Source organism: Pelodiscus sinensis, chromosome 2 (assembly GCF_052426305.1).
Source record: "Pelodiscus sinensis isolate ZL-2025 chromosome 2, ASM5242630v1, whole genome shotgun sequence".
In the NCBI taxonomy this organism is placed as follows: domain Eukaryota; kingdom Metazoa; phylum Chordata; order Testudines; family Trionychidae; genus Pelodiscus; species Pelodiscus sinensis.
In genome coordinates this window covers 141,922,087-142,205,593 of record NC_143053.1, presented here as the reverse complement: position 1 = coordinate 142,205,593, position 283,507 = coordinate 141,922,087, and the positions used below count along the sequence as shown (strand labels likewise).

Genomic DNA, 283,507 nt, shown 5'->3' with positions numbered 1-283,507 from the left:
TACATGCTTCACAATTTTATTCTTTACTATTGTTTCGACTAATTTGCCCAGTACTGAAGTTAGACTTACCGGTCTGTAATTGCCAGGATCGCCTCTAGAGTCCTTTTTAAATATTGGTGTCACGTTGGCTACCTTCCAGTCATTAGGTACGGAAGCCGATTTAAAGGATAGGTTACAAACCACAGATAATAGTTCAGCAATTTCCCATTTGAGTTCTTTTAGAACCCTTGGATGAATGCCATCCGGTCCCGGAGATTTGTTAACATTAAGTTTTTCTATTTGTTCCAAAACCTCCTCTAATGACACTTCAATCTGGGACAGTTCCTCAGATTCATCACCCACAAAGGACGGTGCAGATTCGGGAATCTCCCCAACATCCTCAGCCGTGAAGACTGAAGCAAAGAAATCATTTAGTTTCTCCGCAATGGCTTTATCGTCCTTGATTGCTTGATCATCTAGGGGACCCACAGGTTTTTTAGCAGGCTTCCTGCTTCTAATGTACTTAAAAAACATTTTGTTATTTCTTTTTGAGTTTTTGGCTAGCTGTTCCTCAAAATCTTTTTTTGCTTTTCTTATTACATTTTTACACTTGATTTGACAGTGTTTATGTTCCTTTCTATTTATCTCACTAGGATTGGACTTCCAATTCTTAAAAGATACCTTTTTGTCCCTCACTGCTTCTTTTACATGGCGGTTGAGCCACGGTGACACTGTTTTAGGTCTCTTGCTATGTTTTTTAATTTGGGGTATACATTTAAGTTGGGCCTCTATTATGGTGTCTTTAAAAAGTTTCCATGCAGCTTTCAGGGATTTGGCTCTAGTCACTGTGCCTTTTAATTTCTGTTTAACTAACTTCCTAATTTTTGTGTAATTCCCCTTTTTGAAATTAAATGCCAGGGAATTGGATTGCTGAGGTGTTCTTCCCACCACAGGAATGTTGAATGTTATTATATTATGGTCACTATTCCCAAGCGGTCCTGTAATGGTTATTTCCTGGACCTGATCCTGCACTCCACTCAGGACTAAATCGAGAATTGCCTCTCTCCTTGTGGGTTCCTGCACCAGCTGCTCCAGGAAGCAGTCATTTAAGCCATTGAGAAATTTTATCTCCGCTTCTCTTCCTGAGGTGACATGTATCCAGTCAATATGGGGGTAATTAAAATCCCCCATTATTATAGAGTTCTCTATTTTGGTAGCCTCTCTAATCTCCCTCAGCATTTCAATGTCAGTATCGCTGTCCTGGTCAGGTGGTCAGTAATATATCCCTACTGCTAATTTCTTATTATTGGAACATGGAATTACTATCCATAGTGATTCTATGGAACATGTTGATTCACTTAATATTTTTATTTCATTTGATTCTACATTATCTTTCACATACAGTGCCACTCCGCCACCCACCCGGCCTGCTCTATTCTTTCTATATATTTTATATCCAGGTATGATTGTGTCCCACAGATTTTCCTCATTCTACCAGGTTTCAGTGATGCCTATTATGTCAATCTCCTCATTTAATACGAGGTACTCCAGTTCACCCATCTTATTAGTCAGACTCCTAGCATTAGTGTAGAAGCACTTTAAAAATTTGCCACTGCTTATTTGTCTGCCCTTCCCTGATGCATTGGATTCCTTAGAATGCGGTTGTTTGTCTGCTCTGGCCCATGGTTTGTCCTCTCCCCTCCTCTCTTTCTGACTACAGCTTAGAGAATCTCTATCAATGGATTCTCCTCTAAGAGAAGTCTCCCTCCGATTTACGTGCATCTCCGCACCAATCGGCTTTCCCCCATCTCTTAGTTTAAAAACTGCTCTACGGCCTTTTTAATGTTTAGTGCCAGCAGTCTGTTTAGTGCACACATACGCCACCCGCCCACGGGGCAGGTAATCATACATATTACACTCGACGCAATAAACAGGATAGCCCCCACTCTGCTGCTGGGCTTCTGTCTCCATTTTTCTAATGAATAAGTTTAAGTGTAAACTGGGATTCTCTTTAAACCTCTGGAATATAGATTTTAAGAGTTATGTTTTTAAAAAGGTCCGAAGTCAGTAGTGCCCTCTAACCTCCCCCTCTAAACTCCCTCTCCAAACTCTCCTGTTAGCTGTTCCTGTTTGCAAGCTCCCTGGTTGCTGAGTCACCGGCTTATATAGCTCTGGTAGCCCCTCCCCCTAACTGAGGCTCAGCCAATTAACAGAGGCTTCTAGGTTTCAGACCTTTTAGAAGCTCCACAAGGGTCCCGTTTTTACTCCTCTTTTACCTGGAGAACTCCCTCTCCAAACTGTCCTGTTAGCTGTTCCTGGTTGCAAGTTGTATATATGTCTGAAGTTGTATTAATAGGGATGTCCTCACGCAACTGTAACTTACATTTATTATAAAAATACATATAGAAAGTACATTTCAGCTGTCTACAATCATTTGCACAGCCTATACAAAGCAAGGGGTTATACCTATACATTTAATCGCTCCAAGAGCAGTAGGACCTTGAAAAAAGGTGATCTGAATATCTAGTAATGAAAAGTACTATATAGAGCTCTGTATTATCATCTCCCAGAAACTGATATAGATAAATCAAGCAGTGGGTAAAACAAACACACAAACATCTTACTCTGACCCAAAAGGTAGAATTTTTGCAGACCTTTTCAACTCTATTAAAATGGCATGCACAATCCTATTGCTGGGCCACACAAGGGCCAGAGTCAGAGTTAGTGGTGCAAATTTTGGTGGTTTGGTCAAGAAGTTCCTCCAGTACAGCAGTCCCTATCTCTTCCGCCCTGCCCCAAAATTAAGGAACTTAAGATTCCTAGGGATGTCTAGGCAGAATATCTTGAAAACTGGCTATCATCACAGGGGCTGGAGTAGAGTTTGTGGTGAATGTTTGGGGTAATATGATCAAGAGATTCCCCTATATATGCCCCTCACTTACAATATGAGCTTTTAATTTCCACAGTGCTATAAAATCTATATGCATAGGGATGATATATTGAAAACTGATATGGCACAACAGAGACATAGTAGCCTTTTGGAGTTGAGACTTCTCAGAGCTATTATGTCTGGCAGTATTCTAGTCTGTATCTGGTCTAGTGCATATAGCCCTGTGTTCCAGACAGTTTTGCAAAGTCCCTTCTCTAAACACTCCTTCCAAGTGGAGTACTGCATCTGTGGCTCCCTTCCATTCCCCCTTGCTACTTCCAGCTGGTAAATATGCTTGTCACTTATCTTTTTCCTTCATCCCCATAGCCTCATATATAGAAAATGTCTTGAAAACTGGTTTATCACAACAGGTTGAGGACAGTTTTTGCACCCATCCCTTTGCCCTTGATTGTAATGGAGGCCACTGAGAATGCAAAACAGGGCAGAGTGACACTGAAAAGAAGCTGAAGAGACTAGCTTTATATGGCAGGAAAGCCTGTTCCTCACAAGCCTCCACTTTCATCTTGCTAACTATCAAACTGTGTTTTCAAGGTAGGATTTCAATATCCCCAAACTATTCTTAACCTTCTATGACAAATTGCCATCAGATTTCAGGAAGGAATTCCTGTCTTTGGCTGCTGACTGGCTGCAGATAGCTAAAGCTAATCTGCAGACTGCATTGGATGTAGCAGATACTGCCTTTCACACCTCAGAATGGCTGCAAGGTCTGGCTTCCCCAGAGAAGTTCAGGCTCTGGTGGAAAAACTCCTTTTCAATGGAGCAGAAGTGCACAGTATGAAGACAGCTCTCACCATCCTCTTTCCACTAGAGGTCCTCAGCATTACCTGGGAAGAAACAACATTTCCATAGCTTTCCACAGCAACTCAGCCGCTCTTCTTCCCTCCCTCGCCCCTCAGAAGCATTACTTTTTGAGGGGCAGTCAGGAAATGCAAATTATTTTTATGGTTTTCAGAGCTAACTCCCCACTTTGGGAATCACTCTTCCCTTTTTGGGGCAAGTGTGGTCTTGTATCAACTTACTCTCAATGGGTTTTGGATATTCTAGTCTAGGGGTCTACAACTATGGCTTTTGAGCCAAATATGCTCAGAATGGAACCAAATATGGCTCTTTTGTCATTCCCAAAGTGCCTACAACTTTTTGAATTAAAATGAAAAATTAATTCAAAATTTTAAAAACATGTAATTACTCATGTTGCTTTAATGCATGTAGTAAACCTGAACTTGATCAGTTAGATACAAACTTTAAAGAAATGTGTGAAAAGACACAGCAAAAGAAGTCTTGTTAAATAAAGTCCTTGAGTATAACGTTTCATTTATGCTTTTATTAATCATGTCAATTAGCAATAATATTAAGTTGTATATTTGCAGTCATGTAAATGGGCATTCTTATACTAACTCTTTGTTGATCGCTTGTTCTGAATTTTGATGTAGTTTGGCTCTTTGGTTTGAAAAGGTTTCTGACCACTGCTCTAAACATTGGGTTACTCTGTACATCTCCTTTTTGTCTCTGTCTCCAATTCCCCTTTCCTGCTCCTCTTCATGGAGCACTCTCACATGAATATTTTACAAGAGATTCTGTCAGAGCAATAGAGCAGATCCCACTGCAATCTGAAGGAAAGAATTTCTCCAGTCTTCATCATCTCAAAGAAAAAAAAGAAAAGTACAGTAAAACTCCGATGGTCCAGCATCTGACGGTCCGGCACTCCTGATGGCCTTGGCACCATCAGGAACCCAGAAGTGCTCCGGGCAGCCGGACCATTGAAGCTGCTCTGCCCCCAGCTTCCCCGATTCAGCCGCTGCTAAAACTGACCAGCGCTGAATCCGGGAAGCAGGGGTAGAACAGCTGGAGTGCTGCCGGGTAGGTCTAGTAGCGCTGCCCCTCGGGACTGCGGGACCAACCCAGCAGCACCCCAGCTGTCCCGGATTCAGCCGCTGCTGAAATTGACCAGCGGCTGACTCCAGGAAGCCCGAGACAGCTGCTCTGCCCCAGCTTCCTGGAATCAGTCGCTGGTCAGTTTCAGCAGCAGCTGACTTGGGTACACCTGGGACAGAGCAGCTGGGGTGCTGCTGGGTTGGTCCCCGCAGCGCCGAGGTTTGGCGCTACCAGACCAACCCAGCAGCGCCCCAGCTGCTCTGTCCCAGGCGTCCCGATTCAGCCGCTGCTGAAACTGACCAGGGCTGACTCCAGGAAGCTGGGGCAGAGCAGCTCTGTCTCGGGCTTCCTGGAGTCAGCCGCTGGTCAATTTCAGCAGCGGCTGAATCCGGGACAGCTGGGGTGCTGCTGGGTTGGTCCCGCAGTCCCGAGGGGCAGCGCTACTAGACCTACCCGGCAGCACTCCAGCTGTTCTACCAGGAAGCCCGGGGCAGAGCAGCTCTGCCTCTGGCTTTCTGGAGTCAGCTGCTGATCAGTTTCAGCAGCGGCTGACTTGGGGACACCTGGGGCAGAGCAGCTGGGGTGTTGCCGGGTTGGTCCAGTAGCGCCGAGGAGCGGCGCTGCGGGACCAACCCGTCAGCACCCCAGCTGCTCTGCCCCAGGCATCCCCAAGAGCAGCTGGGGTGCTGACGGGTTTGTCTTGCGGCGCCAAGGGTCGGCGCTACCGGACCAACCCGGCAGCATCCCAGCTGCTCTGCTGCAGGCATCCCGATTCAGCTGCTGCTGAACTGACCAGCAGCGGCTGAATCGGGAACTCCTGGGGCAGAGCTAGACTATCAGAAGGGAGGGCTATGAGGGGGTCTGGGGTAGCATCCCCGCACCCCACCCCAGATCCCTCATAGCCTCCCCTTCTGATAGTCCGGCATATCTGATAATCCGGCACCCCCTGAGTCCTAACGGTGCCGGATTATCGGAAGTTTACTGTAGATGGCAACCAGTTTTGGACATGTACTTAAAGTACCTGAGAATGCTAGTATCTGTCAGGGAAGTAACAGAAAGCACGCAAGTTGAAAATAATTCACTTAATAATGCCCGCTATTGACTAAGAGTGAGCAGTCTGTTACAAAAGGATTTGCATAAAAGGGTGGAGGGGGGGCAGCATTTGCAATACAGCAGATCAGGAATACTGCTGAAATCCCTTAACATGTTTTGATCAGTCTCTTAACATTGTGTTAAAGCAGGCATGTCCAAAGTCCGGCCCGCGGGCCAATTGCGGCCCGTGTTCCGATTTAATACGGCCCCCGCTTTCTCCCCCTCTCCTGGCTCCCCGGCGCAATTTTGAACTGGCGCGCCCAGCGCGCCGCTTCCGGCCACGCCGCCACCGCCGCCACCCATGGCCTCCGCGGTCCTAGAGCCTGCCCTGTAGGGCACGTCCGCAGCCCCGCTCCCCCGCTCGGCTGCGGGTTCGCCCTGCGCCCGGGCCGCCGTGAGGCCGGCGTGCCCTGCGCTCTCCGCCCACCTCCGGCCCTGCGGGCCCTCCGCCTTAGGGCTGAGAGTGCGGGGACAGCCCTCACACATGTTCACTTCTTCAGATCTGGCCCTCTTTGAAAAAAGTTTGGACACCCCTGTGTTAAAGCAACATGTAGGCTTGATAAGTTAGTTATCATATTTGTTATTCTTTTAGTTAAATTAAACGGTGTCTTAGTTCAGCCAGACAATTGTAGAAAGGTATCTAACCAAGGGAAAGTATATTTCAATGTAAGCTCTCCAAGATACATCAGGATGCCACATACCGTATATGCTCTTTATCCAACTGGTCTGTTTCTATGAAGTGCTGCATGCTGGGACAGAGAAACAAAGGACCCCAGAACAGGGTAGGCACAGGCTGAAGCTAGAGAATAGTAGACAGTGGTATCTTATTTCTGTACATAATGAATAATCTTAATATAACAGGTTTTGTGATGAAATCGGCTCATCGATAAGATGCTATATTGTGTATAGCCATTGTCATGTGTGCTATCAGACTGCTAAAAATCCCTACAGCAAGAATAGACAAGTGTGTTCCTGTTCTTCACAAGCTCTATATAACTCAGCACAGAAATAATGGGTCAGTTTTTCTGGGCAGATGCGTTTCTCCTCATATCACATGGAGACCTGTGGCAATTTTATAGATGTAATTCATTTACTAGGCAACACAGCTGTCCCTGCCACAATGAAGGGCAGTTGGCGTGCATGAAGATAAATGACAGATTACATTTCCAACTCAACCCCACCTTCAATCACAGAAGAAGGCTTCTGATAAAGAGGGGAAGTGAAAGCAGCCAATAAAAAATAAACAAGTGAAGAATAAAATAGCAATGAGTGCCGATTCAGAGGTAAGAAAATGCAGATGATAGGTAAGGGAAACTAAAGTTATGAATGAAATGTCTGTGCCCAGTAGGACTAAATACAATCAGAAGGAATTCTCAGGTATATATCAGGAACAAATGAAATTCCAGCCAATTAATAGGTATTATACTGGAAAAGGATGGCAAACTTCTCTATGATATAGTAAAACCAGAAGTGTATTCTGTATTTTGAAAGAAGCAGAATGACTATTCACATCTTCCATTGACAACTAAATACTTTCTAGTCTATCAGTAACTAGGAAGGGTGATAAACAGTAACTATTATAGTTAAACATTTGGCAAGATTCAATAACTTGCACCCAGGAATATTAAAAGGTCTCTAAACCATTATAGTTGATTTTTAACAAGTGTTGGAATACAGTACCAGAAAAGTTCTAAGGAACTGAAAAAAGAAGCTAGTATTGGGTCTATATTTCTTGAGAGTAAATGGAATGAAATGAGACACCTAGGCCCATTAGCTTGATGTCAGTCCTGGGGAAAATCAGAGATCGATATGTAACACCATCAGTAAAGAATTAAAGGATGATAACATGATCAATGCTAGTAAACATGATTTTACATAAAATAGGGCATGTCAAACTAACGGCATGAAATGCAACATTTGTGGCTAGATCCTCAGACTCAGCTTTACTACACCGTGGGGCCAGAGAACAAACAAGAGTCGTTTTATAATCTAGTGGTAGGGAACTCATCTTGAATATGGAAGATCCAGGTTCAAATTATTATTCCAATGATCTTTTAATTATTTATACACACAGATTCAACAGGAACAGATTCGATAGGAGTCCTCGTGAGAGCCAGAGCCCAATGCTTAGGTCGCATTCTGGAAAAGTGGGTTCAAATCCCTGCCTCAAGTAGTGCAGAGGAGTCATTTAAACTTGTTTGTCCTCATCCTGGTTCTAACCAGTGGGCTAAAAGCTATCCAGGGGATGTTCTCCAGCAGGGTTTGTGAGTGGCACCCCAGCTTTTAGTCAGCCTTTAAGAATAGCTATTGAATCAGGGCCCACTGGCTAGAATGTCCTGGGAAGACCTAGTCTGTGAATTGTCCTGGAACTTAGGTGTAAGGTAAGTGCTGGGCACCAGGATTTCTCTGGCACATGCACAGTGGTATACTTTTAGGCAACTTTATTGGCAGGAATTTTCATAGATTCCAAGCTCAGAAAGGACCACTGTGATCATCTAGTCTGACTTCCTATATAACACAGGCCATAGAACTTCCCCCCCAAATAATTCCTATTTGAACTAGAACACATGTTTAAAAAAGTCAGTCTTGATTTAAGAATTGTCAGTAATGCAGAATCCACCACAACCCTTGGTAAATTGTTCCAATGGTTAAATACCCTAACAGTCAAAAATTTAGACCTTATTTCCAATTTGAATTTGTCTGTTTCCAATTTGGATCATGTTATATCTTGCCTGATAGACTGTAGAGCCTATTATTTTGTTCCCTGTGTTGGCACTTACAGACTGACAAATCACACTTTACCCCTGTCTTTGGTAATCTAAATAGTTTGAATTCCTTGCTTGCATCTATTACTATAAGGCCTTATCTAATTCTTTAATCTTTTTCTGAACCTCTTCAGTTTCTTGAATCGTGGGCACCAGAACTGGACACAGTATTCCAGCAGTGGTAGCACCAATGCCACATACAGAGGTAAAATAAACTATTTATTCTTACCCAGTATCCCCCTGTTTATGTATCTGAGGCTTGCATTGGCCCTTTTGGCTACAGTGACACACTGGAAACTCATGTTTAAATAATTAATTAGTTTGACACCTCTAAATCTTTTTGATGGTCACTGCCTCCCAATATGTTTATAAACAGACAAGTAAAGGAATATGTAAATGTTTTCCCTGCACAATTGATAATGTTTTCCATAAGTAGTCAGATATTTGGGTTTTTTAGATGCTAAATAGATAACTTATAAAATAATATATTAATGAAACACTGCTGATCGAGATGGTCATTGAAAGAGTTCATGCTGTATTTACTTGTAAACCCTTATAAATTCTACTATTCTGTGTCATAATGTATCTTTACTTGACTATTGTGTGCATAAATGGTTTTCATAGACTATTTTTACATACATAGTACTGTAAGAGCACACGTATCTATGATTATAGAAAAATTGCCCTTTTAAGATTCAAAAGTTTCCAACTTTATATTGTTCACTGTTGGATAAAAATTTTATCTTATGAAATCTTTTTGATGGGTTTTTGTTCTTCATAGTAGCTCATTTGGTTTCCACCTTTGAAAGTGTAATTTAGAGTAGACAATTATGTGCATTACTTCTGATTTTTTTTTTATGTTCACTTGTTTTTGCCCCCAATTTCCACTTAGTGAAATTACAGTTCAAGGCTGCTGAGAGTTTGTAAAAATAATTTAAAAAATTGAATTCTTGTTCATCTCATTTTCATGTTTTGGACATTACTAATATAACAAAAACCATGGCTTTAGTGACTAAGTCAAATAGAAACATTTTTCCATAGTCCCCATATCTTACTGAATGGAACAGCTGTGATACTATTCCATTTGAGAAAACGGTGGATGGAAATACTTCATGCTTCAATTAATTTGGGAAATTATTTTTACAACTGGGAAAAATCATTATATACAGTCACCATCAAAGTGCAATACCTTTCTGTGTCCCTAGGTGAAGTTACCGGATCTTTCTTTCTTGCAGTTTGTCAGTAGGGTCATTTAATGTTTCTTTTATGGGATTTCACTCTGAGGTGGCAAACACTTCTGAATAGAGGCCAGTAGAGTGCTTTTGTAAAGAAATGTGCAGTGTTTGCAAATTGACAGATCTGATTCTAATAATGTCTATTTAACAAAACTTCTTATGATCAGAATAGATTTATACTTGATAAAAGTCCATTTTAGACTCATTGCTATCCTTTTAATTAATATTTTCTAAAATCCCACATTAGCAAGATACTTTAGCACACATGCCTAAATTTATTAAATATGTTGGAGCAGAAGTATCAAAATTCATCATCTCTGTCAGGTTACAAGATCAGAAATTGAGACAAAATGCTATTTTGGATTCATTCTATAAAGCAATAATACAATCCTAAGAACTCCTACAACATTAGTTAAGAAAATGCAGTGTGTCCACACTTCTTCAAGATTGGAGTATGGTACAGGAAATGAATTTAATGATACAATGACTGTAAGTACTATGCCTATGTTTCTGGAGCAAATAAATGGTTTTCATTTGAATCTATAAAACCTGATGGTGTGCCAAGACCACAAGACAATATAAAACTAAATAACCCTTTGATGATCATATCTATATTTAATTTAAGTATAGTTTCATTTTTCATTGGTAATATTTTATTTTGCTTCTTGGAACTCCTACAGATTTAATCTTCTATAGTATAGTTGCATAGAATGCTTTACAAGAATTAGCATATGTTCAACACAGAGAATCTTTAACACAAAAAGTTTACATTTGATGCCTGCAGGTAAGTGCAGTCCCTGGTCTGAGCTGTAGGTGTTTGTTATTGCTGATAGCATTTAGGAACAGATAAGTTTTGATAAGAGAGGAAAAGAAAGAGTTGGAGGGAGCGTGGCATATGATAATTATCAAAGAGCACCAAGTATTAAGGCTGACTGGGAAGAAGAAGATGACAATGGATAAAAGAGGCCAAGGGAACAGCCTCAAACTTGTGTGGTAAGTAAGGAGCAAGAGGAGGTTTGTAGAAGGAAAAAGATTTAACTGGAAACAAAAACTGTGCAGCTGTTTGAAAATGAGAGGAAATACTTGACATGTATACTGTGGAAAACGTGCAGTACTGACCATTTATAGTTCTCTGAAAAAAAATTGTTCAGTTAAAATATAGGGTATTGTACCCAAATCGATTAATATGGGTGCTAATATCTCAATGCTATCTTTTAATTGTCAGTACTGTAATTATGTGTATGGGCAGAAAATGACCTATTAGAAATCGAGACGAGGAGAAATATTAGAGAATAAGGAGATACAGACAGTATTTTGAAGAAAAATACTGATGATGTTAATGTATAACAATAAAAATCACATTTATTTTTGTTGATTTATAGTTAGGGTGAATACATATTCTTGACCATTATAAAAAGCATTATCATTTTCCTGAGGTGCCATTGAAAGTGTGTTCACAGGGTTTAAGTCCTTCCTTTTTCTCCTTCCTAGCACTCTTTTGATTAGATGATAGAATGCTACCGTAGGTATGGATATACAAGGGATGACTACCAACAACACACAGATTGCCAGTATCCAAGCTGGATAGTCTTTCTCCTCCTTCATGGGAAAACCTTCCTATGGAGATAAAAATAAATAAAATCAATAACAAGAAGGTATCATTACTCTCTGCATCAATCTTACTATATGTTTTAGAAATGTGTTTCTGTCAATTTTTCCATCTGTCTGAGAGTCCATTTGGTCAAGAACTCCTCCTAAATGGTAAGAGCTAGGACTACCAAATTTGATATGTAGCTTCCTCTTACCTAACTTAAAGCAAGATCAGAGTTTGGGTGTGCCAGGACAATGGGATCTGCCTGGAATTCAGTTGTTTCTCATAAAATGGAAAGGGAGTGTTCTTGTAGGAGACACAGTTGTACTACAATATGACCACCGGGGGAGAGGAGGGGGAAGACGCACGGGCAGGGCAGCAAGGGGCCAGAGATGGGGACTGGAACAGCTATAATACCATTAAGCCTGAAAGGGACAGGGATGGAGAAAGGGACAGCTACCTACTATGTATTTCAGGGTATGTCTACACTAGCCCGCTAGTTTGAACTAGGAGGGTAATGTAGTCATCCGCAGTTGCAAATGAAGCCCAGGATTTGAATTTCCCGGGCTTCATTTGCATGAAGCCGGCTGGCGCCATTTTTAAATGCCGGCTAGTTCGGACCCCTTGCCGCGCGGCTACACGCAGCACGGACTAGCTAGTTCGGATTAGGCTTCTAATCCGAACTAGCTGTACGCCTTGTGGAACGGGCTTCATTTGCAACTGCGGATGACTACATTACCCCCACTAGTTCGAACTAGCGGGGTAGTGTAGACATACCCTCAGAGAGATTGTCTATTTGTATGTCTGTCTGTCCCCCAGCTGGGGGACATGCACCCTTCCCCCACCTGTGCCCACTATAGCTGCAGTGGCCGTGGACTGCATGCCATGGCACTTTTCACCTACCCCCAAGCTGCTGTGGAGAAAGAGGATTGGGGTTGTCCTCTCTCCCTGGGTCAGCCTGCACACTGAACCCTTTATCCCAGCCCCACTCCAGAACAATGATTTCAAGCAGGGGTGGGGAACCTATGTCTCAGGGGCTAGATCTGGCCCCTGGCTTGCCTGGATCTGGCCCCCAAGACTCGGTGATCCCTCCTCAGCATCAGGGAGCTGATGCTAGCACTCCAGCCCTATGCCACTCCCCCTGCAGGCCCTCTGCTCCTGCACCCTCCTCTTGCCCAGACCCCACCCCGCTCCTGCACTCTACATCCCCACTTCACTCTTGCACCCTCTCCCACTCCTGGGATCAGGCATACCTGGGAGATGGACAAATGCCTTTGATATCGACCGCGGAGCGTCCAGACTACCACGCTGAGCCGACAAGCAGCTGATCGGCTCAGTGCGGCAGCCATGTAAATGTAAATGAAGCGGCAATTATTTAAATCGCCGCTTCATTTTCCTATGCCGGGTAGTCTAATCTATATGCCTCTGTCGCCAGAGGCATGTAGTCTAGACGTACCCCTACATCTATGAAAAAATAAGAATAAAAAAAATGAACAATTATGCTAGTAATAGAAACAGAGTACTAGGTAACAGGTACACTGTTGTAGTACCTGTTCTTCACATGGTTTAGAAAAATGTATGTGAGAATTTCTAAGAACATAGCACTCTTTAGTGCGTCTACACTGCACTCTTAGCGCAAAATAAGATACGCAATTTGTGCTATGCAAATTCTGTATCTTATTTTGACTTTATTTTTAAATATACTATTTTGAAATTTGGCATGTCTACGCAGCACTAAATTTTGAAATAACACACTATTTTGAGACATTCCTTATCCCTCATGGAATGAGGTTTACAGGGATGCCGAAACAGCGGATCCACGTTCAGAAGACATGGGGTAGCTATTTCAGGATACCAGAGTACCCTAAGAGTCAAATAAAACTCTTCATAATAATCTTGGAACCAATTGTGATACTGGGGGCTCTGCATAGCCACTGCTGCCCTGGATTATGGGACCTTATCCTGAAAATGTACAAAAAGCAAGTAAGATGTAACTGCACATTTAACAAATGCAGGCTACTAACTGTGTGTTTTGGGAGGATGGAGATGACTTTTGACTTTCAGTTATTATTTTGCTTTTTTATTTTCTCCCTAATTTCTGCAGTTTGTTTATTGTATGTGGAAAAGGTATTTTAAAAGAATGAAATGTGCAGGTCTCCACTTTTGCACAAATGAGACTTGGGTAGAGCTGGACAAATAATTGATTTTCAGTTCATCAAACAAACTGAAATCTCAGATGAAGTAATTAGTTTGGTTCCAAAAATACTTGGAAATTGTCAGCAAATTTCAGTTAGCTTCCCCTCGTGTGTTTCCCTCATAACCTATGTATCAGTCATTATAGCACTTGCCTTGGGATATGAAAGAGCCAGCATTTGAATATCTATGCTGAAGTAGGAACATGAACTCCTTTCTCACCCATCCAAAGTGAACAACATAACCCCCAGGCTATTGACTCTTTGATGTTGGGTTACTCTCAGTTGCTTCTGTTAAAGCTGTTCCACTTCATATAAATACCCACTGGCCGAAAAGAAAGACAAATTGGCTGTTTTTGACCAGGTGACTAGGAGGAGTAGGAGGTATAGATTCAAATCCTTCCTCTGAGTCAGGCAGAGAGAAGACTGGGAACATATCTCTCCTACCTGCCAGGTGAGTTCTTGAATTTTGAACCATCAGGGGAGAGGAGAAGACTATACCATGTTATAGAAAATAAGTGAATTAAAAATATTGGAGAACATACATATTTAGGGTTCCAGGCTCCATAGCTTGGTTGCTTCTGTGTCTGAAGGGTAACAAAGGCAATAAAAACTATAAGCATAAGCAGAGGGCTAATAATTCTCCATGACACCTGCCAGTAGAAGTTTGGTTGTCGTCCAGTCATCCATTTCACATCATCACTGAACCTATAAGCCAAATAATGTTTACAATTATTTTTAGATTTAAAGAACAGTTTTTTATGTTTTTATTGATTTTTTTTAAAGGTAACTGTAAATTTCCCTAATTCAATGAGACGCATATTAAGACATATAAACTTCCACCAATGTACTACTTATCCTGGATTTTAATTAACAACAAAAACCTTTAAGTTACAGTTAAGAGACCATATGAGGAACAAAGGCTACATCTACACTGTAGCTTTCTTGTGGAAAGGCTTATGCAAATGAAGCTTGGCGTGGAATATTGCCGTGCTTCATTTGCATGATTAATGAGCAGCCATTTTGCGCAAGAGGTTTGAGAAGGAATGGCTCTTGCGCAAGAGGGGATTTTTGAGGAAAAAAGGAGCCATCTACATGGCTCTTTTTTGCGCAAAACCCTCTCGCGCAAAAACGGCTGCTCATTAATTGTGCAAATGAAGTGTGGCGATATAGTCACACCGAGCTTCATTTGTATAAGCTTTTCTGCAAGAAGGATACAGTGTAGACGTAGCCAGAGTGTTATTTACCCTTGATAGCTCTTGCCCAAATAAATCTATTAGGGTATGTCTACACTACAAAGTTAGTTCGAACTAACGGACGTTAGTTCGAACTAACTTTCATAGGCGCTACACTAGCGCTCCGTTAGTTCGAATTTAATTCGAACTAACGGAGCGCTTAGTTCGAACTAGGTGATCCTCATTCCACGAGGATTAAGCCTAGTTCGAACTTACTAATTCGAATTAAGGGGTGTGTAGCCCCTTAATTCGAACTAGTGGGAGGCTAGCCCTCCCCAGCTTTCCCTGGTGGCCACTCTGGCCAACACCAGGGAAACTTTACTGCCCCCCTCCTGGCCCCGGACCCCTTAAAGGGGCATGTGCTGGCTACGGTGCCCGTGCCAGGTGCAAGCCTGCCAGCACCCAGCCAGCAGACCCTGCACCTGGCACGGCTCGAGCCACCCACCCGATGCCCCCCAGCCTTCCCCCTCTTCCCGGGACCAGGCTGGCGGCTCCCAGGAGCTTGCCCGGGACCGCAAGAGGTGGGCACCCGCCTGGGCTAGCGTGGACATCGTGGACCTCGTCCACGACCTCCACACTAGGCACAGGAAAGTGGCCGTCTAGGGCAGGAGAGCTGCCAGCCTGGCCACCCAGGAGCAGGTGTGCATGAAAATCAAGGTGGTCCACTGAGACCCCCGACCCTGAGCTTACAATGGCCGTACTGGGTCAGACCAAAGGTCCATCTAGCCCAGTAGCCTGTCTGCCGACAGCGGCCAACCCTAGGGACCCTGGAGGGGATGGACCAAAGACAGTGACCAAGCCATTTGTCTCGTGCCATCCCTCTCCAGCCTTCCACAAACCTTGGGCAGGGACACCACTCCTACCCCCTGGCTAATAGCACTCCATGGACCCAACCTCCATGACTTGATCTCACGTCCCTTTAAACTCTGTTCTAGTTGTAGCCTTCACAGCCTCCTGCAGCAAGGAGTTCCACAGGTTGACTCTTTGCTTTGTGAAGAACAACTTTCTGTTACTAGTTTGAAGCCTGCTACCCATTCCTTTCCTTTGGTGTCCTCTAGTCCTTCTTTATGGGAACTAATGAAGAACTTTTCTGTATGCACCCTCTCCACCCAACTCCTGCTTTTAGAGAGCTCTATCCTGTCCTCTTTTCTAAACTGAAAAGTCCCAGTCTCTTTAGCCTCTCTTCATATGGGACCTGTTCCCAACCCCTGATCATTTTAGTTGCCCTCCCCTCTCCCAGCCTCTCTTTTCCCCTCTCCCACCTCCTTTTCCCAGTCTCCCTGAGTTTTGTTCAATAAAGACAGATTCAATTTTTGAACACAATTGTCCTTTATTTTGTACAACAAGAAGAGGGGCTAGGCAAGAGTAAGTGGAAGGAGGTGAGGGAGGAATGGGGTACACGCCCCCGAAGGGGAGGACTGGGCTGGCTCTGCGGGCTTCTGGGGGTGGAAGCGCTCCTGCAGCCCCCCAATTGCCCCCTTTCACCAGATGGCAGCCTGCGGCAAGTGCAGCCGGTCTGATGGCCGAGTGCTGTGATGTGCCCAGTGTGGGTACTCCGGGCAATCCAAGCCAGGACTGCTTTGCAAGCGGGGCACCCCTGAGAACTGTCTGTCCAGGGTGGGGGTCGGGACCCTTTAAGCACAGTCCTCGGCTAGCCTGAGACAGCAGCTCCACGCTCTAAGTCCTCCTCTGATGCCCTGCCGGCACTGCTTCCGGCCATCCTTAAGCCTGGTTCAGGGTCCACTTAATGTGGACATGCTAGTTCGAATTAGCAAAACGCTAATTTGAACTAGTTTTTTAGTCTGGATCCGTTAGTTCGAATTAGCTTAGTTCGAATTAACTAATTCGAGCTAAGTTAGTTCGAACTAACGTTGTAGTGTAGACGTACCCCAAGTCTTTAAGGTGCCACAAGACTTCTTGTTTGTTTTGTTTTGTTTTGTTTTTCAAAATATTTAAAAATAAATGTAAATTGGTTATTGTATTGTTTAAAAGTGTGATTAAAACTGCCATGAGTCACAATTCAATTTCTTAATTTATTTTGTGTTAATTGCTTAACTGTGATAATAATTGACAGCTCTAAAAAATCCAACTTGTTCCCAGTTTACCTTTTTATTCCATAAACATAGACAACACCAGTAACTTCAAAGAAAGAGATGATTAGCAAAGGCAAGGAACCTGCATAACTGTCAAAAACTTCAAGCCAGTAGCTACCAGACCTCAGGGTAAAACATAGAGCTGTCACAAAGGAGATCAGGCATATTATACCTAAATAAAAAAGTTAATGTTGTTAGTAAAGAATACATGATGGGTACCCTGTTCAGATATGGTGACTATTTTTGCTCATTTTAATAATTTTGACCAACAAGCTTTGGTATGAAGCTATAATTTACTAGCTTAGCATGAGGAACAATGACATTCAGAGGACTAAGTTGTTTGGGGAATAAAATACAGATCAGATTTTCCCTGGCATTTTGGCTAAAAAATGCTGGCGATGCAATCATGAAGCTAAAGTAACTAGCCACAGGAGAATCAATAAAGTGCAGCAGGATCCTTTGGGGCATAGAGAAGGTGTGGCCAATTCTTTCTCAGAGCCCCCAACTGCTTGTGGCCAACGTGAGAGGGGTGGCTAGGGCTTCCTGCATTCTGGCAATCTTTGATCTAATGAAGACCTTTTGGGGCAAACAGCTGACAGCATAATTTAGAGCAGCCTTCAGCTGCCTCGGTTTCTCCTGTGGAACTGGTCCACAAGCAACTCTAAATACAAAGGAGACTCTGAGTCCCTTGAATCTTGAAGGTGGGCTGTGTGCTCTGAATTGAAGATCTGTATCTGTTTGTCCCTTTAGTTAAGTGTATACATAAGATGACTGTGCATTAACTAGAAGCCAAGGAAGAGTCCTGGGAAAGAAAAGAAAAGGAGCGGTTCCATTTTAATGTTTTTATCTGGAAACATGAAAGAGGTTTTGAAATGTGGGTGTACCAAGACAAGGATGGTCACAAATACACTTTCTAGTGGTGCAAATGCCAAATCATACGCCAATGATCTTCTCACCCACTGTGCAGCACTTATACCTGAAATTTCAGGGCAAGTGCTTGCAAACCTGTAAGTCTACAGTTGTCTAGAGACTTGTCCAGTTCTGTACCGCCTCATTTTTCTTTATCAGTAAAAATGTCCTCCTCACCAACTGTGTGCCCAGAGTAATTTAATAGCACACATTCCTTCAGATTCATTTTCAGATCAGCACCCCTAAGCTTATTGCAGACCATCCATTGATGTATCAGTTCTTGCTCAAAGGTTTTATCTTGACCTAGGATCCAAGTGTAATAGGCTGAGGGAGAGAGCGAGTGACATGGAGTGCAGGATTCTCCCCATAGGCTCTAGGACAATGTTTCTTAAACAGTGTTCTGTGGTACACCGGTGTGCTACAAGGCAGTCAGAGGTGTGCTGCAGAGAACAACAGAGTTCAAAATGGCCGCAACCTTCTCTTTTGCCCCTGACCTTATAAGCCCAAGGAATGCCACACAATTTTTTTTTAAGTTTAAGAAACACTGCTCTAGGAGGTAGGAAGGACATTACACAAACCCAGAGGTATTGTTTTAATTTGCCATGGTCTTGGCTTGCTATGAAAGCAGCCTTCATTCTGTCCTTTCTGTCCATTCGGTCCAGTTGCTGATTAAAATCCCTTTAAAACTCCAGTGAGGAAAGCCAAATTAAACCTGCTACAGAACCTATGCACAGTTCTGGGAGAGCAATTCAGCTTCACTAATTGACTTCAATTAGAGAGGTGAAGGCAGAAAACATGCTTGTTCTACTTGCTTCTACAAAAGGAAACTACATATGAAAACTAACAATAATACAACCATTTTTCTGAAGACTCAAGCTAAGGAAAAATCTGAAGGACTCGGTATTACCATTAGGCAACTCCTGCCTTAATGATACTATCTGATCTGTACACTGTGCCTCGGATAAAGAGACTTGATAAAGTGCTGAACTCACAACTAGTATATTCATTTGTATTCTGAAGTGGCTGCGAGGCAGTTTTGCAAGTTTTTCTAATTCCCCATAAAATGTTTCCTGGAAAAACTTAATAAAGAGCCTAGCATCTAAAAATAAAATGAAGAAAGTCATTATGATCAACCTGCTCACCTGATAGAACTTCCTTGGGTACAGATTTAGATATAATACGAACCTCCGAGAGGGGAGTCAAAATTCCCTCAATGTTTCCAAACATAGATGAAAGACCCAAGCTGAACAACATTATAAAAAAGAGGACCGCCCAACCCTGTGAGCCAGGCATCAGAATAATTGCTTCAGTGAAAACAATAAAAGCCAGGCCAGTTCCAGATGCACTCTGCAGAATTCACAAACAGATAACATCACACATGATAATGAAATACGATTTATTTTTCAAACATATAGCATTATACTGCACATACCGATCTTGTTCATGAGGGGTCTAGATCAGGGGTCTCAAAGTCCCAGACCATAAGCCATCTGTAGGCTGGAGCATATTCACAATCTGGTCCAGGAGACCTGATGGTCCAGGGTGGGGGGCATGCCTGTATCTACCCCCATTCACGCTACTGCCCTGCCCTCTCCCCCCATTTACATCCCATCCCCCCAGGCATGTGACCTTAGGGATTACTTGGAGGGCTTGGTGTGTGGCAGCAGCAGTGATTGGGAAAGAGCAGGGCTTGTTTATCCTACTGTATATACAGGCAGTCCCCGAGTTACGCGGATCCAACTTACGTCGGATCCACACTTATGAACGGGGCCCTCTCCCTGGTTTCCAGCAGACCGGGGAGAGGAAGCAAAGCGGCGGAGCACGCGGGCAGCAGACAGCTTTGCTCTGCTTTGCTCCCCGTCCCCCTGGTCTGTAGACCAGAAGGACGGGGAGCAAAGCGACGGAACATGCGGGCAGCGGACAGCCCAGACGCGCGTCTGGGCTGTCTGCTGCCCGCGTGTTCTGCCGCTTTGCTCCCCGTCCTTCTGGTCTGCAGACGGGGAGCAAAGCAGAGCAAAGCTGTGGAGCCCGAGGGCAGCAGGACAGCCACGGCGCGTCTAGGCTGTCCCGCTGCCCCCGTGCTCCGCGGCTTTGCTCCAGACGCCTGTGGTACAGCACCTGGGGCGTTGCCGGTTGGTCCTGTAGCGCCGCTCTGGGCGCTACTGGACCAACCCGGCAGCACCCCAGCTGCTCTGCCCCAGGCGTCCTGATTCAGCCACTGCTGGTCAGTTTCAGCAGCGGCTGAATCAGAACGCCTGGGGCAGAGCAGCTTGGGTGCTGCTGGGTTGGTCCAGTAGCACCGAGGAGCGGCAGCGCTACTGGACCAACCCAGCAGCACCCCAGCTGCTCCGCCCCAGGCATCCCCAAGTCAGCCGCTGCTGAAACTGACCAGTGGCTGACTACAGGAAGCCCCTGCCCCGGGCTTCCTGGCATCAGCCGCTGATCAGTTTCAGCAGTAGCTGACTTAGGGACGCCTGGGGTTCTTAAGTTGAATCTGTATGTAAGTCAGAACTGGCATCCAGATTCAGCCGCTGTTGAAACTGATCAGTTTCAGCAGCGGCTGAATCTGGACGCCAGTTCCGACTTACATACAGATTCAACTTAAGAACAAACCTACAGTCCCTATCTTGTACGTAACCCGGGGACTGCCTGTACTATACACTGAAATGTAAGTAAAATACTTATATTCCAGATTACTTATGTTATATTTATATGGTTAAAAATTAGAAAGTAAACAATGTTTAAAAAATAGTGTCCTTTGATCCTTTGTATTTTGATATTTGATTTAGGAAGCATTCAGTTTTTAAATGAGGGGAAACTTGGGGAAACTTAAGCAAGACAAGTCAAACTTCGTAAGGGGGTACATTAGTTTGAAAAGGTTGAGAACCTCTGCGTTAGGAAAGCAACAAGTATCACAGTCCATAACATTTTTGGGAAAAGGTTATTTTGTAGCATTCAAATACGATACCTGATCAAGAAATTCTTGAAGATCACAATTTCTCAATTTGAGACCAGCGATTTTTTTGGGATGGGTTGTGTTCAGAAACTCTAACCAGGCTGTATAATTGTCCCGCAGAATGCTTTGGTCCGGAAGATCAAATTCATTGATAATACTGATAATGTTCCTGCCAGAGAAAATACATACTTATGTACTTTACTTTAGTGTACAAGAATTTGATCAGATACCTGTTTAGATGAGAGCTACAGAAGCTTCTTTCAGGGACTCATCGTCTATTTTGCACTCACCTAGCTATCATCAACATTTACAATACAATATACATTTAAAATATTAATAATTCTATTCAGTTTTATACAACATTCATAACAGAACATTAAATGTTATAATTATGGGGAAAATATTTGTAGAAACTTATTATCACAGTATGGCTTATAGTTTCAAATACAAACCCCATCTGCAGACTGTCGATGCAGACACACAGTATACTAGTTTGTGTAAAAACATGCTCATATTACTGCTACTTTGTCCTCTCTCTCTTCCACTTCCACATGTTGTCAGAGCCATTTGATATGTTTGGTCATAGACCTAGCCTAAGAGTTCTTTGGGACAAGAAATATTATTTTACTGTGTAGTTGAATAGCACCCCCAACCAGTCAACCCTGATCCCTGACCGGAGCCTTTGGGCACGACTGTAATACAAATAAGCAAAGAATAATAATGAGTAAGTGTTTTAGTATTTGTTTTGTGTGTTGTTAATACCTCCTCTGATCATTATTGATAATGACCTTTTAATGAGTATATACCATAAACATGTTTGTTAGATTTCCTAGTTATATGTAATTTGTCTCCTTTCAATAAAAATTGTTCTCTGGATCTCCTTCTGCACTAGCATGTTATCTGTTTAGGCTGCACTGAAAAATCCAGCATCTGAAAAATCCAAGTGTCCTACCTGTCCAGGCAGTCCCAATGACCAGTGATTGCCTTAAATCCCAAAACAGAAAAAATTGGGATGGAGGCATAGATTGATGTCATACTGTTTACAACTGCTATTGTCACAGCATCCTTCTCACAGTCATTTCTAGAAAGAGAACACATACAAATTGATTTGCATAACATGATAGGGTTTATTCAACTTATATATTGGCAAAATAATTAGATTTTAGTCACTAGTCTACAATTTAATTCATGAACATAGATAGTGGACTGTCTGCTCCATATGTATTACCCACAGGAAAAATCACAAAAAATGTAAATCCTGAAATGAAATTTATACTCAAGTTTTATGAGAAATAAAATTTACAATATTCTTGCAAATAGGGATAGTTAGGAAAATTTCATCTTTTTTTCCCCTAAGTTTAAAATGAGTATTTTTTCTTTCCATCTTCTAATCTATGTGAAACACACATGTATAGTGTGAACATAGTTGAGCCTTTGGATGATCAAAGTTTGATGAGATACTTTACAAATATCACAAATTAATGCTGCTTTTGACAGTTGGAAGAACATAATGAAATGCAACAAATGGTTAATCTAATCTGTAGAAGTTGTAAACATACTTACTTTTGTGAGTTGTAGCTTGAGAATGCAATGAGTCCTCCAAAAGCCAAAGAGAGAGAGAAAAATATCTGAGTGGCTGCATCAAGCCATACCCGTGGATTTTTAAGAATGTTCAGCTGAAACAATTGCAAGGGATGTGCATATTAGACTTGCTTTCAAACGTTCAGTTGTCTTTTACTTTTGTTCTCATAGTTCATTCCATGGTTCATGAACTGGGGATCCTACTTAAGTGTGCTGAAAAATGGAAGGGAATACCAATATATTTCAGTAAAGCCATATAATTTGAAGGCCCATTATGTAAGGATTTGAAAATGTTAATTTTTAAGATCTCAATTCAAAATGGTATGGCAGTATAGATATTATATTTTATGGCATAACAGTTTTTCTGAGTGACTGTTGTACATGGAGTTAATAAACTTTGATGAATACTTTTTCCTCCCTATTTATGTATATGGTGCTCACCACTGTAGAATCTATGAAATCAAACTTCTTCACTATTGTCTTGCTAGTGCCACTGACTGTGTATATGAAAATTGTATTTAACCTCCGTTGCTTTTTTTGAGAAAAGTGATTTCGTTTTTCCCTGCCTCTTGAATCCATGAATTTAAAACTATTAACAGCATCAAATAGCCACAGCCACATAACAGCGCTTTATCATTTAAGAAAGCACCTTAATTTCAGAGAAAGGAAAGCAGCAATGCAAAGTAAAGAGATAATTAGGAAAAGAGGGAAATTGACAACAATGAAGATGAAGTGGAAGTTAGGAAATGCAAACAATTGATAAAGGAAAGCTAATAGAAGAATGAAATAAAAGAAGTCATGAACAGTCAGGTTAAGAACAATGCCAGTGGGGAGGTAGTGCTCTGACAGGTGCCACAGAGAGGAATGGGGCAGCTCATACTCATCTGGGAATAGTTAACTCACTAAAAAACTGGGAAGTAGTTAATTAGGAAGGGAAGCACTAACCCATTGTGAAAGCACCTCAGTTAGATCCAGAACTCCTAAGAAGAAAAGGAACTGCCAGAGAGGCAGAAGAATTGCAGGTATATGATCTCTCCAGTAGACTGTGGAAAAACTGCTAGAGAAGCCAATTCTCCAAAGGGGGAGAAGCAGGGCAAGAAGATGGAGGAGCCTTTAGGATATGTCTGCACTGCATAGCTATTTCGGGATACCAGAGGTACCCCAAAATAGCTACCCAGTGTCTACACAAGCTGCCTCTTATTTCAAATATTTTTCAAAAAAAGGGAGCACTATTTCTCCATCCCAGTAAACCTCATTGCATGAGGGATAAGGAAAGGCTCAGAATAGTGTGTTTTATTTCAAATTTGGAGCTGTGTAGATGTGCCAAATTTCAAAATAGCCTATTTCGAAATAGATTTGAATTAGGATATGCAATTTGCATAATGCAAATTACATATCTTATTTTGAGTTTAGGGTGCTGTGTACACGCACTCTTAGAAAAGAAGAGGGTAAGAAGTACCTCATGGAGCAGCTAGGGGTAGAGAACGATTGGTTTTGGCTGCCCTAAACAATGGTCCTGAGTTAGAAGCCTGAGTGGAGTGGGGCCTGGGTTCTTCTATCTTCTCCAACCAAGGACTTCAACCAAGGACCAAGGCATACCGGGGGAGGTTGACAAATGCCTTTGATGTCGACCGCAGAGTGTCCAGACTACAGCGCTGTGCCAACAAACAGCTGATTGGCGCAGCACGGCAGCCATTTTAATTTAAATGAAGCAGCGATTATTTAAATTGCCGCTTCATTTGGGTATGTCTAGTAAACTAATCTAAATGGCTCTGACGACAGAGCCATGTAGTATAGACATACCCTTGATGTTGTCTAGTACCACTTAAGCCATGGGGCTTTTGTCTCTTTATTATCAAGAAGGGCAGAGACTATTTATTGAGAACCTGGCCACAGAACTGGGTCATAACAAGGACTCGACAAACACTGAACTGAATGTGGTGGCATATAGGGGATGGAATTGAGATGTTGTAGCTACTCTTCCCACTGCACTGGGATGCTAACAAAGTCCCTGTATTATAAACAGGAATCAATGTATATCGGGAAAGGAATCAGAACACTGATGTAGGGCCACTACAGGATGAAGATATTAAAACTATATATATATATTCTGTATCTGAAAAAGGCTGAAAGATCTAGTTATATCATATGATGATAACATTTTCTATTCCAGCAATAGCTATTGAGGATGTTAAAGAACATCCAGTAAAGTTAAACTTTTTAACATGAGAGAGACCATGTAACTTGCACAATACAGAGCTCCTCCAAGCTGTCTAGAGTAAAAGGTGCTCACGAGAGGAGAGTGAACCCTGTTACGTGCTGTATTTATATATTTTTATATAAATAAAATTTGAAAATGTTAAGAATTAGATGTATCTTGCTGTACAAGCTCTTATAGTCGTTATTTTCACTAATAAGAAAAGGATTAAATAGGTTTTTGTCCTCCAATGCTACTGATCTGAACAGATTGTTAAGTCTAGTTTATCCAGTTCTATAAAGATGAATTCTTATTTCTCTGTGAGAGTGACAGAAGTGTCATAGTTACCATATTCCTCTGCCGATATGAATTTAAAATACTTTGCGTATTAATTAAGGGCCTGATCCAAAGCCCGTTAACGTTTATACTGCTCAGTTCTAAGATGCTGTAACATCCCTGTAATGTAGTTTATATTACATTGCTAAAACATACGCTCAACCTTATCAACATCTGAATAGTATTTGCCTGCATGTGGCCTTTGTTTTTCAAATACAATTCCATACAGAAATACTGAAGAAACTCAGTGCTAGTTTAATGTTTTGAAGCTGTGAAGTATTAACTTTTAACTTTTATGGTCATATGTAGTGGTGCACCCTAGCTGCTTTACGCCTATTATGGAGCAGCTCAAAGCATATGGACCCTTTACACTTGGTTTTCAACTAGCTTCTTAGCCAGAGCAGAAGAAAATAGCCAAAGTGTAATCCAACTTCACCCTCCCTTCTGTCCTCTGAAGTCCCTTTCCTTGTTGCAGCTCCCCACATTACTCTATGTCTACCCCCTCCAAATTCCCCCTGCTTCTTGGACTTCCTTGGACCCTGTATACATGCCTGGATTGACTAGATTGCCTTTCTTGGCCCACGTGTGCAGGAGATTTGATGGCCTGGGTGGATTTTGAAATGAATGCAGGATTAATGGTCACTTTTGCCATTTATTTTCATAAATAATAATTTACTTTTCATAAACTGCTGCCCCCTTTCCATTTCTTCTTAAAGGGACTAAACCCATAACTGCAGATAGGGGAGATGATTGCCCTCTATGTTGTGAGAATCCAGAGACACTCTGGGACATAAAGGGATTTAGGGAACGATGTCTAATGTTCAGGCACCACTGACATTCACAAAACCATTGTTCAGATGCCACCTCACCATTTCAGTACCTAATCCCACGTTTTCCCTCACTGGGAATGCATAAAGTTGTCTAGATCCTAACACTTCCAGCAGCTGGAGGAGCTGCTAGGAAGCGTCACTCTTGTGCAATTCTTAATCTAGGCTTTCTCCTCTCTTGCCTGGGAGGCCTGGTCTAGCAGGCATGCTCTGGGCATCCCTAACCCACACAAAATATAGCCAGCATGAGCTGTCTTTGGGATTTTGGGGCCTGGCTGGTGTGTATGTGGGTTCATGGCTGAGAATCCTGAGCACAGAGAGGCACCACTTTCTGCATCAGTGAATAACCTAAAACACACTTGAGTGGACTTAGGCACCTATCTACCTTTGAGGATCTGGGTCCTAAGATGCACACTGTTCCTCTGCATTATACTTCTAGCTAGCTTAGGTGGCTCTCTATGGGTGCGTCTACACAGCAGTGTTATTTTGGAATAAAGAAATGTGTGTCTACGCTGCAAGCCATTATTCTGAAATAATGTCAAGCTGTAGGACTTCTTACTCCAACACCTCATTTTACAAGGAGTAAGAGAAGTTGAAGGAAGATGTTCTTCCTTCGACCTCCTGCTATGTGGACAGTGCCAAAAACTGAGTTAAGCTATTTTGATGTACGCTACACAATTGACATAGCTGAAGTTGTGTAGCTTAATTCAACCTTATCCCCTAGTGTGGACATACCCTACGTGTATTCCCTCTATGCTGCTTGGGTGTCCACCATTCCATCAAGTGTTGCACATTTCAGGTGCTCCTCCCACTGCTGCTGCACTGCCCTGACTTCTGCCTGGGAGCCCCTGGCCAGCAGCTCCTGGGACCCTCCCTCTCTCTGCGCAGAGTTGGGAGAGTTGCATTGATGCTAGGGTGTCCCCCTCCACCTGACAACATACTCCATCTCCACAGACTGGCGGAGGGAACAGGACTGGGCTCAGGAATGGGATGGAGCTGCTGGCGGCTGCTGCTGTCTCTCAAGTAACCTTCAAAGTGGTGAGTGCCAATTGACTTAAAGGTGTATCTCTTATACCCTTCCCCTTCATTCACTCACTCACACTCACTCTCTCTCTCTCTCTGTCTTTCTCTCTCTCTCTCAACCAACGCATACTTTTGTTGTTGTCATCTCGTGATACTTCCTGCACATATGTTTTCTTTAATTTTATTCTTTCACTGTGCCTTTACTTTAGTTTTTTGACTGGTCTGTGCATCTCAGAATTTGATTTCTCTTATACAGTACTTAAATTTAATCCTTGAGTAGTTAGTTCTAAAATAGTCTGGTATCACTTTAAAGACTAACAAAACATGTAGATGGCATCATGAGCTTTCATGGGCACAGCCCACTTCTTCAGATGATCGGATGGTGCCCAAGAAAGCTCATGATACCATCTACATGTTTTGTTAGTCTTTAAAGTGCTACCAGACTATTTGTTGTTTTTTAAGTTTATCCTGTACAGACTAACTCGGCTACCCCTCTGAAGCTTTAGTTCTAAAACGTTTAACTTGCCCTGGCTGGAGTAATTATTTGTATGGTAATTTGTAATATATATATATATAATTTAAGTGTTTTTGTTTCTACTGGTGGTGTGCACAGCTGTGGACATTCTCTTGATGTTGGTGCACGTAACAAAATTAATTCTATACACGGATGGAAAAATTAGAGGGAACGTTGCTCCCTACACAGTCTGCTAGGTTCAGAATCCCTAAGAATCCCTTGCTTAGGCATCTAACTCCCAATGCATGGAGAACCTGGACTCCTAACTGAGGGCTGTGGATTTACTGGGTGGCAGTTTTTCATAGTAAATCCTGATTCTTTCAGGATCTGCTGAAGAAGCTTTCTATTGTGAGGAATAATGGAGGGGGGTTCCCATTAACCTTTAATTCCTAAATTTATTTATTTTTTATTCCGAATTTTTTTTACTCAGTAAATGCTGTAATCTTCAGAAGAATACACATTATTCATAAGAGAGTGAATCAGTCTTTTAAGTGCAAAACTCAACTTCACCTTAACTATGGTTTCGCTAAAGATGGCTCCATAATATGCTTATACCTAAGAATATACTTTATCGAAGTATAGGAAAATGCTTTGTAACATGATTTAGTTCTTTCACTCTTATCAATGTCTAAGATGTATTCAGATGCTTCAACTGAAAAAGAGCTTAGATGAAGTACTGGATAGGAAGTTGTTGGGAAAAGTGATATTTGAAAATCTGTATAACTAGAAAATATGTTTGAATACTACACACACTGATACTTACATTAGGTGTGAAGAGGTACACTAAGCCTTCAGTGGCTCCTGGTAGAGTGAGCCCACGAATAAGGAATATAGTTAGGACCAGATAAGGAAATGTGGCTGTTACATAAATAGCCTAATATGGAAATAAGAAAAGTGAGATAAACCACAAAGTCTACAGAGGTTATTTTAGTTCCTACAACATCTCATTCTAGCACAATTTATTGAAGCAGCATATTCTAAATATGACATGTGTAAGGAAGCAGTATGACCAATTACAGAATTTGTTTGTCAAAAAAAATTTCCCTAAAGAATATTTGGGGATATTTACTCTATGCTGAGAATTAGGGGTTTGAAAGAACATCCTTGTCTTTGTATTTCCCACGAAGATGAAATCCAGTACTTTAAGGACAAGAGAGAGAAAGCAACAAGTTAACTTGTCTAGGTCATTATCTCTGTATTTACTCACCTTTCCTGTAGATTCAATTCCTCGAATGATACAAATATATACAATTGCCCAAGAACCAGCCAAACACAAAACTAACCACCATTGTAAGTTTCCACTGTCAGTGATATCGGAGCTTATGTTTAAAGCTCTCCTGTACCAGAAATAATTTACTGAAGTACTTTTATGGCATTCTTCGATGTACCCTAAAAAGAAAAGTATGATTATTACTAAACTGGCAAGTGTAAGATCTAAACAATATCTCATTTTCCATTCATGTGGAATCAATAATTATGAAGCAACATTTTATATTTGTGAAGACAGGCAGCTATTCTGGAAATTTGAAATATTAGTCAAGACTAAACGATCAAGGACTGTGATCCTTATCTAGATAGTGTACAGAAGGAGGCTTTATATCACTTTTCAGCCACCTTATACTAATGTCAGTGGGACTAGTTTTAAGCAGCCTTGAGTTATTCTAAATTGCACATGGGAATAATGCAGCAGCTAGGGTTGACAGAGAGCTGAGGAGGATACGCCCATGCCTCCCAGTAAATCTATGCTAAAGGCTGTGAAGCGGGGAGGGAGTGCTGGTCATCCTGCCATTGGTGGATTCCCTGACACTGAGGGACTCCTCAGCTGAAGGCAACATTCAGTTCACTTTGTGAAAGCCATACGAGGAGCCATAGATCTGAAACCAATGTTTAGCAGCACATAAAGTGTGAGATTATATTTGGTTTCCAAGTCTGCAGTCTTCGTTAGGGCAGCAGTATCCAATTGGTGCTCCACTAACTACTGGTATTTCTACACAGTTGTTACCAGTGGTTGGTCCTGTGGAACAAAAGTGGGTTTTTCTGGCAAGTCCAAAAATATGACACACATTGGCTGGGGCAAAACTGAATTATTGTATGTATTTGCATTTGTTCACGCTCCCTTTTTTCCCTTTTAAATGAACCTTTAGATTTAGATACTAAAGAATGGGCAACAATGTGATGGTTGGGTAAGAGCTGAGTTGTATATTGACGTGTGTGTGTGTGTGTGTGTGTGTGTGTGTGTGTGTGTGTGTGTGTGTGTGTGTGTGTGATCCTTTGGGATTAGAAGAACCTTTTTATTTGATGAGATTTCTTGTAAAGACCCACTTGTCTCTGAATGCAGTGTTTCTGATAATGATATGACTGGAATGCCTCGGAAAACTGATTTTTAGGATTCCTTGTTAGCCAGTGTGATGAGAGAGAATTAGGGGTCACAATAGAAAAGCCCTCAATCAGTATTCCCTCTCAGCTGCCCACAGCACAGCTTCACAAGTGATTAATCAGCTCCACCCAGTCAGAAACTCAGGACTCCTTACGTGGAGCTGACTGACTGGGGGAGGCTGACCAGTCCCTGTGAAGCTGTGCTGCCCCATAGCTGAGAGGGAACACTGCCTTCAACATGAGATTTTAGGGTGTTGCTATGCCAAAATGGGTATCTTGGATGTGAGCCTTGGATATATAAGCAGGTAAGTAGTGAATAGCAATAGGAAGGTGGTTTTTCACCTCCTTATACAATATTGAGGAGATGGATACTGAAATATTGTGTTAACATTTTAGTTTTAACTCTTTAAGAAGGATGTTGAAAAACTGAAGAGAGTGCAGGCAAGACTCATGAGTTATTGGAGGACTGGATAAAATGCGTTACAGTGAGACTTCAACTAAATAGCTTGAGTTCTTTATTAAGAGATGAGTTAGTGCACAAGTACCTTCAGGGAAAGCAAATAGGGTGCTAAATGGCTCTCTAATATAGATTCAGAGGTCCTATGCACGTAAGACACTACAGTGATAATCCGCTCATTTGACCCATATAACACAGGCCCTAGAACTTCTTCAGAACAATCCTTGCTTGAATAAGAACACATCTTTTAGGCGGGAAAACCCAACTTTGGGAAATTCCAGCTCAGGTTACGAAGGCTGGTGTATGGCCTCTCTACATTGAGGGAAGGGTGGATTGGGTGATAAATTAACACTGGTCAAGCTTCTGATGAGGGAAAGAAAGATGGAATAGTCTGGGAATGCATGCCTGGGGACTTGGGAGGTTTATGGGAGTCTTTCTCTATGTGATTTGTGAGAGGCTCTGGGAGTTTTCATCCAGTATAGCTGGTTGTGGGGCTCCACATGTTGTGCCAAATGATAACAGCACCTGGAGGGATCTGCTGCTTGTTGCTAATGAAAAAACAGCCCAGTCTGGAGAGCTAAGGGGGCACAGTGGTAATCCAGTTCCGTGTTGTATCCTGATTTGGGGGATTTGTTTAGGATTTCAGTCCTGTGAAAGAGGAAGTGTGTAATTGTACTCACCAGGAAGGAATTTGGTCTCAGATACCAATTCCTTCTCTACTTCCCCCTTAACCTTGAGGGAAAGTAGCTCATAACAAAATCTTACATGGGATAGCTGTAAGATCCCCTGTCAATGCTGGGCACTGCATGGCTCTCCTGTCCATTTGCTCAATAGGAAGCAGAAATAGCCAATGCACAGACTTACTTTTCATCCCTTGCCTTAGCTGTCATGTGGGGGAATGTTATTTGTCTGCAAAGAGATAATGGGAGCAAAGTCTCCATCATTGTGGGACCATATAGGGCTGAGTCACCGTCTCTCAACAAGTAGATTTTAAAATGAGCTATTTTTAAAAAATCGGTACACTCTAAGACTTAATGTCATTTTATAGGAATAAAAAAAGAGATTGTAACACTTATAATCCCCTTAACACCAATAATGACAAAAGACTTGCAATATGAATTACCTGTTCTGTTCCCATTTAATGGGCAAATGCTCCAAGGAAGGGGCTCTTGGAAGGAGTTAACGAAATACCACATCACCCACGCTAAAATGGTGTTATAATACAAGCTCACCAGGAATGACACCATCAGTGAACCAATACCTATTGAATAAACAAAAGCTCAGTTTAAACATATTATTTAAATAAGCTGTTACAACACTCAGTTCCCTTACCCAATAACCTATGCCGCTTCTGCCATCATCTCTTATTTGCGTTCGTGTACATATTTTTGTCTTTTTTCCCCCTTTTGATGGTTTTGAAAAAGAACCTAGGTAGGCTGTGCTGGTGGTCTCCCCTGTATATAATCAAAATTATGATTACTCAACAACCCAGACAGGAAACCTCCCCCAGGGGTGAATATATTAGAATCACGTTTCAAATTCTGGGTGCTATTCTGTAGTAGTGAAGGAAAGAAAGGATTGTGTGAGGAGATGGATTATAACAAATATCTTTAAAAATAAAAAATGAAGAGGTTGGAGGAGAAAAGGGATGGTGTGGAATAAATTAAGGGTCTGGAAAAAATGCAGATGACCAGAAGCAGCCATTCAGAAGCAGGAGCAAGGTGAAAGTCAGAACACAGCTTTTATGCATGACAGCATTTCACATTAGTAGCAGAGAAACCAGGTATGATTTGCTGCTGCCTCTGTGCAGAGGACTGTGAAGTGTTTATGTAGGAGTGCGTGGAAGTGACAGCATAGAAATTCTATTGGTATCACATTAAGTATCCTTCATTCAACTGATACAGAAACTGATTTAAATGAAAAGTTAGATACCACAATGAGTAGTTCTACAATTTCACAATGGAGTTTCTCCAGAATTCTTGGGTGAATGCCATTTGGTTCTGATGAGGTTTTAGAATAAAAGTCCTCTGACATTAAGTCTGGGACAGTTCCTCATATTTGTCACTTAATAAGAATGGCTGAGGTTGGGGAAATCTCCCTCACATCCTCATCCATGAAGACTGATTCAAATAGTTCATTTAGTTTCTCTGCAATGGCCTTATCCCCCTTGAGTGCTCTCCGAAGGCTGGGGAAATATGAGAGCATCTCCTTGGGAAGACCATACAGACTTCTTTCTAAATGGGCCCCAAAACAGTCATCTTCAGAGTTATGTTCTTGCCTGGGCAACTCAGTTGCTCCATCACTTCATACGCTATGGCCTGAAGGGAATACAAGTACCACCATCCCCAATGAGAACCTTTGTCAAATTCTCCACTTCCCCTGGGAAAAGGAGAAAGACAAACAGACTAAGTGGAAATAAGTACAACTTCTTTCCTGCCAGCTGCGTAGGCACTCCCTGCTTCTCCAGAGTCCTCTGCCCTGTGCCTGTACCACTTGCCACCACCTGGTGAGTGGGGGCTGGGCGCAGACCATGGGGGTATGGTGGCCAGGGGATAAGGCTACCAGAGCTGGCGCTGGCATACGCAACACTGGGCACCACCACACTGGTGCCCCAAATTTAGTGGTGCCCTACACAGCTGCATATGCCTAAGGCTTGCTCTGTGGGTGACAAGAAATGTATGCCTAAAGAGTGCGTGTTTAGTGCTGCAGGCAGAGAGGAATCCCTCTGGACCATCCTGCTGCTGTCTGCACATTACAGGTAGTAGCTTAATATGCTCCCATCTGTCATTGTGTGTGGGTGACAGAATAGACTCCTGTGTTCACACTCTCCACATTACTGTACCAATTCTGTACAAGGCATGTCTTGTGAGGTGCCATTTAAAAGTTCATAATTTGCTAGTCAACATAATCCTTGTAAAATGTTTGCGGCAACGTTGTATGTGACGTTAAGATTCCTTTCTATGGTGGTGCTAATACGTGTTCCAAACCCCATAGCCTTGCCTACACGGAAGTTGCCAACAGGTTTGTCCTCAACAAAGGAATGTGTGCTTGCTTAAATGCAAATTAAAGCAGCAAACAGAGTCATCAAGCTGGATGGGAAAACAAAGTTCAAACAGGTGAAAAAAACAGTAGGGAATATCCTTCCTCATTGACTCTTTGCCACAGTACCGGCCTGTTCACAACTGATGTTTAAAGTTGCAACTGGGCCCTAGGGCAGCCACCCATTTGCTTCCCTCTGACAGGTGGGGAGAGAGAGTAAAAGGAGCAGCTGCCCTGGCTCTGAATGATTTTTAAAAAGGCCTGGGGCTCCAGGCCAGCACAGCCACAGTATTAGAGGCCATGAAAGGCTGTCTGTAGGAGTTGGGTCCCAGTCCCTTCAGCTCAAGGCCCCGCCCCTTCCAGAGCTGCCTTCCACCAAGGACTCTCTTTGTAATTAATAAAGTTGTTTTACTGTTTTATCTAATCCAGGTGTTCAAGTTGAAGCACTTGGGTAACTCCACTTAGAGTAACAAATGTTATGCATATTATTTGTACTGTCCAGGAGACAGCTGTGCCATTCAAGGGCTACATTTCAAGGGAAGATTCTGGGCATCAGGGGTATATTGAGGTCCCCCAGCAGCATAACCAAGGCTAGTGAGAGCCATGGTGTGGTTGGCTGGCTGCAGTACACACAGTCATAGCTGGGTGTGACTTACATGTTAGAGGCTCTTTGTGAACAGTCCAGGCTGAAGGCTGTAGCTGCAAGGCATTGTAAAGGGCACTCCAGGTTACAGGGCAGCAGGGGCATAGCTATTAATTACTCTGGCTTGTACCCTGGCATGTTGCAGAGTACAGTTCAGCCTACATAAAGTGGAGGTTTATGTTTTCAGCTAGTAAATCCAGCTGGAGATGGCCTAAATGCAGTCTGAGCAACACAAGGTTAGGAGATCAGCTCAGGGGCCTGGTCACAGCCAGTTTGAAGGAAGAGCCTAGTATGGGTCCAGACCAGCATGGAGATGACCATGATGGATGCCACAGGTGATGCTGCAGTGACCCAAGTTAGTTTGCACCACACCCAAATGCCAGTGGCCTGCAGAAGGTACCCAGTTTGGAGCTAGGCAGTTCAGACTCATAATTGTGTTAGAAATAATTCCTCTATATGCTTAAATGCTGGGGATTTGTACATAGTCCTCTTTTTCTGTTTTTGTGGAGGGATGGAAGAGGTTTGTGTGACTCCTTAAAGGGTCCCCTGTTTTTAATTAAGGGTTTGTCTCTGCATTGATAAAGGGGTGATATTTCTGTGGTTAATTCCTGATTCATTATTTTTTCCCCAGAGTGAAAGGGAACCAAAGTGGAGTTGAGCCCCATGGGAGTCAAGCAGGGTTTTCTTGGGCACATCGGCCTTGAAATATTTTAACACATATTTAAAATATTTACTTTATCCCCACTAGGCTGATTTTATTTTATGTAACTTTGTCCTTTGCGGTTTTGAGGTTCATGTTGGAGAGAAGTCCTGTGTGCTTGTGAATGGGTAAGATGAAGAATGTGATCTAGGAAGATCAAACTTTAGTTTCCTTGACCCAGTATTGTTCTGGGTTGGAGTTTGAAGCAGTTGTTTCAGTTATTTAATCAGTCCCCTAGACAATATTGATTCTGGTTCTTGTTACCTCATTGTAATCACTTGTTGTTATCAACAACTAGTTTTCAAAGAACATGGAGAAACATACCAACTCCTCCAAGATAAGGCGAGATGTTATTCCAGACACCAATGCTGCCTTTTCTCATGCTCTGTCCAATGGCTAGTTCCAGATGAAACAATGGGATTCCTTCAAAGACAAGTGCTATGAAGTATGGGATCAAGAATGCCCCTAGGAACATAAACATAGTTAAGTCATGGAATCTCTGTATCTCACAAACATTATTCTTGGTTGCTGCCTGTTATATTTTATTACAGTAATATTCAAGGCCAAAATCAGATAGTGGCCCAACTGCTATACCCCTTGTACAAGCAGAGGGTCAGATTATTTAGTCAGCAATTTAGTTAAGAGGAAGGACCAAGATTTTTAGTGCCACGCCGCCCCCCCATACACCTATTAGCAACAGAGATTGTTTTTGCTTATCATAAGGCTCTAAATATCCTCAATTGTTCCCTCCATTTCTCCTTTCAACTTTCAATCTCCCTTTCCAGCAAACACTGCTTATTCTTCTTTTCCTCCCTCCCCAGCAAAAACCCTCATCTCACCTCCTAGCCAGTGCCTTTTCTCCCCATGCTCCAATTTCCCTCACATCAAGCCTGACCCTTGTTCAGTTCTTTACCCCACCTGAGTCGCTCCCTCCAGATCACCTTGCATCCCACGTACTTAGATCTTTTTCATAGTAAGGGAAAGAAAGTAAAAGATAAAGGGACATAGGTACCTAAGTCTAGCATTTACATGTCCTTCATATTCACAATACCCTATTCAGCTGCTGCTGAATCCTGTAGGTACCTGAACTTACCTTGTGCCTAAATTTCTGCTAGTAAAGAACCCTGCATGCCTACATTTTTGCTGCTGGCCACATACATTGGTGTCTCTCTCTAGGCACCTGGATATGTAAACCTCAAAGTGGTGTATCTCACCTGCAGGGCCTGAACAAGCATGCATGCTCAGAGCATACCTGCCTGAATCAGATCCATTTAAAATCTATCGGGAAGAAGAGCAGTAACACTGCATCAGGGAGAAAGAAGAAATTGTTGCACTGGAAAACAGGATCAGATTTGGACTCAGTCATTCTCCTTCCTCCCCATCCTTCACTATCTAAGATGTGAAACATGCTTGGCCCTCTGCACTAGTACTACTATGTTGTGAAGCTGGAAACAGTGAGGGGTGAGGAAATGCTGTATGACATTAAAGGCAGGGAGAACAATTTTATAATTCTGCCAACTTCAACCACTTGGTTGGACATTTTCCATGCCGGAAGCCTGCCTCAGAGGCTTTGGAAAGTTTAGAGACAAGCTGTCAGAATGATTAAAAGGTTAGAAAACCTTACAGCAATAGATTTAGTGAGCTTAATCTATTTATTTAGCTTCACAAAGAGAAGGCTAAGGGGTAACTTGAGCACAATCTAAAAATGCCTACACAAGGAACAAATATTTGCTAATGGGCACTTCAATCTAGCAAAGGCATGCCAAAATCCAATGGTTGGAAGTTGAAATTAGATACATTCAGCCTGGAATTTAGGTGCGAGGGAAAATTTATCCAGGATTGTGGTGAATTCTTCATTACTGGTAACTCTGGCATCAAGAGTAGTTTTTTTTTTAGAAATGCTCTGGCTCAAACAGGAATTAGTTCAGGGACACTTGCTGGTCTATGTTCTACAGCAGCCCACACTACAGGACCACAGTGTTCCTATCTAGGCTTGGAATCTATGAATATTTGTGGAAAGCTTCAGCAAAAATGCCTCCCCTGCTTTGGGGAGAAATGTGTCTTGCCGGCATGCTTTGAGGGAGGCTAGCCTGAGCTCTGGCCTTTTGGCCTTAGGCCCTGCCCTTTCTCAGGGTGTGGAGCTGGTTCCCCCCTCCCTCCTTGCTCAAGGGCCCAGAGAGACTGAAGGCTCCCCCTGACTGGGACTTACTACTAGGTGCGGGAACAAGGACTGGTATGAGGATGCCGGGAGGAAGCTGGGGAGCCTCAGATGTGATCTAGGATGGGGTTTGTGTAAAAAAATGGAAGAGCATCAGAGAGAAAAGTGGCAGTGTCCATTCAAATATGCACCTCTCCAGATACTGGAATGGAAACCAAGTCTCAATTCCCTTGCTACCAGCAAACATCTGAGAAGCCCCGCTAGCAGTCGTAGGTTGCTATTTGAACCAATGGAATAATTTGAACATGACACATGTCTGGGCAGTAGATCTAGAAGGTCCAGTCCTACTAGTGACCAAGATTGGTATCAGTGTAAGTCCACATAATAGATATTTCTTTTTTAAAAAAACTGATATATTACAAAAAACTTGCAAAGATGTAAACCAGTGGTCTGAATGAGCACTCCCCTGTGATCTGCTGGTGAGCTGAGGGGAAAACCCTTGGAAGCAGACTCCATTCGCCAAGACACTCGTGCACCTCCAAACCAGGCAAAAGACGACACCTGCATGAGCTTGTGTTTCACACCATCCGCTTTCTCACTCGTATCCCTTGAAGTGGAAGTACCTGTCACCACCTAAGGAGGCTGAGCAGCCCCACTGGGCCAGACTGTGCTCCATTCTGGTCTTATGGCCTGCCTGAGTTATTAGTTGGTGGCTCCTCTATGAACTATGAGCACGAAGTTTGTGTGGTTCACAACAGTCCCAAAATGGGGTCCCCTGGGGCACACCTATGCAGAGTATATCATATTGCAGTCCCTTTCCCAGCTTTCCCAGAACCATTTACTGAGGTTCTGACTGGAATTCTTCCTGCATCTCCTGATCCTGGCACACCCCATCCATGGCCCCACAAAGTGACAGGACCTGTGTCAACCTTTTCCCGGCACTGGCCAAGACAACTATCCATCACACCAGGAGGAGGATGCTGGATGGGGGGTGCTTTGTGATTTTACAGTCTATTTCTGGTACTTTATCCAATTATGTATCTGGGCAGAATTCTTCTGAGTGCTGTTTGCTCCCTCCCAAGCACCTTTGCAGAGCAGTGGGTGCTGTGAAGGAAAGATGTCCTATCTGCTAGGTGCCCTTCTGTATATCTGGTTTTTTTTCACTGTTTATCTCACTCCCATTCTTATTTCATTTTCCCTCAGTATTCAGTGGGGGCTGTGTCTAATGTCTCCTGCCCTGTGGTAGAGGGCTTTGAGCCAGCTTAAACCTGCACATTGCAGTACCTGCAAATAGTATTCCCCTGCTAGCTTCTGTAACAAATAAAACAGGGGTCCTGCACACAACACTCTCCTCTACACAAACCTGACTGATCCTGCAAGCAGGTTTATCACAGGTGCTGGCTATGTTTTTGCCCATGGATTGCTCTGGTACGAAGGATAAAGGAGTTTGAGATGTCAGTCATGTTTTCGTCCATCTTCCCTGTTTCAAGAAAAAAGACCAGGTAGGGACTACTTAATTGTAGAGAAAAATGTTTGATATGCAGGTGCTGTGGGACAGAGGGCTTTGGATTCTTTGCCCACAGGATGTTGTTCTAGGAAGAGATGGAATCCACCTAACAAAGAGGTGGAAGAGCACCTTTGCAGGCAGGCTTGGTGAGCAAGTAAGGAGAGTTTTGATGGTGAGCTAAACCCTGAAGTAAATGCAGAAGTGGGATATCAGTAGGAAGCCCAAGGAGAAGGGTGCAACAAGGAAGGCCTCCTGATTCAGGCTGAGAAACCTGATTGCCCTCTATGATAATTGGCTCTATGGATATGTGGAAAGCAGTGGCTGTGAGAAACCTTGACTTCAGCAAAGCTTTTGATATGGTCTCTCACAATATTCTTGGCAGTAATTTAAAGGAGTGTGGCTTTGACGAATGGACTGTAAGGTGGATAGAAAGCTGGTGAGGTCATCTGGCTCAACAGACACTGATTAATGACTCGATAGCTAGTTAGTAGCTGGCATCAAGCAGAGTGCAGGGTCAGCCCTGTGGTGTGGTTTTTTTTTCAACATCTTCATTAATGATCTGGATGATGGGCTGGTTTGCACTTTCAAGAAGTTAGAGATGATACTAAGCAGAATTAAACTTTCTCTTTACAAGAAAGGCAGCCTGTTTTGTTTCTTATCCATCCAGTAAGGTCAAATGCCTGGGCTTAGGTGCAATAGTAATAGTTAATATGACCTGTAAAATCTCTTATGGAGGATCTTTGCTTGAGGCAAGAATACTCATAGTAGTCCATAATCAGGAATAAAACACTGCACTAAGTTGCTATTCAATGGGCTACTTCTTTTTAAGTCCTATATATTTTCCAAATCACTATATGTATTTGTTGTTTAAAAAAACCTTTTTTGAATGTCAGTTGTAAATGCCAAGTACATAATAGGCTCTTTAAAAATCATTTATTTACAATCCCAGTTGCCTAGGATCCTGTCTTTTCACCTCCTATTAACTCTGGCAAACACCATCCATTTCCATTCCTCCTAGAGAGGTAAATAACTTACTTAACACAGGCAATAAACCCAAATAATCAGTAACGACAGAGGGTGATAAAAGTTTCAGTGCAGATATTATGGTTTTCACTGTGATTGCAAATGTATTAAGCTTGAACGTGTTAAACCCAAGTTACTTAGTAACACAAATTGCCATGAATAAGGTTCAGAGGTCTGATGGGAAGCAATTGACATTAATCGAAAATACATTCTTGCTTTTTATCTCTTGTTTTGTAGCGTGCTTAGAGATAAGGGAAAATATAGCCTCTGATTTCCAAACCTGAAATGATAGTGGGATTGTAGTTTATGCCTTGCAGAGAATTGTATCTTAGGGCCTCTCTATACCAGTTTCAAATTAGAGTATACTGCACAGGTACATTGCAGTTACAATGGGGGCTTGCAGGGGTTAACCTAGATTGGCACAGATATCCCCAGTATAGACTGGCTCTAAGGCACAATGCTTTGGAGTGCTTATCATGGCCTGGTGCATCCTTTGCTCAGGTCTGTATCTGAAGGATGAGATTTTTCCAAAAGTACCTAAGTGGAATTTGTGCTCCTACATCATTGCAAGTCAACAGGACTTGTTTACTAAGTTGTCTGAGTGCTTTGGAAAATCCCACACAAAGTCACTATCTAGCCTGAAATTAACAAGACTTAAATCAATCAAGCCATAGTCTTTATTTGTCTTGATTAACCTTATTGCCATCTTTTTTTCCCACTATGCTCTTCAAAATTTACTCATTTTTTTTTAATTTCTAGAATAAAGCATTTTGGGAGTTTCTGAAGTCACAAGAAATTCATAGTTTGTGTAATCCCTTATCGGGGGTATGAAGGGTTCATAATCTAAAGGGGACGAAGGTCATGGAGAACAGGAAGGAGACACTCACGAGCCACAGTGCCTGTAAAGTCCCCAGATACACCTCAGAAGGAGCAGCAAGGCAAGTCCAGGTGCTGCACAAGGCCACACCATGTCACCTGGTCTCATGACTTTCTCTCTCTTAAGGTAACCAAACTGGGGCTTCACATACAGAGTGCTGATTACTGCTCAGTAAGGTTTAGCTTTTTCACTGCTGCAACTTTGTGTATAACAGTGCAAAGTGGATGTAAATTGCTGTATCATGATATCATTTTATTCCAGCTTTGCACTGGTGTAACTTTGTAAGCACGGAGCAATGCAAGACCTATCATTTCCTTCATAGCATCTCAATCTTTCTAGATTGCTTTTTAAAATATCATTCTCACTCTACCTCTTTATTCTAACTGCTGCTATGTGCAGGGTGGACATAAGCACTTGAGAATTGTCAGTCTTGATCAGACCAATGTTCCATCCAGTTCAATATCTTGCCTCCAACAGTGACCAATCAATACCAAATGCTTCATAGGAAAGTGCTAAAAATCCCACCGTAGGCAGATGTCGGATAATTGCACTCCCAAAGTTTCAGAGGGGTAGCCGAGTTAGTCTGTAACTGGAAAAACTTAAACAACAACAAATAGTCCGGTAGCACCTTAAAGACTAACAAAATATGCACGCCCAAATAAAGTTTAATTGCAATCCCTAATAGTTAGAGATTGATAAACCCTGAAAAATAGGATTTTATAACTCTTTCAAAATTTTGTTAGCATTAACTATTAACTCAGGATATTCTTGTTAACCATATAAAATTTCTAATTCCTTTCTGAATCTTATTAAGTTCTTGCCCTTAATCATACGTGGCAATCAGTCTACTTGCACTTGATATGAAAAAGTAATTCCTTTTGTCATCTTTGGATTTGTCGCCACTTAATTTCATTCATTGTCTGTTCTTGTGTTATTGGACAGCAAACAAATCTTCTGTGCCGTTCACTATTGTATATACTTGTTATGCCCCTTATCCACTCTTTTTCAATCACTCTTTATATGAAAGTTTGTCCACGACCCTAATAATTTTTCTCAACCTTTTCTGATCCCTCTCCAGTTCAACAGGTTTTTTTTTGCAAAGAGTTCTGTAAATAGTATTCAAGATGAGTTTGTACCACTGATTTATGTAATGGCATTATAATATTTTCCATACTGCTCTCCATGCTTATGAACCTTGATATCGTATTTCTTTTTTTGATACAACTGCACATTAAACTGTCTGCAATGGTGCCCTGCTCCCTTTCCAGAGTTGGTACTGTTAATTTTAGAAACTTCTAAGGGGTATATTTTTTTCCTTTCAATGTGCATTATTGTGCATTTTTCACCATTGAATTAATATAGAACAGTTTCAGTGTTAATGAGAGTGAGCATCAGGTGGTTCTACATGGGTCAATTAATGTGCAACACATTGGTGGGCTTTAGAATTCATATACCTCTAGTACATGTTGTCACAGTGTGCAAACAAGCCCTTTGTTTCCTCTCTTAGCCGTATATGTGCACTTCTTAATCATTTATTTCATGATTATTTAATTTATTTGATAGCCTATTTTGAGGGACCTTTGTCAAGTACATTTTAAAGGGTAAATTATTATGTTCACTGATTCGTCTTTATCTACTACTAAATTGATATATTCAGAGAATTTTAACAGTAGTTAAATTCAATGTCTCTTTGCAGAAACATTATATCAATATCATAATCTCTCATTTGTTTTCTATTTTTAAATTTTTGAATCAATTTACCAGATACACCCATAAGGTTTACTGGCCTCTAATCCCCAGATCACTCAAAGGCCTTGAGAAAAAAGCTGAGGTATCTATCTTAATGTGTTTTCCTGAGAAGATCCCATAAGTTTAGGGCCTTTTGTCTTATGACAATTATTTTTGTCAATATGCCTTGTCTGATATTTGTTCAAGTTTATAATTCTTTTGCTAGGGTGCGTCTACACAGCAGAGCTTAACTCAAAATAAGATACAAATATAGCTGCATCAATTGTGTAGCTTATTTTGAAATTGAAATTGGGAGCGTTTACACAGCACTTATTTCAAAATAGAATACTCTTCCTCGGCTTCCCTTACTCCTTGTACAATGAGGATTACAGGAGTCGGAGTAAGAAGTCCTCCACCTTGACAGTATTTCGATATTATTTCAAAATAACTGTCTGCTGTGTAGACGTGGACTAAGTTATTTCAAAATCACGCTAGTGATTTTGAAATAATGTTGCTATGTAGACGTACCCCTATTATTCATGGCTGTCCTAATTACGTTTAAATTAGTGAGGAACAAAATACACAAGGCTTGTGTCGAGGGGTGCTGCCCCTTGCTCGGGACCTCCCTCATCATGGCCTAGTCTGTGAAAGTCCCATTCTCCCTCTTGGGGTAAATACGGCCTTCCAGCACAGTCTTTGAAAGTTCCCCCTCTTGGGGTAAATAGGGCCTCCTGGCTCAGTCTTTGAAAGTCCCCCCTTGTGGGATAAATATGGCCTTCTGGCCTAGTCCTCAGGTCTGCAGGACCTTCTGGCCTCCGGGGCGCAGCAGCGGGGGAGGATGGGGGATCTGGGCTCTCCCACTCCACTGGGTCCCAGCCCAGGGCCCTATTGGCAATGACTTGGTCCACTGCCTGCTCAGCGAGAGGTTCCTCCCCTCAACCTGCTGAGCACTCGGGGCTGTAATACTCTCTGCCCTGTCTGCTTCCTACATCCCCACGCGTGTAGACGCGGTAGTCTGATTTAAAGCCCTTCCCTCGAATTAACTGTTACTCCTCATTGTATGAGGAGTAACAGTTAATTCGAGGGAAGGGTTTCCAATTGAACTACCGTGTCTACACGCAGCAAGTTAAATCGGCGACCGGCATTTTAAAATGGCGACCGGCCACGAATATGCTAATCAAGCATGGGATATTTAAATCCCGCGCTTGATTTGCAACTTCGGTATGCTTCATTTGCCTCCCTAGTTCGCAGTGGGGGCAAGTGTAGACATACCCTAACAGATTTATTGGAGCTTAAGCTTTTGTGGGCAAAGACCTACTTTGTTCCATGAAAGCTTATGCTCCAATAAATCTGTTAGTCTATAAGGTGCCACAGGACTCCTCATCACTTTTGCAGAGCCAGACTAACATGGCTACCCCTCTGATACATGTCAGGAGATGCTTTATTGGAGAAAAAATACTCGATCACTGCCACACTAGTGATTTTTAAATGTTATTGCTAAGTGCTGCTATTGCACATTTGAAAAATAATATTCTGGTTCATTTTTAAATAATAAAATAACCAAGTTCATAAGGCCTTAAGGATGGCTACAATGTATCAAACCAATGGTCCATCTAGCCAGTATCCTGTCTTCCAGCAGTGGGACTTGCCAGATGCATCAGAGGAAATGAACAAGGCAGGGCAGTTATTGAATGGATCCATCCCTTGTTGTCCACCCCCAGCTGCTGGCAATCAGAGGCCAGGGATACCCAGATCGTGGGACTGTGTCCTTGACCATCTTGGCTAATAGCTATTAATGGACCTATTCTGCATCAACTTATCTAATTCTTTTTTGAATCCACTTATACTTTTGACCTTCATAGCAACGCCTGGCAATAAGTTCCACAGATTGACTGTGTGTTGTGTGAAGAAATACTTCCTTATGATAGTTTAAAGTCTACTGCCTGTTAATTTCATTCGAGGTCCTCTGGTTCTTGTGTTTTGTGCAGGGCAAAATAACATTTTTCTATTCACTTTCTTCTCAGAATTAATAATTTTACAGATGTCTGTCATATCCCGCCTTAGTTATCTTTTTTACTAAGACGAACAGTCACACTCATTTAAATCTCTCCTTTCATGTAAGCTGTTATCCCTAATCACTATGGTTGCCCTTCTCTGTACCTTCTCCTGTTCTAAAATAACTTTTTTTATGGCACGACCAGAACTGCACACAGTATTCAGGGTGTAGGCTTACTATGTATTTCTATAGTGGCATTATGGTATTTATCTATTTTATCCCTTTCCTAATGTTTCGAAACATTCTCTTTCCTTTTTTTGACAGCTGCTGTACATGGAGTTGATATTTTCAGAGAACTGTCCACAATGACCCGAAGGGTGCTTCTACACAGCAGCGTTATTTTAAAATAATGGCCATTGTTCTGAAGTAACAATGTGAGCATCTACACGGCAATTCTATGATTTTGAAATAAATTCGAAATAATGGAGAGCTTATTCCAACTTCTGTAAACCTCATTCCATAAAGAATAACGCCTATTCTGAAATAACTATTTTGGAAGTGCTGTAGTGTGGCCACTCCACTGCTGCTATTTTGAAATAGCTCCTCCCCAGGCCATTCAATGTAATTACTCCCCAGTGCCTCTTGGGACTCTAAATCGAGATAGCACGTACACATTAGGGGAGCCTGCCTCAGACTAATTTTGAGGCTTCTCTGTAGTATAGATGTGCTATTTCAAAATAAGCCGTTTTGGAATATTTTTTTCTGGAATAGCCTATTTTGAAATAAGTGTGCAGTGTAGATGTACCCTAAGAGTTCTTCCTTGAGTGATAACAGTTCATTTAGTCCAATACTTTGTATGTATGGTTTGGTTATGTTTTCCAATGTGCTTTACTTTGCACTAATCAATATTGAATTTAATTTGTCATTTTGATGCTCAGCAACCTATTTTTTGTGAGATCCCTTTGTAACTCTTCACAGTCTGCTGTGGACTTAATCATCTTAAGTAATTTTTGCATTGCTAGGCAAATTTTTTGCCACCTCACTGCCAATCCTTTTTTCTGTTCATTTATTATGTTAAACAGCACTGGTTTCAGGACAGATCCTTGGGGGATCCCACTAGTTACCTCTCTTTATTGTGAAAACTGACCATTTATTCCTACCCTTTGTTTTCTACCTGTTAAGCAGTTATTGATCCAGGAGAGGACCTTCCTTCTTTTCCCATGACAGATTACTTTGCCTACAAGCAAAGACTTTCTGAAAGTCCAAGTACAATAGATCCACTGGATCACCCTTGTGCACATGCTTACTAATGCCCTCTAAGTATTCTAATAGATTGATGAGGCAAAATTCCCCTTACAAAACCCGTATTGACTTTTCCCCAATGTATTGTGTTCATCAACTTTTCTGATATCTCTGTTCTTTACCATGGTTTCAACTCCTTTCCCTGGTACTAAACTTAGGCTTATGAGTCTGTAATTGCTGAGATGCCTCTAGGATACATAGTTTGACCTCCTGCATGACACAGGCTGAGGTCAAAGTCCATAACTTTTGGTTGAGCCAGAGCATGTCTTTTTTAGAAAGATATCTGGACTTGATTTACAAATTTAAAATCACAGAGGATCCTCTATGTCCCTGAGGTGTTATTCTAATGGCTAACTATCCTCATTTTTTAAAAAAAATCTAAATTTGTTTAGTTTCAGCTGCTAGCCAATGCAACTAGCATTTCCTTAGAAATCAATGTCACCTCTTAACTTTCTCTTTGAGCTAACTTTAGCTTTTTAAGCCTCTCATTGTAAGATAGGTTAGGTTTCCAGTCTGTGAAACAGTTTTTGTAGCTCATTTTTGAATTTCAAATTTTTCAGCTTACTTCTAAGAAGTTGTCAAAAATGGTCTCACTAGTGCTCAATTTACTTATATTAACACCTCCCTACATCGACTTGATAGTTCTCTGCTTATACTTTCAAGTGTTTATACTTTTAAACACTACTTTGCACTGGGAGCTTGTGTTCACTTGGTTATCCACCATGCCAAGTCACTTGTTTCCAAAATACCCCTATTCTATAAGTGTGACCTACGTTCTTGGTTCTCAGATGTCCGATCTTTTATTTAGCTCTATGAAAAAAGCAGATTATTCATCTAAACTTAGTTACAAAACAATCCTGATTACTCATTTAACACCGTGTTTTGTGTCCTCTGCAAACTGTATTGGCATAGATTTTATACATTTACCAACTGTAAATGATGCCTCTTCACTGTAGCACAGTATTCCCTTCTGGTGGGGCTAAATCACAGGCTTAGCATAGGATAGTTGAGTCTTTTAGCTCAGGCCATAGGGACTCATGTACTAAGTCCCAGGTTTAATTCACGGATGATGATGATGACCAACCCAAAGGAACCAATATTACATAGATTATTGAGAGAGATTCTGAATAACATTGGGCCAAAACTAAATCCCTGTGTGACCCCCACTAAAAAGCACCTCATTTTATGATGATTATGCACATATACTAATTTGTTTTAGATATAACAGGTGTTAATATATTTAATATGGGCTACACTGATGTTTTTGTATAGTGTTAATTGTGCAATACTAAAGTCAAATGCCTCACGGAAAAGTATGTGTATATTATATCAGTACAGTTACCCATGTCAGCTTATATTCAGACATTTGATATCCCATAGTGAACAAACATTTCTTAAAATAATTGCATTTTAAATATAGATCTTAACATTTACTTTTACTTATAATTTAGAATTTTAATTGAGTTGGCTTTTGATGACCTATGCCATAACAGAAAGAGAAAGCAATTGGTTTCATTTTCATTGAGAAAGAAAGATTTCAAAAGTTTCAGAAACTGGCTTATATCAAGGCTTTCCAGACAGTTTTCCAAAATGTCATCTTTTAATTCAGGTCAGCTCATATAATCAAGTTTAAATCTGCTGTTCTGACACCATTCTAATAATGCGAAATTGTTTGCAAGAAGTTTTAACTCTAATTTTTCCTAATTCATGATTACTGTAAAGCATTCCCAGTTTGTGGATAGCCTAAATCAATGTATCTTTTTAAAATATTACTTTCACATACTGAGAATGCTATTCTACTTTTATGGAAAAGGTTAAGGCTATATAAAGGTAAATTAGTATTGTATGTTTCATTTCATGACAAAAATCCCAACTTGCTCTTACCTCCTCCATATATTTGACACAAGTATGGAAATCTCCACACATTTCCCAGACCTACTGCAAATCCAATGCAGCTTAAAATATACTGGAATTTATTGTCCCACTTCGGTCTGTCATCTTCTTGAAGATCTTCAGGAATATCCAATGACTGAGCATTTGACATCTTAACAAAGGGTGGTATTCTTGACACTTTTACCCTGCTATTGAACAAATAGTGGTGGTGGCGGGAAGAAGTATTATATCATTCAGATCCTGCCTCCTATCAGTTTTATACAAGGAAAGTCTGAAGATATTTGGAAAAGAGGTGGAGCTTTCAATACTTTACATCACACAATTTGTGAGTATAAGGATTTGCAATTTAAAACCAAACCTGGGGATGATGAATATATAGGTGGCACAACTTTCCTGGCCCGTTCTTTGTAGAACACAGAGAGATACTGTTAATTGGTAACTCAGGGTTAAATCATTTGTTTTGTATGTAGAGTCCTATTAAAAGTCTGGGTTCTCAGATACTTCACAAAAGTTTTGTCATCTAAAAACCAAAAGTATCTTGCTACATTTAGATCACATTAAAATGTTTTAAAAAGGGTTTTCTAAACCACTATAATCAGAAACTCCTTCCCTCCCCCCCCCCCCCAGCCTCAGTAGGAGGCTTACTTTGTTTCCATCACTCAAAGGGGTTGACTGATGACATTTTTTGGAAGAAAATGAAAATGTAAAATACATTTAAGGAAAAATGAAATTCAGTACTTTTGTCAGTTACTTTTGAAATGTTCGGTGGCTATTTTGTTTTTCTCCCTCTGTACACTATTTGTGAAGATGAATAATAAACATGAGTAACATTACCAAATTGTGCCTCTCCAAAAATTAATGAGGGCATAGCTGTCCCCTTGAGAACCCAACACTCAAGTGAGATATGAGACACCTGGGTTCACGTGCTAGCCCCATGTCTCCTACTTCTCCAGTGAGTGGCCTAATCACTGAGCTGTTGAGTATTCAATCTGACAGAAAGGGGAAAGCTTTCTTGCTGAAGTTGTTGCACTGTATAAATGAACAAAAATTTGTAGGGCCATAGAGGGAGCAATAGACACTATATCCCAGTGATTAGGGCTCTCTCCAGGATGTGGGAGACAAATGGTAGGATTCACAAAGGTACCTAAATTCTTGATTTAGTCACCTAAATCTTGGTTTTAGACACCTAAACCCTAGTTTTAGGCTCCACTACTATTAACATAATTCCCACCAAACCCAGTAGGTGCCTAAACTCACTTGGTACCTTTCAGCTGTAAAAGTTTCCTTAGCATCTAAGTTTCTGCCTCACTCAAGGCACATGGATGCCTTTCTCCCACCTAACACCTGAGGGTATGTCTACACTACCCCGCTAGTTCGAACTAGCGGGGTAATGTATGCATACCGCACTTGCTAATGAAGCCCGGGATTTGAATTTCCCGGGCTTCATTAGCATAAGCGGGGAGCCGCCATTTTTAAATCCCCGCTGCTTCGAACCCCGTGTAGCGCGGCTACACGGGGCTCGAACTAGGTAGTTCGGACTAGGGTGCCTATTCCGAACTACCGGTACACCTCGTTTCACGAGGAGTACCAGTAGTTCGGAATAGGACCCTAGTCCGAACTACCTAGTTCGAGCCCCGTGTAGCCGCGCTACACGGGGTTCGAAGCAGCGGGGATTTAAAAATGGCGGCTCCCCGCTTATGCTAATGAAGCCCGGGAAATTCAAATCCCGGGCTTCATTAGCAAGTGCGGTATGCATACATTACCCCGCTAGTTCGAACTAGCGGGGTAGTGTAGACATACCCTGAGTGATCTAGGGAAGATAGGCATTCACATGCCTATATCACAGGAAGGGTCTCTATCTTGTCCATTCAAAATCTGGTGGGTAGTTAGCCCAGTGGGATATTCTGATGTGTGGTTCCTTCAGTCTTCCAGGTGAAGCTGTTCCATTGTGTATAAATAATTGAAAAGTCATTGCTATGGGGGACTGAACCCTGGGTCTCTAATCCCAGACGGGTCCCCTAACCGCCTTGTGACATGGTCATTCTCTCTTGCTAGCATAGTAACTCTTGAACTATCCCATAGCTCAGTGGTTAGCTCAGTTGCTTGAGGTGTGTTTGAGGACCACTGTTCAAATCCTTGCTCAAGCAGAGAAGGGAGGTCCCACCTCCCAAGTAAGATTACTAGGCTAAAAGCAATAGTGTGGGCAGCACCTTCTCCTCTGAATGTTTTGTGAAGAGTAAGGTGGCGGAAAAATGATATGCCTCAGGCTTCTAATTCAATTCACTGGGTTGGGGGTCCCAAGTGTGAATCCCAAGCAAAGATAGGTGCCTCCATGCAGGCTGGACTTAGCCCCAGCCTTGAAGCTAGGCACCTAAGGACAAAGCCTGTCTTCCGCATCTCCAACTGGCTCCATGGCTGGGTTTTTTAAATTGCATTCAGAGGCACCTAACTCTCCCCATTCATGTTGTAGGGAGCCCTAGGTGCTGAATAGACTTGTGAATCAGTGTTCCTGTGATTTCCTATGCACCTAAAACGTAGGCATTGTGATAATCAGCATCAAAACCCCTATGTCCCTTTGGGAGTCTAGCCACAAGTTCTTAGTCCCTGCTCCAGTGAAAATTGAATTATTTATATAAAGTAGGATAGCGCCAAGAGATGAGAGTCAGCTGTTTAATAGTCTGGTGGTTAGGGCACTGAACCAGGACAGAAAGGATCCAAATTCAACTCCTTGTTCCAAACTAGGCAGAGCAGACTTCAACAATTAGTCTTCCCTTTTTGTGGCGTATGCCCTAATCACTGAATTATGGGACGGATCTTGCTTTGTGATTTTTCATGATAAAAAATGAACCTGGCTTAGGAACCATATTCCAGGAGAGACTTCATGGTTGTGACTCCTGAGAAGAAGGAGATGGCCGACTATCTTTGACAAAGGAGCCTCAAGCCACACCGCTCTCTTTGGCATTTTCTAGCAGCTATCTGAGGTGATTTCCAGTGCTGCTTGTCGGTGTGTACAGATTCTCTTCTTAGATGCTGAGCTTTCTTCGTACATTGGCTGGGGATGCTGGGTGCCTAACTAGGGGATGAGCATTCCATGGGTGCCTAAAAACTAGGGGCTGCAATGCTGAGAAGTGCAGCGCCATCGTCCTGTTGGGAACATAGGCCTTAGTGATCTGTGGGTAATACGGGCATTCTACTACCCATAGTATTATTGGTGCGATGTTTTATTACTCAATGTTGCAGAGTAGTCACCCTGTTCCAGGTGAAATAAGGGTTAGACCCAGCCCTGGAGGAGGATTTGGGGCTATGGAGCCATCAGCTGAGGCAGGTAGCAGCCAATTAGGGCTCTGCTGGGGCTGCTAAGCTCAGATGCGCACTCTTGCTCCAGCTGTAGAGCAGGAGGACCTGGCTGCCTGGTAAGCTAGAGAGAGGCACCTGACACAGAGCAGGGCTGGGGAAGGGAAGAAAGAGCTGGGAAGTTCTGGCTGTACCCAATTCCCAGGCTGCAGGCCTGATACAGAAGCCTGAGAGATACTTGGACTGTAGGGAGGCAACCAGGGTAGGCAAAGGCAGCTGGTCCACACCCTCTTGCCCATGATGAGTGGCCATTTCAGACTGCAGATTGCCCCTGAGGCAGGGGATAGATGACGACTGGCAGTGGGTCACGGAGGCAAAGTGAGTATAGGGGATTGAGGTTCCTTGGGGGGGGAGGGAGACCCCAGAGAGCTGGGACACTGCTATGGGTCACTACTGTGAGGAAAGGCACATCATGGGGACATGGGGCCTGACAAGGGGCAGAAGACGACAGGTAACTAAGGATGAGAGATCCCTCAACAGGGGATATTCCGGGCCTTGAAAAGCTAATTCCCAGACAGACCGGCTGGAGGCACCACACTTGTGAGTCTTGACCCATTATTACACCCAACTGCCCAATGTTAAAACTGGACTTCTAGACCATCAAAAGGAATATGTGCCTTGCTTGATAGAGTTGTTCTTTGAAACAGAAACCCTTGGAAGAAATATTCAAGGGAAGTTTCAACAAAGTGACTCAAAAAGAGGATAATGTTGCATATATAGGTTTTTATAGATGTTAGATACCTGTTGGTACTAGTGAACAATTCCTCTTCTCATCAAACCTTACTCTAGCAAAATTGCCTTAGGTTCTTCAGAGCAACATATAAACAAATTGGAATAACCCAATTAAGCAAACTGATGTGAAGTTAATTATTTTCTAACATCTATTTTTCTTTTGAAAACTCTCCTGGCTCTTTCTTGTACTGTGTAAATACAGGTTCTTTAATGGGTTACATATTAGTACCAACGTGCAGCAAATTAATAATTTTTTTCACACCAGAAAGGATTATTATAACCATAATAATGGTTATAATACATTCCAAAATACTCAGTATTTTTTACATCAAGCACATCTTGTCTTGATTGAAAGCCATTAAGTGATGCAAATCCACCACATCCTTAGATAAGTTGCTTCAACGAACCAGTCACTTGTGACCTAAAACCCCTCAGTGCCAATTGGCAAAATTCATTGTTCTGTAACAACAGCTCCTATCTGGTCTGACAAACTCACTACACTTAAGACACTGCTTTCATAGGGTCCTGTGAGATATCCAGTGGATGCTTATGTCATATTCATTTATAATCATTGTGTGATGTATGTACAGATGATATTTAAGAACTTGTATAGAAAATTTTAGGATCTGTGTCCCAGCCACGGCTGACAAAGAAGCTGTTCCTAGACAAAGGAAGGTTAGGTTCATGTCTATATTAAGTATTACAAGCCAACACAGTAAAAACCCCATTTGTAGAGGAACTCAAAGGGGCCAGAGAAGAGGATGAATGTGCATTCAACAGGGGAAAACACACTGGAGTCTGAACCCAGGGGTGGGTGGGGTATCCATCCTGACTCAGAACAAAAACAACAACCTCTAGGAAATATAAGGAAAAGCAAACAAGTATTTTGTATGCATTTCACTGAGGAATCCCCTTGGCCAAAGGGAGTGATTTGCAAACACTTTGGAACCTTGTTTAATTGAAAACCAGCAAGTGCGCAGAAAAAGCTTAGGTGAGAGACTGCTTGGACAAAGAATTGTAGCTTGCCAAAGTTAAGTTTTAGTCTAGTAAAAACTAACATGTTATGCTCATTTTCTTCATAACCTGTTCTCATTATCCTTGCTCACTTTCTTTTAAAACTGTTATCTTTGCTAATAAGCTTACGTTGGTTTTTGCCATAAAATAGATTACAATGCTGTGTTCCTACTGGAGCGGATACTCAGTTGAATCACACAGGTTGGTGTATTGTTATACTCATAGGGGTAGTGAACCTGGTAACTATTGTGAGGGTCCAGAAAAGGGCTGGACGTTTCTGGCAGAGAAGGGGAACACTCCTGAGGTGTCTGGGACCAGGGTGTATTAAATGTTTAATTGCAAGACAAAGTAAAAACTGGCAGTGCACCAAGGAGAGTGCTTCAGTGGCTGAAGAGCTAGAAGTATTAGGCAGCTGACATCCAGCCACCACAAGAAAAGATTCCCCCAGCCTCTCACTGGAGGCAGAAAGGTTTCATGGTGACTCACAGTGCAGGACATCCTGGGAAAATGTCACAACACTGTCAAAATTTGCACTCGCTCTCTGGTTTGAATTTCTCTAGCTTCAGCTTCCATGCTCTGGATCTCATTATGCCCTTTTCTGTTATATTAAAGAGCTGGGTACTATCAGAAATCACTTCCTCATGTATATGTATGTGATCTAGTCACCTGCTATTCTCCATGCTTATATAATAAGCACCTCGAGTTTTCAAAGATAATGACCAATGGCTCTTCAATCACACCAGTCAACTCCCTCTGCTCCCTCGGATGCATTAGATCCGGTCCCATGGATTTGTGCATGTCCAGCTTTTCTAAATAGTCCTTAACTTATTTTTTTACCACTGAGGGCCTGCTCACCTCCTCCCCGTGCTGTGCTATCTAGTGCAGTAGTCTGGGAGCTGCCTTTATCTGTGAAATCCAAGGCATGAAAAGCATTGAGTAATTCAACTTTTTCCAAATCATCTGTCATTAGGTTGCTTTCTCTGACCACGTTCTTGTTGCTAACATACCTGTAAAAACCTTCTTATTGTTCTTCACTTCCGTTGATATCTGCAACTCCAGTTGTGCTTTGGTCTTCCTAATGACATTAATGTATGCTCAGCAATATTTTTTTACTCCTCCTTAGTGATCTGTCCACTTCTTGTAGACTTCCTTTTTGTTTTTGAGCTCACCATAGATTTCTCTGTTAAGCCAAACTGGTTGACTGCCATATTTGCTACGCTTTCTGCACGTTGGGATTTTTTTTCCTGCTGCCTCAATAAGGCTTCTTTAGAATTCAACCAATTCTTCTGGGGCACTAAGGAATTTTTTCAAAATAAGTTATTTTGAAATAACTCCCAAAATAATAATTTTGAAATAAGCATTATTATTCTTCACAAGCAGGAGTTATTATTTCAAAATAACAAGTCCTTTATTTCAAAATATCAGGCTTGGTAGTGTGGACACTCACCTTGTTATTTTGAAATAAGGGGAGTTATTTCAAAATAACTCCCTAGTGTAGACCAGGGCCTAGACTTTTCCCCCTGATCCTGCCCATCAGTTCCCTGAGGAAGTCAAAGTCTGCTTTTCTGAAATCCAAGGTCCATATTTTTCTGCTCTCCTTTCTTCCTTCTTCCCAGCCTAAGGACAATTAATTTTCACTGAGACTTAGGGTCCTAACTCACTTATGCCTTGTGATGCTGATCTAATTATTTAGAACTCTGGACAGTGGTGCAAGAACTCATCAGGTTTTACCAAATCAAGAATTAATGCCCCCTACTCAGATTTTATTTTAAAAGCATTACGCAAAACATTGCAGCAGCGGCGGCTTAAGATGAGGAATCTTGGTCCCCTACTGTGGAACAGTGTAGTGTTCATTAAACTGCAACAACTATGCATTAATACTTTTATTTCTTTACTGAATATGTAGAATACAATCATGTCGTCCTCTGATGGACCCAAAGAACAGCTGCATTCACAGCCAATCTCATTGCAAATTCTAGGTCAGGAGCTTTCTTTGATGTCATCTATGTCATATTGTAAGCTCTTCCAGTAGAGCGTGGACCAACTCCATCAAGTTAACTGGTTGAGATTCTCTTACCCAACATGTTCACAGTGGTCTCTTCTGGTTGTGAAATCAGTGTAGTCACAGAGGGGGTGATTTCTGGGCAGGAATGTCAACGGAACCAATCTGTTTTCCATTAAATAAGAAAATTAACCCCCTCGTTTTACTAAAAACCTTTGCTGTTTATCATAGAAGTGAGGACTTGTGAGGATTTAGTAATGCAAGGACTTACATTTCTCCACACACTATCTCATTTGAGTGCTTTCAAGCATAGCTATACTTTTTTGCAATGGGCTGTCTTTGTTACGATGAAAAGTCAGGGGATGGATCAGTTCAAATTTGATCTTTTCTTTAAAAATTGTGTAGAGTGACATGTGGAGAAAGGGGACATAGATAAAAGGGGCATACAGTGTGAGCCCTGAGTGTCCTGGTGCTCAATACTTTAATGATTTCTTGTAGTAGGCACCTCCATCGATGAGTGCTACAGTATCTTTATCTTAGCCTTAAGTCTTTGGTTGTTGAATTTACCTGAGGTGGTGACTCCGTGTGCTGAAATTGCTACTTTTTTGTGTCCCAGTAAATCTCTGTGATTCCATAAGTGAGTATTCCTACTAGTGGCAGCAACTTCAAAATGGCAAAAGGACTTTTGCCTAAGCAATAATTTATGGTCACGCAGATGAGACTGGAATCTGTGAACAGCCGACAGACTGAGCTCTGTGGCTCTCTGTGAATGAGTTGATAGAGGAGAAAGCTGCACAACACAGTACCCACTAGTGATTTTGGATGGTGATGCCAAAGTCTTTTACTAGGAGTTTGCCAATGTGGATTGTGATTCCCATAGACCGTTATGCACAGATTTATACAAATGCTATGAAGGGAGAACTAGCCTTTTTAAAATATAAGAAAGAATGGCAAGGATCCTGTCTTTTGACAGTGGCCAATGCAAGGTACTTTAGAGAGAACAAATAAAAGAGATTCACGAGTGATCCATCTCATCACCCAGTCCAAGCAGGACACCTGTGGAAATGGATTCACAAACTGCCTGACTGTACATTCATAATTCACCATAAACTTAGCAAAATTTGATTGTGGATGCTCTCATTTATGTGAGAGCAGCAAGACTAAATTCAGCCTGGTCTTCTGAAGATCTCTGACAAGAACTGTGTAAGGACCCGATGTGTCCTATTTATAGCTTTTGATGTGTAAATGCAAATATCAAAGGCAGGGGAAATTGTCTTTGTTGTGCATTAACCAGTTAATATCTTTATTCAAGCCCAATTGTTAGTTTTGAATTTGTAAATGAATTCCAGTTCAGTAGTCTTCCTCTGTAATTGGATGGTAAAATTCCTTTGTAGAAGAATGGCTACTTTTAAATCCATTATTGAAAGTCCAGGGAGATTAAAATGTTCCCCTACAGGTTTGTGTGTGTTACAATTCCTGATATCAGATTGCAACAAAGGACACAAGAGACTGTCCAATTTGGCAAATATACATGGCAAAGGGGCATTGCTGGCACTTGTTGGCCTATATCACCTTAGAGGACGTGCAGTTGTATAGGCCCCTGAGGTTGTGGTTTATATGGCTAGGTCCTTCATAGTGTCACTTGTATAGATGTGTGGACAGAATTGGCAATGGGGTTTGTTGCAGGGGTAAGTATCCGAGTGAATATATCTGAGGTGTGGTATGTGGCTGCTGGTAAGTAATTGCTTAAAGTTAGGGGCAGCTGTCTATAGGTGAGGCTTGGCCTGTTTCCCAAGGTCTGTGAGTGTGAGGGATCATTCTCCAAGATCAATTGTAGATTGTTAATGATGCACTAGAGGGATTTAAGATGGAGGCTGTAGGTGATGTTCTGTTATTTTCCTTATTGGGCCTGTCTTGAAGAAGTAGACTCCTGGGCACTTATTTGGCTCTGACAATCTGTTTCCTCGCTTCCTCAGGTGAATATATAAGTTTCAAGAACTTGTAGATGTTTGTCTCTGTCTGTGGGAATGGAGAAGATCTGGTTGTATCTTAGGGCTTTGTTGTATATAATGGATGGTGTAATGTGTCCTGGATTAATCTAGAGGCATAGATAAGAAAAGCCGTCTGTAGGGTGGTGTTTGTGACCATCATTTATTTGTACTGTAGTGTCAAGGAAGTGGATTTCTTATGTGGACTGGCCCAGGCTGAGGTTGAAAGTGAGTGACTCAATTAGCATCATTAACATGGGTCCTACAAAAGACAGGCAGTTGCTTTTGCTGTTATATGTACTCTGGATTCTGTAATTTCCACTCCAACTCATCTGATGAAGTGGGTTTTACCCACAAAAGCTCATGATATAATATGTTTGTTAGTCTCTAAATTGCAACAGGACTGCTCATTGCTTTTAAAGTTATAGACTAACACAGCTACTACTCTGAGACCCCAAGTTATGTTCAGTGCTCCAACAGATTTCCCAAAGGAGACCAAGACTGGGGTGGTTCAATACAGTACCAGGATCTGGCTCCCAAATTGCAAGTGCATGAAGGTAAAAGGATTGTCTTGCCAGCCAAGTTGCAGAGAACAGTACAGGGTGCCTTCATTATCATGAAATGGCAGGCCATCTGAGGCATAACTGAGTAAGGATTTTTTTGACTGTGTGACTGCAGATGTTAAGGATTCCCCAGTGATCAGGGGAAGGAATCTGACGACAACATGAGGTTTGCCAATAACTCCAGAGAACCATGTGAGGACCATTGTTGCCCATCTGCAAGTCATGGGAAAGTGGAGAGAGCTGGGGACGTGGGAACCCCTGGACAAGGTGGGGGGAGGGGCATCTCCATCCTCCCAGAAGGGGCAGGACTTTAGGCAGAAGGGGTAGGACAGGAGTAGCCAGCCCTCAGTGCTGCCTGTAGTATGCCATGCTGATACCTCCCTTCCTTCTCCCTCCCCCCCCCCCCCCACCCCAGCCCTAAGCGGTATCCAGAGTGCACTGCCTGGCCCTCCAGTGGCAATTTAAAGGTTCCAGTGGCAATTTAAAGGGCTCTGGGTACTTCTGAATTGCTGGGCCCCAGGACAGTCGCCCCCCTTTTCCCCCTACCCTCTATCAGCAGGCTTGGGAGAAAGTAAACTCCATGCTTTGAGTCTAACAAAATTGGCACAGCTAGCTAGTACTCTCCCTATGAGATTATCGGGACTCTGCAAACCATGCTTCTCTGTGACTTGATGTTCAAGCAACAGGACTTTGCTTGTTCCTGCAACTACACAACGTGTGATGTGGCAGAGTCTTGTATCGGTGATCTGAGGCCAGCATGCCAGATGGTAGGGGAATAAATTAGCTAGAGGTGAGCATGCCACCCATAGGATGCCTGGGAAAAGGGCTATTAAGTTTCCCTCCAGGAAGGAGAGAAGGTGTAGTTATGCTACTGGAAAAGACAGTCTGGGGGGAAAAAATCTCAGACTTGCTCCTTTTTTGGAGCATTTAAGACACTAACCAAAGGAAGAGCCTTTCTGCAAAGGCAGACTAAGGTTTGCTGGGGCCCTGGGCCAGAACAAGTAGGTGAGACCCTCACTACCACTTTTGCCTGTAACCCCGCCCCTGTTCCATCTCTTCCATCTCTGACTCTACCCCTTTATCTCTTCACCATGGCCCTGTCCCTGTTTCACCTCTAGTCCCAACCCATTCCCCCTGCCACTATAGTCCAAGTCTGGAAAAGCTCTACCCCCTTGCCATGGCTCCAGGACCATAGCTGGGATCAAGGTGTTGGGGTTTCCTCTGGTGCTTCTCTCACTCCACCCACCCACCCGGGTGCTTATGCCAGGGACTGGTGTCAGGAGACTGGGGTTTATCTTCCCTTGCCTGCCAGCCTTGGGCTTCTGCCAGGGATTAGGATTGGGGTGCTAGGGCTTCTTCCATCCCACCCAGTGCTTCTGTTGGGGCCTATTGGATAATCTGTCCTTTGTAGTCCATTGAGACCCGGTGAACAGATTTATTGAAAGAAAAGGTCAAGTAAACACTGAGTATGCTCATCAAGTGTCTCAGAGGGATGCAGAACAGGCCTTGGAGGTACCACAGTAGATTTCTGTTCCTCAGGATGGGAGACCAGTTGTGGAGAAAGAATTGCCAGGGTGTTCTCAGGACCTCAGCACACTTCAGTCTTCAATGGAGAGTCTCTTCACAACAGCTGTGCCTAACCTGGAGGACGTATACTTTCCACTTGCTAATTATCTAGATCCAACAATGAGCAATAGCTTCAGGGCTAGCTAGAGGACTTAAGCAGGCTGATTTACACAGAAACTTGTATGGATGGCAGACTACCTGGATTCCTAGGAGTTACTGCTTTAAATCCTTATTTAAGTGGAGGGGGCAAGTTGTAATGATTTGTCTCAACAGCACCTCCATCAATAGATGATATTATGGTCTTGTTTATTGTAGCTGGCCCAGTACGGGCTTAAGAGGAAGTTCAGTGCTGCTTGTGTGTGCTGAATTTAGTACCCGCAGTCCAATACATTCCTGTGACTCTATAAGCAAGGATTACAATATTGTACTAAAGCTATCCACCTGGACAGTGAGACGAGGAGGTAAATGTCTTATCCCAGCTGGTCCCCCTCAGCTTCCCTGCCATCAGGGAAATCGTGGAGAAAGGCTGCATGAGTGACCATTTTTCCTTGCACTGGCTATTAAACAGGAGATAAAGAATGCAGACCGTGCCATTCCCAGAACAGCAACTGCTGCTGCTCCATTAGGAGATTCTCGCTCCTGTGTTGTCAGCAAGGGAAAGAGCTAGCTGCTGACAACTAGAAAGTAAAGGGAAGTGAGGGAAGTATCCAGGTAGCAAAACTAAATCAAGATATAATTTTCATACTTAGAAATATTTTAATAATTAAATATTTAAAACTTTTGCTCGAGGAAAAATATTTGTGACCCTGTGCAACACAGTGGCATGCATGCTTAAAAACAATTGAATGTGCAAGACTCGAGTCAGCTTAAAATTAGTGTTCACATTAGTTCTCCTGCCTGTACAGACAGACACTGAAATCAGTTACTGTAAGGTGCACTTAGTTTCATTGTTTCCTTAGGAACCTCACCTCATTGCCAATTTATGGCAATGGAGCTAACTATGGATTTCATTTTGGTTTTTTCCTTCCTTCACTAAGAGTCTTTTTCCCGTCTTTTTGAAATGTTGTTATGCATAATTCTTCAGGCCTCCATTCATGGAGGGCTCAGAAACAGAGGTGACAAGGCCCTGATGTCCATCTTTCTTTTGACAACAATTTTTGATGGCCTTGTAGATGGCAAAGATAGGGATGACCAAACAAGGCACTCCAGCCAGGATTACAATGATGGCATACACCCAGCTAGGATATCCAATTTTCTCTGATTTGGGGAACTCAGCCTGTGAAAATAAACAAGCAATCAAGATTCAATGATTTGTGGTGGGTAAAATATACAAGAAGATTTAACATAGGAATATAGTCCTGGAAGGGACTCTCCTTGGTTACTCCTTGGTCCAGTCTCCTGATAATTCAAGCAACCCTGGCATATAAACCTGTTCATAAATGTATCAAGATTGAACCTAAAACTAGTACGTTTGTTTGCCCATTATGCCTATATATATTAAATAGTAATACAGAAAAAACCCAGAACCATAGCATTCGTTCCTACATACCAGTATTTTAACTATAAGAGGAAAAGGAAATATTTGTAATTTATGCATTAAAAGATATAAAAAGATTTTTTTAAATAGTTTTTATAGTTTAACTGAGCACCACAAGAATACTATTTAGCATTTACATCTTAAAAGCACTTTACACACCATTTAATAAGTAAGTCTCACAACACCGCTTTAAGGCTATGTCTAGACTGCAGACTTCTTTCGGAAGAAGCTTTCTGGAAGAGATCTTCTGAAAAAACTTCTTCCGAAAGAGAGCGTCTACACAGCAAAAGCTCATTGAAAAAGCAATATGCTCTTTTGAAAGATAGAGTCCATACTGAATGGACACTATCTCGCACGTAAGCTGTGATTGCTATGGACTGAGTGGCCACTCGGGCACCTGTGGTTTTTTTTGTCTTTCCTCTTCTTTCGAAAGAACTCCTTCTTCCCTGTCCACGTACACCTTTTTCTGAAAGAGCTCTTTCAGCAAAAGGCTTCTACCTCATAGATATTTGCAGTTCTTACAAATTTTCCTGGATTATAAATGGGCTCAGAATCTTTTGTTAAGAGTGACTGCTCAAACTCATATGCAATCCCTACCCTATAAAAGACTAATTATCCTGCCTTGATCATGTCTCATAGTAAGACTCATTGTGCTGTCCATGGCTTCTCCTTCTCTTGAGTAAAATTGCTCAGACTTCTCCATCTAGCAATTCTCATTCATTTACAGCTGAATTTAAAATAGCGAGTTCATTTTTCTGAGGTTTAACATTTAATTTTTTTATATTTCATTTAGAGTATTCATGAAAACACTTGAATGAGCATTGTGGAGAAGATGGATGTAATTAATACAGGCACTGAAAGGAGGACGAATACATAATAAATTCAAGATGTGTTTTGACCTTTTGTACTTACGTAATTAGGATCCCAAATACTATAAAGCAGTTTTTGGTTGACTTTCACCACAAAGTAAAAGAAGAAGATAACTAACATAATGAGAGGACTGATAACTCTCCATGTGGCTTGCCAGAAAATGTTAGGTTTGTGTCCAATCATGAACTCGATATCTTCGTTAAACCTAAAAGCAAAAGTAGCAAGTTCAGGAAAATTACTTCACTCCAGTGGTTTGCAAAGCACATTTAAAGACTGTCCAAGCACAAAGTAAAATGCCCTACTTATATTTTTCAGAATTTTCCAATAAAATTTTCCACCATAAAATATAAATTGGTAAAAAGAAAATTTAGAAATATTTTTCCAATTCTGGCAAATATTGGTATAATTATCCATTTTAATCAAATTGGTAAAATTATACATTTTAATCAAATTTCCCAAAAGCAAGTCAGGAAAAATACTCTTAAAAACATGTATTGTTGGTTGACTTGCTTCTGATTTCACACTGCATGTAATTATCAAGAAAAGCAAAAAGATCAAAGATATCAAATTATGGCATTGTGCCTTCAAAAAGTAAGAAAAGGTGTGAATTCATTTAGAAGGTTTAGAATTTTAATATATACTCTTGGTTACTAACTTGCGGAGAGAGAGACCCTATCAGAACTGGGTTCTATTTCAGGTCTGGAAGGGAAGTGGGGTCTAGTTGGTTCCAGCAAGGGCAGATACATCTGAGTTTTACGTAAGAACATCAGAATGGCCATATTGGGTCGGACAAAAGGTTCATCTAGCTCAGAATCCTATCTTCTGACAGCAGCCAATGCCAGTTGCTTCAGAGGGAATGCAAACAGGCAATCATTGATTCATCCTATTTCCCATTCCCAATTTTTGAAAAGCAGAGGCGAGGGACGTGCAAGAACTTGTTGCTGGATCCCTGTTCACCCTTGCTAATTGCCACTGAGGGACCTAGTCAAGGCTCTGAGAATTAAACTGAGATTGCAGGTTGAAGCGGATGGTCTCTAATGCCCTTAAGAATTCTGTTGCTACGACTAGACTGCATCCCTCTGTCGACAGAGGGATGCAAATCAAGCACGTCAAATTGCTAATGAAGCCGGGATTTAAATATCCCATGCCTCGTTAGCATAAACATGGCCGCTGCTTTTTTTCGAAATGGAGGTTTTTCGAAAACAAAAACAAAAACAGCAGTCTAGACACGAATCTGTCAAAAATAAAGCCTTTTTTGACAGACCCTGTATTCCTCAAAAAATGAAGCCTTTTTCGACACATCCGCATCTTGACTGCTTTTTTTTTCCGAAAAAACTCCATTTTGAAAAAAAGCAGTGGCCATATTTATGCTAATGAGGCATGGGATATTTAAATCCCAGCTTCATTAGCAATTTTGATGTGCTTGATTTGCATCCCTCTGTTAGCAGAGGGATGCAGTCTAGATGTAGCCTGTGTGTCAGTGCGTGAATGAACACTGAGTATACAGTACTGGAGAGTGAAAGGCCATTATGATTGATAGATGTATTTTAAAGGAGTTGAGAGAGAGTTTAGATTTTTTCTGAGGTCTAAAATTTGGTCTAAAATCAAGTCTATGTTTTAGAATGCCATCAAATTTGGAGTAATTTCCATTTTTGCTGGTAAGTGCACAAAGTGGTTGATTTTGCCTGTATAGAAACACCTTGTCAGAGCATTCTATCTCTAAGGGTGTCTCTAGGCTACAGGGATTTTTTTGAAAAAAGTGGCCTTTTTTCGAAAAATCTTTACCTGCATCTAGACTGCCGCCGCGTTCTGTTAACAGTAAATTTAAAGAATGTGGCTGTTTTGTCAACCACGGAAAACCTCATTTTACAAGGAATAACGCCTTTTTTTCGAAAGTGCTCTTTCGAAAAAAGGGCACTATGTAATGCAAAATGTGCTTTTTTGAAAGAGAGCATCCAGACTGCCTGGGTGTTCTCTTTCGAAAACATGGCTTGCTTTTTCGAAAGTACTGATTTGTAGTCCAGATGCTCTTTTTTGCAAGTATCTTTCGAAAAAGCCTCTTTCAAAAAAGGCGTGTAGTCTAGATGTAGCCGAAGTCTTGAAACCAAGGAGTCAAGTGTGGAGAGAGAGGATCCACAAGTTGGGATAAAGGATCAGGCTGTAGTTTTGAGAGAGTCATTTTGAGAGTAGACTGATGAGAGACCAGAGGACATATCCATCTGTGCCAGAAAGGGTACCAAAATGAACTTGACCAGGAGGGGGTAATCAGAATAACCCTTGCTTAGTCTTCTATTGTTAACAGGACTTTAGCTAGTAAAAAAATGAGGGAAAGGCATATGAACGGGCCCTGTCCCACGGGAGAATGAGGCACTGTTTCCCCAGGCCTGCCCTGGAGAATAGTGAGGACATTACTTGTTCCAGTAAGTAGTAAATTGCTCTATAATGAGGGTTTCCCAATGGGCAAACATGTTTTAAAGCACCTCTGAGTTCAATTCTGAGACTGTTGTCTGTCATATTCTGTGTGCCTGGCAGATCAACAGCTGAGATGAGCATGTTATGAAGGATACACTAATTCCAAAGTCTGAGTGATTCTGAGCAGAGGGAATGAGAGCTGAAATCTCACTAGCAATTTATGTAAAACATCATATTTTCCATCATGACTTTCACATGAGTGTTCTTGATGAATGTAATAAAGTATGCACAAGAGTTCCTGACTGCCCTTAGTGCCAGAAGATTGACATAGAGGGCCACTTCTCTAGGATGCTATTTGGTCTGAAACATGCAGTTGTTCAGATGGGCTTCCCAGCCTCTTAGGAAGGCATCCATCATCAAAATTGGTGGCCATTATATGAACAGAACACATGCTCTACCTTCATCCATGGCCCATGCCAGCAGCACCATACTTAAGATTCATGTGAACTAATTATTGCATTTTATTACATTTCATGTGCAAAATATTCTGCTCTTGAACATTTGCTAACTACTCAGTTTTTTTCTTCAGATCTTATAAATATTTCTCTTGCATTCCTTCTGAAAATTTTATCTTTTTTGTTTAGAAATGTAGTCAGTTATCCGTTACGGATTATTATTACCTGTTGACAGAAAAGCTGATTTAACCTACAGTATAAATCAAAAACACTAAATCTTAGCAGCTACTTTTCTTTTTTCATTGAGACAGGCTTTAAAAAAATTTATATTATGAAAGCTAAATGATGTTTGTTCAGTTCCCATGAGTTCCCTTAGAGAGCAGACATGGGGTATAGTAAGAGAGCAGCTATGGCCTTCATTCATTCCTGCATTTTTCTACAACAGTAAGCCTATGTTTGTTTCATACCTGTCTATTCCATAAATGTAGACGACTGAAAACATCTCGCAAAAAGCAATTATCAGCAAGGGAATGGATCCAGCAAAACTGTCAAATAGTGCCAGCCAATAGTTTCCAGAATTCAACACAAAAATAAAAGCAAGCAAGTAAGACCCTGCACAAATCAAACCTGTAAATAAGAAGCAAAGACAAATGTTTTAGGCTTGGAGTAAATTATAAAAATTAATAATAAATGTCAGATACTTAACTGTTCACTTCTAACTAATTTTAAGAATGAAGACAATTCCAAATTTCTTTAAAGATGATAGGTATTGTATGGCTCTTCAGTACCTACCTGTGATAAGTTCCTTAGGCCATTTTTTGGGTATGATATTAAGATCTTGCAAAGGTACAAGAACACCTTCCATGTTTCCAAACATAGATGACAAGCCTAAGCAGAACAGCATGATAAAGAAGAGAATGGACCACAAAGGCGAGACAGGCATTTTGGTGATAGCTTCAGTGAAGACTATAAAAGCCAAGCCAGTTCCTTCAACACCCTGCAGAGAAATAACAGCACTGATGAAATTCAGCATTTAAAAATACTTTCATATAGACTGTGGATGGTAATGCATTATACTGTACCATAGTAATATTTTTCTATTTATTTTCATGAATCAATACTAATTCAGCATTATGTTTTCCGTAGCATATATAAAGTAGATTACTGAGATAACTTTATTGGTATGGAAATTGCCATGAAATAAAATCAAACTATATAGCCAATTCCCCTCTGACCCATAGTTTCCTCCTTATCACTGTCCTGCAACTGTGCTATGAACAGAATGCTCACTGAAATCACTGGGTGTTCTGGTGGAAAAGGACTTTGGTAATAAGCCACTGTGCAGATAGAAGCATTGTGTCCGATTGTAACCAGCTCAAGGAGCTCACTTTTATGGATGCAGTCTTTAGTGGTACCCTTTGGGTGAACTCATTTTTTCACGGAGCACCATCAATCCCAAACAGAGCTTCACTATAGCTATAAGTGCAGATTACACATTGCAATTCAATAAGACAGTTTGAGTTATGCTCTGATGCCGCTTCTATTTCATGGGCAATAAACCAAATAAAATGTTTTTAAAATGTGTCCAGATTTTAAATATATGTTAAATATTATTTAGTTTGCAAAGTCAAGCACTGAAAAGCTTGAAAAATATCAGATTTACAAATGCCAAAGCAATCTTGATTTTCCCACTTTGTGCATCTAGCCTGTGTACTGAATAAGGCAAATATAGCATGTGAAAATCCTGTGGAAAATATAGGTTTTGGTTGTGTAATTAAAGGCAGTATTCTTACACAAAGGAAGATGCCCTGAGGACTAAATCTGACAACTAATTTTTGAATACGTGTCTTTTGCAACTTAAACAATTGCCTCAATGTAGATTTTTTTATATGTATTTTCCTAACTTTTCTAAAAGAGAAAGATAAAATAAAATTCTGTTATCTGCAACTACAACAATCCTTTCCCATCACCCAGTCATCAGCAGGGTTTGAAACCTAAAACTTTAGCATAGCAGCACTACTGACTACATGATTAGCAGCTAGGGCAGCTAATTGTAGGATTAACTGTGAACAGGAGACGGTGCTTAACCCAGAGTGGGGCTGGATAGCTGGGGTTGGTTGGAGTGGGGGACTTGGTACAATTCCTTTTCCTCACCCTGGGAAGTGAGGGAACTCCTACCCCATATTGTGCCCCAGAGAGAGACATGTTTTGGATTCAGCCTTTCTTCTTTTCTCACCATAGCTGCTTGGGCAGCTCCTAGGCTTTTCCAATGTAGTGTTGCTGCTACAATTTAAACAATACAGAGAGCCTGGACTTAGAACATTTGTGAGTTACTTATGGTTCTGGATGGCTGCCAAAAATTGCCTAAGGAATTAAAGTGAGAGGAGGGAAATGTTAATGTTTAACAGTTTATATCTCAAAAAAATCTGAATGAATTTTCATAAGCCAAGAAAAAGCACTTCCTCAGTCCAAGGACATTCCTTTTATCAAAAACACACCATAAGTGAAGTAGATGTGAAAGCATCTTCTAGAAAAGGTTGCACAACTCTTTTATAATGAAAATATAAGAGTTGTTACCCGCTCACCCTGAAGTAAATCTACAGATTCCATCCATAGTGTCAACTTACATCACTTAAGAAACTTTCAAGGTTGCAGGTCTCAAACTTAAGGCTTCCAAAAGCCGCTGGATCAGTCATGTTACACCACTTCTGCATCTCTTCAAAGTTATTCTGGGTTACATTACCTTCTGGTAAATCGAAAGCATTGGTCAGGGTAAGAATATTTCTGTAAAAATGAAATATAAACAGTTGGAAATTAATGTTTGCATGTAAGCAACCTAAGATTTCAGATGAATCAACAAATAAATCATCATGATTCTGGGACACATTAACAGGAGTGTTGCGAGCAAGACACAAGGGCTACGTCTAGACTACATCCCTTTTTTGTTTTCAGGTATCCCCTCAGTCTTCTTTTCTTATGCCTAGACATGCTCAGGTTTTTTGGCTACATGGCTGACAATGTGCCTCAAAGTGCACACACAATTGTTTGCCCCTGAAAAGTACTCAAACAGGTATGTGCATATTCAGGTTTGAACACAGACATCAGGCGGTTTGGGACTGAATCGTCATCATGGCTTGGCTTCGCGAACGAAGATCTAGGAAGGAAATCCATGTCTTCTGCAGGCACGCTGGTGGCTGACGAAGCCTATGTGGGACAGGCAGGTCCTGCCACAACGGCTGCAAATATAGGTCTGATCCGGGATAGGTGCTGAGGGGTCACGGTTCTTCTTCCTTCTCCTTTTGTCCTCCATACAGGCCCTGCGGGTATCTTCGAAGAAGGAGGTGGCCTGGTGGACTATGTGCCGCCAGGAGTTGCGATCAGCTGCTTGTGTTGCCCACTGACAGTGATCGATACAGCAAGCAGTGAGGTACTTCTTCAGGGAGTCTTTGTACCGCTTTCGTGGTGCCCCTATGTCACGGTAGCCAGAGGACAGTTCCCCATACAGCATGATCTTGGGTAGGCGGTGGTTCTCCATCCTGGCGATGTGCCCTGCCCAGCGAAGCTGTATCTTGAGGACCATGGCCTCGATGCTGGTGACCTCCGCTAACTCGAGGATTTCAGTGTTGGTGACGAAGTCACTCCAATGAATATTGAGGATTGTGCGGAGGCAGCGCTGATGGAAATGCTCGAGGAGACTCAGGTGACAACGGTACGTGACCCAGGACTCAGTGCCATACAAGAGAGTGGTCAGCACAACAGCTTTGTAGACGCTGACCTTCGTGTCTCTTTTGAGGTTGCTGTTGTTCCAGACACGTTTGTATAGTCTGCCGAATGCACTGTTTGCCTTGGCCAGCCTGTTATCGACTTCTTTATCGATCTTGGCGTCAGACGAGATCACGCACCCCAAGTAGCTGAACTGGTGGACAACTTTCAGTTCTGTTTGTTCAATGAAGATGCTTGGTGGATGGTGCTCCTTGTGGGGTGCGGGCTGATGAAGAACTTCAGTCTTCTTCAGGCTGACTTCAAGACCGAAGAGCTGAGCAGTTTTTGTGAAACAAGACGTAATTCGTTGCATAGCTGCCTCTGTGTGAGCAAGGAGGGCGGCATCGTCAGCAAACAGCAGTTCCCTGATCAGTTTCTCCATGGTCTTTGTGTGGGCCTGCAAACGCCTCAGGTTGAACACGCTCCCGTCGAGACAAAAACGGAAGTATACGCCATCAGTGTCGTCGAGGTCCTCTGTGACCTGCTGGAGCATCATGCTGAACAAAATGGTGAACAGTGTGGGAGCAAGAACACAGCTCTGTTTCACGCCGTTTGCAATAGGGAAAGGCTGCGAGAGGTCGCTGCTATGTCTGACTCGTCGAAGCTGGTCTTCATGAAGCTGGATGATCATGGTGAGGAACTTCGGTGGGCAGCCTAGTTTTTCCAGGATTTTCCAAAGTCCCTGCCTGCTCACGGTGTCAAACACTTTTGTCAGGTCCACAAAGGTGACGTACAATGCTTTGTTTTGCTCCCGGCACTTCTCCTGAATCTGCCTCAGGACAAACACCATGTCTGTGGTTCCCCGGTTGGCTCTGAAGCCACACTGTGTCTCTGGGAGGTGATCTTCTGCTATCGCAGGTACCAGTCTATTCAGCAGTACTCTTGCGAGGATTTTGCCGGCGATGGACAGAAGTGTTATGCCGGGATAATTGGAACAGTCTGACTTCTCCCCTTTGTTCTTGTACAGGGTGATGATGACTGCGTCCTTGAGGTCATGAGGGAGTTTACCCTGCTCCCAGCAGCAGACAAAGAATTCATGGAGTTTGGTGTACAGTGCTGGGCCTCCGTTCTTCCATACCTCAGGAGGGATGCCATCAACTCCTGCAGCTTTACCACTCTTCAGCTGTTCAATGGCTTCCTCAGTCTCTTGTAATGTTGGTGCCACATCCAGTTCAGTTTTTACTGGTTGTTGTGGGATGCGGTCAATCGCTGGTTCTTGGACTGAGCGGCTAGCATTGAAGAGGGTGTAGAAGTGCTCAGACCAGCGGTTCAGGATAGAGTCCTTTTCGGTGAGCAGTTCTTTCCCATCTGCACTCCGCAGGGGGCTCAGGATTTGGTACGAGGGGCCATATACCGCTTTTAGAGCTTCGTAGAGTCCCCTGTAGTCGCCAGTATCAGCGCAAAGCTGAGTTCTTACTGCAAGGTTGGTCCACCACTCTTTCTGAATCTCTCGAAGCTTGCACTGGAAAGTGCTGCATTCCAGGCGGAAGGTTGCTTTTTTGTGCGGGCAGGATGGTTGGGCCAGGTGGGCCTGGTGTGCTGACCTCTTCTTTGACAGCAGCTCTTGGACTTCTAAGTTGTTCTCATCGAACCAATCCCTGTTCTTCTTCGTGGAGAATCCGAGGATATCTTCAGATGTTTGCAGAACAATGGTTTTGATACGATCCCACAGCACTTCTGGAGCCGGAGGCGAGTCTGCTAGGCAGCTCGGTTCCTCTAGCCTAGATCGTAGTCCCATCTAGGCTTGGGACTGAATACCTGCACCTAAATTATGATAAAGAAAAATTATCTAAAAAATTATCTAAATCCTGCTCAAATCAACCAACCAAAACATTACACACCTGTTCTCACTTAGGTTGTGTAGAAGTGTGTAATAGGATATGCCAACTATTCTTGCATTTTATTATGCAGAATTTTGGGGCAAATAAGAATTGTAATTTTTCTTATTACAGTGTTTATTGGGTTAGAAATATAAATATATTCAAAATTATGTTAACTTTTACAATTAAAGAAATTACATTTATAAATAGACATCAGCAGAACTGGTTCAGCAAAATAGCAGGGACATAATTTTTGCTGGTGTGAGATTTAGAGATAGTTGGATGTGAACTTTAAAACAAATATTTTTGTCTAAATCTTCCATGGAAAAATTGAAAATTTATTTCAAAAAAATAAAAAAACTAAGAAAATTCAAAAATTATGCCAGGGCCTCATGAGAGTTGTAATGCTGGTTTCTCATGTTATCATTCACCTCTATAGCCTGATCATATGGATGGATTATATCTCCTTTGATAACACCATAGTCTCACCTCGTAATGAAGGGTAATGGCTGCCACAGTGGAGACCCCAGGTTTGGTACATCATTGGAAGTAAAGTCCAGCTGAGAAGCCCAGTTTATATAGAGGAATGGGGACATGAGGAGACCAAGCTACAGGTATAACTTGCATGGCAAACCATGGGAGGCTATCTGAATCAAAATATCTTGTGTTTTGCCTAATTTATGTTTGCTTTCAAGCATTTTGTTTTTTGACAAAAAAATAGTCAGTGTAAAACAATTCTTTTACACACAAAAATGGTTTGGTGAAAAAACCACTTTCTGCCAAAATACTTTCACTAAAATTTTTAACCAGTCCTAGTAAAGCATACACAGTTCTGCTGAATTCAGTGATTTATGCCTGATTATGCTAGTAGTAAATTGTCCCATTTCATGTAAAAACTATAGTTATTTCAGTATTCATGGCTAGTGGAGGTATTTAGCCAATTTGATCTACTTCTCTCCCAATAGGAATTGCCTCCTTAATAGTTATTTCTGAAAGATCTATATGGAAAAAATACCTCAGAAAATGGAATAGCAATGACTTAATGGTTGCTAACACCCTAAACATCGCTTTTCAGAGCTGTCAAATTCTAGGGTGCCTACAGCTGGAAAAGTAGGACAGATCAAAGAACTGTCACTCATTCTTGTACAATCATTTTGATTTATTTACTCTTCATTTAGAATGAAAAACCCCACATCTTAGAAAGTCAGATGATCAAATGTTATTGATCTTGGGTACAGTCATGGCTTTTTTTGAAGTGATAGTTGACCTGATGTAATCTGGGACCAGACCTTGTCACTGGTCAGTAGGGCTCCTTGTGAGAGTAAGTACTAAATCACATGAACAGAATAATTCTACATGAGCTAATGGTTTGGAAAATAAGGCTGCTTCCACCCAGGCTAAACAAAAGCCTATGTAATTAGATTTTAATACAATTTACCTGCTGAAACAGTCGTCATATCTCTCTGTTGCTCTGAACCCAATGATGGAGTATATGACAGTTGCTGCATAAATGGATGTGAAACCATTGATCACAGAGATAATTAAAGCATCTTTCTCACAGTTGTTGCTGTAAATCAAAAGACAGAAGAAACATCAGCCAATTTCCATGTGTGTGTGATGTGCAATAGCCTCAGTAACTAATTTTTAATATCAGAGGATCAGGACAAGAATTTACATGTATGTACAAAGTTTGGAAATAAATCTGTTTACTAGGATGAATTAAACTTAATTAAAATCTGAATCTTTAAGAACTCAGTAATTTTTGTCTTTAATTAGATTGAAGGAATAACACAACCAGGTCAAACTTTCAACACAGTCAAAATTAATCTTGTGCAAAGTTTATATTTGAAGAACTAAAAAGATGTAATTAAGCTAAATTATTAATGTGTCAGAGGATGAATTAGAATAAGAACATTAGCAGGACCAAGCTGGGTCAGACCAAAGGTCCATCTAGTCCAATATCCTGTCCAAATGCCCCAGAGAGAATGAAAGAACTGATAATCATCAAGTGATCTATTCTGTTGTCTGATCCTAGCTTTTGGCAAGCAGAGGCTAAGGACACCATCCCTACCCATCCTGGTTAATAGCAGTTGATGGTCCTATTATCCGTGGATGTAGTTAGTTCTTTTTTGAACCCTTTTGTAGTCTTAACCTTCTCAACATTCTCTGGCATTTTGATTTAATAAAGTGAAAGAAGAAATGTATTATCGGGGCTCTGAAAAATCAAAGGACTTCATTGTACGCTATGGCTGTGTCTACACTGGGCCACTTATTCCGGAAAAGCAGCCGTTTTTCCGGAATAAGCTACGAGCTGTCTACACTGGCCCCTTGAATTTCTGGAAAAGCACTGACGATCTACTGTAAGAAATCAGCTGCTTTTCTGGAAATACTATGCTGCTCACGCTCGGGCAAAAGTCCTTTTTTCGGAAAACTGTTCCGGAAAAGGGCCAGTGTAGACAGCACAGTAGTCTTTTCTGCAAAAAAGCCCCGATCGCGAAAATGACGATTGGGGCTTTTTTCCGGAAAAGCGCAGCTACATTGGCCACGGACGCTTTTCCGGAAAAAGGGCTTTTCTGGAAAAGCCTCCTTCCAATGTAGACGCTCTTTTTCCGGAAATACTTATAACGGAAAACTGTTCAGTTTTAAGCATTTCCGGAAAAAAGGTGCCAGTGTAGACGTAACGTATGTGTGGCGAAAACTCAGGTACAGCATGTGAAATGCCATGAACAGCCCAAAGATGGAATTTCTTTGGAATTGTCCCATGTAGAGACCAGGGATTACCCAGCTGCAAACCTGACTTGGATTCTGCTCCTTAAATTTACAGAGCTGTCGAGCCCTCTACAGGCTTCGGCTGTCTATGCAGGAGCCTTGTGACTCTGCACTGTTTCTGGATCCCATGGAATGATGAGTTCTGAACACAAATTTCCCACAGACTGGCCTACTTTGCCATATCCGCCCCTGCTTTGCAGTTTTGCTTGTAAGGAGGAAGGGAGGGAAAGGGGGAGGAGATATTCAGCATGTAGGGACTCACATCACGTAGGTTTATGCTGAATTCATTAGCGCTATACTACATTGGTATCAGGGGCACCAACAGCCTTCACGGGCTCCTGGGGAAGGGGTGTGGGGGGGGTGGATCCACGCTCCCAGAAGGGGCAGCACCTTGCACTGAAAGGGCAGAGGCAGGACAGCCATCCCTGAGCGCTGCCTAAAATGTGCCCAGAGGCAGCCCTCAGCACTGCCCATACACAGTGCTGGCCTACCATGGCTACTGCAGCAGCAGTGGTGGCCGGAGCCTTGGACCGTTTAAATCACTGCTGAAGCACGGGGCTCCAGCCCGCACCATTGCTGCAGTAGCACCAGCAGTGGCTGGGAGCCTTGAGCCCCTTGAATCGCTGGGCTCTGGGGCAGCTGCCCTCTCCACTCCCCTGTTGGCGAGCAGAATCGAACTACAACATTTTATCTCAAATAGTGAAACACTGACATGAAATTGTATTTTTTGTGCTTGTTACTTACTGAATGGAATTGTAACTAGAGAAGGAAATGAGGCCTCCGAAGGCGAGGGAGAAAGAATAGAACACCTGGGCTCCAGCATCCAGCCATGTAACTGGGTTAGCCAGTTCAGTAACCTGAGATATGAGGCAAAAGGCTTCATGAATGAATAATATGACATCTTATATTGTATAATATTACAGCTTATGTTGAATATCAGAAAGTCATACTAGCGACTGGCATAAGATCATTGGAAATGATGGAACATAGTTACTTCTTACCCTTAAAACATGAACATCAAACGAAATGAGTGATTTTATAAACTTATTTTCTTTGTGTTTCTAATGTGCTAAAATTAAAAGTGAGTATTTTTTAATATATACAGAATTATGCAAATAACCGTCTCCCTGTAGGTGACAGTAGGTTCCTTTCTGTTTTCCTCCAAAGAGTGTTCAAGTTGTACCGCTTAATATTGGTTGAACAACAGATAAATGATAACCTGGGCTTCCCATGGCAGCTGAACACTTATTTTAGTGAGAAACTGCTCTGAATATACACCATGTTAATACAGGCATCTGGACAAAAAATTCCAAGATTGGACTATAATTCCATCCTAATTCCATTTATGTTTGGAACTCAGGACTAGTCCTTTCAATTGGAAGGCTATGGAAACATTCTAGAAGCAGAATGTAGTAGGAGGTGAGAAAACAGTTCACATTGTTCTGGAATGATCCCTCTGGCCCATTCAAGAGTTCATGAACAAAATCTGAGGGGATCATATGTTCTTTCACGTCCATAAGAATAATTAGCATGATATGATGCATTTAAGGTTTGAGACCATAATTGCCACCACAACAGAAACTAGCATGCAATTATTAACTATTTCCTATTGTATTGCTCTAATGCAAAGAAAGGGTCTGCCATCTAACCCAGGGTATGTCTACACTACAAAGTTAGTTCGAACTAACGGACGTTAGTTCGAACTAACTTTAATAGGCGCTACACTAGCGCTCCGCTAGTTCGAATTTGAATCGAACTAGCGGAGCGCTAGTTCGAACTAGGAAAACCTCATTTTACGAGGACTAACGCCTAGTTCGAACTAGCTAGTTCGAACTAGGGCTGTGTAGCCCTTTAGTTCGAACTAGTGGGAGGCTAGCCCTCCCCAGGTTTCCCTGGTGGCCACTCTGGCCAACACCAGGGAAACTCTATGCCCCCCTCCCGGCCCCGGACCCCTTAAAGGGGCACGGGCTGGCTACGGTGCCCGTGCCAGGTGCAAGCCTGCCAGCACCCAGCTAGCAGACCCTGCACCTGGCACGGCACAGAGCCACCCACCCGATGCCCCCCAGCCCACCCCCTCTTGCCGGGACCAGGCTGGCGGCTCCCGGGAGCTTGCCCTGGACCGCAAGAGGCGGGCACCTTCCTGGGCTAGTGCGGACATCGTGGACCTCGTCCACGATCTCCTCACTAGGCACAGGAAAGTGGCCGTCTAGGGCAGGAGAGCTGCCAGCCTGGCCACCCAGGACCAGGTGTGCATGAAAATCAAGGGGGTCCACTGAGACCCCCGACCCTGAGCCCTGAGCTTACAATGGCCGTACTGGGTCAGACCAAAGGTCCATCTAGCCCAGTAGCCTGTCTGCCAACAGCGGCCAACCCTAGGGACCCTGGAGGGGATGGACCGAAGACAATGACCAAGCCATTTGTCTCGTGCCATCCCTCTCCAGCCTTCCACAAACTTTGGGCAGGGACACCACTCCTACCCTCTGGCTAATAGGACTCCATGGACCCAACCTCCATCACTTTATCTCACTTCCCTTTAAACTCTGTTCTAGTTGTAGCCTTCACAGCCTCCTGCAGCAAGGAGTTCCACAGGTTAACTATTTGCTTTGGGAAGAAGAACAACTTTCTCTTACTAGTTTCAAGCCTGCTACCCATTCCTTTCCTTTGGTGTCCTCTAGTCCTTCTTTATGGGAACTAATGAAGAACTTTTCTGTATGCACCCTCTCCACCCAACTCCTGCTTTTAGAGCCCTCTATCCTGTCCCCCCTCCGTCTCCTCTTTTCTAAGCTGAGAAGTCCCAGTCTCTGTAGCCTCTCTTCATATGGGACCTGTTCCCAACCCCTGATCATGTTAGTTGCCCTCCCCTCTCCCAGCCTTTCTCTTCCCCTCTCCCACCTCCTTTTCCCAGTCTCCCCCAGTTTTTTTTCAATAAAGACAGAGTCAATGTTGGAAGACACGTTATCTTTATTTTGTACATCAATAAGAAGGGGGGCTAGGGAGGGGTAAGTGGAAGGAGGTGAGGGAGGAATGGGGTACGAGCCCCCGATGGGGAGGACTGGGCTGGCTCTGTGGGCTTCTGGGGGTGGAAGCTCTCCTGCAGCCCCCCAATTACTCCCTCTCCCCAGATGGCAGCCTGCGGCAAGTGCAGCCGGGCTGATGGCCGAGTGGTGTGATGTGCCCAGTGTGGGCACTCAGGGCACTCCAAGCCAGAACTTCTTTGCAAGCGGGGCACCCCTTAGAACTGTGTGTCCGGGGTGGGGGTCGGGACCCTTTAAGCGCAGCCCTCGGCTAGCCTGAGACAGCATCTCCATGCTCTAAGTCCTCCTTTTATGCCCTGCCGGCACTGCTTCCGGCCATCCTTAAGCCCTGTACAGAGTCCACTCAATGTGGACTTACTAGTTCGAACTAGCAAAACGCTAGTTCGAACTAGTTTTTAGTTCTAGATGCGTTAGTTCGAACTAGCTTAGTTCGAATTAACTAATTCGAACTAAGTTAGTTCGAACTAGCGCTGTAGTGTAGACGTACCCCCAAGCCTTAAGGCAATTGGGTTTAGGATGCCTGAAAGATGGCCAGAATACACACTGATGGAGGGGGATTATTTCTTACTTCTTATTAATGATACAGATATCTGTGACCTCATTTACAGATGAAAGAATCTAATCACTTACATTGGGAGTGAAGAGAAATACAATTCCATTGACTGACCCTTTCAATGTCAAGCCGCGGATCAGGAAAATGGTAAGCACAACGTAAGGAAGAGTTGAAGTTACATACACTGCCTAGAGAAGGAACAAATAAATATTTAAAAGCATGAGAGAACCACTATTTTATGAAAAATAGCATAGGAAGAAATGAGAGCAGAAAACAACAAAATGTGACACAAAAGGTAAAAAGTAGCCAAAAGTGTCAAATTGGTCATGATTAACATGCTGTTGGAACTCTTATGTTTGAGAAATGCAATACACACCTGTACATTTTGAATAATGATTATATAATATATATTGCATCAGTGCTCAATTTAAGACAAGTTGCAGCCCTTCAGCATTCAAGTCAGGTCATTTCTATCATGACTGCTATGTATGAAAAAAATGTATAACCTGATGTTTGATTATTGCAATTGATCATCAAGAGCTATTACAAAAATTGGGAACTGCTTAATGTTCAACATTAAGAAAAAACAAGGTACATATTTAAGTGCTTAAATATGTACTTAAGACCCTAACTTTAGGTCCTAATTTTTTTAAAACTTTGGATGTGGTATTTAGACAGTAAGTATTGAGGGATGAGCAGAAACCCAAACAAGGACATGATCTGAAAATGCAGGCCTGTACGCAGGAATTTCTGTAGTGGGTGGGGGGGGGAGGGCTGGTGGCTGCTCTCTCCTCCCCCTCCATCCCACCTCCATGGCCCAGCCCCACCCCCAGCCTCCCTCCTCGGGGACGAAGGCAGGACATCAGCCCCAGGCTTCCTCTGGCCAGTCAGAGCATGGGAAAAGGAGGCTGGCAGTGCACCACCTCTGCTTTACCTCAACCATCCAGAGCATGGGGGAAAAAGGCTGGGGCAGCACACCGTCTCTGCCTTTCCCGGACCAGCCAGAATTGGCCCCATGGAGGACCATGAAGGTCCATGTGGGGTGCGTTCACACCCTTTGCAGTCCCCTACATAAGGGCCTGGAATGATCATAACAAAAAAGATCAATCCATTAGATCCTTCCTTAGAGACATCTTACAGGTACTTAAGGTTTGGAATGAGAGAGAGGTCTGTTAAGATCAGGGAGCTAGATCCTACTGGATCCACACATAAACTGAATCAATTGCCATCCTGATTTCCTGTTCAAAAGGATTGCTGAGACGTGACTTTTTTTTTATGACAGTGGCAGTAGGATTACTTTTTCTTATGAAAAATGTAGCTTTTATAATATGACTAGTTTCACATGTCCTCCAATATAAAGAGAAGATGAACATCTCATGCACATATAAAACAAAATGTAGTACCTTTCCTGTTGTTTCAATGCCTCTGATTGTACACACGTACAGTACTCCCCAGGCACACGTTAAACACAGTAAAAGCCACCACTGTATGGTGCCTGAATCATCAATAGTAGTGGAAATATTTAAAGTTTCTCTATACCAGAAATAATCTACAGGAGAACTCTTGGCACACTCTTCTACATAACCTGTGAATGTAAAATAATGGTCATTCAATAAATTTATTATAGACATGTCAAATGTAAAATAATTATACACCAATGATCTAATTCAGGGGTAGGCAATAAAAAAAGTCAGCTTACCAGTGTTAGTCTCCAGTGGGCCACCACTGCTATGTTTTCCTGTACCTCTGCAAGTATCAGATGATCACAGCTCTGGTTGGCCATAGATCACTGTTTGCAGCCAATGTGAGTGGCGGGAAGTGGTGCGGACGGGGACGATGTTTGCCACTGCTTGCATTGGCCACGAACGTGATTTGCAGCCAATGAGAGCTGCGATCGTCCAATACCTGCTGGGGGGTATGGCAGGGGATAAACCTGAAGACTGGATCTAGCCCCCAGGCTAGAATTTGCCCACTATGGTCTAATTATAGCCTAAATTACATGAGTGTAACCCCACTAAAATTTAGTTGGGAAGTCTCAGAATCTCTTAGAACCTGGTTTCATGGGAAACTGATAGATTCTCACAGACGGCTAGTCTAATGGCAATTCTCATGAAGATTTTGTTGTTTTATTAAATGCACCCTAGTTATTAAGTCGGTGAATCTTTTTTTGATTGGCTGTGAGGAGATTTTGGTAGCTTGGGGAAAGGAAAAGGGAGGGAAGTTATTAACACATGTACAGCTTGAACAGTATGTATTTTGGATGTTTTTCAAAGAGAAGAGATGCATGCATGAGTGTTCTTCAGGGAGAGCCTCCTTCTTCAACCTCAATTAAAAAAAAAATCTTTGGGCCTTCCATTGTTTTTATCTTGCAAGAAATCTTATCTGAAAATTCTCTTCTGGAATATCCCTGAAGCAAGAGTCTCTGCTGCTGTTATTTATCCTCTTTCTTATCAATATAAAAGGGCACAATTCTGGAGTTGGAGCAATGTACAGATGGATCTACTGACCATTGATCTCTCTGCATGAACAGGTAAGTTTGGCTAAATGTCAATGTATACGTCTAGGAACAAAGAAAAAAGTGATATAATGCGGAACATAGTGACTCTGATAAAAATTGGAGAGTCATGGTGGATAGTCAGCTGAACATGAGTTCCCAGTGAAACACTGTGGCCAGAAAGATGGATAAAATCCAGGGATGTATAAACAAGGGAATCTTGAGTAGGAGTAGAGAGGTTATTTTATGGTTGTATTTGGCATTGGTGTTTAAGCTGCTGGAATATTGTGTCCAGTTTTGGTGACCACAGTTCAAGAAGGATGCTGAGAAAAGTTCAGAGAAGAGTCATGAGAATGATTAAAGGATTAGAAAACGTGATTTACAGTAATAGACTAAAGACTTAGCTTAATAAAGAGAACAAAGGGTGACTTGATTACAGTATATAAGCATTCGGGGAAAATACTTAATAATGGTCTCTTCTGTCTAGCAGAGAAAGGTATAATATGATCCAGTGGCTGGAAATTGAAGCTAGACAAATTCAAACTGGAACTAACACATACATTTTAATTGGTGAGAGTAATTAATCATTGGAACAGTATAGCAATAGTTGTGGTGGATTTGCCCTTGCTGAATATTTTAAAATCATGATTAATTTTTTTTCTAAACAAGACACGCTAGGAATTATTTTGGGGGAAATTCTGTGGCCTGTGTCAGACTAGCTAATCACAGTGGTTCCTTCTGGCCTTGGAATCTATGAAGTCCACATTTCCTTCTATCTTCACTGTGAAGATGGCTGTGAAAATGCTTCATCTCACAGAGCAGCTGGTGCCAGTACTCAGGGTCAGGTAGACCTGACTCTAAAAGAGAAGCAGTGCATTGGACCCAGAGTCCAAGATATGCCAGGCTGATGGCCACCAGGCTGCAATGGTAGAAAAGGAATTAGTCAATACGAGAAGTGGGAGCTGCATCCTTATTGGAAGCAAACCAAAAAGCTGCAGGAGCAGCAGTTGGAGATTTGGGCCAACAGCAACATCCAGATATGAATACCCACCAGGTTCAGCAACTTCTGTTGGAGGTTGAGCTAAAATGGGAAACGAAGAAAAAAAAGACGAGGCTCCTAAGAAATAACTTGGTAATCTGGAGACAGGGAAGCAACTCAAGACATCACAGCTTCAAGAAGAGCTAAATAAGCTCACTGAAAAACTGAAGCATAAGGGTTTCATGCAGCTATAGTTGGAGAAGGAAGCTCTTGACAATGATCACAGGACAAAAATCAATGAGCTTCAGAAAAAGATGGATGATGAACTGAAACCTTTGTAACTCCACAACCAGAAACTGTAGCAGCTAAGCCAACACTCTTTGGTGTGTGGGACCAGCTGCAAAGCCAGCAGAAGCATAATAAAGTGGCTCTGCAAGCCCTCCAGGAGCAGATCTAGACATTGAAGATCAGGAGATGAATTTGCTAGGTGACCAGAACACAAAGCAAAGCCTAGAACTGTAACAGCAGCAGAATAAGAAGATGATTGTGAGTCAACAAGATGACTTCAACACCCTACTACAGAAGCCTTCCTAAGTCAATGGCCCCCTCCTGTAGCAACTAAACTGAAAGAACTTGACGCGGTGGTCCAGGAGAGGGAAAAGCTGCATGAAGAAGCCATGAACATGGACACTGAAAGGGAAAATATGGTTTACCAAAGGTCTAGCACCCCCATACGGTAGTGGGTAATAATCCATGCATTCTGGAAGATGATGCAGGAAGATGGATTTGCCACCAGTGAAGGACCACTTATCAACACCTGGCAATACAGAACTGACTATAGAAGCTGCAATATTGGTGGTTGCTTCTACAGTTACCTTAGCAAACCCAACTCAAGGACAAGGTTAGAAGACAGCCTGAGAAAACAAGGTTGCTATAGCCCGTAGAGCAAAGTAGAAATCATGGTACGACTCAGTACATGACAGGTCCAAAATGTGGGTAGCCATGAACAAACTAGAAGAAATACACTCCTCAAGAGGGTGAAACCTGGCTCAAGCCATCAAATGAAAGCAAGAGTTAGCCTGCCTGATGATATAAGCAGATGACAAGGAATGATGACAGTATGTGCTGTTATAGAAGGATCTGAGGGAGTGCCATGGAAAAAACCCCAACAGTTCCATGGTAGCAAAGCCCATGGTAAGAGCATTGAACCCCTAGTGGGTGAGAATGCACTGCTGCTATTTCAAAATAGCTCCTCCCCAGGGCCATTCAAGGTAATTACTCCCCAGTACTCCTGGTGCTCTAAGTTGAGGTAGTGCATCCACATTAGGGAAGCCTGCCCCGGACTAATTTTGAGGCTTCCCTGTAGTCTGGACATGCTATTTCAAAATAGTTACATTGGGAGTTATTATTCCAAAATAACTTATTTAGAAATACCCTTGGAAAAGAGTATCAGAGGGGTAACCGTGTTAGTCTGAATCTGCAAAAGCGACGAGGAGTCCTGTGGCACCTTATAGACAAACTGAAGTGTAGGAGCATAAGCTTTCGTGGGCAAAGACCTACTTCGTCAGATACATGCATCTGACGAAGTGGGTCTTTGCCCACGAAAGCTTATGCTCCTACACTTCAGTTAGTCTATAAGGTGCCACAGGACTCCTCGTCACCTTGGAAAAGAGTGTCTAGATTGGCATGGATGCTTTTGCACAAAAGCACTTTTTGTGGAAAAGCATCCGTGCCAATCTAGACGCGGTTTTGTGCAAGAAAGCCCCAATCTCCATTTTCGCCATTGGGGCTTTTTTGCGCAAAACAGTCCTCCCCTATCTACACTGGCCCTCTTGTGCAAATACATTTGTGCAAGAGGGCTTATCCCTGAGCGGGAGCATCACAATATTTGTGCAAGAACACTGACAATCTTACATTAGATCGTCCGTGTTCTTGCGCAAATTCAAGCGGCCAGTCTAGATGCAGCCTTGTAGTGTAGACAGACCCTTGGTGAAAGAGACAATCTTTCAAGCCACACAGCTTATCCCTCTCACCAACTGAAGTTTTCCAATGAAAAATATTACCTCACCCAGCTTGTCTCTAACATCCTGGGACCGACATGGTTGCAACTACACTGCATACAACCATGGTAAAAGTTGTCATGGTACATTGTTTTTATACAGAAAAATTCTCATTGCATTAATTGCTAATGACAAAAGGTATTTTACAAATGAAAATGCTATTTCATAATCTGTACCCGTTTTGTTGATATTGAGAGGGCAGTCACTCCAAGGCAATGGCTCCTGGAAAGAGTTGAAGAAATACCACATCACCCAGGCAATGATAGTATTATAGTATAATCCAACCAGGAAGGATACAAGCATTGCTGCTATACCTGAAGGAAAAAGGAATAAAGATGATACCAGGCAGCTTTTAGTTATTTTTAAAGGCATGTTGAAATATATCAGGAAAAAAAAAAAGTTACAACACTTAGACCCCAGATGGAGCTCAGCTATCTATATGAATGCTGTGGAAATGTGTATCTTGACAATGTAATTTAATAAGGTTTGATGGCTATAGATGAGCACAACAATTCTTGAATTCTAGACACAAAGTAACACATTATACTTAGAACCTCTCTATATAAACAACATTAGGGTTACAAAGGCAACTGTAAGTTTGCCATTCTCTAACTTTGGAATGCTTGACTTTGTAACCTTAACATTCTTTTAACATCCACATAGGGCTTTATTAATGTAATGTTCTAACAAGCAAACAAAAGCCAAATTCCATTCTTTTTAATTATATTGATCCCACTTGTGTAATCAGCCAGTTTAGGACATTTAGATGGATAGCATAGTCTTCTGCCACTCAATCCAGCGGGACCAGGCTGTTATCGTCTATGTGGACCAGCTATTATGAAAGGGTAAGACACTAATTTAGGATTAATTTTGGCTAGACAGCAGAAGAATGTAGAGACTTGGGTAATCTTGGGTTCAATTCCATGTTTTGGAGGAGCATGTGCTCTAATGGTTGTAAAACTTCTGTCTTCAAGAGTCTCTTCCCTCCCCCTTCTATTATACCATTCCCACTCTAGTCTATCTGCTTATGTCCCTATCTTCCCGTCTGCTCCTTGCTCCCTCTCCATTGGAGTCCAAGAGCATATGTCCCCTCCTTCATGCTGTCTGGCATCGGCAGGAACAGTCCTGAGAGCCCAGTCTCCCTGATTTCAGTTCTGGTGGGGAATGCCACATTGGCCCTGGGCAGCTGAGAGGAGCAATTGTAGAGAAAATCATGGGGCAATAGGGCTTCTTAAAAATTGCACTGTGATTTCTGAGATAAAATTACATCTTTTTCTCTACCCTCATTCTGTGATCCTTTGAACTGAAACAAAACAAAACAAAAATCAGTCTGAGGCAGATACCAGGCATGAAATCTCCCAACTCTGCAGGTCACAACAAATACTCGAAAATGACAGCATTCTAAACATTGTATGTGGCATTGTCACCAAATACTTGTTTAATCCTTTTTATCATTATCATCTTTATCATAATTAAGGAGTAGGTTGTGATTCAGACTGTATACCCATTAATAGGAGTAATCTCACACTCACACTTGGGCCATCTCGACCTTGTGCATAGGATGAGCAGCATTTAACAAAGTTATTTCCTTGTTTATTCTCTGCCCTAGAACAGGTGAGCAATGACAGGGAGGAGAATGGGTAGAGAGTGGTTGTTGCCTTGGTTCTGACTCCACCTTGCTGATAAAAGTAGCTGAGTCAATGCAGGGTGGGGGTAGAGATGTAAGGAAGATGTGCAGATCAGCAATAATTTTTATACCCATGGGAGCCAGGAGGAAGCAGGAGAGAGAGAGAGATTCCAAGGTATGGATCTGAGTCTCAGTACTTCCTGAAGCTACTCCGAGAGTAAATCAGTTTCTGCACCACCATTGGCCCAGGCCTAAAGATTTTTCCTTGAAGACAAAAATGTAGCCATACAAGTTGAAAACATATGGTTGGATTCTGATATCATACCCATGTTGGCTAATACCTTACTCCACAGGTGGGCTTGCTGACTTCAAACTGAAGTAAGAGAACCATTTGGCATTACGGAAATTATACATTTTAAAAAAATAAACCCATAACTTTTAATAGTATTTGAATTTAAGGAGCTATAGGGCTCCTCATGGTTTTTTCAGGTACAGGTGAACTTGGCTACCCCTCTGAAACATTTTGGCTGTTTCTAGACTGGCCAGTTTTTCCGGAAAATCAGCCGCTTTTCCGGAAAAACTTGCCAGCTGTCTACACTGGCCGCTTGAATTTGCGCAAAAGCACTGACTTCCTACTGTAAGAAATCAGTGCTTCTTGTGGAAATACTATTCTGCTCCCGTTTAGGTAAAAGTCCCTTTTGTGCGAAGCTTTTGCGCAAAAGGGCCAATGTAGACAGCTCAGATTTGTTTTCTGCAAAAAAGTGCTTTTGCGGAAAAGCGTCCGTGCCAATCTAGATGCTCTGTTCCGAAAATGCTTTTAACGGAAAACTTTTCCGTTAAAAGCCTCTTCCTGGGGAATAGATAAACTTTAAAAAGCCTCTTCCTGGGGAATAGATAAAGCATGGATAACAGCTGTGATACAAGCTTCACCAATGTACCTTACCTTATCAATTTTGTTGGCAGTTTCCAGGCTGAACAAATACATTTAACTCCATGAATTCAATCTTTGGTTACCAGCATGGGTGTACTATCTAGGAAAGTGGTTTTTGGGGGCCCACTAGAAGTCCACATTGACACTGCATAATTACTAAGTCATCAGATAGGTATTAGCGACTCTGGGTCACTAGTGACATGGGCTAGATTCAAACTAGTTACCTACACAATAAAAAGGCGTCTCTGTATTTATTACCCCACCTTGAAGCTAGGAATATCATTTCATTTATTCATTATGTAAAAAGTTGCCATCAATACAGTGTGATGATGGACTTGTGGCTTGTATCTCACTGTAAACACACACTACTACTGAGAAATGAGCATATTGAAATACACTCATAATAAGTAACATATGCCCCTAATATATGCCCAGATTGTTGTAGAAGGTTTGCATTTTTTTGCAGACATTTTGTTTGTGGCAGGTTTTGAGCCAGGCTGTTTAGCCACAGTCCTGAGCAAGGGGTGGTGCATAAGCGGCACCGTCCCAGTAGTCACTTTTCTGGAAAAAAAATTTTTTAAAGTGGTCTTGTAGCACCTTAGAAACTAATTAACTATGTAGTATCATGTGCTTTTGTGGGTACAACCCACTTCTTCAGAAGAGAGCTAGAAATTGCTGCCAATATAAATTAGCTCAAATTATGAGAGCCCTAGAAGGGCTCAGCTGAGAAGCCAGTGTGCAGAACCCTCTTACTCTTGTACGCACAGACCCAAGTGCTGGGTAGCATGCATAGAAATCTTACCATCCCTTGAACTCAGTGCATGGTTCAAGTTACAGTATAACCCTTTGATTTAAAAAAGTCAGAAACTCTCTGAAGACATGCAGAATATTTTTCATTGAGAATTAGGCCCTATATTTTTAATAATCTTTGCACTGTTTAGAAAATGTCCCTCGCAGGAACTTTAACAAGATATATCTGTTGAAAACCGATTACTTTCCTTTTCATTAGTTACAATGAACAACAAAATGTTGAAATTGTAGATCCAGCACCTTTCTAGGTGACTTCTTGTTTTAAACTTATGACCAGCTAGAGTGTTTTCCTGGCTATCATGGAGCCTTGGTTTTCAATTAAAGATTTTTTTCTGGGGGATTAGGGCATGTGAGGACTGGCTATAGGATTGAGAGAAGGGGGATTGATGGTTGTATTGATGTGACTGTTGGATGTTGACATTCTCACAGATTGTGGATTGGGAAATGTAAAGAATAATGAAAGCATGCACTTCTAGCAGGATTTGGAAAAGATTCGCCGTGGCTCTTTACCACCTCTGCAGTTTTGCCTCTTTACCACCAATAGGAACTATTTTGGGGGCTATGACTTTAAACAGGGAGTCTATTCAGCCACGTGACCCCTGCAACTGGACCTCTAGCTGGCACCACTGTTACAATCACACCATGGAAACTCTGCCTTTAACCAGGGCTAGCTGGAACTCAGCATCAGGGCTGAGATCACACCTTTACACTTCTGTGATTGTTTGCTCGATTTTGTCATGTTTGTGTTTTTGAGATGTGTGGACAGTGGATTACTGATAGCGAGAGATTTAGATGGGGAAAAGTAGTGAATTATGCTTAAGGGGGTTTTCCTGTTTGTGTTGAGAGGCCAGCAAAAAAAAAGTTATTTAAAGAATCCCCTAATGAGGATGTGCCTGTGGCCTAGTATCTCTGGCAGGCAGACTGATTACAGGTAATGGTAGGATTAGAAATGTGAACAGTTTGTGGTGTGAGAAACCAGGAGTGAAACAATGAATGTAGCTGCTCCTTTTGAGTGTTGAGTGTCTTACAGTTGGCAGGTGATGGATTGGAAGGATTTATACTATTGTATGACCACCTCTTTAGAGGATAGTCTTGAATTCTCTGCTACTTCCAGGACAGTGGGACTGGTAGGGATGCATAGCTCATGGGAGTTGGTGGACCTTTGATGTCCTTCTCCATCTAGCCACAGTAGAAGGGTGGCTAATGAGAAAAGAACAACATAATTGTACAAAAAAGGAAGGAATCGTATGAGAGAAACAGAACCCTAAAGTGTGGGAGGCCCTGAGGTCTGAGACAACTAGCTGATGTGAATCAGTGGTATGTGGATTACAAGTGGCTTGAATTTGATTATGACTTTGCAGCCAGTCTCAGGGTATGTCTACACTACTGCGCTAATTCGAATTAACTTAGTTCGAAACGTTAATTCGAACTAACTTAGTTAATTCGAACTAAGCTAATTCGAACTAACGCATCTAGAACTAAAAACTAGTTCGAATTAGCGTTTTGCTAATTCGAACTAGCATGTCCACATTAAGTGGACCCTGAACTGGGGTTAAGGATGGCCGGAAGCAGTGCCGGCAGGGCATCAGATGAGGACTTAGAGCATGGAGCTGCTGCCTCAGGCTAGCTGAGGGCTGTGCTTAAAGGGACCCGACCCCCACCCCGGACAGACAGTTCTCAGGAGTGCCCCGCTTGCAAAGCAGTCCTGGCTTGGAATGCCCTGAGTGCCCACACTGGGCACATCACAGCACTCGGCCATCAGACCGGCTGCACTTGCCACAGACTGCCATCTGGGGAGAGGGGGCAATTTGGGGGCTGCAGGAGAGCTTCCACCCCCAGAAGCCCGCAGAGCCAGCCCAGTCCTCTCCATCGGGGGCTCGTAACCCATTCCTCCCTCACCACCTTCCACTTACCCTTCCCTAACCCCCCTTCCTGATATACAAAATAAAGAAAACGTGTGGTCAAAAATAGAATCTCTCTTTATTGAACAAAACTGGGGGAGACTGGGAAAAGGAGGTGGGAGAGGGGAAGAGAGAGGGTGGGAGAGGGGAGGGCAACTACAATGATCAGAGGTTTGGAAGAGGTCCCATATGAAGCTAAAGAGGCTAAAGAGACTGGGACTTTTCAGTTTAGAAAAGAGGAGACTGAGGGGGGATAGGATAGAGGTCTATAAAAGCATGAGTGGGGTGGAGAGAGTGCATCAAGAAAAGTTCTTCATTAGTTCCCATAATAGAAGGACTAGAGGACACCAAAGGAAAGGAATGGGTAGCAGGCTTCAAACTAGTAACAGAAAGTTGTTCTTTACAAAGAAGAGTCAACCTGTGGAACTCCTTGCTGCAGGAGGCTGTGAAGGTTAGAACTAGAACAGAGTTTAAAGAGAAGTGAGATCAAGTCATGGAGGTTGGGTCCATGGAGTGGTATTAGCCAGGGGGTAGGAGTGGTGTCCCTACCCAAAGTTTGTGGAAGGCTAGAGAGGGATGGCACAAGACAAATGGCTTGGTCACTGTCGTCGGTCCATCCCCTCCAGGGTCCCTAGAGTTGGCCGCTGTCGGTAGACAGGCTACTGAGCTAGATGGACCTTTGGTCTGACCCAGGATGGCCATTGTAAGCTCAGGGCTCAGGGTCGGGGGTCTCAGTGGACCACCTTGATTTTCATGCACTCCTGCTCCTGGGTGGCCAAGCTGGCAGCTCTCCTGCCCTAGCCGGCCACTTTCCTGTGCCTAGTGCAGAGGTCGTGGACGAGGTCCACGATGTCCGCACTAGACCAGGCGGGTGCCCGCCTCTTGCGGTCCCGGGCAAGCTCCCGGGAGCCGCCAGCCTGGTCCCGGGAAGAGGGGGAGGGCTGTGGGGCATCGGGTGGCCGGCTCGAGCCGTGCCAGGTGCAGGGTCTGCTGGCTGGGTGCTGGCAGGCTTGCACCTGGCATGGGCATCGTAGCCAGCCCGTGCCCCTTTAAGGGGTCCGGGGCCAGGAGGGGTGGCAGTATTGTTTCCCTGGTGTTGGCCATAGTGGCCACCAGGGAAAGCTGGGGAGGGCTAGCCTCCCACTAGTTCAAATTAAGGGGCTACACACCCCTTAATTCGAACTAGTAAGTTCGAACTAGGCTTAGTCCTCGTGGAATGAGGTTTACCTAGTTCAAACTAAGCGCTTCGCTAGTTCGAATTAAGTTGGAGCTAGCGGAGCGCTAGTGTAGCGCCTGTCAAAGTTAATTCGAACTAACATCTGTTAGTTCGAATTAACTTTGTAGTGTAGACATACCATGTGAGATCATTTTTTGGGAACCCAGTTCCATCTGTTCAGTGGTCACTAGTAAGTTGCCAATGGGGAGGAATAGTGTTGCCATGTGCAGGGAACATGGACTCTCAAAGAAGTGGGCAAGGTGGTAAGACTGAGAGGGCCTGGGTTCTTTGATCCCTGAGGTGACTGACAAGGGACTGATAAGGTGACTAGAAATTTTCAAGAATGTTTAAACCAGGAATCAGTTGTTTTATCTTAGCAGTGGGTGAAGCCAACAGAACTATTCATCAGGAACTTGAGTTGTCAGGATAAGGATCATAATGATTAACAGAGCTTAAGGGAATAAGGGCCTCATCACCTTTAGTAGACTTTTAGCCATTAATATTTATTGAAATATTGGAGGCAGCTGGAGAACTTTGTGTCACAACTTGTGATTTGGACTTGTGCCCTTCTGAGGTACTGAAGGTCAAGGGAAGTACTGGGTCATTTTCTGGTGGAGACTAAAGACAGTAACCAGCCTATTGCTTTGAAGGAGCGTTAGTGCAGCCTCTCTTCAAGAGGTCAGCCCTTGTTGATGACAATCAGTCCAGCTATCATTTCTTCCATTTTTGAGTAAGATTGTGAATAAGGCTAACATCCGATAGCACCTCACAGTATCTCGGCATACCATTGGCTCCTGGCCAGAAGGTTGCCACCTTTCCTTTCAGAAGCAGACTGTGCCACTGTTATCTGTTTGTTGGTCACCTCAGGATTAGACCATTGTAACAAGCTCCACATGAGGCTACACTTTAAAACTGTGTGGAAATGGAAGCTGGTGCAAAATGCTTTAGTTTGCTGAGTAGGACATCTCATTGGGAACACAACAACATAGTGCTCCAAGACCTGCACTGTCTGTCTATTGATTTCTGATAGAGTCTAAGTTGTTGCCATGACCTAAAAAGTCCTCAGTGAGGTGATACATGCCTAACTGAGACCACCCGCCTACCCATGCCACACTGCCACAGCTGAGATCAATAGTGATCTTTTCCCCTTGTGATTAAACAGAAGAGGCTTTCAGCAGGACATTGTTTGTTTGTGAGTGACCCTGGAACACTAAAATTTATCTTTCCTCAGTTCTTCTTGGCCCTATATAATCCAGATTTGGTGATCTCCCCCCCACATTGGGCACATAGCAAAAAACATTTATTTCCTAGGGGTTCTGAAGATGGTTAAGGGTATGTTTCCAGAGAGAATGGAGGGAACTTTATAGCTTATTATGGGCTGGGTAAGCTAAATAAATTTCTTCCTTTTTTAATTGAAAGGGGAGATTGTTGTTTGGTTTTAATGCTCCTGGATGTATTATACTGCTGTGTAAAATGATTGTCAGTGAACCTAGAGCTCTTGTAGAAGTCTGTCTGGCTGTCAATCTGGCACCTTTCACAAGTAGTAAAAGCTAAGAGAAAATGTATACTAATTAACGTATACAATGCTCTATACCATTGACTGCTTAGGATTGACAACAATGGAAACTGAGCTCCTCTATCCTCAAAATAAGTACGGCACAGTTGCTGGCACATTGAAAAAGTAAATTCCAATTCTAGAAATTGTTCTAGCCATAATCCTTGTTACCTCCAATCTCTCTAAAACCTGAATGCAGTTTTTAAGGGTGCCCTCTTTTCCTGAGCACTGGGAATGGGGAATCATAAGAATGGCTATACTGGGTCAGACCAAAGGTCCATATAGCCCGGTATCCTGTTTTCCGACAATGGCCAATACTAGATGCCGCAGAAGGAATGAACAGAAGAGATAATCATCAAGTGATCCCTCTTCTGTTACCCATTTCCAGCCACTGACAAAGGCAAGGGATACTATTCCTACCAATCATGGCTAATAAGTATTGATGGACCTAACCTCCATGAATTTATCTAGTTCTAGCCCAGGAGTTCCACAGGTTGGCTGTGCACTGCATGAAGAAAAACTTCCTTTAGTTTGTTTAAAACCTGCTACCTATTCATTTCATTTAGTGACCCCTAGTTCTTATGTTTTGGGAACAAATAAGTTTTTCTTATTCACTTTCTCAATGCCCATCATGATTTTATAGACTTCTATCATATCCTCTCTTAGTCTTCGCTTTTCTAAAAGTCCCAGTCTTTTAAATCTCTCATCATATGGCATGTGTTCCAAAACCCTAATAATTTTTGTTGCCCTTTTATGAAGCTTTTCCAGTGCCAATACATCTTTTCTGAGATGAGGCGACCACATCTGTACACAGCATCCCAGATGTGGGCGTACCTGTAGCCAGACACAAACCCCATCTTGTTTTTCCACGAACCCCATCTTGTCCCCCTCTCCCCCAGAGAGCAAGAGAAAGGCAGTCAGCCTTTGATGCCCTGGGAACGCAGGTGTGCTGCCTGTCCCTGACTCTACCATAAACAGAAACCAGACAGTAAATGGACTAGCTGACGACCCGGGGCCTCCCGTCGCCCTGATGGCTAGTACCAGTAATTGACACACCTGCACTGTCCCAGGAGAGGAATCTTCGCCCATCACATACCAGAGGTGCCCATTGTCTGCATTTTCCCAGGTGTAAATTATGCTTTGCACCCTTCGTGGGAAACTTGGCGTTCAAAGCCATTTTTCCTAATTGGCCACTTGAGACCAGGAAGAAGCCTACCTGACCCAAGGGGTATAAAAAGAGGTTCAGCAGCCCACCCCATTTGAGCTCCAATCATCTATACCTGCTGGCAGGTATTGATTGTCTCCAGAGGTCTGTGGGACGCCCAACCTCGCCCTACTTCTTCCCGAGGGATTGAGAGAAAGACGCTGGCCACGCCAAGTCTGGAACGCAGGGGTGAGAATATACCTGCTATGTGTCTATTTTGCATGCATTTAATAAGAGCTCAGAGAACCAAAAGGGTTGCATGGTACCTATAAGTGACTTATTAGTGTAATTTCTGTCCTGTCCTTTGTAGTGGCTGTGTTATCTGTAACACAGTAGTAGCATTTAACAACTAAGTTTACCCTGTAACAATAAAATAGTAACTGTTTAAGCTTTAACCTGACTCCTTCAGTTGCTGTAACAGAACCAAGCACAATTTAAAAGAACTTCAGCCGGTCCTAAGGGACTCACTGCCCTGACCGTCGGCTGACAGTACTGTGGATTGATATAGAGGCAGTAAGATATTCTCTGATTTATACTATATCCCCTTTTTAAATGATTCCTAATATTCTGTTTGCTTTTTTGACTGCCACTGTACATTGAGTGGATATTTTCAGAGCACTATCCACAGTGATTCCAAGATCTCTCTCTTGAGTGATAATAGCTAAATTAGACACCATCATTTTGTATGTATAGTTGGGATTATTTTTTCAATGTGCATTACTTTGCATATATCAACATTAAAATTCATTTGCCATTCTGTCATTTTATCAAGTCATTATCAGATGGTAACACTTTTGATCACTATTACCCGGGCTGCATTCAAGTAGGCAATGTAGAAATAAATCTCTAACTCAGATCCATCCTCTGAGATATTCATTCTGTCCCAAAGTAAAGCAATAAACCATCAATGGCAAAATTAATAATGTGGGCTTTGGTGCAGTCTGTTCTGTTTATCTGTAAGCTTCCTGAGACTTACCTACTCCCTTCAGGGTAGGATGGATAGAACTCCAAACGCCCACACTGCCTTTTCTCAGTCTTTGACCAATGGCAAACTCAAGATGAAGTAGTGGGATGCCTTCCAGTACAAGCAAAATGAGAAAAGGGATCATGAAGGCTCCTGAAATAAAAATAAAGAAAATTATTTCATGTGTGAAATATGATAATGAAGCAGGGATTTCAGTTTTACACAGGAATGGCTTTGTGATATGGAAATTACAGCAGATGGAAAATTAGAAATAAAAGTCTTCACAGAGAGCACTTTTCTCTGAACAGTCAAGGGCATCGGTGGAGCAGGGGTTGGAGCAGAGCAAGGGAAGGATCTTAAGGGAAGGAGTGGAGTGGGACAGGGTGGGGGCAAAGCAGGGGCACAAAGAGGTGGTGTAGGGTCGGGGCATGGAATAGAGGCTGGTTTCAAGCCACACAGTGCTCTTCTTCAGTTCTGTGAAAGGACCAGCCAGCATCACAGCAAAATGTACTGAAGAGCCTTCTAGGGCTCCGAAGCTTGTCTCATCCACCAACAGAAGTTGGTCAGATAAAATATATTACCTCACCCAGATTGTCTATCGTGGGACTGAAACATGTACAACTACATGGCATGATTTAAGCATATTCACTATCCTATCTATATTGTATAGATTCGGTATGGAAATAAAAGAGACTCATAGTAGATAAAAATGTGTAAATACAAACTGATATTGGAGCTATGGGGAAACACTGTCCATATTAGCCCAGACATACTGATATGCAAACACCGTTATAAATCCTTGACTATCAAAGGGCAGATTACAATACAGGTTGGACCTCCCTTGTCCGGCACCCTCAGGACCTGACCCGTCCCAAATGAGGGAATGTGCCGGGACAGGAGAGGTCCCCTGTCACTAGCTTCCCAGGACAGTCCAGCTCCACTGCCACTGGGCTCCAGACTGCAGGGCTTGGACTTATGTTCCAGCCCACTGGGGCTTTCTGGGGACAGAGCTCCCCAGGCGCTGTGGCCCCACTTCTCCCCTGCCTGACTGGAAATCCCTGGGGATGGGGTTTGCTGGCTGCCCCACTTTTGCTGCTGACTGTCTCGCTGATGCCCTACCCAGCCAGGGCTCCCTGGGAACGGGGCTCACCAGTCCCAGGGCTCCCAGCTGGTTCGCACTCCTGGGCACCAGGGCTCTCTGATCTAGAGACCTGAATTTTGGAGGTTCCACCTGTATACACTCTTGAGCTCATGTGCCACCCGTATTCTTTCATTTTAGGCAGCTTTTTCTTCAAAAGTGAAGGATTTCTCTTCTCTTTCTGCCAAGAAACATTAGCGAAGACAAGAAGAGGTTCTAGAAATATGTCAGACAAAAAATAAAAATCAGAGATGGTGTGGGTCCACTACTCGGGGTGGAAAGGTGAGCTTCTAATGGAAGATGATGATAATGCAGAGTTATTCAACGTCTACTTTGCTTCAGTCATCTCACAAAACATAACCTGTGACTGGACAACTAGCTAAGTTATCGTAGATAAAAAGGGGAAGGGATGCAGATCACATGGCTCTCAGCTTCCTACTTCAACAAGATACACAACTAAACCTCCACAAAAACACAAGTAAAAATGTTTCTCTGGCCTAGGAGAAATTGCTCTAGAAAGGAAACCAAGCCAGCATTGATTTAAATCTTGCTTGTTCTACCAACTGATAATAGGGATTGTCAAATTGGAAATGATTCAGGAAAAAATGTGCAGGAACGGTTCAAGGTCTGGAAAGCCAATTTTATAATGAGAGACTTAGAATTCAGTCTATTTAGTTTATCCGAGAGAAGATTAAAAGGAGAGTTGATTACAGTGTATCTACATGGAGTAGAGATTTCTAATAGTAGAGGGTTCTTTAGGTAGCTGTTAAAAACATCATAGGATTCAATGGGTGGAAGTTGAAGGTTGGAAATAACGTGGATTCAGGCAAAACACCATTCCTGTTTCACTCCTTCTCTCTCTGCAACCCATCTGGGGAATTTTGTAGCTGGGAGAACAGGGACTATGCTGTGTATAGGTTCCATGTGGGAGGTAAATAAGGGAATAATTTTAACCCTCACCCTTTTATAGATGTGCATAATAACTAAATAACTTGGCTATTTATTTGTATGCATGTGCACAAATGTATCTATGATAAGTAGATTGGCTTTGCACTTTGTAATTTTTACAACATAAAGTCCTTAATGAGGAACTGGACTTTAATCCCCATTTTAGTGTTATAGTACAAAATGATAAAATTGGTTTTGATGACATATGGATAACTATTCCTTTTAATTTAAGTAGATTTAGAAATCATTGTATTGCCTTCACTTAATTTCCAATAAATATCATATGCAAAATTTAGTCTAAAATGCTTTTATACACAATAATTACTTATGGTGTTTGGGTGAACTGTGGTTGAGCTCTACAGCTGAGGTACTGCACTATATTGACTTTTGACATGGCACCATCTCTGGCAAAATGACAGTAAATCTGATAAGAGTGTCACAACAATCAACAAATTCTGTACCACAGAGCAGCAAGGTTTGCTGTAGACTTATGGTAATTGCATACTTAGGACATTTTACTAGGGTTGTCAGCTTAAACATTACATCCTGTTTTTCACAGTGCCCTGTCATGGATAAAACATAAATGTTTAACAGTCAATTAGATGACATTTCCCAATAAAGATTAACTAAACACAATCTAATGTCAGAAATATCTACCAAATGAAAGTGAATTTCATCCCGACTATAACAAGGAATCCTGTGGCACCTTAGAGACTAACAGATGTACTAGGGCATAAGCTTTCATGGCTAAAACCCACTTCATCTGATGAACTGAAGTGGAACTTACAGAGGCAGGAGTATACATAAGGGAGAAGATGCTTGTGTTAATGAAGCTAATCAAGTCAGGGTGGAAGTGGGTAATTCACAGCATTTGATATGGAAATGTGTCAGTCCATCTGTTTGTTCAAGAACTCCTCTTAAACGGTAAGAGCTTGGACCATCATATGCAGTTTCCAATGCTATGAATGACCAACTTGCACCCTGACTTGATTAGCTTCATTAACACAAGCAAGTTCTTCATTATGTATACTCCTGCTTCTGTGACTTCTACTCCCACTTCATCTGATGAATTGGTTTTAGCAACAAAAGCTTATGCCCTAATAAGTCTCTAAGGCTATCTCTAAACTACATTCCTCTTCCGAAAGAGGCATGTAAATGAGCCTGATTGAAAATGCAAATGAAGCACAGATTTACAAATCTTGCACTTCATTTGCTTACTCACATGAGAGTGATTTTTCGAAAAAGGGTTTTTCAAAAAAGAAACCGCAGTCTAGACGGGGTTCTTTTGAGAAAAAAAAAAGTTTTTCGAAAGAACGCGTGCACCTCATTTTTTCAGGATAACTGAGAGCTGAATGGAATATATATAATTTATTAGTAGGATTTTTTTTAAGTGTTCAACATTGGCCTAACTATTCACAGTGAAATCAATGGTAAATCTTAGTTTATGATAATCCCACTTTATAAAAATAATTATATGGAAAAAAAAGTTAAGACATCAAGGGTATGTCTACATTGCAACACTATTTCAGGATACCAGAGTATCCCAAAATAGCTATCCCATGTCTTCACAGCAAGTCCGTTATTTCAGGCTCAATATTCTGATGTCCCTGTAAACGTCATTCTACAAGGAGTAAGAGATGTTTCGGAGTAGTGCTTTATTTCGAAATTTGGAGCTGTGTAGACAGTGCCAAATGACAAAATAAGTTATTTTGAAATAGCATCAAAATAAGATACACAATTTTCATAGCTCAAACTACATATCTTATTTCAAGTTACAGTACAGTGCAGATGCACCTTAATGTTGCAAAGTCAAGCACTCAAAGGTTAGGAAATATTAAGCAACTAATTAACATTACCTATGCAAACTTGATTCTTCTTCTTTGTATGTATGACTTATACCATCTTTAATAACTGGATATTTTTCTTGGGATTTCTGCCTCATTCGGTGCACTAAATGGGCTGCATGATTATCTAATCAGTTTTTTAACATCATTGTTTCATGTGTGGCATATAATAGGCAAGGATCACATACTCTTTCCTCCACCTGGAGAACTGCTTTGCATAACTCCCCTGTTTGCTACTCCTGTTTGCTAGCTCCTCTGGTCACATAGGAACTGGCTTACCCTGAGTTACCCTCTCTCCCTGGTCAAGGGATCCTTAAATAGTTAGGGATCAAAGGAGAGCAGAGCAGAGCCTTAGTATTATGCTTTCACCCTGGCCCAGCAGGACTGCTTGGCTCAACACACATCCCCTAATAGAGAACACACTATAATCTTCATTCAAATAATCACATTTTTTGAGGAATATGGGATCTTTTGAAAAAGGGGTTTTGTTTTTTTTTTCAAAAGAACCACGTCTAGACTGCGGTTTCACTTTTGAAATACCCTTTTTTGAAAGATCGCTGTGACGCAATTATGCAAATGAAGCACGGGATATTTAAATCCCTGTTTCATTTGCACTTTCAATTTGCCTAATTTACATCCCTCTCTCGACAGAAGGATGTAGTTTAGACATACCCATAGTAAGCAAACAGACGGACAAAACACCTCACAGACAAGCTTGGACAAAGATAACAGTCTCTCCTCCTCCATCTGGAGAGCTCCCTCATAAAACTACATTTTGCTGCTCTTATTAATGAAATTTATCTTCACAACATCCCATTGGGGTAGAAAGGGGCTATTAGCTCCATTTTACAGATAAGAAGAGGCACAGGGATTAAGATCAAAATTGCCAAGTGCTTACTAATATTGGATACTTGCACCTCCTCTTGGCTGGAAACAGCAAATCAGAGCCAAAGAGAACCGCGAGGCTCCGTGGCCATGGACTCTTCTGGTAAACAAAGCCGCATTGGCCTGCTAGTGGCTTTCCAAAAGCAGGACTGTTGCCCACTTTGAGAAACACTGTCATAATCAATATGCAACCGGAAGCTGAATTAAGACATCAAAGTATTTCCTAACTCCTTCTTTTAATGTATTTTTTCTTTTAAATTTTCCTACAATTTTGGAAAAGCCTACTGGAAAAAAAAAGAATTCCCCGGGGCAGCCTGCATATTCAACCCCGCAACCACAGCCCTAGCCCAGAGCAATGATTTAAATGAAGAAAAACAAAAATTAGTTGAGTTAAGAGCTCAAGCAATGCTGGGTAAATCTTCTAGTAGGTTATAAACAGGTTTGACATCTTTAGAAATACAGATTTCTATCACTTGAGCTAATGAAGTAACTGGTTGCAGTAATAGGCTATTATCCTTTGTGTGGTCCATCCACTAGAGGGAGTTAAAATACCCATTTTTCACAGCTATTTTCATAGGAATCTTGAAGTTTGGGAATTCTAGGTTATGGAAAGGAGTCTGCTCTAATGGACAGAGATGCTTTTTTCCATATTCTCTAGTTCCCTTCTCTCTCTGCCTCCCAGTATGTACTCAACCCTGCCAATCTGGCTATGTCTAGACTACATCCCTCATTTTTTGATGTTTACAGGAGTTTTCGAAAAAGTGCCCCATTTTCGAAAGAACCGCATCTAGATAGCAGTTTCAATTCTGAAATAATGCTTTTTCAAAAGAGTGCCATTAAGTGATTATGCAAATGAAGCGTTTTCATTTGCACTTTCAAAGTGCTTCATTTACATCCCTCTGCTGACAGAGGGATGTAGTCTAGACATAGCTTCTGTGTCCCTACCTTTCCACCCTCATAGCTCATCTGCCCCATTTCTCCGTTGAAGCCTGTTTCTGTTTCTCTCTTCCCCTCTCCGTCACACCATTAAATTCAAGTCAAAGTTTCCCTCTTTCTGCCTGGACACCAGTGCAGGAAGCATTGAGACCATAATAGAGACTGTCTCTATTCTCTTCATTCTGATGCTAGGAGAAGCAATTGCAGGAAAATTCCTGAACAGCTTCTGCAGTCCTGGCCCGGAATATGCTCAATTGCTTTGTTGGAATGGCTTATGCTTAACCTGATGACAGGTAGGTGCTTGGTAGGGTTGGAGAACGCTCAGTGGAGCTGGAATCTTTGGAGAATAATGTTTCCAGACTCTAACAAACATCTTCTGAGCCTGTCAGCAATGAGATTTTTTTTAAATGCTTATAACCCAGTGAAATTCCAGGGAATTCCTGATGTAAAACATAAAAATGGTTTCAGGGATGTATTAATAGTAACTTTCATAGGTACCACAAGGGAAGTAACTATCACACTCTACTTGACATCGGTGAAGCCTCATCTGGAGAACTGTGTTCAGTTGTGGGCACTACATTTTAAGAAAGATGTGGATAAACTAGAGAGAATCCAGAAGAGAGCAATAAAAATTATAAAACATTTAGAAAACCTCGCTGTGAAGAGAAGTTAAAAAAAATTGGGATGGTTAGTCTAAAGCATTGGTTTTCAAATTGTGGGGCATACCCCCAGGGAGGGGAAATGCAATGACATTCTCAGAGGGTCAGTAAGTAGCGTGGAGTAGAGGAGCTTCTAAGTCAGCTGCTTCCTGCAGGCTGGGTCTGGTGATTCTGCTGCTATCTCCTGACAGGACATTTTGTCCTGGCTTGCTTGGGGCAGAGGGATGGGCCTGGGGAGGAGAGTTGCTCAAATTCAGATTAGGCAAGACAGCATGCACACTGCAGGGGCATCACATTTGGGGGGAGTGGTAGGGGTCCCTGTGGTTGTAGCCTCAGGGTGTTAGAAAAGCAGTAGTGCAGAGGAGGTGTGCCTCCCGTGCAGCTCTAAGTGGTTTTGCTCCACTCAACAGCAGGGCGAGAGGGGGGAGGGGAAGAGGGGCAGCTGGGCACCTGGTACCTGCTTTTGACAGAAGTTTTCAGTGCACAGGAAGGCAATAAGTGAACCAGAGATGCCCCTGTCCACCCACCTCCCACAGGCACCCAGCACCAACTTCCTACCATCCTCAGGCACTCACTACTCTCTGAATCCTCTCAGGCAAACACAAATCCTCACCCCTACCTCCTGCTCTCCTAGGCATCATCACTTTAGCTGGCTGGGTTATGTCTCTTTGTTTTCCCATATTGGTGGGGGCAGGAAGAGTGCACATGGAATTTAAATCTCTGTTGGGGAGAGATACACAGCAAAAGAACATTTGGGAATTTCTGGTTTAAGGAAGAGAAGTCTGAGGGGAGCTAGGATAAATCTTCTAATATGTATGAAGTGATTATAAAGAGGCTGGTTCTCCATGTTCACCAAACAGGTAATTTGCGGCAAAGATTATTTAAATTATATTAGTAAATCTTTTAATCTCTAAGGACACTTAAGCACTAGACTAGGCCACCTGGATCGGTTGTGCAATTCCCATCGCTAGAAGTTTTTATGAACGGATTAGGCAAACTCCTATCAGGAATGGTCTAAGTATTCATAATTCTGCTTTCACAGTCTAGATGACCTCATGAGGGCCATTCCAGTATCATATTCCTATGATTCTAGGCTTTCAGGATAAGTGTAGTAATAAAACAGACTTGTCTTTTTCTGCATGGAAGAGCATTGAAAGTATGAAACTCCTTACAGAAAAAAATCTCAAGACAAAAGCATAAAAGGATCTAATTATTTGAAGTTGAAGGATGACAAATTCTAGTATAATGTAGGGTGTAAATTTTAATAGAAAGGGTAACTTGTTTACCAAAGTATGTGTGGATTCTCGATCACACGGATTCTTTAAAGCAAGAAACCATGTTTTTCTACAAGATATATGCACTAACTCAACCAGAAATTAAGGTGTGTCTATAATACAAGGCTATTTCAGGATACTGGAAATATCCCAAATAGCTACCCTGCATCTAGACAAGCTGACCATTATTTCAAAATATATTTCAAAATAATGGGCACGTATTTCACTATCCCGGTAAACCTCATTGCATGAGGGATAAGAGATGGCTCGAAATTGGGCTTTATTTTGAAATTTGGCACCGTGTAGATGCACCAAATTTCAAAACAGGCTATTTCAAAATAAAATCGAAGTAAGATACGCAATTTGCATATTGCTGATGGCTTATTTCGAGTTTAAGGTGCAGTGTAGATGTCCCCTTATAGGCTCATTGCATGAATTACTGGGTAAAAATTCTGTGGCTTAGTTTTAATTGTGGTTCTTCTTTCAACTTCTTAATTATAAAGTTTTCACCATAGTTTATAGTAACCAGATACATGTAATAAGACAGGCATAAAATATAATAAAAAATGGATTTGCTCTTACTATCCAAGTGTTTGGCTGGTTATGTTTAGATTTTTTTTTAAAAATCTTCTTTTTTGGGTTCTTCAGCTTCTGCTATCATGGGAAGGCTTCTGTGAATCATTAGATTTTTGTGCAACAATATGGAAACAAAAAAGTCAGAAGTCATTCTACTTTCCTCTGGCATGTTGTTCCATGTGTCAGGATCCTGCATCCAACATGCATTGCCTCTGGACACTGAACTTTCCACTGTTGACTCAGATAGTTTCTGGCATGGGCGATAGGTATCAGAGGCACAGAAAGGGAGTTGTCTTCCCAAACTTCCTGAGAAGGCCCTGCACATGAACTACTTATACGGCGCTCCTGCATGCTCCCAGAGGTTGCGACAGGAAGGCTAGGGGGGTCACAGTGTCCCCCTGGGGCTGCTCTGGCTGCCCAGTGCTGGAGCTGATGGCTTAGCTGAAGGGGGGCGCTTCATGGGCAGGAGAGCTGGCCAGGTGGTGTGACCTGAGGAAGCTGGGGCCGTGCTGCCCACTTGACTCTGGCACTCCAGGAGTAGATGGGGCCTTGCTGTCTCCCCAGCTCTCCAATGTTCCTGGATTGGTGATCTGGGGCCACGCCGCCAGGCCTCTCATGCTCCACGGCTGGGGCTAAGTTGCCTGGCAACTCTGGGCTTCAGGTCTGGGAAACAGGGGCCAACATGCACAATGGGAGGGGAGTCCCAGGGGCCAGTGGGTTCAGAAAGGGTGAGGCTTCAGATGGAAGGGGCAAGGCTGGGAGAGCTGCTTTCCCAAGCTAGGAGTTTACCCACCACCCATGGTTTCTGGGTTTAGTTCTTGTCCAGCTGCTTTGTGCAGTTTAGATACCACAAAGCAACCAGAAACCTGTCCCAAAGAGACACAGAGAAAACTGGGTGAGGTAATCTCTTTTACTGACCCAGCTGCATTTGGTGAGAGAGACAGGTTTTCAAGCGACATACAGCTCTCCTTCAGGGGCGTCTCAGGAATTGCCTTGAGCAGAAGGCTCAGCTGGCATAAAACTAGCATAGATTGTTCTATGCCAGGTCCTCTCTCCACCCATACTGGGTGAGGAGGAACCGTACCAAACAGAGGGTGAGGCAGAGCACAATTCTCATCCTGATCCCCAGCAGCACAGGAGTCTTGGAGCAGCTGGTAGGTTGGCCTAAATTATGCTGGGCTCATGCTTTCCTCTCCACATACACTTGGGTCAGTCAAGGATGGAGCATTCCGAGATTCATGAAGGGAGAGACAATCTTTCAGGGATCCTGTTCACAGGCTGCTACACTCCTTAAAGATCAGGGCCAGGAGCTTGAATTAGATCCAGTATTGAATACACTCCTGTCTGAGCACTGTGTGTTTTGCATATGCACTAGGTGTGCCTTGTCTCATCCTGGCATCAGCACCGTGTGCTTAGTACATGGACTAAATATGCCTGTTCTAGGCTCTCTACTCTGGTCTTGGTACTAAGTGCCTATTCCAAGCCCTGTGCATGCCTGATTGAGACCTTTTCTGTGAGGCCTATTGTCTATCCCAGCCAATAAATAATTTGTCCAGACTGGGACTCTTGAGCTTGGCCTTGGCCTCTCTGGTGCCACTTTCAATGTGGCATGAGGTGGGGGGGGGGACTAATACAGTCATACTGAGCCCATCCAAATTGTCATTGATATGTAAATAGAACTGGGGATATACCTGTGGGTCCTGATCTACACTAGGGAGTTATTTCGAAATAACCTTCCTCCCTTATTTCAAAATAATAAGTGGAGTGTCCACATTACCAAACCCGTTATTTCAAAATAACAGGCTGGTTATTTTGAAATCTGTGCTTCTGCTTTCCTTGGGGAATAAGCTTATTTTGAAATAGTTATTTTGGGAATTATTAGTTCAAATTTAGTTATTTTGGAAACATTTCCTAGTGTAGACATGCCCTAGGTTGCTGAATTTCCTTCAGAATTACACACTCACTACTCACACTGTCAAAAGGAGCCCAGATGCCAGGCAAAAGATGGGTTGCAAATACTAATATACACAGGATGGGAAACTCCAGAGAAAAGGATTTGAACTTTTAGCATACAACAAATAAGATTAACACCTCTAATCTACTACATTATTCAGACAGTAGTGCTCACTGAGGAGTTTCTGAGGAAGCAATAGCTCTCAGAGATGTAAACTGCATGTGAGCAAAAGTGCTGAAGCTTTTAGCGTGCAATAATTTTTAAATAGTTCTAGACTGGCTCTTGGTAGCCTTCAATAGCTAATGTCAGGGGGAGTTATAAGGGTCCGACCCTTGGAGTGTCCTTAGTTTTGCATCTAAAATGTTATAAGCAGCTCATTTTAGGGAGGGCTGTGTCTCAGGAATCCCTTAACGAAATGATCCTCCATTTGCACCATACACTGTATTCCCGGCCCTGTTGTGGCATAGTAAATTGTGAGACTATCTCTGTATCAACATGTGTTTTAGAACAATTTGAATATTAAAAATAGCCCTTGATGGGGGGAGGGGTATTACCTGAAGAATTCCTGGATCATATGACACCAGACTTGAACCATAGTTGAGCCTGGCCCACATGAGGCTTAGCAATTTTCAAAACATTTTAGTATGCATAATAATATTAGATTACTTTTGGTATACTGACACTTTTATCGAGAAACTTTGTTTTTGGAGCAAAATTTTTAAAAGGCACCCATTTACACAGCACCGGCCTCTATGGAGCAGAACGCAGGAAGACAATAGTTAGCATACATGCTCGGAAAGCTACTCAGGGTAGGACTTAATTTTTTTAGTAGATGGGTGTGGCTCAAGTTCAATAGCCGCAGTATGTCACCTTGAACCAACCAGTAACTCTGATAGCGTGTTATTTACAAGCAAGCTTGTTTGCTGCAGGGTCTCAGTCCAGCTACACAGATGCTATGGCATACCATCAAAGCATGATTCACACTATAGAGCCAATCTTCTCCTTGAAAAACTTTTTAAACAGTTTCTTTCCCAAAAGAGCTGTGGGTGCCCACTACAAACTGCGATCACAACCAACCAGGTATTATTGTTGTGGGGAATATCAGAATCACAGGTCAACCCCAGATTTGTGCAAAAATGTGATAATTGTAAAAACTTGATGTTAGTGATGGTGATAGCATTCAGGCCTGCAGATTTGCCTGAGATGGAATTTTGGGTTTTGTTTGCCCCTTTGAATTATGATGTTCGTATATCCTTACTAACATTTGTGAACAAGAACAAAGACACTGTATGTTTCTTCTGCTTAGCTAGGTGAGGTTTTTAATATAATGAGAAAATAGAAAGTATTATTGGAGATGGTGGGAGTTTGATATATGATTGTATAACTCCTTTCCTGAGACAATGTCAAGCAACCAGTTGGGAGGAATAAGGGTGATGGGGAAAGGTATAAGAAACCCTAACAAACAAAGAAAAAGGTGGCCTCAGGGAGGACACAACCTCACTCCCTACCCCTTCAGTGGGGTAGAAAAGAAGTGGTACCAGAGCCCCCCGACTCATGACCATCCAAACCAGAACATGATTGTAAGTTGTAAAGGGTGGTGCCAAGGGTGTGCACTGCAGGTATAATTAAGCCTGCAAAGAAAGAGGTGGGGAAAACCTCTGCTATACAGAACTGTTGTTTATGCTTAGTTGATAACCCCAATAAACATGGCATTGCCTGCACTTCGGACTCTGGCCTTCTGTTTTCTGTCTGTGTGACTACAACCAAGGGAGGGCAAAGGGAAGCCCTAACAACTGATATAATATTTTCAAGAGAATGTATATCAGGAACCTCACATTTGGATCATTATCCTGAAACTGAGATAAAGTAAATTACAAGGCAATCTGCAGATTCATGTGGATGTTGGAGAACTTAGAAATTTTGTCTGTTAAACTGTTCCCAACCTTAATTCCAGAGGTGCTGCTACTCTACTGTCATAATTTATATTTTCCCTGAAATCATAGATACATCATATATCAGTCCAAAGCTAGTTACAATCTTTAAGCTGTAAACTCCTGGAGATGTGTTACATACGGTCTTTCCCTCAGCCACTCTCAGAACCATGCCCTTGAAATGCAGTTTGTTTGGATCAATTTCTGTGTTCAAAAATACATACTACATATGAAAATATATTTAACATATTTTAAAATGAATGTGAAATTACAGTAGTTTAGTCTCATCTTACCAGAGAACTATTTATCTTAAGAGGCTTCCTAAAATATCTGAGTACATATTGACACCTCTTTTATTTAAAAATAATCTCCATCAAATAAGTGATTTTTATCAGTCTCTTGAGCTTGTGCTAAAAATAGTTTACTGAGTATATGTTACTGCAATACGTGTTAAGTAAAAAATTGCATTTATATTATTTCTAATATATCTATTTTAATATGAAAAACAGAACATTTATGTACTGTTACCTATAAGCAATATATCTGATCAAGCATGGGTTCCAAAAGACAAAATATTTTTCTTGAATTGCCAATATATCCAAAATAGATTTCCTTACAAAGCTAATGGAAACATTCATTTTATAAGCTATGAACAAGGAAATGAACACAGAATTTGTGGACAATATTACTGCAGTACGGGATGTAACATTCAGTATACACAAACGTCACCAGATGAGAAAAGAAGCTGATATTCTGTTCCCCAAATAAATAATTAAAAACATACCTCCTCCGTGGCTCTGGCAGAGATAAGGAAATCGCCATACATTTCCTAATCCCACACAAAATCCTATACAGGTTAGCATGTACTGAGCCTTGTTATCCCATTTTGGTCTCGAATCGGCCTCTTCTTTCTCAAGATATTCTAGTTGTTCATGGGAAGGTATCCTATTCTCCAGGTCTGGGTTGGGTAGCTGAAGTTTCACCATGATATACCTCTTTGGGAAGAAATTACTACCTTAGAAAAGATTTAAGGGAACAAGTGGCTGGTTATAGATTTGGACAAAATGGGAGTGTTTAATGCTGTCTTCAACTATATATAGTGAACCTTTGGCACTCAACTTGAAAGTGCAGACTTGCGACAAAAAGAAGCGTCAGCAAATCGTTTGATTAACCAAGTCAGCTGTGATACTTATTAATGTCTTATCTGCCAAGGCTCCACTGAATCCTTTGTTCTGTTAGTTCAAAACATCATTACCAGTTACTGCCATTCAAGGGGTAATTTGCCTTAAAAGTCCTACTTACCTAAGAGATTTTAAAATACGGCTTGCCACTCCCCCTATAAAAAACTTGGTTGTAATGCACATTTAGCACTATCTGATATAGAGTAAAATGATTCCAGCAGATTGAGAGCTAATAAGCAGAAGAATAAACTTTATGAAAGTCTGTGTCATGGATAAGTTCCCATACAACATTTATAAAACCTTATTTTTACCTCTAAATCACAGTAAGGAGGATTTTTACTGATATATTTAACTCTTATGTGGCTGGATAATATCACTGAACAATGGGAACAGAAAAGAAAGAGGGGTACGGTGGTCTTAAAACTCATCGCCTTCAGGTTTGTGTTTACATCTAATCATCACAAGATAAAGTTTCAAGAAAGGAGATGCTTTTTTAATAATAGGCAAAGTCATAATGCTTCCTTACTGTTATTTATGATTTTACAGTAGATTGTTTTTTAATATTGAACAAACACTTGTCAAGTATGACAATTGCCACTATTTCTTTTATTCACTTTATGAGTGAAATGGTGATATCCCAGCTACTATGTGGGTAACTATTTTCAAATACTGTGTTTCTAATGACAACACTATTATATGCTAATATAAAGTTTACACACTGTAAATATATGTTAACTAAAATTTGCAGTCCACAGATCCATAATGATAGCCTGAAGAGCTATCAGTCAATTGCAAGAAGGAAGTGATATGGCCCCTAAGAACCCATCTTGTTTTCATTCAGTACCTACTTTCCTGCTGGTCCTTGGAAGGGTGATGCTACATGGTCTGCCTTCACACCAGGGGTTGGGGAGCTGCCAATCTAACACTATTTTTTTCATTGCCTTACCCCCTCTCTCAGTGCCATCCTCTCACATTCTCCTTCTTTACTTCCCCAAAAGTTCTGGTCTACCCCAACGCTCTGCACTCACCTGCACTCCCTACCCTGGCCATTCCCTTACCCCGTAAGCTCCCTTGCTGCACCCATATTCTCTTGCATTCCCCTCTGTTTCCTCCCACACCCAAGTTCCTCAATGCCCCCTTTGTTTATCCACTTTTTGCCACATCCCCCAGTTTTCTCCCTGCTCTGCAGAATCCTTCTGATCCTGCTACGTCTTCATATTCTTCATTCCCCACTCTGATATTCTTCTGATCCTCAATCCCCCTCCCTCCCTTCTTAACACTCCTATGATACCCTGTTTTAGATGTTTGTACTTTGGTTACATAAGGTGATAGCATTATTAAAATGTAAGTGCAATGGGTATACAAAAAAGTGACAATTACAGTATCTTTTTAGAATTGCTGCTCAATTACAGTGATGACACCATCACTACACACATTTTCTGCCAACCTGTTTTACAAAGACAATTCTGGATAGCATGAAAAATGGAGCTGGGTGGTGGACATTTAAGGCTTGTGAGTCAGGCAAAGATGATGGCTCTGAGTAAGCCCACTGGGTCATCTGAACAGCAATCTGTTTTGGTTTGTATTTTTCAATAAAAACTTTTGTTGAATGGAGTAGATATGAAAATTAAACTGATGAGTAGTAAAGATGTCTTCATAATGGGCAATGCAGATGAGGACTTTAAACTTTGCTTTGTATCAGTGTCACTTTTTGTGACAAATGTATGAGTGGCCCCGGGCATCCATCTGAGACACATGAAGCACTTACCAATAGTGCTAAATATCCTGTGGATAGTACCAGAAGGAAAGTGTTTAGTATCCTTGCAGGGTCAACAACCAGGAACACCTGTTCTTGGGACAGTTACTCAAAATCCTTGTCCTGAGAGCAGACATACATTTTAGGAAGGCTTTGATAGTCACCATCAATATGATCATGTATGATTGTGTTTTAGACAATGTCATAGAAATAAATCAGAGGAGAAACTTTCAGTTTGACTATGTGTGAATTTGGATACAGTGAAGCGCTCGCATGTCTTATCAGCAGACCCTTACACAAAAGAGAATTTCTTAGCTGTGTTCCTCCCTGGCAGCAAACTATCTCACAGTCTCTTAGGCCTGATGGTCAACATGCATCCATACAACTACTGTAATTGGGTGAACACTGGCTTGCATTATATCTGGCAGAGTGTAACCATGGAAAATTTTGTGACTCATACAGACATTCCCCAAACAGTGGTACGCATTATAAAATTTTAAAACAAAAATGACACTGGCATTGTGTTTTACAGTAGACAATTACAAGACCTCCACTCTTTTATCTGTGGCTGTCACTGTATGGTTTTTTGCATCACTGTTGAAAGGGTTTTGTCTTTTGACCAGATTTTGAAATTGAATTCTAGAAAACATAGAACTCATGTAAGCATCCAGTGGATTGCATTGTGAAATTAGAAGTATTTGCAATAAGTGCAGTTTCTATAATGAGCTTCGATATAAAAGTGAGACATGCCCCCCATGTTATCAGAAGAAAGGCAACATAGATGGTCAAGAGTGTACATACATAATATTTATTCTCTAGAAGAGGAGGATTACATTTTTATGACTTTGAATGCATGTAAGAAACAGAAGTACATGTGCTAAATTATATTTATACCATACTGAGAATTTAAGGAAAAAAATGTCAGTGAGTTTGTTTGTACTTTGTAGACATATGATTCACTTTTATTGCTCATAACACTAAAGATTATGACAGCACTTTTATCTTTAGAGAGCTGCTTTAAAAATGGTCATCTAGTACTATGACGTAGGGTGGAAAACCAGTGTGTGTGATGGTGGGAAATCAGATGTACAGATTCTTTTAATTTTCTGCTTATGAAACTCAGCAAGTTACCAAAGCCTCTGAGTCAAGGGGTATAGTCTCCATTTTAACACCATTGAAAAACAGAAATATGTGTGCTCTATGCCTGGGTAAAATGCATGTCAGAAACAACAAAGGAATTTCTGAACTCGTACCAATACAATCACAAGAATGATTTTGATTGTTAGAAAAAGCTGTACTATTACTGTACAGAAAAACATTGACATTTTGTGAGAGACTGATGACTGGTTCAGAAAAGATGGAATGAAAATGACGGAGAAGTAGGTTGTTTAAAATCCAGGGTAGGGTTGGGTCAAGGTGGTGACTAAATGTATGGACACCTTTTCCTTCAAAATGCTACATGAATGTCAATATACATGGCTATGTACTAGTTTAATGTTTATAACTATGGACCATAGCCCTTTTGCCATTGGCCAATTACCATGAGCATCAGAAGAGACATTTCTCACCTGCCATTCGATGACTTACGTACATGGCTCACACAGAAAACATTCGCATTGGATGGTGGGGAGTTTAAAGTGGGATCTCATTTTTTGGATGGCTATGGCATCATAGCATGTAAGCCTACAGCCTTTGATTTTAACAATTGCTTTTTCTTTGGCTGTCTCATCTGCTATGGCGAGAATGATCACAACCCATTGCTTAATGCAACATACAGACTGCTGTACAATCAAACCCTGATTAAGGCTACATTTCTTAGAAGTCAGGGATATGAGGTGAGGATGATATGGTAACACAAATGCAAGGCCTCATTAGCAATGATAACTGAGTGCAGGGGGTTAAATGAAAAAAAACTAGCACCACACTCGGTTCCTAGAGATGCCCTTTACAGAAATAGAATGAATGCTATCTGTCTGTATAACAAACTGCAGCCCAGGAGACAAATCCATTCCTTCAATTTTACCAGCCTCTACCCCTTTGTTGAGATGACTAAAAAGTACTCCATGGATAGCTTATTATTTTCTATAAGAATTTGGGGGACACTTAGGGTATGTCTACACTACAAAGTTAATTCGAACAAACGGATGTTAGTTCGAATTAACTTTGATAGGCGCTACACTAGCGCTCCGCTAGTTCGAACTTAATTCGAACTAGCGGAGCGCTTAGTTCGAACTAGGTAAACCTCATTCTACGAGGACTAAGCCTAGTTCGAACTTACTAGTTCGAATTAAGGGGTGTGTAGCCCCTTAATTCGAACTAGTGGGAGGCTAGCCCTCCCCAGCTTTCCCTGGTGTACACTCTGGCCAACACCAGGGAAACTCGTCTGCCCTCCTCCTGGCCCCGGACCTCTTAAAGGGGCACGGGCTGGCTACTGTGCCCGTGCCAGGTGCAAGTCTGCCAGCACCCAGCTAGCAGGCCCTGCACCTGGCACGGCTCAAGCCGGCCACCCGATGCCCCCCAGCCCTCCCCCTCTTCCCGGGACCAGGCTGGCAGCTCCCGGGAGCTTGCCCGGGACCGCAAGAGGCGGGCACCTGCCTGGTCTAGTGCGGACATCGTGGACCTTGTCCACGACCTCCGCACTAGGCACAGGAAAGTGGCCGTCTAGGGCAGGAGAGCTGCCAGCCTGGCCACCCAGGAGCAGGTGTGCATGAAAATCAAGGGGGTCCACTGAGACCCCCGACCCTGACCCTGAGCTTACAATGGCCGTCCTGGGTCAGACCAAAGGTCCATCTAGCCCAGTAGCCTGTCTGCCGACAGCGGACAACCCTAGGGACCCTGGAGGGGATGGACCGAAGACAGTGACCAAGCCATTTGTCTCGTGCCATCCCTCTCCAACCTTCCACAAACCTTGGACAGGGACACCACTCCTACCCCCTGGCTAATACCACTCCATGGACCCAACCTCCATGACTTGATCTCACTTCTCTTTAAACTCTGTTCTAGTTCTAGCCTTCACAGCCTCCTGCAGCAAGGAGTTCCACAGGTTGACTCTTTGCTTTGTGAAGAACAACTTTCTGTTACTAGTTTGAAGCCTGCTACCCATTCCTTTCCTTTGGTGTCCTCTAGTCCTTCTATTATGGGAACTAATGAAGAACTTTTCTTGATGCACTCTCTCCACCCCACTCATGCTTTTATAGACCTCTATCCTATCCCCCCTCAGTCTCCTCTTTTCTAAACTGAAAAGTCCCAGTCTCTTTAGCCTCTCTTCATATGGGACCCGTTCCAAACCCCTAATCATTTTAGTTGCCCTCCCCTCTCCCACCATCTCTCTTCCCCTCTCCCACCTCCTTTTCCCAGTCTCCCCGAGTTTTGTTCAATAAAGAGAGATTCTATTTTTGACCACACGTTTTCTTTATTTTGTACAACAGGAAGGAGGGCTAGGGAAGGGTAAGTGGAAGGAGGTGAGGGAGGAATGGGGTACAAGCCCCTGATGGGGAGGACTGGGCTGGCTCTGCGGGCTTCTGGGGGTGGAAGCTCTCCTGCAGCCCCCCAATTGTCCCCTCTCCCCAGATGGCAGCCTGTGGCAAGTGCAGCCAGTCTGATGGCCGAGTGCTGTGATGTGCCCAGTGTGGGCACCCAGGTCACTCCAAGCCAGGACTGCTTTGCAAGTGGGGCACCCCTGCGAACTGTCTGTCTGGGGTGGGGGTTAGGTCCCTTTAAGCACAGCCCTCGGCTAGCCTGAGACAGCAGCTCCACGCTCTAAGTCCTCATCTGATGCCCTGCTGGCACTGCTTCTGGCCATCCTTAACCCCGGTTCAGGGTCCACTCTATGTGGACATGCTAGTTCGAATTAGCAAAACGCTAATTCGAACTAATTTTTAGTTCTAGATGCGTTAGTTCGAATTAGCTTAGTTCGAATTAAGTAATTAAGTTCTAGATGCGTTAGTTCGAATTAGCGCTGTAGTATAGACATACCCTTAGAGTATGTCTAGACTACATGCCTCGGCTGGCAGAGGCATGTAAATTAGACTACCCGACATGGTCAATGAAGTGGGGATTTAAATATCCCCCCGCTTCATTAAAATAAAAATGGCCGCTGCGTTTTGCCGGCTCAGCTGATCATTGGCACAACACGTCAGTCACAATGCAGATCCATCAGCAAGGAAAGCCTTTGCTGACCAATCCTATAAACCTCGTTGCACGAGGCATAAAGAATCGGTCGACAAAGGCTTTCCTCGTCGACTGATCTGTTTCTTGACTGCCACATTGTGACGACAATCAGCTGAGCCGGCACAGCACGGTGGCCATTTTTATTTTAATGAAGCGGGGGGTATCTAGGCATACCATTAGACAGTGCTTTGGCATTGCCAAAGTACATTCTCTTAAGCCTCAGTTTTCCTCTTCTATCATATAGAGTCAATGGTAAACTAGTGCTCCCTGCATGCGCAGTGAGGAGAAAGTCCTGTAACTGGGCTTTGGCGCATAATACAGAGGTGTAAGCTTTAGACAAAGGGTATAGGATCACTGAGACTTCTGAATGCTGCCATTTTAACCACTCCTCTGACAGTCTGTTTTCAGAATATATTAAAATACACCTTATATTCAAGAGGCCTTTTACTTCTCTCCCCAATGCACAGATGAGTGGAAGAAACCCCAGCATGTAAAAGAGTACAGTACAAGTCTTGTTATCTGGCACTTGTAATCTGGAAAATGGGCATCTACCATATAATTCCCCATTAGGTTAACTGGAAAAATTCCAGTAGCCATCTGGAAGTTACCTTTGCAAACTTGCAGCGCTAAAGGCTGTTCTCGTCCTGCGTCTGAGCACAGTATTGCCTCTTGTCCTGCCTCTTAGTACTCCACAGTACTATGGCTAGCAGTACACTAGCAACAGCCAAAGGACAGAAAAGAAAACATGTTATTCTGACTATAACCCAGAAATTGGACCTAATTAGTGCCTTTAAAGTAGAGATACGAGGAAACAAATGGCGTAAGGTTTTGGTGTTGGCTCATCAATAATCTATGATATTAAGGCAGAGAAGGCAAATTTGGAGCGATTAGACAACGTGTTCTATGAATGGTTTTCGTTGAGTTCTGAGGGAGCTCCAATTTCTGGCCCAATGTTGATAGAAAAGGTCAGTGACTTTTATCAGCAGATGGAAATGACCGAGACTGCATTTTTTCTGATGACTGGTTGGCATGCTTTAAGATGGCTTGATGTCTCTGGAGAGAAACAGTCTGCTGACCCTGAGACCACAGAGAAATACTGTGTGTTTTTTAAGAAGCTGATTTGGGAGTATGGCGTAACCACAGGGAACATGTATAATGATGATGAAAACAGGACTCTTTTGGCATTGCCTGCTGTTTTCAACCCTTGCTGATACAGGTGAAGTCGGTGCATCTGGATCCAAGAGGAACAAGTACCATGTCACTCTGCTTACATGTGCAAATGCTGCTGGCACACACAAAATCAAGTTGCTAGTGGTTTCAAAATTCAAGTGGCCAAGAGCATGCAAGCATCATCCAGTAGAGTACGAGGCCCAGCCTAATGCATGGATGGACAAGGACATATTTTTGTATTGGTTCTGACATATCTTTGTTCCTGCTGTGAAAGACCACCTGAAAACTTGGAATGCCAGAAGACACAAGGTTATTCTGGTTTTAGATAACTGTTTAGCTCATCCTTCTAAAGCAAAGCTATATCTAGCAATATTTTCACACTCTTCCTGCCTTCAAATGTCATCTAACTTATTCAGCCAATGAATCAGAGAATTATTCAAAACCTAAAAGTGATCTACAGAATGAATTTTATGAGGAAGCTGCTCAACTTTGAAAGAACAATCCAAGAGTTTCAGTCATGGTACAGCATCAAGGATGCAGTCTTCAATATGGCATGTGCCCGGTCTGCTGTCAAAACTACATCTTTGAAGAGAGCATGGAGAAAATTGTGGGTAGAAATGATATTTGTGGAGGGGTCCTCTGATGAAGAAGAATTTCAAGGCTTCAACATAAGACCAAAAAGAAGAGTGCTATAGGAGATACTTAATGTCTTTCAGAATGGTGATCCTACAGACTCAATCATTAAACTGAGGATAATGAAGTTGAAGAATGGGGAAATGTCAATCAAGGTCTAGCTATTACAAAAACCCTGACAGACTCTGAAATTATAGGAATGGTTGTTCATCCAGAGAGAAGTACTACGACTGCAGATTAAATAGATTCAGAGGAAGAAAACCTTGCAGAAGAAACCAAAGTCTCTTGGGACAGTGTCTGAAAACTTTGGTGAAGTTTGCTAAGCAGCAGTCTTTATATTCTGCTCAGGAAAGTCATGCAGCTGCACATTATCCAGAACAATTTCCTCCAGAAAAGGCAACTGACTTGCAGGCAGGCAGATATCCATAAGATGCTTCAAAAAGCTTCTGCATTATGTGCCACCGGTCCAGCAACATCAACATCAACAGCAGAAGATGATTATATTGATGACCCTGAGGCAGTAGAGGAGCAATAGATGAGAGTATTGGATACAGTAATACTGTAGTGTTAAAAGTAGCAGTGGAAGTATGGTTATTTCATTTAATTCATTTTTGCATTCAGTTAAAAATGTCATTATTGTTCAGTATACAGTAATAGTGTTAAAATTGTAGTGTGCATACCAATACACTAGTGTTAAACGTTGTAGTGTTAAATATGTTATTTTTATTTCTTAAACATTTTTGCATTTGAAAAAGTTTGATTAACCAGCACTCTCACTTAACCGACAATCCCCATTCCCCATGCATGCTAGATAACAAAGTTTGTACTGTACTATGTAAAGGAAGGCGTGCATTTATGTCTAGGCTCGCATTAAGAAAAAGCCTGCAAAAAGACAAACCTCAAAGCTGTTTTTAAATTCCTTGTGAGAAAAATTTGGTCAGGAAACAAATCTAATACCAATATAGTGATGTACCCCAATGAACTGTTTAAGTACCTCTTTCTTATTAATAAGTATTGGTGTGTGAATTTATTGATGATGATAAGACCATGTTGTGCAGGAAGTATGCAAAAAAGTGGTGAATCCCTTCCAGTCATACCAATATGCCCATAGCATGCTTTACTATTGTTTATGCCAGATTACACTTCTACCAGCTGTTAAATCATTGACAGAAGTGGTGCTTTCAACATGATACTGATCTGTAACCTATGTCAGTAAAGAGGAGTGCACACAATTTGGGGATTATTCAGGGGAATTTGAGAAGGAGCGCCATTTCAGATTTTGGTACAGAGAGGGGGTGGCAACTTTAACAGCGACTTCAGGGGCTATTTAGATATGTGAAAACTGTCATTTTCTGGCATAACACTTAGCTGACAGAAGCACTGTAACTAATTCCTATACAGGCAGTCCCCGACTTACGCGGATCCGACTTACGTCGGATCCGCACTTACGAACGGAGCTTTCTCGCCCCGGAAGTCGGGGCGAGAAAGCCCCGTTCGTAAGCTGCTCCGGTGCCCCTGGTCTGCTGGAGACCGTCTCCAGCAGACCAGGGGCACCGGGCGGGTTCCCGCGCTTCTGAGGCTTTGCCAGAGCAAAGCCTCGGAAGCGCGGGAACCGCTGCTGCTGCCACTTGGGTGCCGGTGCCTGTGGTCTGCTGGGGACCGTCCCCAGCAGACCACAGGCACCGGGACCCAAGCAGCAGCAGCGGGCGGGTTCCTGCGCTTCTGAGGCTTTGCCAGAGCAAAGCCTCAGAAGCGCGGGAACCCCCGCTGCTGCCGCATGAGACCCGGTGCCTGTGGTCTGCTGGGGACGGTCCCCAGCAGACCACAGGCACCCGGACTGAAGCCGCAGCCGCGGGGGGGTCCCGCGCCTCTGAGGCTTTGCCAGCGCAAAGCCTCAGAGGCGCGGGGAACCGCCGCTGCTGCCGCTTCAGTCAAAGCGGCAGCAGCGGCGGTTCCCCGCGCCTCTGAGGCTTTGCGCTGGCAAAGCCTCAGAGGCGCGGGACCCCCCCGTGGCTGCGGCTTCAGTTCGGGTGCCTGTGGTCTGCTGGGGACCGTCCCCAGCAGACCACAGGCACCGGGTCTCATGCGGCAGCAGCGGGGGTTCCCGCGCTTTTGAGGCTTTGCTCTGGCAAAGCCTCAGAAGCGCAGGAACCTGCCCGCTGCTGCCGCTTGGGTCCCGGTGCCTGTGGTCTGCTGGGGACGGTCCCCAGCAGACCACAGGCACCCTGACTGAAGCCGCAGCCGCGGGGGGTCCCGCGCCTCAGAGGCTTTGCCAGAGCAAAGCCTCAGAGGCGCGGCACCCCGCTGCCGCTGCGGCTCTGCTCCCCGTGTCCCTGGTCTGCTGGGGGGAGGGGGCGCAGCTAGTGTGCTCCCCCCCCCAGCAGACCAGGCTTTTGTTTTGGACTCTGGGGCAGAGCAGCTGGGGCGCTGCCGATTGGTCCTGCAGCGCCCGTGGGCACTACTGGACCAACCCGGCAGCACCCCAGCTGCTCTGCCCCAGGTCCTGATTCAGCCGCTGCTGGTCAGTTTCAGCAGCGGCTGAATCAGGACGTCTGGGGCAGAGCAGATGGGGTGCTGCTGGGTTGGTCCAGTAGCACCCCAGCTGCTCTGCCCCAGGCGTCCCCAAGTCAGCTTCTGCTGAAACTGACCTGCGCTGACTACAGGAAGCCCCAGGCAGAGTTGCTCTGCCCCGGGCTTCCTGGAATCAGCTGCTGATCAGTTTCAGCAGCAGCTGACTTGGGGACGCCTGGGGTTCTTAAGTTGATTCTGTATGTAAGTCAGAACTGGCCAGTTCCGACTTACATACAGATTCAACTTAAGAACAAACCTACAATCCCTATCTTGTACGTAACCCGGGGACTGCCTGTATGAAAGGTAGAAAATTAAATAAATATTAGACCCACTGAGCTCTAATACTAATTTGTTCTGACATCTTATGCCAAGTATTTAAGGGACAATTGTTAAAATTTTCATGTAGGATTTTACTTTGTTACTAACTCTGTTGGGCGAGAGAGAGAGAGACTGTCAGCACTCCTGGGTTCTATCCCAGTTCTGAGAGGGAAATGGGGTGGAGGGGCTAGTGGTTACAGTGGGGGAGGGGAGAGGGCAGATGCAGCTGGGTTATTTTTAAGAATATCAGAATTACCATACTGGGTCACACCAATGGTACATCTAGCCCACTATTCTGCCTTCAGACAGTGGCTAATGTCAGGTGCTGGAGGGGGAACAAACAGAACAGGTGATAATTAGGTGATTCATCCCCAGTCACCCACTACCAACTCCTGGCAAACAGTGGCCATCGACCGTATCCCTGCCCATCCTGGCTAATATCCATTGATGGACCTTTGTTCCATGAATGTACTCAGTCCTTTTTTAATCCTATTATTGTTTTGGCCTCACAACATCCCTGGCAAAGAGTTCCACAGACTGACTGAAGAAATACTTCCTTTTGTTATTTTTAAATCTGCTGCCTATTAATTTCATTGAGTGACTCCCAGTTCTTGTTTTATGAGAAGGATTAAATTGCACTTCCTTGTCTACTTTCTCTACACTGGTCATGATTTTATACACCTCTTGCATATCCCTCCAACACACATACATTTAGTCATCTTTAAGCTGAAAAGTCCCCATTGTTTTAATATCTCTTCATATGAAAGACATTCCATATCCCTAATTATTTCTGTTGCCCTTCACTGTAACTTTTCCAAGTCCAATATATCTTTTCTGAGATGATGTGACTCGATCTGCACACAGTATTTGTAGAAGCAATATGTTTTCTGTCTTATCTATTCCTTTCCTAATAATTCCCAACACTGTTACTTTTTTGATTACCACTACACATTCAGCAGATGTTTTAGAGAAGAATCCACAATGACTTCAAGATCTGTTTCTTGCTGCTTAACAGCTAATTTAGACCCATCATTTTGTATGTATATTTGGGATTGTATTTTGCCATGTGTGTTCACGTTTTTCAACACTGCATTTCATTGGATGTTTTGTTGCCCAATCACTCCGTTTTGCAAGATCCCATTGTAACTTTTTGCAGCCAACTTTAGACTTGAATAATTTTAAATTATCCTCAAATTTTGCCACCTTGCCCTTTATCCCCTTTTCCAGATCTTTTATGAAAACTGGGGAGCTGTGCCTGCTGCTCACGATGCTCACCAACCCCTCTCTCTCTGGTGGCTTTCATGGCCAGAGACCTTGATTACCTCATTCTATTTCTCTGCAGGAAAAACCTTTTTTTATATAGAGAGAAAGATGTTGAATGGGATGGATGCAGACCTGTAGGGGACACCACTATTTATCTCTCTCCATTTTGAAAACTGACCATTTTATTCCTGCCCTTTGTTTCAGATCTTTTCACTGAAGCCTTTTGTTATCTTAATCACCTTGGCTCTCTTTATAAACAAACTCCCTGGCCTGGCCTAAGGGAGTTGGCAGCTGCTCAGAACTTAACACATTCCATGCTTAAGCTGTACTGCAGGAAAGAGCTCCACCTGGGGTTAGGTGGGGGCTGTGAGCTGACCTCAGGTCCCTAACACTGCTGGGAGGAGAGGAGCATTCCCTCCCCCTTCTCCCCTCCCCCAAATGGCACCACTGGTTCTGACTAGTGAGATACCACTAGATAAACACATTGTGGAGTTTATATCTGCAGGCCCTAAAACACAAAGTAGATGGTGGTAAGCCCTGTATGAAAGTAAAGGGGAAGAGTGAGAAAATTAATTCTCGGGTTTTAAAAGCTCTCGTCCACAACTATTGTTTAACCCCAAAAAGGGAGGGTCCAAAAAAAATTGTGGTGTAGCAGCCTAGGAGCATGTGGGTAAAAAACTAAGGGCTGATGGAAACAAGACCAGATAACAAACACTGAAATACTGTTAAATACATTTATTTATTTAGTGGTTGATGAATCCTTGCATAGCAGGTTGTGAAGACTATGAGGTCTAACATGCTTGATTGAGTCAGGGGGGTACAATCACCCATTCTCTCTCTAACAAGAGGCAGCCTAAAGGGATGGATATTTTTATGAAAGCCATGGCTCAGCTGAATGGGCCTTCTTCCACTGGCAGCAACAGAGAGAACTTAGAACAGTTAAACAGAAGACTAGAACCTACCAGAGGCAGATAAACACAGCTCATGCCTTTCAGATGTGTATCTTGCAAAAAGCCCCACGATTGTTTAAAAGGTCCAACTGACTCCTTGAACAGAAACCCATGTGTGTTTTATTTGTTTTTAAGGTGGTGCACATACAATACATCTTTACACTCAAAACAAGAAAGACAGTTCTGGATATGTTGAAATGTGTTTGGGTCATGTTTGAGCATGCCTGACTTTTTTCTTTTACAGACAGCACCACCATGTGGTCATTATCTGGTAAGTCATCTGTATACAATTTTAAAATCTTACAAACACTATGTTTCTTTAAAACACAGCATACAATATACAATATCAACAGGCAACCACAAACAGGTCTTGTAATGTCTCTGATGAAACACAATTACGGTGTAAGAAAGTCATGAGAGATTTAGGAAATGGGGTAAATTCATATGACTCAGAAAACTCCTGGACCATGCTGTGGCAAGAAGAAAGCCAGCCAGTATTCCCCAGATGAGGAGTGGGGGTTGTTAACAGTCATTCCCAGTGGTTTTATGAACACAGAACCCTATGAGAGCTAGCTAAAACATCTAAAAATCAAGCATCCTTTGATAAAATGTGTTAAATGCACATACACTATCATATTGATGTAGAGGGCAATGCCATGACAAAATGAATCTGTCTTCTCAGAATTATTCTTCTCAATATTTTCTAATCAGAGAATAATGACTGGCACATTTGTGATCCAAAGTTAAGTTAAAGGCATACAGCATATAAGCCTGGGTGAATTCAACACAATCCATTAAGAGCAGAGAGTCTTGTGTATATTTCCCCGCTACCTCCATGAGCTTCATGTATTCTCTTACACAGTTTCCATTCTCAAATCAGGTTTTAGAGGTTTATTAACATCTGGTTCCGTGCATCTTGGAGACTGTCACAATGGATGTGAGCCCCACCACACTCACCAATGTCCGCCCGTATGTGGGTCTCTACATGGCATGACGAGAGCACCAGGTGGCAATGGATACAGGCAGTCCCAGGGTTACGTACAAGATAGGGACTGTAGGTTTGTTCTTAAGTTGAATTTGTATGTAAGTCAGAACTGGTGCATATTGTAGGGGAAACTCTAGCCAAACATTTCTCCAGAGCTCAGTTTTATTCTCCCACACCTCACTTCCCTCAGTCCTTTATTCTCAAGCTGAGGTGTCTGCTGAGAAAAGCTGCTCTGCGTCTCCCTGGTCTGCTGGGGGGGCACTAGCTTCATGTCTCCCTGGTCTGTTGGGGGGAAGCAGCTAGTGTGGGGTTGCCTCACCCTGTTTGTAAGTAGGGATCCGATGTAAGTCGGATCCATGTAACCCGGGGACTGCCTGTATTGTGCTTTCCGGTCAGGGTGGGAAAGGGGCCTTAGCCACTGTAGATGGAACTGGGGGAAGTGGTGAGGGCAGATGATAGAGCAGTGAAGCTGCAGCCACTTGAGGGGCAAATAAATAAGCATTTCCAGAGCTGGTGGAAGGAATGGCAGAGACCGGGGGTGCTAAAGCTCATAGAGGGGTCACAGCGAGAGGAGCAGTGAGTCCTCCACCAGGGGAGGGTTTGCTTTCCACAGGGAGACTCTTGCCTTCCTTCTTCCCTTGGCCTTCATCCCAGTTGAGGGAGCACACCAAAGGGTAGTGGGGACAGGATTAATGGCTGTAGCAGAGTCCCTGCTCATGTCCACCACCTCCAGTCCCTCAGTGGGGGGAAAGGAGGGAAGGACCTGGCACTGGTGATGGAAATGGTAGTTGTGGAGGTGGAGGTGGGAGCAAGCGGCGGTGGAATCAACCAGGTACCCTCTATATGGTTTCCCCCACCATTCAGGAGAAGGGAATGGGAGCAGGAGGGATTTAAAAATGGCGGCTCCCCGATTATGCAAATGAAGCCCGGGAAATTCAAATCCTCATTTGCAAGTGCGGTATGCCTACATTACCCTCCTAGTTCGAACTAGGAGGGTAGTGTAGACATACCCTTAGTTCGAACTAACTTAGTTCGAATTAGTTATCTCGAACTAAGCTAATTCGAACTAACGGATCCAGACTAAAAAACTAGTTCGAATTAGCGTTTTGCTAATTCGAACTAGCATGTCCAGACAGAGTGGACCCTGAACCGGGGTTAAGGATGGCTGGAAGCAGTGCAGGCAGGGCATCAGAGGAGGACTTAGAGCGTGGAGCTGCTGCCTCAGGCTAGCCGAGGGCTGTGCTTAAAGGGACCCGACCCCCACCCTGGACAGACAGTTCTCAGGGGTGCCCCGCTTGCAAAGCAGTCCTGGCTTGGATTGCCCGGAGTACCCACACTGGGCACATCACAGCACTCGGCCATCAGACCGGCTGCACTTGCTGCAGACTGCCATCTGAGGAGAGGGGGCAATTGGGGGGCTGCAGGAGAGCTTCCACCCCAGAAGCCCGCAGAGCCAGCCCAGTCCTCCCCATCGGGGTCTTGTACCCCATTCCTCCCTCATCTCCTACCACTTACCCTTCCCTAGCCCCTCTTCTTGATGTACAAAATAAAGGACAATTGTGTTCAAAAATGGAATCTGTCTTTATTGAACAAAACTGGGGGAGACTGGGAAAAGGAGGTGGGAGAGGGGAAGAGAGAGGCTGGGAGAGGGGAGGGCAACTAAAATGATCAGGGGTTGGGAACAGGTCCCATATGAAGAGAGGCTAAAGAGACTGGGACTTTTCAGCTTAGAAAAGAGGAGACGGAGGGGGGACAGGATAGAGGTCTCTAAAAGCAGGAGTTGGGTGGAGAGGGTGCATCAAGAAAAGTTCTTCATTAGTTCCCATAATAGAAGGACTAGAGGACACCAAAGGAAAGGAATGGGTAGCAGGCTTCAAACTAGTAACAGAAAGTTGTTCTTCACAAAGCAAAGAGTCAACCTGTGGAACTCCTTGCTGCAGGAGGCTGTGAAGGCTAGAACTAGAATAGAGTTTAAAGAGAAGTGAGATCAAGTCATGGAGGTTGGGTCCATGGAGTGGTATTAGCCAGGGGGTAGGAGTGGTGTCCCTGTCCAAGGTTTGTGGAAGGTTGGAGAGGGATGGCACGAGACAAATGGCTTGGTCACTGTCTTCGGTCCATCCCCTCCAGGGTCCCTAGGGTTGTCCGCTGTCGGCAGACAGGCTACTGGGCTAGATGGACCTTTGGTCTGACCCAGGACGGCCATTGTAAGCTCAGGGCTCAGGGTCGGGGATCTCAGTGGACCCCCTTGATTTTCATGCACACCTGCTCCTGGGTGGCCAGGCTGGCAGCTCTCCTGCCCTAGCCGGCCACTTTCCTGTGCCTAGTGCAGAGGTCGTGGACGAGGTCCACGATGTCCGCACTAGCCCAGGCGGGTGCCCACCTCTTGCGGTCCTGGGCAAGCTCCCGGGAGCCGCCAGCCTGGTCCCGGGAAGAGGGGGAGGGTTGGGGGGCATCGGGTGGGTGGCTCGATCCGTGCCAGGTGCAGGGTCTGCTGGCTGGGTGCTGGCAGGCTTGCACCTGGCATGGGCACCGTAGCCAGCCCGTGCCCCTTTAAGAGGTCCAGGGCCGGGAGGGGGGCAGACGAGTTTCCCTGGTGTTGGCCAGAGTGGACACCAGGGAAAGCTGGGGAGGGCTAGCCTCCCACTAGTTCAAATTAAGGGGCTACACACCCCTTAATTTGAACTAGTATATTCGAACTAGGCTTAATCCTCGTAAAATGCGGTTTTCCTAGTTCGAACTAAGCACTCCGCTAGTTCGAATGAAGTTCGAACTAGCGGAGCGCTAGTGTAGCGCCTATGAAAGTTAGTTCGAACTAACGTCTGTTAGTTCGAACTAACTTTGTAGTGTAGACATACCCTCAGAGGGTAGGGGGCCCACCAGCCTCATGCAGTTGGGAGAAAGGCATGTCGAAGGGGAAAGGGTAGGGCATATGAGCTCACAAGCAAAGTCCTGGCCTGTTGCTGCACAGAGTTGCAGATGGTGGAAGGGTCAAAGCAAGCGGCTGGGCCAAGGAGCGGAAGCTGTCCCAGAAAGTGGTGGTAGGCAGTAGAGGGAGTGGGGGGGGGGGAGGGAGGAATTGATGGACTGGGTGTAGGATTGCCAACTTTGTAATCGCGCAAAACCAAACACCCCTGCCCCTGCCCTAGCCCTTCCAAAGCCCCCACCCCTTCTGTGGCCCTACCCCCACTCGCTCCATTCCCCTTTCTCTCTGTTGCTTGCTCTCCACCATCCGCACTCGCTCTCACTGGGCTGGGGCAGAAGGTTGACATGCAGGAGGAGGCTGAGGGCTCCAGCTGGAGATGTGCATTCTAGGGTGGGGCCAGGGATGAGGGGTTTGGAGTGCAGGAAAGGGCTCAGGGTTAGGACATAAGAGGGGATCCAGGTTGAGGCAGAAGGGTCTGAGGGCCCAGAGCGTGGTTGCCAGGACCCTGCAGTCCTTAGGCACAGGGTGGGCAGCTAGGGATTCTCTGTGTTCTGCCTCCATGCCCGCAGGCACCATGCCTACAGCTCTATTCTATTTGACCATGAATGAATCTCTTTGCTTTGGTGTGCCTCAGTTTCCTCACCTATAAAATAGAACTAAGCAAACTTTGTTCATTATTCCTATTTTACAGAGTGAGAGACAGACACAATTGAGGCTTGCCTAATCTCTAGGTCTGTAGCCCATTTGTAAGCTGCTGACTCCTACATGTTGTTCAGAGCCTGTGGACAGTACAGCTCTGAAGCATGTCTTTATTCTGTACTTAGCCTCTATGGAACAGCAGAGCTGATTGATCTTTTCTCACTGGGTGGTGGGGAGCAGGTACTGGGCACTAGGGCTGTGTCTAGACTACATGCCTCTGTCGTCAGAGGCATGTAGATTAGACACATAGGCAAAGTCAAATGAAGCCGCGATTTAAATGATCGCAGCTTCATTTAAATGTACATGGCTTCCGCGCTGAGCCGACAAATAGCTGATCAACTGTTTGTCCGCTCAGTGCGCTCGTCTGGACGCTCCCCTGCCGACATCAAAGCCCTTTGTCGGCAGCCCCATTATTCCTCGTGGGATGAGTCACCTGCAGAATGAAACCTTATATCCTGGAAAGCAATGATGCTGAATAGGATTTAGAGGCCATAGTGAACAAATCACTCAACATGAGCTGTCAGTGTAAAGCTGTGTTCAGAAAGGTTAAATACATCCTTGGACGGCTAGAGTAGTGAGTATGAAAAGGGAGGTGGATCCAGCATTGATAAGGCTGACAATGAAATTTTGTATCCAGTTATGTCCACATTTTCAAAATTATATTAAAAAACTGGAGAGAATACAGTAAAGATTCATCTTTGAATGATGGAGATAATGTCTTCCAATGAGACACTGAAAAACCTCAATGCATTTATTCAAAAGAAGATTGAGAGGTGAGTTCTTTAACTTTATGGAGGGAAAACACTGAGTAAGAAAGGACTCTTTTATGTAGCAGAGAAAGGCATAACAAGACTCCGAGGCTGGAAACAAAAAGGAAAAATTTTTTCATTAGAATTAGACCCGCATTTGTAAGAGGCTGATTGTTTATTAGCACAAACTACCAAGACAACTGATGGATTCTCCATCTCTTGATGTTTTCTAATGAAGAATAGAGGCCTTTCTGAAAAACGTTTTAGTGAAAAAGCAGCTCCTCGGAAGACAGGAGACCTAAGACCGTGTTTCTCAACCAGTGGTACGAGTATCCTTAGGGGTACTCGAGAAAAGTTTGGGGGGGGGGGAATCAACAAAACTGAAATTTGGAGAAAACTGAATGTTTGTTTTAAGTTTTACAGTGCTTTATTATTTTTGTACTTTTTACACCCAAAAATGTATTGTCTTCCTTGCTACAATTAAATTGTTTAAACAAATGTATGTGTTGCAATAGTAGAAAAAAAATTGGGTGTTTGAAAACTGTAGGTACTGGGGGTACTTATAATTTTTTTAAAGGGGCACTTTATAAAAAAAAAAAAGGTTGAGAAACACTGACCTAAGATATGCAAGGAGTCAGATTGGATACTCAAATGGTCCCTTCTGGCCATCAAGTCTCCTAATTTATGAAACACTGAGGGTGGTATGGAAAGCAGCATCTAATATTTTACTCTGTAGCCTGCTTGATCTCCAGAATGAGTAGCCATGGCATGGGATGATCCAGGGAAAGCAGTTCAAACATCCAGGCTACATCTGCATTGGCACCCTTTTCCGGAAATGCTTAAAAAGGAACAGTTTTCCGTTATAAGTATTTCCGGAAAAAGCGCATCTACATTGGCAGGATGCTTTTCCGGAAAAGCACTTTTTCCGAAAAAGCGTCCGTGCCAATGTAGACGCACTTTTCCGCAAAAAAGCCCCGATCGTCATTTTCGCGATCGTGGCTTTTTTGCGGAAAAGACTACTGGGCTGTCTACACTGGCCCTTTTCCGGAACAGTTTTTCCAGAAAAGGACTTTTGCCCGAACGGGAGCAGCATAGTTTTTCCAGAAAAACAATGACGATTTTACATTAGCTCGTCATTGCTTTTCCGGAATAAGTGGCCAGTGTAGACACAGCCCCAGTGTGACTCGCCAGAGGCAGGATATCAGCACTGCAAGGGAAGGATGGGTGTGGCAGTGACATCACAAGGGCCTTTGAAAGGACCTCGGTCTATTGTTTCAAAAGTGGTGGGATGGAGTTGATTTCACAAAGAGACCCTGACATCAGCCAGGCCTCCCATCTCTCAAAGCTGATTGAGCAAGCAAGCAAGGTGGCATTGAGAGGGAGGATACTCTGGTCTTTTCTTTGTCTTTTCACATGGAGGAAATAAGACAAACAATCTTGTATGTGATTGATTGATCTGGGTGCTTCTCTACATTTATTTTTTTTCTGAGCTGATCCTGATTCTCATTTCAATGGTTTAGAAAGCACTGACTAGTGGGTAGAAAAGGAAATGTTTGACAGGCTTTATGGAGCCATCACCCCATTCCCACCACCAGGGGAGTCAGTCTGAGTCCAGCTCCCAGACTTCTGCTCCCCCCACGGCAAACCTAAAGGGTGTGCCAGTGCAGTGGGAAGGGCGTTTACACGCTGCCTGGCTCTGGTGAAGCGAGCACCGAATACTGCCCTGGGAGTGAGCTTGCTGAGCAACAGGCTGGAGCTGGCAACAAGTGGCTCCGGTGCAGCCGTTGCCAACATGTGCTGGTGAAACATGGTACAAAAAGTCACATGACATCAGCAAAAAGAAAAATGAAATGCATGATCCCAGCCAGGGCTCCAGCCACTGCGAGATGCCGATGGTTTGTAGAGAGCATCTCCTTTGTAAGACTGTGCTACCCGTAGCAGTTTCTGATTCTTAACCCTGATTCTAAGCCTGCAGATGCTTCATCTCCCTGCCCAGTAAATTTCCCATCCCCTTCCTCTGTTTAGCCCCCATTTCAACCTCTTCTAAAACGTAGCCATTACCTTTTACACCTAGTGTGGGCAGAGCAAAGGGCAAAGGCTTCAGCAGAGCTACTGAGCATGCTCAGTGCATAGTTTGAGTTAAAACAAAAAGCAGGCTTGAGCAAATAAAAAAGCCCCTCGCCCACAGCCGCTCCTTGACTGGTGCCTCATGCCCACTGGGGTGACGGTTTTTACCCTCCTGCCCTGTCTGTGCAAGGCACCCAAACAGCAGTGGAGCGCACCAGCTGCTCCTCCCCTCACCGCCCCTCATTTTTGCCCCAGCACGATTCTAACCCTGCCCGCAGCCGCCTCGAGCCCCTGCCCGGTTTCCACCCCCCGCCTGTTTCGCCCCCTTTCAATCCCCCGCGAAGGGTGCTCAGCGAGCACGGGGCAGGGTGTGGGCGGGGCTACTGGGCATGCTCCGCAGCCCTAACGTCTCCCGCAGCAGCCCCGTGTCAGTGGGAGCCGCTCCCCACGCGCCGGCGGGGCTGAGGCGGGAAGCTCACGTGGCGGTGGCGGCGTCCTGCGTTCGGTGCTTCGGGCCCGCGGCCGCAGGCGGGTGTCACCGGCTGGAGGAGGCTCCAGGCTCGGGCGGGGCTGGGGCGAGATTCCCGCCGGCGGGCTCGGGCCGGCCTGAGGGCGCCGCCACTGGGCAGGCAAGTCACGGGCGCCGTAGGCGGCTCCACAACATCCCGGGAAGAGTTAATTCAGCCCTGGCTGACCCTGGGCAGCTGTGGCCAGGCCTCGGCTCTTGCTTAAAAAAGGCAGCCCAAGGACTAGTCCTGTGGCACCTTAGAGACTAGCAAAATCTATAGTTACAGGTAGGACCTCCCTGCCCCGCACCCTTGGCACCTGAGTGATCCCAAAGCATGGCGTTTGCCAGTGCTCCCCTCTGGCCCTGCTCCCTACTGCTGGTCCTGCTGCCCCCTCCCCCGCAACAGGGCCATGTTCCTCCCCACTGGGAGCGCCAGGCCAGCTGCTCTCCTGACCTCCAGTCCTGCTGCCTCTGGCCAGGCTGGGGCTTCACTTCCCACTGTGCTGGCCTGTGGGGCTGCGCTCTGCATGCTGCCCCCACTGCTTTCAACCCGGCTGGGGCTTCGCTTCGCCCTGTGCCTGCCCAGCTGGGGCTGTGTTCCCACCCCCTGCCAGCCAGTGCTCTGCCAGCCCTACTGCCTTTGGCCTGGGCAGAGGTGCCCGGGAAGGCACCTGGACCACGGATGTTGCTGGATGACAGAGTCCTGTATTTTACAGTTTTAACCTAGATCGTATCATGAGCTTTCATGGTCAAAACCCACTTTCTCAGATGAGCAGAGCACTCTCTCTATATTTTTGTTAGTCTTTGTGGTGCTACAGGACTCCTTGTTTTGTGTCAGACTAGCATAACTATCCTTTGAGCCTTAAAAAAAAAAAAAAAAAAACGTAGGCAGGGCAAGCAGTGGGACTTGGGAGGAACTAAGCATGCAGTATAGCCTGTCAAAGTATGTCTTTGCTGCAAGCTAAGCCTAATGTTAGTGGGCCTGTGTTAGAGAGCCAGTGTTAGAAGATCTTGGGCTTGACCGTCTACATTGATTCTTAACCCTACATTAATTTTATAACCTGGGCTTGAGCTTGGGGTTCTGGTATCCACAGAATGCAGTAGACCTGAGCAATTAATGATATTCCAATCTCTGTAGCTCCTGTACTCCTCAAGTTCTTCACACAATATTTTAAAATTCTGCAAATGTCATGTCAATTAATACACCTGGGCTACATCTATATTGGCAAGATTTTGTGCAAATACTTTTAATGCAAGAGTTTTTGTGTTAAAGTATTTGCACAAGAGAGCATCTACACTGGCATGTACCTTTGCGCAAGAGATGTCCTTTTGTGCAAAAGCATCTGTGCCAGTGTAGATGTTCTCTTTCGCAAGAAAGCTCCTTAGCCATCGGGCTTTCTTACGCAAGTAATTAATGCTGCCTGTCTACACTGGCCTCTTGTTCAAGAACAGTTGCTCAAGAGGGCTTATCCCTGAGCAGGAGCGTCAAAGTATTTGCACAAGAAGCACTGATTTTATACATTAGAATGTCAGTGTTCTTGCACAAATACTTGTGGCCAGTGTAGACAGGTGGCAAGATTTTGCGCAAACTCCGTGTTTCAAACTGACGTTACTCCTCATCAGTACTTCTTCAGTATCAGTTGTGTTCCAGCCCAACGTGCTCATGCAGAATAATGATCACTTGTATTCTATGCTCAGCTCCATGTGTCTCAACATGTGGTTGCTTCATGGTTGAATGAAGAAAAACAGCAATGTTTGGTGACTGTTTGACAGGTCCTACTCGGGGAAAAGAAAACTCTACCAGGATAGCTTCTTCAGCCAAGTGTAAGCTTTTTTTCAATGTGGTCATTGCCCTGTGGAGTTCAACTGATTCTGCCTAGTATCTAAGACATCTTCAGTTGGCTCACCTTAAGCTTAGCTCATTGAGAGTATATTCAGTGATGAACTCAACCTTTCATCTATTCATTTCTAAATTCTCCTTTCACCAGCATGTAAACTGGTTCCTTTGTGGGTCCTTAATATGACCTTAGAAACTCTCATGGAATCTCTGATCCTTTATGTTATTGGAAAAAATACCTGAATTCCTGTGGCAATAATATCTACGATGAGAGTGAATGAGTTGCAGGCTTTGATAGTAGAGCCTTGATATATACCATTTTTCAAAGACAAATGATGTTGCAGCTGGACCCAAAAGCTGTGTAGGCTTAAAACTATACATAGTGGCTACGTCTACACTGGCATGATTTTCCGAAAATGCTTTTAACGGAAAAGTTTTCCGTTAAAAGCATTTTCGGAAAAGCGCGTCTAGATTGGCAGGATGCTTTTCCGGAAAAGCACTTTTTGCGGAAAAGCGTCCATGGCCAATCTAGACACGTTTTTCCGCAAAAAAGCCCCGATTGTGATTTTCGCGATCACGGCTTTTTTGCGGAAAACACTACTGTGCTGTCTACACTGGCCCTTTTCCGGAACAGATTTTACATTAGATCGTCAGTGCTTTTCCAGAAATTCAAGCGGCCAGTGTAGACAGCTGGCAAGTTTTTCCGGAAAAGCAGCTGATTTTCCGGAATAACTTGCCAGTGTAGACACATCCAGTGGATCCTAGAGAGTTCCGCCAAGGTCAATGTAGTTAAGTCAGCTGACAATGCATTACATATACCAACTGCTATTGGCTCAGGAGCTGTTCCATAATGCCCCACACTGCCAGTACAATTGATACGAGTGCTCTTGGTGAGGATATGCGTCACTAAGACAAGGAACAAAATGTACATGCGCACACAGTGTCATTTCTGCCATGACTGTGCGCTGATATAGGTTAGGTTGACTTAATTTTATAATGTAGGCATGATCCAAACCACTCAGAAGGGAAACATTTATTAATATGAAATGTTGGCATCCAACAGAACGTGGTAGGCCTTGTCCCACAGGAAGGCCTATCTACATCAGACGAACTCTTGTGAAACATCAAAGAAGACAGAAGACTTTATTGCTCTCTTCTTTTCTCCCCTACTGCTCCCCCATCACTATGAAGAAGAGATGGGCACGTTAATTCTTCCTATCAGCTGAATTTGCAATTGTAATCAGATGTGGGGAAGGGATAAAAACTTCTTACAAGGAGCAACTATATCTTTATACTCCTTGGACTCAGAGGGACAAGAATTAGGAAGCATAAGCAAAAGATCCTTAGTTCTTAGCCTGGGTTAGCCCTAAAAGTCACTGAGAGGTTGCTTATTATGGAATTTGTTTTTGAAACTGAAACGCATTTATGTGTGTATGTATGTTTACTTGTTTTATTCTTGTAAATAATTCCTATTTATTTTTCCTATGTAATACATTTTTAGATTGTTTATTATTGGATTGGCTACAAGTGTTGTCTTTGGGGTAAGATCTAAGGTGCAGTTGACCTGATCTAAATGGCCCTTTGGGATGGGAGTAACTTGAATGTTGCCATATTCTTTGCTAAGGGACCATCTATCACAGTTTGCTGAGTGGCAAGACATATTGGAGTATCTGTGACTTTCTGTTAAGGGTGTTTTAATGCCTGAGGAGTTTACATTGGCAATTGGTTGGTAAAATCTAAGTATAAAATTCTCAGCCAATGTGGGCAGAGAATTTCCTAAGAGTATGCCTTAAGGTTGGTACTCATGCTCTTGAGCTGCTGCAAGACAGACTGACACCTTAGTTTTGTGGGGAGACCTTATCTAGATGGTGCTACCTGGCAGACGCTGCAATATGGGTGAAACGCATATGGAGCACAGCCCATGTGAATGCTCAGAAGCTGACAGTAGGGATGTAAAATGTTTAGCCAGTTAAACAATAGCACTTAACTGGTTAATCGTTTTAACTTAGGGCCTGCTGCCTGGCCCTACTGCAGCCATTGGGGTCCTGCCATGATTGTGAGAGTCTGCTGCCTTCCTTGTTGTCTCCATGAGGTCCTGCCACTGGTTCCACTGCAATTGTCAGATCCTGCCACCTGTCCTGTCACCTGGCCCGTTGTGGCTGGCCACTGGATTTTACTGGCAAGATCTGGTTAACCAATAAGCATACTGGTAAGCCTCCTGCTTGCAGTATACTTAACAGTTTAACATCCCTAAAGTGTTGGTAGGCAAAACAAATTAGAGTTATTCAGTGGGAGGATGGGAGCCCATTGTAGCTACTCGCAGTGGGCTACATAGATAGAAATGTTGAAGAGAGGGAGTGAGTACGTCATTGCAGAATTAGGATCCTAAAGATTAAAAATGATTAGATGTGCAGGCAGATCTTGCAAAATATTTCCATGCAAGAGCCACAGATTCCTATCTATAGGCTTAGTGACTGAAGCTACCATTTGGAATAGGTATATTGCTTAAGGAGCCTATGGTTCCTTTAGAAACTTCTTTTATAGTTTCAAAAATATTCTTTGAAAGTTGGCAATGCTCAAGATGGCATATGAAACTTAATACTTTCAGAAGTGGTCAGTATCTTTAGGTGTCACCTTTTGTGTTTTCCCAACTTCAGATGCATTGGACCTAATATTTCAGAAGTGATGAGCATCTTCTACTCCCATTGAATTAATTTGGATTTGTGGTTGATCAAGGTCTATGATAATGAGATCCAAAAGATTTTAAAGCTGCCTGAGGGGAATTAAAAGCAGCATGTCAGCTCCATTCAATAACTAAGCAGTAGAAATTGGTAAATTAGGGGGGAAAGTTTTGGAATTGCCATGAAAGTATATTAATGTGGCAGTTCATATGTGTGCAGTTAGTAATGATAGAAAACAAGTCTAGATTTTAAGTGGAGGGTGGGTTTTTTCTAGCATTCAGCTGTGGTAGCAATAAATTTTCTGTGCTACACATATAACATATTGTCCCCCTTCACTGCCACAAATGTCCGCCTTTTACTCCTCTCAGCAGTTAAATCCCCAGTTAGTAGTAAAATGTGCAGAATTATGGTTTAGGGTTCAAGGGAGATCCAGGGTACAGTGTAAGCTCTCTAAAATAAAAGTTGTATATATAATACCCTTGTTTTATGCTATGAAAGATGTAGTCATGGATTGGGATGGATTTAATTTTTTTAACATCTGATTTCTCTTACATACTTAGGTTGATATTCTGAAAAAGATGTTTTTAAAACCTTTTACATATCCACTACCTGAAACAAGGTTTCTTCACGCAGGCAAAAGTGTATATAAACTTAAAATCAGATATGGCAACTCTCTCAGGTAAGTAATTTCCTTATTTCTAGATTTGAACCCAAATCCAAACTTTCAGCCCACAGCATCATGAAGGTACAGTAAGAATATATTGTACTGCTATCATAAAATGAGGATTTTGAGAGAGTCTTCAGTTCCCTGCTCCTGCTTTTAAGCACTAGCACCACTTCTAAAGTTTCCAAACTGCATTAGTTCTATTTCTGGCCACATAGGACTAGATATTTTGCCTTCAAAGTTCATTAACGCCAGACTGAGCATTGGCCAGAGGGAGTCATTTGAGACTGAAATGGTCCACATTATTCTTTCTTCCAGAAGAATTGAGCACAATGCCCTTTTATTACTATTGGTGGAGCTTCTACCTGTACGGGTAGTTAAGACTGCGTAACACTTTCCATTATAAAGCCCTAGTTTTCAGTTGCTTATAACTTTGCTAAACTTTAAATAAATGTTTTGTGTGGAGTTTTCCTGTTGAGTATCTGCCTTGTAATTTTTTGAAACTTTCACCTAAAATAATTCAGCTATGTCCAAGGCTGAAATTAATGAAAAATATGTTAAAATATTTTTACAAACATTTAACTGAGAAGCTCTATGGTTTGGGGTTTGGAGCAGGGATTTGATAGGTTGCCCTAGAGTTAAGGATGTGCCTTTTCTTGTCTCTTGATATAAGCCTCTGAAAAATCAGTTGCCACATGCTTAGTAGAGGTTTGCTTGCTATATTGACAGCCTTATTCCAAAGGAGATACCATTTGTACTACACGTGCTTCATCTCCTCACTGAACTAGGTGCTGACTGAACTGAGTTTATACGTGCCATCTCATAGAGCAACAGTGTGCCTCATTCTGCTGTTGAGAAGGACTTTTCCTATAATTGCTTCTTTCAGGTGACAGATGCTGTTGTGGTGCTAGGCACTGGAAGTGAGAGTACTAATACTGGCTCTTACTCTCAGTGCTCCCACTGCTGTCACCTAAGCGTCAAGGTGGAGAAATTCTTATATTTTCTTTTAAGGCCTGATCTAAAGTACACTTATGTTAAATGGAAATATATTGTATCACAAGCCTTTGGATCTGGACCCTTCTGAATTGAGATTTTAAAAAAAAATTATAAAGTTTTTCCTTTCAAGTGATTGTCCGCATGTATTCCATTCTTCATGTGCATACACATGCATGCATGCAAGGTCAAGTTCTTTTGGTCAGCAGTGTCTGTTGCAGTTAGATGGATGCTCTATATGTCCTTGTGATCATCCCGAAGACATAAAGGGCAGAGCAGACCCAACCATTGCTCAATTCCTCCTTAGCACCCTTGACAATGGGATGCCTGCCTTTTCTCTATGCTCAGTACTGGGGTTATTTGGGGTTATTGTTAATTAGTTTTGTTTATTGTATTTAGCCAATTAACTATGTAAATACAGGAATTTGTATATTAGTTAAGTTTCAGTAAGACTAGATGCCTGTTCTCCACCCTGGGGAGTAGCAGCATGGCAGAAGCTAAACCTACAGGAGTCAATTACCAGCCCTTGTGTGATGCTTTGATACCAATTAAGAGGTGGCATTGCCAGGGCCTTTGTCACCTTGGAGAAGGACATGTCCATGAGCTAGGGATGTGAAGGACTAGTTGACTATCCGATAAACATTTGCTAGTCGACTAGTCGCTCCCTCCCCATTGCTGCCTCTATCAGAAAGAGGCAGTAAACGGAGGAGAAGTGAAGGGGGTACTTTAAAGAGTCAGCACCTCTTGGAGCCTAGAGCCAGACCCCAGGCTCCACATGGTGCTGAAGCTTTGAAACGCTGCGTGCAGCCTAGAGCCAGCTGCAGTGACCTCACGCTGCATGCGGCATTTCAGAGGGGAAGCACCATGTGGAGCCCAGGATTAGCTGAAACTCCCTCGCTGATCCCGGGCTCCACGTGGTGCTGTCACTTTGAAAAGCTGTGGAGAGCCTGGCATCAGGCTCCTCATGGCATTTCAAAGTGGCAGCGCCACATGGAGCCCGGGGTTAGTGGGGAGCTGACCCTTGGCTCCATGTGGTGCTTTCACCCTTGAAGTGTAACAGCTGTACGGCTATTGCTGCACTTCAAAGGTGGAGTCACCTTGTCGACTAATTGAATAGTCGATTCAAAATGCATTGGCTATTTGATTAGTCGGTTAGTTGATATTTAAAATCCTTACTATGAGCTGTTTGTTTCTGAGAGCACTGAAAGTTAAAGAAGCCCAATTGAAGATTATCCTTCCTGAGAGATCAGTGCAAGCCTCTTCAGCTACCAAGAGGAAGGGTACAGCCAGACCACAGTCATCTGGTCAGTCTCTTGTCTATTAGTGCCAGATAAGCCAAGACCCCATCTTGAGCTCCTACAGCACATCTACTAAAAGGCCCCATTCTTTTACCATTATTCAAGCATCTGTGTATTCTGACAAGTGCAGAAAGAAGCACCCCTCTAAGGATAAGCGAAGGAACAGGTTATAGATTTTGGCACCTAGAAAGTTGAGACAAGAATCATTAGACTTCTAACTTATCTCAGGTTCAACCTTCAGAGGGCTGGAAGACTGAAAAAGCCTCTTCTGGTGCCCTGGTACAAATCGCTAAAAAACACAAGTGGTGTCACAAAAACTGCAGATAGTATGTCTTTTGATATTGACCTTGCTGCATCAGGTGCCTTCATTCTGCTGGCCATACATTTGTCCGTGTCCCCCTTGGTTTCTCTTATCAGTTTTCTGTAATTCCTGATTCATATTCATTGCTTTCAACTTCCCTGCTTTCCATTTGTTATGTATGTATGTATGTATGTATGTATGTATGTATGTATGTATGTTTTCACTTCCCTTCTAAACCAGATTTTTTTTTTTTTTAGTCAGCGAGGGGATATGGCTTTTGGGACATCTAGTAAAGTATTCTTAAATGATTCACAACTTTCATTCACATTTTTCTGATTAAATTCTTCCTCCCATCTGATTTGGCTCATAATTTTTTCAGCTTTGTGAAATTAGCCCTATTAAAACAGCAAGTATATGTATTACTGGTTTGGACTTTATTCTGCTTGCACATTATAAATGTGAACATGGTTTGAACATTTTAAATGAGCTAATTCGTCAATCTCCAGTTTTCTTTCCACGACTCTCTCAAAAGCAAGTTAAACTAAACTTTATACACTTAATTTAGTAAGGGCCTTATCAGACAACTTTATCAGGACAAACTCATTCAAGAACACACCTATAACATTCATGGCTTTTGTTGATAGACCTATAGAATCATAGAACTGGAAGGAACCTCGAGAGGTCATCGAGTCCAGCCCCCTGCCCTCAAGGCAGGACCAAGCTCTGTCTGCACCATCCCTGACAGATGTCTATCTAACCTGTTCTTAAATATCTCCAGAGAGGGAGATTCCACCACCTCCCTTGGCAATTTATTCCAGTATTTGACCACCCTGACAGTTAGGAATTTTTTCCTAATGTCCAATCTAAACCTCCCTTGTTGCATCAAGCATTATTATCTCAGAGGTTATCTGAGTCTCATTTGTATAAGAACGTGCCACAAGCTAGTCAGAGCTCATTCCACTAGAGCACAGATAGCCTTTCTTGCTAGGTTGAAAAATGCTCATTTCTGAAATCTGCAGGGTAGCTTACATGTATTTCAATCCTCACCTTTACGAGACACTTTCTTGATAGAAGCTTCCAGATTGGAGGTCTGCTTTGGTAGGGCTGTCTTGCAGACTTTGAGTAGAACTCCTAGCACCCATCTCCAAGCAAACAGATAAGCGTTAGTCAACCAGAGTGGAATTCATGTGCACATTCACTTGAAAAATTACTTATTCTTCAGTAATTGTGGATCTTTGACCTAGAGCACATTGGGTGCAATCATGCCAGATTGGAATCTTGGAGTACAATGCATCTTGAAGAACCAGAGTTCTTGTGAGGTGTGACGGGTTGGATCACCGGAGTCCCCTTGGGGTTGTCACCTAATGTTTTAGTAATGTCACTGAGCCCACTTATCTGTCCATTGTGGTGCCCCAGCTATCCTGTCCTGCTGGGCCAGAAGCTTTGGTCTCTCCCAGCCAAGTCACAGGGTTGGGGTAACACCACCCTCCACTTCTCCACAGAGCAACACAGATATTGAACCAGCTCACCCCTGGGAAGGCTTGGCTATAAGGCTGTTGATACCATCCAGGAACACAGCCCCAAAGAGGACCAAAACTCTAAATAAATCCATAAGAACATAACATAAGAACGGCCGTACTGGGTCAGACCAAAGGTCCATCTAGCCCAGTATCCTGTCTACCGACAGTGGCCAGCACCAGGTGCCCCAGAGAGGGTGGACCGAAGACAATGATCAAGCGATTTGTCTCCTGCCATCCCTCTCCAACCTCTGACAAACAGAGGCCAAGGACACCATTTTATCCCCTGGCTAATAGCCTTTTATGGACCTAACCTCCATGAATTTATCCAGCTTCTCTTTAAACTCTATTATAGTCCTAGCCTTCACAGCCTCCTCTGGCAAGGAGTTCCACAGGTTGACTACACGCTGTGTGAAGAAGAACTTTCTTTTATTAGTTTTAAACCTAATTAGTTTTAAACCTACTGACATAGAAATGCTGAGGGAGATTAGAGAGGCTACCAAAATAGAGAACTCTATAATAATGGGGGATTTTAATTACCCCCATATTGACTGGATACATGTCACCTCAGGAAGAGAAGCGGAGATAAAATTTCTCAGTGGCTTAAATGACTGCTTCTTGGAGCAGCTAGTGCAGGAACCCACAAGGGGAGAGGCAATTCTCGATTTAGTCCTGAGCGGAGTGCAGGATCAGGTCCAGGATATAACCGTTACAGGACCGCTTGGGAATAGTGACCATAATATATAATCCAGTCCATCTTACTCTGTATAAAAGTTTTACACAGAGAAAGCTTATAAGTTTGCCCTCTTTATCAATGGAAGAGAGATGCACAGTGGTTGCCCTCCCTTCCCTCCCCCCCTCCCGGAACAGTTATTTATATTGTGCTTGATAATAAACAAAAGTGTATTTATTAAGTAGGAAAAGTAGGATTTAAGTGACTACAAGTGAAAGCAGATCAAAGTATGTTACTAAGCCAAAATAAAAAAAACACGCCAATTAAGCTTCATACCCTAACTGTTTCAAAGTATGTTTTATTGCTTAAAAGAAGCAGACAGGATCTTTTTCAGGGGGATAAGACAACACGCCACATTTATTGACAATATAACAAAGTAGCATATGCGTCTACACACATACACATACACACACACACACCCAGCTGATGGAATAGTTACCAGTCTGTTGCTCGGCCTGACCTATTGGCCAGATAGGTCGGGTGCAAGGAAGGAGCTGGATTTGTGTCAGTCTGGACTGATGCAGGACGAGAACCTGAAGAGCCATACAAGACACCCTATCCTTCATAGGATTTTCCTTCCATGCATGTCTATGCATTTTGCCTTGTCAGGCCTTAATCAGTCATTCAACATCACAATCTGTCTTCCTACAACATATGGTTATCGGGAAGAAGTTGTTCTCACAGTCATTTAATATCCATATGCTGACGACTCCTCGGGGGTGGTGTTCTCTGGTGAAAGTTGCTATTGGTTCCTTGTCAAGGGGTGCTTGCCACTAACTTCAGGGTTTGTCAATCTGCCCCGGTAGTCTGCGTCTTCAGTGTGCTTTCACTTAGTTGATAATTATTTGGTGCTTTTTGAGTCTCCGGCCCCTCCTCTGGCCATTTGAGCATGCAGTGGTCTTCACGCTTCTCCTAAAACATTCTCTCTCTCATTGATACAAACAATACATTTACAGAATTGCAGCATGGAACAAAGGAGTACTTCTAGTCACTTTAACAAAGTTACAAAGTCTTTCGACATTAAACTTCTTTTTATCTATTACAAGACCTTACCTAATATTAACATCAGTATGTATTACAATATTCCATACCTTCACTTTAACATCAGAACATGCTAACATCAAACAGAGTTGGAGCTAAGTTAACAAAGCTGCCTGGCTGGTCTGAGGCCTGCATCTTGTATTTAAATTTAATCCAAACCTTTTGCTATAGCATACATTCATTATAACTAACTGACTTATTAGTTACAAAATTCTAGGGCTACATATGTTCCTCACTGCTTGTCCTTGGTTGAGGTAAAATCTTTCAGAACAGAATTGTTCTTTCTCTCTGGCCTGGATCTATAGCTTTTTAGAGTTATTCTTTTCAGGTTTTTTCGTACGTATCCTCTTAAAGAGGGAGGCAATATCAAAAGCCAGCTGAAGACAAAAACTTGATTGCTTTCCATTCCTTAAATAGACTTTCCCCCAGGGAGGGACCCCTTTGTTTAGTCTTCCTATGCATGGAAAAATACCAGATTCAAGATGGATTCCAGTACTAGGTACCATGGTCACATGTCTTTGTAGGACTAACCAAAGTTTGGGCGTATAGGAAAAGCAAAACCATTTTGCGGCTATTACCTTGTGTTCCAAGCCATTATGTTTCAGAATATTAGTAATGGTTCACCTTAACACATCTAAAATTATAAGCAGGTTTACGCTTCATATTTCTAATATCCTGTACAAGAGTCATAAATGCACAGAAGTAAAATATACACATTCAGCATACATTTTACACATAACTTTAAAAATTATCTTTTACATGATGCATTTTGCCTAAAGCATCTTTGAGTTATGCATATTCATATGTCAGTTATAAAGCATGGAGGGTATGACAGTAAGTAACTGTTCTTTCACCTTTTAAGAATCTATTTGTCTCTGCTTCATATTTTCCATGTGAAATCAGATTCCTCTGAAACACTTTATCGCCATGGAAATAATTGCAATGCTTGAAGCTCCATCTTGTCTTTCATTTTGTATGGCTAAATATATTGTTTGTTTGTTTCACAGTAGTGATAATATAGACAATAATGAAAGTACTGCCAAAGAACTAGAGGTAAGCTATCTAAATTTTACACTGGGTGTCCCGCTCAATAAATATTTTGTTTATTACAGGATAATAGTATTCTGACAAATGACATATTCACAGAGAAAAACACTTTTTTGATCGTGAGATTGAGGTTGACAACAAATGGATCACCAGTTAAAAAACTTAAGATACTATAGTTTTTCATCCAAACCACAAATGTGAGCCTGGAAATGAAGTTTTAATGTTCCATCTTAACTATAAAAATATGCCTAATAAATGCCAAATCTAAAAAAAATGAAACTATGTTCATGGAACTAGCTGCACCTTTCTTCCCTTTCTCGTCTTCCTTGGTGAACCCACCTCAGAGGCTGGCCCACTTTTTGATGTGGAATCTCAGTTGTTTTACTCTTTGATGAGGAACTAGTTGTGCTATTCTGTGTATATCAGCTGCTTATCTTGCAGCACTGATCGGCTTTTATGTATCCTCAGGAACCTGCGACTAATTATATTGACTGGCAGTCTTTTAAATAAAAAAAGATCCCCACACTGGAAACCCTAGTTAAAATTACTTCACCAGTAGGAATTTGCATATTCTGTTAATTTTTAATCTTCCACCTTAATTTTTAATCTTTCAGGAAGCCATTCGAGTAATAATTGGAAATCTTGATAATTTACATCCATTTGCTACAGAACACTTGACTATATTCCCATGTATCCTTTGCTCAGTGTCAAAGTAAATAAATTCGATGAGTGTGGGAAATTTTTTAAATTATCAGTATGTGCAATTTATAGGCCAGAGTGTCAAATGGCATAAATGAATATTGAAGTCAGAGGAGCTATGCAGTTTACATCAGCTGAAGATCTGACTATGTTTTCAGTTGTAGAGTTTTTATTTGGGTGTACTGCAATGTTTTTCAATGTTATTTTTAGGGTGGTTGCCCTTTATTTGAAGGATCGATAATCTACAATTTTCATAACTTCTTACATTTTAAAGTAAAAATATACCACTGTAACAGTAAGCTCATATAACGTAGTCTTTACTAATACATTTGATCTCTCAAACTTTTAAGGTTTTGGCCACCTAAAGCGATCTCTGGAAGATTTATATTCTTTGTTTTTTGAATTATAAAGAAAACCTCCATTCCTTTTATGATCTCACTGGGGGGCAGATCACCACAAAGATTGAAGTCCATGAAAATAAATATTAGCAGCCTCTGAAATTAAAGTGTACTTTGAATGTTTATCCATCTAGATTCTGCTTCTGGTGTGTCTCGGCTCCATGTATGTGAGGTTGGATTTTCTTGGTCAGCAGGTTTGGTTGAACACTTTACTTGTGGTTTGCACTCCATTGGCCTTTCTTTGGAGATCATAAAAGGCAGAGCAGCCCTAGGTTTCTTCTTGCCACCCATGGCAGGAAGATGGAACTTTCCTAGTTTTATAGAGTTTAGAAGCAAAAGGGATCCTCAGAACATCTAATATGACCTGCATTTCAGTCTTCCAGTGCATATGTCAGAGGCTCTGCCTTGGTGTGGGTCGAGGGTTCAAATCTCACTTTTCCTTGCAATCCATCAGTCAATCACATCAAAATGTGTATATAATGTTAATTTTTAATATTCCTCACTTTTTAATAATCTTTAAGAAAGGTATTTGAATAATTATTAAATGAAATCATGATCATTTACATCTCACTGCTACAGAACACTACTATATTTCTGTGTGTCCTTTCCTTGGTGTCAAAATTCAGCAAGCCCAGGTTTGGGAGCTTGTTTAATTTCTATTATTGATATGTGGAATTTGAGGGCTGGATCTTCAGTTAACATAAAGCAGTACTGGAGTCAAGACAGCATGCTTACAGCTTATATCATGTTGAATACGGCTTACATTAGCTGAGAATCTGTCCCTATGTTTGTCTTCAGTTGCAGAATTTTTATTTGAGAATTTACTCTTACAAAGAGACTTTCCTAGGCGTCTCTGAAAATATCTGATGCCTTGCTTCCTAATTCTCTGTAGAAATCAGCTGCCAGATAGTTTGGCCTTTTCTGTCCCAGGGATGTTCTTATGTAGATCTTGATTAATTTTAGCTTACTAAAATTTCCTTCATTAGCAGACATGGTGGTAAGAAGACAGCAAAAAATACTCTGTGTTGTTTCTCTCTTCAGGGAAACTTTTATTTATAACTTCTGTAAATGTAGCTAAGAGCTCAATCTCATCCTCTCCACTTTCAGTATATAAATCCTTAGGGCAGCTGTTTGCTATGTTTTGAGCATCTGTGATGACACGTTGGGGAGCCCCCGACCCTGAACCCCCATCCGCAGCCAGATGTGACTTGCATCCAGCCAGTAGAATAGACATTTTCTTATTGCTTCTCAGAGACACAGTGTAGAGTAGGAGCGATATTAACACAGGAGCCAGGGCGGACAGCCTTATTCTTCTTGGGGGGGGGGGGGGGGGGCTTCACCCCCTTCCTTGGTCGAAAACATCCTCATTCTCCATAGCCCAGCCGAGACCTACTCAGCTCTCTGGCCCTACCCTCCACCCTGGGGACAGTCCCAGCCTATCTTCTTTTGTCTCTCTCTCTCTCTCTGGGAACAGGGTTGTTCTCTGCTCAGGCTGGGACTTAGTTGTCTACGGCCAATACACAAGTGAAGTGAGTCTCACAATACAGCTGGCAGGAACACTGGGTTACAAAGTAGACAGCACCCCCGCTATGTCACAGTGCCCCTCTTTCGATCTTTGCTGCTGGAACTCTTCAGTTTCTTTTCTATTATAGAAACATCTCTTTCACTCACAATATAATACTTACACATCCTATTGTCCAGTTATGATAATATTGTGTTTAAGACAAGGTTGAAAACCTTATGTTCAGAAACTTTTTGAGAATTGGATGACCTTTCATCTTTTGCAAGTTCACCTGACATTACTTCCTTTCTTTGAACTGTGTGGATATTTTTAATGTTTCCATCTTACATGCAATAAACCCAGAACACTGTAATTCTGATAAAGCATGTCCAAAGCCACCAAGTAAACAGTGACTGTTTGACTGAAGAACTGGACTCTACAATTTTTTGTTCACAAAATTATTTTTTATAAGATAGCTACCATATCTCATCAAGAACAAAAAATGAAAACTCAGAAATGTTTGTTTGCAAGATGTCTGCTTTCAGCATAAGTTCTGGCATATGATTGTATGAATCCTTGGTCTTGCCTAGTGTATTCAGCACCCTCAATCTGATTTCTACTCTTGCAGACTATTTTATTATGCTTAGGCATTTTAATGTAAATGCAAATTTGCTTTTTCATCACATCCTAATGACTAGTAGAAGTGGAAAACTGGGTATACAAAGTTTTTCAACAATTTCAAAAAGTAGAACAATTTGGGACAGCCATTGTAGCTGCTCTCCAACAAGATTCAGTGAGTGGGCAGCACTTGAGACAAAAGATGTGTGCTGATTTGGCTGCTGAATTTGATTGTTGAATACCTTTTGTATTGTGCAGGATGTTATCCCAATTATCATAGCTTTGTCCCCTGCAAACCCATCTTTTAAAAATCTTCTCTAAAATAGCCATAATTATATCCTCACTGGCTTTGTTGTAGATATCACAGGAGCTGATTTCCCTTGTGGGTGTTCCACCCCCTTTTTTGAGGCCCCACTCGTGCTCCACCACTTTGTCCCCTACTCTGAGGACCTGTCACTGCTCTGCTTCTTCCCTTGAGACTCCATCTCTGATGCGCACTTCTCTCCTCTCTTTTGCTAGCTGCAAAATAGCTGATAGGCAGTGCCACTGAACAGCTGTGTCTGGTAGTTGCTGAGCACTCCTTATTTTTTCTCCATGGGTGCTTTTCAGATTGTTCTTCAACTTCCTTCCCTCCATGTGTTCCTCTGAATGTTTGTGTTCTGTCGGCAGCCCTGGACAAGAGTAGAACAGCGTATCAGCCAGGATCTCTGGCATAAAACCCCATTAAGAGCTCTGATAAAGTATTACAGTTTTAATACTTGATGCTTAAGTGGTTACTTATGTGCATTCCACAGTTGGTGTACATGCTCACTAGGTGCACTGCTGCCAGAAGTTTTTCCCTTAGCAGTATCTGTAAAGGAGTGCCCATAGCGACCCCTGGGGTGCCACCTCCAGGTATGTCTACACTGCATGCTTATTTCAAAATAAGCTATTCTGGAAGAAATACTCCGAAATAGCTTATTTTGAAATAGTGCGTCTACACTATTGGGAAGCCTCAAAATTAATCTGGAGCAAGCTTCCCTAATGTGGATGTGCTACCTCGATTTAGAGCCCCAGGAAGCACTGGGAAGTAATTAGTGTGAATGGCCCTGGGAAGGAGCTATTTCAAAATGGCAGCAGTGGAGCGATTTTGAAATAGGCGTTACTTTTCGTGGAATGAGGTTTACAGAAATCAGAATAAGCTGTCGGTTATTTCAAATGTATTTTGAAATAACAGAATTGCTGTGTAGATGCTCGCATTGTTATTTGGAATAATGGCCGTTATTCTGAAATAATGCTGCTGTGTAGATGCATCCTCCATGGTGTGCTATAAGGGGCACTGCATACGCTCCCTAATTTCAGTTCCTTCTTGCTTCCTGTGACAGTGCATGGAACTGCTTTTGCTTCAGCTCCTGCTGTAGCCCTTTGTTCTTACAATACTATTTTTTCTTGTTTTCTTGACCTTCTTTTCAATGGAGAAGTTCAGTCTCTTGGTCAGTTACCAGACATGGTGCATCTTCATCCAGGCAGGAAGTTTGACATAAGGGTTTGGGGTGCCCCAGAGCAAGAGGCTCAGGTGGCATGGGGAGCCTCAAATCAGAGGATCAGGTGCCAAAGGGAAATCTGTGGCCATGGCCAAGAGTCCTGCAGCAGGGAGCTAAGGTGGTGTGGGGAACACTGCAGCAAAGAGGGCTGGCAGCACAGCCTGACGCCCCAGGGAGAGGGGTCTGGCCAGGGCCAAAAGCACAGCTGGGGTCAGAAGCAGAGGTAGTCGCGGGCTAGAAGACTGATGGCAGGGAATTTCCCTAGTCTGGCAAATTCCCTTGTTTGGGACTGGTCATGTCCCAAGGGTGCTGGACCAGGGAGGTCCAACCTGTATTTGAATCTGGGGTGTAAAAACCAGCATTTTTTTATCAGTGGCTTATCATATAGAATTTCTCTTATAACTATACAGACAAGTTAATGCATAAGAGTATGGTATATACTATTACATAGTCTTAAAAAGGTATACTTTTAAAGCAGTGAATGGAAATTTAGCCATTTGATTTTTATTCATCTTATATAATTTTAAATTTAAATTGTTAAGCCTTAACTCCACTATCTAGATTTAAGTAAGTGGGAAAGAGTATCAAAACTGAGATTCAAACATGGTGATACTTTTCTTTCCCCATATCCTCATGTTTGCACTATGTATGTTGAACTCAATTCATTTCAGCCAAGTATATTTGTTGGTAAGTTCATAAAATTATGGTTAAAGAAATTATGGAAACAAATGTATAATGTTATACCATGGCACAGTTGCCAATTGTGAAACCAACTGACTTTTCTTATTCTGAGATGGCTTTTCCATAAAATACTAGTTGAGAAATATACTGCTTTTCCCTGACTTGGACTTCCAACTAGCCAATATGTAGAAGTCGGGAATTTAGGTACAACAATGGCCTATTATTCTCACTGTAACTAAGGCTACTGGCTCACTTTAGCAAAGGTTGCCACTTCATCCATTCAGCTGCCTCTCACAGTGCTTCTCCTGGCAACTATCAAGACACTGTCTTCCCTGATATCAGCTTGGTTCACAGCTGTTGGGACCTCTGAAAAATGGTGACCATTTCAAAAGAGTGCAACTGAGAGGGCAGCTTATGGTCTGTTTCAGAATAATAGGCAATGGAAACCATTTTGAAAATGGACATCTCTGTGAATTCTCTTACATTTTTATCTAGCAGTCTTTGATGACAGTGGAATTTTCACTTATAACTGATGGCAAAAGTGGTCATGAATCCTAAATACAGGCAGTCCCCGGGTTACATGGATCCTACTTACATCGGATCCCTACTTACAAACGGGGTGAGGCAACCCCGCACTAGCTGCTTCCCCCCAGCAGACCAAGGAGACGCGAAGCTAGCACCCCCGCCCCAGCAGACCAGGGAGACGCAGAGCGGCTTTTCTCAGCAGACATCTCAGCTTGAGAATAAAGGACTGAGGGAAGTGAGGTGTGAGAATAAAACTGAGCTCTGGAGAAATGTTTGGCTAGAGTTTCCCCTACAATATGTACCAGTTCTGACTTACATACAAATTCAACTTAAGAACAAACCTACAGTTCCTATCTTGTACGTAACCCGGGGACTGCCTGTATTTTATTTTAAAAACCACTGCATGAGATCTACTTATCAGGCAAGGAGAAGAGAGTACTTTAACTGGGCAATATGCTCTGGCTGCTTTGCCCTAGTCTAGGGCAGTGTTAAGTAGCTAGAAAGTATTAGTAAATCTGACTTGAAAAGTTAAATTAAAAAGAAATATATTTAAGACATGTAATTTATAATAAGATATTTGAATGATACCATCTAATAATCATACAACTATAATTACATAATTTGTGGTTAGAAATTATGAGTTAAGGTTGAATATATTTTAAAGGCACATTCTATCTCTTCCCCCTCACCCATATTATTGCTGGCAGATAGCTTTAAGGTTGTTTTAGTGCCCTGACTGTTCATTTCCATACTTCATTTTCAACTCTGAATTCCCTGGATAGATTGTGTGTTGGGGGATACTTAGAATACTAATTGATGACACTGCATCTCCTGTCTGCCAAGTGGTGGTAGATGCATAGGGCCTTGCCGGTTGGTTTCCCAGTGGAGAAATCAGTGGTACACAATCTGGATATACTTGAAGCATAAATTGTTTTATTTACATAGGTACCTGCAAAACAGTTGCAGTTCTCTCCTAGTCTGTCAGGGAGGGAGACTGTGCCCTCTCACTTCAATGCTCCTTGAGCAACTCCATTTGGGGGGGACGGGGTTTGCTGGTGGGTAATGATTAATAGATCCAAACCTGCAGTCCAGGCTAGACAAGGAATGGGATTGTGAGCCCCAGCTCTCAGACAGAGCGAGAAAGCACACAGTGAATGCTTCTGGCCCACAGTCTTATGGGGTAGAAATTAGTTTATAAGCCTTCTGCCCTTAGTCATGGCAGGAGCATAATCCATTATAGCTTTGGCTTGCAGGCAGGCAGGCAGAGCAATAGGCAGTCTATATGTCTTCTCCAGGAGCTCCATCAGGGCAGGGCAGCAATCAGCTCAGGTAATGGCTGTGGCGTACAGTGAAGTAGAGCAATACAGCAGTAAAGTGAGGGGATTAGCTCTCTGGCAAGAGAGTCAGCAAAACTATCTGGTGTCCTAGCTTGGGCAGGCGTCAGATCAGTGCAGGTCTCCTGACTGAAAAGTGGGGAGTCTGCCATTCTCAGGAGTTGGGTGGCAGGGATTGGGGGGCAAAGACTTACCCACTCCCCTGCGGCCCAGTCCAGGGCTCTAATAGTGGCAGTGTGCTCTGTCTCTGGATCACTGGGGAAATCCAGCTGAAACTTGCTGGCTGATTTGCAGTTTGTAACACAGCTAAACCTTATTTGGCTTCTCTGGGCTCCTTTCCACACCCCTAGACAACTCCAGGGTTGTCTTTCACTTCATTAGGGTAGATAGCTAGCAGCAACCCCAACATCTTTTTGGTGTCCTTAGTGTCTACCAGCTTCAGTAGTTCCTGTGGCAATGTAGCAGCCCCGTCAGGCGTGGGCTCCAGCAGCAACGGGGGAGATGTCCTGCTCCTCTGATAGTTCTGCCCCAACTGAGCCAGAGGACCAACCTCTTATACTCCCAGTTCCCATGGGGCAGCCACAGATATCCTGGATCTGCCCACTAGGGGTTGGTTGTGGTTCTCCCTCTCATTAAGGAAGGGAAGGAAATCATATCCCCTCATTACAATACCAGCGCTGGAACAGTTGTTTTCATGTACTTCATGACGAGCAATTCTTTCTTTCCAAAATCCTAGCCAAACTCTAGTGCCCGTTCCCAGAGAGCAGTTCTGCTTCAAAAATTGACTCTAATCAGAGATTAAGACAGAGCCAACTCTCCTACTGCTCACATAGCTCCCTCATCAAGGAGTACTGCGTCTATGCAGACCTTTTGCATAAACTAAAATTAACAACTCTAGCATGTCTTCCTGAGACTGAATATTTATTCGCACACTAAGAAAAAAAATAGAAGAGTGCCATATCTGTGTGTGGAAACAACTGCTGTAATATATGGTCTCCACCTTAGCTGCATCTTAATGTAGTTTGTCTATAAATGGAAATATTATAATTTAAGATAAAGGTAATTTTTATAAAACCTAAAAGTTGTTTATTTTTCATTTACCAATGTCTTAAAGGCCAACTGCCCCTCCTTCATTATGTAGTCTTTCTAGGCTAGAGTTCTAATTCCAAAAGACAGCTTTAACCCAAACAGATGATATGCCAGTTTCTCAGTTTCAGCATATAGTACATAAATCCCACATTGAATATAAATGGCTTGTTTAATTTCATGAAGTTAAGATGTGATGCAGTAAATATATTTAAAAATTAAGTAATGGAGTTCTTTCCTAAACATTTAATGTATTATATATTACAGGGAAAGAAGTAAATATGGATGCTTGTAACGCTGTAAGTAACATTTTCTTTGAGTTCTATGGTACAAGGGCCACAGAAAGGAATGTAGAAAAGCATTGCTTGGAATTATTACATTGCAACCCCCCCACCACAACAATTCCATCTCTCTCCCTTTTTAGGTCCCAGTCCGACAAGACACTTAACCATGGTGTGTACTTTTAAGCAAACAGGGCCTGATCCAAAACCTATTGTCTTCAATGGTCTGATATTCAAGCATGCAGTCCAGACCACTGAGGGGCTATGTCACTCCTGCCCTGCAACCTCGGGTGCCTCATATAATGCTTTGCTCTTGTACCTCCTACTTGAATTGCAGACCACTTGTTTTTTAAGCTTTTTTTTTAAAGTTACAGACTTTAAAGCTACCCCTCAGTCTTTTAATCAGCCTCCCAGAAGGTCACACCTTAAGTGTCTGTGTAGTATCTAACAATTTGCTCCTTTAAATGTACTTACCCATGCACTTCAGTATTGACAATCACTATTTTTTTATTAAATAATAAAACAAATTCATTTATCTACAAAGATATGGGTTTTAAATGAGTACAAGCATAAGCAGAGATGAAAGTTAGCAGGCTGTGCCCCTGTGCGCTGCTTTGGTAAGGAGCCAGCAGGCTGGGATGCTTAGCTGCAAGAGGAGGCTCTCCTGCAGGCTGCTGCTCTAAGTAGCAGGCAGCCAGGCAGTTTAAAGGGGCTGACTGAGGTTGCACTCCCACCCAGTCCAGGACTGCTCCAGCCTCGAGCCCATCCCCAAACCACTGTTTGGGGCGGGGGGCAGAGAAGAATGTAGGGGTGCTGTGCACTGTCCTCCTCTTCCCATCAGAGAGTAAGATCAGCAATCAGTATCTGAGAGGAAAGTGTGTAGTGTCCCTGCATTCCTCTCACTCCTGTCTGGGGGTCAGAGGGCTGGGGAGTGTGAGTGACCCAATCTGTGTGCTTCCCTCTCCCTCCTGGACAGCGAGAAAGGGGAACAACCAACAGCATCCTGGTATGAATCTCGGGGAGGGAGGCTTCAACACGACCCTCCCCCCCCCCCCCCCCGGCCGTCTCTAAATAGCACCCTTGCCCCCCCACTCATCCCTAAGCACACACCTCTGCTCTGAGCCCCTTGTCACACACCCCAACCCTTACTCTTGCACCGCTCCACACACACACACACCCCTGCCCTGAGCCCCCACATCCCCAAGCTCCTGCCCTGACTCCTGCACCCCCCTACATCACCACCCTCTGCCCTGAACCCCCCCAACTCCTTGCCCTAAGCGCCCCACATTCTACCCCATACATTTCTTAGAGGTTCTGCCCTAGCTCAACCACCCCCAGCCAATTCCCTGCTCTGAATCCATGCTGCTGTTTGCTAAAATGCAAATCCTTCTATTCCTGCCGCCCCCCCCCCCCCCTCTTGCTAACGAATGGCCTCTACTCATCAACTTGGAGTCCTGAGTAGAGCTGTTAGCTTGTGTTTACTAAGACTTGTCTGGTAAATGCATCAGAGAGTTTATGTGGATAACTTTACATATAATGTTGTCACATACATTTCATTAATCAGTGAATTATCAATTTTAAATGATACGTCACAAGGCCTCTTTTATACAAAGATTACCATACAACTCTAACATTGATTCTAAATTGATCTGTTAAAATGGTTTCCCCCCATGAATTGAATTTGCCCCACAATAAATATTTTTTTAAATCAAGTAATGAGATTCTTTTCTAAAAGTATGTTTTACATTAGAAAAAAATTAAGCTAATTCTGAAGTGCTTTGTAAGAGTGGGGCCTTAGGGCCAGATTTTTAAAGGTACTTAGCTGCCTAACGATGCAGATAGATGCCTAGTGGGATTTTCAGAAGTATTTAGGTACATAACTTATATTGAAATCGGTGCACATGTGCTTTTGAAAATCCCATCTTGCATCCCAAAATGAATCTAGGCACCTAAAAGCCTTTACAAGTCAGATCCTTACTCTCTGTCTCCACCATCTCGAAAACCCTAAAAGCAACTCTGTGTTAAGCAAGATTTGAACATGGTTGTCTGGGGTGTCCTGTCTTTTGTTGGGCTAGCAAGCCTACTATTTTATATGTTAATGATGTCACGGTTTTCATCATGTTATATTTTGAAGGTTCTGTGAAATATAAGTGTACAGTCTCTTTAAGTTTAAATTAATGTTTCCATTTAAAAATAAAGGGCCAGACATTTATAAAAATACAAAGCTGAATCAGAAAAAGTAAAATGATTAGCTTAAATATTTATCTTTTTTTGAAAATTATTTTTATATTAAAAATAAAAGGAACAGAAATATGTAAAGTTTGATCAATTTTTAAGGTCCAGGATAGAATTGAAATGATAGAAAACGTTGAAACAGAAGTGACAGTGAAGTGGAGAAAAATGGAAGACCCTGCAGAAATTTCATATGCAAAGCCATGTCTGGATAGGTGAGTTCACAAAAAAGCTTGTTAGTATTCCTCAAGTGTTACCATTTACAGTTTTAGTTTATCATTAGATTTCCCATGATTCCATTGTTGTGCAATCTTTTGTCCTGGTTGATTTTTAACCTTCAACCTGCATTTCATTGGTGTTGTCTGTATTTAGGGCAAGATTGTTACTTCCTGTATGTTTCCCTGAAGAAGAGTAAGGAAGCATAAGGCTTCTCTTTTATTCCTATGTACTGTCTACCTGTATGTTTGGTAGCACCACAGAGAAGAGAAAGAGCCACTATAGCTGTCTGTGCTACCTGCATAGAAGGAGTGAATCAGCCAGCACAGCTGAGTCAGTGCAGAAGGAGAAGCTATCTTCACAATTGTCAAGGACAGGAAAAGATTACTTCTCTGCCAGAGCAAGGGAGAAATTAGGGATATGTTGTAGCTCTGAGTTCCAGTCTGCTTCTGCGGTGGCTCATCTAAACACTGTCACTTACTCAAGGATTATGGCAAACCTCCAATTTGAATGTATAGTTTTCAAAGTACTTTGGGATCTTTCAAGGGCGTGTGTAAAATATTATCATAGTTCCATTTTTGTGTGTCAGGGAATTTCAGTTTATTAAGAATATAAAAAATAACCTGTAACTGTTCTTCCTCAAATGATTACACATGTCCATTCCACTTCAGGGATGCATAAAGCCAATGCACTGAATAGGGAGAGGATTTTCTCATAGCAAATATGAGTAGGGTGGCATACATGCCCTCTGCTTTCTCATGTTTCCAGATGCTGGTATAAAGGGGCAGAGCTGCCAGATCCTCTGTCAGTTGGTGCTCCAGATCTCTAGCTCCTTCCCTGTTGTCAGTATAGTAGAGGTGGCTGGTTCCTGACCCTAAGTAGGCAATCTTCAGGGTTCCACCTGCATCTGGGTAACAGCCCTCAAGAAGGGCTGGTGTGGGAACCAGGTCTTCCTTTCTTTCAGAGCCCAAACCATGGTCTTATGGGAAGGAACCTTGTCAGGGTGCTCACTGTAAAGTCTAAGTTAAAGAATATTTGGGCTTTATAAAGGGCTCAGGATGGAGTCCAAAACACAGAGAGGAAGCTCCTGGGCAGAAAGTTCCTCAGAGGAGCTGGCTAAGAATCTACTTCCAGAAGTGTTTTCCGTTAGTGGAAAAAAAATACACACAAAAACCAACCAACCCAGAACACAAAGAAAGAGTGAAAGCTCCAGGCAGGGAGTGCTTGCAAGTTACGCTGAGTTAGCCCAGAAGAGACTGCTCAGCTTTAAGCCAGTGGTTCTCAACCAGGAGACCCATACTCTGGGGATACACAAGTCTTCCTGGGAGTGCATCAGTTCATTTAGATATTCGCATAATTTTACAAGGGTACATAAAAAGTACTAGTGAAGTCAGCACAAACTTAAATTTCATTCAGACTATGACTTGTTTATACTGCTATATATACACTATACACTGAAATGTAAGTACGATTGACTTAAATTCATTATTTTTTCATTTTACCATATTTCAGTAATAGGCTGTGTCTAGACTACATCCCTCTTGACAGAGGGATGTAAATTAGACACGTCAAAATTGCAAATGAAGCAATTTGGCGAATGGTGAAAAAGCACCATTTCGAAAGTAAACCACAATCTAGACATGGTTCTTTCAAAAACGGCAGGCTTTTTTGAAAGATCCAGGTTTACAGGATCTTTCAAAAAAGCCTGCCGTTTTCGAAAGAACTGTGTGTAGACCGCGGTTTTACTTTCAAAATGGCGCTTTTTCGAAAGAGCGCCATTACGCAATTATGCAAATGAAGCACGGGATATTTCAATCCCCGCTTCATTTGCAGTTTCGATGTGTCTAATTTACATCCCTCTATCGAAAGAGGGTTGTAGTCTAGACACAGCTATAATGTCCTGTAATGCTTTTGAAACAGAAGCACAGACATAACTGATTCAGCACCAGGATGACAAGGTTGCTTCAAGGGTGAGTGCCCACCATTATACTATGATATACAGAAGGACCAACTAGATGAAATATAATGATTCCTTCTGACCTTTGATTGTAGAGCTGTTTGAGAAATGATTTTTGTTCCCATGAAGAGTTTCAGTAAAAGCACAAATTTGGTTTTTCTTACTTTTTTTTTTTATAAAGAAAAAATGTTAAGGTTTTTGTAAAAAACAAAAACAAAAAAAACAACAAAAAAAACAACCCTACCCTCCCCAACTGGTTTTCAAGATTTCTGTTTTTTTGATGAAAACCCAAAACTTCAAATCAAAAGCAAACCTAGGGGTTAAACCCTAGCTATGGTATATATTTTGCAAGCCATATGTAATATAAAAATTGAATGAAACTGTGATAAGTCAGATCCTCCTATCTGGGATGCCACCTTTTAGGGTTTCACTGGGCCCCTCTCCTGCTTCATCAACCTGTATTCCCTCTCCTGGCTTTGCTGAATTATACTCTCTGGTCTCTTGCAGCATACACACACAGGCAAACACATACTGAAGTCAGCTCTGTGTGAGAGAACTCACCCAGCACTTACGTACACCCTTCTGGGGAACAAACCCCAAATTATGTTCTCATTTGCTGTATAGAAAGAAATGCACAGCAGAAGCTCATAAAAATTCACCCTCCCTCTCATTGTGGAGAAAGATATGCACAGCTTCTTCCTCAACCTTCCTCCCCTCCAAAGATATGAATTGCACAAACGGAGTTATGTTATAAACAAGAAATAATACTATCAACTATGAAAGTAAATTTGAAGTTGTTAGAAGAGAGAACAAACAGAACAATGCAGATTACCAGGGTAAATAAACTGAGCTTAACATGCTAGATAGGTAAAATACAAATTAGCAGATTCATCCTGAGAGATAAACAGGCTGACAGATTCTTAAGGCACAAATTGTGTTGGCTTTTCCAGGTTTTCTTACACAGACAAAAAATCCTTCTAGACAGGAACCATCACTTCCCATGGTTCAGGCTTTGTTCCTCAAGTGTACTGTTGTAGGGAGAGTGAGGTCCCTCCATGATATCAATGTTCTCCTTTTATACCTACTTCGCTCTTGCTGGAAAGCAATTTTGCTGTTCTCTGGGTCAAACAGTTCCCATTGTGTAGTGCTGTCTCTGAGAAGTTTCTATTCTACATAGTTTCTGGGGTAATCCTTGTGCGTGTGTGTATTTCTTCAATAAGCCATTAACATTGTGTGCTTTGTGCTGTTGTACCAAAAAGGCTTCTTGTGCTTGTTTAGAACCTTGCAGCATATTTCAGTAACACATACATGGCCACATTTCATAATTTCACATGCAACACTAACATATAATCCAATGAGATATTAATGTTTAGCAACTCAAGGCTTTTCGAATTATACCTCACAAGACATACTTTGTACAAAACATGTCCTAATTTCTTGACCATGGTAAATATTGGGGTGTCAGGATGTCACTTGGTTAAAGTAGTTGCTATTTATATAATTGCTTATAGTGACTGTCATAGACTTCACTCACTATATATTTGGCTTGTTTTTAGAACTGAAACTGAAAATATTCACACTGGAAGCAAGTCAAACGATGACTTCAGAACGGTAAGCCACAGAAAATACATGATGCATAAATACCTTTTTTTACAGCCAGATTTTCAGAATTCCATGTATGAAAGCACATATTAGGGCTATCAAGCAATTAAAAAATTGTGTAATCGCACAATTAAAAAAAATAACTGCAGTTTTACTCAAAAGAGGCGAGATCAAAATGCAGTATAGAACTTTTAGGCTATGTCTACACTGGCAGGTTCTTTCGCAAAAATATCTTGCGCAAGAACACGTCCACACTGCCATGTGCTTTTGCGCAAGAGCATCCATGGCCGTGGGGACGCTCTCTTGCTCAAGAAAGCTCTAATGGCCATTTTAGCCATAGGGCTTTCTTGCGCAAGAAGCCCCTGCTGCGCATCCACACTGCCCTATTGCACAAGAGCTCTCGCACAATAGAGCTTACACTTGTTAGAAAAGAGCATAGCTCTTGTGCAACAAGCCCTCTCTTCCGACGCCGTACTGTAAATCTTCTTGCGCATGAGCAGGCAGGCAGTGTGGACGCTCTGCGGGTTCTTGCACAAGAATCCTGCCAGTGTAGACATAGCCTGCCACAAACAAGGTCTCTGTGTGGATACTTCTGCTATCCACTAAGGCTAAGTACAGAGTCAATATATGTTTCAACCTGCTGCAAACTAAGTGAATAGACGGGCTCAAAGTTAGAGCTGTAAAATGGCCTCTTGACTCTCAGGTGAGGAAAGGGTTGCATAGTTGTACAGAGTTGAGTCCTTTTGCCTAGTCCTGTGCTGAGGGAGGCGCTAAAGAGGAGTCACAGCCTCATTGTCACCTATTAGAAAATATCTTTCAGTTTTCAAAAAGGGAAGAGTGAGTGACCACAGGTAATTCTGGACTTTTTTCCAGTCACACTGGCCACCTGGGCTTCCAGCTGGAACTCGAATTGGAGCCCATGGCTGCTGTGTTCCGACTGGGGTAAGGAAGGAGAAAGTGGCCAGAGGAGCAAAGACCTGAACTTTTAAGACCTGAACTGGAACTTGAAGTATCTGGTTCCATTTATGATGGTGCAGCTATATAGAGATGTAAATAATGCAGAAGTCTTTGCGTTAGGTAGAACTCAGTCTCTCCTTGTTGGGGAGGATTTCAGACTTTTTAAATTTTGTTTATTATTTGTTTTCTGTAGCATCAGCTCTGTCTCTCTCTTTTTTTTTTTAAAAGCAAGCAGAGATTCATATATTTTAAGGCAGAAATTGTGATCATGTAGTCTGACCTCCAATCTAACACAGACCATAGAACTTCCCCCACACAATTCCAAGAGTATATCCTGATTTAGTTAGTGGAAGAGAATCCACCATGCTCCTTGGTAAATTATTCCATTAGTTAATTATTTTCACAGTTAAAGATATGTGCCTTATTTCTAGCAGCCCAGGACGGCTCTTTGCACAGAGAGAGATACTACAGGGTATTGGCTCAGCGAAGAAGAGACCCCTTTTACTCATCCCTCTCCAAATCAGTCAGAAGAGATTCAGCAGAAATACAATAATCCTGCAGCCCTTAGGAAGGACTATAGTCATATGAGTTTATGTAAGTATGAAATTATCAGAATGTTTATTATTTATTGTGCTGGAATTGGTCACATTGATTATTTGAAAGCTATGTTTATTACATTGGTTCAGCTTTTCCTTTAAAAACAATTTTGGTCTAAAGTAACTGCTCTGCTCCCTTAGTCCAACGGTCTCTTCTTGCTCTTATTGGTTGTAGGGGAACCTGTGGTATATAACATTGAACAAGGCACAGAAACCACTCAGAAAGAAGGTAAAATGCAACTGCAACCACAAATCATCCCCACTAGACCACAAGAAAACGTAGAGTCAAAAAGAGGAGGTTTTCTAGAGCTGCTGAAAAGGTACTGTAGTAGCTTTAAGACAGATACACATTTATCCATGGCTGGGAGCAGGAGCAAATGACCATTAATGAGTTCATTATAGCTGAATGAACTATGGTTGAGGTTGGGACTTGCTTATTGTTTAAATAGTTGTTTTTCCCCCCAATTTCTCTCAATCCACATGCTTAATGAACAGGGATGTTAGCTATCAAGTAACAGAATACTTCAGTAACTGCATGAATTCTTATCTGTTACTCATCTATTCTATAGTCCCTGGGGGCAGGACTAGCAGCAAGTATGCTCTGGCCCCACTTCCAAGCAGCCCCCTGCAACCTCACACTGCAGCAGCGCGGGGTGGCAGGTGGGAGCCAGTCCGTAAGGAAAGCAGGTTTAAAAACCAGCTTTCCTCGTGGACGGGCTGCCTGCTGCCCTGCACTGCTCCCTCTGATAGAGGCAGCAGTGCAGGCTGGTGGTAGCCCCAGTCAACAGGGGTATTGACTACACAATTATCCACAGGGCTCGACAAATACACTTGCCCGTGGGGAGATTTTACCAGTTAGCGAGTGCAGGAGCAGACTGGCCTGGTGGGCTGTTGTGATGGGCTGGCCGAAGCCCGCACTACGGGCGGCGCAGCCCTGTCTGATTTGCCAGCCGGTGGAGGAGCAGAGCGTCGCCAGGAAGGGGGAAGTGTGGCGATTCTCAGCGCCAGGCTGCCTGTGTGCAGCTCCGGTGTGAGAAGGCGGGGTATGAGCCAGAGGGCGGGACACTGGCAGATGCCAGGACGCTGGCGTGACGTGGCGTCCTGACGTCATGGCCGGCAACGGCTGTATTAAAAAAGGCTCCGGCAACATACGTGATGCAACATGCCAGGCCCAATAAGGGTTACTTTAGACATGATAATGACTCACCCACTTTTCGATTCCCTGACTTGGAAGTTGAACCTGTAGGAGGTCTGCTCAGAGGTTCCCTTTACAACACCACAATGTTTGATGTCACTGGTCATGTACACCTCAAACTTGGGATGGGGCATCCAGCTGGGGAACCTCAAAATTCAGAGTCTTTAGTCTCCAGCTGATCTAATGCTCCACATCAGTGTCAGAGAGCTAATGTCAGGGAGCTATGGGCAATTTGCTCAGCTTGTCAGGCTTTCCAGTTGTGCCTGTTGGGACACAGCATGTCAGTGATGATGACAACACAACTGCAATGTTCTTTATTAACAAACAGGAATGGCATGCTCTTCTCCCCTGTACTGAGAAGCCCTTCTCTGCTCTGGGACTTCTGTATAGAACATTTGATTCTTCTACAAGCCACATACCTTCCAGGAGTACAAACAAGATGGCAGACCACCTCAGCAGATTATTTCACGGTCATGAATGGTCTTTTAGCTCAGATGTTGTGAATTCAAATCTTCCAGCACTGGGACTTTTCTCCAAATTGACCTATTCTTCATGAGACATAACAGGAAGTGTCAGCAGTTCTGCTCCTTCCAGAACCACAGCACAGGATCAACCATGGATATGTTCCTCCTCTCATGGGCAGACCATCTACTATGCACCTTCCCATACTGCTCATTCAAAGTCCTCCTCAAGATCAGGAGGGAATGAGTTCATGTCATAGTTATCACAACAATTTGGGCTTATCAACACTGGTATACATCCCTTCTGAACATGTCAGTATGGGACCCGATAACTCTTACCTCTCTGTCCAAATTTCTGATTCAGCACTATGGTTGTCTTCACCATCCAGACCTGGAGTCACTACACCTTTCAGCATGGAAGCTGCATGGCTGAACCCAGTAGAACTGTCTTGCACAGACCATGTCCGACAAGTTTTCCTTGGTAGCAAGGCTACATACTTTGTCAAGTGAAAGAGATTCTCCATATGGTCAGCACAGTATGGTAATTCTCCAATGCTGGCTTATGTGCCTTTCATCTTGGATTGTCTTTATCGCTTTAAGCAGCAAGGACTGTCAATGCCTTATATAAAGGTCCACTTAGCAGCCATATCAGCATTCTACCAGGGGCACAAGGTTGTTCTATGTTCACCAACTTGATAGTAGATTTCTAAAGAGCCTGGATAGACTGTACTCCCAGGTCTGCTAACCTGTTCCTGGGATCTTAATATAGTTCTATTCAAGCTTATGGGGACCCCATTTGAATCAGGGGCCACTTGCTCTCTGCTCTACCTTACTTATAAGGTATTTTTCTAGTTACAATAACCTCTGCTAGTAGGGCACCTGAGCTGAGGGCTCTCACGTTGGAGCCCCCTTTTTATACAGCCATCTATAAAGACAAGGTGCAGCTCTGCCCACATCTGTCCTTCCTGCCAAAGGTGGTTTCCAGTTTCCATATGGGCCAAGACATCTTTGTGCCAGAGTTTGACCCCAAACCCCACTCCAGTGCTTGAGAACAGAATCTCCATTCTCATGACCTGCGTCTTTTGCCTTCTACATTGATAGAACAAGACCATTCAGGAAATCACCTCAGTTATTCATGGAGGACAGAATGAAGGGCCAGCCTGTTTCATCTCAACACATCTCTTCATGGATAATATTTTGTATCTGAGAATGCTATGGCCTCTTGGATATATCTTCTCCCACCACCACCACCAGGTTTCCTCCATAGTGTTCCTCGGCCAGATCCCCACCCTGGAGATCTACAGGGCTATGACCTGGTCCTTGATACTTACCTTTGCTGTATACTATGCAGTTACACAGAAGTCTAGAGATGACGCAGCTGTTGGGCAGGCAGTGGTCCATCAAGTTTAGAACTCTGACCCCACCTCCTATATTTTGGCTTCTGAGTCAGCTGTTTGGAATGCACATGAACAGGTACTTGAGAAAAAACAGCTACGCACCATTGTTGTTCTTCAAGATGTGTTGTTCATGTCCAATCCAATACCCACTCTCCTTTTCTGTTGGGCTACGTCTACACTGGCCCCTTCTTCAGAAGAGGCATGCTAATTTCGAACTTTGGAATAGGGAAATCCGTGGGGGATTTAAATATCCCCTGTGGGATTTAAATAAACATGGCCGCTGCTTTTTTTCCGGCTTGGGGAAAAGCCGGAAAAGAGCGTCCAGACTGGCGCGATCCTCCGGAATAAAGCCGTTTTCCGGAGGATCTCTTATTCCTACTTACTTCCCAAGCCGGGAAAAAAGTGGCGGCCATGTTTATTTAAATCCCGCGGGGGATATTTAAATCCCCCGCGGATTTCCCTATTCCAAAGTTCGAAATTAGCATGCCTCTTCTGAAGAAGGGGCCAGTGTAGACGTAGCCTTGGAGTAGCTAGCAAGAAAGAAATGAAGATGGGAGGGGCTGGCGAGCCCAGTGTTAGTGCCATATCAGGCCACCACTACAGCTAGCTGCTGGGAGAAAAATCTTATGGCTACTGTGCACACATCTTATTGGAATGGACGTGAACCATTTTTTTCTATCTACACAGGACTAGATTGTTTAGGGTTTCTCAGAGACTCTTTTTAGCATTTGCAGACATGTTAGACAGTCAGGCTGTTTCAACTCAGGCTGTTGAAATGGGTATCTAATTTCATTAGCATCCATTAAGAGCTAACAAACTTAGATTTCATAATCCACATTAGGACTTACTCCACTGGTACTAGACAGCTCCCCACTGCATCCTTCTCAGAGTGTACCCATTTCAGACTAGGTCTACACTAGACATGGAAGTTTGGGTTAAGGCAGGTCTACTCAACTTTGGAAGCCCTAGGCGCCACAATGATACTCACAGAACATGCCAAGGGTCACAACTTAAGTGCGGTTGCACATACATGCAAATATATATGCAAATTGCTTCTTTCACACTGACCAGCATGAATACGAAGCAATTCCCACAATGCCCCAGCACTTAAAAATGCCAACACCTGTACCCATCTATTCCAGCCAGCCCATCTGCTTGTGTCTTTCAGTGTTCACCCCACCTGGGTGACACTTTGCCATTGTGGAGTGCATTCCTAGTGGAGGCCATGTTCAAAGAATCCCACCCGTGGGCAGCATGTTGAACCCTGCACAAATCCAAACTGCACAACGGGCCCCAAACAAACAGGCCACAGATGGCCCACGTGCCATGTATTGAGTAGCCCTGGGTTAAGATATGCAACTCTAGCTATGTAAAATACTGAGCTTGGCGCTGTTTTCACAGAGGGCAGCCAATGGGAGAAAATGCTCCTGTCGACTTCCCTTACTTCTCACAACTGCGAGGAGAGTACCAGCACCAACCGGAGATAAATCAGTTTTTGATTTAGTGAGTGTTAACTAGACTCAGGGTGTGTCTAGACTACAGGGTTTTGTCGACAAAAGCGGACTTTTGTCGACAAAACTATACCTGCGTCCACACTACCGCTGAGTTCTGTCGACATAACGTCGACAGAACTCAGCAGTTTGGTCGACGCTGGTAAACCTCATTTTACGAGGCATAGAGTTTCTGTCGACAGAAGGTGTTATTGCATGTAAACTGTCCTTTGCGTCTACACTACCATGTCGACAGCTTGCTTCGACAGAACTCAATGTGGTGTAGACGCTCTTTGTCGACAGAAGTTTTGTCGACAGTATCTGTCAACAAAACTTCTGTCGACAGAAGCCTGTAGTCTAGACGTACCCTCACTAAATTGAAAACCAGAAGATTGATCGCCAGTGCAGCAAGTGAAGATGTGACCTCAGAGATATGGAGAGCACTACTTGGGATCCAACCGATAACTATAAAACTACTCTAATTGGAGCATAGTGATCTGGTGCGCCTTTTGGCAAAGCTATGGTACATTCTTTTTAAAGAAAACTCATTAGGTTACATTCTTGGTCATGCACAAGCCTAATGAGTAATGTATGTGGACAACACATCTAGAAAAAACAATTACTGTAAAATATGTAAACTTATTTTGGAAAGGATAAAAAACTTTATACATCATAAATTAAGTCTGTCTCTGATTAATAGGAGTTAGAATGAGATCTTGACGGGATTGATTATGCCCCATCAGCCTACTGTGCGGGTTCTGTGCACCTTTCTTGGAAGCATCTGGGCTTGGCCACTGTTGGAAAGAGGATAGTCTGGGCTACGTGCAGTCTGGCAATTTCTGAACTCATAACACAAAGCATAATGAGATTGGTCTGCTTCTGAGAGAGAGGTTGTTGGTGATCTGACACTTTGCAGACAAGTATTTAAAGTACAATGTCTCTTTTCTCCTCTAGCACACTCTTTCCTCCACTACAACGTGTTTTGGGTGGAAACATCTGACTTCTTGAACTTCTGGAAAGGTAGCTACAGCTACAGAAGTTTTCCTGACTCCAGCTTTTAAAATTGTTTGTGTCCCAGTTAGTAAATTAAATTACTTAAGCTGTTTGACTATAAAATCTTAAATATTAATATTGTGTACAATGTTAATTATTTTTGCTTTAAAATATATGAATAAATGACTAATTTTTTTAAAAATGACAAACATGGAACTTGAATTTTTTAAAAATTTCTTCAAATTATGCAATCCTAAAAAAAATTTGTAATATTAGATAAATTCCTATTCTATACTTGATAGAATCATAGAATAGAGAGACAACACATTTTAAATGGGATTTCCCTCCCTCCCCTGCATTGCATCTTGTATAATTACTTACATGTCTGCATGGTAGGCATAAAACACTACTATTCTGATGTCATAGCATTTATGTGGCAGTAGAGAACTGGGCACATTTATGTCTCCATCAGAAGTTTTTGGGCTTGAAGCAGGAAGCATTAAGTGAACTTATATGGGGCCTGAGCTCTGCAAGAGGGCCACAGTAGGAACACATTTCAAAAGTGTGTAACTCCTTTTAGTTACTAAAAACCCAATTTTAAAAGTTACTTAGATGTTATCGATGCCTAGTAGGAATTTAAAGTGCATGAGCAGGTGAGGCATCTTTTCAAATCTGACCCTATGACAAGCACTCTTACTATTGAGATATGAGATATTCTCAAAGGCCAAAAGGAACCACCATGATCATCTAGTGTAGAGGTCAGCAACCCTTTCAAACTGAAGAGCCAAACTATATCAAAATTCAGAACAAGTGGTCAATAAAGAGCCAGTATAAGAATGTTTATTTGCATGACTGAAAATATATGTAATATTTTTTATAACTGGCATAAAGATTAATAATAGCATTAAAAAAACAAACATGATTCTTGGATAAATTAGCAAGAGTTGTGAACAAGACACGAGATGCTACCAGACCATTTGTTGTTTAAGTTTATCCTGTACAGACTAACTCAGCTACCCCCTGAAGACACGAGAAGTAATTCTTCCATTCTGTTCTGCGTTGTTAAGCCTCACTTGGAGTATTGTGTTCAGTTCTGAGCACCACCTTTTAAGAAAGATGGAGAAATTAAAAAAGGTCCAGACAAGAGCAACAAAAATGATTAAAGGTCTAATAACATGTCCTATGAAGGAAGACTAAAATAAATGGGCTTGTTAAGTTTAGAAAAGAGAAGACAGAGGGGACATAACAGTTTTCAAATATCTAAATGGGTGTTACATGGAAGAGGGAGAAAAATTGTTCTCCCTGGGCTCTGATAACAGGACAAGCAGCAATGGGCTTAAATTGCAGCAAGGGATGCTTAGGTTGAACATTAGGAAAAACTTCCTAACTGTCAGGATGGTTAAACCCTGGAATACATTGCCTAGGGAGGTTGTGGAATCTCCATCTCTGCAGATATTCAAGAGGAGGTTAAATAGACATCTATCAGGGATGGTCTAGATGGTGCTTGGGTCCTGCTGTGAGGGCAGGGGACTAGACTCAATGAGCTCTTGAGGACTCTTCCAAGTTCTAGGGTTTCTATGATTCTAAATGAAACGTACTTACAGACTTTATTTAATGGGACTTCTGCTGCATCTTTTCTGCACATCTTTGAAGTTTACATTATAACTGCTCTAATCCAGCTTCATGCATGTACTCAGCCTGTCTTCTGTCACTCTTATGGCAGGGGGCTGGGGATATGGGGGTGCAGGAGTCTGGGTTGGAGGTGCATGGGGAGTGCAAGTTTGACAGAAGGGGACTGGGGATGTGGGGTGCAGGAGTTTGAGGATATGAGGGGCTCAGGACTGGGGTGTGGGGTGTGTGTGTGCAGGAGTGTTGATGCTGCAGCCAGATAGGGGCTGGGACTCAACTGGGGGCTTCTTGGCCAGGCTTCATTTTTAAATAAAGTAAAATACTGTATGTCCAATGCAAAAGGTTTCAATACTGTCAAATCAGAGACCACACAAGTGAGAAGAAAAAACAAAACCCCAAGCTGTCTGTGATGTGGCCCCCAACTGGGACACTTCACTACCCTGGCACTTCAGCCCCACGGTGTGAGGAGAGTCAGGGAGAACTGAGGTTCAAGATCTCAGGCCAGATTAACTTTTCTGCAGTTCCAGGGTTAGTGGATTTTGTGGGGCCCCCTAGGCTCTGGGGTGGGGCCAAAAATGAGGGGTCCAGTGTGCAGGACAGAGCTATCAGTAAGTGGGATAGGGATGGGGGTGCGGGATCTGGGTGGGAGGTGGGGTGCAGGAGCAGGCTGGAAGGAAGGTGTCTGGCCAGTGGGAGGGTGCAGGAGCAGGCTGGTGGCTGCTCAGGGTGAGGGGGCAGGAGTAGACTGGAGGTAGGTGTCAGGCTGAGAGCAGGAGGTGGCTGCGGAGTATCACCCCAGGGAGAGGCAGGAGTGCAGGGTCTTGGCAGCACTTTTTATTTTCCAGGGTCTCCAACAGGGTTTATTCACTGTAACAAATGCAAGTCGCTCCCACACAGTAGCCAGCTGCTGTTCCACACAAGTTACACAATAAGTTGGCGGTCCAAGGGCCGAGTGTGGAATGGAGGCCACACTTTGCCAGGAGCTCAGGGAGTCTGGCCTGTGGGTCCAGACATGGATGGGAACCGGCCTGCTCAGTCATGCTCCTTGTTGCTCTCCAGGCTGGTCAGGGTCCAGCCCTGCTGGCACCAGGAAGGTGCTCTGGCTGATGACAGGGTCCAGCAGCCCTATGGGGCTCTGGCGGGTGCGAGTGCACAGCACATACAGGCAGCACAAGGCAGGGGCGGAGCAGTGTGTGGAGCAGCAGGGACACAGCATTCAGGCTTCTTGTCTCAGACCGGATTCCAGCCAATGGAGCAGGGGGAAATGTCTCCAGGCAGCACATTGGTCACTGATTTGTTCCTCCAGGTTGGGGAGGGGGAAGAGGAGCGCGTGCTGAACTGTTTGTGACTTCGGCTTCTTCCCCAATCACACAGCAAGGCTCAGGGCTTTCTCCACTCCGCCTCCCCTTCCTGCAGGAAGCTGGTGCTGGTTCCAATCTTGCAAGAGATGTGAGGCTAGATCACCAGCGCAGGCTCCCCATTACAGGGGGGCAAGGAGGCACTGAGCTCAAGTAGCAAGTCATATTTGGCTTGTGAGCCATCCGTTGTTGACCCCGATCTAGTCAGACCTTCATATTTTAAGGTGCTACGAGGCTATTTTTTAAGTTCTTCATGTTGCAGGCACTAGAAACTTAATCCAGGAACTCAAGAGAGTGGGTAACTAAAAATCCTTGTTGTTGGTTTAGCAATCTCATGTGCCAGTTCCTTTAATATTCTTGGAGAGAGATCCCTTTGGCCTCCTGATTTAGCCACAGTAAACTGTTTGACTTACTACAACTTCAAATGTGGCCATTTCTACTTCTGTAGCCTCAGTTCCATTAGCCTCCTTACTGCTATCCTAGAACCCCTAATTCCTCTGATTTAGAACTAAGGCAAAGCATTTGTTTAGGTATTCGGCTATAATCTCCACTCCATCATCAGTACTTAGCTGTCCCACTCCTCCTTTCCTTGTTTTCTTTTTATTTATATGGCTATAGAACCTAATATCATTGGTTTTAATCTCCTTTGCAAGGTCCAACTCTACATGACTTGGTAATACTCACCTTTCCCTTAGACTTTCTGACCTCCAAGAGATAGCTTTCCTTACTGATCCATCCTTTGTAGGCTGTGCTTTTTCTTAACCTTTTGAGATGCTTGCTGATCCAGCTTGCCCTGCGACCATTCCTTATTAATTTTTTTTCCTCTTGAAGGTGATGCAGACTTGAAAAAGTTTCTGCAACTTTGACTTAAAAGTAATTCCAAGTCTCATCTACATTCAGATCCTTGAGTTCTTTAGTCCAGTCCACTTCCCTAACATTCTCTTAAAGTAAGGGGTGGCCTGGCTTCAGGGCTATTTTTCTTAGGCATGTTATTCTATGGGCACCTAAAAATTCAAAGTTTGCCACCCCTGAATCTGGGCTGATTGAGGGAGAGAAAGCCCCACACAGCCCTATTAGAGCACCCCTGCCAGCATGGAAAACAAAGCAGCCCCCTGTGGTTGGAGAAGAGCTCAGCATTCCAATGCAGGGGGCTGTTCCAGGCAAATGGATCCTGAGGGACAGCAGACTGGGAAGGCCCAACTCCTGCTCCATCCTGGTTGATGGTGCCACTCCCATGGGGCCAGAGCTATCCATTACTGGCCTCAGCCACACTGCAGGCTCACTCCTCCCAGTGGACAGTCACCTCCCAGTAGGGGCTGGAGCACAAGTATGTCCAGGATGTGGGTGATTGGGTCTCTGAGGGAGTTTGTCGGGAGGCACTGGGAAATGGGTTTAGGGGAGGGCATGCTGGGCAGTGAGGGAGATGTGTGTGTGTTGGGGCTGTGCAGTGAGATCCTTAAGAGTCTGGAGCTCTGAACAGGCCACGGACAGTGGGGATACTCTACCGCTCCCAACTGCTGCCAGGTGGCAGGGGACCCCTGCAGCTCTACACCACCACAGGAGGACCCTACATTTTCCTGTGTGTGGCAGGGGGAGAGCAGCTCCAGACATCAGGAGCACCCTACAGCAGTTTTCCCTGTAAGATGAGCAGTTGACTGAGTTAGAGGAAACAGAGATTAGTAACAACAGTTCAGATCTCTTGTGCAGTGGAGAATATGCAGGCTGAGGGTGGGGGGAGGGCTCATTGGGTAGTATGGAATCTCCAGATGCAGTGAAGGCCGTTTTCAGATCCAGTTGAAGTATTTTAAGTGCCCCTGGAAGAGAGTTGTATTCTCAAAATGAGACGGGTGACAATCTGCTCCCTTGGTGGTGGTATTATCTCTTTGGATATTGAGGGGCCTGATGGAGAATGCAATTCTGAATCTGGGAGAGCAAAAATGTCCTGTGAGGAGCAACAGAATCTTATCTTTCCAGTGCAAGAGGGTTTCTACTTGTCCAAAGGAGGAGATGATGTAGATGCAGAGGAAGATGGTGCCGTGGACAACTGAAGTTAACTATGGTCAGTCTTCGTTAATGCCAGATGATCCTAGGGTTTAGGAGTCTCATGCTTATGAGAGCAATTCCTGGATTATCAGGTGGCAGGAAGTGACAAATTTGAAGCTCAAAGTTTTTGGCATAGTCTGGTATCTGAGCAGGGAACAGGGAATGCTTTCCCCCAAAGAAAATCTATAAAATACCACCAACTAGAAGACCAGCACAAACTGTTAAAATGATTTACAGATATGTCCTGAGACTCATGATAAAATCTTGAGTTGAATTATTCTAGAATTCCACATAAATTGCAAATAGTTCCACGCACACGCACACACACATTTGTTTGAAAATGATGAAGTGCAAGAAGGAAATTGTACCCGATATTTTAGAATTTGAGGGGAAGGATCCCCCCATGTTTATTTAAATATTTGCTTTCCTATAGCATTTTAAGAACCTTCCAACAGATGTACACTGACCTAAAAGTTTACAAACGACTACAAAGCATAGCAATTTGAACTTAATTTTATTACAGCTTTATACAGTAAGTCACCTGTTACAACATTAAACTTGAAAGAAATCAAGTGAAATATACACATAGCTGTCACCAAATAACTTATGAAAACAGTGTTTTAGGCAATGTTCTTTTGCTTACTTCATTATGAGGCACATACTGTAAAACTGCCACAAAACAGTGGTCTCCATAGCTAACTTGCACAGTTAGGATTTTAGATTATTCACAGATTAATGTACATTAAGCACTGAATAATCAGAGCACTTCTTAACACATTAAAATCACTGAACAGTTACACAGTCCCAATGCCAAAATTCTGCCTGCATTTATATATACAATAGTTTAAAAGCACTTGGTAAAGTTATAGGTATTTGTATCAATTTGCCCTGTCTCTAAGGCAATTTGTTTATTGTAATGAATTGTAATTATTGTAATGTTCTCAGTACAGAACAATGTACAAAATACAGTATTGTTCTGAGCCCTGTATAACATAACTGACACATTCAAGGTGGAATACTGACTTCAATCGATCTCTCCCAGATAACTAAGCTGACTCAGAATAAGTAGTAACACAAAACAGTATATTAAAAAAGCATTTACATTAGGTGCATACTTATGAGTAAAATGATGTACTAGTTGTTACGGATTCCAAAACTATAGCTGCTAGTACAATTCTCTATACAAATTATAGATGTTGCATCAAAAACAAACCATAAGAGAAAGCAAAACACCACAATAAACCTAGTTGAACTCTTTTATAAATGCTGTAAAATTGTATTTTAGAAAAAAACTTGTTAGGTATTGTTTCGCCAAGGAAGTGCATAAATTATCTTTTTAACTGAACTATTACAATAAAAATATTTGAATAAATATTTCTGTGCCAGTGATTTTTAAAAGCTGTTGTGTAGGCTTTGATCTCCTTGGTATTAAAATAGGTTTGGAGATACAAGAATTTTCACAAATGAGGAAAAGATTTGTTAAACATTTTATAGGCATTGTGATTAACCAATATATATGAATTCACAATATTTATTATATTGCAAACTGAAAATTCTCAGTTTAAGCTTAAAAATTGGAATTAGAAGAGCTATTCAGAACTTGAACATCTTCTAGACCGCTTCTCATTAGCCTCACATGTAAGCTTCAAAATCACAATTTATTAAAAATACTGATTAAAGTACATGAGCTATACATTCTGCTTCAAAAGCCTTATACAAATGTCAAACAAGTATGGAGGTGATGTTTTAGCTATTTTAAGTGAAATCTTGGGTGAAAGCAAATTAATGCAGAATCATAAACTACGGGCCCATCCTACAAATCTTCATTCAGTCATGCAGTGACACGAATTAAATGGGACTCATGTTCAGCCTACTTAGTTGTGTAAATATCTGCCAAATCACACTTCTAGAAAGGTGCTGAACCAGTTCACTGAAGTCAACAGAAATTGAAAATATTAAACATCTTGCAAGACTAGGGCTCAACTTCCTGAAGAATTTTGTACTATCATGCCAAATCTTAACAGCTAGCTCATTTTTCATTCATTAAAAAAGTTCATTTCTGTTCACTAAATGAAAGAAAAATTTCATTATGTGAAATTCATTATATAAAGACTCTCAAAAATTATCATTCCTTGACAGTGTTCTTTTAAGTGGAAAAAATGTATCTCAAACATTTAATTAGTAACACATACATTGCATTGTCACTTCCTAAATGAAATAAGTTTTACACCCATGCAACAGAAAGCCATAGAAACCAAATATCCTCACAATGTAGACCATTACAGTTATCTCAAGTCAGCCTGCCACAGTCTATATCCACCCCAGAATGAGCCTCTGAAAAGTTCCACCAGCTCTCTGGGACATGCAGAAAGAAGCTGCCCCTGGGTACAAAGAGCTGCACACAGGGTACAAAGAGCCTGGGTACAAAGAGCCGAATAACTTTTAGGGCTGTAACTTTTAGTACACTCAAGAGGGGTGCGATAAAGCAGAATAGCGTGAGGAAGAAAGATTATTAGAGTAAGTGACCAAGTCCTCAACTGAACAAATTGTAGCTCAGCTGAAGTTAATGGAGCGATGACAATTTACATCAGCTAAAGACCCGATCTACTATCATACTTCCCCAGGAAAGGTCCTCAACTCTCCTTTCACATGAGGAAAACCATTAATGTGAAACAATTTCAAATCTTGGAGACTCTGTTGGCTTCTGAATTGTTCAATATATTTAAAGTGTAACGTGATTATGAAAGAGCAATTTTCATTGAGAGAGCCTTAACACAGACGTTCTTAAGAAGATGAATTGCTGAAAACACAACTCTTATTCCAACATAAGTACTACATAACTAGTGCTCTAAGCTTGCACAGAGGAAAAGATTAAAAATTGAAGCCATTGAAGCTATCAGTTTAACAATTCTAGACATATAATTTATCTCTGTGGAATAGAGCCATTTGTGGGGCTCTGTCAAAGAGTTTTTAATTTTTTTGTATTTTTCAATTAATGGTTGCAATTGGTTTGAATAGACAAAGTAAAACCCAAAGAAAACTAAACTATTCTTTTGTTTAATAACCCACAAACAGCATTTTCTTACCTGTACCTCAAGAATAAGAACTGGAAGGTACCAAATTCCTGAAATACAAGTCAACATGAGATGTACTCCTCGATAGCAGGTGGCGGAGTGCCTAAGCACTAGAATATGAAAGTTGAGCTAAACTGTTAGTTTTGTTCCATGTGGGAATAACTCAGACCCAAATTAGGTGTTTGCAGTAGAAATGGAATGATTAAAAAAAATCACATGAAAATTCTTTGAATATCTCTCTGTTAGGATTACATTGTATCAATTTGTGATTCAGTTGTTCATTTTAGTACATCTGGATCCAGCACTATAAATCTTTGGAAAGGTTGCCACTAATATCACTACCTCAATAGAATCAATTTTATTTCCACTTCTTTGAGCTAAAAATTAATGGATTCAGTTTTACATCATTAAAGATACTCTGATTCCCAGCAAAAAAGAAACACATACAAGCCCACAGAGAAAAATACACCAGCACCTGCAACTTACGTAAAAATATGCACAGCAGCTGAAAATTTGCCGACAAATGTAAAATATCACTTTTACTGATAATAAATAAGCCATAAGCTGACTTTTGATGACCACATTCAGTCCTCAGTGCATTCAGTAAGAGTTCTGCACATCCATCTGAAGTCAGAATTTGGCCTTTAATAGCTTATCTTGCAATGTTCAGAGGTTACATTTTTGATAATTTCTTGACTATGCTACTCTCTCATGCACTAACTCACCAGTGCTTTTTTTTTAAACTGTTTTACACTTTGAATATATTGAATCATTAATCATCTAATTAAATGTGAAGCATCTTGAAGCTTGATCTGCATCTTTACTTCTGTTTTTCTAAATAATAATGTCAGATTAATCATTTCAGTCTTGGACATCAAAGTAGTCAATTACTGGCTCCATTTTTAATGTTTTCTGCAAGCCGCTGTTTCCATTACTCCTGAAATTAAAACCATAAAATATTACAGAAAGCAATTTTCAGGTAAATGAAAGAATTACAAAAGAAAAAATAACACACTGATTTCCCCCCAAGCTATCAAAGTGATGTAAACACACCATAACATCTCATGGTACATTATGCCACAGGACCACAACATCAACAAACACCAGACACTAGAAAGCTGTTGCAAAGTTTTCCAGAAATAAAATCTTACATATTCACTCTAATGTACATTTCAGTGCCCACTGAAATGAAAAAAAAACAACTATTTTTTTTATTAACTATGCTTTTCATAAATATTAATATTAACATTTCAGCCACTCCATATTAAGGTAGAATACCACAAGCAATTTATCTACAACACAATGATTTTTAGGAAGTTTATTTTGGAAGTGAAAACTTTGTTACGGAAGAGCCAATGTACTGAATATTGTCCATTTCAAAAATCTATGCAAAAATCAAAAGGACTCTGAAATGAGGGATTGTTGAAGGTCAACGCCCTTGAATATATCTGAAGACATTTACATGAAGGCTTCCAAAAATTTCGCTTCTGATTACAATTTCAATATTAAATAATGTTGTATTTACAATTAATTTTAATCAAGAGGTGAAGAATTTCAAACCTAGCCACATAAATTTAAATTCCTAAATATAAGTGGTCTGATTTTTCAGAAGTTGCTAATTCCAGTGAAGTAAATGGGAGATGCAAGTCTAAGCACCACTGAAAGTCGAGCTACTTTTATATACATTTCTAAGCAATTGATTTAAAATCCTTGTTTTAGGCATATCTGAAGATGTTTTAAACTGGATTTTAATCTTGGTTCTGTTATTTTACACTCTGGTGAATTGAGTCTTCTCAAAGAATGAGCAACCTATTACTATTATTCATTTTATTCTGATAGTTCCTGAAGGCACCAACCAGAGTTAGGCCCATATTCTGCTACATACTCTAACATTTAGAACAGAAGACATTGCTGGCATCAGAAGTTTGTTGTTTCTCAGTATCATTAAGGGCATGATCATCTTAAATCCAGATTCAACAAAACATTGACACACAAAACTAACAAATAAAACTTCTTGTTATGAAGAAGTACACAATGTTACAAGCCTATGCACACTCAAGATCACCATGTCTTATAAACAGAGGTGTTGGTATGTTAGATAAGACCAGATAGCCAACGAATCTGGTATCTTGCCTCAGCAGCTGTCAGTACCCAAGGAATGTGAAGTCCCATAGCTAATGGCCCCTCTTCCCCCAGACAACCACACTATGCCATGTACTAATTTATCTTAGCTTTCAAAGAATAGTTAGAATGGTTATAAAATTGTCGAGCATTTTAAAAGCCTAGCTACACTGTCTACCTCTTGCGCCAATAACAATTGACTATTTAGCTTAAGAGCAGTATTTATTTTTGCTGACACTCAAATAAAATGGGAATAAATTTAATAAGTGAGTGACCTTTTGTTCTCATTATGAGAAAGGTATACAGTAAAATGTTGATGCTGAATAACTCCTTTTCATGTTAAATATTCAAGTCTCTACAATATTGTCAGTTACAAATAGGTACATAGCTAAGAGGATCTTTTATGTTCAGAATTCATCAATGTACACAAGATACTTCAATAATTGTTTATTGTACCAAAATAATAAATGATGCGTCACATAGTGTAAACATCACAAAAGCTCATTCACTACTGCTCTTGATTAAAAACCAAAGTGGCACAGGTAGCCCCTAATGAATGTCTTGAATTATAATACATTTCATCATAATGTGTCACATTTAACAATCTGTTTAAGAGATACCCAAGATTAAAACAGCTTGAGGATGGTATAGCAAGAGTGAGATGCCTGGACAAAGTTGTGAGGGCTCTGGTCCATACCGTCATTTTGTTAAACATTAAATTTAAAAAATTAAATAACTAAATAGGTCATACTTATCTGCTTGTCTGTAGTGTGGAATAGGTGGTGGAGGCCTTGTCTGCATTTCCCTCTCTAGAACAGAAGTCAGTGTATTACTTGGACAAACGGATTTCCCTCTAGAGGATGAGAATGGTAACAAATTTTGTGGTGTTTGTGTCCACATGTTTAAATAGACAAATCATACAGTATATTAAAATAAAGATTAAGACAAAAAATAAGTTTTAACTATGGTGTAAATGACTTCAAGATCAACGTGTTGTGTCTCAGCAAATCTAACACCGAGGTGTTAGAAGAACTTCTGACACATTGTTTTAGGCAAAGAAGAAAAACATTAAATCAGAATGCTGCACTACTTTGAGTCAAAACTTATACATCATTTAAACTGAACAATCGAGAGAGTAAATAGGGGCTGTTTACAGGTGATTACAGAGACACAGAGGGAAACACCTCTGAAGGCTTTCATTTGCATATGTGAAACAATAAACCATTCATACTTCATAATCCTAATTCTAGATACAGGAGTGATACATGCACCAAAATAAGATCTACAGATCCAGCAGACTGAGACATTAACATTTGTAGGTTACATGAAGTATTTTCTCCAAAGCATCTTTGAGTTATGCATATTTGTGTCCATAAGTTAATTTTATGAAGCATGGTGGGGTGGAGGGTTGTCCATCATATTCCATTCTTTATACCCCCATTAAAAGTTCCTCCCATTACCCCTTGCATCTAGCTAATGCCCCATTCCCTTCTCTTGAAGAATTAAAACAGACTGTGGGGAAGCTGGCAGGAGGAGAAGCAATCAGCAGGAGTTCAGGCCCATGCGTTACTGGATAGCAACCTTTTTTGACCAAAGGTAAGAACCACAGCAAATCACAGCTGGGAGTCAAAGGAGCAGTCTTGTCATACTTATGGGAGACTGAGGTGAAATCAGAAGAAATACCTCCAAACCGATGGAAATACAAGCATGTGAGATTATGCATCCCCTCCACATCAGACATTTAAAAGCTATTACTATAGAACTAACAAAGTATAAAGAACGTTATTTGCAAACGGTAAGATAAATTCAGAACAAAATACAGAACACACAGTATTTGTATCTACCAAATGATGTTAATTACTTTTCAAAATAAAATAAAAAAAAGATAAGTATGACATACTTTACTGCAGTGATAACAACATTGCGCTTTGGTTCATTGTCATAGCTCACACTCTCAATGCCATAAATTTGAGCTAACTCATGGATGATTCTGCGATGATCTCTGTTCATGGGTGGATAACAGTGACTCTTTTTTGAATGTTTGCCCTGAATTTAAGAGAAAAATAAAATTGTATGCTTATGATTGTTTTCATAGACAAAGGTCAGTTTGCACGTACAGTGAGAATGAGATTCTGTTAATGAAAACCATGTGCATAATAAATTCCATTTAATTCACATTACAAATACATACACACTCCCCCCACTGATTTCCATAGCTAAAGTACTTGATACAGAAAATGCATGAGACCAGGTATAGTCTGACAAATCTCTGCATCATATTTTGTCCCAGCAGGACTAGAACAACAAATTGGAAGATAACTGTAAACTTGGTATTATAACATGCAATGTTTTTATTCTGCTTTTTCAATTTATTTATATGTTGTATCTAAAAGGATTTGCCATATCCTGTAGATTATATCTCTTTCACAAAGTATAACAATCCTGGCATTTGATAAAACAGTACTGTGTCAACAGGAAAGAGTCAAATCAATTAGCTTTAGTATAAAGGTAAACCAAAAATTACCCAGTAAAACAGACATATTTTGAAATGCATTATAGTATCTGTAATTTACAAATTTAAGTGCCTAATTAACATACCGATTACACATTGAAAAACAGTGTGCTAAAAAGTAATGGCTTCACAAATGATGCAAAAATTCTTATCTAAATCATTAAGTACTAGCAGAGATACTCTTTTTTCAATAGACAGGCAATGTATTATGATAAATCTTAGGATACAGTCAGAACACTTGTGCAAATCTAGGCAAATTTAATGTAATTAACTAATTTAACACAGTATTGCACAAATGCAAATTCCTAATAATCTAGGAAGTATTCAAATCAAATTATTAAATCTACAAATGTCCATTTCTAGCTAAGATGTGGAAGAGAAATTCCATAGCGAAGGAGAATCAAATCTGCAGAAGAGACATTTAAACAATTATGCTGTAAATATTAATAGGTTTGTTCTAATATCTGTGTACTTTGGACTTTGCCTCTGATATTTAATTAATAGAAAAGGTAAGACTTCTCAACCATGATCTTATTTGTCATAGTATTGTCTTCTCCCATCCTATCCAGAAACATAAGATGCTCAGTAGATGTAGCAACTAGCAGAACTCAGAGATGAGATCACCTGTCAGGGAGCCTTTGAAGTACTACTATGCCAATTCAGAGTCTCCCACAGACAAATTCAGCTGACAGTAGCAGATAATGTATGCAGAAGTGACTTTATGGCAGCTTTGCAGAAGGAAAGACACTTTGGCCATTCAGGCTCACAAGGTAAATAAGTTTAGGATGGATCTAAAAAACTGGTCAAGGTCTTTCGGAAGCCAAAGTTTTCCAGTTCTGTCAGGAAGCACTCTTTTTACCCACCAAGAGAAGGTAACAAGCAAAGCTTGCCTTAGTTACAGCCCTTGAAGCACAGAAACTTCTAGAACTTCTGTACCCAGGATACTTTGAGGGAATGAAGTCTGTAGCTGAGAAAGTGAATGGGTTGAGACACTCTGTTTACACACACGACTATGGAACAACTGGAACAATTGTTGCAGTGTATTAGACATGGCGATGGGCTGACAGATCGTCTAGACAAGCAGAGTCAGATATATCTCTTAATCTTCTTAGATATATGTCATAAGATTATGAATTCTGTGACTTCCAGAAACCTGTGTGACATTTTCCGCCTAAGAGCCAAAGTAGCATGGCCAGAACTGTCAAATGGTGGAGACAGCTCTCAGCAATTACGGACAGCATGTGAGTCCTGCAGCTCCCAGACGAAGAGCTATGAGCTGCTATAGAAGGAAGAGACCATGGAGTTGTGAGCCTCCATGCAAAGTAGCACATTAGTGTGACAGCTCCTTAACAGTGGGGAGAGGAGACAGTCCTTTTTACTGATCTTTTGTTCTGGCAAGATGAAGCAAGTTTCCTAAAGGGTATAACAACGATAAGTAACATTTATTAATGTGTATCACTAAACACCAGATTAGGACAAAATGGAATAAAGGTACCCTAATTTAGCGAATATAACCCACAGGTTATATTTGTTTTTACAAACTCCTCGCGCACACACAATATACTCGGGTGCGGGGTATACAACTTTTTTTTTTTTTTAAAAACACACACTGCCCTGTTCCTGCGGAGCCTCCAACCTCCGCGCAGTGAGCACTCCCCCGCCCGGTTCCTGCATAGCCTTAGGAAGAGACGGGGGAGTGCTCATCCGGCTGCGCAGGAACTGGGTGGTGAGCCCTCACTGCCGGAAGGCTGCGCAGGAACCAGGTGGTGAGTGGCTGGCTAATGGTAGATATGTTAGAGACCCAGAGAAGGGAAATACATTCTTGCCTATCTGTGCAATCCCAGGGTAGGGCCACAAAATCTATGAATGGGAGGAAGAGGAAAGACAATGTATCTTAAGCATCCACTCTGGGGATGGGAAAAATGCAACTATTATCTTTAAGGTATCACAAGGTACTCCCATGCCCTCAGGTCGGAGTTAGACACACTGCTGTTTTACTGTATTACATCCCCATGACACAATATTTAGTATAGTAGAGTGAAGAGGCAAATATTTCCAGATTTTAAAAGGCAGACTGATACTCAATCATTTCAAACAGCTGATGCTTTTCACCTTTGCATTCCAGAGGCCCTAAAATCTCCTCCAACTGTAAACCTAAATGTTGAGCCCATGGGACCTAAAATGGGGGTGAGGAAGGGGAGCAAGTTCTATGTTATGCAGAGCCCAGGACTTCAGAAACTCCTCCAGTTGCATCCGGAAAACCCTTACAGACTAGGTATTTTTTGGGTGGAGAACAAGGCTGTTTAGAGGTTTCAGAGGGTCCAAGGGCAGAAGGATGGGACTATATAACTAAAGCACAGAAGCTCCAATACTGTCTAGCATCTGCAGAGTGGCTAGGTGAAAGTGTGTGTGGGGGTAGGGGGGGGAAAAAGGAGAATAAAATCATGGCAGTAAAAAAAGAGAGCCTCTAAGGGGGTGAAGGCTTGTGGGAGCATGTCTGAGGCCTGAAATGGAACAATGTATTCTTAGTGAGAGGAGGCAGGTTTAATTATTAAACATATCACGGCAAATCCCACTGATAATGAAAGAGTCCTTGTATTGCAAAGTTTTCAAGGCCAGAAGGGATTATTTTGATCTTCCAGTCTGACCTCCTGCATAACACAGGCCACAGAACCTCACCCACAAATTCTTGAAAGAAAACAAAACATTTGTTTGAGCTACAACTTTTAGTAAAATATTCAATCCTGTCTTAAAGACTTCAAGTGATGGAGAATATACCACACTAGGGTCTGGCACGTAAGTAGTAAAGGGAGAGGAGTAGTTCTTCTTGTCCACTACTTTGCTCTTGTTTTGGCTTTTTTTGCTAGAAGCAACAGAAAAATATTTTGTGGGACAGGAAGAGGAAGGCCATGACAGAGGAAACTATTGCTAATGGACTGGCCTCCAGACAGGTGGTGCTATAATGCTACTTACCAAAGCTGTTGCCAGGAAGGCATGAGAGAAAGAATATAGGACAAAAATTCTTAACCTGTTATTCAGAAGGAAGTTGTAATGATTGATTCCTACTTCCTGAAGGTGTGAGAGACGTGGTAAAGGAAGTTTCATGCTACCAATACATAAACTTGTATTTCTCCTCAGGATTTCTTGGAGGAAGTTTGTGCAAGAGCCTGAAGGAAGTTTAATCTCAAAGGTTTTAATGCCCTTTACAAATAACTTATATGGAGTGATGCTATGAATACTTCGCAACATGTTGCTGTCAGAAGAGCTAACAGTCACATTAGGATCCTTACTAATTTCTGTTGGCTCTGATTTATTGGTCATATATTGCATTCAACTATGGTGGAACTATCTACAAATGTATCCATTAAAAAAGAAAATGCTCATTTTTAAAATTGCACTTAGGAATCTCGAAAACTAAATTCAGAGAACTAGAGAACACTTGCAAATACTTTCAGAACTGTTCCTTGAGATATCCTGCATATGTCCATTACACTAGATGTGCTTATTTCCTGTGTTTTTCTTTGTGATACTCATAGGCATGGTTATCCCTGCACTTCATGCTCTGCCTGCTCCAAGCTGAAGATAAATAGGGTGAAACTACCCTACCAACTCTTTGGTTCCTTCACACTGGAGCATATGAAAGTTTGATTTCTTGGGCAAAAACGCTGTGTTACAAAAACATAACCAACAGCTCTTTCTTCAAGTGACTGTATATGTATATTACACTTGGTTACTGACAAGGAGATTCCCAAGGAAATGAGAGGAGGAGTCTCTTCAGAAGAGAGGAACTGCTTTCCCTATAGTAGAACCTTCCTTTGATGTAGTAGTAATTGCATAACATCTGGCAAAGCTGTAAACTGTGGACAGTGTTGCTGCTTTACACATTTCCACAATCTGGACATTACTAACATGCGGTGGATGCTGAATGAGCTCTGGTTGAGCATACAGATAACTGTTTCAGAAGGTTAATACCCTATGAGTACATCTAGACTACAGGCTTTTGTCAACAGAGGCTTTTTCAACAGATACTGTCGACAAAGCGCATCTAGGCTACATCCAGTTCTGTCAACAAAGCAAGCCGCTTTGTTGACATGAGTGTAGACGCAAAGGCCAGTGTAGATGCAATAATGCCTTCTGTCGACAGAACTCTGTCGACAAAAGGCGTTATTCCTCGTCGAATGAGGTTTACCACAGTCAACAAAACTGCCGAGTTCTGTCGACGTTATATCAACAGAACTCGGTGGTAGTGTAGACGCAGGTATAGTTTTGTCGATGAAAGTCCACTTTTGTCGACAAATCCCTATAGTCTAGACACACCCTCAGTGTTGTAACATGTCATTACTGGATGATCCTTCATTCTTCATAGGAAACAGATGGAAAGAGACCTGTAAGAGCTTTGGATGTTTGTTTGAGCCCTGGTCTATAGAAAAGACCAGAGCTCAAACACCCAAAGTGCATATCCTTTTGTTTGTCCTTATCAGTGTGTGGCTTGAATTTGAACAAAAACAGTATGCAAAACTAGAGCATGCATCAGCCCTACTCCTCAGACCCAATGGCTACTAAATAGGCTACCTTGCTGAAAAGTGTAACCACAAGCAGGCAGCTAATGGCTTGACAAAGACTGATAAGTGTTAATAACACTAAGTTCAAGTCCCATTGTGGATTCCTCAAAGGAGGGAACTATCTAGCTAAACCTTTTAAGAATCTGGCAGAGAAAACAGAAATGTGAGGGTGGGAACCCTGACATTATGACCAGGTGCAACTTGAGAGAACTGATCACCAACCCAGACTAGACGTAAGAAATAGCACAAGGCCTTTTCAATTGTGGCCTACATACAGGTGAGAGTGGTCATCTATGGGTTGTAAACCAAGCAGAGCCACAATTGGAGGAGGCATATGTGCAAACAAGCAAATGACATGACCATGGTGCAGACAGCCATGTGGCCCAGGAGAGAGACAGAAAGTTGGACAAGCATATGTGGCCAGTAGAAGGTTCATGGTCTCACAGAAGGAAAAGTTCTGTCTTGGGGGTCCATATGAGGGGTCCACTGTGGAAAGGAAGAGGCAGCCAAGGCAGAGGCAGCAAAGTGTTGTAGGCACTGTGAGCAAGAATGGTAGTAAGCACTCAGGTTGGTGCTGTGGACAGGGTTGCTAGGTGGCCCAGGGATGAAGTCTGGAAAGATGACTCATGTTGACAGTGGATAGGGACAGGGGCATAGATTCCTGAGGATCTTTAAGGGAATGGAGGGACTCAGCTTTATCACTGAAGAGCATTTGATTGGGAGGCGTTCAGGTGTGGTTTAGACCTCCTTTGAGAACTTGCTGGACTATAGTCAGGAGTCATGTTGGAGAACAAAACCAAAAGCCAGGGAGCAAGTGGCTGTACTGGCAGCATCAACTGTGGTCAGAAGAGTCACCTCAGCATTTTGTCTGTAGGGTGTTGACAAGCTGGCTTTTTTATCAGGGGGCAGGAAAGCTTGAAAGGCTGCAATTTTTGTGTAGGGATGCAAGATATAGTTTTCCAGAATGGTCTGCTAACGGGAAATGTGGAACTGAAGGTATGTGTAAAAATAGACTTTTGACCAGTCAGGTCAAGCTTCCTTACCACCTGGCGTGGAGAGGTGGAATGGACATGCTGCTGGTGGGCACATTCCGTGGTTACCTGGACCACCAAGGAGTTTGGAGGGTGAGAGAACAAGTAGTCCATACTCTTAGCTGGGACAAAGGAAACTGTATTTGGCTCATTTTGGAGTGGGGGGTGCAGGATACAGGTGTGTGGCAAACCACTTGTGATGGCAGGATAATGGCATCATGTATGGGCAAGGTGGTGCAGAAGGACCCAGAGGTTGCAAAATGTCCAAGAACTGATTGTGAGGGGTCTTAGACATCTTCCACAAGACTGTTGCGGGCAGTTGCCATGTGGTGGAGAAAGCTATTATTGAACATAGTAATCTGGAGGTGAGAACGCAGGTGGAATGAAGGCATCATCATGTGATGAAGAAACTCCAGTCAGGAGGGAGGGACCCTACTGGTGATATGGAGGCTGTCAGAAGAGTTGAAGCTTCACAAGAATCTTGACATAGATGGAGGTCAACAGAAGGTGAAAATGGGAGGTCATGGGGGCATCAGGAGAAGCCATGACAGCAGTATGGGTCCCAGGCAGACCAGTATGGCCACACACAGCGACTACCCCAAATGGGTTTCTTTGTGGGTAAGTGAGCCACAATATGGCTGCTAGGCCAAAGAACTGGCAGTGGCATGTGGACTGTAGGAATGAGCAGGTGAGAAGGGAAGGTCTTATTCTGAGAACCAGTACAACTCTGAAGATGGATCTGGTAGAGGAGGGGAGGAAGAACAGAGGGCAGTCCATAAGGAGAGGTTCTGCAACTGGAAATGGGGAATAAAGAACCACCAGTGGCACAGAGAGCTCAACAGAGCCAGCTAAGGGTAGAAGCCGTTTTGCTATTGGTGTAAGGAAGGGATAAGCATCCTGGAGTATGTGTGGTGCTGGATGGGGCAGACCCGACGGTTCCAGCAATATGCACAGTGCAGACAGTGACAGTAGGATGGACACCATGGCTTAGGGTAGTCCCAGCAGAGTGCAATGGTTTGATTTGTGCTCCAGATGAGGCTTCTTCAAAGTGGGAGCCTCAGAGTCACCACACAACTTCTCACTATCTGGCACATCGTGGGAGATAATGCTGTCTTTAGTGATGGCTCCTGCTGGGAAGCTGCCCCTGTACCTATGAGTGTGCATCTTATGAACAGGACGAAATTTGGTGGAGGCAGTGGCACTGGTGCCTAGTGAAAACAGCAGGGAGAAGCGCCCTCTGTTGCTGCTATTTCTCAGACGGATGTGGGATCTAAAAGTGCATGTTGCTGCATTGCTTCTTCCATGAAGAACTTATGGAGACAAAGCTCCTGAGCTTCCCAAGTCCAAGATGGAAAAGTGGCATGTGGAGCAGTGAGCACCAATATGGATGTTCCTCACACAATAAAGGCAGCTTTGGTGCTCACTGCTTATGGAGAAGGAGTGAGGGAACAAAACCGTATTCAAAGTCACCTTGCCTGAGCATAGTTCCCAGACCAGAGGGGAGAGTCCTGTGTGGGCTGGGGAGAGTCCAACATGGAGTATGCCTCTATCTAAAACCAACTAACTAAAACTATGAAATTAAGGATATACAAGGCAAACAGGTGAAAACCACAGTACAGTAAAACTCCAGTTGTTCGGCATCCAGTGGTCCAGCACTCCCAATAGTCCGGCACCAACTGGAACCCAGAAGTGCTTTGGCCAGCTGGACAATTAGAGCTGCTCGGCCCCCGGCTTCCCTAAATCTGATGCTGGTCAGTTTCAGCAGTGGCGGACTTGGGGAAGCCATGGGGCAGAGCATCCCAGCTGTTCTGCTTCAGGCTTCCCCAAGTCCAGTGCTGCTGAAACTGACCAGCGGCGGACTTGGGGAAGCCAGGGGCAGAACAGCTGGGGTGCTGCTGGGTTGTCTCGCAGCACTGCCCCTCACCTGAGGCGCGCTGCGGGACCAACCCAGCAGCACCCCAGCTGCTCTGCCCCTGGCTTCCCCAAGTTCGGTGCTGCTGAAACTGACCAGCAGTGGACTTGGGGAAGCCAGGGGCAGAGCAGCTGGAGTGCTGCCCATGCTGCGCAGTTCCCCCCCCCCCCCCCACCCTCCCCCCAGACCCTTCATGGCCCCCCTTCCAGTACTCCGGCATATCCAATAATCCCGCACCCCCTGGATCCCAAAGGTGCCAGATTATCGGAAGTTTACTGTACTTCTTGATAGCTAGGAGCACTGAGATACAGGGGTATCTGGCCATTGATGGTAAGAGGGAACTGGAGTGCAGGCTCTTAAAGTCTCAGATGCACCATGTGGCAGATGCATGACACACACATAGCGGACAATGAACACAATTATGAATAGTTCCAGTTCACAGAGTGCAGGTGCAGCCATGTTTGGAATCCAAATAGGGACCAGCACTCAAAAAGAATTGCACATTCACAGAGGAACAAATGACCACATGCTCCCACTGCCAATGGCAAGATGAACTGAAAAGTAGGGAGGAGCAGTTTTACCCTTTACTCCCTCAGCTTGGAGCATGATGCAGTGTTGTTCCTACAGGTATTGCCAAGGGAAACCCTTCTGCATTGGTGCAAAAGATGAATGCACATCAAGGAGATTCAAAGACCAGAAAAGACCATTGTAATCATCTAGTTTGATCCCCTTCACAACACAGGCCACAAAACTTCTCCAAAATAATTCTTAGCTTTTAGAAAAACATTCAGTCTTGATTTTTAAATTTATCTTTGATGGGGAAATCCACCAAGAAACTTGGAAATTATTCCATTGTTTACTTTCTCTCCCTGTTAAGAATTCATACCTTAGTCTGAATTTGTTTAACGCCAACCATTTTCTCATGCTTTCTCTGATAGACTCGAGCATATTGTCAAATAATTAGCACATCAGGCACAATCACTCCAAGAAGAATTTCAGTAGGGCATATTCAGAGAGATTGAACTAACGACACTAATTTGTCTCTGCTATGCTATTCATCTTCTTTTGGCAAACAAGCAATAAACCTTCTGTTACACAACATTATTTTCCAAATACCAAGTAAAGATGAGACATAGTATCACCAAAATGTTTCAGAATGTATAACAAAGGCTTTACATACTGGAACAAAGAAACTTTTAGATTACCTTAATTAAACTTAGCATTAGGAAATAAGCAGTTTAATATTTGCAAAAAAGCAACATGAAGTTTATTTGAACCGTGATAAAACTTCCTCAAAGAGGAAAACTCTGTGTCCATTGATTCTTTTATGTAGGGACTGGTGTATATATGTGGGCAGAGTTGGCACCGAGGTGCCAACACCTATATACACCAGCAACACCATCACAGGACCTAACCAGATCAGCCATACTGTCACTGGTTCATTCTCCTGCACATCTACTAACGTAAAATATGCCATCATGTGCCAACAATGCCCCACTGTTATATACATCGGCCAAACTGGAGAGTCCCTATGTAAAAGAATCAATGGACACAAATCAGATATTAGGAATGGCAACATACAAAAACCTGTAGGGGAACACTTCAATCTCCCTGGACACACAATTGCAGATCTAAAGGTAGCCATCCTGCAGCAAAAAAACGTCAGAACCAGACTTCAAAGAGAAACTGCTGAGCTACAGTTGATCTTCAAGTTTGACACAATCAACTCAGGATTAAACAAAGACTGTGAATGGCTAGCTAACTACAAAAGCAGCTTCTCCTCTCTTGGAATTCACACCTCCAGATCAGCTACTAGAAGTGGGCCTCATCCTCCCTGATTGGATCCACCTCATCATCTCCAGCCTGTTTCTGGCCTGCATATTTATACCTGCCTCTGGAAATTTCCACTACATGCATCTGACGAAGTGGGTCTCTGCCCACGAAAGCTTATGCTCCAACCCTTCGGTTAGTCTATAAGGTGCCACAGGACTCCTTGCCGCTTATATACACATATAGTCTTTGAAATGAAGATATATAATTACCTTTACCGAATTATTTCCCTCTACTTCATAAAAATATATTAAAATTCACAGATTTGTAAAGCCAGATGCAATAAATTAAAATAAATTAGTCCAGGTAATAATTCAAATAATTGATCAATAATTAAAATGATCCAGTCCAGGTGGGTAATAACTTTTGATTTGGGGCCACTTCAAGAATTTGGTAAGTGGGTCAAAGGCTGCATTTTTTTATGAAGAGGGTATAGTGTCTGGGACGGAGGTTGGGTACAGAAAGGAGCTCAGGGCAGTGGTCTGGGATGCAGGAGGGGGTTGTGTCTGTGCAGCATGTGTCATGTGGGACTGGCGGCAGCCTGCACCTGTAAAAACAGATAAGGCGACTTCCATTGGTTGGTGTCTGGCCAATGGGAGCTGTAGTGCATTCTGCACAAACATGCTGGCCCCAGCAGCCAGCCACTTTCAGCAGTGAGTGGGGCCATATCAGGCACTGGCAACCCAGACAATCGTGGCGGGCTGAATCCAGTCTGGGGACTATATTTTGCCTACCCTGATATAATCTGACCTCCTATGTAACATAGGCCAAAAACCCATCCAGCAATTCCTGCATCAAGGTTGCACCAGGGCATCTTTTAAAAACACATCCAACCTTTATTTAAAGGCTTCAAGTGATTGAAAATCCACCACATCCTTAAGTAAGGTGTTTACCTCACTGTTAAGAATTTGCAGTATTTTTTTGTCTGAATTTGTTTGACATTCAATAGTTGGAATTTCAAGCTAAAGAGACTTTGACATCAACTCTAATAAATTGATTATTTCTTTTAAATGAACACTCTTTATGTAAAGCAAATTCTTTGACCACCAACCTTATTTACAGCTTCCACGAGCACTCTCATTTCCTTCTCAATGTCACTGACAAACTTTAAATCTTTCCTGAAATAATAAAGAATTACAACTTACCTAGTATATAAAAGATAAAGGCAGCATTTACCTACTACATATGTACATGGATAATGCAATACCACTGAATAAATTAGGTGGGAGAAGGTTAAAAGTGAACAACCAAACAACACAGAGCATAGAATCATCAGCCAAAATTGTAGGACGCACTCTGTCTGGAAGCACCTCCTTTGCTTCCTTCTGCTCCTACAGGCTAGCGTGTATGTCTGGCTTTTCTCTTCAGTGGGGTACCACTTGCATCTATTCCTCCATGGAAGGAAGGAGGAAGGGTGAGTATAGTGTGGTGTGGTTTGCCTGCATAGTCTTGAGTCCAGGCAATACAGTGTTAGATGTGCTCTGGCTCTCTTTAGACAGGCAAAGGCCTGCTGAAAGATGTCTCTGTTTTAGGGTGGATGTGCCACACCCTTTCACAGGAAAGGGAGCTAAAGCAAATTATGTTCCAGAAAGATATACTATGAGGGACCTAGTTTTCTGGCTGCTCAAGAATCTCTTAGTGTAGAGAAATCAGTGCCAACTTGTAGCTTGTTCTTTTTGTGTTTATGGTGCATTCTGTGAGGATGGGTGGGGTACCAAACAATGAAGGGTTCCCCACCCCCTTCTAACTGGATTTTACATCCCCAATACAGCTGGCACGCACCTGCATACTAGTGAGGCATAACAGGACTCAACTGTCTTAGTAGCCCTTTTATTATGCAAAACAAGACAGTGGTGTCTATAAATCACAGTGAGAAAAATAGCAAGAAACAGAGGAAGACAAAACTATACAAATATTCTCTTCACCCAAAATTATATACATAAAATTCTAGAGAATGGGAACATTCATAATGTACAAAAGGAGGTTGTGGCACCAAAATATCACTGGTAGGTCAAACTTGGATTCTTGATGTGATGAGTCCAAGCCATAATTCTTTAAAAGCACAACAGAAAACAATGCACGTCTCCTGCTAATCTCATGAAAGGAAATTGATGTGCGGGGTCCAGGTGGCAGAGTGAATACCTTTTGAGCTGCAAAAGGTATATAGTGTTCAAGGTGAGACTCAATAAAACATATCAGTCATTTGATATTTGATTTTAAGGTTTAAAATTGGGGATACAAATGGACTGAATACAGAAGGAGATTATGGGAGATATAAGGGAATTAGGGACTGATCTTTATGGAAATTTACAAGTAGATGTGTAATACGTGCATAAACAGTTATGAATACAATACACTCAGTAATAGGATATTTGTTATAAAGGGTTTTTATGATCAGATAGCCTCTTCATACAGGATATTTGGCTATTAAGAAGCTTGATCCAAAGCTCACTGAAGTAAATGGAAAGACTTCCAGGGCTTGTTTACACTACAGAGAAGATTGATCTTTTGGGGTTCGAATTAGTGAGCCTAGTGAAGACACACTAATTTGAACTGAGTAGGCATCAGCACCAGTACTCCTGCTCCTCATAAGGAGTAAGAGAAGTCAATGGAAGCAACCTTTCGCTGTGTGTATGGTGCCAAAACACAATTTAAGATACTCTGACTCCAGCTATGTCATTGATGGAGCTGGAGTTGCATATTTTACGTTGACTTTCCCCTTTAGTGCAGACCTGGCTCCAGTGACTTCAAAGTGTACTGGATCATGTTTTCTAGATCTTCTATAATTGTTCTTCTTCTTACCATAACCAGGATACCATCACCAATCCTAGATTTGATTTTGTCCAATCAGACATTGGCACTTGCTGCTGAGATGGGGTACTTTGTCCAACAGTAGCCATGGATACCCAATCCATCTTTTCCAAACTAATCTCAAATAGTTTAGATCAAGAGATCTTGCCTATACAAAAAGGCCCACAACTCCATCTTGGAGCTCAAGAACAATTATATTCACCTTCCTCTGACCCAAAAAGACAATTTAGTTTCTTTCTTTTCCCTTCTCATTTTCTGTATGTTTGATTGGGGGAACGGTCTTGAAAAAACAGTTTTTGACAGCTCTGGGGTGCAAAAGTAACAATATTATAGCAATGTATTCCAACATATACCTTGCATCTTCTTTCAAATTATCACTGTACTTTGATCCAGAAGTACGGATATTAAAAGGGTCAGAATCATCACGGATCTGAAGAGCTTCAGCAAAGCGTCTAAAATTTAGAAAATAAGTTAAGTTTAAAGATGGCTTTTCAATGACAAACTGATCATATGGAGTGCTACAGATAAATAGCTATTTGCAGAATCCCTTCCTCTGCGCCCCCCCGTCAATGTATTTGGAGCTATTTCATTAGACTAGAAATAATCGGAAAAGACTTTTGATGTGAAAGTTATACACTTTTAAAACACGTTTCTAAAATTAATAGCTTATTGATAATTTAGTACAGAATGCTATGGGGATGCATATGGGAGGGACATTTTATCAGTTCCCTTCTTCACATGGAAAAATTATCTTCTCCGTACTGCTTAGATACATCAAATTAATACTTTTGTGAAAAAGCATACCAAGTCATTACTCACCTGTTCCTTTCAAGGGCGAAACACTCTTCATTACATTGCAATCTAGATTATCAAAGAAAAAAAAAAACATTAAAACATCTATGCACACTTACGTAAGATTTCAAGTATAATGACCCAATAAAATCAATCATGCTTTTACAGCAAGCTTATTAAGTTACATTCACACAATTACAAGTAGTTAAAAGGTCTGAGTTTATCCCCTGAAAGCAATGGAAAAATTATTTTAATCTAAACACACTTTTGATGCAAGCTTATGACACTGTCCAATATCACATAGGAAGCCTGTGAAGCTAGGTAAAGAGTGCAGCTGTTGTGCATCTCAGTCTGTACTATCTACATCAGACCTAGAGTTCCTTAAGGCCAGTACAGAGGTAACTGCAGGGCCTGTGACATATAGGAAATCAGACTAAAGAGCAGTGTGATGTGTGTTTTGATGATCGATCCTCTGAAACTGATGGATCTAGGCCACACTATCAATGGCTTCTTCCTGAGAGGTCACATAGATAATTAACACAGTCTGTGACTGATGCAGCAAAAAGGAAGATGAATTCTTGTCACAGATGTCTTAACTTGTCTCTGAACCTTCTTCAATTTGTTTACCATTCAAGAATGATGTTGATAGAACTCAAGAGTATTCCCACAGCAGTCACACCAATGACAAATACAGTGAAACCTTTGTTATCTGGCACTTTGTTAATCAGAAAACTTTGTTAACCAGCATTGCCCACAGCCACAATACTGTCACATCTTCAGGCATACAGGCCTGGCTTGGTTTACCATGATTGGCTTAGTTTTTTATTTAAGAAGTACTAACCATCTTTAACTCAAAATAGAAATGAGAGACCCAGCTGCCTCACACTACAAAACTACCAATATTAAAAACCTGAGTTTTACTATTATTGTCCATTGGTTTTTCCTAGGTTGATGAGACCCTCAGATAACCAGAATTTTTAGATAACCGGAACACCCTAATCCCCGAGCATGCCGGATAACACAGGTTTTACTGTACTAAGGTAAATTAACTTTTACTTCTCAAAATTACCCAGTTTATGCATCCCAGAATCACATTAGTTCTTCCTTTGGCCACAGCATTGCACCGGGAACTCACGTTCAACTGATTATTCACCAAAACCTTTTCTGAGTCACTGCTTACCAAGATAGAAATGTCTGGCTCAAAGCAGGCAACATCTCTATAATAAGCAAACTTTCCTACTAAGAGGATTGAGGGACTGAAGATTGGCCTGTCATGAAAAAGGCTTGATACAATAGCTAACTTTTCCTTTCTTCCACATCACAGAGAGGAATGAAACTGTTAACTTGCACAGCTTTTTTCAAACAAGTAGCAGTGATCATAATACTTCAAAGATTTTTATGGCTAATTTTCAAGAAGCCAATTAGGGGATTCCTGAAACCTCGTTTGAAGATTATCAATGGTCTGCAGAGAACAGGTTGAAAATAACTACCCTAATAAATTAGACAAAAGTTAACAAAAGGTAAATGTGGGAATAACTCAAACCAGAGGTTTCTTCAGTATAAAGAAGACGTATCTACAATAAGATATTTGTATTCATATGCAGATAAACCATTTTAGAGACTGATGAGAATTAGTAAGCAGTCCATCCAAAGGAGTGGGGGGTAAGTTGTGGAGAAAAAAAGAAAGAAGGAAATGGGACTTCAAAGGAGAATAGCAGATCGGCGGACCCAGTGCAACATCAGAAGAAGCTGTCACATTTATGTTGTATTGGTTCGTCAATGTATGTAGAGATTACCAGCTGGTTTGTGCCCAAGAAATAGAGAGATCTTATAAAATATTCTCAGACTACACACTTTTTACCTTTCATATAAACAGACTCATCTGGAGAGGAGTGTCTCAGTACTTTGAAATTGTTCTTTCCAGCCGAGAAGACAAAACATCTGATTTTTCCAAAAGATTTATTCCTGTCCAGGTACAATTTGATTGTTCTTTAAAAATTAAAATAGTGCAATCTGATCTCTTGAAGATGGAAAAAAATTAAGATAACACAAAAGAGAATGTAGTCCTGAAGATACATTTTTCTTGGACTTTGGATTACTCAATACCTTATGCTTATTACCATTAAAGTCATATCTTGAAACTATTTGAAATCTTCTAAGGAAGAAACTGAAGTAATCTAGAGGAATGGCTCCAGATTGCTAAGCAAACAGGAAGATCGTGTCCCCTCTACCTTAGGTGCTAATGAAACCATGGCTAATGTTAATTTTTATCCTTTTGCAGATGATCCTATAAGAATTTATTTATTAACGGTAGGTACTGAAGGTATAATTGGTCTAGGGTTCTTTTAGTGATTGTGCTTCAGAAATTTTGAGTTCACAGAAATTACATTGGATGAGGTTCTATGACAGAGTAGTTAATCTGGGGGTTCCTGTGTTGGCAAAGCACCTTAGAGAGAGCCAACTCCATAAAGGTAAGGCAGGGGAAAGTGTTCTCACAAGGCTATGTCTACACAGCAGCATTATTTTGGAATAACTAATGTTATTCTGAAATAATACAGTCCACATCCACACTACAAGCAGGTATTTCAACATAATGTCAAAATAAAGTTGAGCTGGAGGACTTCTGAATCCAACTCCTGTAACCCTCATTTTATGAGGAGTAAGGGAAGTGGGAGGAAGAGTGCTCTCTCTCAGACTTCCTGCTGTGTGGACAGTGCCAAAAACTGAGTTAAGGTATTTCAACTTAAGCTATGCAATTGACCTAACTCAAGTTGCATAGCTTATTTCCGCTTTAGCCGTGCTGTGTAGACGTATCCACAGTGAGTAAAGGCAAGATGAAAGTCACATCAAATATCTGGATTCACAGGGAGGAGCCAAGTGAGATTTATTTTTGTTCAAAGGTTGAGATGTTTTGGAAGAGGAGTTGCTTGCTACATTGCACTGGAGGTCCTTATGTTTTCCTTCTTGACACCATAACAAGGAGCTCTTACTATCTCTCTGACTTCTTCAAAAAAGCAGAGCCTCAGAAGTAAAAACTATCAAAATCCAAGCATCAGCAATCAAAGCTGCAGGAAAAATCTGCTAACTGTGCACAGAAACAGCAGGTTTAGCAGGCATTACAGCTGAGAGACTATTTATACAATCCCTACACCCTGACCAGGTATGTGAGAATACATATCAGCTGGGGTAAGAGGGAGCATATGAGGGGTATAAGTTGCTTGACAGTAGTCCTAAATTGCAAAATATATCACACACTCTTAGGCATGTTTTTAGTAACTGTTAGTGACAAACGGTTTGAGATCACCACAAAGTTATTTGACCAGATTAAGAAAACGCAATGTTAAATATGTAACTTTCAGGAGTTTGCTGAAGCCATAGCTGCAGAAGTACACATTCATTTTCCATATAGAAAGGAACTTAAACACTGTCAAATCAAGTGTAAAAATGTAATAAGCAAAAAAAGAGTTTGAGGAATAGCTAGCCAAAAACTCAAAAAGAAATAGCAAAATGTTTTTTAAGTACATTAGAAACAAGAAGTCTGCTAAAAAACCTCTGGGTCCCCTAGACGATAGAGATATAAAAGGAGCAATCAAGGACGATAAAGCCATTGCAGAGAAACTAAATGATTTCTTTGCTTCAGTCTTCATGGATGAGGTTGTTAGGGAAGATTCCCAAATATGCACCGTCCTTGTGGGTGATGAATCTGAGGAGCTGCCCTGGATTGAAGTGTCATTAAGTTTTTCTATTTGTTCCAAAACCTCCTCTAATGTTAACAAATCTCCGGGACCAGATGGCATTCATCCAAGGGTTCTAAAAGAACTCAAATGGGAAATTGCTGAACTATTATCTGTGGTTTGTAAGCTATTCTTTAAATCGGCTTCTGTACCTAATGACTGGAAGGTAGCTAACATGACACCAATATTTAAAAAGGGCTCTAGAGGCGATCCTGGTAATTACAGACCGGTAAGTCTAACTTCAGTACCAGGCGAATTAGTCAAAACAATACTAAAGAATAAAATTGTGAGCCACATAGAACAACATAATTTGTTGGACAAAAATCAACATGGTTTCTGTAAAGGGAAATCATGTCTTACTAATCTATTGGAGTTCTTTGAAGGGGTTAACAAACATGCAGACAGGAGATCCAGTAGATATAGTATACTTAGGATTTTCAGAAAGCCTTTGACAAGGCCTCTCACCAAAGGCTCTTGTGTAAATTACATTGTCATGGGATAAGAGGGAAGGTCCTTTCATGGATTGAGAACTGGTTAAAAGACAGGAAACAAAGGGTAGGAATAAATGGTAAATTTTCAGAATGGAGAGGGGTAACTAGTGGTATCCCTGAAGGGTCAGTCCTGGGACCAATCCTGTTCAACTTATTCATAAATGATCTGGAGAAAGAGGTAAGCAGTGACGTGGTAAAGTTTGCGGATGATACTAAACTGTTTAAGATAGTCGAGACAGAAGCAAACTGTGAAGAACTTCAAAAAGATCTCACCAAACTGAGAGACTGGGCAACAAAACGGCAAATGAAATTTAATGTGGATAAGTGTAAAGTAATGCACGTTGGAAAAAATAACCCCAACTATACATACAGTATGATGGGGGCTAATTTGGCTATGACAAATCAGGAAAGAGATCTTGGAGTTATCATGGATAGTTCTCTGAAAACTTCCACACAGTGTGCAGTGGTGGTCAAAAAGGCAAATAGGATTTTAGGAATTAAGAAAGGGATAGGAAATAAGACACAGAAAACTTACTGCCCCTGTATAAAACTATGGTACGCCCACATCTTGAATATTGTGTACAGATGTGGTCTCCTCACCTCAAAAAAGGTATTTTGGCCTTAGAAAGAGTTCAGAAAAGGGCAACTAAAATGATTAGGGGTTTGGAATGGGTCCCATATGAAGAGAGGTTAAAGCGACTAGGACTTTTCAGGTTAGAAAAGAGGAGACTAAGGGGGATACGATAGAGGTATATAAAATCATAAGTGGTGTGGAGAAGGTGAATACAGAAAAGTTATTTATTAGTTCCCATAATAGAAGAACTAGAGGACACCAAATGAAATTAATGGGTAGCAGGTTTAAAAACTAATAAAAGAAAGTTCTTCTTCACACAGTGCGTAGTCAACCTGTAGAACTCCTTGCCAGAGGAGGCTGTGAAGGCTAGGACTATAACAGAGTTTAAAGAGACGCTAGATAATTTCATGCAGGTTAGGTCCATAAAAGGCTATTAGCCAGGGGATAGAAATGGTGTCCCTGGCCTCCGTTTGTCAGAGGCTAGAGAAGGATGACAGGAGACAAATCGCTTGATCACTGTCTTCGGTCCACCCCCTCTGGGGCACCTGGTCCTGGCCACTGTTAGACAGGCTACTGGGCTAGATGGACCTTTGGTCTGACCCAGTATGGCCATTCTTACATTCTTATATCTGAAATACATTTCTGACAGCAGCATGCTGCCATTGAATAGAGTAGGGAAATCAATCTGTTCGTTTTTAAAAACCCAAAGATTTGAAGATACTTATGGAAACTGAATGAGAATCCTAAAATTTCAGTACTGTTAAACACAGACAAGCTGTTAAAAGTTTTCCTGATTTTATTTGGGACTTTACCCACAATACTACACCTTTTTGCAGCAATACACACATTTCAGTTCAACATTTATAGATTGATAGAATCCCTCCCATGCTTGATCCTTCACAATTACCTTGTTTGCTTCATTTCTTTTTTGGTAATCAGCCTACTGATTTCCACTGAGTCTCCCAGTTGCAGGTCTGTTAGTTTAGTGGCTATTGATATAGCAGCTATTCTGGAAGGAAAAAAGCATTAGATTTTACTCTTGATATACAAAAAGACCTCTCGGCAAATAGCACTGAACTACTAGTCATCTGGACGAGACACTAGAAAAATAAATAATCTCAAGTAGCCTGCCATTATATGCCATATCACTACTTTAAGGTTATGGAGTGTGGAAAAGGGAGACTTTTAAAACTGAGGCTAGCAGGGATAGTAAGAGACATACACCAGCTAAGAATTGGAAGCATCTGTAGGCACAGGGAGTTGTGGCTAACATGCAAGACTCCACAAAAACAGGACACTACATAAGAACAGCCATACTGGGTCAGACCAAAGGTCCATTCAGCCCAGTATCATGTCTTCCAACAGTGGCCAATGGCAGGTGACCCAGAGGCAGTTAACAGAGTAAGCAATCATCAAGTGATCCCTCTCTATCACCCATTTCTAGCCTATGACAACAGAGGCCAGAGACATCACCTATACCCATTTCCATTCCTACTTCTAACTACCTTTTGGATAGAGAAGACAAAGAGACAGATGCAAAGAAGGAAGGCAAAGCTGCTAGCAGAAAAGCTAAGGAAAGAAAGATATCGGAAGTACCATTTTTACAGATTTTACACAAAACAGATTTATGTTGCATCTTAGCAAACATGCAAGTGTGTCAATTCACAAGGTTGTATAATTATATTGTAAAACTAAGTTGGATGAAGCCTGGCTTATGCTCTGATTGAAGCTAACCAAGAAACTCTGGTGGTCAGAAAGTGATGTGGGAGAAGCAGTAGGTGGCATACTACCAAATATACTCTACTGGAGGTGTCAACTTTAAAATGTGATGTAAAACTAAGACTCTTACCAGAATCACTAAAATACCCCATGGAATTTTTCATAAGAGTAAAAAATATTAACTTACTTCCCTGGTAAAACGTCAGTATCCAACTAGTATCACTATAGTTTCATTTGTGAAAAAATTATTCTTCATTTCTCTGTTAAAAATGTAAAACAACTGCCACATTTCAACCCTCGTGTAACTATTTTAATTATGGATATCAAACTCTGAAAATACAGTCTGTAACACACTTCAGGAATATTTAAGTAGTAAAGAATTACACCAATTATAATAAAACAGAAGCAACTCTATAAGCAAAAGTTTGAGACAGTTTTGATTCTAATACTGCTGGTCAATACCTTGACCAGCCCTCCTCTTATTCACTGCTTCTTCCTATGGTAGGTTTCTGTTTAAACATCTCCCTCTCCAGGCAGAACAAGCCTTACAAGTATGCCTTAGTAGTACAGAACAGCTTATGAGTCTCCGGAGGACGTCCTTTCACACCTTCTCAGGATGTTAAAAAAGGTCTTTCCAATTTATATAAACTGTTTTATACATCTTTTTGGACCAGTAAATGTTCTTTTATATTCCTTCTCAATGAGAAGAATGCTTTATTATCTGTTTCTTTACCTGTTAAAGGCACATGTGGAATATTTTCAGAGTATTCCTTCATCAGATTCATAGAGTATGAGTAATAAATTCAGATAGCTGCAGTTTCCAGTAACCAGCTAATGTCAAACAGATGCATGCTCTGATAATGTAACTGTTCTGGCTCTGATACAGATTACCTTTGTCACTCACACATTTGCAGTGGGAGAATGGCATGTGTAACTTTTTCCTGTATATCAGGCTATCAGACCAATGCCATCACTAACAACGTGTGGGAGATGATCCTGTGTTCCCACAAGAAAACAACTAGTGATCACTAGTACAGATGGCCATGATATATGTGAAAGTCACCATTCTGGACAATGGTGCATTCTAAAAAACCAGCACCCAAATTCAATACAATCTTTAGTATATGAGTAGTTTCACTGAAGTTAAGGGACTAATCAAACCATGTTCAGCACATGCTTGCACTTTTTTTGGTGATCTGTGAGACGCCTACCTGTGTTATGAAGTAAAGGGAAAGGCCCAGCAGCCAGTTCTAACAGACTGATGGAGTCTTGACATACATGGCAACTAGGAACTACATACCACTCTTTCGCACAGACATCTAACTTTTCCACACTCAAGTTAGGGAGCTCTTTCCTACATATTTCAGGTATTTTGTACTCTGAGACTTGGAAGTGACAGAAAGAGCCACATAGGATTTGGACCCCTTTACTTTGTTATGGTCTTGAAAGGAAGAGAAAAAAGTGCTGCCCAATAGTACATGTATTTAGGATTTTGAAAGTCCCAATCTCCTCCCGGTGTTTCCAATAGAATCCAAATGTAAATAAATAAGAGAACTGCAGAAATTTAAACACAAGTTCATTGTTATAAATGAAAATATCTAGTCTGCATCTAAATTGCTCTGGATGGCTAGAACTCTGCAGAGTTCCACAGATGAGAGATCCTAGCCCTGGCATGAAACCAAAGTTTTGGTGTACCTCACCTCCAATTAGCAATGTGAGAAGGAATATTTAGGGTAGCCCATTCAATTTAAGAAAAGTATATTTAACAGGACAGGTGAATCTAATAGGTTACCATGTAAAAGTCAAACCTGAAACCTCAACTTTGAAGAACTGTAGAACAAAGTCCACAAAAGCGCAAGGAATAAAATAACTAATACAAACCTTTGATATGTGCTAGATGCTTCTGAGCAAATCATACTCTCCTTTCTTCTTCCACATTCGCACTGAAGCTCAACCTATTATACAATGAAAGCAATAAATCAATTTTTTCCTCTTTTTTTATAACAAATATATAGGAAATCTAGTCTTCCAAAACCTACTAATCTATATGGTTGCCCCGGCAAGCTGCTTTATGTTATGTCACTAGTTTAAGGTCAGTATGATTTTACATCAATTGAGGACACAACTCTCCTCTGCCATGTCTCCGTGCCATGCAATAGAGAGCTGGCTTATGCAGGAGCTACAAGTGAATGGATCACATCTGAGGATCTGGGACAAATATTTTAACAGAAAATAGAAATCTGGCAGATACTTTTGTTCAAGCTACTAGCCATTCTACTAACAGTAATTCTGAAAATGAAATAACCATGAAATACATCATGCTTTATCACATATCAATATAATATTTGTATTAAAGCCTTCATACAGTCAGTATGCATTATCTTGAAAGTTTCTATGTGAGTACTTGAATATGTCTATGATAATCTTTCATTGTAATGATTAGTGCACAATTTGTCTGTGTGAATTATATAGCATGTTCCAGAGTCATCACCTTTGCATGGCAAGAAGTCGTAGGACAAGGTAAAGATGGATGGCATGGAGCCATACATGGATGATTACAGTACAGTCTCAGATTAGTACACGGCTGTTTGCACTCTTCATCTATGAGACACACCCCTTTGTGACAAATCCTTTTACATTTGTGCATTCCACATTGTAACATCTGATTGCAGCGCAGTCCACAAGAGATGTCAGTGAGGTGACATGGAATATTGTTCCGCAGCTAGAAAAGGAAAGACATGTTATAACTATCAGAGACTGTGTAATTATGAAGTGTCTTCTCAAATACTTTTAATCATGCTCATATATGAATACCTCATTTTAATACATTAGACATTTTTAGAAGAAAATAATTTATGGTTTTAAACTATGTTTTTTGCAATCTATTTTAAATCCAAACCAGAGAGAGAGAGAGAGACAGACAGACAGAGACAGAGCGACAGAGACAGAGTGTGTGTGTGTGTGTGTGTGTGTGTGTGTGTGTGTGTGTGTTTATAAGAACATAGTAACTGCATAGTCTCTGTCAGTATCGATTTAGTTAGTATTTGGGGAGTAGTCTTAGAGTAAGCAGTTGATATTTGCTTCTCAAAGTTTCAAAATAACATGGAGTTTAGAAGTAACTGCCCACATAAAGCTACCACGTTATTATAATAAAAATGTCATTTGTAATTTGCTGAACAACAGTCACACTTACTTCATGCTTGCCCATACACCATTTCTGAGTGAGGTATGTACAAGGTGGGCACTTCTCTTCACTGTGACAGGTATGATACACTGCAAGCACAGGGATATAAAAATCAGGAAACAGTTCCTAAATGCATTAATTTTAGGTATATTACAGAGCCTTTCATATTCTAATTTATTCTTTGAGGACCACACAATTTAGGTTTGTGAGATACTCTATTAGGTTTAAATTCTTGAAAATCAGGATGACATGTTAGCTGCATAGACAAGTCCTTCCTTCCTAGAGCTCTTGTGCTGAATAGAAAATTTTGAGTATTAGCTTTTATAGGAATGGTTTTTAACCTGCGGTCCATGGATCTCTGGGAGGTCTACAGTTTAGGTCTAAGATTGCCAAAGAGTTCACAAATGAAAAAGAGATTAAAACCACTTTTCTAGAGTATGGCATAAAAAAGCATGTGTCAGTAACTTGATCAATGTGTTCTTTACCATGCTTTACAACAATAACATTTGCTGCACATCTAGCACTAATTAAGAAAGTAAGTCATAGTCTTGATTGTCCCAATAAAATGAGATATTATAGTTTTAGGGAAAACATATCTTCCTTATTTTTTAAAAAGGGGAGATCACCATGTGCTTAGTTTTCAGAATATGGTATTTAACTTTAAAGCTAAAATGAGATTTGATTATTTGAATAGATAAAAAAGTCTTTAAAATTGGACAGTGTGTAAACCCCCAACGTTTTACTTGGAAAAAAGTACCATTATATTCATGGAAAGAAGAGATGTAAATTTATCTAATCTGTTTACATTTACAGTAAATAATAAATCTGAGAACATAGAAAAATTTAGATACTGGACCATTTAAGAAAGGTATGAGGGCGTACCTATGACTTACCTGGATGATCACATTCATGTGGTCTGGTACAGGAGTTTTTACATTCTGGTGGCTGAGTACCACAAGGAACAGGAGGGTAAATTACTGACTCACCACAGTAACAAGTTAGTTCATCAAAACCTGACAAAGCAAAAGAAAAACAAACAACTAATAAACAGAGTTGAAGTTTAGTCGTGTGAGATGAAGTTTTGAGTTGCTTAAAGAAAACCACGTCTGAAATTGAAATTCCAGATTCTATCTTGCAAAAAGTACCCTATATGTTAGAATTTGTACATAATAAAAACCACTGCCTTTGTTAAAATAACATCCACCTTAAGACAGTAAAGAAGGAGTAAAAATAAATTATATAACAAAAGGAAAACAAGACAGAAATCATAATTAATACAAAACAGAAGTTAAAATACAGGAAATTAATATTAGAAGTTAAAGGTATGATATCTAAGGCCAATGTGCTAAAACATCTGCAAGAAAGGGTTTTGTTTTTGTTTTTTTTAAAGTCAGGAGCCAAAACATCTCCACAATGATACAGACCCATTACTAGATAAAGATAAAACTGAATAATAAGGTAAACAATGTAGACATAGTCAATAAATATTTTTGTTCTGTATTTGAAGCCAACCTGGATAATGTATTCATATTATTGTGATTAAGTATTATTTAATCCAACAGTAACTAAAAAGCATGTTATGTAGCAACTATTAAAGTTAATGATTTTTTTGAATGGCTGGTCCTTTAAATTAGCAGACACTTGTACCCAAGAGTTTAAAAGCATTAGTATGGGTGCTCTCCATATCTTAGAAAACTGGTCATAGGAAAACAGACCCTGAACAAAAACCTTAACTATTGTACTCATGTTAAAGCAAAGACCTAAGGCAAACAGGAAAGGTGAAGGGAAGTTTAAATAGCAACTTCAGAACCTGCAGTTTGATTGGACTTAGGGCCACGTCTACACTACATCTGGAAGGTTGGGTTAAGGGATGCAACTCGAGCTACATAAAATACTTAGCTGGAGTTGGCTTATCTTAAGCCAAGCGTGGCGCTGTCTCAGAGAGGCCAACAGGCGTCAACGTTCTTGTCAGCTTTCCTTACTCCTCACGACTGAGGTGTACTAGCATCATCCAGAGAGGCCCTTAATTAAACCTGCTAAATCGAATGCCAGAAGTTCAAACTCCGTTATGACAAGTGGAAATGTGGCCTTCATGAATTGTATTGTTTGATCCATTTGTCTCTATAAGGGCCAAGCAATTGGGGATCTTGGCCCTTTGTTCAGGCCAGATGTTTGAATTATGAGCTCTTAATCCATCCCAGTTAAAAAGGAACCATACTGACCTGCTACACTAAGTATACAAACTAGCTGCAAAACAAACACCTTAGTAGGGAGAACTACACATGCTAACAGGACTGAGCGAGCAAGCTTTTTCTCCAGGTACAGTTCTATATAATCAATGATACTGACCAGTGAAGTAACAGTTATTATGAGACATCCTTTCTAGGCCACATTTTGTTTCCTGTCAACAGAAGGACTTTTTGTACATAAAGTCCAAGTTGATGGCTGCATTAGAGGAAAACGATCTGTTGCCTTGGTGTGTAACTGATAACCCACAGTACTATCAGAGAGAGAGAAGAATTCTTGCACAACTGAGGGCAGCACCACCACAGAAACACCAGAGAATGAATTGGTTTTAAGAGAACACGAGCAAGTGGAAAATAAAAAGCATGATTCAACAACAGGTATTCATCCAGTTTGTCAAAAAAAGAGAAGCAAAAGTCTATACAGAGATAAGCTAAGAGACATTCCTTTCTTGCTTCTGGCTCTGTAGAAAGTCTTTTGCTGCTTCCCCCCCCCCCCCCCCTTAGAAAACTGCTATAAAATTACATTGACAAGCTCTTAAACATGAATACAGTTCTGACTGATACAAGTCAGAGTACATTCAATATGGCTCAGACTGCGGCTGCAATCAGAATACAGTGAAGGAGATGAGACACTGAGGGGTATCCAGAGAAATGTACAAAGGGAAAATACTTACTTTTAGAACTGGAGCACTTCAAGATGCATGGTCCCTATTTGTATTCCACTGTAGGTATACATGCGTTTCATGTGCCTGAGACCAGAAAATTCTTCAAAGCAGGAAGAACTGGTCCATGCCCATGTACCTGCTTTTCTTGTACTCTGTACAGAGAGTACAGGTTGAACCCTCTCTAGTGTAGAACCCTCTGATCCGGAAACATCCTTTGTCTAGAATATTTTAGTTAGCCAAATGTCCACTTTTCATGGACTGCTCAGCTGACTTGGGCTGAGGCTATGGGACTGTAATTGCAGAATAGAGGTTTGGGCTCAGGCTTGAGCCCTGGGATCCTCCTGCGTAGTGCGGTCCCAGAGCCGTGACTCTAACCCAAACTCAAAATATCTACAAAACAAGTTAAACACCAGTGTAGCCCATCAATGCAGAAGGGCCAATTCACAAGTGTTTAACTGCATTGTAGATAAATCCAAGAAAAGTTTTTAATCAGTTTTGTTCTCCACAGATAAAAATCCCACATCAAGGAAATGAATCTTCTCCTTGACAAAGGCATAGGTCCTTCAGGGGAAAAAAATAACAGGTAGGTGAAATAGTTGATTTAGGTGAAATTCCAAAACTAACCTAGAAATGAATTTTGGGTATATAGTCAGAGCAAAACTTGCCCTCTTGAAATATTGTGTACGGAGAATCATTTGTTCAAGCCCTGAGTTCACTTACCCTTCTGGCCAAGGTGATAGCAATGAGGAAGGCTATCTTCATTGAGAGATGAAACACACAAAACAGTCAATTGTTCAAAGGGTGGCTTAGCAAGTGCCAGAAGTACTGAGTTCAGATCACAGTCAAGGTTTGGTTTGTTTACTGATGGAAACCTTTCAAGGAGACCTTTCAAGAATCTGGTTACTGGCTGATGGTAGGTGACACATGCTGAGTGCCACCAGGTCAACTCAGTGAGCTATGGAAAAGATCTTATGTCTTTCTAGTAACTCTAAAGTAGTGGGGCTATCTGCTCTCTCTGAAGAGAGATACTATTGTTTGGCCCAAAGAGAGAAATGTTTTCACTTAGCTAGGTAGCATTTTCTGGTGGAGTCCTTTCTGCTATTAAGAACAGTTGTATGGCTTCAAAGTGGGTATGTTCTAGACTTGTCATCCATCCAAATACCAACACGCGATAAAGTGTTTCAGGGCTGGGATATTAGGCCCTACCATTCTCTTGGGTCAAGAGATTTGAAAAGGATTGCATGATGATCACCGAACAGGACAACATTTGTAAGAGGCTTGGAAACCAGAATTGTCTAGGTCATTTAGGAGCAATGAAGAGGACTTATGCTTTGTCTTACTAACTCTTCCATAGAACCTGAGGTGGTATCAGGATGGGAGGCAGACATAGCTGATGTTATGTGACCAGGGCAGAAGGATAGCACTGCCTTTGAAATGTTTTTCTTGAGCTCCCCTGGAGAAGTACATGTTGCATTTCCTATTTGCCTGCCCCAAATGGGGGTTCCCCACTGCATGAAAATGCAGTTTACTACTGACTCAGGAAACTCAGGCTATTTGCCAATTAATTCTGAATTTCTGGAGACTCACTGCTGATATGGGGGATATGATTTTTGATTCACCAGTTCCATAAGGTGACAGCTTCTACACACAAAAGAGGATGGATTTAACTCAGCTCTGTTTATGTAAAGTAATGCTGTCCAACATTATGTGCACTCAATGAAATTGGAAGAAAGGCTTCGCAAACTTCTGGGCTGCCTGGAGGTCCACAAGACTGTTGTACATTCTAGGCTCTTGAGGAATCCAAGTCCTTCCCTGCACCATCTAATTGTCTGTAATAATCATATTTTCAAGTGTGGAACTAAGAAAGGAATACCTACACACACTTGTTAATGATGTCCTCATCCTGGAAGAAAGTACCACTATGGTCTTCATGGTGTCACTGGATAGTGTATATACTGTTTGGAACCAAGTCCGCAGCAATGTAAGTGGAGTCTAGTGGAATGTGCAATGCAAGTCCATAATGCATCCTAAGAGACATCGGAAGTCTGAAATTCTGTTCCAAGGGCATACATTACCTGGCCTATCACATCATTTATGGTGTGAAATCTCGCCATTGGGAGATAAACCTCTGCCCTGAGTCGAAATTGCTCCTATAAATTCTGAAGTCTATGTTGAAATCAGGGTAGATGTTCCATGTTCACATAGACTTCTAGGGATGAAAGAATGTGAAGCAGAGATAATGATAATGATGCGAGGGCTCTCATGTCCTTTAAAATGAGATGCCAATAGTCTAAATACAGGAAAAGGGAGAAGCTGCTACATTCTGAACTGTACTGCTACTACTGGAAACTTTTTGATGAAGGAGCTGGATGTGGTTGTTAGGCTAAGTGGAAGTACCTTGTATGGATACTAGTCAGGATCCACCATAAACCTGACAGAAATCTTATGTGGGAGGGGTCAATAGCCACATGAAAGCATGCATCTTTCATACTGAAAACTATGTTTCTTTTGAGGGATCCAAATATTTATGTCATTGTAACCATATGAACTGTAGTTTGCAAATAAAAAAAGACACTGAGTTGGTGTAGAGAGTGGGTCTTAACTTTCCCTTTGTTTTGGGAACTAGGGAATATTTTTAAGGATGGATACTATCTCCAGGCAAAGGATCTCCTCAGGAGAATGGTCTCAAAGAAGGATGGAGAAGGGAATTTGGGAGAGAGTAGGAAGAAAAATTTATCAATCTAGTTAAAATGGAATAGTAATAAAGATGTAGCCATGTTAGTCTGGTCTTGCTGAAACGAAAGACAGGACTATGCAGCACTTTAAAGACTAACAAGATGGTTTATTAGATGATGAGCTTTCGTGGGCCAGACCCACTTCCTCAGATCAAATTGTGAAAGAAAATTGGCATGACTATATATACCAAAGGGATACAATAAAAAAAAAGTGAACACACATAAAATTGACAAATCAGATTTTAGAACAGAGGAGGAGAGGTTAGTGTCTATGAGATAATGATATTAGGGGTGATAATTGAGGAAGCTATCTTTGTAATGGGTAAGGTAGTTAGCATCTTTGTTAAGGCCCATTCGTAAAGTGTCAAATTTAAGCATGAACAACAGTTCTGAGGTTTCCCTTTGTAGTCTGATGTTAAAGTCTCTTTGAAGTAAGATACATGTAAGTTAGGTCCTTCAGACAATGCCCAGTCTGGTTGAAATAAGAAACTGTTTTTTCTTTGTGAAGATGTCTGATTTGTGGGCATTAATTATTTGGCGAAGTGTCTGAGAAGTATGTCCAATATACATAGCAGACAGAGACTGTTGGCACATGATGGCATAAATTATATTTCTGGATGAACAGGAATATGTGTTCTTGATCTTATAAAAATGACGTGGTTAAGTCCAATGATGGTGTCAGCAGAGTAAATATGTGGACAAAGCTGGCAATCTCACTGAAAAGAGATTTTGTTGAAAAGGTTGGTCTTGGAGGGCATAGTGTTATAGTTTCTCTGCAAACACAGTTCTGGACACCAACTTGCCTTCATCAATAAGAGCCTGAAGTTGAGCCATGGCTTGTTGGAGAAATTTATTCTTAAAATCCAAGAAACTTTCAATAATTCAGAAAATGATACTTGGCCAACAGCATTAGACAGCTTTCAGTTTAGAATATCAACCTGGAAGATGTAAAAACCTTCCTTCCCAGCCAGCTCCAATCACATGGCCTGCTCATATCAAAGGGTATATCTACACTACAGCATTAATTCAAGTTAACTTAATTTGAGTTAGTTTTTGTGTTAACTAAACTATTCAGTTATTTTGAAATAGCACATCCACACTCAGTGGACCCTGAACCAAAGTTAAGGCTGGCCAGAACCAGTGCCAGCAGGGCATCAGGTTAGGACTTAGTGTGTGGAGCTGCTGCCTGAGGCTAACTGACCTCCCTGTTTAAAGGGACCCTACCTCCACCCCGGACAGACAGTTCTCAGGGTTCCCCGCTTGCTTGTCTACCTCGACGAGGGACAGCAAAGCAGTCCTGTCTTGAAGTGCCCTGAGTGCTCGCACTTGGGACACCACAGCACTTGGCCACATGGAGCCAGAGCTGCCCCATGGCACGCCGGTGCATCTCATGGGGTCGTTGCCATCAGCCCGGCTGCACTTGCTACAGGCTGCCATCCGGGGGCTGTCAGGATCCCCTGTGGGAGAGCGTCCACCCTGAGGAGCCCTCAGAGCCACCCCGGTCCTCCCCACTGGGGGCTTGTGCCCCATTCCTCCCTCACATCCTTCCACTTACCCCTCCCTAGCCCCCCCTTCCTGATGTCAAACAAAAGACACCTATGTTCAAAAACAGAAACTAGGTTTATTGAACAAAACTGGGGAGGGATGAACCTCTGGGGAGAGGGGAAAAGAGTGGGTGGGAGAGGAGAGGGGGAAACCTGGGAGGAGGGAGCTGGAAAGGGGAAGCTCAGGGCCCAGGGTTGGGGGTCTCGCCGGACCGACTTGATTTTCATGCAAACCTGCTCCTGGGTTCACATGCAGCCTTCAGTGGCCAGGCTGGTAGCTATCCTGCCATAGGCGGCCGCATTCCTCCATCTAGGGCGGATCATGGACATTGGGGCACCCCTCCCCCCAAACCTGAATAAGGTCCATGATCTCCACCCTGGACCAGGAAGATGCCCACCTTCTCCAGCCCCGTCAGGCTCCTGGAAGCTGGCAGACTGCTCCTGGGGAGTGGTGGAGGGCTGGCTGCCAGTGGCTTGCTGGCTCATGTTTTGGGGCCACTGGGTCAGGGGCCCTGGTGGCCACTGATGGCTCTGGGCTGGTAGCCTTGGAGCTGGCACAGGCACTGTGGCCAGAGTCTACCCCTTTAATGGCTCCGGTGATGGGGGGGAAGAGGAGAGTAAGTTTTCCTGGTTGTGCCCAGAGTGGCACCCAGGGCTCCCTGGGAAGGGCTGGAGGCCCCCATTTTGAATTAAGTGTCTACACAGCACTTAATTCGAAATAGCTAGAATGAGGTTTACCAAATTCGAATTAAGCGCTCTGCTATTTCGACATTAATTCGAAATAGTGGTTTGCATGTATAGACACTATTAAAGTTAATACGAAAGAAGAGCTGTTATTTCTAATTAACTTTGCAGTGTAGACATACCCAGAGTGGGTGACTGAGAAGTTGCTGCCTAGATCCTTCTGTGACTGCCTGAACAAATAAGGAGTTTGGTGTTAGAAGGGTGTAAATAGAAATAGTACTTTTTATCTCTCTTTGGGGTAGAGGTGCACGTTGCCAACATATGCTTTTTTAGGGATGTCAACATGTATACGACTACAATTAATCAATAAGCTTGGGCTTCTTAGTTAATACTATTGACTACATGCATTCCCCCCTTGCTGCCCCTATAGAGGCAGCAATGGGGGGGGAGGGGGCAGGAGCTGGCATCCCCCACCCCCTGCTGCTGTCTCTGATAGAAAGGCAGCAGAGCAGAGGGTAAGGGGGGCAGGCGGGAGCCGATATGAGTGGGGAGCTGGCTTCTAAGCTGGGACACCACGTGTGGGTGGAAAGCCAGTTTTTAAACTGGCTCCTACCTGCCACCCGGCACTGCTGCCTCCAATACAGAAGCAGCAGCGCAGCATGGGGCAGCAGAAGGCATGGGACTGGGAGCACACTGGTTGCTGGCCCTGCCTACGAAGACTATCTAATAGTTGTGTAACCACTAAATTTTGACACAGTTACACAACTATTCAATTACACACTATTTAACATCCCTATACTGTACATTCCTCACTGGTTCCAATACACTGCCATTGACCAGTACTCTCTGGCTGGACTTTGTGTGCTGCTGGATGTTCAGGACCTCGCATTGTGTGTACCCCGGACAATCTCCTAGAACAGTGTTTCCCATCCAGTGGTACGAGTACCCTTGGGGTACTCGAGAGAAGTCTGGGGTAGGGGGAGGATGTGTCAACACAACTGAAATTTGGAGAAAACTGCATTTGTTTTAAGTTTTATAGTGCTTCATTATTTTTGTACTTTTTACACCCAAAAATTTCACCACCCACCTGGCTATGATTAAGATGTTTAAAGAAATGTGTTGCAATGGTAGAAAAAAATTGTGCGTCTAAAAACTGTAGGTACTGGGGGTACTTACATTTTTTTGTTTAAAAAAAGGGGTACTTTATTAAAAAAAAAAAGGTTCAGAAACACTGTCCTAGGACATCTGGAGCTCCTCTGCCATGTAGCAGCTCTCAAAACCTCTTGTGGTCACCCAGAAGCAGGGATAACAGCCTTCTCAGGAGGTGGAGGAGGATAACCTTGCTAGTAGTGGTAGCTCATGGCGGTCAAGTGAAAACGAATTATTCTCTTGGGTGGAAAAAGCAACTCTATTAAATTGCTCTACCCAGGGTATCATGCTTACGGATCCCATGGTGTGACTGGGTAACAAAATGGCAGATGAAATTAAATGCTGATAAATGTAAAGTAATGCACATTGAAAAACATAATTCAAACTATACATAAAATATGATGGATTCTAAATTAGCTGTTACCACACTCAAGAAAAAGGTCTTACAGTCATTGTTGATAACTCACTGAAAATAACTGCTCAATATTCAATGGCAGTCAAAAAAGCTAACAATGTTAGGAACCATTAGGAAAGGGATAGATAATAAGTCAATAAATATCATAATGCCACTATATAACTCCATGGTATGATTATACCTTGAATATTGCATGCAGTTGTGGTTGCTCTGTCTGAAAAAAGATATTAGAAACGGAAACAGTACACAGGGCAACAACAACAAAATGTGAAGTATGGAAAAGCTTCCATATGAGGGGAGAAGAAAAAGACCGGGATTTTTCAGCTTGGAAATGATGACTAGAGGAAGAGATGATAGAAATCTATAAAAATTACAAATGTTGTGGAGAAAATGAATAATGGAATATTAAATACTACTTCACATAATACAAGAATCGGACGAGGGTTTCATCTAATGAAATGAATACTCAGCAGGTTTGACACAAACAAAAGGAAGCATTTTCTTTGCAGAACACACAGAGTTCACCTGTGAAACTCACTGTCAGGCTATGTTAAGGCCAAAACTAAATGGGTTCAAGAAAGAATCATGGTAGATAAGGATTGGCCCATAGATGGCTATTATTCAAGATAGCTAGTAATGCAACCCCAAGCTCTGGGTGTCCCTTCATCTCTAACTACCAGATGCTGAGACTGGATGACAGAGGATGGTCACTTGATAATTGCCCTGCTCTGTTTATTTCCTCTGAAACATCTGGCATTGGCTGATGTTGATACTGTGCTATATGGGCCATTGCTATGACAACTTGATCATTCCTATTTTATGTTCTTAAGGACAATGGGCTATGGAATAAACGTATGCAACATAGCTCAATGAACAACAGTTATGGAAAGGTAGTTAAGCACAATCAAGGTATAATCATATCATGGAGTTATATAGTGGCATTATGATAAGAATGTGACTTAGGTCATCTCCATGCCTTGTGAATTCTTGGGCTCTTTGCTCAGATGTTGAATTAAGGAAACTTCTCTGGACTCAACACTTGTCCATTGGCTACTGCACCAACACCAGCACACAGCCATCAAATAATAATACTTTTTGGTAATTGTCCGAATCTGTATGAATTTAATAGATCTCTTCTATATGATGGAATTTAATGGACACTTAAAAGTTAGACTAACATAAATAACTATCCATCAGGGATATGCAAAAAACTACTCATGACTGATATAGCTGTCCTGACCTAACCTCCAGTATAGGTACAGTAGATGAATAGCCAATATCTTCAAACCCAGTCCATTATGTTTCTAAAGGGGTTGGCTAGGCTACACCCGAGCTTCAATTTAGTTCTGACAAAGTTTGATGGCTCCCCATTTTGAGCCACAAGCAACTTGTTCCCTGTTACTTCTATCTAGGAAAGTGTTTCTTAGTCATGATTACCTTGCCTAAGAGAGTAGGAGAGCAGTGATTCCAGGTGTCAGAACCTCCCTAAACAGTGTTGTGCAAAGATAAGGTTTTCCTTTGATTTTTAGCAGAAATTCCTCACTAAATGGCTTCTTATTTTTCACATTAGTCAAGAAGTTTACTTACTAGTCTTCTAAGTCTCACTGAGGCAAGTGGGAAGATAATCTGCATTTTCTAGATCTCAGAAATATTTGTCAGCTCCAGGCTTTTTATCTGTATCAGACTAGACTATTCAGGTATTTGCCTCATTACTTTCTGAAATTGCAACAGATACCTAAGGGCCATCCAGTGTCTTCTCAGATAATCTTCTCCTGTATTTCTGGTTGTATATGTCTGTGCTACTGTTCTATGGATATAGAATGTCTATCTAAATTGGTGACTCACTCAACTAGATCAGAGACAGCTTTCATGACCTTTTTGCTTTGGTGCCCATACTGGACATCTGTAAAGTGGCATCCTGGTCTTTGATCCACACATATACCTCCCATTATACCATCAGTCATTTGTCTAGTGACAGTGCCAGATTTGGGCAGGTGTTCCTGCAATCCTTGTTCAAATAGACTCTAACCCCCTCTTCAGTTTGAGCTGCCTGTGAGTCCCCCACAGTGGAATGGACATATGCAATCACATTCTTATAAGTGGACCCAGTAGGCAAGGGCTAAGGTATGTGACTGGGCCAGTTTGTGAAAATTTAAACAGTCAGATTCTTTAGCTAAACAAAGACTTCAGTCTTTAATGTTTTCAACCTGACACCTTATTTTAAAATAAGCAGTGTTTATGAAAAGAAAAACTGATTTAACACATTTGAGGCCTTAGTTTTTATGCAGAATTGCTTGTGTTTGTGCAGTTAATTTTTTTCATAAGTGTTTGTAGGATCAGGTTTTAAAAAATAAGTCCTATAGTGCAATTATTAAATCTAACAAATAAAATAAGTCCATTTTATTCAATTATACAACTGTTACCTATCGCAAACCAATCATGATCATGTACATAATTTAGTATCTGAATTATTGAAATATATGTACTTTCAATAATGCACCTACTAAGGAATAAATCTCTTAAAGAATCAGAGTTAAAAATGTCCACAGTACACTAATCTCTAGAAATGAACCTATGAACATAGCAGTAAACTCACTTGTCTGCCAGCAGGTTTGACAGTTTCCACGGTGACAAGGTTCTTCACATCTATGAAGGCCACAATTGAGTTTGCGTCCACAAACCAAGGGACACTTATGTTCTTTGTCCTGGGGAAAATATTTATCAAAAATTTCTACATTATCAATGCTTTCCACCACCACCCTCTAAAACGCCATCCAAAATGGCAAAACATGATTAAAACCACTACTGGCTATGGCTATGTTACTGTACCAAGGATCAAAGAAATTAACAGTCAAGATTTTTGTCATATGACATACTGAACATCTGAGATAAAATGGGAATTTTCTCTAGTATTTTCAAGAAAACTATGTATACCTCACTTTCTCCATATACTGCAATGGTAACTATTAGGGAGGAGGGTCTGTACGTTCTCAGGGCAGGCTAAAGACACAAGTGAGAGTGGTGCCTTGTTACCGGCTGGTCCACCACTTAGCTGTCTGGGCCTAAGTGGACCTTAATCCCCTTTCTCAGTGGAGAAACAGTGACAACAACAACAAATCACCTGGATATTGAAACCTGACAACCAAGGATCACAGATGATCCCACCTCTCTACAGGAAGACAACAGCACTTTCCTACCTTTTGAACAATGGAGTCAGTATTAGATGAGAGTTAAGCTCTATACGAATCAGGGGTTGTTTACCAGGAAGTCAGACTGAGGTGGTCAGATTGAGGCATCTGAAAGGATTGCTGTAACTTTCATTTCTAGGGCACTACCAAATTCATATTCATGACAAATGCATCACAGACTGAAATCAGACCTTCCCTATGAAATCCAGCTATTGGAGGAGAAGGAAATGGAGAGAAAGGGCAGGTGTGGAGATGCACCAGTAGAGAGATCCCTCAAGGCTTTGGGCTCCAGCTGCTAGTTTCCTTCTGGCTGGGAGGTACGTGACTTACTCTTTCTCTTCGGCTATTTGTGGGGTGTGGGCATCAGACCCACGTCTGGGTACTTACTACAGCTACAGTAAGCTGTGGGACTGCAGCTTCCTATAGCTGCAGGAGGTTGGGTCTGATCTTTCCTCAAGAGCTATCATAAAGGGAAGGGCAAATTCTGACCCTCCCCAGCTTGGAGGAGACTAGAAGCCAAGAGCACGCCCAGCAGCACAGCGAAAAATCAGACCCACCTCCAACAATCTCCTGCAGCTGCAAAAAGCTGCAGGGCCTTCAGAGCACAGCTCTGAACACAGTGCAGAAGTTAGGGTATGTCTACACTACCCCCCTAGTTCGAACTGGGGGGGTAATGTAGTCATACGGAGTTGCAAATGAAGCCCGGGATTTGAATTTCCCGGGCTTCATTTGCATAAAGCCGGCCGGCACCATTTTTAAATGCCGGCTAGGTCGGACCCCGTGCCGCGCGGCTACACGCGGCACGGACTAGCTAGTTTGGATTAGGCTTCCTCGTTCCACGTACAGCTAGTTCGGAAGCGTAATCCGAACTAGCTAGTCCGTGCCGCGTGTAGCTGCGCGGCACGGGGTCTGACCTAGCCGGCATTTAAAAATGGCGCCGGCCAGCTTTATGCAAATGAAGCCCGGGAAATTCAAATCCCGGGCTTCATTTGCAACTCCGTATGACTACATTACCCCCCCAGTTCGAACTAGGGGGGTAGTGTAGACATACCCTTAGAGTGGCAATCCCATAACAGACCTGTAACAGTTTTGTGGCCTATCGTGAATCTCCTTTTAGATTTAGACCCCCATGGTTACAACTCCATGAAGTTTCAGATGTAAAAATTTGAAAATGTGGTATTGACCAGAATGGACCTATTCATTTTCAATGCTAAGGCTTTCCTATGCTGCACTCTGATCATCTAATTAACCCTAGTTTGACGCCAGCTGAAGATCACTGAAGATGCTGGCTGAGGTGCACAGCTCTCTAAGATTTGTACAAATCTCCCTCAAAGGTCTGTCTCAGTGGGACTTGCTGAACAGAGCTCATGGTGTGAAGTAGAGTGCTGGGAGGACAAGAAGTCAGTCTAAGGAGACAGTGAAACTGCACAGCTTAGCCTGGAGGAAGAGACCCCAAGGTCTCTGGCACGCTGAAGCGGTCCTCCTTGAGACTATTCAAAACTGGGGTCACAGAACCAATTCTGTGGATCTATTACAATATCTCAAAATTCCAGTTGAACAATATCAACTTATGACTAGCATACATAATGTTTTATGCTGGTATAGGATTTGTATTTGGTTAGGGGGTGAGAATTCTTTTTTAAACCCAAGTTATTTTGTACAATCCCTAGCATAGTCACAGTTATATTGATATGGATGGCTTATATCATCACAATTTACTCTGCTTCCCATATGGGATAAGGCACATTTATACTCCCATAATTGTGTCCATACTAGGTGATTGTACTGCTTTAAGTATACTAGTATAGTTCAAGTGGTACAGCTTGTGTGTTGATAAGCTCTTAGTTACACAATCACACTTGGGTGCCATAATCCCAAACATGTTTTGAACCAAGTGTAAGGATAAATATTTTAACCTTACAAAACAGGGAATCTATCTCTGAGCCGCCTTTTCAACATGGTATTTTTTAAAAAAAAACAAAAGTACAGTTTAACACTACATTATTTTTACACTGTATAAATGAACTTACCACACAACAAATTTCATTACACTTGTGTCGTCCACATGACCGTTTCTTGTTACATCGCTTGTCACACATAAATGTAATATCAGCTGTTCAAGGAGAAAAAAATAATGTGTTAGTCTTTATAATTTCAACATTTAACCTTTGACTACATATTACGTAATAGCAATAAGAAAATGCATGTAGTACAACCACACTAAAATTAATGTAAGTAATGCAATGAAGAAAATAGGGTACATTCTTACAGAAGCAGCACAAATCACTAAACAGAGAGGCTATTATAATAAGGATTTGACACTGGACCAAACTGTCTTTTATATTTCGTTTGAGACAAACCTAATGGCATATTTTTGCCTTTTTTCTCATTAGCATCAATATTAAAATGATCACCACGCGTCTTTAATTAAGAGGAACATTCCTGCTAAGAAAATATCACCAATATTTGGTTCTTAGACTGTTCAAACAGGTTTCAAATTGTAAACTGACAATACACTGATTAAATGTTATGAGCAAAAAGTCCCTGTAAATGGTAAGTTACAAGAGAAGTGGAGTCACTAGTGAAGTACTTCCACAGGCTGAGGCTGTGGCATTTGAGTTTACATTCAAATACCTACAACAGTACCTAAGCATGCCTGCAGAATAATGACAATTACTGATCAAAGCATAATTTGGAAGTATCAATACATTAAGATACTTAGAACTACTTAAACATATTAAGAAAGTAGTTTATGAAACAGCTAATGAATTTTAAAAATCTGAAAATTTGACCGTCTTTATGTTGCTACATAAAGTAGGGAATATTAGTTACCGGTAACACTGTTGTAGTCTCCTCAACTCCCATCCTACAACACTGAATTCAAAGACAGTGTTATGGTGACACCTACTGGAAGCAGGGAGACAAAGAATTCTAAAACCCTGCCCCTGATTCCATAAGTCTCAGCCAAAACTGCATCCCATCAGGAAGAGAACTTCCATATCTACAGAGAAGGAAACAGTATGAAAGACAGAAAGAAATAAAACAAGCAGCAAAACAACACCCAAAGGAGAGGTGGATGAGATATAGTATAGAAGAGGAGAAGATGGACAGAATTACTGGTCATTTCCCCTCTTGATTGTACATCTCTCTCTTCTATCCTACAACATTGGATTAAGGCACAAAAAGAAGATGCGGCAATCAGTGACCTCACGAGGTGGGACTACCTTAATATACCACTATCAGGTCCTTGCCGCCAAAGGAAGTATCCTGAGAAGTGGTGATACTTAATAGATGACAATTTATAAAGGAGTGCAGAGATGATCATGCTGCTGTCTTATACACCTTGTACATAAAAGCTTCAGCATGTTCACTTCTCATGAAGATTTCTCTATCTACATAGATTCCAACAAGCTTATCGGACAGTCTGGTCATATGCTTTAAGAATACAGAGTAAGACTCATCTGGCAAAAACTATGGTAGCTGCAGCATTATCATTGTAACTCCCCTTTGACATTCTCATCTCTGAGAATAAGATAAAAGCTAGCAATACGCTTATCAGCCAATAAATGCATTTTCTGGTTGTGGGTGGAGAATACTAGATTAGGACTGAGAGAAGAATAATAGGTAGAACATGGTATTCATCCTGTAAACAAATTCTGAAAGAAGCCAAAAAACATCCTTCTGGAAAACAGGGGAGATAAGGAGGAGAGAAGATGAGAGTTCAACTTATTCACTCACCTGAGATCACTCTAATAAGAAAAAAAACAGCTTAAAGGAAATAATTTTGTCTTAAGACCTCTGATGAGAGTTGGTTGCAGCAATACCTACATGGATGAGGCTCAAATTCCACTGAGGGATCACCAGATGAATCACTGATCTTTGATACCTTTTCTTGAATTCCAACAAAAGGAAATCCAAAACATCATGGTACCATATCAGACCACAAAAAAAATTCCAGCTTTGAGAGCAAGAGAGGTAAACCCACATTCTGTTGCTCTCCAGACAGTGGAGAAGCCTCTCTCTAAGAAATGGCTCCTTTCAAGCTGAATTAAGGCAGTTTGAAATGAAGCCAATTATAAAACAGGATCTGGGGGTGGGGTGGGGGGGAACTTCCAGTATTTTGGGGAGCACTAATAACTAATAAGCTCATCAAGTCAAAACCATCAACAGCAGAGTAATTGTAAAACAGAATCACAAATCCACATCAGCCTTAGCAGCAGGGAAAGCAGCACTAGAGTTTTCTACTCTACCTCTCATTTGAGGGACACAAAAACTTGTAGGACACAGATACAATTCTGATGGATAGTACAGGTTAAAAGAATTCAGTCTTGTGTGCATGCAAAGAACAGTGGTATAGATCTTTTTTCTTCCAATGACTTTGCACTAAGTAAGAATACTGCAGAACTCTGTGGCCTACAGAACAATCCAGACTGCCTGAAAACTAAGAATTTTTCAAAACTGAACATTCGGGTTTCCTAAATTCACCATATCCAGAATGGCCTGGAATCAGTTGTTACTCTGCACCTGTCCTCAATACACTCATGGCTTCCTGTATCATAAACCTGATTAGCGAAACTCAGGAAAAGCAGCCCCAAATGTGAAAATATCCGTCATCCAAGCACATTAAACATTGACTACAAGTGTCTGAAATGAGAAATTCTAAGCAATAAGACATGCTGTCTTCACTATTCCTAATGGTTAAACACCATTGACTAAAGTCTCCCACAACAAAAACAAAGGACATTTCTTTTGAGAGAAAATCAAAGGATCAAAAAGTTAAAAACTATGGCATCCATCCAAAACAGACTATTCAACAGAAATAACAGACTCCATTACCAATAAGCAATTGACTAGATATATTTTGTGGGCTTTTTTGTTTATTTTGCCTCTCTCTGAAGCATCAGAGATTGGACACAGCTACAGAGAGGACATCAGCTAGGGAGGGACCAGTGGTCTGAGACAGTACACAGAATCCATTTTAGAAGTCTGACTAGTGTGTCTTGCTCATAATGCTCAAGGTTATACAGATTATGAACACGAAATCTGGGGCTGGGTAGGACGACTTCTCTGCCAGATCGACAGGAATCTTAATTTTTTTTTTTTTTTGCCTATCTCTGTAGCATGGGATTCACCTGCTGAAATCATCTGGGCGGATCTCACCTAATCAATTCCTTGCCATTGCAGTGGCCTCTCCTGGTGGTGGCAGCTTAAATTTCTCCCATTCTGTGCCCATGACACACAGTATACTCTACTAAGGAATTAAATGTTTAAGACTTAATAGAGTGTTTGGGCTTAATATGGATTGGCATTACAACCCACTTAGAAAATTTTGCTTATGAAAATTTGAAACAATAAGAATTTTAGGAGGTGAAACTAAAACTTAGACACATTTTATGCTGCACATTTTCTGTTAACTTTTAATAACTTCTATTATATAAAATACTACATTTAGGTTTAAGATTGCACAAGTGTATTTTGACAATAGTGAAAATCCTAGAAAAAGGGTGCAAACTTCAGAAAATAAGGTTAAGTAACTGGAGAAGTCTGTCTGAAAAGTTCTAAAGGACTTTCCCCCATTAGATCACAAATACAGATTTAATAAAATATCAGACCATAAGGAGAAGGAACCAACTATTTGCACTAGAAATTTCCAACACTTAAAGCACGTAAAAGAGTATACCAATGTATGTACTATTATATGTATTCTTCTGCAGATTTAATGAAGCAGCCAACACACACAATTTGATTCCAAAGTTTAAAGATGTTGATCTTATATAAGTGAACAAGAGTATTAAACATCTAAAATAAACTTTTGAAACAAATCGAGACAAATAATATAAAGAAAGTAGTAACACAAAACCAAAGCCTGCCAACTTTGCACATTAAATCAAAATATTGTGAAGTGGATGAAATGGACTATATTCTTCATACAATCTTCATCCGCATCTGATCTCTTTGTCCACATACTTCATATATTAAATCAAAGTAACAAACTCCAAAAAACCACATCAGTTTGAGTAGAATGTTTTTAAAGCTTCTACTTTATAAAGACGTACGCCGTTAGAGGAGTACAACTACTTACCTTTATTTTTGAGGAGGGCACATGGGACTTCCTAAGAAACAGACAGGATAGGATTACATCACAGCAAATTAAAGGACGCTACAGCTTAATGCTCTAAAAAGCTAACTACATATAGTAAGGGGAAAAAACTCAAGCAATTGGTTTTTAGCCACTACAAATATTTACACACACAGTAAGTGGGACAAAGAACCCTCATCATAAAGGGGGGAGGGGGAAAGGAGGTTACTGACCTCTAACAGGATATTCTAAACCCTATCTGTATTCTACACAACTATAGACATGCACACAATGTGCCTGTGTCCAGAGATTTCTAACAAGTAGTGTCCATTCGGCCAGCAAGTTTTTCTTTTTATGCTGCGAACTGTTGGTATAACAGGCAGTGCTAACCAATGCCTGTCTCCATAGCAGAAGTATCTGAAGCAGAGGGGAAGGAAACAGCATAATGGAATACAGATAGAGACCTGATAGTTTGAACAACCTCCAATTACAGGTCAGTAACCTCCATCTCTTGTCCAGTTTAGGTACCTGTCAAAAAGATGGTGTTGAGGTTGCTTGTACTCTATTCAGGGGAGGAGTGTGTCTCAAATGGACACAAGAGATACAGCAACAGATTCAGCTATAGAGTCTCCTTGCAACTGCTTCACTACAGTGGTAGTCTTAGTGATTTACTAACTGATTCTGTACTTTGCACATAGACCAAGACCAAGACTTGTCTTATGTCTGAAGAGTGAACTCTCCTCCCCTCTTTGGAAGTATGAGATTTTGGAAAGAATGCCATTAAGCAGATAAGTCAATTGATGCAAAGCTCAGAAGTTATGTTAGGGATGAATTTCAGCTAAGGCACAAAGGGAAACCTTTTTCTGATGAACACAGCAAAACCACAAGTACTCCCAGTTGGCTCAGTCATCTGGCTTATGCAATAGCGCCTAAAAAGGTGACCTTTATGGGAAGCTGGGATGTGGAACATGCTGCCAGTGATTCAAATGGTGATTTGGTAAGTACTGATAGTCCAAGGTTGAAGTTCCATTGTGGTGCAGTTTTCACCACTAATGAAAAGATCCTATCATAGTCTTTTCAGGGATCTAATTGTTGTTGGGTCAGTAAGAACTGAATATCGTTCTCCTAAAGGACAAAGGATAGCTGCTTGTTACACTTGCAAGGTATTAAAGAAAAGCCCCAAGATGGTCTGTCCAAGATAACAAAAGTATCACCCCTGAAACCATGGTCCAGGTCTGCTCTGGAATAGTAAAGGGTGAACTTTTTATTTGTTTTGGATGTGAACAGACCCCAGGATAGCGTGAAGATCTTGCTCAGAATAGAATTGTGCATCTCCTCCTCGTGATCTATGGCAAAGTGCTTGCTGAGATTGTCTGCTAAAGAATTTTGTACATCTGGTAGGTACATAGTCAAGAGAATGTGATTTCTGATGCACCAATTCCATGTATTAACAGCTTCTAACCAGAGAGGAAGGGATTTTTAATCCAATTTGTTTTTGTCAAGGTCAGTCATTATGATACCTGACAGTATTTGAAAATTGTGGGACTCAATAAGTGGGAGGAATGCATTGCAAGCAAGATGGACTGCTCTCTGCTCTAGCTATGGATTCTTGCCTCCTAAGGAGGCCAAGTGCTTTGTGCATTGCATTTTCCAGGTGGTCTCTAATCAGGGATACAGCATCAAAAGAAAGGTTACATCAGGTATGGAGATAATTAAAGAAACTCCCACACATACCTGTTCTGGATTAATCTATCAAGCAAGAAAAGCTGTAATCTTGGTGCAAGTTGTTACTCTGGTGTTTATGTGGTCTCTGGTGAGTAAATAGAACAGAGTCAGGCTTGTAAGCAATGTAGGGAAAGCCTGACAGTGTTATGTAAGTACACAAAGTCACATGGCCTAACTGGGAAAGGAAGACCTTGAGTGGTTTGTGGTCTGAAAGTGACCTGTCTTATCAAATTGTTCATAGCCTGGAATCTTTCCAGTGGAACGTACACCCTTGTTCAGATCAAATCCAGGGTTGCTCCTATAAAGTCTATTGTCCCAGTGGAAATCAAAATAGACTTTACTTAGTTAACACAGATACCGAAGTCTGCTAGAAATTGGAACAAAAACAGAGTCACTAAATAGATCTCCTGACTTAAGTGACCCATTAGGAGCCAGTCATCCAGATATGAGACTGTGTGTCTTATAATGATATATAAGCTATGATGTGTCATTTGCACCACTTCACTCAGAAAGCCTTTGTGAAAATGGTGTTGCTAGTCCATATAAGAGTATTCTGAACTGGTAGGGACACACAAAGATAAACTAAGATTAAAAACTCAATCCTAAAATATTAAAGAAACACTATGTACAGTATATTTACCAGTTTGAAGAAAAAAGCTGCACTGAGAAGTGTATGGACACCACAGATTCTGACCCAAGGCACACACCATTAAGAAGGAATGAAAGAGGCATCAGTCTGCCCCACCCCTTACGCCCTTGGTTCAGAACACAGGAAGAACAGTTGCACAGGTATAGGCCAATGGACACCACTTGCTAGAAACCTCCAATTTCAAGTATAGGAGGTGCATGTGTACCCATGTATACGATACACATAGGACATGGTAGTCAAAGAAGAATCTCAAAATATCAAGATGCCCTTTTTTTTTATTTACATACTATGCCAATTTTAACTGCTCTTTTTCTTAGTAGTCCAACACAGAGTAGTGCGTAGTTTTGGGAGTTTTTTTAATCTCCTGACCTCATTCCCAAAGAGATGTTAGCCATACTTGTGGAGATAACATCGCTGAAGGGGACAGACCCACACTGCAAAGCAAGCCTACCAAACCATCCCTTTTACCGATCCAGAAAACATTTTATTTCCCTGCTTCAAAAAAAATGCCACAGCCCATTTAACTCCTTTTGTCTTCTATTTTTCCAGGATTTAGGTAATAAATCCAAATCCATTTTTTAAAAAAAAAAGAGAGAGAAGAGTGAGGCTTTTTTATATTATTCTTTTAATTGGCCATGAGATGTTTTGCATTTTCACCTGAGATATATTAACAATAATAAAATAATGCATGCTTTTTAAAAATTCTACTGTAATCTGTTGGGTTATTTTCCTTCAATAGCATTTTGCTGCACTGCTAGGAATCTGATTACATATGCCAAAACACAAAGTTCCCATTTATAGTCCATTTAAATCTTACCCGAAACTTGTCGTCTCAAGAAATCCTCAAGTCTGAAAATCATTACTGAAAGGTTAACCACACCAGCATGTCTACAGTGGCAACCAGTATTGTGGTGCCTGAACTATCTCCAATAGGCACGCAACAAAAGCATCATAATTCAGCCAAGAAACTTTCAAAGAAGTTATGATAACTTTTACACTGTCTATTCTCATATGCATGACATTTAGAAAGCCATGCTGGATGCAGTAACAAGCAGTCTATCAAGAAAAGACGGTCATATACCCCACCCCACTCTGCTTGTTTGGTCAGATGGTACAGCACTACCCCCGCCTACAGAGGCTGAGCTGCTCCAGGCAGGGAGAGGCAGAGGAACAGCTGGGATTTGCCTGGAAGGGTCCTGGCTTTCCTAGAGGTGAGGGAGGGCAGCAAGTGGATGGATGTGACTCAAGCCATGCAAGGGCTGTCCCACCACACTGTCAGCTGTCACAGGTTGTTCTATGAGGGGAAGAGGTCTAGAATGTTTCCTGAGTTTTTTAAAATCGATCAAACACAGGAGAAATGCCATCAAGTAGATTGTTGGGTCTCACTTCACACAACCAGTAATAATTGTGTTGATTTCAAAGTCAAGGCACTGGGAGTGGAACTCAGAACTTCTAGGCCCAACTCCTATCTCCAAACACAGATCCTTTGAGAGCTCTCTGGCAAATTCCATATCTCTATTTGCAAAGGAGATACATAACACAAAACTACCCCCTGGGGTGCCATAAGAACAAATTCATCAGTACTTTGACACCCACATACCAAGATCAGGAGGGTAAGTAGGTACCTAGTTAGAAAGGTCCTGAATTGTATGAATTTGCCTATACAGACCAGGAGGAAAAAAGCACAACTTTTAAACTTCTCCAAAGACAGAAAAACAGATTAGCATGAGGAGTAATCCCTCACTTTCCCTCCCTCCTACCCAGTGACTGCCTCAAATGTAAGGAGGTGCACTAGCTCAAACAACCTTTACTGTTCACTGGAGGTTAGGATAAAGTTTTTTGCAACTCCAGGGAGTCTGGAACTGTTTTTTGCATGCAAGAACAAAATACAAAGGTGCTGTTTACCAAAATACCTTTAGCTATTGCTCCTAGTGTGCAAACCTTTATCTATTAGAGAACATCTACACTTGTCATGGGTGACACTCTGGGAACCAGCTTTCTAGTTGTTGTTGGCACAGTAAGCTGTCTTCACACATTATGACAATAACAGCTCCCTGCTAATTTCACCCTTCTTCTAAACTACTTTAGAGACAAACAGCAATCCCACGAGGACTTGCCTTTGCTCGTGCTCACAGGACAAATGTTCATGAGGTCCAGTACCAGAGAACTTTGAAATGCCAAAAAAACTGAAGGGAAAATCAAAGTCCATGGAACAGATGTCTTCAATGTTGAGAATGCAATGGCATAGCCATGTGTGAACTGCCACTTCTGGTCCTAGAAAACCAGCATTGTGTGGTAGGACCATATCTTGGAAATCTCGGACCAATGGCTTCAGTACTTCAGGATGAAAGAGTACACCTCCACAAGTTATGTTGATCTTGCATCAATGATCCAGTACCAAACCATTCGATTTTGAAAACCCATACTAGTTCAAAAGTGGGAGGCTATCACTGTTTGGCAATTGGCAACTCCTGATAGTTACTAGTCAGCTATAAACCAGATGGGTGTTGGAAAAATCAACTGTTGGGGCAGTGATGGCACAAGTGTGCAAGGTTATCACCATTATGATCTACCAACCAGTAGTTGGCAACACCATGGACTGAGGCTTCTGAACTATTGAAGATCATTGATTGAACACACATCCCTATTGTTGGCCCACCAAAAAAGGCCAGTGAATATGTTCACTGAAAAAGTTAGTATTCACTGGTTCATCAGGGCTTAGTAGACCACAGTTTTGGCTCATGAACAGTCACACAAGAAAGGCCAATGACACAAAGGCACAAAAATTATTAGGGGGCTGGAGCACATGACTTAGGAGGAGAGGCTCAGGGATTTGGGCTAATTTAGTCTGAAGAAGAAAAGAGGAAGGGGGGGATTTGATAGCAGCCTTCAACTACCTGAAAGGGGGTTCCAAAGAGGATGGAGAGAGGCTGTTATCAGTGGTGACAGATGACAGAATAAGGAGCAAAGGTCTCAGGTTTCAATGGGGGAAGTCTAGGTTGGATATTAGGAAAAATTATTTTACTCAGAAGGTGGTAAAGCACTGGAATGGGTTCCCTAGGAAGGTGGCAGAATATCCACCACCTAGAGGTTTTTAAGTCCTAGCTTGACAGACCTGGCTGGGATGATTTAGTTGGGGTTGGTCCTGCTTTGGGCAGGGGGCTGGACACGACCTCCTGAGGTCTCTTCCAACTCTACAATTTCTAGGAGATAGTATAGGGACCCACAGACCCCTCATAAGAGAGAGATCTTGGAGTCACTGTCGATAGCTCTCTGAAAACAACCATTCAATGTGCAGCAGCAGTCAAAACAGTAAATAGAATGATAGGAATCATTAAAAAAGGGAGAGGGAGAGTAAGACAGACAATATCTTTTTGCCTCTATATAAAACCATGGTACTCCCACATCTTGAATACTGCGTACAGATTTGGTCGCCTCATTTCAAAAAAGATGTATTAGCATTAGAAAAGGTTCAGAAAAGGGCAACAAAAATTATTAGAGGTTTGGAATAGAGCTCATATGAAGAGAGATTTAAGAGACTAGGATTTTTCAGCTTGGAAAAGAGGAGACTAAGGGGGGGACAAAGGTATATGAAATCATGAGTGGTGTGGAGAAAGTGAATAAGGAAAAGTTATTTACTTGTTCCCATAATATAAGAACTAGCGGCCACCAAATGAAATTAATAGGCAGCAGGTTTAAAACAAATAAAAGGAAGTTCTTCTTCACTCAGCACACAGTCAACCTGTAGAAACTCCTTGCCAGAGAATATGGTGAAAACTAGGATGTTAACAGGGTTCAAAAAAGAGCAAGATAGATTCATAGAGGTTAGGTCCATCAATGGCTATTAGCAAGGATGGGCAGGAATGGTGTCCCTGGCCTCTGTTTGTCTGTAAATGGATGACAGAAGAGGGATCACGTAAGGATTACCTGTTGTGTTCCCTCCCTCTGGGGCATCTGGTATTGGCCACTGTCATAGGCAGGATACTGGGCTAGATGGACCTTCGGTCTGACCCAGTATGGCCATTCTTATGTTCTTAAGAAGAACAAGATAATGGATGAAGAGGTGCTGCTTGAGCTAGCTGGTATAAGGTACAGAATTGTAACAAAAGGCACATGGAATGTAATATTAACTTGCTCGTATCAATATACAGTCATGCACAACATCTTTATATTAATCTAGAGGACAGCATGCTGGTGTGTTAATAAGTACTTTGTCAGGGTAAACAGGGTAGTGTCTCTGACCTCCTGAGAGGCATTAGGACTCTGCTTTGTAAACAGTAAATCTGGCCAAGTACCTTTGCCATCAAACTTAGCCTGTGGACTATCTTTATGAAGAAGATGGAGGTCTGATAAATCAATATGCTGCATTTTCTGCTAGTACAGTAGCATTGGAACTCCAAGAATAGCAGTGTTAGGAGCATTACCTCGGCAGCACTAACACTTCACGACAGGGACACACACTCTCCAAAATTCCACATCAAACTACCATGCATATGGTGTACTTTTAATAATGCCTTTTGGTGGAAGTAACACTAATTAAAATTTAGTAGCTTTGGGGAAGAATGTAGATTTTCCACAGCTACATTAATTAATACATTCATGTATTTATAAATTACAAAGCACACATCTGAACTTGTGGGCCATTTACTTATGTTCCATCATGTGGAGCTAGCTATTTTCTGCTGTTTCTACTACCTAGTAGTAATTGTTACTACTACATTTTATAGCACCCCTTTTCCCAGAAATTTTAAGAGTACGAGAGATAGCTTGTTGCTGGAGAATAGCGTATGAACTTTACCTTTGTTTTGAAGGCACACCTACAGTAAACATTTGAGGTACGAGAGCACGGTCCACATTCTCCTTCATGGCAAAGATTTTCACATGTATGAATGAAATCTATCAAAATAAAATTGTACAAGTTATTTGTAAACTGAACCTTTTAATTTAATAGATGGTACTTAAGATCTATTGCACATGAACATGGGGACCACACTGAAGCTTCTGCATGAGAAGGCAGCTTCAGGGACGAGACAGTGCCTTCAAATCACCCTTTCAGGCCTGGTCTACACTGGGAGGTTAGATCTGAATTAGCTACATAAGGTCAATTTTCTGAACAATGAGTTGGCGCCACCAAGCCCATTTCATCAACTTTAAGGGCCATTAAAGTCGATTTCTATACTCCTGCTTTCATGAGGCGTAACGCTACATTCAGTTTGGATGATCAAACTTACAGCAGTGCAGACGCAGCACTGTGCATGTTGATGTTCTTGGCTGTGGCCACAGCTTTCAACTCTATTGCTCTCCAGGTGAACAGAAAACCTTTGGGAAAATCTGAATTTCATTTCCTGTGTGGCCAGCATGACAAGCAGACCTCAGAGCAGGGACCACAGCTGAGCAACACATCTGACCATGAGTTGCAGGAGTTCCCAGGGTCACAGACAAGCAAAAGCATGGCGTATGCAGGAGACCCTGGCCCTCTGGGTATGACTACACTTGCAGCCTAATTCGAACTAAGGCTGCAAATGTAGGCATTTGGAATTGCAAATCAAGCCCGGGATTTAAATATCCCGCGCTTGATTTGCATGTTCCCGGCCGTCGCCATTTTTGAAACTTACACGCCCAAACTGCCCGTGTCTACACGCAGCAGGGAAACGGGTGTTCGAAATAAAGCCATATTCCAAACTACCTGTTATTCCTCCTGCAATGAGGTTTAACAGATAGTTCGGAATAAGGCTTTATTTCGAACGCCCATTTCCCTGCCGCGTGTAGATGCGGGCAGTTAATTTGGGCTTGTAAGTTTCAAAAATGGCGACTGGCCGGGAACATGCAAATCAAGCGCGGGATATTTAAATCCCGGGCTTGATTTGCAATTCCGAATGCCTACATTTGCAGCCTTAGTTCGAATTAGGCTGCAAGTGTAGACATACCCTCACTGCTGTATGGGGAGAGGAATCTGTTCTTGAAGAACTACAAACCAGCAAAAGAAATGCAGATACCTATACCAAGGTTGCAAAGAGCATGGAGGGAGAAAGGATATGGAAGGGGAACCCAGCAGCGCCAAGTGAAAATAAAAGAGATGAGGTAGTCTTACCAAAAGACAAAGAAGGCAAAGAGACTGACTGAAGCACTGTCGCAAACATGCCGCTTCTATGAGCGGCTGCTTGAGATCCTTGGAGGCGGAGGGGGCTGACCAGCTTCCATACCCAGTCTGAGGATTCCTCCCAAGACATTTCTCAGGCAGCAGCGTGGAGATCAACATGGATGAGGAAGAGGAGAATGGTCACCAGGCAAGCAGGGCAACTGTTGTCACTAAGGCTACATCTAGACTGCAATCCTCTTTTGAAAGAGGCTTTTTCGAAAGATACTTTCAAAAAAGCTTCTTTCAAAAAAGAAAAAAAAAACCATGCATCTAAACTACAATCAGTACTTTTTCGAAAAAGCAGCTTGCTTTTTTGAGAGAGCACCCAGGCAGTCTGGATGCTCTCTTTCGAAAAAGCACAGTTTGCATTACATAGCACCATTTTTTGGTTCTTCCTCATAAAACAAGGTTTTCTGTGGTCAAAAAAACTGCCACGTTCTTTTGATTTACTTTCGAAAGACTGCAGCAGCAGTCTAGACGCAGGGGAACTTTTTTTGAAAAAAGGCCACCTTTTTCAAAAAAACCTGTAGTCTAGACACACCCTGAGAGCCAAGAACTTTTTATAATCTTGGAGACAATCTGCTCACATTCAGGCACTGATCCCGGGGAGGGCATTTTGGGTGAATTCATGTTTTATCTTGCTAAAAGTGGGTTAAGGCAATTGGGTGTGATCTGTGGTGGCCACTGAACCTACACAGCTGGGGGGCCCCCAGAACAGCTTGTTAACGTGTCTGGAGCCGGAGTAGATATCCTCCTTGCACATTTCCTAAAGCTGTTAAAGAGGAACTCCTTTATCCTTCTCACAAGGTTTCTGCGGAGGCCTGCCTTATTCCACCCTGCATGGTAGGACACCTTCCCACGCCAAGCCAGCAGTGAATGCTCTGGTGTCATTGTAGGAAAAGGTTCAGGTTTCTGACCATAGTCAGTCAGCATACACTTGCAACCACTCTATGTGATTCGGAGAAGACTGGCATGGCATAGCAACTGGCGCATGGCAACCTGGATGAAGTAGGGGGAGAGAATGCCTCTAAAATAAATCTGCTTGCTCATCCCCAATGAAGCATGGCTTGATCCCCTACTCTGCCACCCTACTCGGACTCCTGCTTCCCTCCCACCCACTCCTGTGGGAAGGGAAAGTTGCATTCTCCCAGCAAATGGGGGGTGCCGAATACACGGGCTCCACATAAGCCCCTCCTCTGCCCTGCTGCCATACCCGAACCCCCTCTCCCCTACTCCTAAGGGAAGGAAAAGTTGCCATCCCCCAGCAAACAGGGATGCCAAACACATGGGCACCATGTGACCCTTGCTCTTACGCCATGCCTAGACCCCTCCAGCCTGTAGGCTCATGCCACAGCCTGTTCCTTACCATGGCTGCCTGCCACCAAACCTAGTCCAGTTGCTCCCCTAAGAACTCTGAGGTGTACCTGCTGCATAGTGACCTCTTGAATACATAACTGCGACCTTGTACATAGCACATCCCTATTGTCTTTAGGCAGACCTTCCTTTTAATCTAACCGATTAAGTATTACACACTACACTATCTCCTGTAAAATCTGCCCTTCATTACAGTGAGAGTGGCAATGAGCCTGCTGAGCACTCCTCCATCCCTGCCAGCTGCCCAATTGTCACAAACTGACTAGGGATGAGATGTTCAAGATGCAAGGAACCGGAAGTGAGGAACAAGGAGAGTCTGTGTCACTCAGAGTGCATGTGATGGACCGCATAGGGACTTTCCAAGATACCTACATGCACAGGCCCCCTCCAGCCCTTGCGGACCCACACTGCCTCCTCGCCAAGTGTCATAACCTCCTTTCCGAGGAACTCTAGAAAGTAAGTGATTTTGAGCAGCCAAACACATGGGCAATAAAGAGAGCACAGCAGAGGACAGTGCAAATCAGTTTTTATGAATGGCCAGTTTTGAGAGTCATGCATGTTGCTGTCAAGGAGGTGCCCCTTCATTCAGTGTGCTTGGATGAAGCATCATGAAAAAGTACCCCTTGCGGTTTATGTACTCCTAGCCAAGATAGGAATGTGTATTCCATATATCATCCCACCGCTGTGAGGGAACCCCATTACAGCAGAGCCCTCCACATTTCCCAGAGCCACTATCCTCCGTAGCAGAAGGGTATCGATTGCCTTGGCCACTTGGATAACAACAGCGCTCACTGTGCATTTCCTCACCATGAATTGATTTCCAACTGACCAGTAGCTGTCTGGTGTTAAAAGATTCCATGGGGCAATTGCCACACACTTCTCCACTGTCAGATCAGGTCTTATTCTGGTCTTCTTGGGCTTCAGCATAGGGAAAAGCAATTCACAAAACTTCCATAAAGTGGCCTTGTGCATTTGGAAGTTTTGCAGCTACTACTGATTGCCCCATACCTGGATCACAATGCAGTCCGCTCAGTCTGTGCTAGTCTGATGGCACCAGAACCAGCCTTACACTGTGCCCAGAAGATCAAACGCCAGCGGCATTTGCCAGTCACTTAACTCAAGTGGTTCACAGAAAAGTATGATCGTGGCATCCCAGGATTTGTCCTCATTCTGGCAGGCCCTGGATATGCTCTGGACATACTCCAGCATTGGGTGCACATGGTTAATATTATCATAATGCTCTGATCCTCAACCGTATCCACTACAGATCCCACACTTCCGCTGCTAGAGTCTACACGGATAATCAAGAAAAAAAAAGGGTGCAAAGTCTTCAGTTGCTATTGAGCAGGGGAGGAGGGACGAGTGCATTATGAGACTGACAACGTATCTGGAACCACTCACTGCACAGTTTTGGTCCCAGCATACACTGGGAGCATAATTCAGAATGCAAAGAGGCACAGATGCTGTGGTATAGCTACCCACTGTGCTTCGCTCTCAAGTTGATGACAGCCATCCTACTGGGAACACAATACTTCAAACTATGTTGAATTGTTGCACACACTGGTGATATGCACCATCAACTATACAAAATCAGGTGTTAAAACATCGACCTTAATAAATTCGACCTTATCTTTCAGTGTAGACATGGCCTCGGTCTGTCTCATGTATGTGTTACAGATTTTATGTCAGAAAAAGTATAACAATTAGGTCTTTTATAAAATTTGCAACTTAAAGTTGTACATTGCTTTGAAATATTTAATGAAAAAGGCTCATAATTGTGTTTGTTCATTTTAATAAATCTACGGCCTCTAGTATTTCACTTGCACAATTTTTATACTACTAGTATTAAACGGATACACTTTGCTAAATACTTTTCATATAAATATATAGAATCAAACTTCTGATTTAACATGGTGCTGTCTGACCAGATGAATTATTGAGGAGCAGTATGTTAAAAACCATTTTAAAAAACAAACAATTTCCCTGTATATAATCAGATTTTTTTTTTAAAACAGAGAACAATTCAACAAATTCATTTTTTACTATGTGTACAGGCAGTCCCCAGCTTACTTACAAGATAGGGACTGTAGGTTTGTTCTTAAGTTGAATCTGTATGTAAGTCGGAACTGGCATCCAAATTCAGCCACTGCTGAAACTGACCAGCGGCTGACTACAGGAAGCCCGAGACAGAGTTGCTCTGCCCCGGGCTTCCTGGAATCAGCCGCCGATCAGTTTCAACAGGCTGAATCTGGACGCCAGTTCTTACATACAGATTCAACTTAAGAACCCCAGGCGTCCCCAAGTCAGCCGCTGCTGAAACTGATCAGCGGCTGATTCCAGGAAGCCCGGGGCAGAGCAACTCTGCCTCAGGCTTCCTGTAGTCAGCGCTGGTCAGTTTTAGCAGCGGCTGACTTGGGGACGCCTGGGGCAGAGCAGCTTGGGTGCTGCTGGGTTGCTCCAGTAGCGCCGCTCCTCGGTGCTACTGGACCAACCCGGCAGCACCCAAGCTGCTCTGCCCCAGGCGTCCTGATTCAGCCGCTGCTGAAACTGACCAGCAGTGGCTGAATCAGGACGCCTGGGGCAAAGCAGCTGGGGTGCTGCCAGGTTGGTCCCGTAGCGCCCAGAGCGGCACTACGGGACCAACCAGCAGCGCCCCAGCTGCTATACCACAGGCGTCCGGAGAAAACCTGCGGAGCACGGGAGCAGCGGGACAGCCCAGACATGCCGCAGCTCTCCTGCTGCCCGCGTGCTCCGCGGCTTTGCTCTCCGTCTCCCTGGTCTGTTGGTCTCCAGCAGACCAGGGAGACGGGGAGCAAAGCCATGGAACACACCGGCAGCGGAACAGCCGTGGCGCTTCTGGGCTGTCCGCTGCCCGCGTACTCCCCGGCTTTGCTCCCCATCTCCCTGGTCTGGGGAGACGTGGAGCAAAGCCGCGGAGCACATGGGCAGTGGACAGCCCAGACGTGCTGCGGCTGTCCCGCTGCCGGCGTCCTCAGAGGCTTTGCTTCCCGTCTCCCTGGTCTGCTGGTCTCCAGCAGACCAAGGACACGGGCAACAAACCCTGTTCGTAACTGCGGATCCGACATAAGTCGGATCCGCGTAACTCGGGGACTGCCTGTACTGATCTTCTGTATGCTGTTTAGCTTGGAAAAAATGGAAAACTTGACCACTTTCCACATTGCCTACAGTTCATCAAAATGATTGCTGGCATAGATCCACACTATAGGAGAGGCACAATGTCTTGTGTGCATGAATTTGGCACTAGGGAAGAAAAATGTTAGTCCTGCTCTAAGGAGAAAGTGGATTCATCTGAAGAATACTAAACAGGCAAAACTTTGTCTGAGTTCATCTGAAATGCTCCCCTCTGAATAATAAGGTCCACAGATCCATTGCAGTGGGATTCCAGCCTAATCAGCCTAATTTTCCATTTGAAAGCCAAACCAGACCTGTCAGTCCCTGGAAGGAAATCATCTCACTACTATATAGCAAAAAATCATCAAATGGTCAATAGAATAATACAGAATTCATTTCAAGAATAACTATTTATAGAACTGAAAGCTTAAGCAAAATTCTCAGTTTATTACTTTGAAAATCAGGACCAATGCCTTAAATTGGCATTGAAAGCTGACCAGGAGCCAGGGGGATAGCCTTGTTCCCCGCTTGTGCTTGTGCTCACGCTCACAACAGCTTCAGCCATGGAACAGGTGAGCAGATCCTTCTGTCCCACCTGGAACCTGTTTTGTCTGGATGCAGCTTGGAAGTGACAAATGCAGAGATCACTGTGACCACTCATCCCAGAAGAAGGGATATTTCCTGAGAAGTCCAAAGTCATTTTTGGAAACTGATGCTTCCTGGTCATCCAAGCTTAGCAAGGAGTACAAGGCCTCCTATTAATCTGTTAGCCGGGGGATTATACACTAATGCACCTCTTCCACGTTAAGGGTCAGATAAGAACTAGGCGTTCAATTTGAACTTTCAATAAGTAAAACAAAGACCTAATGACCACTCCTATGATGCATGCTACCCATCCTCCCTCAATCCACTACTTTATAAACTTGAAATCTCTCTGGCTCTTCTTAGGTAGTTTAGGCCTTTTGCCTCACCCAGATGACAGAGAGAGGATTAAAGAAGACTGTAATATACACTGTATCAAGGAGTGGGTCTAAGGCAACGTGTCCAAGGAGGAAATGTGAGGTAAAGAAAAAAAAAGTCTGTTTATTCACTGAAGGAAATAGAAACATTAAGGTAAGTCATAGTTCATCCTTTTTTGTGTTACCCACCATGAGGGTGAGAAGGAATACCAGACACTGAAGTTTATTTAACATGCTTTTGGCAGTCTAATGATATACGAGACCGGGTGTGTGTTAAAGAGACCATGGGGTCCCCTGGTTAGCCTGGCTGCCTGCAAAGGGTCGGTAATGTGAATTCTGTTTTCCTCCTGGTCTTGTCCATTACATACTGCTCCATAAAGAAAAGCATAGTCTTGCTGAAACTACACACAAAGCAGGACTTTTCCCGTCACAGAGTAAACCTGATAGCACACTTCTAATAATTCTGGAACAGAAGATTAAAGATTTTTTTCCCCCCCTTCATTTTCTTCTCTGCAGCAGAGTGTCTAAAACTGCCAGCAGTAGTGCAAGTACAATCATAAGAACTGACTGGTTCTTCATCAGCTTGGCCATACATCTTCCTTCCAGAGACTGACAGGATTGCTTCTGCCTTCAATATTATAAATAGGTGGATGACTTAATATAACAGATCTGTAGAGGATGCGCAATTTTCATTTGACCGTCAAATTAAATTCCCAAAAAACCTCTTAAAAACCCTTACAGAGCACTGAAGAAGAGTATACCAATGCTGACAATAAAGAAAGGTAAGATTAACAGCAGCATCTTCATCTTCCCATTACACTGACGTTAAAGAGGGCTGGAGGAGGGAATTGCTGGTGAGAAGGCACTGAATCTGTTTTTGCCTTTTAGGCAAAAGAGATCTTATTAAGTGTTTTTCTCTCTTTCCTTCCACATGACTGTCTGTGGGCTTTTTGAGACATGGGCAACTGAGCCCAAGTAGCTCAACAGATCTAAGAAAATGTTATTCCTTATGGGTGGACTTATCTCTGGAGGGACCCATCAGCAAAGAGTAAGTGTGTGCTACCTTTCCTAATCCATGATGAACAGAAATATTTGCAGTAAGTGATCTCAATGTGGACCTTGCACCTTCCATCCCTGGGAGTAGCAAGGAAAAAGGGGCAAGGCCATTGTGGGAAGGCCCACAAATACATCAAATTAAATGCCATTTAAAAGTTGTATTTGTATTGTATATACATGTTTGCTTATAGTTAACTTTCCTGTAAAGGAGGAAAGGGCCTCATAGGGAAACACTGCAAAACTCAGCTGGATGGTTAGAAATATCTGGAGGAACTAAGGATATAGGCAGGAATCATATGCAATCCCACTGGACACTTGTTCTCTAGAAATTTCTGCATTTACCTCCCACAATATCAAGTGTACCACCTACACTGTGGATCCATGTAGGCAATGCTAAAAAGCTGGTTGGTTTTATTTGTTTCTAGACAGCTGCACTTTCTGGTTCTTAAAAGTACAATTATAATTACACAACATTCAGGTTGCAAATTCTACAGATGCCTTTATAAAGCCAACTTGACAACAACCACACAGTCACACTAGAATTTTTGTTAATTTTTAACCTATTTTTTAAAATATAAATCTGGATTGCCTGTGTCTTTAATAATGGAATGCGTTTGTAAGTGTTTAAAGCAAAAAGTTCTAGTTACCACTGCTACCACAGGATAGAGGTTTGCCACATATTCTTCCACATGATGGGATGGGATCCGTGCAGAGTTTACGCTCAATATAGCCTAGTTCTAGTAATCTGCTAAGAGGAGTCTGCCCACAAGGACAGCAGTGCACTACTTGGGGAAGTCGTGGACAAAGCTGGCAAGGCTCAGGATGGCATATCTGTGTACAGCTGTGCCTTCCACAACTTAATTTTCTAAAAAAAGAGACATAGAAAGAATTATAAGTATATTCAGCGTCACTGACTGTTAAAATGACATGATTTTTCCTTTAGGTTTTGGAGAGAAAGAGGCCCTTACTTGCCACATATTTTCTGGCATGAAAAGTTTCCAAATCCATCAGAGAACTCTTCATTTGTTCCACACAATACATCTCGAAAGGTACTCCCACAGTAGCAGACTAAGGGAGAATAAGAAAAAAAAGATTATTACCACAAACTACATACAAGGAACACTGAACATGCAGAACAATACTACATTTGAAACACTGAACATAAATATTCAAAACAACCTTTAAAAGTGTACTTTAGTTGCATTATTTAGACTGTGTGCAGGTCTGTTGCTGCATAGAGGCTGTCTATATTTTTTCCTGTTAGTGCCTCTTGCTAATAAAAGTGACACAATAAAAAGGACAAACTAGTGGGGCAAATGAAGACTTAATCAGTATAGCAACACTTGACATTTTAAAAATGAAAATTAATTTTAATGAGAACTTTCAAGCATTTACTTTGTAAATATCATAAAAACACACCAATATTATTATGATTTTGTACAACATAGGAACCATAAAAGATATCAGGACAGAGGTAAAATACTTTTAGTTATTTGAAAATTGTAGGTCCCTTATTTAAGTGTATTTTTGTAAAAGTTTTATGTTACTTTTCAAACCACTGATTTTAAAAGTCCTAGGAGTCGCACAGAGGTAAGATTTTTCTATTCAAGATTAATATTTAGAATATCTTGTTACTTGGTATATCTCCCATTTTGACCTACAGAAACCCTAGCAGATAATTTTTTTTAAAAGTAAAATAAATAAAATTAAGTTCTGTCTGAAGCAAGATTTTATTGAAATCTGGAAGTAATCTCACTGATAAAAGATAAGCATGTGTTCAGTCTTTAGATGCAAACATTTTAGCTCTACTCACACAATTTACAGAACTACTAATTGATAGAATTTGTCATGATAGCAAATCCAATTACAAAATTAATTAAAAGAGGCACAACACCAACTCCGAATTAAGCTGCCATTACCCATTACAGAAAATTTTTCTTTTCTTGGTATCATTCAATTTCACATAGAACACTAAAATTTGGCAAGGGGATAGTCCTAGGGCAGGCTGTGCTTGACCTTAATGAAAATATCTTTTAGGTTCCGAAGTAACAAAGTAAGGATGCTTAAGCAACAACAGTACAGATATAAGTTCAATCACAAAGTTAAACAGGTAACAAAATGGGTTAGAGGACAGTACAAAAATACTGACTATAGTAGTCTAGATTTATACAAAGAAAACTCCTGTCTCATGAGTTAAAATGCTTGTTGGTAGAGGATTAGTGTACCCTTGGGGAAAGGATGATGTTACTTTTCAAGCAAATAGATAGTTTTCCCTAAAAAGCTGGATGCACATTTTATCATACAGTATAATTTTAAAACCTTTTTACTTTCCACATCTTTGGGGCAAGTTGCCTTCTTTTGTCTCCTTCCCCTTATTCTTTTGTGCTCATCCCTAAAATTGGGGCCAGCAAGACAAACTGGTTTACCTCACCATCACGCGTTCATCATCACTGCAATATCAAGTAAGAAAAGCAACTGCCACAATGTAAGCAGAGGCAGAATGAAGACTGGCTGTTGACCACTCTCTGGCTGCTCTACCTGCTCCACTCTTGTCCACACATTTTGGAGGCCCACAACAGGAGAAGGCAGGCTGGCTCAATTTCCCCAGCTGTAGAGCCCTCAAGACGCATGGAACAAGCTCCATAGTGCCACTATTTAAAAAAGATGAAAATAGCTCTGTCTCCACCTTTAGCACCATAAATATATTTTTCCACTGTATAGAAAACTAGGCTGTGTATGTGCAGTCTTCCTTAGATGTTAATTTTATAAACTTAGTAGAAAATCAGTCTTTAAATTATTCTTCATATACTCAGACTATAATTTTAAAAGACTCATAACACAAAACCCAATTTCACTGGAACAAAAGCATTCTCTTTAGAGGAGTTATTTCCAAATTAATTGTAAACTTCCTACCAGTTTTACCACTGAAAATCAAAATAATATTTCCATGTTTTGTTTTTTAATTTTGTTTTTCCCCTTGTCAAAGTAACTTATTTTTTGCTTAAAAACTTTCCACGAGGTATTTATCTTCAGGTAAAAATTGAGCCTCAAAAAATGCAATCCCAAAAGATGAAATTCAAAATGTTAAGCAACTGAAAAAGGTTATAAAACTATAGCAGTCACACTCCCATTATACTGGAAGAGACCCTATGTACTACCCAAATTTTAGATTAAAGCCCAGCCAGTGAAGTACCTAATTCCAGGTTTCACCATAACAAGAAAGATCTTTATATAGCTGCATCAGCAAAAGGACAAACATGGGACCTGTTTTTAGGGTATCTGGGAATGAGTATTAAATTATTTCAGTATTCAGAAGTGCAAGGTTTAAGATATATTTGAATATATTAATAATAGCATAGATAATTTATTCTTACCTATTTTAAAATTAAATGCAACTTCAGCAGTAATTAAAAAAAAAAACCTTGATTTAAAGATTACCTGTTATTTTGCTCACTACTATACTCTAATTTATTTGCCAACTTGTCATTAGCTACCTTAAAGAAATTAGAAAACACCTCTACTGAACATACAAATCTAAAGTACATTTCCACTTTTCTGATACCTACCTTGCTGTACTGTAAGCTGGCAAGGATGACATTTTCCCACATGGCACACCCGGGCACAAGTATGCCTACCACAATTTAAAGTATTCCCGCATACATTAGAACAATGAATTGTGGTAGACTGGCCACAGCGAACTGAATGACTGTAGATAAATAGGATACTGTTGTTAGTATAATATATTTTAATTAGATTTAAGGATTTAACATATTTGAAATACAAATTACCCCTTTCCAATATATGGTGCAGCATTCAAAAATTAAGTTCTATTTGTTAAGGTCAGTCATAATTCTGATCAAGAGTAATGCTATGGTCTTAGACTCCTCACACATCACAACATAAAGAAAAGAATTTGACATCACACTAATGAGGTGCAGTGTAGTATTTAAACTGCAGAATATGATTTTGCAATTGATTCAATAGTCTGGGGACAACAGTGCATTTATTACCTTAAGATACTTTGATTTATTTTAAGTGGGGCCTTAACTCTGAATTTCCTGAGTTATAAGTTTTGGGACTGAGACAGCATCACTGTGTAGCCGATAGGCATAAGTATTTTCTAGTTAAAGCACAGACATAAGTTAAGACATAAAGCAATGAGCCTACAGGTCTATATCCCTGCAAAACATTAGCTTAAACAGTTAGTATAATGCTTTGAGACCTACGGCCTTAGCAAGAGCAAATTTCCAGACAGTAACTTCAAGTTTTAAGGGAACTGGGAAAGATGTGCTTACAGGGGAAGTTCATATAAAATGATATCATATATCTGCAAGAACACTAGATTGATACCAGGCTTGGATATTTTAGAATATAGTGTTGGCCATACAAGGTCACTTATAAGTCAGTTTTGCTAAGAATACATATTGGTCTTGTAAGAATTAATTTAGACTCTATGAAATAAATGTCTGTATGTTGCTGCATGTATCAGTCTCACTTATATCTATACTCCATGTTAGAAGGTAATACTGAAGTGTTTGCTCTAACTGCAAACTCCCAGCCCCTGCCAGTCAGGGGAGAAACATTACTAAATATAAAATACTAGTTCGCCACAAGAAGTGTTATCTATTGTTCAACAAAAAAAGGCCCATAGGCCCCAGACAAACCACTATGGAACATGAAAGGACTTCTTTTTATTGCTCCCCACTCACTCCTTGAACTCTGGGCCAAGGCAATACAAATCCCTGTCAAGAAGAAACTGCATCTTTTTGGCTGTCCAAACTCTGAGGGTCCCTAGGAGACTCCTGGGTTGGCCCTGAAAGACACACCACTACAACTCTGACACTCTCAGGAGCTGTCTTGCTTTAACTTGTAATAATTGTCTTACTCCTTTTTCCACCCTTGTTAATAAACCTTTCAATAGTTTATTACAGGATAGGCTACAGGCGTTGTCTTTGGTGCAAGATTTAGGGAACCCAGATAGGTCAAGAGTATTGCAGGGCCTGGGTAAGGTATAGGAGGAGCCAGCACCAAGCTCTGAGAAGGGTTGGGGTGCTCTGGTGGCAATTTGGAAAACAAATGTAGCCATAGAAGCAGGCAGCAGCTGGGATGCTTGGGCCCTTCTCAAATGCCAGGTCTCAGGGCAACTGCCCCCTTTCACTTCCCCCCAAATCCCCACTACTTTCTCTGAAGATCTGACGATGTGGTCAAACAAGCTCTGGGGTTCTAAAACTACAAGACTTTTAGTAATGAATTAACAACAGAACCAAGATCAGGGCTTCGTTATGATTTTTTTTTTTTTTTTACCAGAACTATTGAAATGCCAGAGTATATTTTAACGTTTATCTACAACTTTCCTAAAATCCTAAAAATTCCTGTATACTTTGTTTCTCATAGAGAGTCATTACAAGATATTAGTAATGACTTTTTGTTAAAATATGGCATTATTTGAATTTTTAAAAACCAGTAACACATTTTTTGCCTCAATAGGAATTTTTAAGACTTTTTCCAGGATATAGAGTTGTAGTTCTCAAACTGTGAGTGGAGTAGCCTGAGCTGTCAGACTCGCCAGGGCCAAAGTCCAAATGTAAATCCCACCACCTGTGGCCAGAGCTCAAGTGCTTCAGCCCCAGTCAATGGGACTCAAGTTACAGGCCACATGCCTGCAGCTGAAACTCTTGGGCTTCAGTTCCCCCTGCCCTAAAGAGTGGGGTTCAGGTGGGCTCAGCCTTCAGTCCCCACTCCTGGAGCTGTGCAGTAATTTTTTTTGTCAGAAGAGGGCCATGGTGTACTAGAGTTTGAGAAGCCCTGGTTTAGAGCAACATGTTTACATTAACTCAAGGTATCTCAAATTACCTTCACAAACAACATTTAAGATTACTATAAAATTAGAAAAACAATTCTATTTCATATATATCAATCAATTTCAGCTTCCATTCCATTTTTGTGGGTCTCACAAAAAAAAGGAAAGGAAGTTTTAAAATATATGAAAATGTGATTGTAAGTTGCCAACAAGATTCAGTTTCAGGTACTACATCTCTCCCCATTTAATTTTGTTAAGAAAAGAGTAGATTTCAAATATACTGCATCTACTTTTCAGCAAAGTTTTAAGACACACCATTGGACATTCCCAATACATAGATTGGGAGCATATCTCAAAGAATAGAAACTTATTACAACTTGTATTTATAAAATTCCCCATTTTTATTTGTAAAATAAAACTCTCTCACCTTGTTCGCCCACATTCACATGTTTTGGTCATAAAGGCAGGACACGATGGGCAAGGACCCGGATGGCAGAGGCTTAAAAAAAACCATTTTAATAAGTAACAATGTATTAACCTTTACACTTATTTAATTTGGCAGAGACAGGAAGTTTCTATAGTCTGCAGTGTTATAAAAGGCCTGTAACTTTAAAAACACAACACTACATTCTCAGAACATTTGTGTATATTTATTCTTAAAGTGTTTACAAAGTTATACTTACAGAAAAAATGTAAGTGACAATTGAGGACCTATACCACACACCCAAATCCTTGAGAACATGGAAATAAGTTAAGGGCAAGGTTTGCAGCATTCTTTGCCACCTTTACATCCACTAGAACATCGTTGATAACACACTTCAGGACTCTCACAAAAGTTTTGCCTATCTTTCAGATCTTCAAATCTGCTGTTCTGTGATACCCCACCCTCATAACATTTTAGGCATTTAGCATATATTTGGATAAGTATTCTTTCAGACTCCACAGTTGTTTTTAACTCTAATATTTATCTTTGAGTACGAGTGTACTGACAAAAGACCTCAGTCACTGGCAGATGCGATTGAACCTGCGATCTCTGAAGCTTAGTGTATGAGACTATCACATGGCAGTTAATAGGGCCCTACCAATTTAACAGTCATTTTTGGTCAATTTCATGGTCATAGGATGTTAATCCTAAATATCACTGTTTCCACTATATAAATCTGAAATTTCAAAATATTGAAATTATAAGGGTCCTGTTCCAAAAAGGAGATATGTGGAGGGGGGGAGTAGACCCACCAGCAGCAGCACAGAAGGGTGCCATGGTACAGCACTGGGGGTGGGAGGAGAAGCTAGTGGCGCCTGGGGAGAAGGAGGGAGAAGCCAGCCTGGTGCGCCTGCATTAGCCCCACTCTCCAGGCTGGTGCCTCTGATAGAAAGGCGGCAGTGTAAGGGGGCAAGTGGCTTGGAAACAATATGTATGAGGAGCCAGCTTTTAAGCCAGCTCTCTGCGAATACGAGCTCCTGCCTGCCCCCCTCACCATGTGCACTGCTGCCTCTGACAGAGGCAGCAGTGTGGGGGGTGGGTCAAGTGGCTCCACAGAATTCAGTGCTCAGGGGGACTAGTCTTGAAAGCCAAGTCCCCACAGGTACTGGCTCCAGCCTCCCCTCCCGCACTGCGTATAATGAAGAGGCTGCAAGGGGTGGGGCAAGTTCATATAGTCAACAGGATTAACCAATAAATCCAGGTGTATCAATTAATCATGTATGTGACAACACATTGACATCCCTACCTGCTAACTCCTCCTAAAATAACCATTTAACCCCTTGCAACTGCCTTTCAGATCAGGACTCCCAGTTTGATGAACTCTGGTCACCGCCATGAGAATGCCCCATCCTAGCAGGCATAGTTTACACTGATATTGAAGAAAAGAGTGATTGCAGACTGCGAACATATCTAGTCTAGCTTGAATCTAACTCACTCATGGCATAACTAAAAATAGCAGTGAAACCATGGCAGCACAAACTTCAGCAGACAAAGAATGTATAAAACCATCTGGGATCCTGGGTATAGTCTTACGTTTCTACCCTGCAATGAAGCTCTTGCTACCATAGTTTTACTGTTATTTTTAGCTGTGCTAGCTAGATTAAAGCTTGTGTAGGTATGCCTACACAAGCTGCAATCACACCTTTGATTGGAGTGTACATCCTTTGTGAAATCTGTCTTTTCCTTAAAGACTCATTTAGCTCAAAGACTAATAGTGGATTCTTTTAAATCCATAAGTCCAGGATTCCTTTCCATACAGGTGACCTGATTAGAGGCACCATTACACAATATGTAGCTACTAAAGGAGAACAAAAAACCATGTCACCATTATAAACTGTACCCATTCTTTGGCAGGGTCTTTATCATTCTGAACTGAAGTTCACAGCGCTTTAAATCCTATAAATAGGTTTGGAAGGATTAGATTTTATTTGTAAATTTCAGATAACATTGATTATATTGTATTCACACAAATGGATGAAAAATATTTCCTTCATAATTGAAATGTACAGACATTTACGGTAAAAAACGCTGAGAATTTAGTTTGATTTCATATTTCTTGTATATATGAACATGTGATCTTTACAATTTGCTTGAATTTCAAGACCTTCTTTTAGTAAATAATTATTACTGACCAAGTCCTCACTAGCAAGATGGTTTATTAGGTGATCGTCACCTAATAAACCATCTTGTTAGTCTTTAAAAGTGCTACATTACTGCTTTTTTTGTTTTACCGCAATCAGACTAACATGGCTACGTCTCTATCTGACCAACCTATTAGTTCCTGCAATGGTGAAAATTTAAATAAAATAAAAAAAAGTTTTAAAATCCACAATTTTGCACAACCATGAAAATTTAAAATCAATAAAAATAAACTAGCAGGCTGTGCCCCCTGATTGCTGTGCTCACCAACCCCCCTGTTGTGGGGACAGGCAACCCTGGCTCTCCCCCCACCCATCTGGGAGGGCCAGGCTGTGGCCGTGCCAGTCAGGGCCCCCTTCTCCCCAGGTCTGAGCCATGTTGGGCCATACTTTCCCTCCGGCCATTGGAAAGGGGAGGGGAAGACTGGGGCCATAGGCAGCCCCAGACCTCCATATGGGCCCTAGGAAGGACCAGGCTGGGGATGGGTGGGGCATGTTCCTGTGGAACACAGAGTGACATGACGACGTCATTCTGTTGTCCCACAGGAAGAAACTTTATAGATATAAAAAGCCCAGATTTTAAAAGTTCAGCCCAGGTTGCCTGTAAAAGCATCTGCAGATACAGAAACAGCATTCTCTGAATCTAAAAACATGAGTCTCTACTACTTGAATTAAAGAACCAGGTGCAGACTCAAGCTACTACTTGCGGTCTAAAAACTAGTTAGGGTGGGTTACAACATTTTTTTCTAAAGTTCTCTTGTGTATCTGATGTACTATGTTCTCCTAATCCCTCTGCCATTGTAGAGATAATACTAATGCTATAATTATAGCTTATGTCCTCAGCAACACTGTGTCAACATTAACTCTCATCACTAACCACTATCTGTTATCAGTAACAGTGACAATCTTGAATAAAAGCGAGCAGTCTTTGTAGCACCTTAGAGATGATCTCTCTCTCTCTCTCTCTCTCTCACTCACACATATATATATATTTAAAGACATACTGCAATCTTTACCAGGAACTTTTCTAAAGTATTCAGAAAAGTTTCCACTTAAAATGTCAGATAGCAGGAAAAAATGTCACGTGGCACATTTTAAAAGGTCATAACTAGTCTTGTTACATTTCATCACTACAAATCACCAGAAAAAAAAGTCACACTGTACAGTATGAATATGGCCTTGATCTTCTGCCTCAAAATCTTCATTCTCCTTTTTCACCATACTGAAGTTGAAATTCCAACACCTTTCTCTATTTCCCGACTATAATTGAAGTATTCACCACAGTGAGTATCACAGCTTAGGCTCTAATTCAAGTTTCCCTCCTTCAAAACTTTGTGAAAAATTCTCTTTTGAGGCTCACTACTTTTCATATTTTGATTTTCTCCAAAGGGGAGGTGTTTTATAAAATTTGAGGAAAAGCCTTTTACTTATTTGAGTTACTAATAAAAAAGAAACACTATGCACATTTCGTTCATAAAAAGTGATACTTTCTCATGGATAATTCAAAAATAGGCTATCAGGAAAAAAATTAACATTTCAAATATGGTGATCATGCTAGTTTTTCCCCAGGATGAGGAGAGACACATGCTGAACAGCCTGAGGGCAGAGGAAGGAACCATGAATCAGCTGCACTGGAGCTCTGACATGTCTTTGAAGGGGACACAGGTTTAGAAACTTGCCTGCCTATGAGAAGGCTGTGGATACCACAAGAAACTAAGGATGTTAAAATGCAATTATCTGGCTAATTGTATCGTGCTGCTATGCAGAGCTACAGCGGAGGTAGCTCTAGGAGATGGCTCCAGAGCCACCCACGCTGCTGCTCTACATTTTAAATGTAGCAAGAGCTGCTGAGCAGGCTGCTATGCCGATGCTGAAGAAACCGGCTTTTAAGACAACTCCCCCCAGCACCAGCTCCTATGCCTCCCCTTGGTGCCTTTCAGAGGCAGCAAAGAAGTGGGGAGGGGGGCTGCAGAGGGCACAGGGTGAGTAGGGACTGTTTGAGACCCCACTCACCCTGTGCTCCCTGTGGCACTTCTGCTTTTAAAATGTACAAGAGTCCCACAGGGCTCTTAAACATTTCAAAAGGAGAAGCACCAGCAGTGGGAACTGGCACCAGCAGGGACATTAGTTAATACTTTACTTCAACAAACTTCATTTTAAAGTAACATGAGAAAGTTAAAACGCTTCATCCGTTTAATAATTTAAATTAAACCATTCTCTCTAGCTGGAGCACTAGCAAAATGGCCCAGGAGAATTGGTGGTCTGCAGAAACGTTTTCATTGAGCCAGGTGGGCTATGGGCCAAAAAGTTTGAGAACCACGAGCTAGGTGACCATAATTGCCCCTTCTGGCCTTACAAAAGTATGAATGGGTACTAAGCTAGTTATACACTGTTAAAACAAGTAGGGAAGACCTCTAAACAAAGCTCTTTACTTTGCACTTCTATATTAGTGTTTATTACTTTTTCTTGTTTTCATTATTTACTACTACTACTTCAAATGCCTGATTCAAGGTTAGAGACCCACTGGCCATCTTTTCTCACTTTAAGGGAAAACAAACCTGCAGCTATAACTGATCACTATATTACCAAGCTACAAAATGTATTTTTCAAAGCAGTTTTAAAAAGTGAAAAAATTTAGAGACCTACCTACTAAGTTTGTCTTTAACACAGTAAACAACACACAGTGGTCAACATTTTTAAGTGTATGATTATTAAAAAAAGTTAAAAGGATGCATAATCTTTAACCTTAGTGGCAATACTTTAATTTAGAAGGCACTATTTTGGCAGGCTGGCACAAAAATTAACCAATCCTAAAAATAAACAAACAAACAAATAAATAAAATATATTTTTCATTCCTAACACAAAAAATAAAATCAGTTTTATAAGATGAATTGTTACACTTAACATCCTAATATTTTAGCCACAAGCATAAGCCTTTAAACAAATATTAAATTTTCTAAAAATGTTCACATTTTTAATCTCTCGTTACACTGCAATTTTTTTTTAAAATGAGATCTGAACTGAAAAATTGTTTATTATTTCTCCTCACTATAAAAAAAAAGTGAAGAGGAACAGAAAGTGTCACACTACTAATTTCCATGCTTCTACTGAAAAATATACTTGATCCAGTAATGTAATACATTTTATAGTCAGAATTAAAAAGATTGAAAAAGCTTTAATTGCTTCACTTTCCTAAAAAGAACCCGAAAATTTCTAACAAATAGTAGCTCGCATTAGTCACTGAAATTCTGAAAACTTTTCGTATGGGTACAGAGAATCATATTCCATAGTAATCATTTTCATACAAAGTTTCTGTTTATTCATTAAAAAAAACATCAAAACAGTGGTTTAAGAATTAAGTTACCAGCAAACTGAAAGGAAAAATGCAAATATCCAAGTAGATGTTTGCTTCCACAGATTTCACAAATGTTTGTAGATCACTAGTAAACATTATGAAAAACACTTTTACTTACATATTACAAGCATGTGGACAGCCTTGACCTGGTTTTTTTTTTCTACAAAGCTCTCCACAGCTGTGTGGAATTTCATTTCTATTCCATTCAGGATTGTTTACCCTACCTTAAAAAAAATCAGATATAAAACATTTGTAAAATTCAGTACTGTACAATAAAGAAAGATAAGGTAAAGATATTGAGAGTGATGAGGGAGGTAAAATCATGAATTTTGAGGTATCACATTTAGTTAGTTGACATTCTAAGCTCCTTTAGAAAATCAAAGACTTTTCCAAGATGAGCTTATTTTAAGAAGAAGTGGCAGCTGAATTAAGCTGCTTAGAAATGTAGTGTAAGTCTCAAAGATATGAATCACTGGTCAGAGTACGGGTGAGATATCCAAAAAGTATGCAGTTAATGCATTTATCCAACCACTCTGTAATTTTTTGTGCAGCATCCTATATATGGCAAAATAGAAAGCTAGGCCCTGGATCTGCACAGGAAAGTTGCACCTGTTTAACTTATGCTGTAATTAAAACTAGTGTACCAGTTTAAGTTACAGTTTGGTCATTTATTTCCATTAAATTAAACCTGTTTCCAGTCAACATATGCTAAAATAATAAAGTCATTCTTATACCAAAATAAGAGTGTACAAACAGGAATATGCACTGGTTTAACTATGTTGGGTTAAATTTACGTTAAAAAAGTTGCACTAATATGTGTAGAGACGGTACTATAATAGATGTAATTACCTCCACCTTGAACAAGGTATGCTAGTAATTTTCTAGATTTTTTTCCCTACTAAATGTCTTATCAATCCTGATATAACATTACTAAAAGAAGGTTTTATTTTAACATTAAACTAAATACTTGTTATATAATTTTATACAGGAACGAAACATAAGTCAGGAGGTGATCTTCCAATATCATTAACAAAGTAGCTATAAGAGCTTTTGGGGATCTAAGGAAAGATTCAACAATATTGGAAGGAATACCAATTGTAAATATGAAATACACTCACCACAAAAACAGGTGTAAGTTGCAGGAACGCGCGTTGAAACATTTTGACAAGCAGGACATCTCCAGCCACTATTGCCATCTGTAAATAAATGAATATACAAGAACTTAAAGTATGTTACTTCCCTTCCTATATATTCAGTGGTTGTTTGTGGCTGTTTGCTGTGTCATTTTATTAATTTACCCTTCTATGTTTCGCACTACTTGTCGAATTAGCAGTGGATATCCAAGAAATGGTATAAGCCTGAGTGAATGTCTTTTACTCTCTTTTCCAGTGTCATTAAATATTTAATTAACATTTGCAAGGAGAGCATAACTATTTCTAGTTGACTCAGATTTGTTTAACACCTTAGAGCTAAACTGTGTGTGGATAATATGCATGCAAGAGGGATAGTTTTGTTAACTGCAAAAGTCAGTAACATGATAATGTTTTGGCAGATGCTTCATTTTTTGAGAGCTACTTTAGTAGAGATTCTGAAGATGTAGTGGTCTATGGGAATAGGTTGTTAAAATAGGGCTCTGCTGCATATTTTTTATGCTTTTACTTAATGGCCATATCTTGGATTTATTTATATAGCTGTTTTTAGTATGTTCCATTTGGTATGGAGTTCTTAGAAAGGATAATAAAATACATGTAGTCCAAGGGTAATGTTAATTTTCATTTGATTGCTCCTTGTTAATTACCACTTGTTTTAATGTTTTTCATAGTCTATACCTACAAACTGTTTTAAATATATATTCATATCTAGGATTGTTTGTACTGGAGGTGCACATCACCTCAATATTGGTGTTCCACATTAAGAAAATTTAACCTACCCCCAAAAAATTCAACCTCTCCAAGGATGAAAAATGTTAGAAGGAACACTGCTTGGGTTTTCCCTGCATGAAATCTTAAGCAGATCAGAGATGACAGATCAGGACCCAATGGCCTTCTGATACTATCCCGTCAGCCTTTTGATCGTACAGTTTTAGAGGAACAATAAGCTTTTGATGTAGCCTTCTTCTTCCCAAACATCATGGTAATTACCATAAGGTAATTTATCCATTAAACAATTTACCACAAACTTTAAAGACACATATAAACAAGTCCTTTTATTATCATAGTCATAGCTAAACATGCACAATTAGTACTACCTCTAGATTCTAGCAATATAGTTTGCATTTCAAAGTTCTAGCCTGATTAGTATTGAATTATTCTAATTACCAGGGCTTGACAAACCACTGAATCTACTCACCCATGGCAGTAGATTTCAGCTGGTTGCTCTGAGCGCCCCATTCACCGGCGCTTCGCGCATGCACAGTCCCGGTCTGGCGCACGCGCAGTGTGGGGCCGGCAGGTGGCTCTCGCCAGGGTTTGTCAAGCCCTGCTAATTACCATTAAAACTTTTCTGTCTTTTAAAGCTTTTCTCTGGTCATTTGGCCTGGAATCTGCTTAACCCTTTTCTGGCCATGTGTCACTCTGGGTACAAGATTTGATGCAATTATATAACAGTGGTACTAACAATGGTTGTTATGGTAATATTATAAAAAGATAATGTCACATTTCCCCTTGCATACATTCCCATTTATCCTCATTAACTCCTTGCCTCCCAGGAAACACTTGTCTGTCTAATCCCCTCCCCACCCCCAAAGACACACAAAATACTAGGATTACATTCCCCCTCAAAAAAAATGCCACCCATGACTTCCAAGTTGTAGCAATATCTGGACACGCCATTCAAAACCCCTTTTGTTTTAGATAAGAGCTTGCGATTAATTTAACCTTAGTATAGTTAAATGAAGAGTTCAGAGCCATCAATGATGATTTCAGCCGTCAAATTCAACAAGTCATGCAACTCTGCCAGTGATTAGTAAGGTTGTGTGTCATGGATTCCATGACTTTCTGTGACCTCCATATCTTCTGCAGCAGTCAGTGTAGTTGGCTACCTAAGATCAAGCAGCTGCTGAACCAGCTATAGCTGAAGAAGTTTGGCTATGGGATGGAGCTCAGGAATGGGGCAGGGATTAGGATGCAGGGTAACCTGTGGGGAAAGCATGTCCCTGCAGCTCCTAGGCCGAAGCATGGCCAGTGGGATCTGAGTGCTGACCCTGTTGCAGGAATTGCCCCCACAGCTTCCACTGGCTATAGGTCCTAGTCACTGGGAGCTGAAGAATTAGAGCTTATGGAAGAGGCAGCACACAGAGGAACCCCCCAAGCCTTCCCACCCCTTCGGAGCCATAGGGACATGCCAGCAACTTCCACGGAGTTGTGCAGAGCTGGATTGGAGCAGGTGCTTGGCAACTCCACCAATCATCCCTCCTGGCACCAATGGGGGTCCCGAGCTGTACACTACTGCACTGCCCCCAGAGCAGCAGAGAGTCCCAGGCTGCATGCCATTGCACAGCCCCTCGCACCCTCACCAGCAGGGATCCTAGGCTACCTCCCACCCTGAGCAGGAATAGTCTCCTAGGAATGCTCTCCCACAGAGTACCTGCAGCTCCCTCTCCCTCCCCGGCCCAAGGTTTAGTATGGGTATGCAGTATAATTGATGGACAGATCCAAGAAGTTTTAATTACTGCCCATGACCAGTCGTTAACTTTTACTAGAAACACTTGTGACTAAAACCAAGTCTCAGTGATTAGTTCTTATTTAATAGTACAAGGCAGAAGAAGTAGATGGGACGTTGGAGTAAGCCCCATAACTCAAGAATCCAAGTCAAATTATCTCAAATATAAACCACTAACTCCACCACATGACCGTAATCAAATTTTGAAGTAATCCAAATAAATAGATTTTAGACAGCTTACAAATACTGAACTTTAAACCATATAAAATGGCAAGTATATAAACACTTTGTTTATCTGTATTGGAATATGTGCAATGTAGAAAATGCACAAAGTAATTCTCTCAGGCTGCTATCACTACCTTGGGTAAATCTTGACTCCATTTTGATTCACTAATAATCAACAGTTTGATCTCAACTGCTGAACAGAAAAAACACACCACCAATAAGTTTCCTTTAAAATGGCTGTTTTTTAGCGCTCATATTGCCAGAACACTACATAAATAAGATTCCCAAATGGGTCACTAGCCCTACAGCACACCAAATGTCAAGTAAATCCAGCTAAGCACATCAATTCTAGATAACTTAGAATATGAAACCATTAAATAGATGTCTTAATGCAAATGAAATTAAAATAAGGCTGGCACACCAAGAATACCACAAGAATAGAAAACAAAAGTTATACTTTGATGAACCATACATTTGCCCGCTTACGATTTAAACCTTTCTTAACTCTGCAGCAGTTGTAATAATCAGCTTAAATGAACAGTAAATTTAGGATTAGAATGTGTTGTCTTCCATATACGATAAAATGTGCATTTCTCTGTACATTAGATGAAAAAATACCTACCTTCGGCTTGTGATGCTGGTGATCTTGCCCACTTCTTAATGCAGTTCAGATGAAACACATGGTAACAATTCTGACAGCTCCACACAGGCGCTATTGTGCGGATCACCTCACAGCATACCATACACTCATATTTCTCTGTGGTCAGCTGTTCTATCAAAGAGCCTGAAACAAAAATTAAATACTTATACACCTAAACTAATCAAGGCAATACACACAAGTTACACATTCTAAAAATGGCACCAAAATAGGCTACATTTTAAATGCAATTTTAGAATATTTTTTCCTGTGGATACATGCAAAGTATTTTTGCGTTAGAAAAACAGGAAAGATTCCAATCCAAAAATTTGATACAAATTCCCTGCTTTTGTACGTGTTAGCCTTTTAAGGTGTTTCCTTTAAACCTATTAGGGATTCTTCTCTGGCAGATGAAAAAAATGTACCAGTCATTTGTTCCAGCTACCTGAAGTGGAGGAATTTAGTTATTCAACTATTGACAAAGAACACTGTAAAATGTACATTGTTATACAAAGCTCAATCTAAATCAAATGTAAAAAGTCCTGTGCCTGTGCATTTTTTACAGAATGATACAGTACTGGGAACATGCAGAAGTCTCCATTAGAAATGTCAGATAGAGTGTAACTGAATAGTCATGTAATCACATCAAATTTTAGTGGTTACACAGCTATTAGATAGACCCTGGGCATGCTGCCTGTAACAGAGACCAGCTGATACTCCACTGACAACAATAAACACTTTCGAACTAGCTATTTTAGGAGCCACATTCAACTATTCCAGGCCAGAGGGATGGTTGCCCACTACAAGGGTTCCTTATTATGGCCAAGTAACATCAAACAAGCATGAAAACAAAGAGGGAAGTGCACCTTAAATATAAGGAGCAAGAAACTACAAACAAATGGTGAGGAAAATTAGAAAATACATTGAGATGTGTATATATAGTTAGGGCAGCCAAACAACATAAAAATGGGAATATTGAGTCACACCAAAGGTCCATCTAACCCAATACAGGCAGTCCCTGGGTTACGTACAAGATAGGGACTGTAGATTTGTTCTTAAGTTGAATCTGTATGTATGTCGGAACTGGCATCCAGATTCAGCAGCTGCTGAAACTGACCAGCGGCTGACTACAGGAAGCCCAAGGCAGAGTTTCTCTGCCCCGGGCTTCCTGGAATCAGCCGCTGATCAGTTTCAACAGGCTGAATCTGGACGCCAGTTCTTACATACAGATTCAACTTAAGAACCTTAGGCGTCCCCAAGTCAGCTGCTGCTGAAACCGATCAGTGGCTGATTCCAGAAAGCCCGGGGCAGAGCAACTCTGCCTCGGGTTTCCTGTAGTCAGTGCTGGTCAGTTTCAGCAGCAGCTGACTTGGGGACGCCTGGGGCAGAGCAGCTGGGGTGCTGCTGGGCTGCTCCAGTAGCGCCACTCCTCGGCACTACTGGACCAACCCAGCAGCACCCAAGCTGCTCTGCCCCAGGTGTCCTGATTCAGCTACTGCTGAAACTGACCAGCAGTGGCTGAATCAGGACGCCTGGGGCAGAGAAGCTGGGGTGCTGCTGGGTTGGTCCAGTAGCGCCCAGAGCGGTGCTACAGGACCAACCGGCAGCGCCCCAGCTGCTCTACCTCAGGCGTCCGGAGAAAAGCCTGGTCTGCTGGGGGGCGCACTAGCTGCGCCCGCGCCCCCCCTCCCCACAGCAGACCAGGGAGACGCGGGCAGTGGACCGAGACGCACCGCGGTCCCGCTGCCCAGATCATCCGCGGCTTTGCTCCGCGTCGCCCTGGTCTGCTGGTCTCCAGCAGATCAGCAGAGCAGGGAGACGCTGAGCAAAGCCGCGGAGCACGCAGGCAGCGGGACAGCCGCGGCGCGTCTGGGCTGTCCTGCTGCCCACGTGCTCCGCAGCTTTGCTCAGCGTCTCCCTGGTGTGCTGGGGGGGATTCCCCCCCCAGCAGACCAGGGAGACGCAGAGCACCTTTTTTCGCCCCGGAGGACACGGGCAGCGGGACCGTGGCGCATCTGGGCGTCCCGCCGCTCCCGTCCTCCGGGGCGAGAAAAACTCCGTTCGTAACTGCGGATCCGACATAAGTCGGATCCGCATAACTCGGGGACTGCCTGTATTCGGTTTTCTGACAGTGGCCAATGCCAGTTGCCTCATAGGGGAATGAATAGAACGGGTAATCATTAAGTGATTCCACCCGTCATCCATTCCAGATTTTGACAAAACTGAGGCTATGGATACTATTCCTGCCCATCTTGGCTAATAGCCATTGATGGACCTATCCTTCATGATTTATCTAGTTCTTTTTTGAACCTCGTTATGTTCTTGGCCTTCATAATATCCTCTGGTAAGGAATTTCACAGGTTGCCTGTGTATACTTATTTTAAGAAGTAGTACTTTGTGTTTGTTTTAAACCTGTAATTTCTTTAAGTTACCTCTTGTTCTTGTGTTATGGGAAACTTAACTCTGCCCTATAGCTATAACGTGAGAGTGCAGAAGGAAAAGAGAAGAGGAAAAAAAATCAAGAGCATCTTTAGAAATCAATTTAATCACGAAGCCTTACACTGGCCCACTAGACACACCAAAGTTTCAACTACCAACTCAGCAGAATAACAGCTGAGCATGCTTTCGGTGGACTGAAGGGATTCTGGCAATGTTTGCTCACTAAATTAGACTGCAGTGAGAAAAACATTACCCTGATTATAGCTGCCTATGTCTTTCATAACATCTCTGAAGCAAAGGGGAAAAGATGCCACTGGGGTGTAAGGCACAGATGGAGTGGCTATGTGATTACTCTGGGAGTGGCTATGTGATTACTCTGAACAAGCAGACATAAGAACCATTATAAGAGCTCAGTGAGGATCTGTGTGGCTGAAGGAGATTGCAGAAGAGTACTTAAATGAGTGCTGTGGTTTCGGATTGTGATTTGTCCGCTCCTCATCTGTTTAGGTTCCAAAACTGGTACAAAAGACTTTTCACAAGTTCCACTACCAGCACAGTGCTTAGATTCTGCAGTCTACTCATTGATGAATGGTCAATGTCATGTCATATTCCGCTCCACTCCACTGTTCCAATACTACGGCCTAACTGTTTTTTTTGCATTTCCAACATTACATATTTTGGTATGGGCTTCATCTCGGCAAAGGGAGTCCAGCAACGGGAGGTTTGTTTTACTCATCCTTTAATTGGCTCCTCTCTGTGTGCAATAAAATGTTAGAAAACATTTGCAACTTTTAAAATTGTATTTAAGAATTCTCCAGCTTCAGGATGCTTGTTCAAATCACTTCAAAATGGAGGGTAGAACTGTGGGGAAAATGTGAAGTCTGATTCACAAAAGATGCAAATTCAGCTTTAAACAAAACCCATGGAAAGGCTAGCACCTTTCTACATTGAAGGAGGAATTATGGAAAGACAGAAAGATTGCAAACTTTCATTTAAATACAATCCAGGTATGCTCAGTATAATTTATATCCCCTGAAACAGGCCCCATGATGTGTGAAGCAACTTCTGTGAAATGCCAATCATCTCCAAACAACTATAACTTCAAAAGCAGTTAAAAATCAGTCATCTCACAGGACCAGACCTTTAATTTGGAGGTCAAAACCAATCCACAAAACTTACCTGTATGAGTTTCCTTGTTCCTTGGTACATCAGTATGCTTTTTCCAATACTTAGTCCAGTTGAAGTGAAGGGAAGCTGTGTGTCCCACATGCAGTTGGAGCTTTCTTCCACCACATGTAATTGATTCTCCTAATGGCTGAGTCTTTGTTACGCTGGTCATGTTTTTATCATTGTTGTGAATACCTGAATCTTTACTCCCCTCACTAATTTTATCTTTTGGAGTGTAAGTAAGAGGAGGCTTCTTAACCGATTTTGTACTTTTACTGCGGTGAGTCTCCGGTCTTTTCTGGATTTCTTTACCTAATGGTGGTTTACTCAACATGGGCTTCCTGGAATATTTCTTGTTTGCAAATGGGTATCTTTTTTGCTCATCACTATTGCCAGCATATCCATCGTACAATGCTTTTCCAACAGACACTTCTGAAGAGTCAGACTGAGTCAGATCCAAAGATGGTATGTTTTCAAACATATCCTTCTGTTTAGATGTCACTCTCTTATCCCGCTCATGCAATTGCTTTCCCTTCTCTTTGAGACTTCTTCCAGATGTAGGCATCAGGTGTGTTTTCTTTGGTTTTGCCCCTCTATTATCTGCACTAGATACCTCCTTATCACTCTCTGAAGAACCTAAGTCATTATATTCTTTAGGACTGACTCTCCACCTAGGCACTACTGCACTATCTAAAACAGTCATGTCTTTTGTACCATCAGTAGATGCTTGCCTTATCCTGTTTCTAGTATATGTTCTATCACTTCTAGATCTGTGCCATCGCTGGCTTTGAAAGCTGTGATCCTTATGAGTTTTACTGGTACCAGAAAACTGGAGAAAATCTTGCTGGCCACAGAACTGGTTTTCTGGTCTATAAAAGCTGTGTTGCTTTGTAGAAGAGCTTTCATAGTCAGCGCCTCTATCAGAAGTCTGATTATGAAATGACAGATTATCATTTCTCCTCCGTGTGCTACTGGATTCCAATCTACCCAGACTTCTCCAATTTACATCAGGAATCTCTCTCTCTCTTGGAATAAAATCAGCTGCATCCGGATTGAAATGTAATACACCTAAAGAGCAAAACAAAACAAAAAAAGTTACTGATGTTCAGAGCTGTGTCAGTATTAAAATTCATGTCATGATGTACCACAGCAGTCTACTGCATACACAATGGGACGAATAGTGCAGCTGCTCTAAACCCTAAGCAGCAAAATAAGCACCCTGATCAAGGAGTTTGTTTTTTTTTCCCCAGGAAGTTTTCATTGCTTATATAAAAACAGTTATTTTCTGTTTGCCTTATATCAGACATGTTAAATTTGTTCTGTATCTTCTCAGTTACCAGCTGTGGGTAAAAACTTCACTAAGGAAAAAAAAAGGCTGCAGTCTTCTGACAGCATTGTCCTTTAGGTAGCCAAGTAAAATATCATATTTAAAACACTTTTCACAAGAAGCTTTTGGCTATTCTGAAACCTCACTTCATCCCCATGACCTCCATTCTTTATATGAATGTTCCCTCTTTTCCCTACCCATTGACCGCTTTGGACATTGACACCATCTCCCCTCTTCTCCCACACAACCTCACTTTGGCATTTTCCCTCTCCATGTCCTCTTCTTCTCATTAACTTTCTTTCACCCTACACCAACTTTCTTCCTGACCTCTCCTGTTACTCCTCCATCCCCACTTGCTTATTCCTCTTTTCACTCTTCCTCCTCCTCCTCTCTCTGCCAAGTCCTGGTTCCTGGACTAAGATGTGAGGATAATAATAAGATTCCTTTTCCTTGTACCTAGTAGTATGAGGCTGAACAGCATTGGCAGTGAGGGAGAAATCTGAAAAAAATATTCTGATCCCAATGCTAGGAGACTGGTGGCAGCAGGAATGGAGTGGGGTGAGTGAAGAGACAAGAGGTGACTATTATATGGACTGGAAGCACCTGGAAGACCCTCTTTTGAGTCAGTCCTGAGGGGCATTAGTTGCACTGTGGGAGGTAGGGTAGGAGCTAAGACCACAATCTTCCTCTTATACTTCACCACCTTTGACTTTAGCTCCCTCCCAATTCTTTTATAATGTGGCAGAAATAAGCAGATTTCTTTGCTAATTTCTGCAGGACCTGTGGGTCCTTTGGGCAAGCAATATGTTTGCCACTCCTGTCTTACATGGCGAAGACATATCCCTCTCTACAGCTGACGCTGCAGCCATCTTCTATGAAAGTCATATTTCAGTCACCACTAATTCTTGCTTAAAAGTTTAAATCTCTGAGGGGAAGCGGGCTCATACTCTGGGGCTTCCTCTGAATACAGGCAGTCCCTGAGTTACGCGGATCCGACTTATGTCGGATCCACAGTTACGAACGGGGCCCGTCTCCCTGGCCTCCAGCAGACCAGGGGGACAGGGAGCAAAGCGGCGGAACACGCAGGCAGCGGACAGCCCAGACGCGTCCGGGCTGTCGGCTGCCCGCGTGCTCCGCGGCTTTGCTCTGCTTTGCTCCCAGTCTCCCTGGTCTGCAGACCAGGGGAATGGGGAGCAAAGCCACGGAACACGCAGGCAGCGGACAGCCCAGACGCGTCCGGGCTGTCCGCTGCCCGCGTGCTCCGCGGCTTTGCTCCCCGTCCCCCTGGTCTGCAGACCAGGGAGACGGGGAGCAAAGCAGAGCAAAGCCGCGGAGCCCGAGGGCAGCAGGACAGCCACAGCGCGTCTGGGCTGTCCCTCTGCCCCCGTGCTCCACGGCTTTGCTCCCGACGCCTGTGGTACAGCAGCTGGGGCGCTGCTGGTTGGTCCCGTAGCGCCGCTCTGGGTGCTACTGGACCAACCCGGCAGCACCCCAGCTGCTCTGCCCCAGGCGTCCTGATTCAGCCACTGCTGGTCAGTTTCAGCAGCGGCTGAATCAGGACGCCTGGGGCAGAGCAGCTTGGGTGCTGCTGGGTTGGTCCAGTAGCGCCGAGGAGCGGCGGCGCTACTGGACCAACCCAGCAGCACCCCAGCTGCTCTCCTCCAGGCGTCCCCAAGTCAGCCGCTGCTGAAACTGACCAGTGGCTGAGTACAGGAAGCCCCTGCCCCGGGCTTCCTGGAATCAGCCACTGATCAGTTTCAGCAGCAGCTAACTTGGGGATGCCTGGGGTTCTTAAGTTGAATCTGTATGTAAGTCAGAACTGGCGTCCAGATTCAGCCGCTGTTGAAACTGATCAGTTTCAGCAGCGGCTGAATCTGGACGCCAGTTCCGACTTACATACAGATTCAACTTAAGAACAAACCTACAGTTCCTATCTTGTACATAACCCGGGGACTGCCTGTACTTCCTTGATTCTGCAATTAACAAAAAGATGGTACATCTATTGTTGTCTGATGAGCTCATGAGAGTGCCTTCTTGAGTTCCAAACTGTATTACTGCAATTAACTGTAAATGGCAATGAGCCCACTGACCTAAAAGAAAAAACTATCTAGTCCAAAACTCAGTAGCCCATCTCCTGAGGAACACCAGCAGCACACAGTACATCTGCCCCTTTGCTTGTTTACACAACAGTGCAAAAACTGGGAAAACAACTGGGAAAAACGCAGAAAGAAGAGACAAAAATCATATTCCCCATAAGTACACTGAAAAAAGGCTTATTTTTTGCCAACAACTTCTAGGAAAAATAAGTACAAATACAATCCACTTTTTGGATCTTGTCTTACATTAGACATCTTTGGCAAGCATATCAAGAGCAACATTAAAGCAACCGGTACCTATTAAAAATAAAACTATCTAGAAAGACTTCAGAATAAAAGAATACAATCACTATTTATTTTATTAGAAACTAGCAGGAGTTACCCAGAGTTACTCGGGAAAGTCGAGGAACAAAATTTAGAAAAACAGTACAGGCAGTCACCGGGTTACGTACAAGATAGGGACTATAGGTTTGTTCTTAAGTTGAATTTGTATGTAAGTCGGAACTGGCTCCAGATTCAGCCACTGCTGCTGAAACTGACCAGGGGCTGACTACAGGAAGCTGGAATCAGCCACTGATCAGTTTCAACAGTGGCTGAATCTCGAGCCTGGGACAGAACAGCTGGGCTGCCAGGTAGGTCCCTGCAGGACCAACCCGGCAGCACCCCAGCTGCTCTACCCCAGGGTCCACAACAAAAGCCTGGTCTGCTGGGGGGGGGGGGGCTCACTAGCTGCGCCCCCCCCCCCCCAGCAGACCAGGGACATGGGGAGCAAAGCCGCAGCGGCGGCGGGGTCCCACGCCTCTGAGGCTTTGCTGTGGCAAAGCCTCAGAGGCGCGGGACCCCACCGCCGCTGCGGCTTTGCTCCCCATGTCCCTGGTCTGCTGGAGACGGTCCCCAGCAGACCAGGGACACCCGGAGCAAAGCCGGGGAGGCGCGGGATCCTGCCGCCACTGCGGCTTTGCTCCGGGTGCCTCTGGTCTGCTGGGGACCGTCTCCAGCAGACCAGGGACACCGGGAGCAAAGCCACAGCGGCGGCGGAGTCCCGCGCCTCCCCGGCTTTGCCACAGCAAAGCCTCAGAGGAGCGGGACCCCTCCGCCTCCCCGGCTTTGCTCCAGGTGTCCCTGGTCTGCTGGAGACAGTCTCCAGCAGACCAGGGGCACCCAGAGCAGCTTTTCTCACCCCGGAGGTAGAGGTGGCGGGACCGCTGCACTCTGGGCGGTCCCGCTGCCTGCGAGCTCCGGGGCGAGAAAGCCCCGTTCGTAAGTGCAGATCCGACGTAAGTCGGAGCCGCGTAACTCGGGGACTGCCTGTAGTCCATTATTTTTTGAATAGTAGAAAAGTTGCATTGAGTGCTATAGGGATTAAAATATACTTAAAAAAAGTATAGAACAACCAATTTTACGTGTTATCAAAAACTTTATTGTAAACTATAATTTTTGTTTCATTATTCTTAACAAATATGTACCAATTTTTTCCACTTCCAACTCCTGAACACGCCACAGAGTTGTCCATGTGAAAAGCAGATGTTTCCAAATCAATTCCAGCTACTTTAAGTGACTGTCCTTGTGCTTTGTCAGTATACATTGTTGAAATATAAGTTGACAGTTGATATAACTGAGGTGAGGAGCCTGAAGGGAGGGAGGGGTAAGGGAGCCACGTGCCTGCTGCCGGCGCCTGAGACCGCCCTCCACTTCCTTGTCCCTCCACTGGCCTTAGTGAGTGACTGGCCCCACTGCTTCCCTGGGGAAGCCACTTCTCCCCAAATTGCCAAACTCAGTGCAGCCCCGGGGAGTGGTGTCGGTCTCTCATCTCTTCCCTCCCACAGTCCCTTAAAACCTTCTCCTGGATGACAAGTTATCCCTCCACCGGCCTTAGTGGGCGACTGTCCCTGCCGCTTCCCCCGGAAAGCCACTTCTCCCTGCAATGCCAAGCTCTGTACAGCCCCGGGGAGAGGTGTCCATCTCTCATGTCTTCCCTCCCATAGTAACTTAAAACCTTCTCCTGGTTAAAAGGTTATCCCATACAAAGTTTGGTTGCAGTAGCTGTTGTAGTGTCCAAGTTATTAGCGCACAAACATACAAACGTTCTCCTTTATATATTAGATTCTTTGACTTCAACAAAACACTAAATTGAATCACAGATTAATGAAAAAAGATTGAAAACCTTACATTTGATTTTGCATTCTAGATTTTCAAATACTCAACTATGAAATCAATATTTTTCATAAAACGGGCGCTCTAGTTCAGTGGTTTTCAAACTAGGGGCAGCAACTCATTACTGCCTCGGAGTCTCATTGCTGCAAGAGGTTCAGGTGACCAGGGGGAGTGCTAAGGTAGACTACCTACTTATCCTGGCATAGCAGACTGTGCAGGAGGCCTAGTTCCTAGGTGGGGGGGAAGAGAGCACATAGCACTCCACACACTGCTCCTGTCCCAAGCAGTTGCTCCATACTCTCATGGGCTGGGAACCTGCTGCTGGCTGTTTCTAGGATACAGCATGGTCTGTGGTGCAAGGTAGGGATGTTAATTTAGATTAATCAACTAAACCAATAGTCCAGGGCAAACCATGGACTATTGGCCATGGGTAGTCTAGGCCAACCCATTCTGGGCAAAGAGCCAAGATATCAATGGATGCAGCGCGAAGAGCTGGGGCAAAGCTGTGGAGGGGGAAAGGACTCCCCTTTAAAAGGAGTCCCCGGTTGCGTTTGGTGGAAAGGGGGCAGGAACCACTTCTGCCCCTTTAAGAAAACATGTTTAGAGGCTTTTTGGCCACATCAGGATCCCGCTGGCCGACGCCATCTTTAATTCTCCATCCCTGCCCAGGTCAGCACAGGGAGCTGGGAGGAGAGGGCGGTTTTTGGAGGCAGCTTTACGAGCCATGGGAGGGAGGAGCTTTGTGAGCTGCACCCTAATGGGGGGGAAAGAGCTGCATGCAGCTGGTGAGCCGTGGGCTGGCCATGGCTGGAAGTTGATGGAATTTCCATCGACTATTTGGTTAGTCGATAAGGACACTTCTGCCTTTGAAATGTAGCAAGAGCCCCACCAACTCTAGCTATATTTCAAAGGCAGAAACGCCGCCAGTTCCCCACTGTGCCCCCACAGAAGCAGTGCTGGTAGGAGCTGTCTTTTAAGCCGGCTTGCCCCTCTTCAATAGAGGCAGTAAAGGGTGGGGGGAAGCGACTAGTTGAATCACTAGTCAACATTCCAATAAGCATATGCTTGTTGGATAGTCAATTCGTCACTTACATCCCTAGTGCAAGGAGAGGCAGGAAGCCTGCCTTCACACACACCGCAATATTGCTGACCGGGAGCTAGTCCAGGTAAGCCCCTCATATCCCAGCCTTGACTGTCACTCAAGCCAAAGCCCCCTCGCATACTCCAAACCTCTCATCCTCAGCCCCATCCCAGAGCCCACACTCTAGACAAATTGTGTTGGGACACAGAATCAAACATTTTCTTCAACTGGGTCATGAGAAAAAAAAAAAGTTTGAAAACAACTGCACTAGTTTGTTGAAAGCTAAATTCTGGAGTCTATTATTCAGTTTACATTACTGGTGATTTTGCTCAGCTAATTATTAAAGAAACTAGAATAAGAACAATTTTACTTCAGACAGACTTGAACTAATTTGCTTAGTTCCCTTCTCTGCCCTCCCCTCAAAAAAACAAAAACAAAAAACCACCATCAGAACATTGATAAAGCAGTAGGGTATATTTATCTTAAGTACCTAACATACAAGCTTTTGATTATTGGCTTAAACATCTTAATAGAGCCTGTACCTCTGACAACCAGTCTTTCATTATATGACCATAAGACACACACCTAACACAACACAGTATTAAATACAAAGCTAAATAACGTTTTCAATACAACTCTTCCATAGATAGCTTAAAATAAGACCAAACATGAAATAAACTCACATCACAAATTCATAGGTTCCAAGACCAGAAGGGATGTTGTGATTATCTAGTCTAACCTGCAGAACACAGGTGACAATGTCACAAATTCCTAGAGTATCTTTTAGAAAAAAATCCAATCTTGACTTAAAAGTTGCCATTGAAGGAGAATAGTCGTGACAATGGTTAATTACAGTTTATGTTTTTTTTTATATATATATATATATATATATATATATATATATATATATATATATATATATGCATATGCCTTATTTCCACTCTGAAATTATCCAACTTCAACCTTTGGATTGTATTATGCTCATCTCTACTAGATTGAAAAACCCAAGTTTCAGAGTGGTGACCTGAGCCAAGCTCAGTCCCATGGATCAGGATCTCTTGCTGTGTGGTGAGAATGAGCCACTCTCACTGCTATTTGCAATATGCCTCCCACCCCTGTGGGCCAAAGCCCAGGGCCTGCTCCTCCCAACCATCACACACTATCCACTCCCTCATATGGATACAACTGTAGAATGAAGTAATACAAAATTCCCAGAAAATATTACAACTGTTAAAAATGAATTTCAGTAGCCTCCACTAACGCCTCACTAGTTAGGAGGTCTTAGAAACAAGTGTTTACCCCGTCAGGAAGAGGGGCTGCCTTATGTACTCAGGTTGCTGTAAGAAGAGGATTCTAAGCTTCCTTTGAGATACTCAGTGTTATAATTGTGTTGCTGGACTTCTTGCATGGGAGTGCCTTGGCTTACAATGCGTGGCGAATCATATTCTGGCCCCGCACATGACATTCTGGAGCAAGGCAAAGTTACAGTTAATTAATATTAGAAAAAAATCCCTCACCCCCCCTCTCCCCCAAGGGAAGCAGAGGGTTTATTAGCAGAAGGGAAGAACACCGGCTGGCAGGCGCCGCGATGGGCGCTCAGGGGCGCAGCAAGTGCTCTGGGAGGCAAATCGCGGACCCGCCGCGGCTTCCCCAGGAACGTGTTTCTCTCGCCGGCCCGGCCCCGCGGCGTGGGCGGGCAGGACCCGGCCTGCAGTACGGGGGGGGGGGGGAGTCGGCTCCGTGGGAGCCAAGGGGGGAAACCACCCCCCGCACGGGGCCGCGTGCCGGTGGGGCTGGGCTCCCGCGCCGGTGGGGGCAGAGGCGGAGGCTGCTGCGGGCCGGCTCTGTAGGCGGGAAGGTTCCTGCGCCGCAGTCCGCTGCCCCCGCCGCGGGGGAGGGGGGGGGAGGGCTCTGACACGCCGAGACCCGCGCGAGCCCTACCTGAGCCCGGCTGCGCCTCCGCCATGCCGGCTCCGCGCACGCGCAGACGCGAGCGCCCTCCTCTCTCGCCGAACTCTCGGCGCTTCCTACGCCACGCCCAAAAACCCCGGGAGGAGGGGCCAAGAGCGCGCGGCCAAGGAGGGGAAGGACGGAGCGGCGGCTGCCGGGCGGCTCCCCGAACTCTGCGTGGAACGAAACCGGAACGAACGATGTCACGTGAGGGCCGCGGGGCCAAGGCTGCTCGTTAGCTCCGCCCCCCTCCCCGCTCGTTTCTCTCCCGGATGGCAGCGCGCCCGCCACGTCACAGCTTTCGCGGGGTGGGGTTCGTTTCACCTGACGCCCGTTGGGCCGGTTACTGGCGAGCCGCCCCGAAGCGAACAGGAGCCGTGAGCCCTGCGCCCATGGCTCTGGGAGCAGGCACGCTGCGGGGGTTGCGAGCAGATCGGCGCGGAGCTCGCAGCCCGGCTGGCAAGTGAAGAACACGCTCCTCGAGGAGCGCAATGGACTCGGCTCGTCAAAGCCAAAGTCCGGGGGGGAGGCAGCTAGAGTTACAGTCTGTTGTAAGTACCCGGGGGGGGGGGGGGGGGCAGGAAGTTACAAATAGGCTGTTGCGTCTGGCAGACACCTGTGCGCTGCGAGCTCCTTGCTTTACCTCGCAGCGAGACTAATCCGGATTGGAAATAAATTGCGATTGTTTAGTGTAATTAGCCAGTGGAGCCATTTCCCAAGGGCTGGAGTGCCCCCTTACTTGATACGGGCCCTCGCGACTAGATGGTTGTGCAGGAGAGAGGGGTTTTGTGGCTCTATGAAACTTCAGAAACTTCTGCGAGGAAAGCTCAGAGTCCTATGGTCCCGGTACCCAAATGGAGCTCTGGAGGCTGCTGCAGAGAAACCTGCCATTGTTAGCAGTGGGTGTTCTCCTTGCCAAAGCTCTAGCAGCCCTACATTAAAAGATTCTAAGGCAAGAAGGGACTTTCTGATTATATGGTCTGATCGCCTGTATAAATGGCCATAGAGCTTCCTGAAAATAATTCCTAGAGCATATCTTCTAGAAATATGCCCAATCTTGATTTTAAAATTCTCAATACAGGCAGTCCCCGGGTTACGTACAAGATAGGGACTGTAGGTTTGTTCTTAAGTTGAATTTGTATGTAAGTCGGAACTGGTACATATTGTAGGGGAAACTCTAGCCAAACATTTCTCCAGAGCTCAGTTTTATTCTCCCACACCTCACTTCCATTCTCCCACACCTCTCTTCCCTCAGTCCTTTATTCTCAAGCTGAGGTTTCTGCTGAGAAAAGCCGCTCCTCCTCTCCCTGGTCTGCTGGGGGGGGGGGGGGGGCGCTAGCTTCGCGTCTCCCTGGTCTGCTGGAGGGAAGCAGCTAGTGCGGGGTTGCCTCACCCCGTTTGTAAGTAGGGATCCGATGTAAGTCGGATCCATGTAACCCGGGGACTGCCTGTAATCATAATTCACCACCATGATCTTTGGTGAATTATTCCAGTGGTTGATTGCTCTCACCTTTAATAAATTGTGCCTTATTTCTTGTCTGAATTTGTTTAACTAGCTTCTAGCCACTAAATTGTGTTACAGCTTTCTCTACTATTTAACTATTTAATAATTGAAGAGTCTATTATTTAACATTCCCCACTGTTGCTTTAAGGGCATTCCTGTGCCAATCAAGGGGCTCCCTGATTTCTAGCAGTGAGTTTCAGCTGACCTGATCAGTTGAGTTACCTCCACTCCCTGTTATAATCTGTAGTTAAAAGATGTAAATAAATATGTCATTGGAAAATTAATAACTCTGAAGTCATTAATATTTTGGCATGATCTATATCTGGGCAACTCACAAAGGATTATATAAAATTAGGATGAGCGAGTTGATAGTTTTTTTTCCAGACAAAGGAATGTGGGCTTTGTCAGCTTTAGTATGTCTACTATATAAATTGAACAAGGTGTGACCAAAACCAAGAAAAGCTTATTAGCATGTCAGATACACAATTCCATAAGGAAAGCAAAGGGGGTAAAAATGATCGCAAAAGGGGACGCAGTCTGCAGCTAGGAAACCTTCTTGCCTCTTGAAGTAACGTCAGTGAACTCTTTGAGAAATATACTTTACAAGAGTTTACTGGATTTTAAAGAGTCTGGCACAGAGCACCTAAGTTACCTTTCACCTGAAGAAATAAGGAAAACCAGCACTGTGAATTCAGTGAGGATCCTGACTAAGAGCTACTCAGCCATTTTGGGGGTAGAAGAAGAACACTGGTGAAGAAACCACTCTGAATAAAGTCTATAGCTTGTTAAATTAGGCCCTAGCCATTCAGTATTTTTACTTTTGTTTGTAACATTTTTCTTCTTAATCCCAGATGGTCTCATTCACATAAAATCTCCCTCTTTTTGATCCAATAAACTTGTTTTACTTTAAACCAACCCATCCCTTAGATAGAATGGAAGTGATTATTAACTCTTGTCGAGATAACAAGCTGCTATTTCTGTCTCTTTAAAGGAGGGGCAAAGTTAATTTCTTTTTGTGTTCCAGGAGAGGGCTGAATGCTGCAGATTTGGGAAAACCTGGAACTTGCAAAGTGTGTTGATGTCACTCTGCAAACAGTACCTGGGTGGTGGAAGACTGGATGTAAATGCTCAGCCCCTAATGTTAACAAACTCAGGAAATACTAACTCAAGTTCTGATGACTTTGGGCTTAGAACTGCTTGCTTGTATGATAATTGTTGATGACCGGCACTGAGTCATTGGAGCATAGCACTTAAGGCTCCCTGTTGCTGGGCAGGCAGTGACACAACTCTTGACTGATTTTTGACTGAACCCTAAAACATTGCACCCATGTAGATATTTATAGACTGTAATCACATTTCCCCCTTTAATTTTCTCTTTAAGGTAAATAATAGGGATTTAATAGTGTAGTTAATTTAACCGATTAGCAGAAGCTTATAGGTTAATGCTACAGACTACATGCAATTCCTCCTCTTCCCCCACCAGTAAATTTTTAGTAGGCTGGCTTAGTCCTGGCTCATGCTGCTGCAGCTCTGCATTTAAAGTGTATTAGGAACCAGGTGGGCAGGCAGCCTAACTCAGTTCTGGCTCGCACTGGGTCCAGGAGCTCACCCCACTTCTCCTGGGACAGGGGCTGCTGCCTCCCTGCGCACCACAGAGTGACAGGCAGCTGGTCCACGAGGGGAGCTGGTTTTTAAACTGGCTTCCCTCACGGACCAGCTCCCTTCTGGCATTCCACACTACTGCCTCTAATACAGAGGCAGCAGCGTGTAGTGGCAGGGGCCTCCTTGGAGTGGGGCCGGAGCACACTGGCTGCCAGCTCCACCTTCAGGGACCATAGAATAGTCGAGTAACCAGTAAGAATTCATGAGGTTACTCGACTATTCAGTTAACTGATATTTAACATCCTTACTAAACAAACTGAGCTCTTTGAGTGTGTCTGCATTGCGATGTAAGCCCAGTGTTATCAGATCATGAGTTAGCATTTCCTGTGTTTTGTTAATATAGGGGTGGAGCATTTACACTCACCTGAAATCCCAGTGTAGGAATTGTTGAACATTGGGCCCTAGCCTGGGACTCCATCATCTACACTGCATATTCTGAACTAGACACCCTAGTACCCTCCCAAAATATGGCCACTTCAGCCCTTAGTGCAGTGTTTCCCAACCAGGGTTCCACAGAACCCTAGGGTTCCGCAGACCATCGTCACGGGTTCCGTGAGTAATCGTGGAATGAATGAATAAAAAAGAATTTTCTTACAATGTAAGCTGATAAATATATATAACAGCTCTTTACAAAAAAATGTTCTTGACAATAATTTAGCAGTAATTGAATTGAGTTCCCCGCTATCAACTTTTTCTGGCCAAGCAAATGTTTTCATATGTAGGGGTTCCTCGGGATATGAAAAATTATTTCAGGGGTTCCTCCATGGTTGGGAATCACTGCCTTAGTGTATGGTGCAGTGTGAGAAAATTTGACTGTCTCCTACTTGTAAGTCTTCTATTTGTGCATTCAAGGATCTCATTTGCTCTTTAGACCACAACATCACATTGGGAGCTCATGTTAGGCTGATTATCCACAGCAACCTCCTATGAAAGGGTAAGCTTTCTTATGGCTGGGCATGGCATAACACAGGGCTACTCAATATGTGGTCCGTGGGACACATCTGGCCCGCAGCACATTTGCATGAAGCCCGCGGTGCAGTTTGAGTTTACGCAGGACTGGTGGGGCCGTAGGATGAGGTTTCTATCCTCAGCCTCCCGCAGTGTACCTTGAGCCACTTCCCAGGCTGCCCTGAGTTCAAAGACTTGTATCTACCTGACAGCAATTTAAGAAAAACTAAGATATATTCCTTACTGGAAGGTTTCCATACTCAACAACATAGGCATGTGCACGGGGTGTGCCGCAACCCCTCACTTTTCCTGCGGCCATCTACGGGGCATTTTGGCACAGAGAGAGCGCATGCGTGACGGAAGCAACTGGGACCCGACCACAGATGCCAGCCTGAGCCATTTTTTTGCCCCGGGCCCTGCCTGGCCCGGCAGCACCATGCAGCGCCTCTTCTGCGTGCGGGGCCCGGCCCTGCCCGGCAGCACCGTGAGGCGCCCCTTAAAGTGAGGCGCCCCGGGCTTGGACCCGGCCGGCCTGTAGCTTAGGCTGGCTCTGACTCCAGCCCCACAAACAGGAAGGCAGAAAGCTGGCTTAGCTTAAAGGAAGGGGGAAAAATAGGAAGCAGGTGTGGGAGAGGAAGGGGCTTGTGCTGAGGGGAGGGGGACAGGTCAGAAGAAGAAAGGGGAAGGCACTAAGGGACAGGGTAGAGAGACAAATGCCAGGGGGCCAACTGGAGACAATGAGGAAAAGGGAAGGAGGGGCGGTGTCAGTGGGAGGGGAGACAGGCTGATGCTGGGAAGGAGAGGGGAAGGGCATTGGGGTCTAGACAGGAGAGGTGCTGGGAGAAGGCTTGAAAGATGGGGTGGGCATGAGGAAGGCAGGAATGGAGCAAGACGTGTGAGGGCACAGGGGCATGAGGGGAACGGGGGTGGAGTGGTGGGCATCAGGGAAAAAGAGGGCAAAGGGGGCATAGGCAGTGAGAGAAGGGGGAGGCGCCAGGAAGGTGCAGGGGTAAGGGAAGGTACAGGGGCCAGGGGATTCTGGGGGGTGAAGCAGAAGGGTAGACACCTGCAGGGGAGGGACCAGCACCAGAGGAGAGAGGCAGGGCAGGTGTGTAGAGGGAGGTGTTAGGAGCAGAGATGAGGAGGGGTAGCTCACATGATCAGAGTGGGGCTACTGGAGGAGTGGGCACAGGGGAGAGAAAAGAGCTGGTGGAGGGGGGCAGGTCTCAGGAAGGCTGAGGGCAGTGAGAAGGGCAGGAGTCAGGACAGCAGAGGAGGGTGAGGAGTTGGGGGGCAGTAGGCACCAGGGGAGCTGATGGAGCAAGGGGAGGAGACATGGCAGCAGAGGGAAAAGGTAGAGGTTTATAAGATATTTATTAATAACTTGGGTGCCACAGTGGCACATGCAAACAAGCCACATGAGTGCACAACAAAACAAGTGTTTTTGGAAGCAAAGGATCAGCAGGATTTACTGTCGTGTTTAGACAAAGAGACATTCCTGCTTTTCTCACTGATATGACACGCCACTTAAATGTACTCAATTTAAACTTCAATGTTCAAATGCAGAAACATCACATAAAACAGGCCCTTTTTGCAGATCAGCTTTGTAAGAGACTTAACTCCCTTTCCCATCCTCAACTCCCAAGTGACACAGCTGAGTGAATATGATTCTTTTTTGCCTGATTTTTTTTCTTTTATGGAGTACATCTCAGAGCTGAAAACTGATTTTTTTCTCATTTTCTAGATGTCAAATCCCTGAAGACAGTTCTTGAATTTACTGAAAATCCATTTTCAGTTGAGGTAAAGGCAGTCTCACTTTCAGCAGTGAGATTTGGAGTCAAAAGGGCCACGTTTGAAGAAGAAATGATAGAAATGCAAAACAATAGTACAGTAATTCATCACTTAACACATTTTCACGATAGCACGATTTTTTTTTTAGAGAATATTTTTCAAACAACATGACCCCATCCCTGCAATAACACGATTTTCCCTAGGGCTGGCTGGCGGCTGCGCGAGGCTTTCCCCAGCTGGCTTGTCACCGGTAGCTTCACAGGGCTTCACAGGGCTTCCCCTGCCTTCCTGCAAAGCATCTGGCCAGAGGGGGTCACCAGGGAACGGCGCAGCGAGCGGCAAACCTCTGCCGCTTTGTAAGGAGGCAGAGGAAGCCCTGTGAAGCTACCGGTGACAGGCCAGCTGGGGAAACCCAGCTGCCAACTGCAAGCCCCCTTCCTTGTCCTTCCCTTCCCTTCTCCAGAGCCAAACACCTTCCCTCCCTCCTATAACCCAAACCCCTTTCTCCCCCAACCTTATGTCCCGGTCCCAGCTGCTAACAAATGCAGGCTGGAGCTGCGAACGCACGTGCGCTTGAAACACAATCCCCACCTTTTCCATTATTTTCAATGAGAAAATTGACACTGCATAACATGTTTTCACTTAGCACGATCATTTTCTGAAACGTATCTACCGTGTTAAATGAGGAATTACTGTATTCCTAAAAGCTAGGTAAAAAGAAGAGGACACTGAAACATTTTGGATGACCTATGTACAGGAAGACATTTACCCCTCATTACTTAAATGCGCTAACTTGCTTAGGGTCTACATATGTCTGTGAAAGTTCATTCTCCTCCGTGAGAATCAACTCAAAACTGTACACCTCTCTTACTGACAGACATCTGACTGCCTATCTCCGTGGTGCTACAACAGAATACAAGCCTGATGTGAAAAACAGCTGGTAAAAAGTTTGCAGACACAATCTTCACATAGATTGTGCTTATACTCCAGTAAATAATGTATTGGCAATTTTAGTTTGATTTGTTAAAATTTTGAAGCCAAAACAAAAAAGTAGTCAATATAATGATCTTTGGTTGATATGCATTTTAGTAGTTAAATTTCTGGACTGTCATATGGGCGGAAATCGGGTAGATATTGCATTTTATTAATATCAGCAGAACTGACTTAAATGGGGGCTGCGTTTTGCATAGTCTTGCCTTAATCTTAGTATTCACACCCATCACTGTGAGAGAAGCTATTTGCATATATTTACAATATATCTGCATGTACAGGCAGTCCCCGGGTCACGTACAAGATAGGGACCGTAGGTTTGTTCTTAAGTTGAATTTGTATGTAAGTCGGAACTGGCATCCAGATTCAGCCGCTGTTGAAACTGACCAGCAGCACCTGAATCGGACATGCCAGGGGCAGAGCACCTGGGGTGTTGCTGGGGTGGTCCCGCAGCGCCGCTCCTCGGCGCTACTGGACCAACCCAGCAGCACCCCAGCTGCTCTGCCCCAGGTGTTCCCAAGTTAGCTGCTGCTGAAACTGACCAGTGGCTGACTACAGGAAGCCCGAGGCAGAGCTGCTCTGCCCCGGGCTTCCTGGAATCAGCCGCTGATCAGTTTCAACAGCGGCTGAATCTGGAACAGAGCAGGTGGGGCGCTGCCGGGTAGGTTCCCGCGGCGCCGCACCTCGGCACTGCGGGACCAACCCGGCACTGCGGGACCAACCCGGCAGCCCGTAGCTGCTCTACCCCAGGCATTGGCGAGAAAAGCCTGGTCTGCTGGGGGGGGCGCACTAGCTGTGCCCCCCCCCAGCAGACCAGGGAGACGCGGAGCGGCTTTTCTCACCGCGGAGGATGCGCGCAGTGGGACCGCGCACTTCTCAGCAGTCCCGCCGCCCGCATCCTCCACGGTGAGAAAAGCCACTCCGCATCTCCCTGGTCTGCTGGGGGGAAGCGCCCCCCGCCCCGCCAGAGGTGGCGACAGTGGGGGAGGCACCCCGCACTAGCGGGCCCCCCCCGGTTTGTAACTAGGGGTCCAACTTAAGTCGGACTGACGTAACCCGGGGACTGCCTGTATATGCAACCACACTTAAGTTGTGGCCCTTGGCATGTGCTGTGAGTATCATTGTAGCTGCTGGGGCTTCCAAAGTTGAGTAGCCCTGGTATAACTGCTTCCTCATCCCTCAGGTCTGCAGCCAGTGACTGATCCATCTCTGCAGTGGTCTTTCTTTTCCCGTGACTCGGCTCACCTGCCACATTTCTCCCTTTTCAGGGTATTCGTTAACAAAAAGCAAGGGAAATTAACATAAACTAAATACCTGGCAGAGGTGTGCCTGCTTCTCAGGGTCAAGCCCTGAAATCTCTCGAAAGTTTTTGTTGGGAAAGTTCCTGTCTTCTCTTTGCTCTTTCCTCAATAGCTAAGGGTTGAAGTGCTCTGCCCATAAGTGAGCTGTTATGCTTTCCTTTTATTCTTCCATCTGTGCATGTCTTGCAAGTGTGTTTGAGTTAGGGGTGTTAAATTTCAATTAATCATCTAATTGAATAGTCAATGGAATTTCCATCGACTACTCTGTCAATAAAGGGGGGTGCATGCTATCCCACTGCACAATGTACAAGAGTTGACCCCGGTTCTCGTACGTTTCAGAGGGATAGAGGCAGTGGGAACCTACACCAGCAGGAACCGAAGTAGTCTCCACTAGCCCAGGTTCCCCTCATGCCTCTATCTTTGAAATGTACAAGAACCACAGGTGGCTTTTGTACATTCCAAAGGGAGAGGAGCAGCAGTGGGACCGGCGCGAGTGGGACTGTTTCAGTCCCTGCTCCCGCTGTTTCCCAGCTGCTTCCTGACCCCCACAGAGACGGTGCAGGGGGGAACTGGTTTTTCACCGTCATTTGCTTATTGGGTAGTCCACTAGTCACTTCCATGCCTAGTTAGGGCAGAACTGACCGAGCCAGAGCAGCTCCTAAAATCCCTTGTTTAGTATGGGGTTTGTATACTTCGTTGCACAGCCAAATCTTCTTCAGAGTCGCTGCTTCCCAGGACACTGCTTCCCATCTAGTAAATATAGCTTGCATTATCTTTTCCTAGATACAGTATTAGCATTTAGTAAAAGACAAAAGATTTATACGAGCTGAAGAGAAGCCAGAGCATCTGTATTGTTTGTGTCCAGTTACCAGCCTACCCAGATCACTCTAAATCAGTGACTTGTCCTTTTTCATTATTTATCACTCACTCAATTTTTGTGTCCTCTCCAAACTTTATCAGTGATATCATGTTGTCTTTCTGGTCACTGAAAAATGTTAAATAGGTTAGGCTTAAGGACCTATCTCTACAATAGTAAGTTTAGCCCACTCCTCCCAGTTGGGAGTGATGTTGGGGCATGGTGTCTTGCTTCACTCTGCCCACCCAGCTTCCCAACCAGGGTGTGAGATCTTGCCATATATCAAGCACATGTCAGGTGGGAAATTCATAACTGTGCACAAAGAGTATTAGAAGAGGTCCATGTAGCTCACTTAGATGCGGTAAAATGGAGGCATTTACCAGTGTTCTGTAGTAGCCAGATATTGACCAATAAATGGAGCATCTTGCTAAGGAATATTTGGGAGGCCACACAAGTAGAGCACATGTCTAAACCAGCACCATTACAGTCCTGGAAATGGCTATCAACTCCCTGGTAATGTTTTTATATAGATTTTCCAGGACCATTTTTAGGAACTATGTACCTAGTTGTGGTGGATGCCCAATCAAAAGGGCCAGAAGGCTGGGCGTGGAGGGTTGCATGAAAACCACCACAGCTGCACAGACAGCAGAAAATAATTTGAAGTTTGTTTGCAATAAATGGATTGCCAGAACAAGTAATCAGTAACACCAGTCCTCAGTTTAGTTTAGAAGAATTTCAGTACAGTAATTCAAGAAGACACATATTATTTGACATCACCACAACAGCATTACATTTAAATGGCTTGGTTACAAGGTTTGTACAAACTTGTAAGCAAGCCCTGTGATCTATGACAGATGAGAAAGGGTCATTACTGCAGATCTATCATGCTTCTTGCTAGTATAGCAAAACATGATACATGCCACAACAAAGCAATCATTCTGCAATGCTCTTTATGTGCAGAATCTCAGGTTATTAAAGCCAAATCTACCTTTACAAAGCAGAAATAATCGAATCAAGCTGGGACCAGAGCACATCATCCCATACACATAGGTCAAACTACAGTACTGGGGTGTGATTGCTGAGGACCTGATACCTGGCTGCCAGCAAGTGTTAGAGCACAAATGGGTCCTTTGTCTTATACCATACCCAGTATGGTCTGGCCCTGCCACTTCAACCAATTGTCAGATTCAAGGTGAGCACAATGATGAACCTATTTATGTGAATCTGCAGTTATAGTTTCCTAAGCAGTTGCTTATATTGGTTCAGCTTTTGTATAGTGGTTACTATGGTTTTCTTTTTTCTGTGTGCAATCCAGAGTCAGTTGGCCATCATGGCTCCAACTGTATGCATGTATCTGTGTTTATTATCAGGATTTGTGCTATGTTCACAATAAACCACAAGTGGCTCTGGAAAAAGTAGCACAGCACCCCAGGATTTCTAAAGCTGGGATGGGGAAGAAGAGATGGTGCTGGCCACTGTCGGCAGACAGGCTACTGGGCTAGATGGACCTTTGGTCTGACCCAGTACGGCCATTCTAAGCTCAGGGCTCAGGGTCGGGGGTCTCAGTGGACCACCTTGATTTTCATGCCAGCCTGCTCCTGGGTGGCCAGGCTGGCAGCTATCCTGCCCTAGACGGCCACTTTCCTGTGCCTAGTGCGGAGGTCGTGGATGAGGTCCACGATCTCTGCACTAGACCAGGCGGGCGCCCACCTCTTGCGGCCCCGGGCAGGCTCCTGGGAGCTGCCAGCCTGGTCCCGGGAAGAGGCGGAGGGCTGGGTGGCAGCGGGTGGCTGGCTTGAGCCGTGCCAGGTGCAGGGTCTGCTGGCTGGGTGCTGGCAGGCTTGCACCTGGCACGGGGACCGTAGCCAGCCCGTGCCCCTTTAAGAGCTCCGGGGCCGGGAGGGGGGCAGACGAGTTTCCCTGGTGTTGCCCAGAGTGGCTACCAGGGCAAACTGGGAAGGGCTAGCCTCCCACTAGTTCAAATTAAGTGGCTACGCAGCCCTGAATTCGAACTACTTAATTCGAACTAGGTGTTAGTCCTCGTAGAATGAGGTTTACCTAGTTCAAATTAAGCGCACCGCTAGTTCGAATTAAGTTTGAACTAGCGGTTTGCATGTGTAGCGCCTATCAAAGTTAATTCAAACTAACGTCTGTTAGTTCGAATTAACTTTGTAGTGTAGACATAATAGTTATACTGATTGATGTAACAGGCATGACACATGGAGGGGGATGAAGGGTCACATGCCCCAGACACCATGGGTGGAAGAGGCCAACCAGCAGCCACCAGAGAGGGCTAGTGGTGGGGAGGGGCTGGTGCGTGCAGCATAGGTCCATCCCCTCCCTACACTCATAGGCAGCAGTGGGGGAAAGCTGAGCAAACGGCCGCAGCAGCTTTCCTTTTTTGATATGCCACTCGGAGTTGGGGCGGGACCACCCTACACTCTCTGGTGGGAAACAGAATGAGGCTGCCAGGGGAGCAAAGCTGCTGGGGCTGCCTTGTTCCACTTCCCCCTCTGTTACCAGTGAATGAGCTCTAGTGATCACTGAAAACAAAACACCTCTCAGGTAAGTCTAAGCCTCTCAGTCTTTAACCAATAGGAAAAAAAAAGGCTCCAAGATTAGATAGGAGATCTTAGATATTTCCCTCCCTTTCTTTCCTTCAGTGGTTTGGCATGGTTACCCTCTGGTTTGCAAATGAAGTTGGGTTTTGGGTGATTCTCTCATTCAGAGCAGGCTAAGTACTGTTCTGATGTCCTTTACTGATTTGTAACCCAATATTACCCAAAACTGATCACTTTGGCAAAATAGTTCTATATGCAGAGGCAGAATAGGCAGGTTTATACCAGTGTTTCCAAATGGTGTTCCAGGAACCCTGGGGTTCCTCAAAGTGAAAATAAGGGGTCTGTGAGAAAATTCCATTACAGCATTTTATGATTTTAAAAAAATATTATGTGATTTTTGTTTTTAAATATGTGCAATTAAACTAAACGTTGATCTCATTACCTTCTTTAGCATTTGTTTATTATTATCCTTACTTATTTGTGGTCTACTTTTTCAGCTCCATATATTAGACTGTTATTAGGGGTTCCGCAAAATTCTTTTGAGGTTAAAAGGGTTCTGTGGTCAAATAAAATTAGGAAACACCGGTTTATACAAATACGATCTATTCCTGAAGTCTTTCCCGAGTCCATCGCTAGGTGTCAGGGGAGAGCTCATTCAGATCCTGCTTACATATTCTTTTCTCCATCTTTGTAACATATTTAGATGTATTCCCGTTGTCTATTTTCCTCTCATTTTGACAGAAAAAAATCTGAGTTTTTCCTGATTAAGAATTAGTTGAAAAATAATGTATTCATCTAAAAAAAAATGTTGTTTAGATTTTAGCAAAAAGTCCATTCTTCCTAACTACATCTTTTTTTCATATAGTTACCAAAATTATTTTTGAAGATTAAAGCGCAAAAATCATTTTTATCCTTATTTTTTAAAATAGGCTCTATCACCTAAAAAATCTAAATTTGCATTAGTGCCATTCACATGACAATACTTTGTCTCATTATTTTTATCCTTATTTTTTATCGATACCTGAATTACTTTATCACAAAAATTAATGAATTGGCTCTGTCTGACTGTGAGAGCAGATCCTGGATTGCTAACTACCCTGCCCAGCTTAATGGCCAGGGAACTTTGACTGGAATTGGTTCAGTCTGACTGAAAGACCAGAGCCCTGGGGGCAAGTCACTCCACCCTGAGAACTAGAGAAACTGTCTCTTGCTAACCATTGCCCTGTCTGGCTGAGAGACCAGAGCCTGGATTATTGATTGCTCGGTCCTGCCTGGAGCCTAGGAAGATTGATTCTGATGGGCGTGCCTGATGGAAGGGCTGCATCTTGTGGGACTAATTCCGCTGCTCTGCTGGGAAGGACAGGGGCAAACCCCATCCCGTCCTCTCTATAAACTACTATTTCCCATACTCTAGGACAGCTCCAGCAGCACTGCAGTGGGGAGGCATGGCTCCCCTCAGCTGCAGATGACAAGGGGTGGTATTCACTTTATAGTCTTCCTAAACCTCCCCCACCCTTTCCACACAATATATCTTTCTCTAAGGGTTCATTTTCCCAAGAAGCACACAGGTACCCTAACAGAGTTAAATATAAAATCTCACGGAGTTATTGGACTATAAACTATTCTACAACACAGTTCTTGTACAACATGTATTAAAATCATTGAAAGAGGTGGAAAGGGCCCACACTTTCTACACTTGAAGTGCCAGAGTGGGGAGCAGCCTTGACACTTGTACATGCACAAATAAAAAGAACAAATATTGATTTAACAATAATTGATCAGTGAAGATTCAGAAGGTCATGGTGGTGTTATGAGGGAGGAAGAAATTGCTTGAGATCATAGGTGAGGGAGAGCAACAGAGACAGCACTGTGATGTGTACAGGGCTGGTGATGGACTTCACTGGGCAATGCGAGAGGGCTTGGCTCTAGGCTCCATATAGATAGTACCTCAGGTGGAAGTAATGGGGAGGCAACCAGCCCTCATCACCACCAGACCATGCTGCATAGGACTCCAGTGGTGATTTTTAAAAGGGCCCAGAGCTCTGGCTGCAGCAGTGGCAGCAGCCCAAAGCCACAGGCCCCTTTAAATTGCTAGGCCCAGAGGCAGCTACTCCCTTTGCTCACTCCTGTCAGCAGCCTTAGGTGTGTATCAAGGATGGAGGAAGATACCTGCAACATACTACACCATTAGTCAGATTCTAATGAGGTTGTAAATCAGAATTATTGACAAAAAATTGCTGTAAAGTGGATTAAGTCCCTGCATCTTTTTAAAACTGTACAATAGTTTATAGCAGTGTTTCTCAAACTGTGCTTCACGGAGCCCCAGGGTTCCACGCGACATCTCCAGGGGCTCCACAAGGTTGACAAACTGGAAACATCGATAGGTACAACACATACAATCAGTGGACCGCTGGAGCTCTGCAGGGCCGGCCTGAGCCATTTTGGCGCCCAGGGCCTGGGCACGCGGTGCCGCCCACAGGCACACGGAGCATGCGCGGGCCCGCCCCTAGGGAGCACGGGCCTGCCCCTGAGGCACATGTCGCATACGCTGCCCAGCCTGGCCTAGCCACCGCTGCTGGTGAGCAGCACCTGGCTGTGCAGGGCCCCGCAGCCGTGGCAGGAAGGACGCTGCTGGCTGGCGCCACTGGGATGTGGGGGGCACTGTGGGAGCCGGGCAAGCGGCGCCTGATGGCAGCTACAAGGGACGCCACGTGCCCCTTACAACTGCCATCAGGCGCCCACCATCGGTTGTCGCCCTGGGCAGCTGCCCAGCTCACCCACCCTTTAGTCTGGCCCTGGGGCTCTGCATACATTTTTATGCATGTAAAGGGCTCCAGAGCCCAAAAAGTTTGAGAACCACTGTTTTATAGTATAATCACGCAATGAGATTTCATGTTTAACTGCATTAGGTAATATGGTTTAACAGTAAAATTATGCTGGAAAAGACAGGACTGTTATAAACGAGAGAGTTCAATATGTGGATGATATCTTAAGTAACGCAGTCATTTGCAGCAATATGTTTTCATGTAACACAATCTTGTGTGAATTTGACAACTATGCCACTATGCAGCCCACTTTTTTTGACTGTTTAAAAAATGTGCCACCTTTCAGAATACTGCTGGGCTGTGTCTAGACTGCATCCCTTTTCCGTAAAAGGGATGCAAATTAGACACATCGCAATTGCAAATGAAGCGGGGATTTAAATCCCCCCCGCTTCATTTGCATAAACATGGCTGCTGCTTTTTTCCGGCTCGGGGCTTTGCCGGAAAAAAGCACCAGTCTAGACGGGGATCTTTGGAAAAATAAATCCTTTTCCGAAAGATCCCTTATTCCTCTTTAAAAAAAGGAATAAGGGATCTTTCAGAAAAGGCCCTTGTGTATGGCCAATTGTATATGCTCCTGAGGCTTTTTTCCTATATTTTCGAGTCCCTTAGTCAGTTTTTGGTGAATGCATGGTCTACAAAAACACTGGAAAACTGTCTGCAAGGAAAGCAGAAAACCTCCTCTGCCTGCTTACTGTACAAATTAATTTTTGTAGTATTCCAATGTAAATAAATGAACTTGCTGACCAAAAGCAGTTCTTGATTATTCATGTATCCTGTTGCATTTGTCCCAAGCTCCAAAGTAGGAGATGTACTGAGGTTGTTACCATTAGAAACTATAGAACTCTTAGGCTGATTTAATAAACATTCTTCCTGCCAATCAGGACCCAATACATCTCTGCAGCAGACAGCTAATTAAGACTAAATCTCAGTCACTTATTTCCTTTTCTAGAATATCATTGCAATCTTTATTTATTCTGAGTGTACCTCTGGTTTCCACAGCCATTTTTTTCCAGATACTGGTTTTCTGGAGTCCACTCCAAAAATGTTTCAAATATCATCTTCATCTCTGAGGTAAGATGAGAGATATTCCATGTCAGGGGCACCAGAAAGGAGTGGGGGTGGGAGCAAGGGCACTATTACTTTTGCAAGTGGTTCTGCCTCTCCCTGGTTGGCCCTCCTGCTGCTGTGTGTGCTGATGCCAGAGCAACTCAGTTGAGGTAAGTGATGGAGGGGAGGAGAGGTGCATTCACGCAATGAAGGGGTTGTGGGAGAAGGGGTGGTGAAGCATGAGCAGCTGTGGGCTGCAGGGGAAGAGATGGAGTGAGGATGGGATGAGGCAGAGCAAGGGCAGGAGCTCAAGGGGAAGAGGTAGAATGGGGACAGGAACAGAAGCAGCATGGATGGGACCATTATCTGAGGGCTTGTTCAGTGACAGCACTCTGAAAAGGTGGGCTGGCAGCATGCCTTCACTGGGAGGTGCGTTATATCCTGTTTGAGGAGTCTTAGCATCTCTGGGCCTCTTATGCCCACTGCCCATGCCAGGAAGTGTTGGCTAACTTGGAACTTGTGAAGATGAACTCCAGTAAGCACAAAGGGAACTAAAAAAACCCATTGTTTCCTCTCTCCGAGGCTATGTCTACACAGCATCATTTTTTTGGAATAACTGACATTATTCCAAAATAATAAAGTCCATGTCTACACTACAAGCAGTTATTATGACATAATGTCAAAATAATAGCGAGCTGGAGGACTTCTTACTTCGACTCCTATAACCCTCATTATACGAGGATGCTCTTTCTCGGACTTCCTGCGGTATAGACAGCGCCAGAAGCTGAAATAAGCTATTTTGACTTGCGCTACATCAATTGCATAGATTAAGTTGCATAGCTTATTTTGCCTTTAGCCTTGCTGTGTAGACGTGACCCCAGGGACCACTGTGGAAGTCAGAAGCATGACTGAGCAAGTAAGCCAGGACAAAGCATCACACTAAATGTAATAGCTTGTCACACAGTCTGGGAAAAAAGGCTGACAAACTGGAGGAATAAAGCTTGGTGATATGGAGATTAGTCCCACAGCTTTTGTTGGATTTAGGTAGTTAAATAATAATAAACACAGAGGGTGCTGCTCCCTAAATACCATAAGTAAGTGATGGATAACTTTTTGTCCCCTTTATACTTTCTCAAAGTCCATTGTTTTTGCTTCATCAACCAGGAAAATCTCTGATAGTTTAGACTCCAGTGTCTTCCCTTGGTGATTTCATATCCTCATGTTAATTTGCCTCCACTGGTTTTGATTTACCTTAGCTTTGTTTACCTTCGCTGCAAATATATTTTCATTGTCCTCTGCCAGTAATCAAGCCAGTCAGACTGAGAAATCCAGGTTTCTTTGTCTAGGGAATACTTGATGTATACACTGCCTCCAAAACACATAGTCAGAACATATTTCTACCACGTGCACAATTCTTTATACAGAGCTTGTAAGTATATTCATGACTAGGGTGAAATGTTTCAGAGGGCCAGCTTTCATAAGAAAGCTTGCTCAATATACTTCTATAGTACAATAATATTATGTAACCCTTCTGCCTGTTGGAGGCAGCAACAGCCAGAGCTGGGGTCAATATCTAGGGGTTCCTTTCTATTGAGCCAATGCAGGACTGGCTCAAGCCCCAACCCAGTAACCTGAGACATTTACATACCACCCCTGGGTGCCTCTAAGAGGCAATACTTCCCCGCTTTGCAAGCAGAGTATGAAGAGAAACTTAATAAAAGGAAGAAATTAACTCCGTGCTAATTTGGAAAACTACTGCAAAGAGGGTTCACAAACAAACCATGAGTAAAAATCCAACTCAAGTTGGTTGGGCAGTGTCTTTTCCGCATTAGGTTCTTGAGTCCAGCAAGCCAGAGGTCTCCTTTACAAGCCCAAGCCTTCTCTGCATTCCACTCACAGTTGCTGTCCTTGGTCAGTGCAAACCCAGAGTTTAGATGTGCACCTGTAGAGTTACCTCCAACCCTGAAGCGTGGGTAGGGAGAGGGATGGGAAGTGGCCTCTCTACCAGCTGCCCTGCAGGCCATCAGTCAGCATCTGCTGTCATCCACCTCTCAGCTGTGACCTCTGCACATTAGTCTGAGTAATTTTGGACAGAAACAATGTCACATCTCAAGTGATTTCAGCTCCCAGTGATTTTAGCTCTTAGCAGGCAGGGTAAAAGAAACACAGTTCAACCACAATTAAAACAACAAAGAGGTTTCTAATGAAGCTTAGTTAGCTCTATTCTTTTAACAGTGGAGAAAAGAGGTCAAACCAGTCCAGGCAATCCCCCGGGGAAGGACCAGAATCTCTGCCCCAAGCTTTCCATACTCTCAGAGCTCTAGCACACCAGCCTCTAATTAGTCAGGACCTTTCTGCTAAATGTGAACCCTTTCCTTTGGGACAGATTAAGCACAGTCCTGCTTTTTTTTATTCCCATAATAATTACACATTGGTAACAACATTTCACTCTACCAACAATATTCAGTGCTAACATAGCTGGTATTGGGTCACAGTTGATTACAGTGAGTAAAACTCTACTCCATTTGCTGAATATCTAGCACATCTAAGCAAAACAGGAGCAAACTGTATTTACCTAGACATGTTTAGGGTCTCTCCCTACTTCCAGCAAGCAGTCAGTGAAGCCAGCCCACTGACTGGAAAGGAGAGGAAAAAGTGGGCAATTGCCCAGGGGCCCAGAAATGTAAAAGGGCCCTGAACCGCCTGATTACTGCTGCTGTAGCTCTGCTGAAAAGCATCTCTGAATTGAAAGATGTTTTTTATATTCCCTGTGCAGGATTACTGGGCCTCAGACTCTGCATTGGGGTATTTCAAAAGTATCTTTCAAACAATAGACACTGCTGTCGCTTTCCCCAGAGCAGGTGGGTTCAGTCTGGGGAAGGAGGGACTGTCATGGGGTTCATCCCAGCAGGTCGGGGAAGGGGCTGGGGTACCCACTGATTTCTACCCTGGGGCCCAGAATTACTGTTGGTGGGCTTGCAGAGAAGCATACAATTATATACAACAATCAGTTAATTCAATTGTTTATTCCTTCAGGTTCAGACCCCTCGTTGTCCCCCAGAGTGTCTGGACCTTGAGGGTATGACTATAATGCACCATGGGTTGAAATAAGATAAGCAACTTAAGCTACGCAAATTGAATATCTTATTTCGATCTTATTTTGAAATTTTGCACTGTCTACACAGCACTTACTTCTAAATCAATCGCTATTCTGAAACATCCCTTACTCCTCGCGGAATGAGGTTTACAGGGACGTCGGAATAGCGAGCCCGTTATATTCCAAAATAACAGGTGCGCTCAAAAGATGCAGAACAGCTATTCGAAATAGTGATGCAGTGTAGATGTAGCCTCAGTGTCCTGATCCTGTTTTAGGGTATGCCTAGACTTGCACCCTCTTTTGAGAGAGGGATGCAAATGAAGACATTCGAAATTGCAAATGAAGCCGGGATTTAAATATCCCAGCTTCATTTGCATATTCAGGTTATGGCACTATTTTGAAATAGCGTTATTTTGAAATAACAGACGCTGTTAAGACATGGTTATTTCGAGTGAAAACCTTTCACTCAAAATAACTGGTAAACCTCATTATTTGAGGATTAAGGGTTTTTTGAGAGAAGAGTTTTCTCTCAAAATAACCGCGTCTTAACAGCATCTGTTATTTCGAAATAGCGCCATAACGCAACTATACAAATGAAGTGTGGGATATTTAAATCTCTGCTTCATTTGCAATTTCGAATGTCTTCATTAGCATCCCTCTCTCGAAAGAGGGTGTAAGTGTATACATACCCTTAGGCTATGTCTAGACTGCAAGCCTCTTTCGAAAGAGGCTTTTTCGAAAGATACATTCGAAAAAGCCTCTTTCAAAAAAGAGCATCTAGACTGCAAGCAGTACTTTCAAAAAAGCAAGCCGCTTTTTCAAAAGAGAGCACCCAGGCAGTCTGGATGCTCTCTTTCGAAAACGCCCTGTTTGCAGTCAAGAACGCCTTTTTTCAAAAGAGCACTTTCGAAAAAAGGCGTTCTTCCTCCTGAAATTAGTTTTACTACCGTCGAAAGAAAAGCCACGTTCTTTCGATTTAATTTCAAAAGAACGTGGCTGCAGTCTAGACGCAGGTGAAGTTTTTTCAAAAAAGGCTACTTTTTTCGAAAAAAACCCTGAGTCTGGACACAGCCTTTGAGATTAAAAGGTAACTAAGTAGTTTTTAGTAGGGCAAGAAAATTTTAAATCAATTATTCCTGTTTGGTTTATCATGTATAACTTATGCTATTTGGAAATGCACTATGGGCTTGTCTAGACTACGCCAAAGTGCCAAAAGAGGATATGCAAATTCCACGGGAATTTGCATATCTTCTTCTGATCTCACTTTCGAAAGCGGAACTTTCGAAAGTGAAAGTAGTTGGGATGCATTTTTTTCGGCAACCCTCCTCCCCTTTTTAAAAAAGCCATGTAAATTTTTTGAGGAAGAGCGGCTTTTCGAAAAAGGAGGGGGGTGTCTGGAAGAAAACGCATCCCGACTACTTTCACTTTCGAAAGCTCTGCTTAACACCATCTTGTTAAAGTGTGTACTCCTGGAGGCAAGACGTGAAATAAGCTTGGTAAATAGAGGAAAAATAACAGAATTTAATTTTAAGATTCTTAATACTCACTAATTTGCGTACTTCAAGACTGCTCCTTAAATTCTATAAACTAACTTTAGAATGACTTAAGTAATTTTAAATATTTAGCTCAGTTTCATAGGCTTTAATTAAGATCACACTGGCTGTGTCTAGATTATGCTGAAGTGCTCAAATTCTGCGGGAATTTGTATATCTACTTCCAATATATTTTAAGTTACAATAGCATTTTCATATCCCTTTAAATAATTAAAGAACAATTATATCACATCTCTTGGCAATGCTTTGCAAACAATGGTCCATCAATAGTGTTGAGGTCTTGATGATACGGTTATGTTGCTTCGCTGGAAGGTTGCATCCACTTGAATTTCTATTGTGAGTTTTGTTCCTCTTAGATATATTGTTACTTACTTGCTTCTTGAAGGTGGGATGAGATTAAACACACACTGAACACAAGTACATAAACGTGAGCAAAGAAAGTCTCTCATTTCAAAGGAATTAATAATCTATTATTTTTAATAGTCTCACTGAAAATAGGAGAGAGGCCTCTTCTAGGAATTAGACTAGACTCAAATGTAGTCTATCATTGGCTCAACACCGTCAGTGCATGGTTGTGATGGTGTCTTCAGCTCATGAATCTACAATCTGTTAATACGGAGCAAGGCTTTAATTCTCCTTCAGTTTAATAGCTTTGTTGTTTTTGTGGCAGAATATTCTCAGAACGTTGTTTAAGTTTTTTATGTTATTCCGCTCATTTTCTGAAACATTATCAACCAGATTTTAATAGGAATTGCAATTTTGCTTCAAATGAGTCCAGAAACTCCTATTTCCTCTCTTTAAGTCTTTCAGTTCTTAAAAATAGTTATTTGTACTTAAATGATGCACAGTGTTTTTAAACTTAATATGTCATTTAAGCAATTTTTTTATTTTCTTAATCTTTGAAGTTTTTCTTTTGTCGTGATCTTGGTAAGGGGTACCTTAAGCATTGCTAGAACACCAATTAATATAAATATTTGTACACTCAAATGGCTTCTAATATTGGTAATTAGTGACAGAAAGGTCACTTATTTTTTTTGCACATAAAACACCTTACTATTCACATAATGATATCAGTACGTTATATTAAATGCCTGCTATTAGACACAAAACATCTGCAAATTTTCATATCGAAAGGAAGTATTTGATTGACCAAGGTTTTCACCGTTAAGTGAAAACATGAGTCTAGAAGTAACCAATAATTTTGTACAAAAAAAATTGCCAACCAGATATAAACTCAGGTTTAAAGAATGAAGGCTTTTCTGCATGACAGAGTATAAAAGAAATCAATTGCAATAAACTTATGTAGAATTCTTTGTAGGGGTTTAAAAATAAAAGTTTTCCTTTTTGTAAAAGAAGAGGAGTTAAGAGGCTTGTTTAATTATGACTTAATTTATAGCCATATAAACTATGGAGGATTCATGAAAGGATATGGACGAGAACTGCACAAAACAGAACAGTGTGGAAAACGGTGCACTGGTGACATGACTAGCCGCACTGATGAAATCACAGATCTTCCAAGTATTCCAAGTAATTTATAGCCAACACATCTCAACACGTCTCACTCTTCTTTGGAAATATCCCAAATAGAGAATATTTTACACACTTTTGTAAAACTAAATCTCCCTCTAGCCATGAATATCTCAAGAAGTGTTTTTTTCCTTGAGAAAAAGATCTAGACTAGACTCAAATGTAGTCTATCACTGGCTCAACACCGTCAGTGCATGGTCGTGATGGTGTCTTCAGCTCATGAATCTACAATCTGGCTGGGGACCTATACAAACAGGATGTGTGCTTTTTTTTAGGGAAGACACTCTTGTAGGTAGTTTGTCTTTTAATGAAATGGTTCCTATATTTATAATCTACCATTTCTAATATATTTACAACTAGAAGACTTCCCTGTAACTGTCCGAGGCCAGGGCCAGCCTGGGGCAGTGCAGGGCTGCCTGGCCTGCTCGCTGGCTTCTCCCCAGGACAGGCCTGAGATGGCAGGGGTTGCACAGGCTGCCTGCCAGCTTTTCCAGGGGCCAGCCCAGGGCAGGGAGGATCTTGCAAGTCACCCACCAGCTTCTCCTTGGAACTGACCCAGGGCAGCAAGGGTTGCGTAGCTCGTTTGGTGGCTATTCCCCAGGGTCAGCCCAGAGTGACAGGAGTCGTGTGGCAGTGATCAGCTGCTCCTTGGGACACGGTCTACACTACAGAGTTTTTGTGCAAAAATGGCCGTGTTTCCACAAAAACTTGTGGAGCGTTCACACCTCAAATGTGTTTTTTCACAAGTAAAATGAAAGAACAGAGGGGGGGTTTCCGGTGTAGGTATTCCTGTTTCTCTGAGGAATAATTCCTTTTTGCGCAAGAGGATGGGGAACAGGGGGGTTTTGTGCAAAAAGAGGCAATTGAAAAAAAGCACAGGTGCCCTGGTGGCCATTCTGTACATAGCAATCAGAGTTTCCTTTCGAGAGAGCATCCATACAGTCTGGACTCGCTCTTGCGCAAAAGCACATCTTTTTTGATGCACTTTTGCAGTGTGGATGAGCTCTTGCGCAAGAAGTTTTTGTGGAAGATCTTTTCTGCAAAAAGCTTTTGGCGCAAGAAGCCTGCAGTGTAGACATACCCTGGGGCAGGCCGGAGTGGTGGGGATTGTGCTGCTTGCCAGCAACTTCTTCCCAAGGTTGGTGTGCTTGCTACCCCCTGTGGTCACTTGTGAGTATACTTGTCCCTGTTCTCACACCTCTCCCTTCAGGGCCGGCCCACAACATTTTGGCACCTGAGGCAGGTAGCTCAAATGACATCCCCATGCCCCCTTGCTTGGGCCAAAACTTTGAAAGGTCTTAATTCTGCCTTATTCCTGTTCTACTCCTCTCATGGTACTGCTCTACTACCTACATATGCACCAGCAACAGACACAATTTTCTACACTCTGGGTCCTAGTAGCGTTCACCCCACCCCACCCCAGTCTGGCACCTGAGGTGGCCTCCTCAGTTTGCCTCATGGTAAGGCCAGCCCTGTCTCCCATTCTGTTTTATGTGAAACAATCACATTCTATGCACATCCCATTGTCCTGGCACAACCCAAGCCTGACCTTGCTTTCAGTTATGATAAGAGGAAGTTGCATAGCAAATTTGGTGGTCCTAGCTTTTACCATTTAGGAGGAGTTCTTGAATAAATGGACTCAGACAGATGGACAGACACAGTCAGACAGATGCACAAATGCTAAAATATATAGCAGATTAGACTCTTATCAAATATTCTATACAAAGCACAGATGACAATAATACATCTTTATATACATAAAGAGAGACTGCAAAATAAAATATTAAAGTATATTATATCATGGGGTATATCAGTGGTCTCCAACCTTTTTACACCCATGATCACTTTTTAAGTCTCAGAACAGGCAAAGATCTACCGCCCCGCCCCTTCCTTGAAGCCCCGCCCTCTCTATTCTCCTGTCCATCACTTGCTATCCCCAGTCCTTATGCAATATATAAAATTAAAATCACATGTTTATAGTTATGAAATAAATGGTCTGTTTTTAATTCATGCTATTTAATGTCAAATGAAGCATTTACAATTATACATTTTGTTCTCTGCTATTTTGTAAATCTAAAATCAAGTATTGATAATTATATATTTTTTCTTCCAATAACAAAGTCTCAGTGTGACACCTGTGACTGAACAGTATCTGCCAGTGTCTTGAAGTCTGAGTTGTAGTCTGAGACTGCTAGTTGTACAAGGCATCTGTGATCCTGCGCTCAGCCTGGGAAGCTTGCTCCAGCACAGCTGGAGCTAGACACAGCCTCCCTGAGCTGAGCGCAGGGCAGCCAGACTGGAGGGAAGAGAAGTGGCTGTCCGGCCAGCTGGCCATCAGGCTCAGCCAGAGTGCACCAAGCTCCTCGTGGGCAGGCGCAGAGGAGAAGCTGCCAATCAGCTGGAGCGTGGGGCAGACTCTTTCAGCTGAAAGCCACAGTCAGTTTGCTGGGGTGTTTCAGCCCTCCTGACCTCCCAGCTCCCACCATTCCTCGCAGCTACTCACCTGTGTTGTTGCTCGGTGAGTAGCTGCTCCTCAAATGAAGAAATCTAATGTAAATGTACTGCGAAGGTGCGCAGTTCAGAGAGGGCTCAAGAGCTACTCTTAGAGCCCCTGAGATCTACTGGTAGATCACGATCTACTGGTTGGTGACCACGGGGGTATATTCTATAAATTTACTTGGAGGCAATATAGCTTTAGGGCTAAGGAGGTGTCATCCTGTTTGACAATTTTAGCACCTGTCACTAGTTGACAAAACATTCCCTAGAATTCTTTGAATTATCTCAAAATGTTTATTTAATTAAATGAACACTCAGAAACACAAGCATGATAGTTATTTTCAATCAACCATCATGTTTATGGAAGTAATTGCAAGTAATTCCTAAAATTAAATAAATGAAGGCATACTTTTAATAACCTAAAATAGTAATAAATTAATGTTATTAATGCCCATTTTTACATTATTGAAGTCTGTCCCCCTACAATATGCAGAATAATTAAGAGTGCTACTCAGAAGTTTAGAATTTATGTAAGAATTTAAGGCAGTGGTTATCTATACAATTAAAGGAATTTATGGAAGAGGCAAGAATTAATAGTTGTGCTTTTAGGCCATAAAGAATGAGAGAAGCATCTGTCTCTAAAGCAGAGCAGCTTAGGATGGGCTTTTGAATGCATATGTTATATCTTTCAAAAACTATTTACATAGGCAACTTTCAAGAACCATATGTAAGAGGCAATGTGATAAGTGTACTGTAGTATGACTGAATAATATTAATTTGGGAAACTTCACTTTTCATTTCCCTGGTGTTTTCAACATTTGCTTCTCTTATGCTTGAGCTGAAAAGGTCTGTCGAGTGTTAAAGTGCATTATGCTTCCTGTCGCTTCTGTTTAAATTTAGAGCTGAAACACTGATCTCTAAAAATCAAATGTTTGAACCAATGACGTCATAGACTAACAGGATTAAGGTAGATTTAGTTATAAACTGAAGGGTGATCTGTATTCTGTGGTATTATTTTTGAATCAGGGATTACAAGCACTACTTATTCAGAACCATATTATGGCCATATCCAGCTCAGCAATTCAGAATGCAGTTCTGTTATGCAAACACAAGCATTTCATATGAATCACAGATGTTGTTGGAGAACATGGATCAGCTTTATGTATATAGATTAATCTTCCTTAGCCTAAAAAATTATACAAAGTAATAATAGTGCAGCAAAGGACACCATATCTGTTCAGGAAGAGCTGCAAAAAGTGAATGCTGAATGTTAAAGAACATTTCACTTTTCTGCACTATACTTAAAATTCTCACAATCGAACAACTTTGTATAGCTTTGGTCTATACTAGGGAGTTATTTTGAAATAACTCCCTCCCCCCCCTTATTTTGAAATAATAAGTGGAGCGTCCATACTATCTAGCCCATTATTTCCAAGTAAAGGGCCGGTTATTTTGAAATCTGTACTCCTGCTTTCCTTGCGGAAGAAGCTTGTTTCAAAATAGTTATTTGGGGAGTTATTTCAAATTTAGTTATTTCAAAATAATTTCCTAGTGTAGCCATGCCCTTAGATAGCTCAGTATTAGGGTTGGGTCTTACTCCCATCCCTAATTAAGAAAAACTAATAATCTGTGTATAGCTAGATTAGCCCCCTGCCATGACTATAGTTGCTTGTCTTGAGCTAAAATGGGTATAGATTTGAAAACATTAAAAAATGCTGTAGGGTAAACTGAGGCAGCCCTAAATGTGCTAGTAGGCCTCTAAACAGCATAACTCCATTCTAGGATTAAGGCCTGGGAACACCACAGTCAGGATAAGAACTGCAGACAGTAAAAGACCCTGGGCACCATAGCAACCACGTTCTAAACACTCGGACAGGGTCTCAGTTGGTAACGTAACACATTTTGCTTAAGATAACATTCATAAAATTTGCTTAAACTGTCTTGCTTCACTCCTAGATAATAAGCCTGAGAACCAAGCGCTGCACCAACTCAAGGCCATACCCGCCTGCTATAGCAACATCATCATCTATGCAGACTAAAATGTTATTACTGTTTTGCTGACATGTTTTGGCATTTGAACAATAACCACCTGTATATTAATTAACGAGCTGTTACTTTGCAATGGGCGGAGATATTATGTAATCTTTAGTAGTTCTATTGGCTTATGTGCTCATTTCGTCTTGCTGCTAGACCTATCAAATCATTTTTCCTCCGTCCACCTGCTGACTATATAACCTATTGTATAGTGTTAATTAACCAGTGTTCACCAGGGTAACCCCTGCGTGTCACTCCATCAGCTGGTGTAATAAATCCTCCGCTTGTTTTCACCTGCATCCAGAGTGTCCTGGCTTATTTCCAACAAATGCCAATACTGGGGATGTGGCAAATAGATTCTTTAGTTGCTTCTGTGCTAAGTCATCCCTGGCTGGGATGATTCAGTGGGCATTGGTCCTGTTTTGAGCATGGGGTTGGACTAGGTGACCTCCTTAGGTCTCTTTCAACTGTAATCTTCTATGATTCATCTCATATCCACTCAGTCTATTATAAGCTGTTCATAA

General features: G+C 42.5%; 4 protein-coding genes and 1 long non-coding RNA gene across 8 annotated transcripts; 2 read left to right on the top strand and 3 right to left on the bottom strand.

Moving 5' to 3' along the window:
- Window positions 1-11,229: 11,229 nt before the first annotated feature.
- LOC102447394 (sodium-dependent neutral amino acid transporter B(0)AT3) lies at window positions 11,230-47,451 on the bottom strand. 2 transcript variants are annotated; one of them, XM_006137062.5, is made up of 12 exons: window positions 47,038-47,445; window positions 34,887-35,027; window positions 31,304-31,441; window positions 28,555-28,736; window positions 28,111-28,221; window positions 22,433-22,545; window positions 21,822-21,950; window positions 20,882-21,038; window positions 19,056-19,260; window positions 17,017-17,176; window positions 14,222-14,384; window positions 11,230-11,510 (listed from the first exon to the last, which is right to left on the bottom strand). In XM_006137062.5, the coding sequence occupies exons 1-12, from the start codon at window positions 47,195-47,197 to the stop codon at window positions 11,256-11,258; spliced, it is 1,914 nt and encodes a 637-aa protein (XP_006137124.4). In that variant the 5' UTR covers window positions 47,198-47,445; the 3' UTR covers window positions 11,230-11,255. The 2 variants fall into 2 exon arrangements, with proteins under 2 accessions (XP_006137124.4, XP_089632575.1); XM_089776449.1 differs by lacking the exon at window positions 17,017-17,176 and having other exon boundaries at window positions 11,371-11,510; window positions 14,222-14,263; window positions 47,038-47,451.
- Window positions 47,452-58,120: 10,669 nt separating this feature from the next.
- On the bottom strand, window positions 58,121-104,444 carry SLC6A19 (solute carrier family 6 member 19). The gene is made up of 12 exons (XM_006137063.5): window positions 104,149-104,444; window positions 91,232-91,372; window positions 81,188-81,325; window positions 76,882-77,063; window positions 75,556-75,666; window positions 72,635-72,747; window positions 70,560-70,688; window positions 66,167-66,323; window positions 64,332-64,536; window positions 64,007-64,166; window positions 60,715-60,877; window positions 58,121-59,541 (listed from the first exon to the last, which is right to left on the bottom strand). Exons 1-12 carry the CDS (start codon window positions 104,348-104,350, stop codon window positions 59,332-59,334), a joined length of 1,911 nt encoding a protein of 636 aa, XP_006137125.1. The 5' UTR covers window positions 104,351-104,444; the 3' UTR covers window positions 58,121-59,331.
- Window positions 104,445-125,161: 20,717 nt separating this feature from the next.
- Window positions 125,162-159,380, top strand: MAJIN (membrane anchored junction protein). 3 transcript variants are annotated; one of them, XM_075921513.2, is made up of 11 exons: window positions 125,162-125,428; window positions 130,386-130,504; window positions 137,380-137,425; window positions 138,034-138,109; window positions 142,720-142,845; window positions 146,052-146,083; window positions 148,403-148,512; window positions 152,027-152,081; window positions 153,461-153,623; window positions 153,801-153,945; window positions 155,149-156,802. In XM_075921513.2, the coding sequence occupies exons 1-11, from the start codon at window positions 125,189-125,191 to the stop codon at window positions 155,321-155,323; spliced, it is 1,287 nt and encodes a 428-aa protein (XP_075777628.2). In that variant the 5' UTR covers window positions 125,162-125,188; the 3' UTR covers window positions 155,324-156,802. The 3 variants fall into 3 exon arrangements, with proteins under 3 accessions (XP_075777628.2, XP_089632574.1, XP_075777629.2); XM_089776448.1 differs by having other exon boundaries at window positions 125,163-125,428; window positions 153,464-153,623; XM_075921514.2 differs by lacking the exon at window positions 155,149-156,802 and adding an exon at window positions 159,123-159,380 and having other exon boundaries at window positions 125,165-125,428.
- A 5,308-nt stretch (window positions 159,381-164,688) lies between these two features.
- NFX1 (nuclear transcription factor, X-box binding 1) lies at window positions 164,689-256,963 on the bottom strand. The gene is made up of 24 exons (XM_075921512.2): window positions 256,783-256,963; window positions 248,196-249,251; window positions 244,563-244,724; window positions 241,174-241,251; window positions 240,174-240,279; window positions 234,505-234,576; window positions 231,844-231,983; window positions 229,246-229,345; window positions 228,925-229,142; window positions 220,416-220,513; window positions 213,247-213,277; window positions 209,195-209,277; window positions 206,573-206,681; window positions 195,432-195,551; window positions 194,548-194,627; window positions 193,846-194,076; window positions 193,236-193,309; window positions 190,543-190,644; window positions 184,864-184,905; window positions 184,398-184,496; window positions 182,285-182,351; window positions 171,287-171,432; window positions 170,138-170,239; window positions 164,689-168,202 (listed from the first exon to the last, which is right to left on the bottom strand). The coding sequence occupies exons 1-24, from the start codon at window positions 256,805-256,807 to the stop codon at window positions 168,127-168,129; spliced, it is 3,417 nt and encodes a 1,138-aa protein (XP_075777627.2). The 5' UTR covers window positions 256,808-256,963; the 3' UTR covers window positions 164,689-168,126.
- Window positions 256,933-283,282, top strand: LOC142827229 (uncharacterized). The gene is made up of 2 exons (XR_012901814.2): window positions 256,933-257,342; window positions 282,906-283,282. It is a non-coding gene; the product is annotated as an uncharacterized LOC142827229 (long non-coding RNA).
- Window positions 283,283-283,507: the final 225 nt, after the last annotated feature.

Coding starts and splice junctions, on each gene's coding strand:
- LOC102447394 (XM_006137062.5), bottom strand. CDS start 47,197: ATGTCAAATGCTCAGTCATTGGATATTCCTGAAGATCTTCAAGAAGAT. Junction 28,222..28,554: donor GAATTGAATCTACAGGAAAG/GTGAGTAAATAC, acceptor TTTCCATATTAG/GCTATTTATGTAACAGCCAC. Junction 11,511..14,221: donor GAGCCTGGAACCCTAAATAT/GTATGTTCTCCA, acceptor TTATCTCCATAG/GAAGGTTTTCCCATGAAGGA.
- MAJIN (XM_075921513.2), top strand. CDS start 125,189: ATGCTCCGCAGCCCTAACGTCTCCCGCAGCAGCCCCGTGTCAGTGGGA. Junction 130,505..137,379: donor AGATATGGCAACTCTCTCAG/GTAAGTAATTTC, acceptor TTTGTTTCACAG/TAGTGATAATATAGACAATA. Junction 152,082..153,460: donor CAAACGATGACTTCAGAACG/GTAAGCCACAGA, acceptor CCTTATTTCTAG/CAGCCCAGGACGGCTCTTTG.
- SLC6A19 (XM_006137063.5), bottom strand. CDS start 104,350: ATGGTGAAACTTCAGCTACCCAACCCAGACCTGGAGAATAGGATACCT. Junction 66,324..70,559: donor TATGACGACTGTTTCAGCAG/GTAAATTGTATT, acceptor TCATTTTTACAG/AAATATTCTTACCCTGACCA. Junction 60,878..64,006: donor TACATTTATGGAATAGACAG/GTATGAAACAAA, acceptor TTTTGCTTTTAG/GTTTAACGAAGATATCGAGT.
- NFX1 (XM_075921512.2), bottom strand. CDS start 256,807: ATGGCGGAGGCGCAGCCGGGCTCAG. Junction 231,984..234,504: donor TGTGAATGTGGGCGAACAAG/GTGAGAGAGTTT, acceptor ATTTATCTACAG/TCATTCAGTTCGCTGTGGCC. Junction 206,682..209,194: donor GTAATGAAATTTGTTGTGTG/GTAAGTTCATTT, acceptor TATTTTCCCCAG/GACAAAGAACATAAGTGTCC.